At 38.7% G+C, this 283,667-nt stretch overlaps 23 protein-coding genes, 3 long non-coding RNA genes and 4 pseudogenes across 36 annotated transcripts in view; 17 read left to right on the forward strand and 13 right to left on the reverse strand.

Annotated features, from left to right (window-relative positions):
• Positions 1-936: 936 nt before the first annotated feature.
• On the reverse strand, positions 937-8,945 carry LOC113670789 (uncharacterized). Its single transcript, XM_027186985.2, has 6 exons — positions 8,088-8,945; positions 5,287-5,380; positions 4,351-4,402; positions 3,716-3,845; positions 2,396-2,680; positions 937-1,959 (listed from the first exon to the last, which is right to left on the reverse strand). Exons 1-6 carry the CDS (start codon positions 8,391-8,393, stop codon positions 1,723-1,725), a joined length of 1,104 nt encoding a protein of 367 aa, XP_027042786.2. The 5' UTR covers positions 8,394-8,945; the 3' UTR covers positions 937-1,722.
• Positions 8,946-10,642: 1,697 nt separating this feature from the next.
• On the forward strand, positions 10,643-24,199 carry LOC113670787 (lysosomal alpha-glucosidase). The gene is made up of 17 exons (XM_027186984.2): positions 10,643-11,042; positions 12,750-12,895; positions 13,344-13,512; positions 13,763-13,862; positions 14,798-14,910; positions 15,706-15,966; positions 16,472-16,582; positions 17,447-17,763; positions 18,289-18,422; positions 19,266-19,417; positions 20,397-20,545; positions 21,012-21,096; positions 21,260-21,444; positions 21,761-21,849; positions 22,215-22,264; positions 22,813-22,965; positions 23,645-24,199. Exons 1-17 carry the CDS (start codon positions 10,659-10,661, stop codon positions 23,705-23,707), a joined length of 2,661 nt encoding a protein of 886 aa, XP_027042785.2. The 5' UTR covers positions 10,643-10,658; the 3' UTR covers positions 23,708-24,199.
• Positions 24,200-25,146: 947 nt separating this feature from the next.
• Positions 25,147-38,804, forward strand: LOC113670791 (disintegrin and metalloproteinase domain-containing protein 10). Its single transcript, XM_027186986.2, has 14 exons — positions 25,147-25,406; positions 25,507-25,648; positions 26,832-26,935; positions 27,665-27,899; positions 28,452-28,578; positions 29,935-30,067; positions 30,656-30,865; positions 31,475-31,641; positions 32,375-32,552; positions 33,211-33,373; positions 34,201-34,299; positions 35,239-35,323; positions 36,050-36,410; positions 36,900-38,804. Exons 1-14 carry the CDS (start codon positions 25,343-25,345, stop codon positions 37,115-37,117), a joined length of 2,286 nt encoding a protein of 761 aa, XP_027042787.2. The 5' UTR covers positions 25,147-25,342; the 3' UTR covers positions 37,118-38,804.
• Positions 38,805-41,819: 3,015 nt separating this feature from the next.
• Positions 41,820-46,180, reverse strand: LOC113670792 (uncharacterized). The gene is made up of 2 exons (XM_027186988.2): positions 45,160-46,180; positions 41,820-43,096 (listed from the first exon to the last, which is right to left on the reverse strand). The coding sequence occupies exons 1-2, from the start codon at positions 45,331-45,333 to the stop codon at positions 42,725-42,727; spliced, it is 546 nt and encodes a 181-aa protein (XP_027042789.2). The 5' UTR covers positions 45,334-46,180; the 3' UTR covers positions 41,820-42,724.
• A 4,960-nt stretch (positions 46,181-51,140) lies between these two features.
• On the forward strand, positions 51,141-59,731 carry LOC113670793 (contactin-associated protein-like 2). Of its 2 annotated transcripts, none has more exons than XM_089195480.1 (4): positions 51,141-52,971; positions 54,870-56,380; positions 56,931-57,888; positions 59,383-59,731. In XM_089195480.1, exons 1-3 carry the CDS (start codon positions 52,703-52,705, stop codon positions 57,854-57,856), a joined length of 2,706 nt encoding a protein of 901 aa, XP_089051606.1. In that variant the 5' UTR covers positions 51,141-52,702; the 3' UTR covers positions 57,857-57,888; positions 59,383-59,731. The 2 variants fall into 2 exon arrangements, with proteins under 2 accessions (XP_089051606.1, XP_027042790.2); XM_027186989.2 differs by having other exon boundaries at positions 51,142-52,971; positions 59,042-59,731.
• Positions 59,732-60,356: 625 nt separating this feature from the next.
• On the forward strand, positions 60,357-62,780 carry LOC113670829 (uncharacterized). Its single transcript, XM_089195481.1, has 2 exons — positions 60,357-61,112; positions 61,822-62,780. Exons 1-2 carry the CDS (start codon positions 60,833-60,835, stop codon positions 62,445-62,447), a joined length of 906 nt encoding a protein of 301 aa, XP_089051607.1. The 5' UTR covers positions 60,357-60,832; the 3' UTR covers positions 62,448-62,780.
• A 137-nt stretch (positions 62,781-62,917) lies between these two features.
• LOC113670918 (coagulation factor XIII A chain) lies at positions 62,918-66,810 on the reverse strand. The gene is made up of 6 exons (XM_027187132.2): positions 66,436-66,810; positions 66,180-66,264; positions 65,561-65,605; positions 64,831-64,928; positions 64,039-64,224; positions 62,918-63,391 (listed from the first exon to the last, which is right to left on the reverse strand). Exons 2-6 carry the CDS (start codon positions 66,212-66,214, stop codon positions 63,147-63,149), a joined length of 609 nt encoding a protein of 202 aa, XP_027042933.2. The 5' UTR covers positions 66,215-66,264; positions 66,436-66,810; the 3' UTR covers positions 62,918-63,146.
• Positions 66,811-68,649: 1,839 nt separating this feature from the next.
• Positions 68,650-83,183, forward strand: LOC113670879 (kinesin-like protein KIF23). 3 transcript variants are annotated; one of them, XM_089195482.1, is made up of 35 exons: positions 68,650-68,785; positions 68,858-68,939; positions 69,387-69,479; positions 69,949-69,984; positions 70,184-70,289; positions 70,998-71,134; positions 71,638-71,756; positions 72,296-72,356; positions 72,891-72,997; positions 73,251-73,363; positions 73,548-73,669; positions 73,791-73,893; positions 74,624-74,715; positions 74,836-74,901; positions 75,369-75,422; positions 75,542-75,603; positions 75,985-76,019; positions 76,172-76,219; positions 76,396-76,463; positions 76,611-76,713; positions 77,046-77,104; positions 77,216-77,256; positions 77,510-77,555; positions 77,732-77,794; positions 78,563-78,622; positions 79,024-79,074; positions 79,284-79,373; positions 79,583-79,678; positions 79,766-79,847; positions 80,063-80,139; positions 80,435-80,503; positions 81,192-81,292; positions 81,704-81,770; positions 81,863-81,924; positions 82,595-83,183. In XM_089195482.1, the coding sequence occupies exons 1-35, from the start codon at positions 68,775-68,777 to the stop codon at positions 82,608-82,610; spliced, it is 2,598 nt and encodes an 865-aa protein (XP_089051608.1). In that variant the 5' UTR covers positions 68,650-68,774; the 3' UTR covers positions 82,611-83,183. The 3 variants fall into 3 exon arrangements, with proteins under 3 accessions (XP_089051608.1, XP_027042888.2, XP_089051609.1); XM_027187087.2 differs by having other exon boundaries at positions 81,195-81,292; XM_089195483.1 differs by lacking the exon at positions 80,435-80,503 and having other exon boundaries at positions 81,195-81,292.
• A 977-nt stretch (positions 83,184-84,160) lies between these two features.
• LOC113670797 (interleukin enhancer-binding factor 2 homolog) lies at positions 84,161-92,650 on the forward strand. Its single transcript, XM_027186993.2, has 18 exons — positions 84,161-84,296; positions 84,485-84,614; positions 85,607-85,663; positions 85,939-85,986; positions 86,422-86,499; positions 86,784-86,886; positions 87,344-87,409; positions 87,775-87,801; positions 88,234-88,326; positions 88,582-88,660; positions 89,300-89,387; positions 89,545-89,606; positions 89,860-89,929; positions 90,290-90,334; positions 90,459-90,533; positions 91,413-91,437; positions 91,973-92,166; positions 92,516-92,650. The coding sequence occupies exons 2-17, from the start codon at positions 84,498-84,500 to the stop codon at positions 92,158-92,160; spliced, it is 1,221 nt and encodes a 406-aa protein (XP_027042794.2). The 5' UTR covers positions 84,161-84,296; positions 84,485-84,497; the 3' UTR covers positions 92,161-92,166; positions 92,516-92,650.
• Positions 92,571-107,947, reverse strand: LOC113670796 (eEF1A lysine and N-terminal methyltransferase). 2 transcript variants are annotated; one of them, XR_016183425.1, is made up of 11 exons: positions 107,563-107,947; positions 106,772-107,081; positions 106,086-106,223; positions 105,039-105,194; positions 104,310-104,500; positions 103,718-103,898; positions 102,416-102,565; positions 101,805-101,881; positions 94,547-95,140; positions 94,267-94,401; positions 92,571-93,154 (listed from the first exon to the last, which is right to left on the reverse strand). XR_016183425.1 is itself a non-coding variant. In XM_027186992.2 (11 exons), the coding sequence occupies exons 1-11, from the start codon at positions 107,893-107,895 to the stop codon at positions 92,850-92,852; spliced, it is 2,103 nt and encodes a 700-aa protein (XP_027042793.2). In that variant the 5' UTR covers positions 107,896-107,947; the 3' UTR covers positions 92,571-92,849. The 2 variants fall into 2 exon arrangements, 1 of the variants encoding a protein (XP_027042793.2); XM_027186992.2 differs by having other exon boundaries at positions 95,014-95,140.
• LOC149049871 (uncharacterized) lies at positions 95,413-97,207 on the reverse strand. The gene has a single exon (XM_089195486.1). It carries the CDS (start codon positions 97,205-97,207, stop codon positions 95,855-95,857), a length of 1,353 nt encoding a protein of 450 aa, XP_089051612.1. The 3' UTR covers positions 95,413-95,854.
• A 181-nt stretch (positions 107,948-108,128) lies between the features above and the next one.
• LOC113670798 (migration and invasion enhancer 1-like) lies at positions 108,129-111,401 on the forward strand. Its single transcript, XM_027186994.2, has 4 exons — positions 108,129-108,163; positions 109,461-109,528; positions 109,675-109,751; positions 110,597-111,401. Exons 1-4 carry the CDS (start codon positions 108,129-108,131, stop codon positions 110,681-110,683), a joined length of 267 nt encoding a protein of 88 aa, XP_027042795.2. The 3' UTR covers positions 110,684-111,401.
• An 864-nt stretch (positions 111,402-112,265) lies between these two features.
• Positions 112,266-116,847, reverse strand: LOC113670830 (ornithine decarboxylase antizyme 1; the record flags this gene model as incomplete). Its single annotated transcript, XM_027187018.2, has 5 exons — positions 112,266-113,260; positions 113,779-113,864; positions 114,380-114,552; positions 115,250-115,398; positions 116,727-116,847. Coding segments are annotated over 5 exons (639 nt in total), but the record flags the coding sequence as incomplete, so codon positions are not given.
• Positions 116,848-119,424: 2,577 nt separating this feature from the next.
• Positions 119,425-122,089, forward strand: LOC113670904 (trypsin). The gene is made up of 4 exons (XM_027187117.2): positions 119,425-119,656; positions 120,115-120,171; positions 120,606-120,885; positions 121,431-122,089. Exons 1-4 carry the CDS (start codon positions 119,605-119,607, stop codon positions 121,972-121,974), a joined length of 933 nt encoding a protein of 310 aa, XP_027042918.2. The 5' UTR covers positions 119,425-119,604; the 3' UTR covers positions 121,975-122,089.
• A 711-nt stretch (positions 122,090-122,800) lies between these two features.
• LOC113670865 (pro-neuregulin-4, membrane-bound isoform-like) lies at positions 122,801-124,761 on the reverse strand. Of its 2 annotated transcripts, none has more exons than XM_027187061.2 (3): positions 123,976-124,761; positions 123,664-123,708; positions 122,801-123,044 (listed from the first exon to the last, which is right to left on the reverse strand). In XM_027187061.2, exons 1-3 carry the CDS (start codon positions 124,049-124,051, stop codon positions 122,881-122,883), a joined length of 285 nt encoding a protein of 94 aa, XP_027042862.2. In that variant the 5' UTR covers positions 124,052-124,761; the 3' UTR covers positions 122,801-122,880. The 2 variants fall into 2 exon arrangements, with proteins under 2 accessions (XP_027042862.2, XP_027042863.2); XM_027187062.2 differs by having other exon boundaries at positions 123,664-123,705; positions 123,976-124,435.
• A 5,987-nt stretch (positions 124,762-130,748) lies between these two features.
• On the forward strand, positions 130,749-133,227 carry LOC113670864 (uncharacterized). 2 transcript variants are annotated; one of them, XM_089195484.1, is made up of 2 exons: positions 130,750-131,064; positions 131,154-133,227. In XM_089195484.1, exons 1-2 carry the CDS (start codon positions 131,054-131,056, stop codon positions 132,481-132,483), a joined length of 1,341 nt encoding a protein of 446 aa, XP_089051610.1. In that variant the 5' UTR covers positions 130,750-131,053; the 3' UTR covers positions 132,484-133,227. The 2 variants fall into 2 exon arrangements, with proteins under 2 accessions (XP_027042861.2, XP_089051610.1); XM_027187060.2 differs by having other exon boundaries at positions 130,749-133,227.
• A 5,667-nt stretch (positions 133,228-138,894) lies between these two features.
• Positions 138,895-141,590, forward strand: LOC113670920 (kynurenine formamidase). The gene has a single exon (XM_089195487.1). The coding sequence runs from the start codon at positions 138,996-138,998 to the stop codon at positions 139,869-139,871; it is 876 nt and encodes a 291-aa protein (XP_089051613.1). The 5' UTR covers positions 138,895-138,995; the 3' UTR covers positions 139,872-141,590.
• A 9,450-nt stretch (positions 141,591-151,040) lies between these two features.
• Positions 151,041-159,863, reverse strand: LOC113670831 (ATP-binding cassette sub-family C member 4). The gene is made up of 6 exons (XM_027187019.2): positions 159,324-159,863; positions 158,196-158,578; positions 156,528-157,852; positions 153,687-154,257; positions 153,182-153,318; positions 151,041-152,700 (listed from the first exon to the last, which is right to left on the reverse strand). The coding sequence occupies exons 1-6, from the start codon at positions 159,861-159,863 to the stop codon at positions 151,784-151,786; spliced, it is 3,873 nt and encodes a 1,290-aa protein (XP_027042820.2). The 3' UTR covers positions 151,041-151,783.
• Positions 159,864-163,252: 3,389 nt separating this feature from the next.
• LOC149049872 (uncharacterized) lies at positions 163,253-164,396 on the forward strand (annotated as a pseudogene).
• Positions 164,397-172,438: 8,042 nt separating this feature from the next.
• LOC149049873 (uncharacterized) lies at positions 172,439-173,856 on the forward strand (annotated as a pseudogene).
• Positions 173,857-177,117: 3,261 nt separating this feature from the next.
• Positions 177,118-236,640, forward strand: LOC149049874 (uncharacterized; annotated as a pseudogene).
• On the reverse strand, positions 182,233-188,781 carry LOC113667886 (ATP-binding cassette sub-family C member 4). The gene is made up of 6 exons (XM_089194038.1): positions 188,213-188,781; positions 187,214-187,596; positions 185,516-186,852; positions 184,561-185,131; positions 184,067-184,203; positions 182,233-183,548 (listed from the first exon to the last, which is right to left on the reverse strand). The coding sequence occupies exons 1-6, from the start codon at positions 188,750-188,752 to the stop codon at positions 182,632-182,634; spliced, it is 3,885 nt and encodes a 1,294-aa protein (XP_089050164.1). The 5' UTR covers positions 188,753-188,781; the 3' UTR covers positions 182,233-182,631.
• LOC113670836 (ATP-binding cassette sub-family C member 4) lies at positions 216,325-222,965 on the reverse strand. The gene is given in 7 exon segments (XM_089194032.1): positions 216,325-217,641; positions 218,161-218,297; positions 218,662-219,232; positions 219,596-220,932; positions 221,295-221,677; positions 222,292-222,573; positions 222,576-222,965. Coding segments are annotated over 7 exon segments (3,894 nt in total). The 5' UTR covers positions 222,843-222,965; the 3' UTR covers positions 216,325-216,724.
• Positions 231,218-233,122, forward strand: LOC149049875 (uncharacterized). The gene is made up of 2 exons (XR_016182971.1): positions 231,218-231,359; positions 231,765-233,122. It is a non-coding gene; the product is annotated as an uncharacterized LOC149049875 (long non-coding RNA).
• Positions 236,641-237,844: 1,204 nt separating the features above from the next.
• LOC113670833 (ATP-binding cassette sub-family C member 4-like) lies at positions 237,845-268,046 on the reverse strand. 2 transcript variants are annotated; one of them, XM_089195492.1, is made up of 7 exons: positions 267,907-268,046; positions 244,721-245,283; positions 243,712-244,094; positions 242,015-243,351; positions 241,052-241,622; positions 240,551-240,687; positions 237,845-240,032 (listed from the first exon to the last, which is right to left on the reverse strand). In XM_089195492.1, the coding sequence occupies exons 2-7, from the start codon at positions 245,258-245,260 to the stop codon at positions 239,116-239,118; spliced, it is 3,885 nt and encodes a 1,294-aa protein (XP_089051618.1). In that variant the 5' UTR covers positions 245,261-245,283; positions 267,907-268,046; the 3' UTR covers positions 237,845-239,115. The 2 variants fall into 2 exon arrangements, with proteins under 2 accessions (XP_089051618.1, XP_089051617.1); XM_089195491.1 differs by lacking the exon at positions 267,907-268,046 and adding an exon at positions 256,616-256,713.
• On the forward strand, positions 249,796-251,081 carry LOC149049876 (uncharacterized). Its single transcript, XR_016183426.1, has 2 exons — positions 249,796-250,568; positions 250,737-251,081. It is a non-coding gene; the product is annotated as an uncharacterized LOC149049876 (long non-coding RNA).
• Positions 258,207-259,752, reverse strand: LOC149049877 (uncharacterized). The gene has a single exon (XM_089195494.1). The coding sequence runs from the start codon at positions 259,138-259,140 to the stop codon at positions 258,385-258,387; it is 756 nt and encodes a 251-aa protein (XP_089051620.1). The 5' UTR covers positions 259,141-259,752; the 3' UTR covers positions 258,207-258,384.
• Positions 264,200-281,339, forward strand: LOC113670834 (ATP-binding cassette sub-family C member 4-like). 3 transcript variants are annotated; one of them, XM_089195489.1, is made up of 8 exons: positions 270,293-270,838; positions 271,829-271,895; positions 274,218-274,780; positions 275,644-276,026; positions 276,319-277,655; positions 278,349-278,919; positions 279,299-279,435; positions 279,840-281,339. In XM_089195489.1, exons 1-8 carry the CDS (start codon positions 270,830-270,832, stop codon positions 280,730-280,732), a joined length of 3,960 nt encoding a protein of 1,319 aa, XP_089051615.1. In that variant the 5' UTR covers positions 270,293-270,829; the 3' UTR covers positions 280,733-281,339. The 3 variants fall into 3 exon arrangements, with proteins under 3 accessions (XP_089051614.1, XP_089051615.1, XP_089051616.1); XM_089195490.1 differs by lacking the exon at positions 270,293-270,838 and adding an exon at positions 270,946-271,135; XM_089195488.1 differs by lacking the exons at positions 270,293-270,838; positions 271,829-271,895 and adding an exon at positions 264,200-264,739.
• Positions 266,238-267,575, forward strand: LOC149049878 (uncharacterized). The gene is made up of 2 exons (XR_016183427.1): positions 266,238-266,430; positions 267,307-267,575. It is a non-coding gene; the product is annotated as an uncharacterized LOC149049878 (long non-coding RNA).
• A 1,938-nt stretch (positions 281,340-283,277) lies between the features above and the next one.
• LOC149049879 (uncharacterized) overlaps positions 283,278-283,667 on the reverse strand; it is a 2,362-nt pseudogene continuing 1,972 nt past the window's right edge. The window contains exon 1 of the transcript XR_016183428.1: positions 283,278-283,667. This exon is cut by the window's right edge and continues 1,972 nt beyond it. The product of XR_016183428.1 is annotated as an uncharacterized LOC149049879 (transcript).

Here is a 283,667-nt window from a genome sequence, read left to right on the forward strand (position 1 = left end):
GCATCAAAAACCAAAGAACAATTTTTAAACTAAGTAATTAACCAATGCACACTCTGAAGGTTATCAGATGGCGATGCTCCCTAAACGCAACGTAACCTTCTCGGTTCATAGTCAGTATTAATAGGAAGTTTATATCTGTTATTAAGGATGAGAGTTATTATTTAATTATTATTAATTATTATTATTTAATTTAAGAATTGAAGGGAAAAAATGATGAGAAGCTTTCTCATTTCTGTATCAAGAGGGTACTGACGGAGTAGGTGATACATTCCTGCATTTTCCAGCCCAAATTTTTCCCCAGATCTCATTTTCCAGTTCGAATTTATTTTTATGTTTGATATCCTCAGCTTCGATAAATTCGTTTTACCATTAGCACAATCCTGGGCTGGGTTGTTCAAAGTTGGTTTGATATAACCCAAGGTTAGTGTGAAATTTTATTTCTGATCTGAAAGCTTTAAAAAATTCAGTTAAATTATTTTTGTCTGCAGTGTTATTACCGGATGCTGTAAAAAGGAAAGAAAAAAAATCAGTGTTTGAAAAGGGCTTCCTGAATAAAGAAAAAAAGGAACCTGGATGAAAATTTCACCATGGGTTAGCGCTAATCGGCCTTCGAACAACTAGGTCCCTGGTTTTTATGATATTCCTTTCAAGGCCTTTGACCTTCGAACGTACAAGCAAAATCATTGTCAGACAGTAGCATCAAAGATCGGATGTAAGCGTCCGGATGGGGTTGATATGGTCTTAAATCAGACGGAGGTGTTTATAATCGAACAAAAGCGTCCGAAATCGGGCGGAAGCTTCTGAAATCAGCTGATTACGTCTAAACTAGGACAATGGCGTCCAAAGTCAGACGGAAACGTACAATTGAAATTCAACCATCTGACAACTAATGATGCCCGGAAGAACAGCTCAAAATAAGAAGAGTGCACGATCAAATAAATTGTCTAAAATTGGACGGATTTGTCCTTATATTAATCAGTTATAAACTCGACGGATATGTAAAGCTACTTTGAAATGAAAATTTCTTTGATATTTAGCTGAAAAGATCCGTAGACTGAAAAAAATAGCTCACTGCACAAGCGTGTTTTTTGCTTTATATGCATAACTGTTAATGTAATTAAAGAATCTAAATACAATGCTCGCGTTCAAATAACTCAGCGAACAAACTAATGACATTCACTTCAACATATCACGTAGAAGTTTTTTTTTTTTAAAAAGAGAGAGAGCATTTTTCGATTGAGTGTCGTAAAACAGTGTAAAACCAAAGCAAGCACAACAGCCATGCCCTCAGAAAAGGGAAGAATACCTTTAAAAGCCGATGGGAACTCAAAGTAGAACTGATCAAACTGCGAACGTGCACGTCGAGAATGATTTTGATTTGCATTTGATTGGTTGAGTGGCGCGAGTTTTCCTAACCTTAACCAATCACAGAGCAAAGTAATTAAAAGTAAAACAAAGCAATTCAGGTTACTTGCGACACAACTAAAAATTGCTCGATCAGCGTTATGTAATTACTGTTGTTAACTTACTCGGAAGAACTAATTTAAGCGGTATAGAAGCGTCAATATTTTTCGAACATCCCATTTCTTTCTCGTCCTTCGTTCTCTTTTGTCTTTTGTTGTTGACTGTTACCTTGTCTATATCATTAATGACTTGATGATATAGACAATACCTTGCATGTCTAAACTACCATATGATATTTACAGTATTGACATTTTTAAATTATTTAACAAAAATGTAGCCAAATGCCTTCATCGACGTTAAATTTCTTAGCTGGTTTCCACAAGAATTGGAATTGTCCATTTGAAAGAAACTTCCCTCGGTACCAAACCCAATTCTGGACTGCGCAGTTTGGTCGCAACGGTCTGGAAAACCAATGATTCCAATGCGAGCCTTCGCACCGGTGTCATAATCATGAGCTTTGTTAATGCTGTTAAAACCTTGCATTTGGCATCCGTTCTGACAAGGGAAACAGCTCAAAGTCACTTATGTATCGTTAATGACAGAATTACACTCCCTAGTAATAACTTATCCTTCCCCTAGAAAGAAAAAATAATTATTCTCGCAAGATGGACGACGCATAAAACGGAAAAAGCAAGTATTTTGAAAATTCATACTTCTTCCTGATTTCTCAGTTTTAGTTTTTTTTTGTGTGTGCGCGTGTGTTTGTCTTTTCTTGCTACTGTTGCTGTTGTTGTTGTTGTTGTTTCTAATACATATGTTAAAAGTTCAACTGAAATCAATTTTGAGTGACTCGGCACAACATGTACAGGAAAATCGAGACACCATGATATGCAGATCAATACGAAAATTTCCCTTCTTCCTATCGGGGTTTTCAAACAACTCAGGGAATTAATGCATAATCATGACAATTGTTGGACCGTTTACTCTTTACCTGGATTTCTGAGTTTTTCAGCAGACTTTTCCACTCCGTTACGTTCACGTTTGTCTTCTGGAAAATTCCGTTTCCGATAACATCTCTCAAAGAAGAGCCATTATAGTTTAGTGCAATCCAGTTTGTCTCCCCGTTTATAGGATATTTCATGCCCAAACAGAGTCGATTGAATGGTGTAGACCAGAAGCTGCTCAGCTTTGTTTCTGCATCATTGAGGGTTGTTCCAGCGGCTTCGTTGTAAGCAATAGTGTTACTCCAGTATTCAGAAAAGTAATTGAATGTTGGCTACAGCGAATTGAAAGACAAGAACAGAGTGACAGATGTTGCCTGATTCTCATTCAGGGGAGGACATAGGGGAGGAGTGTTGTGGGTACTCACCGCCCCCGCCCCCTATCCCTGAGTTGACCAGCAGCATTCCAATATAACTTCACGGTTATACAAAATCTACTGTGTCATGTGCTTTGGTACCATCCACAGTTCAGATTATCTTATTGCCCAGTCATAAGACTTTTTCTTCGTTGTTCACTTCCAAACTTTGCTTTAATTCACCCGTCGGTTACATTATTCCCTAGAGGTGCATTCACATAGGTTTACACGAGTATTTCCCAATTAAGGTTTACACTTACGAACCAGGTTTACCTAATGTGTCTGAGCGCGTGTAACTCTTATAAACAGGGATGATCAGGCTGGACCATATTGTCATATTTTGGGCCTGAACAAGAATGGATGAGGTGAGAGAACATATTCCTCACGCCCGCCTTTCTCCTGATGATGATAATTTAAAATCTATAAATTCATTTAAAGCACATGGTCCTTAAGCACGGCTATACCAAAGACGAAAGCTATTCGGTTAGCATTGACGAGAAAAAAAAATTTCATGTGCGCAGTTCAGTAGCTTGCAACTCGAGGATATCTTTAATGCAAACAGCAAAAGAGCCTCTAGCGTGGTACAAGTAAAAAATTTGCGGACGAAAAATTTTCTTATGCTATTTCGCCGTGGAATATGGTATGGCTGAAAATGCAGTAGAAAGGAAATTTTTACGGTTGAAAATTATTTTCAGAGTGACCTATAATATGGTGGTGCAGCATCCAAAACCTTAAGTGGAAACTCAAGCATTGGTTCGACCACTGTAGCACTCTGATTTTCCGTGTGATAACATTATCTTGGTCAAAGGACTCGTTGTGAAATGTTAAGTACCGCTAGTTACATTTCATGGCTAAATAAACCAACTAGCAATCTCACAATAAGTATTCATCTGGTGGTTGATGAGTTATGAGTTATTCATTTATCAGAACCGCACGCCCAGGGACCCAGAATACCTTGTGTCCATCGATTTTCATGACAAGCGTCCATCCGCCATCCCCACATCCGTGAATAGGAGTCATGTGACAGAATACATTTGCATACTTAGCAGATGAGTTAACCCGGATGTTATAGGACCCATCCACTCTGAAGGACAACGAAGAAAATAATGACTTTTAATACCAAATGTAAAGTTATAATAGAAAGATTTAAGTCTTCAGCACCATAATATAACCAATTACTATTACTTTGTTGGTATCAGTTGAATGTCATTACCATTATAATTTGAGCGCGTGTAATTAGCTAAAAACGAGTAAATGAATTAGAAAATAAAGCCAGAAATCTGTTTCACGCCCGTAGAATGAGATCTGCTGCAGTGCCGAATGCATTCAGTCTACGTGTACTGAAGGTTGTGTAATCTCAAGTTCTGATTTCAAAACAATAAGGATAATTCAGTTGGTTCAGCCAGCGCTCTCTTTACATTTTTCAACTATTTTGAGATTTCCCATGCAGTATTAAATTAATATACAAGAACAAAACCTTGAGTTAACTTTGATTCAGGTTTTGGATTTATTTTTACATTTCGAGGATCAATGGTAATGTCCTAACTACGAATTGGGGAGATTTTCGATAACAGCTCTTGCATGCCTACCTAGAATTCTCCCAGATCTCTTTGCAAGATTCGGGAAGTCTGTGGTAGGAACCTGAAATAAAAAGATAATGAGTCATATGCAGTCCAATGAAATTTTTACTCTATACTCAAATACTCATAGGGACAGGGGTGTAGGGGAACCGGGATTTAGGGGGATAGGGTTGTAGGGGTCAGAGGATTCTGGTTTTGTCACAAGAAAATTCACAGGATCCCCTCCCTGAGGCTCTGTAGTATTCTAATGATTCCCCCCTCATTGGCAGTTATGCTTTCATACTCCCTTTTGTACTCAAGGAGGTTCACACGGGCCAATGAACGTTCAATGGGTCTGACACATTTCTTATACGCATCTACTTCATTGTGATCGTTAGTGATGCTGAGCATGCTCTGTCTGGCGCATTATAACCCCTCCAATAATTTTTTCGCGATTCTATTGGCTACTCTACGTAACGTAGTGCACACGCACCCCGAAATAATCTCCGTCTACGTCGATATTTGTTCCCGATTATTTCCGTTGAAAAGAAACAAAGCCAGAGGAAAAAACCAGGTGAGTTGGTGAGTTATATAAATTCACCCCTTTCTGGCTTACTGGTATGTCGGTTGGTAATGATGTGTAAAAGATTGTCCACAAATTTCACGTTTGCCTCCGTAGCTTCGTTCTCGGCGACATATTAATTTTTTGGACAAATGATCTCTTTGTCGCGGACATTAACCCTTTAACTCTTAAGATCTGATTGTTAATTCTCCCCTTTAGCTGCTACACATTTCCTTGTAAATTAGTTATGAAAACTTGGTGCTAGATCAAGATAGTAGGTTCTACCTTATGAGTTTTAATATTCACATTACCTGTTTGCTGAATAATGTATGGATGTTGTAGGGAGACGTTTTTATGTTATTCACTTCTGGGAGTTAAAGGGTTTATTTACTAAATGATTTTACCTTCGCCAGGCCTACAAGCACTCTCTGAGGTACAACTGCAGTCGCACTGACTCGAAGGCTGAACTTCTCGCGGAGGAAGAGGTTTTTTTGCTTCCTGAAAATGAATAACACAACGGTGGCATTGAGATTATTCAGGAAAAAACAGAAAAGGGATCGATTCCAGTAACGAGTATTGCAACCCATCGACTGATTACCTCACGAAGAAAATGACCAAATTTAGTAAACAGTAAATATCTACCTCCGTAGTGTAGAGTACAGGAGTACAGTTCTGGTCAGACCTCTTAATTTCGACGTAATTATCAAGAAATGGTGTAATTTAACTTCAAATTCGCCCACGCACAGCTTATTACGTAGTTTTTTCAAGATAATTCTTAAGATACCAATTTTATTTCAATCTTGACGCTAGAGTTGTCAACCTATTGTCACGTATTTTTTCGTAAAGTTACACAACCCTAACAAAAAGAGTTTCTCCATTGTATAGCTTTCGTTTTCTTCGGTTTCATAGGTAAAGAACAGTATCAGGTTTTGGGTTGCTATGCAACTTGAGTTTCTTACCAAACAAGTCTTGTGTTGCCTTATGTTTGGGCCGACTAGCGGCCGAGCACGAATTGCGGACTTATATTAGGTCACATGATCAGTAGCACATGTTTTAGTGCGAGAGTAGTTTCGTGCCAGGACCTTGGGTGCTGTGTTCATTTTAATTGTTGAAGTTTTGTGCTTTTCCTACCCGTTTATCGCATAGAATTATGTAAGTACATGTGCCTCGTTTTGCAGTTTCGCTTTCGCCCAGTGAGTTGTTAATTTAGGTTCTCGTTTTCAGTTTTTACCGTAGGTGTACGAAGATCAAGTCAAAACAACACGCAATGTCAAATGGTGAAAATGTTTAAATTTAAAAGAAGGTTTACTCAATCATGGAATGACTTGTATTGGTGCGGCTACGCGTAAAAGAGTTCTCTGCATATCGTCCCCAACACCTTAGAGCCGTTGTTTTGTAACAGGAGAATACGTTCTCTTGAATCACAAGCCATTGAGAACTGTAGCAGTATAAGCGTAACCAGAGAGATTTTTTTTTTACCGCTCCTGAGTTAGGATCTTCTAAAATCAAATCATGGAAAAGTAGGGAACGACACTAAATAAATGGTTAATTCTTAATTTACTCTATAACTTTGGCTATGATTGCGCTGTTTTTGCTAGTTACAATTTTCAGCATCGAAGTTTTACTCCTTACTGAGATACACTGAAAGATTGCAACGCACTGGCATTTCAAAATGCTCAGACGAATCGAAATGCTGCATGGAACAAAAAACATCTTAAATTTTCAACGCCAAAAACACAGGATTTGTATTCTATTCGACGAGAGAACCAATGTTTGAGTTGAGCAGCTCAAGCTTAAGGAACTGCTCTTTATTTATTGTCTGGTTGGAGGGGGAGAGGGGAGGGGAGGGGAATTCGGAGGATTTTGGTTCTGTCATGATAAAATTTAACTAATCCTCCCATAAGGCTTTGTTATATCTTATGATCTCCCCTTCGGTCCTCCCTGAAAACTATGTTATCCATTCAAAAGTCCTCCGCAGCTCCCTCCCCTAAGCCGAAAGATAATTACCGGTCCCTTCGATCAACTCACGCGGGTGTAAATGCAAAGATGTGATGTGCTACTGTTATGCTGCTTCTAGATACTGCTACTCGTTGTTGGTTTTCAGGTGCTATGGATCAAAGAGTGTGAATATAGCCTTCCCTTTGAGAGTCTCTCCTTAGAAAGTAAGCAATAGTTGTAATAAGTTATCATTCATACAAACCCCCTCCGTTTGGTTCGTTAGCAAAGAGGAACGAATATTCCAAGCATCTCTTTTTTACGAACCATTAAAGATCAATTCTCTAACCAAAGGAAAATCGCGTGAAGGAGAAGATTTTCGAAACTCTTTTTCGTTCGTCAGCGCGTCAATAATTTTAACTTGAAGGCGGAATGATATTAAATTGTCAACGTTTAATGCTTGATAAAACATAGAACTTAACAGCAATCTATCATAAGTAAAGTTGAAACCACACTGAACAAAATTGTTTTCTCACCCTTCTTTATTATCAGGCAATGTGCGTCCATTTTGATTGTGATTCTCAGACGAGAAACAGTGGTAAACCAACGGACATTATTACAGCGGTTTGACAGTTCAGCAACTACTTGCAAGTTGCTCTAACTGCTCTGAATGCACATACAAGGAGGGAAATTCACAAAATCCTTTCGTCAAAACTCGACACTAAAAACTGCGTCTACGTTGCAGTTTTAATGATGAAGACCCCCGATTAGCGGTTAAATTTCTCAAACTTCGAACTGAAATCACTCGTATTCCGCTGAAGTGATCTGCCATTTATCACAGCTCCAAACTAATAACAGGCGCTGAAAAACCGTCTTTTGTTAACTGTGATCAATTCAACGTACCGACATATTCATCTAAGCAATTAAAATTGGAAAAGAATTGATGCACACAAAGGCGCTCTTATCAGTTTGGTTTTCTGCGCTCGGCTGTAAAAGATCATGAAAACCATAATGAAATCTTGTGTCAATGGTGTAAATTACCTCGTATCGTGATCATAGCTGATGAAAGGAAAGAGATAATTAACACGAAAATTATAAAACGTCAGAAATGTGTTTTCTGCCCACAAGGAAATATTCAGTGAGGTGTTGATACATTGCCAATGTTTATATTTCTGTGTAAAAAAAAAAAATTCAGCCCAGAAAAAAAATATCATATCAACTTTGTGATCGAAGCAGAACACTCGTGAAATTATTTTTTCGTGTGACTTACCCTTATTTGATGAAAGATCATTCCTTGCATTTTCAACAGTTCGTCAGACCCGGTATATGGAGGTTGTATTCCGTGTTCGTTCAAATCACAAGACTTGAAGGACGTGTCGTAGTTGTACGAGATGCACATGGCGTCATCCTGGCAAGCTAGTGTACAACCCAGCCAGTCCTCGACTAAAAGTGTCTTCAACACAGGTGTAGCTAGATAACTATCCCGTGCAGTAAAAGTAAACGCTTCTGCGCGGGTTTTTCCGATATGAAATATCACAAAATGAAGTAAAGTAAACCAAAAAAAACCTTCAAACATACTGATTCATTTGGTTTCGTGGATGCGTACGCTCTTGCAGTTGAGTGCGTGCCTAAATGGTTTGGATATTTCGTTGCGTCCTGGTTTCACTTATAACTGATTTAAGTCCTTTTACTTTCAGTCTTTAACTGAAGCTTTGTCAAAGAAGAGTAAAGTTTTAAAGCTAACAGGAACAGGTCAGAAATTTACATTGTGTCAAGTTCGCAGGGATAACTGACAAGCCTTCCTGGCACAACTCAACGATTTCAATGAATCTATCATCACGAACGAACACTTATGAATAATTACTGACAAAATCGTTCAAACAATCCTATCAATTTCTGCCTCAAGCCTGCGACAATACGTTTTATTGCGATCATTCTGACTTAGTTTGCTTGAAATAGAACTCAGTAATTACGAACTCACGTTATTGCTGCGATTCTAACAGATTTGAAGAAATGTCAATTTTTCATTGGGAGCAAGAGTTTCAATACTCTTTACATAATATCTTAGGGCATATTGGAGACTTATTGGGTTCCTGTGCTGTTTGATCAGGTGGCCTTCTTGCGTATTCTGAAATGACATGCAGAGGAAAAGTTAATGTCAATTCAGCTAATTTCTTTGCTGTGCCAACCCACCAAAGTTTTTCCTTTACAATTACGACAAACTAGATAGAGCAGAATTCGGCACCCACAGCCGGCCAATTAAGGGCACAGCTTTGCACTGACTTAGTGGAACAGTATTTTTTAATGATTTTTCAAGTAAAAAGTTCAAATGATTAGAAAAAAAAATTCCGCGATTAGACTCTGAGCGAAAATGTATATTTTTAATTACGTTTACAACCGAGCATCAGTTCAAATTTATTTTATCAGTCTCCATGAGAGATATAGCTGAGAAAATTTTTAGCTCTCCAGATGACCTGATACGAACAAGAATTAAGTGTGAGTCGCGTTTATTCAGTGAAGTTGTCATAGCAGTCATAACAAATTTTGCTGTTTTTTTTTCCAACTCTCTCCCTTAGTCAACATATATTCTCGGGTAAGAGTGTTAAGTTCCATGGAATAATCTTAACCTGCTGTTTTTGGTTTAAGACAGTATCTGCATTAACTTTGATGACTTTGAAAAGTGACAAGCTGGTGACGAAAATCAATTCATAATGTTTGCACTAGGGAGCCAAAACTATAAACACAATTTCGAGAACAAATTAAAAGAAAGTGTGATTGAAAACTGTCTTCAAGATGATTTGCATAGAGTTAGTGAAGAAGTTTAATTTTGCAAGCGAGAGCACTTCACATAAAGACGTTTTTCCTGTGTGATATTTGGAGTTGAATACAACACCATAAAATGTTTACTGCGAAGGGAAAACTCCGAGAGTGACTTACATTTTAACTTGACGAAATATATTTGTTATCGCAATTGTTCATGACAGAAAAAAAAACAGGTGAATGGTCTGTAGGACGTGTGGGAAATATTCCCTGTTTTTTTTTTTTTTTTCTCAATTTTATTTCAGCTGATTTCAAACTTGTAAAGATCACTGCTACGGTGAGGAGAGGCCAGGAGAGGTTTTTTTCACCCCTCAAAACACCGGCCACCTGACAAGTCCTGAGCTTACGTTCTATTGTAGTCCCAGACCCCATGAGGTTTTGCTGAGCTAGCAGATGCCCACGGTATGGCTCACATCAGTTCGGTGGTTACGTTCTAACACAATTCGGATAAATCTGAATCTTTCCGTTTTAAAACCGATATTAACCTTCATTGACTAAAAAGAAGCAATAGCTATGAGTTTATGTTTACGGGCTTAAATATATTTTACATTAATTCAATTATTACATAACCCACTCGTATGAGCTCTGATCATGCATTTTTTTTTCTATATCTAAAAAAACTGATAGATTACCCATTCCTTTAAATAGTTCCCTCAATCATCTCCCTACCGAGATATGACCCGGGCGTGACTGCGGATACTTATAATAAGTAACATTATTAATTCATTATTATTTCCTTTTTCACTTTTTATCAATAATTGAGCTTGCATGTTGCTTTTTTATCAAATTTCCAGTCATATAGGGATGGACGAAGAAGCAGGGGAAAAATTAGAGAAAATTGCGCAATGATGAAAAAATAGAAATAGAAACTATGGTGAGCCATGAGCATGCATTGCTCACGCTGGCAAAATACCACGTGACATCTTTCCGCTCACTGCTCGTTGCCAAGGCACCTTAAAAAGGTGTATTCTTTTAAAATCTTTCATTGTTAGTCGCACCGCCGTACCTGTACGGGTGAGCCATGTATTGGAAGTTGACTTTGCTAATTTTGGTCTCGGTATTCCAGCTTGATCATGGACGAGCTCAGCAAGGATGCTCCAACATTCCTAACAGTCTTCGCTTCGACTGTTACCCGGAAGGCGACGCAAACGAACAATCTTGTGTGAACCGTGGATGTTGCTGGGCCAAACCAACCATTAAGGAGGAGAACGTACACGTACCCCTCGATATACCATATTGTTTTTATCCAAACGACTATGGTTATCAAGTTGTGAACAAGGAGAAGACTCAAACTGGATATCTGCTGAGTCTCACAAAGAAAGGTCATCCGGGACCGTATGGAAATGAAATCGAAAATTTGGCGGTGGATGTTCGCTTCGAGACCAAAGATCGACTACATTTCAAGGTTTGAAAATTCAATTTTCCAACTCACTGAGCTCACGTTGTTGCCTCGATTTTGTTGTACATGTGGTTTAATTTCGTTCCTGTAATTAATATGTCGCGTGACCTGAGCTCGAACGTTTAATCACAGATGTTTGTCATAAACTTGTCTCGTTGTCCAAGTGTACGTGTAAGCTTGAGTTTGCGTTATTGGTTACGTACAAAGTTAAATGAAAAACAAAATTGAACTAAACGGTAAACCAAACAAATTGAACAAGCTCTACTGCATTTGCTTTCAAAGAACCTTCCCATAAGAGTTAACATCTCATGATCGTCTTGTGATCACCAAGGGGTCAAACCTCATGTTTACTTTTAGATGTTGCTTCCTGTAAAGTTTTTTTTTATCAGTCTCACTCTAATGAAAAAACGAATTCCTCCACGTTACATGTAACTGTTAGACTAAAGCTAGCCCAGACTGTCAGAATCATGAAATTATATTTCAAACTGTTTTTTTTTTTTTTCAATTTTTAAGCAGTAAGGCCTCTGTTCTTTGCAAATCTCATGAAGACATGGATTTTCATTTTGTATTACTTCACCCAGAACTCACCATGTTGAATTTTGCCTCTAATAGCTACTTCAATGTTTGTGCTTGTTAACTGCATTGTGTAGTTTTGGGCCTTTTAGAACAAAAGGAAAGCTTGAGACAACTTGCCTTGTTTTTTTTTTTTACATTAACGATGGTCCTTTAATGTTGTTAATATAAACTAAGAAGCCAAATTCAGTTGCATGTTATCAGGAAAAGCCCAATTTAATATTTCCAATCATCTGCTACCACCCATGAAGCATTATGAATTCAGAGTAAAGATCCCTTTTTAACCCTTTAACTCCCAAGATCTGATTGTATATTCTACTCTCTAGTTGTTATACATTTCCTTGTAAATAGGTTGCAAGAATTTGGTGTTAGATCAAGATAAAAACTTCTTCCTGATAAGTTTGAGTATTCTCATTACCTTTTTGTCAGATGATGAATGAATATTATAGGGGAAGAAGATACATGATAATCACTTCTCTGAGTTAAAGGGTTAAACCAGGAAGGTTTGTCAGTTTAGTTTCTCATTTAACCAATGAACAGTCAATATTAGATTTTTCTAACATTTTTGGTGTTGATTAAAAATATTTTTTCCTGTGCACTGTATGTACATTCATGGGTCATAAGCAATATATATCGAAGAAAATCTCCAGCATTTGAAATGTAAAACAATATTCTAAATTCCCCAAGCTAAAAAAGTGGGAAAGCCTGACCTCTATGTTTCAGGTGTTAATAGCAGTCTTTAAGATTTGATTATTAAGTCTCCCCTCCAGCGACTAGACATTTCCTTGTAATTTAATTGTAAGAATTTGGTGTTTGATCAAGATAACAACTACCTGATAAATTTGAGAATTTTCATTGCCCTTTTGCTGGATAATGTATGGATATTATAGAGAGAAATTACATGTTGATCACTGCTGGGATTAAAGGGATAAATTCTTACAGCTCCTCTCAATTTTAAAGAAGGATCTTTAAATACAGAAGAAGTCTTTTCTAACTATACCTCCTCCTTTCTACTGAAACAATGCAAGTAACCTTTTTATGGCAATAATAGAATGTGTTTGCTATGTAATGTGCAATGTACATGATGGACATACATAAAATGTAATTTTCATTTTTATTTCTTCTGGTATATTTTTCCAGGTGTATGATCCAAATAACAATAGATATGAGGTTCCTATTGTGACACCAAAAGTTGAAACAGAAGCAACCTCACTGGACTATTCTGTTACTGTCACTAACTTTCCATTTGGGATTGCTGTTACAAGAAAATCTTCAGGAACTGTTGTGTAAGTTTCCTCAAAGTGAATTGTTTGTGCTCTTTGGTTACACAGTCTGTACTGCTTCGATAATGAAATGAAGAATTGAAGACAGCTGACATGTTCATTAACCTTTTCACCTCCAAGATCTTATTAGTAATGTAATTCTCCTACTGTCCTACAAATCTTAAGATGTTATTTGGAAATATTTGATATTTACTGGATCAACTAACAATCCCTTAATTGATTTCTTTTTTAATTCTCATCATTCTTCTGCTTAATATTGTAATGATATTGTAACAAGAAATTCTGTCTTGGTCACACACAGGAATTAAAAGGATAATATCTGTAAAGTGTTAGCAAATACGTGAGCAACTATGCACAAAATTGCATGCTATGAATAAATTTCTGACAGCCCTGGGGTGTTTTTTCATTCAGAGGAGTACACTTCTAAAAGCCCTCTATCTATGCTTTTAAGTTTTAACAGCTCAGTTGGAGGAATGACATTTGAGAATCAGTTCCTTCAGATGTCTTCTCTGTTGCCCTCTGATGTTTTATATGGTTTGGGTGAACATTCAGCTCCATTGTTACTTGATGTCAAGTGGCAAAGAGCATCACTGTTTGCAAGGGATGTGGCAACTCCTGAGGTACGTAGAGAAACAGAATTTTTGTTAACTACTTTTGCCTCTTTTATATAAAGATAATGATAGCTAGTACAAAACAGTATATGAGATGCTTTAAATTGCATTCCCCTACCCAAAATGTGAAATTAAATGGCATGGTGGCAGCTGATTATGTCAAGTGCAGTTGTTTGAGCAGGGAAAAGTGTAAAAAAAGGGTTGTTTTACCTGGATTCAATTAGAACACTATTTTTTCTGAACACTGATTTTTTGTTAGGGATTCAACTACAATTTGTATGGTGTTCATCCATTTTACGTTTCATTGGAAAGAGATGGAAATGCTAATGGAGTCTTTCTTTTGAACAGTAATGCTATGGGTATGTATTGTAACTGAGCTAGGCTTGAATTAAGTTGTTTAATATTTAAACTAATTGGTAGTTAATCAGTTGTATTGGAAACTTTTATCAGTGACATGGTTAACTCACAAACTCAAAATTCACAATGAGACATGTGACATTTGAATCTTCATTCATTAAGTTAAATGCTGAATAAAAGCATCAAAGTTCTACTCCAAAAAGGATCTCAGGGCTTCTTGTTCAAGAAACTGAGGTGCTAAGCTTTTATAAATTCATTAGGGCAGCACTGTAATGATTCAATTTATTGTAGCTCCCTGGGTACTTATTTATTTTTGGTACTTAAGAGAGAACTTATTTGGAACAGGGTGCTTATTGGGGACAGGGTTCTTATTTCTTTTTTGAGAAACAGCAGAATGTGAAATAGTTAATCTCAGGGTCCTTACTCAATAGGGGCACTTACTCAATAGGGGCACTTATTCGAATTACCAAAAAAAAATTTGAGGGGGGTGCTTAATTATTAGAAAGGGATCTCTTATTGGAAGGTCAGGTGCTAAATTAAATTATTATCATAATGTTATATGCAGAAGCAGACATATAAATTAAAGGCTCTGTGTGATGTTTCTATAAGTATCATGATAACTTATCCTATTACATCCTAAAACATTAGTATGCATAAATTCTCCTCACTGTTCTGACAAAGAGAACTTGTTTGACAATCAAGAGGTTCTTTTGCTGGTGATCATTTCCTTCATTCTCATGACTTTAATGTGTGATTCATGGTTGATGTTAATTTTAAGGATTAATTAGATGCTAGTCACTCATAGGGGTCATCAAAGGGATAAGGTTCTTGTCTAGTATGGGCCTCACAATTCATGAAAATCATGAATCAAATCATGAAAGCACATGCTTTCATCATGTGTTGTGAACTAAACTGTTTAAATTATTCTGCTCTATAGACATTGTTCTGCAGCCTACACCTGCCATAACATTCAGGACAATTGGAGGAGTACTGGACTTTTATGTTTTCCTTGGACCTACCCCAGATCTAGTTGTCCAGCATTACACAGAGGTGTATTATATTTCATTGAAATTTGATAACTAGATATAAAAAGATAATTTATGAATAGTTGAAGGACTAAATAAGAGCGTAAAATATGGGAATTAACTATAAACTCTGGATTGCACAGACACAATTACTTTTTAGGCAGAGGGTTTAATTGTGGCTCAAAGAGAACACTCAGGGCTAGTTATTTAAAGAAAGTTTAGTCGTTGTTCAACAAAACTTGTTTTAAACTATCTTGAATTAAGATGAATCTTTTCTCTGAACAGTTTTTTTTGCGAACAGTGTCAAGAGGGCTGAAAATTGGAAGGACATTTACTTAATGAAAAAAGGACCCTCTTTCAGAGAATACCTAAGGCCCCCTGCTTGGGTAAAAATGCTGTTTGGGTTTAACCTTGTGAAAATAACGGGCCCTTAATGTTGACATAAATTTAAAGTGGTTAAAAATCCATCTGATAAGAGACCAACAAGTAAGCTATGGAAAAGAAACATCCAGAGAAAGTCAAATATATATATATATATATATATATATATATATATATATATATATATATATATATATTTCACATGCCACATACAGGTGAAAGGTATGATTCAGTATATATGTATATTTTTTTTGAGAAATTGGCCCCTGTGAACTTTTATCTGGGAGGTGCACTAGTTTAAGGCCTGAATTATTTTTCAGACTTAAAATTCCTGCAAGTTATTTGCTTTACTTCTTTCTGGCTGCAAGAATCAACTTCTATTACCCATACCACCTATAGCTAACCACTAAGATCAGTACTTCTTTTTATAAAATATTAGGTTGTAGGGAGACCAACCATGCCACCATATTGGGGTCTTGGATTTCACCTGTGTCGCTGGGGATATGGGAGTTTAAATGGAACAGAAACGGTAAATGCAAACATGAGGAGGTATGGGATTCCACAGGATGTCCAATGGAATGATATCGAATATATGGACAGACACTTGGATTTCACTGTGGATCAAAGCAAATGGAGTGGGTTGGGTGATTTTGTGAAGAAATTACATAACAACTTTCATCAACACTACATACCTATTGTGGTAAGTTGCTTTTTTGTACATTTTACGAATGAGGAAAGCATAGAGAAAGGTGTTTTTTCGTCTTGTCACAAGGACATATATAGGCATCTTCAAGGGTTCTCAAGCAATCAAGTCCAATCAAGTTTACCGTAACAATCTCGTTTTCAGGTACTCATCCCAAGGAAGACGGGAAAAGGAGAGACCCTGAAATCACGTTCGTCTCGTTTTTGATATGATTACAACTATTGTTGAAATCGTCTTCTAGAGAAAGTTTTTATAATGCCAAAGGTACGATTCTGAGAAGCTCTTTATACCTCCCTCCTCGCTCCAGTTTCCCCTGAATCTCAGCCCATGAGCTCAATCGAGGAAATTTGAAACCCACCGCCTTGAAGCTGCGCGTAAGGCTCGCCCCTCCCCCTGAAGCATCCTTGTCGATTTCGTGAGGGAAACTCCAAAGCAGTTTTCTCAAACCGTTTGGAAGTTCATGCGGTATGTCATTAATTTTTTTCAAATTTATTTTTTTCAGGATCCAGGTATAAGTTCCGAACAACCCGCAGGCCAGTATCGACCATATGACATTGGCCGTAGCATGGGCGTGTTTGTCAGTTCATCCAGTGGTGAACCTATTATTGGCAAGGTTTGAAAACGAAGGCTTTTGTTAGTATGCCGATTTGAAAGTGGTTTTTGCGGAGGTCGAGGAGGAGCGACTTTTGATTGAGTGTCGATTAAGTAATCCAGGATTTCTTTGGTGTTGCTTCATTTCGCTCCGTGATTAGAAAACTCGTTGCCACTTTCTTAGCCAATCAGATTTGTTCTTTTAATCGCTTTCACCGTGAAGGTGCGGGACACACAACAGAGCGAGGCTCCAAATTATGTGTGCCCTTAAGAGAGGCTCTGTGAAAGTGTCTTGCCCAAGTACACAACGCATTGACCCGGCCAGGTCTCAAACCCGGGCCTCTCGACGCGGAGTCCAGTGCACTGACCATTAGGCTACTGCGCCTCCGAGATTCAGATTAAAACCAGTCGCTTCTTGGTCACTCAAGTTTTCCCGCGCTTGAGGGAGTTTGTTTTTCTTTTACTTTGTGGCCCCATCGGCTCCTTGTGTTTGTTTGTATTTCTATTTTCATCGGTCAGATTGGCTGCTGTGATCACTATGGTTTTTCTTTTTCGACACTCGACCAAAATAAGCTCCATAACAACTGACAAACTTATCCTCAGGGGAAGACTGGAATTAAAGCCATTGTAGAAAAGAAGTCTACTTTGTGAGACGAACGATGGTACTTCGTCGCCATTATCGACAATTTAACAATTACTTTGAGAGTTTGGGATTTCAATCGCTTGATGGTCGATGATGATGAACCCCACACCAACTATCATGCATAGAAATAGAGAGAAAGTAATGAGTATCACGGAATAGATAGCGAGTGGCAAAGCCAGTCGGATTGCAGTATTTGTGATAGAACGGTTGTAGATTTTCACATTGCACTCATATTCCACACAGGTATGGCCAGGAGAGACTGTCTTTCCAGACTTCACTTACCCAGTGACGCAGTCGTACTGGGATCAGATGCTGACCGAGTTCAGGGAACTCGTCGAATTTGACGGACTTTGGATCGACATGAATGAACCATCAAACTTTGTTGATGGCTCAACTAAGGGATGTCCAGAAACTTCCCTGGATAATCCACCTTATGCGCCTCACGTGTTAGGAGGCACTCTCAAAGGCAAGACCTTATGCATGTCAGCCAGACATCACAACTACTCTCATTATGATGTCCACAGTTTGTATGGACTCACAGAAGCGAAAAACACAATGAGGTGATCAGAGTTTTAATAAAACCCTTCCCCACCCCCCCCCCCGAAAAAACAAAAACAAGAACAAAAACAAACCAAAAAACACACCAAAAAAACCCAGAAAAAAGTGATAGATTACACCTTGCCATGTGTTTGTTCAGGAGTAGGTCACACTAAAATAGTCTCCTTCGCATGTCACGCAACGTGGGTGGGGAGGGGGGCACATCCTAAAGAACGGCCGCGAAGGAAGTTTAGGTCAAATTTGAAGTCCAAAATCCTGTGAGAACCCAAAACTGAAAGGGGAACAAAAAGCTTTCGTTTTAACTACATTTTCTGTTCTTTGCTTTATGACCGAAGAAGGTACAGGAAATGGAGCATATTTTCTTCATGCATGGTCAAGTTCCTAATTATTTCAAGCTTTTCTCATAGCCACTTCTCACACTAAACTGAATTAGCTTACCCCCTGTCCCAGAAACTGGCCTTACTTCAGCGGAACCATGATCTTCTTTGCGCTTTAACGTTCATTTTCTTGTTGTATTTATCAAATAGTGCGCTGGAGAAAATCCGTGGGAAGCGGAGTGTTGTGATTTCACGCTCAACATTTCCCAGCGCTGGTCTTCATGGAGGTCACTGGTTAGGCGACAACACTGCTTCGTTCAATGATTTATATCTCTCCATACCAGGTAAATGCGTGTGATTTAAATATACTGAAAGGTTAAAACAAAATTAATTCAGAACAGCGACAATCTACGCCAGCCAAATTTGAATAATGCGACTTTGTTTTTGCTGCTAAGCCTGGTGCCTGCGCTAATCCTGAACACAAATGAAGTTTTTGGAAAGCGTTAATTTCACTGCCCCTTGTATTTTTTAACGGGTGGCATGCTGATGTTTGGGCCGGAAAGTCGCTAAACTTTTTGCACGCCCCAAAAGACGGTTGAGCATTTCTAGTGCCGGTATTGTTGGGTTTTTTTAATTTTCCGACCGCGAACGGAAGACATTTAAAGTCTTTCTTTCATTTCCGGCGCTTTTGAATTAATCCAGCCGAACGACGACAGGCCAAAAGACACGTACAATTTATTTTCTGTTGTGGTGTTTTTCATTAAGTTCTCTTCGGAAAATCTACAGGTAAACTTGCCATACGATATGTCGTGCGTCATAGTTAAAACCCTTTTTTAAGTACTAAGTTTAGGATTGCGTTTAATTCTCTTATACTTACGTTAGCCATTATTGCCTCTTTCAAAGCGATGTTGAAATCAGCCACAGATCAGAAAAGAGGATCAGTTAAGATAAATGTCTTGTACATCGGATATTCCGAACTTGTAAACTTTGAAAACTATCTTGGAAGCAACTTCCAAATAATAACTTGTCTCCGGAGAACACTCACAATGTACTGGGCAGCCTGTGGAAACTCTATTTTAGGTGACATCATCCCATAGGGAAGGGGACATTTTCAGAATTAATTTTACAACAACTGTATGCTTCTTCATTCCCAACCACTATCGAGTTTTTATTGATTTCTTCCACAGGAATATTAAACTTTAATTTGTTCGGCGTTCCCCTGGTCGGAGCAGATATTTGCGGGTTTAACGGAAACACCAACAAAGAACTGTGTGGAAGATGGATGCAACTTGGAGCTTTCTATCCATTCTCGAGAAACCACAACACCATTAAGGCCAATGTCAGTAAATTTAGAGAGAATATATTAATAGTTCAGATGCCTGTTTGTGGGTTTTATATGTATGATGCTTTTCAAAGATTTTAATCGGCGTGGCTGGCACAGGTCAGAAAAAATTTTTCAAGATCAGGGAAAAGTCAGAGAATTTCACTTTGAGTCGGGGAAAGTTTACATCTTTGTAAAAGTCGGAGAAAAATGAAATATGAAGTAAATAAGAAGTTGTTTATCTGTCGATCTTGGCCCCCTTTATAAGGAAAGACGGTTAACACTTTCCTTTTGTGATGTCGATGTTACCAATGTATATTGCACCACTGTTTAGAACAGTTGACTCAGATTCTTTATCTGCATATCCTTCCCTTTGTCATGCAAGCTCGAGGTGGGTTATGAATATGAACATGAATGAATGAATGAATTTTTTTTCTTCCATTTCATTGTTCTATAACATTTCGCAACAGACAAGAAAGGTGTTGGATTGATATGATTTAGTTTAATGAAATATAACGACCATCTGATTTGGATTTCCAAGAAAATCAGTCCTTTTTCCATGTTACCGAAAGGAACTATGAATTCGTGTATACTGGAAGTGCCTCACTGAAAGCATGACTGAGGAGGATGGCTGTGGGTGGGGGACTGAGGAGGATGGGTGGGGGTGGGGGTGGGTGGCCATCATCAGGAATCGTTTGTGAAATTGTTAATTGGAAATTAATTGGGGGAGAGGGAAGGGAGCTGGAGGAGTTTGGTTTTTGGATCGGTCACGATAATATTTACCTACTCCCCCCATAGGATCATAAGAATATTACAGAGCCCTATAGGGGTTCATAAGGAAAAGAGGGATAATGAGAAAATCCTCCACCGCTCCCACCGCTCCCACCGCTCCCACCGCTCCCCTCCCCCCGCTCCCCCTGCGCTAAATTATGACTGGTCCCTAACTACACAACAATCCTTTTCTCAATCGAAACACATTTTCTTTTTCTGTTCTTAGCCTCAGGACCCTGCTGCCTTTGGAGACGACTTTGCGCATATGGCACGTGACGTGTTACTAACCCGTTATGCATTGTTGCCGTATTTGTATACGTTGTTTGCGCATTCGCACATGCGAGGAAGTGCCGTGGCTAGGCCTCTTTTTTACGAGTAAGTAAACACTAAATACCAAAATTGCTCTCACGACAGGTTTGCTTGCAGTATCAGTGTCACTTACGATTGTGTGAAAATTGAGGAATGAGGCTTATGTTTCGATCCAAAACATTCGACTCATATTTCACAATTACTGTTAATTCATTCACTTTTTTTTTAACGCCAGTCAGATGTGAATACCCCCGCCACTTCTCTCTTTTGTGTCTCATCTTAAATTTAGCCGAACCTTTAATCTGAACATTTATTTCTGTGAACAGTGTCACGAGGGCCGGAAGCTAAGGACATTTATTTGATGAAATTAACCCTCTTATGGAGAATCCCTGAAGCCTACTGCGTGCGTAAAACCGCGGTCTGAGTCAGACCTCGTGTAAATAATCGGCCCTCAAAGTTTCCCCGAACTTCATTCCTTAAATTGTTATCAAATGGAAATCTGACCTTCTTTCCATTTTCCCGATATGTCTAGATTTCCAAGTGACAGTCAGACATATGCTATTGACAAGCAGTTCCTCCTTGGTCCAGCCTTGCTGATAACACCCGTTTTAACACAGGTATGTGCACGTGATCAACTTTAGTGTTCATGATTCTCTTCCAGTTTCTTTTGAATCGGTCAGATTCATCCACATTTAAAACGACTTATAATGTATTTAGAAGGGAAACACCCACACAATTCAATAATTAAGCACGTGATATGATTTATTTATTTATTTCAAGGGATCTACATCCGTCACTGGCTATTTTCCAGATGCCACCTGGTATGATGGAACAGATGGTTCTATTCTACAGACACAAGGGGGTAAGACTCACACGTTATCCGCCCCCTGGGATAAAATCAATTTTCACTTCAGAGGAGGATACGTGATACCAACGCAAATGCCAAACATCACCACATATTACAGGTAACGCAGCGCAATATGCGTGACAATAGATTACGAACACCTCCTTCTCGCGAAGTCATCGAAAAAAGTTAGCGCGCCGCGCGGAACTCTGGCATTTTCACTGACATTGTTTTATTTCTGGACTCGCGCGATGGACCTCGCCCAAAAGCGGGACTGCTCGGCGTCAGCGCGACAACTTCATGCCAATTTTTTGGAATTAATGCCAATTTTTTAGAATTAATTCCTCGTAATCCTCAACAACTGTTGGTTCAAGGCTTTTTCTGTTTATTGCTGTGTTTGTCTGTGTATTTATTCGATTCTTTTATTTGTATCGCAGCCGTCAGAATCCATTCCAATTGACCGTCTGTTTGTCGTCGTCCGGGGAGGCCATGGGAGACCTGTTTTATGATGATGGAGAGTCTCTGGGTAAGGTTTGAACAAAAGGAAGTTCGTCCTACCAATAAGAAAGCAAAGTAGTCCCTAGTTCAGCGCAGGTAGTACACATCATGTGCTTGTTGTATGCTTTTGAGTGCTATGAATATCATTTTTATTGGTAAGTCACCTCAGGCTTGGTCTTGGTGCTAATCATGCTAACCGGAGCAGCTGAGGGTCGGCCTGACTAAACAGCAAACCTGGCGTTCAAGTCTTCTCGGTTGAGCCTCTTGTTAAACTTCATATGAAATAGTTTTTTTTCTGCTGAGCTGTTTGATCTCACCAGCCACCATGTCATTCTTAGGTGATTCGTGTTCTCCTCTAGTGCAAGATTATTTTAATTGTTTCTTTCGTTCCAGATCCTATTGTCAGTGCTCCATATTTATACGTGATATATGCAGTTTCCGAGGTCAGTGCGTAGAGAGTAATTCATTTAAATGAGGCGAAATATAATGAAGGCAAGGTTAAATGAAGCGAACGCAGCAGTTTCACTAGCGGGATGTTTGGGGGAGGGTGTCATTGCTCTTTGTTTTTGCTCCCTTTGTCCCTCCCTTTCTTCCCTCCTTTAAAAGCTTTTGGTAAGTAATCATTTTTAACACCCCCCGTTCGGTTAAAATTTATATATCTTCCGATACCATTGCTCGACTCGAATAATATGCGCCGTTAATGCGAGTTGAAGGCTCTATTTTGTGGATTCTGCTAATTTTTGACTATAGAAGAGTTTGTTTATTTTCCTGCCGAGTACACCTCCGCTGCCTTACAATTTGTTCAGTGAAACAGGAGAAGACATCGAAACAGTGTTATGGTATCAATATTCAAGACTCAACACTTTTCTTTGATTTTGTATTTTATGATTCATGAATATTCTTCTTCTCTTTGGAAATGATACTCGGCTTTGGCGCAAAGTTTGTTTCAATCTTTCCTCAATGCAATTCCTCAATTGAATATTTCCTGCAGGGAACGCTTAAGGCAACAGTGGACCCCAAGAGTTCGTTCCATCCCGAACCACTACTGATGAATTTGGGAGTGTTTGGTGTCTCATCAGCTCCCAAGTCCGTTACTGTGAATGATCATCCGATAGAGAGCTTCTCCTACAGCGCCTCAACTAAGGTTATTTATTAACCCCTAGAGATTAAGATCCAATTTCTCCATACAGTGTCATTGCTGAATGATTAAAGAGAACAGTATGGAGAATACAAAAACTGATGTTAGAGACTAAAAAGTTAAGAAGTACTTGTAGCTAACAGTTTTGTGCGCACTGGGTCTCTTTGCTTGTTAAATTCTGTTCATATAATTCACTATGCACCGTACGTTTTCCTTGAGTAAGTTCTCAAAAAAAAGTCAACAGAAGGTAAAGATTTGACGAGTAATGGTTGACGTGTTTGACTCGAGATTAAACGGTCAAAGTTTACTGCATTATGCTCTTGGCTTGGTACTGTGAGTAACTTTAAGTAAAAAAATTTCGGACATCTTATCATGGGATGTAGTGGTAACCAATTATAATGAAGAAATAATTCTTGTAACTGAGTCCATCAGTGCCAGGAAAAATAGAGTTATTGGGCTGGTGTTGTTGGCCAGTAAAAAGCATTTTTCTAAAGTTATGAAAAGTTTTCAGCCTCACACATATTTCGAGAAGTGAAGAAATGTGCATGTGGTTTAACAGATTGGCTTACATTTTTAGTAACTCGCTGAGCAATAGGATGATTGAACGACCAACGGATTGACAGACGGAAGAGCAGGAGGATTGAGTGTCTAACTGCTTTACTATTGTTGTGTTCTTTCTGGTTAGGTGGTTAGAGTAACCGATCTCAAGCTACCCATGGACAAAGGCTTCACTATCCAATGGTCATGAACAAATGACGCGATCCGGCAAGGCAGCTTCAAGAAGGTCGAAGAGTTAGAATCCATTTGCGAAATAACGAATTGTATTTTTCTACAATTGAAGGAAATGATCCTGTTTTCTTGTCATGGCAGTTTTCCTGAGTCGTTCTTATTTTGGGAGAGATTTTAATCTAGCGGTCGTTCAGCAAAGGATAACTTTTCAAGTTGAAGCCCAAATCCCGAAGTTATCCAGTTTAAATGATATTATAAAACTAAAAGTTTATTAGTTGAATTCACAATTTTGGAATTTCGTTAATGAGGCATTAGATGCCATTCTTAGGGATGAGATCTTGATTCATTTTTTATCGATATGAATTAATATTAAAACCATTTTTTTAACAAAAAAGGGTTTTTTAAGAATTGTGACTGAAATTTAGTTTTCGATAAGGCAATTATGGCGTAGAGTTTAAAAGAATGTTCAGTTACAATGATCAAATAAAAAATTGTTTTAGTGCTTTTAGAAGATGATTGTCCCAGTTTTGTTGTAATTGGTTTAGGTGTCAGTGCACTAGAGATCGCTTATTGCAACAGCTTAAAGTTTCGTGGAGTGTATAGGAGCGTATGAATGAGTTCTCTTGTTTCTGGTGGCAGTACCTTTCACCAATACGAAAAACAGGGAAATAATAGACATCTTTGGTTTGACAGTGTTCTTGTAAGTGGGAATTTCTAATTTAGACCGCACAGTACTTTTAATCGATCTGTTGACTCGAATGCGAAAACTTCTCTTGAGTCGTGTAAACCACGCATATGTAAAAAAGAAAGTATGAATTTGGCATTTAGGGTAGATCAGGGTAAACAACATGGTAACTTAGCCAATCGTATTGTCCTGTTCTGTCAGATCCTTGAATATTTCATATCTCAGATGGGCTAAAATGGTGGACAGGGATCAACCATTGATCAGAGACATAATCCAAGGGTATTGGAGCAGCTTAAAGGTGAACTATTCAGGGATTAAAGATCTGTCGACATTTTATTACAGCTTGAAAAAAATGTCAGGACATAGAGGAGAGAAGTTATTGTTACAATAGACTCAGTCAGACCAGTGTGACAGAACTCCTTTTTTTCGTTAAAGTGTGATTATTGCCTTTTACGCGCTGATTTTAGACCGTCATAATGCTTAACCCACGACGTAACGGTTTGAAATCGAGACACTCGAACGGCTTTCAAATCAATGACCATTACGGAATTTATAGGAACATTTTGATCTAAAAGAAAACTTTTAGGAATCATAATATGCCTGTTGTAGTTCAGAACGTATTTTCTCACGGTGCACAATTGAAGAAACAGTCCAATATATGTTTCATTAGTTGATATATTGTGGAGGGGCCCGCATCACGGAAGTTCTTTTTGTTTTCTACGAAGTAACTATGGAGAATAACACTGTCGAAGTATGACGTCATAGCTGCTTACGATCGTGATCATGCGCATTATTCCCAAGGGAGTGAGAATGAGTTGAGATTTCGAATTTTGAAAAATTATATATCTTTCACCGCCATTCCTTCAGACTTAGAAACTGCAGTCTTCTTAAGATCAACATAGAACCTTATATATTGACAGGACCTTTGATATTGCGCCTTCTCGTGCGGGAACCTCGCGGTTACGAACCATGGCAGCTTCACAAGTTTGTTTAGCTTCTCTCATACTCCTCACAAGTTATGTTGTGGCATATCGTAAGTTGAAATTTGTTTGTGGTTTTGTTATCCCTTCGTATTAAACTGCATTACCTTTGAATATGAATTCCCACATAATGTCGGTGTTTTGGTTTAATAGGACGGCCGCTGGGAGATTTTATAAACCACTACGAGACTTTAAATTATGACACGGCTCCAGTTGTCCAGCAACACGGTCGAGTGAGGCGTTCAAGTCCAAACAGCGATCATGTAGTTGAATTACACTTAAAAACTAAACAGAGGTAAGAACCAACGTCTAAGTCGTATTCCAGGGAATTTTGATCTAGAAGAAACACTTCAAAGACGCAAATAACTTTAAAGTCGTTTCCAAGTTACATGCTGAAAGAAGGGCTGCGATTACATCTCCCGTCTTGCTTGTCTCCTAACTAAAGCTTCGATTGTATATAAACAATGTGAGGAATTAAATTCTTTATGTTATTAGAACCAAAGTCATACTTTCTTTTATTCAAAACTGACTTAACACAAAAGCTAAAGCATAATACAAGGGAGGTCCCTTGAGCGTAGGAGCACAGCAATCCGTGTTACAATTTGAGGTGTGTTGTGTCTTTCTTCTTAGTAAACCTTGAGTAGTTCCCCATACGGAGTGCTATTATGCTTTTTTAGACTTTTTTAGCTCTGGTAGTTAAGAACACTCGGACTTGATTTTTCACGGACATAGGCCAAGGGTGACCTCTTTTCTTCTTGCAGACCCCATTTAAGTCATGTCTCTCACATAAGGCTTTCACTATATGAAGTAATTTTGGATTAACAAAGAGCATGCATCTTTAAACATTCCTCAGGGTATTGTACATTGTTAATTTGGAAACATACAAGTACCTTCAGATAAAATCATTTGGGTAGTAATATCTGTCTACTTCCCCATACAGAAGTCATCTTATAATTTAGCTTAGGAATATATTATTTTGCTGGTCTTGAAGGGTCATGTAAAATTACAACTCTGCCCTTCAGATGACTTAATGAAATGAAGCATGCACAATAGAAAGCATGTTTCTCAAGTTTTAATGCCCACAATTATTTTGTTGTTAATGCGAACTGAATGATATTGAGGTTGACTTGGCCACAACCAAGTGTGAAAAGGGCTTTAGGTATGGGCATGTGTTAGAGAATATGTCCTTGCAAATAACCAAAGTGACAGCTCACCTGACAGCTAAGCAATACACTACCATTTGGGACCCTCTTTAGATAACCCTTGGTTGCATATTTAATGGAGATGAATTGCTGAAAAAGGTCACTCATTACAATCAAATTTGTAAGTTTAAAGTTATTTTATGAAAAAGGTAATCATGTGGGATCAGCCATCCTTTTTGTAAAGCAATCCTTGTTAAGACCCAAGTTGATTGGTCTGCAGGGTTGATATTTTACAGTTGTTTTATATAAACACTGAATATGGTTTTCTTGTCACAGAGATTTTAAGCTTCGTCTCAGAAGGGATACAGAACTTTTTACAGATGACTTTAGTGCAGATGCTTACTTTGATCCTGCTAAAGTGGTTGCAGGGGATGTAGAAGGTACTTGAAAGTTGTGTGTTATCAGTGTCTGAAGAACCTCATTGCATTTGCTGTAAAACGCTGCGTTACTTATAATCAACAACAGTATTTAGAGGAAAGAAGGCAACAGTCTCCTTAGCTAGAAGTTAGTCTTTATGGCAACTAAGCAGGATCACTTCTTCAGACACTTGTCAAATCAGTCAACAAACACCCAAAGAGTTGGTTGGGGAATGGTCAAATTGAGCATAAGTACCTATCAATTCCCTTCCAAATTCCATGGGGCACACCAAATCCCATCCATAAAAATGGCCATATAGCATTAGTTTTAACCTTGCCTAAACTTCAATCAATTTAAAATTTTGTAGCACTCTTGTACCAGTACAATTTGTGTAAATCAACTTGTATGGACTCTTTGTGCTTTAATTTTCCTGCATTTTGAAGCATGTGTTAAAAATTGACAACTCTATGCAAGTTCATCACAGACAAACTGCAATGTGAATAATTTTAGGAGAGAAGTTAGCTTCAAAGGGAATTTAGTGGTCATTCAGGTTGGAAAATAGAGACTGCACCTCTCCACTTTCACCTCTACAATCTACATTTGTATTTTAGTGGCTCACTTGCATGATTTTTTTATTGTGTGTGTATTTGAGTGTGTGAAATCACATAATTTCAGTTACATGGGCAAATGCCTTTATGGATTTTGTTTGATATGCACTGACAACATAATTTTTTTTCTTGTTTTACAATCAGGACACAAGAAATCTCTTGTTCATGGTTTTATTTCTGATGATGGCGTCTTCGAGGGTAAAATTCATGTAGGAGATGACGAGTATTTTGTGGAGTCTGCCAAGGAATATTTCAAGGATGAGCCCAATGACTTCCACTCAGTTATTTATGAAAGCAGAGATGTGAATTATCCTCATGCCTATGGTCCAGGTTGTGGAGTATCAGAGAAAACCAAGAAGTGGATGGATAAAGTTAAAAGGTACATATACATTGTACACTTAAATAGAGACATCTTTATAACACTGGAAGTGTGGGATATGATTCATACTCACTTGACTCACTAGCTGTTACTTATCACTTTTGTATATCAATGTCAGTGCCAATACATTAAGCTATATGTGATAGACTTTGCTAATTTCTCAGCATTTTTCACTTGTGGGCTGCCTTTCTTTATTTGGAGTTTTAGACTGAGATGAGTGATGAATAATACATGTAGACTGATTGAGAGACTTGATACCAGGGACCTTTAACATTTTGGCATTATTTATTTCAAAACAAATCAAAGAAATTTCTGAATTATTTTGGAAACTGTTCATATACATATACATGTATCAGTAATACATGTATTTGAACCTGCTCCCAGCATCTTTATCATGCAAGGGAAACCAATTTTAGATAAACAATATAAAAATACGATATTGTATATTTGACAATTCAACACAAAGAAGTGTTAATTTGAAGAAACCAAGAGCAAACTGACAGTCAGAACCTCTTTGATTCTCAATTTTTGCTTTTTGATTGACTCAACCAGGTCAGCAGTGACAGGGAAGGTGGAAGTCAAGGAGGATCACACCCAATATGAACCAGTCCTATACAGATATCGCAGGGCAGCAGGAGACATTGATCCCAAAAAGTTGTCTTGTACTTTGAAGATGCAAGTGAGTAAATTGTTCAATTGATGTCACACAAATGGGCATCTAGGTCCACTGATTGTGTTATTTTAATGTTGAAGTACTACAAAGTAGTTACAAAGGTCAGTTACACAGCCCTGACCTATCCAATTACAGGAAGTGAGCCATGAATTCCATTATGGTTTTAAAGCCTTTTTTCATCTTTGCTTGCTTTATTCCAAAGAACTAATTACTGTAATTGAATTAAATTAATTGAAATCGTGGTTTCCTGAAATGTGATTAGTTATTTTGTCAAACAGTGATTGAAGTAGTGAGTCTGTTAGTATTATTTTAAATAGCATTGTTCTTTACAATAAAGGAAGCTAATCACATAATGGTTCAAGTGTACTTTGTCTTTTAATTAAGGAACCGATTCATGAGGTGTTTGTTTCTTGATCAAAACACCTTTGGTATTTTTCCTTGCGTTCAGTTGTTGCATCAGTTGTCACAAGTCTTGAAATCTAAATCTCCTTTTAAAAGTATTGGCAACTGCTCATGTACTTTTCTGAGTAACTAACCTTTTACTTGTTAGAGGAGAATAGCTGGTTGTAACATTGCCAATTAATTGTCTCATGTAATACAATTTTGTATCCTAAGCTAATTATACTTTTTCCAAAATATAGTATTGCAACAAAAAACTTACCAAAACACAATCACTTTATAGTGATTGACATTGATAGTGTTTTTTTATTAATTTCATGTACATGTGCTTTATGATTGATGCACTACCTGTGCATGTTGATGTTGCAGTTCAAGATCATTTTGGAATTCTGACAAATTCAAAGGAAAATGCAAATTTCCAGTAATCAAGAGGTTACCCTTACATGTAATCCTTACAGTGCCTCTCTGCAAGAGGGAGTTGAAAATTTTTTGATACCTATATATTGTTGGAGAATTGTAGCCATGAAATGGACAGAAATCCTGTTCAAGGAGTTATAGCACACTTATTTTAGTGTTGGGTTGAAAACGAAAATTAGCCACCGTAAATTAGATTAGAATCGCTCTGACGAAGGGCTAACGCTCGAAACATCAGCTTTTTTAGCCTTTACGGTGGCTAATTTTCGTTTTCAACCCAGTTGTTAACACTAAATTACCTGCTATACTCTCCCACCGATGCAGCACCACAGTTTCTTTAGAAACTTACCCCTTTATTTATTTTAGTGTTGTTGAGCTTCTAAAACTGGGATGAGGTGAGACATAATGAATCTTTGAGCTTCTAAGCTTATTTTGCCTAAACCTATCAAAACTTTCAAGAATAAAAATCAGCTTCCTTTCATATTTAAACAAAAAGGAAAAATGTCTCTTTTTGCAGCTTTCATTAAAAATGATTGCCTTGCTTTGCAGGCTGATCATTTGTTCACAGAAAACATGGCTGGTGGAAATAAGGAGAGAGCAATGTTACTGATGGCAGAACATGTCAAGGCTGCAAATTCTATTTTCAAAAACACAGACTTCAGTGATGATAATAAAGCTGACGGTAAAGTAATCACTTAATATATACCCTACTACACCACTTACTTGTTCATTCTGAAGTTAGATGATGCTAATAAGACCACTGACATATATCATCCTGAGTGTAGGCTACAAGCTCAATGTTGTTCAAATTCACTATTTGGTGACCTGGAATCATAAGGAGGTGAAAAGAAACAACATTTTGTTCACCTGGAAATAAAACAAACACAAAAAGAAAAGACTAAACATAGACAAGATTGAAACAATATTGAGTTGCTGGTGATGGTTATTGGAGTTGTAAGGGACCTCTCAAGACATAACATACATTCAGACAATTGAGGGGAAAGTGACAATGTGATATTAAAGAAAAATAAACACAAAAGCATGAAAGACTGCTAATAAGCAACTCCTTCAAAGCTGCTTACATCTTAGAACTCAAAGATCTAGCTGTTAGATAGTTAATGACAATGTTCTACAAGGGCATGCACTGACGAAAATGACCACCGACCAAATGAGGCTGATGATCTTCTTGTGTTGCCAGTAAGAAGTATTTAGAAATTTTGTTCTCTTATTGGGCTTGGTATAAAATGCAATGCAAATTTTTTCCTATCAGGCATTGAATTTCAAATCCAGAGAATGTTTGCCAATGGGACTGCTGAAGCAAATGATGGAAGGAACCCTTACAGAGATAGCAACATTGGAGTGGAAAAGCTCCTTGAGCTGAACTCTGAGGAGAACCATGATGATGTATGCCTGTCATACATTTTTACCTACAGAGATTTTGCAGATGGTGTGTTAGGACTTGCATGGGTTGGTGAAGCAGGTAATAAGAACTTTTATATTAAGGGTTGGTTATGTAACTCTATTCCTATGCCAGTTGCAACAGTGCCTTGGTAAGATACATGTTGTACATGAATGTGACCCTCTAATTCCACTAACAGTACCTGTTAAGGGCATTGTTGAGTACTACATGACATTACATTTGTTGTCACTAAAAATCTTTGATATTTGGAACCAACAGTACCACTTACTACTTTACAATACATTTCAGAGCACGTAAATTTTGACATAACATTGAGGGGCTCATGGTTATAGTAATACCAAACCATCAATATGGCTGATCACTTTGATAAATCCAAAGACTCTTTCACATCAGCATCCGTTTATTGGATTTCTTACAAAATCGATGTACCACAACATGTTTATAATACTGTTACAGTAGCTTCTTTTGCTTGAAATTTAAACATGTAGAGGAATCCTGAAATAAAAGCTGCTATTCTGTTCACTCTTGTTGTCTAAATGTTTCAAATGACCACAGCTAGGTCAGTGCTGTACATACTTCATTGCTTTTTTACCTTCTCAGGTATAAGTGTTATCATTGCCTTTTTACCTTCTCAGGTATAAGTGTTATTTATTTTTCATTTATCATAAGGTGGAGCTGCAGGGGGGATTTGTGAAAAGGCTACTTCATTTAGAGATGGCAAAACAAAAAGTTTGAACACTGGAGTTGTCACATTTGTCAATTATAACAAGAAAGTGTTACGAAAAGTCTCTGAGATCACCTTTGCACATGAAGCTGGCCATAACTTTGGCTCACCAGTAAGTTTTAATGATGTCTGTTTGTATTAATTGGCATACATGGTCACTGTAATGATCATTCTTACTTATACATGTACTTGTGAAGAGCTTCTGGTAAACTTAGGACATTAGTTTGGGCATTTTTAATCAAATAATATAGCTGTGGGTAAAAAGGGATGATAAACCTTTTAAAATGAAAAAAGGAAAGGAGAAAAAAAGTTGTTCATAATACTAACAAGCACCAGTCAAGAAATGTCATAATTCCACAAAGCATACAAGAACTCTTGAACTCTTCAATACTATGTACTCATGAAAATGTAATGCCTAGTGGTTTTATAGGGTGAAAATCAGGTAGTTTTAACTTTTAGCCTGCAAATTCAAGGGTCTGGCAAGGATCTTCAAGAGGTGTTGTGCTGCTTCACACCAGGGTGCTTGCCAGATTGTCATGGTGATACCCAAACTTTTTATTTACTGTAGGGGGTGAGGGAGGGGAAGTGGTTAACCAAAACAATAGCTTGGTGAAGTTCCAGATAACTGACAGTAAATTACTCTCTGGATGTTTTAGTCCTACTGTTCATCAGTCAGAATGAATGAGAAAGCATGGATGTTAAGTAGTTAAAGTGTTGATGTTGTAAGCTGGGCAACCTGAGCCAGGATTCCCCCACCCCTTCCGCATGGAATGTACTTTTAAAACTACTTGACTGTGTGGAGTTTTTGTCCAGTTGTCTGACAACATTTCTTTTTAAACTCTCAGCACGACAGTACTCCTGAATGCGCCCCAGGAGGATCTGATGGGAATTACATCATGTTTGCAAGAGCTACAAGTGGAGACCAAAAGAACAACAGACTTTTTTCACCATGTAGCAGGACAAAAATGAACGAGGTGATGAATGTCAAAGGGCGATGTACTGAAAATTCTTGTTGCTTTGGAGGTAAATAGTGCGGCATTTTCTTCTTGTTTAGTGTGTTATGTTTGGGGCTTTCACATGTGGCATGCTATAAAAGATAAATTCAAGGCCAGTCAAAGGGTACAGTCAACAACCTGGAACATGGTAGAGTTTGATACATGTACAGCTACATGTATAAGCAACTGTGCTAAGATTTAGACCTGTATATTCGGGCATACAACTGTACATGTAGGTTGTAGCAGCAGGGATATAAGAGCTGGAATTTGGCAGAAGCAGCTATAGAGTTTTTCTATTAAATTGACAAGCTTTCTCTCTCCTGGATTACTGATAGTGATGAATACCAGTACTTCATCTCAAAAGCTAAAGCTTCAAAGAATAGCATCTCATCTACAAAACATCTTTTTCTGTAACTTGTGAAATGCAAAATACTTGGAATTTCAGTGTACTCTACCAAGAAAATAAGAAAATGTTGAACGAAAAAAGTTGTGTAATGATAAGAGCTGAGCAGCTTTATATCCTATAAAGTGTAGAACTTGAAAGAATGAGTTATTATATTATTCAACATGTAAAGTACAACAATAGCCTGTTGTGAATCAAATTATCTTGACCAAGGACAGCAGCTATTCTTTAATGAGTGGTTTTTGCACTTTGGTGTTGAATTTTTTTCCTTTGTCCATTTCAGAGGCTCAGGGAGCCATCTGTGGCAACAAGGTTACAGAAGATGGGGAGGAGTGTGATTGTGGTTATAAAACTGATGATTCATGTAGGAAGGACACATGTTGTGTGGGTCGTGACACTCAAAGCAAAGGAAGTGGCTGTAAGCGAAGTAGAAATGCAACATGCAGGTCAGTTAATCATTTTATTGTTTAACATGCATCTCATTACTAAAATGTTACCCACAAATTTGAATCATGGTTGTGTAGTTGCTTGATGGTCATGGATCATTCTCTAAAAAACTAGCTGAAAATTTCATTTTGTACTACACACCTGGAAATATAATTAAATTGAAACTGTCATTTCTCTGATCATTTGAATTGTGTCAGCTTAACATTTTCCTAATACCTTACTTATTTCATTGCAAAGACACACAGTGACTAAATGGGTAGCTTACTGTACTTTAAAAGTACAGGTTCAGTTCCTGTCTGCACTGTAGATTATTCTGGAAGGTAAATGTTGATGGGCTCCACTAAACTGTCAAGTGACCCTGAGGGAATTCAGGGGTTTAACCTGGAATTCATACGTTAACATCCCTGGGCCTCTAGTCCCTCTGTACAACTGAAACTAGGAGAAGCCCTGGCAGTAAGCTCAAGAACAGTTGTGATGATGTTTTCTGCTAATCCAGTTATGACTTAAGTGTGCTGTGTCTTTTTGTGGGAATTAGTGTTACTAATGAGGAATTTTAAATTAGGGCCCACAAGTTTTTGAGTTGGGTGTATTAGATGAGGTTGTATTTCCCTGCAAAACTCTACACATTAATTTATTCATTGTGGTACATTGTAGATAGTTCACAGGAGCTTTTTAATAAAAGGTTACGAATTGACTTTCATTTGTTTAGGCTGCCATATTCTAGTTTCTCTTGCAGAATCAACCTCTTTGATCAAGAGATAATTACTGTAACAGTCACCCTTAAGGAGAAAGAGAATGTTAAATACATATTTGTGTTCTTTTCCAGCCCAAGTGAAGGTCTTTGCTGCAGTTACAATTGCACTCCACACAAACAAACTGTGTTGTGTCTTAATGAGACAGAGTGTGCCAACCGTTCCTATTGCAAGTATCCTTTTGTACATGTGTGCATTCAACGTTGTACTTTATTTCCATAACCATTCCATTTCTCACGGCATGTTGTCCTGGTTCGTCAAAAGGAGGGTTTTGGATGAGCAGCAATTGACCTCTGACCATCAAAGAACCAGGTTCATTCAAATGCATCATTGACTAATCTTAAGTTCCAAATGGGTGGATAGTGTTTTCTTTTCTTTTTATTCTTTCCTTTTTTTGTTTTATCTTGCTTTTTCATGGATGTAAACAAAGTTGAGAAACTATAGAAAGCCAAAGAAGCGAGGGAGAACAACATTGGGCCAACACTAGGCCAACATTAGGTCATTTTGACTGGACAAGCTTACATGTATATATTTAACCCTTTGCACCTTCCACATTCCATACATTTCCTTATAAGGAGAAGTTAAGTGTCAATCAAGAGCTTCTGTAATAGGTGCTCGTTTCCTTTACTCTCATGATTATAATCTTGGTTCAAGAGAAATTTGATGGTAGTCACCCCACCCACCCTCGGGGGCCAAAGGGTGAAGTGTTGCCGAAAGCTGGCTTAAAGCAACTTATTTCATAGGAAAAAAGAAAGCAGTCATTGGTGGAGGGAAAATGCTCATGAATGAAAAATTGAATTAAAAAAAAAAGCAATTTATTTCACATGAATAAGAAAGGCTGTCCCCGTGGTTAGCCAATCAGGACATAGAACACCTTCGTCTTACTCATCCCCATTTCACTCGTCCATGGATTTCCCTCAGCTGTACCTTCATGCCAGGAATTTTTAGTTTTATGACACTATTGACAAGGGAGGCAAACGAGGTTACGCTGTAGTCTTGTAAGTTTTGTTTACTCCAGATTATATAGAACTCCGAGCAACGCTGCAGCAACACGTTGCATTTGTTGTTTATGTTTGTTGTTGGTATTTTCCTTAATGTTTTTTTTTTCAAAGTGGAATTAATGCTACCTGTCCTGCTCCGGACCCTAAAGCCAATCTCACCTTGTGTAACAACGGAAGACAAGTTTGCCTTCTGGGAGTAAGTTTTAGAGTTCTCGTTTGTGCTACTGAGTAGGAGTTTCGAGGTAGGGTGGTTACCTTTATCAGAACTTTAGTCTGGTCTTTTAACTGGTCTTTTCGTGAAGAAAGTCCATGATTAGACTGCATTGTCCTGCCCTATCTTCCAATTCAGTAATTGCATCCTTTATTTGGTGATGAAATGTTCATAAAAGTTATAAAAAATATTAAACTGGTTAACTGATGTTGTCAGTCAGTGCTAAACAAAGATGTGTTCCCTTCTAATTTTAGTGGCCTCGGTCCTAGTCCTGGTCTCGGCTGCACCGACAGAAAATCAGGAAATTATAAAAAAAAAAAAAAAAAACAATCAAACTTAGGTACTTTTCAGATAGTTCTTCTCAGACAGAATTGTCGAAATTCCTTCGAAACAAATTTTCTCCGCATTGATCGAAGATATATCATGGGCTGTTCAGACTAAAACTACCGTACTTGAGTTTTTCGTCTGAGTACAATGTTCCTTCTGTAATTGTTATCCTTATTCCGCTGTTAGATTATACAACTCCCTTACAGTTTTTTGACACGTTTCTACAGCTGCAACGCTCGGAGTTCTGCATGCTCGAATTCCGCAAACAGTAGTAGAGTGCAGTAAAACGCTCGGTTGAGAAGTTCTGTCTACATGGTAAACTAACTTGTTAACCTGTGTGATTATTATTGTGTTTTGTTTTTTTTTTTTACTGTTTCTGTATAGGAATGCAGCGGTTCAATTTGCTTAAAGTTCAACAAGTTGGAGTGCCAGTGTACACAAGAAGATCATCTCTGTGATTTGTGCTGCAAAGACGGTGAAAAAGGCACATGCTTGCCGGCCAGTGAGATTGAAGAAATGAAGAAGGGAAAAAATCTGAAACAATTTCCCGGCGCGCCGTGCAATGACTTCAATGGTTACTGTGATGTTTTCCTTAAGTGCCGCGCGGTGGACGCAGACGGGCCTTTGTCACGTCTAAAGAACAAGTTCTTCAGCAAGGAGGCCATCAAGGGATACTTAGATTGGATCAAAGAGTATTGGTGGGCGGTGGTGCTTATGGGTGTAGGTCTCATTCTTCTCATGGCAGGTACAGTGAACGAGTTAAATCTCTGCCTCTCCAAATATGTTTTAGAGAATTCAGTGCTGCTGAGAAGTATGCTTCAAAATAATGAAAGGGATGTCTCCGCAATTCAAAAGTTTGTAAGAAATTAGAACTCTGACCGGTTTTAAGATCCTAGAGAGGAACTCAAACTTTCGAAATTGTCTTCAAATGTTGCTAAGATATCGACAAAGGACACTGCTATTTTTAATCCTGCTATGCAAAATGATCACTTACCTGGCGAAACAAAGTCACGCCTCACCTTGTCTACATGTTTGAAAAGTTGGGAATTAGAAGCATTCTAGCCTCAAATAATTATTTTTAACGATAATTAGGGTGCTAGCTGTCGGTAAAACGCGCGTTGTGGTTTGACGTATGCGGCCAGATTACTAACACGTTTACAATAAAGCGGCGTCTTAAGTGAATCACTCCTCTTTCTGACAACTTACACGTTATATCGTCCTTCCTTACCGCTAGGCTTCATCAAGGTTTGCAGCGTTCACACGCCGAGCAGTAACCCGAACCGAAAGCCACATCGTCAGCTCACACTCCGCCGTCAACAACAACGTAACCGACCTAACCAGAGAGGTCGACAGATGGAGCCAGGCAACCGAGGAAACCCCCGGCATGGATACAACGGATACGAGGATCCGCCACCGTACCCCGGGGCCCCCATCCAAATGCATGGTCGTTGACGCGATTTTTCAGGTGGCTGGTTTAGTATTAGCTAATTTGATAACTATTTGTACACTTTAAAAATGGGCCTTTGTATTTTTGTTGTTCAGTTGAAGTTCAATGTTTGCTGGAGCTTAACCCTTTAACCCTCAAGATCTGCTTGTCAATTCTCCCCTCTAGCTTCCATACATTTCTTTGTAAATTAGTTATGAGAACTTGGTGCTAGATCAAGATGGCAGCTTCTACCTGATAAGTTTGAATATTCTCATAAACTGTTTGCCGAAGAATGTAGGGATATTTTAGTAAAAAGTTTCATGCTAATCACTTGTGGGAGTTAAAGGGTTAAGTAAAGGTTAGGCCTGTTCACCCCTTTTGAAATGTCACGCAATCCCAATTCGTCACGTTGCTGCATGATTGCTCAAGTCACACACTGAGAAGGATTCACCTAAATTTTTTTTTTGTTTTTTCTTTTGTGAGCTTGAATAATAATGACAACAATCGCTACAACGTTCATGTTCACCGGCATCGATATCGAATATTCGTGAAGAGACATATTTGCATGTCTTTGCATCTTGAAGGTTTTGGTGTATTTTCCTTGATTATTATTAAATATGTCTTTTTCATTTCATAGAAAGTCTGCAAAAAAAATTGTCTTTCCTGAGACGTAGAGAAAGTTATCTATATCAAAGAATTGGAAAGTAGAGAAAAATTAGTCTTAAAAGAATTTCGGAAAAAACAGAAGATTATATGACCGTTTTAGCTTGAGGTCGAAAAATATACTAGGCATGTGCGATGCGAGCTCCATCGCAGTCAGGTGAGCTTTGAGGTGTGTGGTGTACTTGTTCACTTGTAGCTTTTCTTAGTTAACCCTTTCACTCCCATGAGTGATCAAGACAGAATTTCTCCTTACGGTATCAACACAATGTCAAGCAGACTAGTGAGGAGAATAAGAAAAACATCAGTTAGGGGATTATTGGTTGATCTAAGACTAAATTCCCTGAACTAACATTATGAGAAGGGTATGGCCGACAGTGAGGAGAATTACTCATGAGATCTTGGGAGTGAAAGGGTTAATGTACTGTAGGTGTGAATCCCTTAGCCATTGTTGTATTGTTAATTGTGGGATGGGAGGGTGATCACTTCCATAACATAGGAATTTATTTTGATGTACAGGTCGGGATATCGCTTTTTTTACGCGTGCATATTTTGTAGTTAGGGGCATTTCAGAGATTTGTTTAATTTAATTGTTGTTCATTGTATCAAAAAAAAAAATACATGCTACCCTGTTAGTTGACAGAATGCAAGGCCAACAGCATTTTTTACAAGATAGTTTTCAATGTTTAAAAAAAGTAAGCTCACGGATATTTGTGAACTATCGCCACTTTAGTAGCCGTCATTTAATATTGATGAGAAGTTTGATTTAGGCAGTATCAGATATTTCTATATGAATTTACTATTTTGACCGGGTTTTTTTGACTTACGAATGTTGGAAATGTCTGAGATCCGATCTTGGTTTAGTTAAACAACATTCCTGAGCGAAATTGTGGCAATCTCAACTCTTTTAGGGACATTTACAAGTCGTTCAGCACGGTTAGAATTATTTAATCCATTCAAATACTGCCCCTAAAAGAAGTTAAGCGCTGACTAGTCTCAATCGCATCTCTCCTAGATATTATTCACAAATATAAAATGTTTCTTCGAATTTTATATCTCTGGCTATTCGTAAAGAGAACGTTTTGACTCTTATTGATACTTATCTAAAAGCTTGTCCGATTGGTTCGTCTAAAAGCTTCCCCTATTGGCTCGTCTATAGCAAGATCTGCTCTCTTTGCGTTTGGAGGCAAGACTCTTGCTCAAGGTGAATGTAAGGGAAGGGAAAGCGTGAGATCCCTATTGCGCACAGCAATCGGCGAGAATCGAACTTATACTCTCTTCCTTTCAGCCGTGTGCGCAAGATTATGATCATTTCTGTACGTGTTTGTGGTGAAGAGGAGAAATTTTTCCAATTTCTTTTGAGTAGGAGATGCCTATGCAAGATCATTGGCAAATTTCGTGGTTGGTGTTTTTTTTTTTTCTGTTATCGTATTTCAGAATCATTTACTATAAAGTTTTTAAGTTCAGACGAAGTTATAGATATTTTCATGTATCGTGTGATAAGTTTCGAGTATCTGGTTCAAAGCAGGTCCTTTGAACTTTGTTTTTGTGTAAGGTACGGTATGCTAAGACTGTACGACCAAGGCTATGTCCGCACCTGTTTCCCCAGCCTTTTTTAACTGGCACAGAACTCTAAATATTGATCTGTTCATACGTTGATCTTAGATTTATTAAGCAACAGGATGCGCGTGCTTAGGACGCAATGTCGGGACCGTGATTGAAGACGCGAGTACTAAGGCTGACTACGCCTAACGCGAATATTGGCAGGTTTATGTTCTTTATGTGAATTAACTTTTTACTCGTTCAACCAAGATTAATTGCAGAACCAAATCAAAGTTCTCCCTTTTTTTGACCTGTTTTTGACCTTTTTTTGTCCTGCGTCTTCGGAAGGGTTGGAAAATTGAAAATATTTTATTTTCAACGTAGCTTCAGCTTGAAGAGATGCTGCTAGTGTCCAGTCTTTTTCTCAAATGAGTGCAACGTCCCAACTTGCAGTCGCATCCTGTTGCTAAAACAGCGTGATATTAAAATATTGATAAGATCCCGGGTTTATATTGTGCTCATGAACAGTGCCGAATTTTGGGGGGGAAGTTGGAATGAAGTTGGTGCGGCCATCGTGCTTGGCCACTACATAGTTAAACTGGTCGTTCTTTTGACGTTTTTTACGAGCGATCATTGCTGTCAGACGATTCATTGTTAAGTCTTGACCAAAAACTCTCTGTGTTGCTAGTACCTGATCATTAGGCTTTGCGTTACAAACACGGCTGAATTATCAGACTGACGGTTTTGATTGGGCTGACCATTGGGCTGACCATTGGGCTGACCATTGGGCTGACCATTGGGCTGACCATTGGGCTGGCCATTGGGCTGACCATTGGGCTGACCATTGGGCTGACCATTTACGCGACTCCATCGCCTTTATTTTCATCAAACACTCAAAGAAATAAAAACCGCCACATACGTAGGCTACTAACTTATTGTAGAACAGGTTTTGGAGCTCGAAAAGGCAGAATTTCTACGCCAAGAAAAGCGGTCAAACAAATATTTTCTTCATTCAGCTGCCTTTTTAAATACAATATTTAACAATATACTATGTGCTTGTCATTATTCAAGAGGAAAAATACTTAGCTTTTGTCAATCAGTTCTATAAGAAGTGCTGGCAACATCCGTTTCCGTCAACCGGACGAAGTGGATCGTTGCTCCACCGGCGTGGGGAAAAACACTCTAGTGCAAGGGTGGATCCAAGGAGAGGACGGGGGGTCCCGAACTCTATATCCCTCTTTGTGCGGGTATTATAACTACTTGTGTGAACATAAAATTCCCCCAAACGACAAGATTGTTTATCGCTACTCAACTTGAAGTGTTTTAAATTTACTAATGAATTTCTGAGCTTGTTTAGCCTCTAGTTTTGAAAAAGAGATTTTCGTGTTGTTTGAATAAGTGTGAGCCCTCTCCAATCCAATATCCCTGGATCCGTCCCTGCCACAGTATTGAATTTTCCCAATTCAAATTGTTTATCTTATCTGAATCATTCTGCATGCGAGGGGAAAGCAGAGGAAGAATTTCCCCGGAGCCTTTTTTACTCTAATTATTGCTTGTCTTCATATGTGAATAAAGTTTTGTACAGCAACTCTTCTTCGTTGATTGTTTGGGTCGATTTTAGTGTCCCTCAGATTATTGATGGGCACGATATCTTACTGCGGTCCGGGAAATGAGCCCACGCTCGTGAAAATGGTGGAGGAAATCGAACCCAAGTCAATTTATCATCACTAATTTCTTCTACTCTAAGGGGGCCCCATAGTGATTTTGCTCAATATTTGCGCGCGTGCCAGCGTACTGTTTTTCCAGAACATTTTTATATTTTCGCTTTCCATGGTCACTAAAAGCCATCAAAGGTTCGGACTATCGTTTTCTGCAATAACTATTATCAAAATAATTTTTGTTATTAAGCAAAGGCTCCACGAAGGGAGGCGCTCGTCAGCAACAATTTGGCTTTGCCTTTGATTTTCTTCAATTTGCTTCGGTGAAATCTCTCAAAATTTGGGAAGTTTGTCCTCCCGATCATTTACAAGCCGAAAAAAATAGGAGTTACAAAGGCAGCTTCCTCGCTATTTTCAATTTCCTGTTTTCGTTCTCTATCTCAAATCTTTTTTCTATCAACAGAGACTAGGAAGGGCATAAGTATAGTTAATGGTTCAGCAAATCTTAGGAAATTCCACCAAAGGAAACGTGATAAATCTTACTTTTAAGATCTCTGTTTTCTTTTTCGCAAAACATTGCGTAATGGAATGGAACGTTGCCAAGATCTATATCTGAGCATTCGTAAACTTTCGAATCTGTCGTCGTTTGGCAATCTTTCCCACAGTGTTTTCTTTTCGGTTGACCTCATATTCAGGCGTAAAAGGCTCACTAATATTACGCGTGCAGTTGCTGGAAACCCTAGATTCCATCTCGTAAAAACTGTATTTTGTTGAACTGTTTTTGACACACCTTTTCAGATAACAATCATGCGATCGTATAGAACTGTCATGTTTGTTTTGCATGCCTCCTGAAACCTCAAATTTCCAGTGCAGCAGTTTTTTCTTTTTATTTTATTTCCTAAAACGACAACCACACGAACATGGATATTTTCGGGCAATACAAATGACGTCTCCATACAGTTATACAGTATGGCCAGCACTCTGAAAATTTAGCTCAATTGCGACGGTTCTACTTTCTGTACCCTTTTCGCCTGTTTGTGTTTTTATACATCTGTAGTAGTATGAAAACATTCACTGCGGTGTTAAAGTTTGTCCAGTGGCAAGTTAGACTGGGTAAAACGGCCTAAACTTGCACGACCATTGAGTTCAGACCTCTAATTCACTGTCTGGTGATTATTGGACGGTTGACCTTGTGTTTTACACATTTAGGGGAGGGTAATTAGATCTCTGCTTTCACGAAGGTTCCTTTCTTTTATGAAAAGGAGGGCCAAATCGTGGGTTATCCATACGAGCCCCTTTCAGCCTCTTTGAGGAAAGACTGCGAGCGACGTGAAACGAGGGTAAAAGTTAAGTTGAGCGCCCGTAAACAAGGGTTCGAATCACTTGCTCTGACGTGCGCAACATAACTTTCCTAATGGTTTCTTTCAGGCCAACTTAATCTTACTTTGCTAATAAATCCTAACAATGAACTTTTGTTTCAAATAACCGTAGGCTAATATAAGATATCAGTAGATATGTCTGGCTTAAAAGGGAGTGTCAAACTCAGACAAACTGGTGCACTAAAATTAGTTGCGACGAAATCAACGAAAGGCTTTATAAGAAGAAATGAGACGATCCTTGACTAATCTTTCGCTGACAGTAACAGTTTTGTCAACGAAAGATTCGCGAGTTTAAATGCATCACCAAAGACGAATCTATATGAATTTCTGATCGCTACACAATACTGCATCTGAATCCAACTTCCTCATTTTCAAAGACATCATTTCTGAAATTTCAAAAACGCTTCATGTAGACGCGCATTTTTGTCCTCTGGCCCAAAGCACCGTCTGTCTCTTGGCAAACAGCCATACGGCGATAGTTCGGTGAGTTGTCTGCATCGTCTTCCCCTGGTCTCATATTTAGCTCCCTGGGAGGTATAACGCCGATAAGACCACGCGGTGCTGGCCAGGAGGGGTAATTCTGATTTTGGTCCCCTCTCCCTAGCCCCTGAGTCGGAGGTGCGTGGGCAATTTGCCCGTGGTTACCCTGGTTTGCGGAGGATTGGAAAGCTTGTTGGTGGTTTTCGACCCCAGTCCTACCTGTGTTGTAATACGTTCTAGTGGCAGAGAATTGTGTCTCAAAATCCGAGTTATTAACCTCTTCAGCCTGAAAGAATGAATTAGTAAAATGAACCGCATTTTGATAATAAACTTGTGCCGTATTTACTCCGCCCGGTTTATCAAACTTTGCACGATAACGAGAAAATGTCAACAGGAAAAGAAAAACATGCGTGTTCAAAATATCACCCACGGTCTCGTTTTGTTGGGACTATTATGAAGCTTACTTTGTTTTCATTGTGCGTGGCAACAAAAGCGACAAAAATTTTGCCAATATTTTCTCATAAGAAATACAAAATACAAAAACTACGAGATTTTAGTGTTTGAGAGTGCATCGTTAAATAAAGTAAAAAAATATACAATTTAGCACTCATATCTCTATTCAGCACGGAAACGATCGTCTGCCCCGGGTTGAGGAGGGCTTTTGTAAAAAGAACTCTAAAATCATGCTAAAACATTTTTCGTTTTTAAATGGAGGAAATGATTCAACAATTAATTAAAATGTAGCTGTCATCCCTTCAACATAGAGTGTAAACAATCAGAGTTGTAGCCTCCTAAATTTGTTTACCTGCTTTGAAACATTTATCTTGGCTTAAAAACCCCAAAAGATAGTAGTCATTTCAAGGAAAAATAAATTATTTCGTTAAGAAAACGGCATCATAATGAAACATACTTGTGATAACTACGTGTCTCGTAACAATTACGGGTAAACCCTTTCCAGTGATAAGTTCTTCTACATTTACAATAAACTGTGTATTGCATTAATTTTAGTCACATTAATTCTGGTACGGAGCCAAACCCTAAATTCAACATTGCTAAAAGATTGAACACTTTCCAGATTTCATTTTTGACCTCTAAGAAGCTTTAGCAATTAACTATTTTTTTAAATTCTCAATCATTATTCAACTGTCTGTTCCTAATAGCACTCTTTGCAAGAAGGAAATTTGCATTTTGGATCAATTATTTGAAGAGAGAACAACTTGGCACTACAGCTGGAGAAAAAATAAACAGCCTGCAGCATGGAAGAAAGAGAAATTTGGGGATTTAAAATGTATTTCAATAAATGATTTATTTTTCCAAAGTTTTACTTCATAAAACTCTATATTCATATGATAAGTTTGAGATTATCCTTCTGCGTGACGAGCGAAATGTATTTTGACTGAAAATGCTCTCTGAATTTCCATTTTTACCTTTCAATTACAGTTGAAAGAATTCAAAAAAACGAAGTTTAAATATTTATTTGATGATTTTCCGCTGCCAGAACAGGTTTCTATTACAATCTTTCCCCGAGGTTACAAACAACCCACGTTGAAGAATTATTTATCACGGTTCGTTAAAAATCTCTTTTCTGCAAATTCGCAAGATAATATTTAGATTTCTAGCTACCCAATTTTGTAAGGTGCAATTTTATTTGAATAAATCTTTTGGTCCGATTGTTTGGTTGCTGGTTGGAAAAATATCCTACTTCGTAAAAAAAGAAAACAGCAGTTGTACCTGAACAACCCTAACGTTTAACTTTTCGGCTTTGAGATAATAAGCAAACCTTCGAGAAAAAAAAAAAAAAAAGAAAAAAAGAACTAAGACTGTTTGAATCCAAGAGATTTGAACTCAAAAGGTGGAAACAGCTGTAGCGGGTTTGATATCGATTACCAAACAAAAAGTTACGTACAAGAAAGTTTTTATCATGTTTCTACGCCGGTATTGGGTTTTTACTTCACTGGAAAAAGAGTTCCAGCCCTTCATCTTGGATTGCACTTCACATACGCGCTATTTCTTAAAACACCATGTGGGTAAACGAAAACGAAGCGAAAACATCTCTCATAGTGAGAATAACTATAAAAATCCGCTTTAAAGGGTCCATAATAGAGAAAGTGTCGGCTTAGAAAAATATTCAGAGCTGAAAACATGGAAGGTCTTCATTTGTTTCTTTAGAGTGACTCTGTCAAGGACAATGTGGTCAAGAATTGACATATTTTAGTTTGATTTACCCAAAGTTATTAGAGCTGCAACTGTTGTGTTTACATGGCCATTTAAAGTACTCATAGCATGTTCGTATAAATAAATGTCTCTCCAACAACGGCCAAAATTAATGGCGACAACTGAATTTCATACCTTTATTTTGTCGGACTCCACAATGTAGCGTGGCTCGTTTTTGTTCGGCGAGTGAAGATTTTCTCCAAGGAGCAGAACTGTTTGCCTCGATTCATCATGATTTTGCTGTGCAGGTGCTGCCCAGTTTTCGTCTCGATTCGCTTTTCGCTCCAAGCTTTCTCTTTTTCCTGCCATATATGATTCCTTTGTGGAACAGATCAACAATGTATAAAGAACAATATTTTATCTCTGAGGTAGTTTTTTTCGCAGTCAAAATACCAGCAATTAAGCGGAGTTATGCGAGAGTCTGTACTGGTACTCGTCGTTCTCAAATGGTGGAAACGATTTTAAGCGCATTCTGTGACGTACACTTAAAGTCCAGCTGCGCTTTTTCAGGAAGATAATTCATGCGAAAGCGCCCCCTTAAATGTAAACAATGCTTTGTGTTGCAACTGAAAATTCGTTAGAGACAAAAGCCGGCCACTTAGTTTCGTGGACGCAAGACAAACTGGGACATATCGCAGCAACATCTTGAACGATTTGCCTTTTATGAAAAGAACTTCTGTAAGCAGGCATGTTATCTAATGTGGTGTTGAAAATAGAAAACACGATCTAGATAAAATTTCCGCAATCAGTATTATACTCATCAGCAAGACAGAGAGTCCATAATTTTCTGTCATTTGCAGAGAAGCTGTATAAAAGCTCGTTAGCGAATCGAAATCTGACGCTTTTCGTTGCTGTGTTGTGAGGAACAAAGACACAGCAAGATGTGCACAAACCTCCCACGGCCTTAGCACATAAAACTGGCGGTAGAGGTTTACCAACGGGAAAATTTTCCTCCAAGTCGGAACCAGTTCGAAATGTATATAATTCAAGAATATGTGAAGCTATGTGAAAGAGTGCATGATGAAAACGTTTTGTTGAGCAACATTAACAAAAACGAAATTCTATCGATAACAAAAAGTTCTTGTAAACAGCTAAGAAAATTTTTGGGCCATGCCAATACAACTCTCGTCACGGCAAGGAGGAAAAAGCAGAATGTAACTTGTCTACTTAACGAAGATAATTAAAGTTTTCCAAGGTAAATAAAGATTTTTTCATTTGCATGGCACATAAATATTTCAATAAACCAAACAGGTGCGAAATACATGGTAGAATACAATCAAGATACCCCCTGCCCTAACCCAACCATTAAATAAAATTATTTAAGGAGTGAAAAAGAGACGGATTGGATAAACGTGACCTAACATGTCTTTCACTAATTCTTGCAAATTTCCATTGATCTAACTGCCATACACAGAAAAAATGCATTTATCTCACAGCATTCAACCTTTAGAACGTCCCCGCTGGTAGGAAAATTGCTGGATATATGACTAGGCGAGAACAAAGTCATTGGGTACAAAAAGGTTTTTTTTTTAATTTTTTTTTTTTACGTTATCAGCGATTCAACTAGACTTCTAGTGGTGAGCTTTAAATTTCTTGTTTCGCTTCGGTAGTTTACCAACACAATACGAACACTTCCCACACCTTAAAGTACCCTGAGACAATTATTACCTTGGATAAGTATTATGCATCTTACTTGAGTGGATGGCTTAAATCGTATTTGACACAAACATAAATTCGCCCACTGACAAGCCCGTCGTGATTGCAGCCAAATGGCGCTCTTTTTGATGGCTGTGTTGAGGACAAAAGTCCATTTAAATTCTGCTGCTAATGTGTTTGGAATTGCACTTAGCTTTAAGTAAATACCGCAGTTGTCTTGAGAAGAATCGAAAAGTCTCCGCAGTTTCGTTTAAGTTACTTTTCCAAATCATGTTCTACCATATTTATTTGACAAGTTGATACAACTTCTTTAATTGATTGTTTGAAATGGTGGGCTTAGGGAAAAAGTGATAAAATTGAAAAATAAGTTCTGTCTGAGCGACTTATGGAAAATTTCTGGAAAGGCACATTTAGCCAGATAGCGGGTACATATTCGATCAGTGTATATCAAAAATTAAACAATGAATTTTATACACGATAAATTAATTAAAATACACGTTCTCAGGCTACTGGCGTCACTGAAGTGGCTAAGATATCATCTAAGACCCAAATGTGGAAAGGAAAATAAAAAAAAACTTCATAAAAACATGAGCGCATATATTTTACAGGGAGTGAAACAAGAAATTTTGGCAACAGCTTTGTGCTATGATTGCCAAACTTTTGCACTGAGTGAAAGACCCGAAAGACTTACTTGGACTAGGCTCGAAACAGCAAGGTGAACGATCAGTTCATATCATGTCGAAATAAAATACTTTGAATGTTTAATAAATATGTCGCTGAAATCAGGGATTTCGGTCAAAGCTGATTACCAGCAGTCTACTGCCGCCCGCTAGACCCGTTACCACCTTCTGTTTAGCCAGTGGGCACGCTCTCGTGTTTGGCTTTCGCTTTACGGCGCCTTTTCGGGGCACAACTGCCTGCTACACCATAAGCAGGCAGTCGCTTATGGAAAAAGTTAATTATTGGAACCCCTGCAAAGATCAGCAAGTGCCTGGGGATCAAATTCTCGGCGACAGCAATCGGTTACGAAATTAATTAAACTAAATGCTAATCTCTCTTAAAAGGTTTTTGAAATTTATTCCTTTTTTCGCCTTTTTGAACATTAACAGGGAAATTGTAAAGCTGCGTGTATGAAACAAGTGTCACTTTTTTTGTTGAAGAAAAAAATCAATTTTTTAAACTTTGAACGAAACAGATAGTGTAGCCTTCTGTACGTATTGTTCTTTCGACAAACATCTTACTATATTTTCTCTTCCATCAGAAGCAAATCATTTATACTTTTTGCAGAAAAGTGAAATCGCAGGAAAATTAATGCAGATATCACAGGGTGATATTATCAATAAAGTTCTTTGAATATAATAGCTCGTTTACTTTTGGCTGATCACGGTAAAATCTCCTTCTAGTCAATAGAAAACCGACATCATATTCTTCTTTCCAATTTTGCAACACATAAATGCTACATCATATTACAGTTAACCGTATCTTGCTTAAAAAAATAACTCAAAGTTGATTATCATACAATGCAAAATAGATTATTTAGGTCGTATTTTCCTTTGAAAGACCGATTGCCTATGAGAAAAACATTTATCGCATTGGATGATCAGTTCCTCTTTCAGCTGTATCTCTTTAAAATAGGAAGCCAGGGCGTGGCTGAGTAAATAAAAGAGAGGCTCTCGCCGGCAGTAACACTTTGGATCTTGAAAAAAATAAAGATTTAACATTATCAGTATTTGCCAAGGATCTCTTGTATTTGCCTAATGCAGGGACAAACCGTATTTATAAATCTACCGTATTCCGAGGAAATTTAGCGTAGATATGCATTTTTCATCAGCGTTGTGTCATGGTAATTCTATTTGCTTGAGTGTTATATTCCTTAAGTAGTTGAGGAGATTAAGTTGATGTTATCTCGGCGCAGTATACCTACTAAGAGCTAATCTCTTAATATGCAGACCCATCACTTGCATGAGACGGCACTTTTACCTCACAGTCCTGCGGCAAAAAAAAAAAAAACCAATCAACCAAAAAAAAAGTAATTTCGCCATGTCGATCTCAAAGATTTTTCACTATAGAGCCGACTCAGAGATAAATATCTTATAATATTTGGTCTCAATCCGCGGAAGCCTAGTTTATTGACTGCGGATGTTTCATTGATCTTCATCCGTTCTACTTGTCTGCAATATTTAAAAACAGGATGGCCCAGTTCATTTTAAAGCTGTGTAAATCAGAGAAAAGCATTTTTCAAACATTAATTCAAATTTTTTACCATTTCACTTCAGATAAAAAAGTGCGGTTTCAGTTACATAATATATAAAATATTAAACTCTCTGAAAAGGGAAAGATTTTCTTATCTTGGCGAGAGTGGGATAAAGAAATACTCGATTAAGTGTTCTTTCACAAAGTCATTTATTTTAAACCGCAGGAATAAGACACCGTTCATTATTTATCACCTGGTTGAAGGTGGGGAGGGAAAGAGGAAAGGGAGTTAAAGGGGGGAGGAAAAGGGGAAAGGGAGTTAAAAGGGGGAGGGAAAGGGGAAGGGAGTTAAAAGGGGGAGGGAAAGGGGAAGGGAGTTAAAAGGGGGGAGGGAAAGGGGAAAGGGAGTTAAAGGGGGGAGGGAAAGGGGAAGGGAGTTAAAAGGGGGAGGGAAAGGGGAAGGGAGTTAAAAGGGGGGAGGGAAAGGGGAAAGGGAGTTAAAGGGGGGAGGGAAAGGGGAAGGGAGTTAAAAGGGGGAGGAGAAGGGGAAGGGAGTTAAAAGGGGGAGGGAAAGGGGAAAGGGAGTTAAAAGGGGGAGGGAAAGGGGAAGGGAGTTAAAAGGGGGAGGAAAAGGGGAAGGGAGTTAAAAGGGGGAGGGAAAGGGGAAAGGGAGTTAAAAGGGGGAGGGAAAGGGGAAGGGAGTTAAAGGGGGGAGGGAAAGGGGAAAGGGAGTTAAAAGGGGGAGGGAAAGGGGAAAGGGAGTTAAAAGGGGGAGGGAAAGGGGAAAGGGAGTTAAAAGGGGGAGGGAAAGGGGAAGGGAGTTAAAAGGGGGAGGGAAAGGGGAAAGGGAGTTAAAAGGGGGAGGGAAAGGGGAAAGGGAGTTAAAGGGGGGAGGGAAAGGGGAAAGGGAGTTAAAAGGGGGAGGGAAAGGGGAAGGGAGTTAAAGGGGGGAGGAGAAGGGGAAGGGAGTTAAAAGGGGGAGGGAAAGGGGAAAGGGAGTTAAAAGGGGGAGGGAAAGGGGAAGGGAGTTAAAAGGGGGAGGGAAAGGGGAAGGGAGTTAAAAGGGGGAGGGAAAGGGGAAAGGGAGTTAAAAGGGGGAGGGAAAGGGGAAGGGAGTTAAAGGGGGGAGGGAAAGGGGAAAGGGAGTTAAAAGGGGGAGGGAAAGGGGAAAGGGAGTTAAAGGGGGGAGGGAAAGGGGAAAGGGAGTTAAAAGGGGGAGGGAAAGGGGAAAGGGAGTTAAAAGGGGGAGGGAAAGGGGAAGGGAGTTAAAAGGGGGAGGGAAAGGGGAAAGGGAGTTAAAAGGGGGAGGGAAAGGGGAAAGGGAGTTAAAGGGGGGAGGGAAAGGGGAAAGGGAGTTAAAAGGGGGAGGGAAAGGGGAAGGGAGTTAAAGGGGGGAGGAGAAGGGGAAGGGAGTTAAAAGGGGGAGGGAAAGGGGAAGGGAGTTAAAAGGGGGGAGGAGAAGGGGAAAGGGAGTTAAAAGGGGGAGGAGAAGGGGAAGGGAGTTAAAGGGGGGAGGAGAAGGGGAAGGGAGTTAAAAGGGGGAGGGAAAGGGGAAGGGAGTTAAAATGGGGAGGGAAAGGGGAAAGGGAGTTAAAGGGGGAGGGGAAGGGGAAGGGAGTTAAAAGGGGGAGGGAAAGGGGAAAGGGAGTTAAAGGGGGGAGGAGAAGGGGAAAGGGAATTAAAGGAGGGAGGAGAAGGGGAAAGGGAGTTAAAGGAGGGAGGAGAAGGGGAAAGGGAATTAAAGGGGGGAGGGAAAGGGGAAAGGGAGTTAAAGGGGGGAGAAGGACTGGAAAGGGAATTAAAGGGGGGAGGAGAAGGGGAAGGGAGTTAAAAGGGGGAGGGAAAGGGGAAAGGGAGTTGGAGGAATTGAGGATCACATGAATTTCAGGGGAAACGAAGGGTGCGTCAGTCGTCGCCAACAGATTGTAAAGCAGAACTATAGAAAATTGACTGCCAGTTACCAGTAACTGCCAGTGAGGGGGGGGGGGGGGGGAATCATAAGAATATTACAGAGTCACATGGGGGAATCAAGTGAATTTTATCGCGACACAACCAATATCCACCAACCTCACCCTCCAGGGATTAACAATGGCCGGTTTCCATTGAGAATCACGAAAAATGCCCCCACCCCCCCCCCCCCCCCACACACACACACTTCAGAATTTATTCAAATTTCATAATTTAATTGTGGTCTATCAAATTGACGTTGTCGAGGAGCAAAACACTTATCACGATGGCTGACTCAATGGCTGGGCTGTTTTCAACAATACACCTCTTTTCTGATGTCTTTCGTGCCTAATGTCCGCGTCAAGACGCCCGAATAAAGCTGATGGAAGCGATGGTGTGACACTGTTTACGTCACTGTTATATAACGCCTCCGTTTCATTTGTATACGCGAGAAATCCGAAAAGCATTTGCGAAACGATGCTCTTTCAAAGTCCTCTGCTTTTTTAGATGACGATTTTTAGCGTGTACAGTGGACAAAAAGCGAACATACAAAACTAAGAATGCGAAACACTAAGATTATTGACAGGACGTCGTGGTCCGGTTAATGTAACAACATGAAAATTTCCAGCTCAAGGTGAATGATTCACAAACTTCTCTCTCATGTTATAACCCGCGTGGGTTCTTACGCCAGTAAACCGACGGTTTATTGCTTCAATAGACAATGGAAAAAGTTGTGGTCGATTTGTTAAATCGCCCCACAGATGGCTTCATTAAGGATAGTGGAGAAATGGATTTCCACGATTACAAAACGCAGGAACAAAGAAGTTGACAACAGCTCCCCGAGGAACCAACTCGCCGAAAGCAACAATGATAAAACTTGAGAATAAAAGCTGTTTAAAGGAAACCAATCACAGCTGTTAAAAAACAACCAATCACACCTTTTGAAAGTCAACCAATCACAGCGGAGCCCCGTGCTTCATCAGGTTATTGTGTAATAAGTGGAATATATCGCCTGGAGACCATTTCATCATCGTGCAAGTCTCACGCGTAAGATAACTGCCGATGCTCAAAACCGGGCATCTCTTAAATAACAATGACTGTAGCCGAAACGTGAGAGAACAAGACTTCATACAATTTAAGCTGAATATTTAATAAAAAAAAAAAATTCTTCCCGCCAACTTATTGAAAGGTTCTTCAGAACATTTCCGAGAAGAATTACAGCAATCTTTGTGGATTAGAACAAATCGAAGCGCGCAACAAAACCGCCATTTCGATGTGCCTTAGGGGCGTTTTCTAGGAAATACCGCAAGACACTGCAAGAACTGCGGGCTCAACCTAATTCAGGTTATTGTTGTGCAAGGTCTTCCTGCTCAAACCGAGTAACATCCTTAAAAAAAAAAAAAAAAAAAAAAACTAATGGCCATGAGTTATGTTTGGGAAATTTTTATCTGTTTTAGATTTGTTTTGTTATGTTTTTGTTTTTGTTTTTTTTTTTTTTTGCTGTTTTAGATGACCTTTGCGATAATGATGACGGAAGCTTAACAACAATATGCGAGTTTCGCTCGGGACTTCCGAGTTCGAATCCAGTTCATTTAACACTCCCTGGTGGAACTGCTCGTTTGTGTCGTCAAGCATACTCATTTTCTTCTTGCATCTCATTAATATTTTTCTACGCTTTTTGTTCATTGTTTCTATTGACTTTTTGTTTATCCATTTTTTTTCCAACGAAAATCTTATCAACGAGAAGGGGAGGAGAAACCATCCGTCCATCAAACGCAGAACCGCCTTATCTTGCCATGGTCTTTGGTTACACATGAAACGCGCGTAGTTGACCATTCAGTTTGTTAGTGATAACCTGGGTGGTTTTGTTCTCATCGCAGAGATGGCCAGTTTACGGGCCGCTATCGTTGCTCTTAGCATAGTGCAATGTTTGTGTTTAAAAACACGCCCAAGTAGCGACGAAATACGTTTTGATGGTGACGATTTTGTCTCGTTTAACTTGACGCAGAGGCGTCGATTACATGCTCTGGGGGAACACAAACTCAGCTTTGAATTCAAAACCATCCATCCAAGTGGTATGTTGGTTTACATTGGTAGTGAATTCGAAAAAGGAGACTTCCTGATGGTTGATTTGGTCCGTGGAAAGCTGAGGTAAGAAGCGAGCGTTTAAGATTTGACGCAAGTATAAGTGAACACCCTTCAAATTGTCACGCGCCTAAAATTTCCTTTAATTCGGCATAAGAATTTACTGTGTTGTACGAACCTGTCTGTTTCTACCATCCATTCTTGGGAGAACAAACACAAAAATTGCTCTGACAAGATTATTCAAACCATTGAGCATTCTTGCGACTATTCTTTCAAGTTAAAAAGCATAAAATTTTCAACCTGCAACATTAAATTTCGCGTCGAAAATATTACTCCCACATTATCTGTTGTAGGCAGACAGCTGTCACTTTGGCGAGAAGTTACTAGTAATACGACACAGAACTTTTCCCTCTCATTATTTTTTAGTGGTCGGACAAGCAATCTAGGCTGCATTTAGATGGGCATAATCTACCACATATTAATATTGCAGAATACACTAAAAAGCCTTTTTGGCGACCGAATGACTCTAGGTAAACTTACTAATTTGCTTTTAATTTCTGTAGATTTGTATTTGCAAAACATAGTCAGCTTTTCTTCTTTGTTATTATTCTGTAACGAGATATAAATCGATACCTGATATGTATTTGAAAACATTTGTTTAAAGTTTTAATTAGTGATAACATATCTCCTAAAAGTGGTGAACAGTGTTTAAATTGGAATGCATGTGAGAACTCACCATTAAAAAGAAGCGATTCTCGCTCGGATGAAATCAAAATAGCTGTAATTTGAATCAACATTTGTGGCTCACCAGACCTTTTAGTTATTCTAAGCTTTCATTGTACAACACGACTCTCCCGACACAGCTGTACTGCGTTCAAATATTTCAGCCGTGTTCAGTGTATCGATTCGCGTTTGTCGAGTGTAATCTGCAAACTTGATTTTATACGTAGTTGTAAAAGGCGATAGATCGATACTAATTTCCAATTAAGGAATGTGGTACAAACGTAAGAACGCTTAAGAATTTGGATGTCACTTGTAACAAAGTTAAGTAAAGTCAAGGTCGACCTGATTCATGAGATAGATGTAACAACAATCTGTTGGAAAGATTCGAAGGTTACCTTTCAATCAATTATGCCTTTGTTTTGCTGACCTTAAAAGTTCTATCATAGCATTGAGAAGTAAAATTAAATGGATTATGACCCTTGGTTGGGGTTCTTTTTATGCGTGTATGGGTCACCTAAGTTCATAGAACGATTGAGTGCAAATTTGAGACTACTGAGAACAGAGGATGATCATGAGTTAATGGGCTGCAAATGGTCATCACACGAATTTGTCGGGAGCTATGATAGTTAGTTAAAAAATATCATTGATTTATGACCTCCCTCCAGTTCAAATTCATTCTTCATCATTCAATGTTTATAGAAAAGAGATGATTGCTATAGACATAAACTGACTTTGAGTGTGATGGAATGGAATATGATAGAATAATAAAATTTTTAATCTATAGAAATAAATACAATTTATGATAGGTAATAAGAGGTTGAAAAATAGGTTCTTGTGCCATATGTTACATCCCACCTTCAACCTGGAGCCTCATATCTCATGTCACAAAGCAGTTCAAATAAGAAAGTAACAGTGCGTGAAAGACTGCCTTACTTATTTACCTCACCTACTTAAACCTCAGGCTTTGTGTGTCTATTTGACATTGAAGGAAAGGGGAGTGTGGGGACTGTAGATAGAATATTTTTTTGGTCAGACTCTATGAAGCATTACCAAAAATAGTCATAAGCTATTATAATAACATCACAACTGGTTAACTTGTCAGAAGTAACCTTTCAACCTATTTTCACAGTAGTTTTCATGGAGTATGTGATTTTGATGGAGATGCAAAAGATGTGTCCTTTTAGCAAAATTAAAACTTATCAAGAAATTTTGGTTGTCATGTTTTCTCTTTTTCTCCACAGAATCACTGTCAATCTGGGTGATGGCATCCCCACTCAAAATGGGCACATGGTGCTTGAAGAAACTTTAGCAGATGACCGCTGGCACATCATTCAACTGCGCTTGTTGGGCAAGGAGTTAAAAGTTAAGCACGAGGAGGAAACGCGCCTTATCGTATTGCAGAGTGAACACACTACTTTTGATGTTGAAGGTTTTGTTTGCGTGGGTGGTATACCTCAACACACATTGAATGTCTTGACAGATTACAGACCATCACCAAATTTAAGAGGGTGTCTTCGAAACGTGGTTTTTGACAGATGGCATGTTTTGTTAAGCCCCACGCCAGCGCGCAAAAACTACCGAGTTTACGGCTCACCTCAAAATAATTGCCAGCGTGAGCCATTTGAAACTGTGAGCTTTCAGTCTCCAGATTCTTTTCTATACATGCCTTCGCAGGGCGAGAACATCTTCAATGTCCAAATGCAGTTTCGCACTTATATCGCCAACGGCGTGTTAGCGTACAAATTCGAATCAGCAGTAAAAGTTAATGTGTTCTTGCGTGACGGGAAAGTAGTTTTGGATGTTTTGGTGGTTGGAGTGAGCCAACTGCCGCTGCTAATCCAGGGAGAGAGTTTAGACGATGGAGAGTGGCATTATCTTTTTGTGATTGTCACCAACACAGAGGTGAAGATGAAACTGGATCAAATGGCAGAATTGAGGCACGAAAATCCAGCGTTGAGGAAAGTCTCAAAGTTTGAAAATAAAGTCTTCATAGGGCATGGCTATTTTAAGGATAAGCCAAATTTTGTCGGCTGCATCCACGATTTACATGTGGATAACAAGAAAATCGAGCTATGGGCAATACCTTGGAGCCGTTACGCTTTCGGAAAGGTGTACAATCGTTGCAACATCTCAAGCCGTTGTTTCCCGAACCCGTGCGGACACGGTGGAAAGTGTAACGATTTGCCGAATGGTGATTTCTCTTGCGATTGCCTAAAGACATTTCACCGTGGTCGACTCTGCGAAACGCCGATATACTTAAGGACCTGTCAGGAGTATAAAGATCTGGGCCTGGCCGATGATGCTTACTGTAAAGTGGATCCTGACGGTAGGGGACCGATTAAACCCCTGGAGGTCCTTTGCAATATGACCGATCAAGAAGAAGCGGTAATGCTCGTCTATCATAGCAAAGTGGGACCTCAACCTGTTTTTATGTCCAGGGTTGATGACTATCCAGTTTACTTTCACACTTTGGAATATTCAGATCTTAATGGAATTAAAGCTTTGATAGCTCAAAGCGAGAGATGTCGTCAATTGGTTAGTTTCAACTGTTTCGGTTCTAAACTTCTGCAATCGCCAGTGGGTCCGGCTGTGGTGAGTTGGGCAGGAGGAGACTTAAGAGATGTGTCCGACTACTGGCCAGGTGCGCCTGCCGGGAGCATGAAGTGTGCATGCGGTGTAAACAGAACGTGCGCGAATCCAGGACTTGCTTGCAACTGTGACATTGGAGACGAGAAATGGAGAGAAGACGAAGGTAGGCCTCAGTATGCAAGTTCTCCATACCGTACTCTATTTATTTCCTATGGCACTAGCATGGAGAATTTATCCAACAATCAAGAGGTTATTGAGGTCATCATCATTTCCTTTATTCTCAAGACTTAAATTTGTGACTCAGCGGTGATACTGTTTCCAGAAATTGGATGCAGTTCGGTGTTAAGGGTTAAGCCGATATCTCTCTTGTTCCCCTGAAGGTCACCGGACAAAAACTAGATAGCTAAATTGAACGACTCGCTCAAACTTATTAGAACTAAGAAAATTTTTTTTAATGCATGTAAGCATGAGCTACGGACCGATTTCCTTAAACCACTTCCTAATATCGATCAATCTTGCCTCTTTTGAGGGTGATAACCTCTGGCAGTAACGGGCCTGCTCGAGTGCGTTCGTAAAACTTTAGCTCAATGAAGCCTAGATTTAGATAAGAAAGAGTTTGCAGCGTGTCTGTAAGAGAGGCCACTTTTTTATTTTTTATTTTTTAAGAAAATACCCACGAAGTATTGAAATTCTTCCTTTTTTCTCCGCTTAAGGCTACGTTACAAACCGCGCCAAGCTACCCGTAATTTTTCTCACATTTTCTAAGACTGCTGCACGATCGTATTTTATGGTGGGGCCGCTGGAATGCTCTGGAACACTGAAGAACGGTAGAAAATTGTCCCGGCAGGCACAACACGATGCCTCACGCTTCCTGTATTCTATATGTCGCCCTGTGAATCCCACTTCTCCGGAACCTCGCCTTAGTTCATCTACTTCAACGTACATTGAGCACAAGAGTTGGAGTTGGCAAGTTCAAGAGGAGCCTTCTTTGCATCCACCCACGGAATTGTCCACAACGAGAAAACTAAGAAACAAAGTCATCACCTCAAAACCAACCATAGCACATGAAGTAACTACCACTGTCTACCGTGTCTCTTCACCATTCACTTTTGATGAAAAGACGCAAACTACCCCAGATGTAATACTTAAGAAGGACAGGAAGAGTGAAACAACCGCCGGTGCTGCCATGTCTCCTACAATAGCTCGCCCTGTCTCGGTGTCTTCTGAAGTGTTCGGCTCTGCACTGCCGCCATCAAACGTATCCCAATGTTGCAGTGATTCCGAGGACGTTACAGTTCCCTTTGATCAAGATGCGTCCACTGGAGAGCGAGCCGCTGGTAGAATATCTTGGCAAGTAATGGTGGCCTGGGTGCTTATGATTGTTGTATTTGTCATGTTTGTTCTTGGTATTTTTATTTTCATGAAACGCTCCAATCGAAGAATGGTGCCCAGCTGTGGGTTTTGGGGAGTCTGTAAACAGAAGAAGCTGCAATCGTTTGCAGAAGAAGAGCACGGTTTTCCCGAGGTAAGACTGAGGTCGCGCTCTGGCGAGCTGAATTTGCCTGAAGTTCGTCGCTCGATCGATGCCGGTAGTTATAACGTGAGAACCGGCATAATTGCATACGGGGAACCCTTCTAGTCGTAGAGGAGTACACCTTACAACACAAACAGGTAAGTAATTTTCGTTATGTTACTCCTTATCAATCTGTCAAAGGCATCGAGGCAATGGTAATTAACTGGAATTCGTAGTCCGAATCTCCAGGGTGTGACCAGTCACAGTGGCTTGTTAAGCTAGACTGGTCCCATAATCACTTACATTCGTTTCTTTCGACGACGGAGCTCAGAATTCACCATATCTCTATTGACTCACACATCGCTTATCGTGCCTCAGCAGGTAGGGTAACCTTGCCTGTTTCCAGAGCCTCCGTGTACTAGGCCAGCGGAAACTATTTAGTCCAATGTGTTATTGTGTAGCTGTCACGAAAGACACCGGTGACGGGACAGCTGTTGCTACTCACAACTCGATAAGAACGCCCCGTAAAATTGTCTCGATGTGGACTGTTCACCCGAAATTATATAAATCATCGGTCTTAATTTATATCGATTGGAAGGTGAAAACGAGACAAAAATTTTAATAAATAGTACTCATGATCTGTCGTTTTCCTCCGTAGCAATTTCTCCCCGGGCTTGGTTACCCGAGTATTAACCCTACAAGACGTCGTGTTAATTTCCAATAACGAATGCTGGTCAAACCGCTCATGCGAATGACACATGCGGGTTTTAATTTTTATGGTAACCAGGATTTATTTTAGAACGCAACTTTGTGGTAATTCCGCAAATTGGAAAGATATGCCGCATAAAATTTACATTGCCGCGTCAAATGGGGCGCAAAAGTATTATTATTATTTTTTGGAAATAAAATATTCGAAAACATCACTGACAACAAAAATGATTTGACGGCCGTTCTATAACCTCACTTTAACTTTTATAGCCTCTTACTGCCTCAATTGCCTTTCTCTTCCTGGTTTGAGTCATTATTTCACCACTCAAACATCCGGAATTCTGCAGTAATCCGAGCACACGCTTTTTTCAGTTGCCCGGAAAGCCCCCTTAGAATTACTGATAGGGGCCCATTTGCTCCTCATTGGCCAATTTCTAGAATAGACCTCGAGTAACCATGTTTGAAAGGTTTTACTCGAAATATTACTGTGATCGAAATATTAGTTTGTGTAGGTTGAACTATTGTACTTCGTACAGTTTCGGAAGTGAAATTTCCCCCCCCCCCCCCCCACTAATTCTTTAATTTTTTTTTTTGTCGTTACAGTTGATTGATGTTGGGTTCACCTGATCTTTGGGCCAGTTGGCGTTGTGTTCAGCTTTTTCTTTATATTTATATAAGGAGTTTGCCATTGCCTTTGGGCAAATTTATTGCACAGCCTGTAACAATTTTACCATCAGTTTTAGTTTTGGTTAGAACCAGGCTTTGACATAAACTGGTTCGATAGGCTCTGAGCAGCCCCTCCTTTTCGGCAAAGTCCATCGGCTTGAGGCGCTCGAAAAGTACTTTTTGAGCCCCACACTCAAGGAGAGTTTTTTACTTTTTCTCCTTATTTTTTGTTTTTTGTTTTTTTTTTCTTTCTTTCTTTCTTTTTTTTTTTTAACTAGTGCGACGTACTTCGGCGAAAAGGAGGTACTTCTCGTAGTCCACTGACTTGGTGGATATACGAATTGGCCGTGATACAACAGAATGCTCTGCTAAGAAAACAAGACAACAGTGTTTCTGTGTTAAAATGTTTATTGTTGTTTGTTCATCTAGAAATTAAAGTTTTTGACGTTTTAAGTGTAGGTAATTGTCAATTGTAAGAGGCACATACAACTGAGATATGTGAAGAGAAAACTGAGGATTTAGAACGATACTCCGCTAAACAGTAATTCCTGATTATCCCTGACTTTTCTTCATGGCGAGGTGGCGCGTCATTTTGTAAAGGAAAATAAAGTAAGAAGAGATACCGTTTTCCAGAGGATCTTTACTTAATAAACCAATCGAAAACTGTAACTCAAAAACTTAACAAAGTTAAACGTAAAGTGCCATGAGATGAATTCATGCAAACTAGAAAACGAATAAGAGCGGAATTTTCTACCAAGAAGGGAACCTCTCAGCATCATAGATTCTAACAGTAACGAAGAGTTAATATTAGGAATATACCCGAGAGGCGTCAAAAATCACCCTCAAGCTCTTAGGTGTGAAATTAGATATTTGTACTTCCTTTCTGTTTTCACGATGTTGTGCATTAGTCGCGCGGGAAAACCAACCGTATGAGAAAATATGTTGGTTAGGTCATAAGGTGATGTAAAGATGGAGAAAAACACAGCTACAATGGAGGTTTGTCTATCTTTATCATTAGCCTAGTCGAATCATCAGTTTACTTATCGATCCCTCATTGAAGATGAAGGGTTGATTTAGAAAGTACGATTGGTTTTTTTTTTTTTTTTTTTTTTGGGGGGGGGGGGGCAGGAACAAGGTAGCTGTTAGGTATTTTTATTCTTCATACGTTTGCATATTTTCCCCCAAGAGGGTTACTTTGATCATCTTTGGGAAGGGATCTATTTAAGTTGAAGCATTCCAGTTGAAGTTGAATCAACTTCCTCCCAACTTTTATCTCTTTAGCTCAGGTTTATTTTCTGCAATTTATTTTTTCAGCAATGGAGACCGAAACCTTTTCGCTAGCTAGGATTTTCCGGAACGCAAAAATTTAATTCGGCCCGGGTATTCAAAATTCTAAGTGTCACTAGCACAATGGCTGCATTTTCACGAAAACTTTTTTTCAAAGGCGCTTTCCGCTATTTAATGATTCCACGCAGTTTTAACGGCCTTGTTTGATTTTTTCACCCATTGCCCGAAGACTGCGAACTGATGCTCTCTCCCGCGCAAATTTCCCACGAGAAGGTTTAGTAAAATCCAATCAATTCACGGACCTCGACATGCTCTGTCACTGAGGGTGCGAATGAGGTACAGATCGCCATCTTAGCAGCGCCTTTTGCGAGCAGTCTCTGTGGGAATCTCTTAAAAATGTCTGTATTCAGTTGAAATCGTGTTTAACATTCATGCACAAAAATGCAACATAGCGAGTCAGAAAATGTCCGCGATAAAAATTTCACGGAATCTTCAGCAAACCTCGCGGCAGCTGTCGACGATGGATTTACAAAGGACAAGCAAACAGTAGAAATGGAATTTGCACAAACGCAATATAGTCCAAGAGGTGTTGTACTACTATATTTTAGAGGCGAACCTGCCGCAGAAGTGGACAGGCATTTTTCCAGGACCTTTGCGGAGTTGTGCTGTCTTCCTGGTTCAAGTTCCCCGGAGAACAGTTTGGAAGACTCCCATTTCCAAGGTAACATAAAAGCTTTAGCGAAGGCTTAAATTTATTCTTAGAGTTGTTTTCTCTAAAAGAATTTCTTCATTAAGGGACCAAGCATGACATGGTTTGTTTATACTACGGCATAACTTGAGGCGCCACAATGCTCATAGTACACATATAGTGCACCATAGCGCCATCGTGCTCATGTCACGGCGAATCAGCAGAATTTGTTGCCAGATGATGCTAAAATCCTTAATTGTTAGAAAATTGCCCAAATTTCTAATGCGTGATCATCATTATAACTTCCCACAGGTCAGGTTCCACGTAATTTCTCGCTCGTAAGGGAAATATTGAAGGTTATTTCAGGTATTTATTAGAATTAGAATAACGTGACATTTGGGACTTGGAGTGCGTTACAATCCACGTGATAAAGATTGTTTTGGCGTCGTCAGGAGGAATTATTTTCATCCCCAGGCCCGTTCTTTTTACTCGTCAGTCATTTGGTTAAACAAAGAAATAACACGCGAGAAAACCAGAAAAAAAGAACGAAGACGCTTGAAGCCACTTAAAACTCACCTAGCTTTTCCTGATCAAGCCAATAAACTTTCTTTTTTTTCCGATACTGGCCTGATCAATTTCAAAATAAGCATTTTGTATCATTCAGATGCGTTCATCTGTGACTAAGTTTGTCATCTTGTTGTCGCCAGATCTCAATGACTGAGTTTTCAATTTCTTCCTTCAGGAAGAACATGTGTTCCAATCCCCATGTCTCAGAGGAATCTGCCGCCCTCGTTTTGGAATCCGTCTCACAAGAACAAATCCCAACACCCAGCTCCTACAGGCTCAAGTCACCATGGCAACTCAGTAAACATAATTGAGCAAAAGCACAATATGATGACTCATTATAACAACAACTACCAACCAACTGTGCGCTATGATAACTTCAATCGTCATACTGAGTCAAATTTTGTTCACACGCGAACAATCCCAGTGTCCTATGCACAACTGCCAACAGGGACTATAAAAAGCGACTCCTCAGGGCCACAAATACGTGTTCAACCTTTCCATGCATTCCTGCATTCATTACCGCACGAGTCTGCCTCGCAGAATAGCGATCTGGAGCCGAATTCATTACGGTTTGATCCCAGCTATAATTCACTTCTTGTTCAGCCAGATGTGAAGCCTCATTTGCCGCAAATCCCTGGAGAACCATCCCGCGCAAGAACTGACGCCAGAAATAAAAATCCGGTAGGATTTCCGGCAGAATCACCCATGAGAAAAGAAGAAAAACTAAGAAGTACCTCAACTAAAATTTATGCATTTGAGTTATCAGCCCAAGATGAATTTAAAAATGATCTGGAGTACTAGTAATTAGTTAAGATTAAATAGAGTGTATGAGGCCGCAACATTTGCGGTAACTGTTACGAACTTGAATGTTAAAAAACAATTATGTGTTGCTATTTCTAAAGAATTTGTGTTGACAAAATTTGAGGGTTCCCAAGCTAAAATTATAGAAGTACTTCAAATTATTCAAATTAGAGGAATGCAAGAATAAGTATCGGTAGTTACCTCTTAAAAAGTAGCGAAATCGACTAAAGCTCGTCTAAAACTACCACGTATTTGTCGGTGCGTGGAGGGAGGCGAAAACAAGAGAAACTAAAACATTTCAAAAGTTGCCATAATGTAAAAAAAGTCTGCTTCAAAACTGGGAAACGCGGTAGTCTTGATGAGGACGGAAACTCATTTTCTTCACAAAACTTTAAATTTTTCAGTGTTTATCAAGTTCTGCAATCATGGAAAGAATCCTGGTTTTCTAAATTGTAGATAAATTTCTAAAGTAAAGGGGAAAATAAAACTGTTTATTGTCCGTTGTACGTAGTATATTTAAAAACGTCGGAATCGATATCGAAATATCTACAACGTACGTGTGAAACATACAGCAACGCCTAATTATTATAACCTGCACGATCTTTTCTTTTTTAATTAGCTCAGATGGAGTTGGTGAAGTTTTACTGTTTTAACTAGACGTCTTCCATCAAACGGTTACGTCCCTTAAGGGTCAAAGGGTTAGATTAAACAAATCCGTTCTCTGTTTTTACATCGATACAAAGCTGTTTCTCCTGAAGATTCCCTGGACTTTGTTTCTACCATGACGCCATAATGACTGGGCACTGCCTGCGCTGACGTCATGACTGACAAGTGAATTGATTTTTTGTTGGCTTCTTTGAGTTGCATTCCCCACTGCGAGAGCTGAAGGATATCTTGAATCTTGATGCGCACACTGTTTTCTCTGCTTTTGGGATTATCTTCGTTTGCAAAAATCAAGTTGGTTATGCGTCAACCTGAAGGAAAGTTCTTCGAAAGGATGTGACAGTTACAACTAGAAATTAGAAATCATCCTTGGTTTGGATCTCTCTGGTATAAAAGCGCATTCCATGGCAAAAGCTGAAAAGGGTGTAAGCTCCTTGTAAAGCAAAACTAAAGGGAAACAAATAACATGAACAGTAAAACTTTCCGCAAATCGATGTGGCCACCTTGGTCGCACTTTAGAGCCAGTTTAGGGTCTAGATGAAATGTTTACAGCATAATTATCAACTTATTCAGATTTTTGTTCTTGTCTCCCATAGGAAGAAAGCGGGCAGAAACGTGTAACCTATTCTAGGTTATATCCTTCTGATGAGAATTGTTTCAACGCTCTAATCCTAACTCTTTGATAGCCAGAAAATATGGCCAAACAGCACAGCTTCGTAAGCTGGACGTAAAAAACAAAATGGGATCCGCAACGAAATAGAGAATTTTGTTCTGTTTCAATTCTTGCCTCACAATCCATTTCGGAAAAAGTGCTTGAGGAGAGGCATTGATGAGAATATCGTCAGTGTTTTCTTGTGCTTATACTAGCTTGTAGTGTGTATCAAACACAGAATCGACGTAATAAATCATTGCATTGTTGCCCATTTACCAGAGACAAAGAGGAGCGTGATAACGTCAGAGTCCGGATTGTAGTCTCTGTTAAACTTGACTGTTACATCAAACAACTCCCCTCTCCTTAGTACTAACTCCTCAATCTCCGGGTAATTTTCTGTTTTGTGAGCTGCTTGGTTTTCTGTTATGTGAAAGTTAATCATCTCGGCTTGCAACTCGTTTTCTGGAAGAAGAAAAAAGGTAAAGATTCAGTTCTACATTTACTTCAGTTTCAGCTAAGTCCTGAGTCCGGTTTACTCTGTCGGAGTTATCGATTGGTCTTTACTGTTATACTTTTTTGTTGCTAATATTTTTTAAGGGCATCGCATAGCTTCGGCGAAAAGTTATTCTCAACGCATTCAGCGTTACAGAATGAAAAGTAGAATAGGCGAGATGGTAAGTTTTGAGCTCGGTAAAGAAATGGAGAAAGATATTTTTCGTCTTCTCACAAGCGTGGGTTAAAGAATTAAAAAAATTCTGCGTTTTTCAGTAGAACGCGACAAGACGAAAAACTTCTATCTTTAGAATAAAATTGTTTCAAACATTTCGATGTTGGATCGAGAGGGTTGCAATTACTGAGACTGAAGTAGACAATACTGTTTGTAAAAAGTGTTTTAGTCCGCCGATGTACTTTAATCGAACCTAGCTCATCTTAAAAAACATCATGTACCAGGCGTATATAACATCAAAATATAATCTCAGCCGTATTAACCATGTTAGCTGGATAAGGAAAAGCTAAATGCACGCACATTTACGCACAATTACGTATAAAGTGTAAGAATTTTAAAACCTTTTTCTGTCAGATTTCTGTTCCTCGAATCGACTTGTTTTGCACTGGTGACAAAAGAACTTTCCTCGTCTTTTAGCCTTTCACAAGAACCAGTAGGTCTAAATGAAAAGTACAACAAGGTCGTAAGATCTCGTAAGGGTATTTCAACTTGACCGAATTGGCAATCGGCATCAATCTTTTTTGGTCGATCGAATTTTTTCCTTGCATGCGTAGAAGCAGAAAAATTATCAGCCACAGGTCGACCATAACTCGATCCGGCAATTAAACTTGTTTCCAGGGTCTTTCCTCCTCTTCGCTCGAGAACGTTGGGACCTTGCATTGAGAAGAAGGCTTTTTATCTGAATGAGGGTAGCCTTAAGAACAGTTGTACTCTGTTTCGTTTTTCAGTCGAACGGAGACAAGCGTGAGGCGAGCGCAAAAAAAAAGAAAGAAAAATAATGCCTGTACTCACGCTATTGTTATTAGTCGCGCTCTTTCCCTCGCGCGTAATTAGCGCTTGCCACACTCCGTTCGCCTGTGAAACGCAAAAAATTAGCCGGATCTGCGGGCTAAGATGAATGAGCTGCTGTTCTATGATGCATCCTAACTCCTAAAAGTCACAATTATTTGTTTGGTGATCCCAGACTCGGGAAGTATCAGTAAACTTAAAAAGAACAAGGGCTCTTTTCCAGACGAAAGATTGCTGAATGATATACAATGTTTCGTGTTGAGCTTTAAAAGTGACACTTACTGTCTCTGTTGAAAAGCGTCACCGGGTTCTACTGAATTCTTCCGCCTGAAGGAAAAGCAAACGTTTAATATTTTGTAACCATTAGGGCGTCGGCTGTACTAATGTTATTTCAGTTGCACAAGGTACTGGAATTCTGTCTCCAAAGTCGAGGTCGAAGTCGTTTTTATCGACTAACTCCACTTCTAGCAATATGCAGACATCTTGCTTTCACTCAGGACATCAGATCGATGCCGGTAGATATTGCCATTACTGTAATCATCGTTCGTGAGAGATACTACGAGTAATTAAGATAATTCGCAAAATCGTGGTCTCATGTTTACATAAGCACCGATCGACACGCAAACTAACTTAAGGGCGCTTAAGAAGGACATAAATGAAGGCAGACTAATCGAGAGAGATCCACCCGAACGACGTGGTTTGCGTTGCTAGGCTCAGACCCGAAGGATCTTTTGTTACCCAAACAAGGGAGACGTGAGAGCTCGTACTACTCTATATATCTATTTAATACTGATTTAATAAAATGTAAAATCGATCTCCGTGGAAAAAAACACTTTTATTCCACCTTTAGGTGAACTATTACCGGACGGTTCTTTAAAATCAATAAATCCTAACAGCTTACCACCAACGCGTGAGGAAGGTCCCTTTGTGCCTCATGGATGGATATTTCCGCTGAAAAGAAAGGAACTTCAGGTTCTGCTAGATTCCTGTGTCAAAAAAGGAACCAACGAAACAGCTTTGTTTGCAACTTCTCAAAAGACGACCGTGTTTACAACTCAGGCTCGAGTGTACGGTACTCTTATTGTTCTTTGTCAACCCTTGCAATGTCTACATGATATCTATATCATATTGTCTAAATGATGAAAAAAAAACCAAACCTGACCACTCAGCTTGAAACTCCCTGCTACAATTCTTTCTTTACCTTTGATCCGGCTGATGTAGCGATCTTATTCGGCTTCGAGTGGCGATTTTACACCTCAGTTTAAAATTAAATTAAGTTCTAAGCTATGGTTCGTGTAAGAAGCCTAAAAGGAGCACAGTCTAATCCTTTCTGAAACGAGAATAGATGGCGGTCTTTGTTCAAGGAGATTAGTGTGTCTACAAACGAAATTATATTTTCAATTTAGTTTTTGAAGCAACCGCACGATTCTTCACTTGACAGCAGCTAATTAAAATTTTGATTCAGTCTACAGGGCATCGTGCTAGGATCCTCAATGAATAGTTTTAGTAAAGGTCCTAATTTTCATTTAGTAGTGCGAATACAAGTTGATGTCGGTTGGAAGCTAGCATACTATTCAATTAATTCAATCAGTTTCGAGTTCGTGATTATAATGAAACGATCAACTTCTCTCACACTTGCTTTGTTTTGTTTTATTGGTATGGCCAGTCATGGTTTGGTTTGGAAAAAATATCAGGCCACGGCAAAAATCGATTTTTGCCTAAGACAACAGTCATTTACTAAATCTGGTGAAAGTGGCTGCAGTTTTTTGTTGTTGATATGTTTTTCGGTTAGTCGTTTGTGCGTACCAGAGCACCACGCGGAAAAAATACAAACAAGACAAATAAAACAAAAATAGTAAAACAAAGCAAAAACGTGACGGCGAGGTCACGTGTCAAAGTACCAGATGATACCTTACTGAAACCGTCTTCCGGTGTGTCCCCTGAAATCAAGAGTTCTGGCCACTTTTCTGAAAGCTTAGCCACGTTGTATCTTACTCCGACAGTTATATCTATCAATGAATGTTACTGTTAACAAGCTTAGAGTGGGCTGGTCAAGGAGCTAATAAAGTAATCTCCGGTCCTTGATATTTACTATACTTCAGCAAGTCAAAATCAACGATCTGAGGTCATTCCCAAATTGGAACTTTTTTAAATTAAGAATTAACCTTTTCGTCCATAGCTCTCGTTGTATTCCTCAACTAAAAGCGATAGGATAGTTCTTGCGTTTGCACAGATCAGAGGTTTGAAAATGAGAAGTGGTGGCCGGTGATGGGATGTTCAGTGCATCTGAGTTATTACATAAAAAGCTTTGATAAAGGCAAATTGCTTTGGTAGTTTTTCACGACCACGTTACCCTGGCTAAAATGATGGCGCTCTCGATGTCCGTAGGCGTCATTGGGTAAGGGTGCACACTTTTTCCGGAATGTGTATGTCCTGCTAACCAGCCAATGGTATCCAGGCTTCTGAATCCCTGGTAGGCAGTTTCAACTTTTCAAATGTACAAGGCGTCAACCAGAAGCCTTGGAAAAGCTGCAGACAATGGCAGTGCGTAGTCCAAGAGCGTCGACACAGTTTAGTTAAATCTCATTCTGTGTACCTTTTCTGCAGAGCAAACTACTTGTATACGAGAGGATATATTCCCATATACCTGTGCCAATCTGATTTGGTGCTAGGAGTGGCTCCACGAGATCGATTTAACAAACTCCATATTTGTGTGCTTTTGTCCAAAACAAATTAATGTCGAGGTTAGAGGTCTAAACATCACAACTCTTGACATCAGCTAAATCCGAAACACCGAACATGCTGGTACTCCGGAACATGTTCGGTGTTCCAGCATGTTTAGGGATGTTCCAGCATGTTCCAGCATCTTCTGGTGTTCCAGCTTTTAGCACGTGTCACAAATCTACTCAGCCCCCCCCCCACCCCACCCCCCTACAACTCCGACGAGGTCTTGAACCTTGCAATGACCTATCTCACCAGTGAGTCCTCATTTCATGGCGCGGCCGGAGGTCTCTGGTTCGATTTCTTCGAGGGGGAAGAAAGATCTTTTCAATGTCTAGCGCTAGTGATAGTATTGATACAGAACAAATAACGTTTCTCCATTACCTTCTTACAGGTGCCAGTTGAACACACCGTGACCATCTGAATCTTGCTTTTGATATGAAGATCATTCTATCTTAAAAGGGCACCAAAGATCTAATGCAAGCAATTGGAATAAATCAAAATGATTCAAAAAAAGCTAAGTATGGACCGCAAAGCAGTCCCCAAGAAATCATAGCTGAGCCTGCAAAACATGAAATCTTGACAGCGGTCGTTACATGGAGTATGCGCTCCTCAAGAAATATAATTTCATACACGTCTCTGATTGGTCGGTTTAAACCAACACCGCCAGGGCGGTTTGATTCAAGAATTATTGGACCGACATTTTGATTTTCGACTTGTTATTTGGAAACTCTGTGCCAATTTCTATGGTGGAAATCATCTGTTTTAGATAATAATGCGACCAATGTAAGTATAAAACATATTTAAAGTAATTTGATTTGTTGTTTTGATGTTAAACTGCCTCGTGTGTCTGTTTAGCCCGAAAACTCCTTCTTCGACGAAGACCCCGCGCAGTGCGAAGACACCAAGACGACCTACAGGTAACAAGGATCCTGTCGAGGTAAGGAAAGGAGACTTTTCATCTAAAGGTCGTATAAGTTCCGGTAATTTGTTCGTTTAAGCGACAGCATGAAGGATCTTTGTGAATCTACTGAAGGTATAGCATGTCTGACGCACGATGCGCCGGCAAAATAGTTGTTGGGTTTACATGTATCCCTTGTTCAAATTGCCAGTGCGGCACTGAAAACGAGAAGTGTGGCGTAAATTGTGATCCGTTTAAGATATTCACGTAACAAAACAGGGTACATGTTCCAGAATTGTGTCAAAGAAACACAATCGGAAGTAAGTGTGATAGCTAGCTAAAGCAACAATGCCTCCATGACCTGCTGAATTCGAAAAGTAAATATGTAAGTCCGCAAGCCTCTTCTGCGATGGTACTACAATCTTGCAGGGTAATATAAGACGCAGATGCAAGATGAATGTTATCCAAATCCTTCGTTATTTCTAGGTGTATTGCCGAATCAGACCTCTCGGCAATAATGAAGAAGAATCTTGCGTTCACATTATCAGCGATACTGTGTTACAGCTAACAGCGCCAAAGGTAAGCACAATGACGTGTGTACCATGAACAGCTTGTATGAATAGAGCATCTTGATCCAAAGCCTGAAGTTTTTACAGCATTAGACATGTAGACTAGCTATGCGAGACGGTTTAAAAAATAAGAAAAGGGGAAAAAACGGTATTTTGTGCATCTGTGCTTTTTAGAAGGTTTGGTATTCTGCTTTTACTCAGCAATTTTCCTGTTTTGGTATGAAGTTGGGGTAAACATTTCAACGGAGTGATTGAAACATACGTGAATTTTAAAATGCTTTAAATCTTAGAATAAGTGTCTCTCCTCACTAAAGGTCCCCTTTCGAGTACTGATGTGCACAGATTTTCCTGTTTCTTTGTGAAGCTCATATGGGAAAAAATAACTGATTGGTTGCACAGCTTCCTTTCAGATGTTGGATTGACCATATTGTTACCACTGGGTTACATCTAGATAATATTCTGATGAAATTCTCTTCCAGAATTCTGCAGGATACAAGTCTGGCCACCGAATAGAGGTAAGTAGGAAAATCTCAATTTAATAGCATTATGTGTGAAAAATGCATGTAGATATTAAAAGTGGAAATGCAATGGGTCAGAACCACTTTGTCACACCTGAACAGTTCAACCGATCAATACACTGTATAAGTAACTTAGCTGTCTCACAATCTCTTAACAGAGTTCATATGAAAGTGTTTATTATCATTCTAAACCCAGACACAACATACATTCAAAAAGATTTATGATGAGAAGACATCCCAGAAGGTGCTTTATGATAATGTGGCCATGCCCTTGGTTGATGATTTGATTCATGGTAAAAATGGTAAGTATTAGATTTACACTTTGTGTGCATTCAAAGGCAAACAAGTTGACTTTTACTGCTACTAATTTTCTTAGATTGAGAAACCTCTGTATATTCTGGATAACAAAATCAACCAGCTAGAGTTTTATTTAGCATTTTTAAAAACTCTGAAATACATGAATGGGAATCATAGATTTAGCTGGTGGGAAAATTCAGAACAATGTTTCATCATCCAAGTTGAGGCTGTATGCCAAAATTGAGTCAGTCTTAAGTGATTGCAGAAAATGGCCAAAATTGAGTCAGTCTTAAGTGATTGCAGGAAATGACCAAAATCTTAAAGGAAATGTGTAATATGTTATACCCCTCAGTTCGAGTTGTTGCATGTTTCTCTGTGTCCAAATAGAGACATGTTTATATACCTCACTGTGAGTGATTATGGTGATATTAAAACACCTTTTGGAAGCTTAACACATGGCTTACAGTACCCCTCAAAAGTAAGTCCCTCAAGACCTGATCCTCACTTTTTTCGATCCTCAGTTTTTCAAAAACTTTGAGGATTGAATCACGTTTTGAGATGTTTAAGTCAAGTTTCAAGAGGCTTGAAACAAAGGAAGAGAGGAAGTTTGAATAATTTTTAATTACTCAGTTGACTTGGTTAAGAGACTTGTTGAAACTCTTGGGGTTACCAGTTCCTGATGGCACTGTCTTTGTGCTTCCTTCTAATCACAGGTTTGATATTTGCTTATGGTATCACTGGGTCTGGTAAGACACACACCATGACAGGAATGCCCAGTGACAGTGGCTTGCTTCCAAGGTGTTTAGATGTCATCTTTAACTCTATTGGAGAATTGCAGGCTCCTAAATATGTAAGTTATAAATGGTTTTCCATGGCAAGATAGGATATATTTATTGTAAGTTGCCTAATTGATGAAGAAATGGTATTCTTGTTTACATGTACTTGTTTTATTGTCTAAAATAACACTGTAATTTAGCGTGTTTCATTTCCATTTGCTGTAAGTTTACCAGTAGAGCAGTATATCCTTTTGCTTTAATTGTGTACAATTTAAAATCAATCAGAAGATGTTACTGCATTTATATGATTGTATGATTTAAAAATATTTTAGCTGATTTTTTTAACTGTGAATAGTATGGTCTATGACCATGTTAAAAATATAATCATGTAACCAAGAACTCTTTTGCTTTTTATCTACTACATGTATATTTGGCTATAATTATGATGATAGCGGCTAAATTATTTTTCAAGTGACACTGGATATTTACTCTTCTACTGCATTTTCATCAGGTAGAGATAACTTTTCAATAACAGTCACCAAAATATAACTTTCTCTGGGTATTCTTCTCCTTTTAGGTCTTTAAACCAGACAAATCCAATGGCATTGAAATACAAACAGAACTTGAAGCAAAACTTGAGAAAGAAAAACGTGTAAAAGAAGCTGCTCTCCAGGCAGCTCAAGGAGGTAGAAACAGGTAAAGGGAACAGCATTCTTTTGGAATAATTGATATATTAAGTACATATCAGTTTGGTCTGATACTGATAACTTCTCAATTGCATGCACAAACCTTATGATGAGAGCCCAGTTTGGATTAAACTTTGACTATTTTAACCAGAGTGACTGAGTCTGGTATAGTACAGTGGTGGGGTAAAAAAAGTAGGCAGTCATCAGAAGGTAAAGGGTTCAACCCTTGTTGGGAATAGGGCCACAATGATCTGATTGTTTAAGCCACACAGACTCTTTTTGTTTCTATCTAGTTCAGTTTATATACAACTTATTCTAAAACTGGAAGGAAGACCTAAAAATCTACCCATGGAATAGCAAACCTTTGATAAATTTCTTTCTTAGTAGAAAGCAGTATCAATCAGAACTCCTGATATTAAAAAGATACAGCAGCTTTAAGATAATACAAGTCAGCAGCTGACATAATTTTACTTTACTTGTTGGTACTCCCTTCTTGTACATGTACATTAATTTTCTTTTTTTCTGTGATTTTTAATGATGTTTATCCAGGAATGCTGATAATGACTTTGCTGATCTCATAAGAGTAGCTGAGACAGGAGTTATTTCTGGAGTGAGTGAGATTTATTTATTTCTGTTTTAACAGAGCACAATGATGACAATTATTTTTTGTCTTACTTTCCTCTGAAAGTGCATGTGAACAAGGATTGCAATAAGTGCAATAGTGCCAGTTACTATTATGGTTGATACTTATCTCTTGTCGTGGAATTTTACTCATGGGTCAATTTGCTGATAGCACCAGTTGAGCTAATTCAGGTTTAAAGTAGCAGTTATAGTAACATTCAGTTTATATACATGTATAGTTCTTGTAAGCAAGCAACCTGGTCCATGAATAAAGGGGGCAAGTTTCTAAATAAACTGTGGCACTGCATCAATAAGAGAGTATAATAGGGTAATTAAATATAATCAACTGAGTTGATAACATAAATTGGCCACCAAAAGGAATTTTATAGCTGATGTTTCGGGGGTTAGCACTATGTCAGTCAATGTTACATCTTAAGTTTAAAGAAGTGCAATCCAAGTGGTATAGACTATACAGACATTTACAACCTGCTTCAAAGATTATATATCACAACTTTATTTGCAGGTGGATGAGGATAACAGCTATGCAGTGTTTGTGTCATACTTTGAAATATACAACAACTACATTTATGATCTGCTTGATGAGACTCCTGTGGATCCCATTTGTCCAAAGTAAGTTGACCTCACACACTGGTATTGAAACAACTAGGATTTATGCATTGTCATCTTGTGCATATACAACCTTTGTTTTGTTGTGGTTGCCTTTCATTTCTAGTGTCTGAAAGATTTGTTATCCTGCTTGCACAAACAATTTACACACAGTATTACTGTGTTAGGTAGTAACCTATATATCATAACTAAGTTCAAGACGGTACTTCTCCAAGTGCATTTAAGTATTGATTAATTGTGCCCTTTGATTTTACAGACCACCAGTTTCAAAAAATCTTAGAGAAGACATGAATCGTAACATGTATGTCAGTGGTGTCACAGAAATTGAAGTCAAAAGCACAGAAGAGGCTTACAGCATATTCTGGAAAGGTGAGTAACCAGTACTTTTAGAGACATCTCAGGGAAAGATTTTCTATTAATTTCAATTAAAACAATTCTGTATTTCAGAGGTAGTAAGCTTCCCATTTTGACTGTAAACTTGTATACAAGTGCATATCTACATCTGTCTTGCATTTAAAATTATTAAAAATTTACTTTCTATGGAACCTCCTAGGCCAAAAGAAAAGGCGTGTCGCCAACACAGTACTGAATCGTGAGTCCAGTAGGAGCCACAGTGTGTTTGCCATCAAACTTGTACAAGCACCATTAGATCCTGACGGTGAAGAGGTCTTGCAGGTGAAATATTGGTTTAGTTGATTTTTAAATTCACTTCACCTAGATTCCTACAGAAAAACAGTGAAGAACATTCTTAAGCATTTAAATGGTTGACCATGTTTTAAACATATCTCCTGAGCAGGACAAAAATCAGATTGCTGTAGCCACATTATCACTGTGTGATCTAGCAGGGTCTGAGAGGACAAATAGGACCAGAGCTGGTGGAGACAGACTGCGAGAAGCAGGTAAATTCCACTTTGATACAGGGTTGTAAACTTTTTCACAGCTGGCTCAAGATATGGGATACATTGTGAGGATCAAGTATTGTCAAAATAAGTAGGCAACTGGCAAATTTCACCATCTACTTTGAAAAACATGCTGGCTATTCCAAATGCTTGTGGTTCAATTTTTAACATGGAAGCATGACATTGTGCTGCCTTCATGTACTTTTTATTGCAGTCCATTAACCCAAATCTTTATGACAACCCTGAGTATTTCATCAACTTGAGCCAAATATTTTCCTGTTTGCCACAACCTCTCAGTTTGAGTTTTTATAGAGTTTTTCAGGGAATTCTCAGGAATGCTTTAGTTTTTTTTTATGTATGTACCAGGGTTGCTAGCTCATAATGTTAAAATCTGGTCAAGGTACTGGCAAAGTCCCTAGAGTTGCCACACTTAAAGTCTATGTGAAATAACTAACACATTTTTGTATATTATATTGTCTCCTACTTGATTTCACTTTTTCATATATAATGAATCAGTTCTTTGTTAAGTATGTCAAAAGGGTAAAGAACTTTCCACAAATCACATTTGTTACCCCAGCAAAAGGTAACAGCAGGGCAAAAGGAAACATAAAAACCTCTCTTAATCTTGTCATGTTGCTACCATACCATTCCTTTTTAAGTTTTGCAAGATGAAGGTGAAAAATCATAATCGTGTGAATTTATCTAAGGATGAATCTCTCGCTCTCATTAGGTAACATCAATGCATCCTTGATGACATTGAGAACTTGTATGGAGGTTCTAAGAGAGAACCAAGCAAATGCTGAGAATGGTGTTTCTCCAAAGGTAGTTTGTTTTCATAATATTTACAATACTGGTAAATGAGTTATATGTGCACTTTAGAGGGTACACACTCCTTGGTGCTGTGTGCACTGATTATTTGTTAAAATTTTTTGATTTCTTCAGATTGTCCCCTATAGAGACACAAAGTTGACTCATCTGTTTAAGAATTTCTTTGACGGAGAAGGAAAGGTAAGAAAAAAGCCATACCTATTGCTTCTCAAGGGAAAGTTTGTCATAAGGAGAAACCAACATTCCTTTAATAATTTAATACTTATTTAGTGCAATATACATATGGATATAATCTAATGGGCTTTAAAACAACTGAAATAAAATAGGTAAATCTAACAATTAAAAACTAAACAAATTGGTATCTGCAGATCTCACCATCATGGAAATTACTATGTCAAGATTCCTTTGCTATTCAGCAGTTTCCACCTTAATTTTTCTGGCAGTAAATGTGATGTGATCTGCTGCCAGAAATAACCATTCTAGAAGCACACAATTTGTTAATGGAGGAGTTTGACAAAAACAAAATATCCTTCACATATTTATCCTGTTAAACCAATCTTGAAGACCTTGTTTTATAATTATATCTTTGTGAATATTGATCTCCAATTTACTATCTTTTTGCATTGATGATGTTTGCTTCTCTCCAGGTGCGCATGGTGGTCTGTTTAAACCCCAATGCTGATGATTATGATGAGAGTGTGGTAAGAGGCCCAAAAACAATTTTTGTACAGCTTGTACAGTCACAGTTTTATGTTTTGGACTTCGGAACAGATTAAATTTACTTATCTCTTTTAATGGAGTGTCTTTTGTATCACTTCAGCATGTCATGAAATTTGCAGAAGTTACACAAGATGTTGTTATAGCCAGACCAGAGTCAGTCAGGTAAAATTGCTGTAGTTCAAATACTGTGCTTCTCAAATGACGAACCTGTTTTAAATTAAAATTTGTCTATTGAAGCAAGAAATGTCTCAAATAGCAAGTGTACCTATAGATTAAAACTAAAACAATTAGAGTGATTGCTCAAAGATCTCATTTTGAACTTTCACTTTGACTTGCAAAAGGTATCGAGTAGGCCAAACCAATTCAAACTCCACTCTTTTTTAATCTTTACCTTATTCTTTAGTTTGGTTTAGCAAGAGACAGAGTGGCTCAGCATTCAACTGAACCTTGAATGTTATATCCACAGGCTAAATTATTTGTTTATCTGTGTTCACAACAATTACAAGAACTTCCATTGTACTGTTCTATTTCTTGCTTGTTTAGATTTGACACTGGACTAACTCCAGGAAGAAGAAGAGGTATGTTTCAGTTGACAATTTTACACAATCTATGTACATGTATCACTGATCCTTCCTTGCTTCTCATTTGCCTTTCAATACTTTTTAAAAAATATTTATTGATTTGTATCAGGGGTTTTTCCCTGCTGATTTTTCCTCTTCTAATCTTTTAGCAAATCAAATGTACAAGGAAGTTCTAGCAAAGGTTGAAGAAAGTAATGGTATGTACACCTAAATACTTTGTCTAATTTTAAAACATTTTTTCTATTGAAGCAGAAATAAAGGAAGTAATTCTTGATAGGAGACAAAGCTGACTTCAACTTATCCGTATATTTATCCACCTTTTCATCGAAGAATCATGCAAAGTCATCTGTGGACTGGTATATTAAATTTACAGGTGACGGCGAAACTGTGATTGTAGCCAAGCCAGTTCTTACCATGGGACCGCCTTTCCCTCTATTTGAGGTAAGTTGTACTGTTTTGGACTGTTTTCAAATGCAGGTATTGTAAGTAGTGAAGTGAATTTATGATGAGGCTCCATGTACAATGATGAAGATGTGATTTTCCATTTGATTTCTTTAGTTGTTCTTGTTGTTGTGTTTTTTTTATCAGTTGAATTCTCCAGAAGATAGCACAACACTGGTAAATTTGATGCACTACCTTCAAGATAGACAAAGACGGCGACAAACCCTTATTGATGATTTGTCAAGAAAAGGTATTGTCTATAGAATTTGTTGCATGTGATGCAAATGTTGACTCAAACACTGGAAATTGAGATACTAGTATTTCTATTTAAATTAACAATCTACCAGTTTTGGCTTTTGAGTCTTTTCATACCTCTTGAGCCTGTGTTTCAATTTTAGTGAACAATTTCCGAGTTTGTTCTCCAAGTTAAGTCAGGTATGGCTAGATTTTTTTTTTCGGTATTTCCCACGTAAATCCGTGAGGAAAACATCACCATAAATTAAAAAGAAAATTCAAGATATAAGGAATTTATTGTACAATAATGTTCTAGGACCTTACTGTTACCTTAATTTTATGTCACAGAGGGAGTTTTCAGGGCTCATCTATTGGCATTGGAAAAAGAAAACAGTCAAGCAAATGGAGTAAGTTAGAACAGCCAGGTGCTGTCAGAGTCATTTTCATTGTTTCAAATGTCTTGTTTTGTCTTGAGTATCAAATATCGTTAATTGCAATATTTTTCTGGTATTTGTTAGATTGTAGCAAGCCTTAAAGCAACAATTGAGGAGAAAGACAGGTATGATTTGCTAATCTTCATTTCAAACTATATCATTTCCTTTATAGAAGTATTTTCCATGTCCTTCACCTGTAAAGTGAACAATAATTAGCATAAATAAGACAGGGAAAACTACGGCAAGGGACTGTGCATACCGGAGACGTAGACATAAGTTCGTCAGTGAACATCTAACGACAGTTTTGTTGGTGTGTATTGACGATAACGTGAATATAAATAAAATGTTGAGAAAATAACGCGGTGACCCTCTTTCCAGAGATATTCAGAAACTTGAAAGAAGGCTGAAGGCGCTAACACAAAAGGTACAATAGCTTTTGTTGTTGTTGTTGTTGTTCTTTTTCTTCTTCTATTATTATTATTATTATTATTATTATTGTTATTTTATTATTGGTGTTTTGATCATGTGACCGGTAACGATCGGTGTGTCATTAGAGGAAGCAAGGAAATGATGATCTTTCTGAATAATTCTCTCTTTAAGAACGAGATGCTTCAGAAGACGGCAGAGATGTACGAACAAGACAAGAAAGAACTACGATATGAGGTACGTAATTTTATATTTTATTGCGAGAACCACATGACGAACGTCAAAACTGGCCCTTTCCATTTTCCTATCAGTCAGTGGGAAAGAAGTAAACACTGAGGACTGACGGAGCTGGTTCTGGTCTTTTTTCTGTCTTTTGAGCCAATCAGTTTTAAGACTTCTCGGTACCGGAATTATCCGCATAATATGAGAGAATTTTAGTGCCAATTCAGAGGTTTCCAGAAAAGCTGTTTACCGGTGGTCCACAATCGCCGTCTGTTAAGCCTTCGATCAGGCTTCCGTGTTTGTGTTTCGCCTGACTGAAACCCTCGCTCATCATTGGAAACATAAGTGCAAAGTATTTCCCAATACTTTTTGAGGAAGCGCAACTCGAACCCGCTTGGCTGCGTAGGGTGGAGTTTTTGTGCTCCATTTGCACCGGCCAGTATCAGTTCTTCCGGTTGAGTCAAACCTGGAAAAACGGAAGGTACTCCATAATATCTATATCAGATCCTGAATCCTCTTTGGAAGCCACACTTTCTTGAAGTTGAGGTTTAAGAAATCCTTAGAGGAAATCTGTCGCAGTAGTTTTGTTCATCTTAAACAGATGAAAGTATAGAAAACATTTTTCAGCTTTGCGAGATTTGCTTCGGTAATTAGCATAAATAAGACAAGGAAAACTACGGCAAGGGACTGCGCATACCGGAGACGTAGACATAAGTTCGTCAGTGAACATCTAACGACAGTTTTGTTGGTGTGTATTGACGATAACGTGAACATCTTTCTTAGCTGGATGATCAGAAGAAAAGAGCAGACAAAGAGAAGACCGACAAACTTAAAATGCGCCAGGTAAGAATTGTCAGTTGACAAGTTACATCTGATGCTTTCAACTTGAAAGATTGGAATAATAAAATTGAACTTTGAGTTGTTCGTTTGCAAGACTCACCGATTGATGGATGGGACATACTATGCAAGAGTTACTTTTGGCCAGTGATCGGTTGTATCGGTAGGTCAGCGCACAGGGTGGCCCATTCAGACAGTAATTGCAGTTTCTCAACATGCTGAGGAGACAGGCAACATAATTGCTTCCTATCAGCCATGCACTTTGCTCTACTTTGTTGTAAACCTTATGAAAGAGTTATTGAATTTTGGCGATAAAAATGCAATCGTTATATACGTTTATGAATAACATATAGCGATAAATATGTATATATATTTTTTTGTCTTTTTTTTCCTTTGGTTTTGCTTAGGCCTTGAAAGGAGTTGTGTCACAAGAAAAGGGAAAATGGGAACGGGAGTGTGTAAGTCAAATTTCTTGGTGCTTTTAAATACTATTCAATTCATGTTTATTTTTGTTAGTTTTAGAATTATGGGATAAAGGGAAAGTGATAGTCGATCGAACTTCACTTGTGCCTTAAGAAAAGAAATAAATTTTCGTTCTCGTTTGAGTGATTTTAAGGAAATTTTTCAGTCGTTCCTACGTTTGTGTGATTTCTGGCTCTTTTTTTAGTCGAAACGCGTCAAGGACAAGGAAATGGAGATGCAGGCCAAAATGTGGCAGAAAGAGGAAAAACTGAGACAACTCAAGGAAATTGTGCAGGTACGTTGCTTTGTACAACCTGTCTGTGCTTCACCGTGTTCTTTATCTCGTCACTATCAGCTATATCGGTCCTTGGCAATTATTATTATTATTATTATTATTATTATTATTTCATCTGTTACTTTGTTGTTTGAAAAAAGAGAAATTCACGTAGGATTAAAATTTACATGGAGAGGATTAAGTATAAATCTCATTTTTTTCCTCTTCAGAATATGAAGACGAATGACTCGGGTCCTGTTACTCGTGCTCAACTTAAAGCCGCCTCCATGCCTAGATCGAAGTCTCCACCGCCTGTTTCCAGAAAGGTAACTCGATATTAGTTACGAAAAATACATCCAGATTTGCGCGGTTTGTGTCATCGTTGATAAAAATTTCTCTTCTTCGTGTTTCAGCCTCCGATCAAATCTCGTCACAGACGATCCAAGTCTTCGGATTGTTGGATAGAGCACAAACCCTTGACTCACCTAGAAACAGGTACTAGTAGTATGCGTGAATGCGAAAATGTATAGTTATGGTATGGAACACCAGGATGTGCAATACTAAACGGGTAACATAATACAACATCCTGGTTCTCTGTTTGGTCTCACCAAAAATATATTCAATGTCGCCAGTTACGATGTTAACGAACAGCACGTCTCTGTTTTAGACTACAACCCTTGTCTGTTAACAAAATTTCTTTCACGTGGCAGGCACAGTAATGAAACCGTCGATAAAGAACAAGAAAACCGTTGCCAGGCCTGGTGAGAAGGACTTCAAAGAAACTAATGTAAGTACGGTATCCTTAGTGTCTCTTCATTCACAAGGCATACAACCGCCTCTTTAGAAAGTTTTCAGTTCATGTACACCAAGCAATTTGTCTTTTTTGTCTCAATTTCCTCTGGAAAGCCTTTTCTAATTAGTTTTCTGGATGCCTTTTTTCCGAAATTTAAGTATGACGTGATTATCTCCGATAAGAGCTTTTCCATCCAATGTTAAATTGCTATGTACCCTGAAATCTTCTTGCACCTCTAGTTTTTATTGTTACATGATAAGGTATTTGGATGTGTTCCTTATTTGTGTAGGCCACAAACTATGTTTTAGCCCACCAAGAGGAAGATTCTGCAGGTGAAATTGAGACTAAGTTGATCAAAGTGAGTTAAAACTTTCCTATGGAAGACTTCATTTGAACCACTTGCTTAATTTTTCGAATATTTTCATGTGTTACCGTTTTCATTCCTTAGAATAGATCAAGTACCCTTTTTTGATTGAAACAAAGGAAGGGGTCACTTCACTTACATGTACAGTAATCGTAAATCCTTGTTGCCATATGTTCGTCTGGATCGCCCCGGTTATTCCAAGTTATGCTCAGGAAATCAGAAAGTTTGCGTGTCGAAATCAGGCCAATGACCACTAACGATACGGAGGATTGGTGCAGCCACCATTCCCTGGAAAGACCTTATTTTTTGCTCATGCTGGTTTCATACATTTTCCGTGGTCTTCCGAGTCATATAGGAAACCAGGGCGATCGGTAGGATGCGAGCGATCATATGGAAAGCAGACGTGAATGCTGGGTAGAACGCCTATCAATTGAAATTCGTAACATCAGACTAAACTAATCACAACTGCGGTCAGAACAAAAGTATATGTCACAAGAAGCCAATTAGAACTAAAACAAAACCAGTGTTATCGCCCTAAGTGCGGGAAAATACGAGTACAAGTCTATTAGTTTATTAAGGTTTGCATATTATAAATTGAGTTTATAGCAATGTTGATATTTATCTCCTTCAATAAATTGCTTGTCAAGTACGACGAGCTCCTTACGCGAGTGTAACTAAACTGCAGGGAGACGTGTACAAGACTGTGGGAGGAGGTCACTGCATCCAGTTTACAGAGGTGGAAACTTTGAAAACAAGATCTGACGAGCTAACTAGTCCGGGACGGTAAGTGCAACAAGCTGTGTTTTGTTGATAAAGACGAGGACTCTGCCGAAACTTTTTTAAATCAAGGGACCCTTTATACAAATAAATGAGATGGATGTAGAATTGGCAGGGTGGAACTGCAATGGATTACTTTGTCGCTTGATATTATTTCTGACTCTCACATTGACTAATGTGAAAGATCATGGACGCGGAATCTTGAAGACGAAATTCGTGAGGGTAACTTACGATGGATTAGTGTCACAACCAGAGGAGTAGTTACAGCCTTTCTACAGAAAGGATGTGAATACTTCTCTCAATATCCTACCTGAGTCCGGAATACTTTGACCCAAGGCTTGGCAGTGGAGTGATACATGATTCTGTCTTCTACTTCTTGGATAATTTACCTTAATTTACATATTTTTTTGTGAACAGAAAACGACACGCGTCTGACTCGATCGATGATGAGAGCCATTCCAGCTGGACTGATGTGGAAACAAGGGTAGGAGACCAATTGATGGGTCTTCATTTCTCCCTCGTTTAAAGTCATTCTAAACGCAGGGATACTCAACAAACTTTGCTTTTTTATTTCAGTGTTCAACGGCAATCGAAGGCAGACCTGGGACTGGACCCAGTTATTGTCACACTGCAGCTAAGTAAGTCCAAAAATAAAGCGAGTCGTTTGTCACATGAATAGACAAGTAACGTCTCCCTCTCTTTAGCCGTTGTTGTATAATACTCCAAACAGCCCTGTCTTTAAATGTATGTTGATAATACCGAACAGCTGTGGCCTTTATTGAGAGTTTCGTGCATTCCTTTTACGTGAATCTGTGCTTTTAGCACCTCGCGCCTTGATCGCATTAAGAAAATAAATAAAATAACCAAAATTTTTTACCCTCGAGAAATATGACATCCTCAGGTTGACATTTCCTTGGTCGACACTGGTTAGAAAAGGAAGGAAACCTATTTTAAGTTAGGAAAAGAATGTTTTGAGTCGGATTAAATTAAAATGATCTTCACTCATTTGCTGTGATCGTTCAGTTTTGTATTGTAATATGTGGTACAATGTTAGCGAGTAGGAAACACGTCTGTAAGAGTCAGGGAATGTTGATAATTATTGCCTATGACAAGCCTGGTAAAATTTGTTTAACATACTTCCCACGTTATGACCAGTAAGCTCTTTCTATTAAATGCATGCCTGTTTTATGGAAAGGGAAACATAAGAAATCACGCCAGTAGAGTTCATCTAGTGAAACTGCTAACCCGATACAGTAATACGCGGTTCCTGGTTCCGAGAACTTACCTGTTCTCTCTTTGATTCCACAGGAAAAAGAAGCCCTAGAGATGTCACTTCTGCAATGTGTCGGGTGGTTTCTTGTACAAATATCGTGCGTCCTCTGCTGTGGCGGGATCTAGACTCGAGACTGACGAGAAACATAAATTACCTTGCTAATTGATTTCGATCGTCAAACTATGATGTGGGCATTTATTTGCCCATAGCTTAAAGAAATAGTTTTAACAAATGAAATCCCTTGTAAATGAACCCCTCCTTCGGAGCGAAAGTTAAGGATATCAAATAAAGCTTCTTTCCAACGGTCATGATAGTTGGTAATAGTTTCAACTTTCATTCGCTATCATTAACTATCATGTTTGCTTTCAAACGGCTCATGACAGTAGATGGTAGTGGTAGTTGAAACTATCGTCAACTATCATGACCGTTTAAAGAGGCAAGTTGAGTTATACCAACGGCGCTATCATTCTGTTTCTTTGAATACATAGCTGACTCTTATCGATTACTGATGTTCCATTTTTTAATCTTTTGTTTCCATTTTAGTATTTTTTTTTTCACTTAATCCACCGATAAGTGGTCAATGTAAAAAGCCCTAGGTAATAACTAATAAATATTAGTACTGAAGTTTGTGTGTTTTTGTTGTCGCTTCCTCTTCGATGATCAGTTCCGTGCATCACTACAAGTACTGAAAACTCGCTCTAAATAATACCTAGTACTTAACTCACGACGGTCATTAGCCTCCTGCATCGATGTGTCAAAGTTTGCCACGGCCTCATTAAGATCGTTTCACCTTTCCAGCTCCCTTCAGTTTTTAGTTGGGCATTCTTTTCATCTCTGCTGTTCTTGAAATTCTTTATCATAAAATTTATAACGTGCTTCAAAAGCGAGGCTTGGTGGCGAAAGTAGCTAGTCTTGCGTAAACGTGCAAAAGCGCTATTAGATCAAAGTCAATGTTCCTGTGGCTTGCAGTGCTTAAGAAATGACGTCTCAATGGAAATTGATGTTTGGTTGCTACTTAAAATAACGGTCTTGACCAAAATCATGGAAACATTTGGTGCCATCCAGGACAGATGCACTTTAGATTGAATATACCGCGTTCAATGACCAAAACAGAATAAACGGTAAGATTTTATTGACGGATTCAACCATTAGTGTTTGATTTTAAATTCTAGGGTCGGATTTTAGACTCAAGTGTCTGTTTGGAGACCTTAGTGTCCGATTTTAGGAGCTGGTGTCCGATTTAGAATTTTAGTGTCCGTTTTAGACACTCGTGTCCAATTTTGGGCATCGCGTTCGATTTTAGAAATTAGTGTCTGATTTTATACACAAGTGTCCCAGTTTAGACACTAGAGTCTTCTTTGGTACACTGAGTGTCCGATTTTAACGGGGTGAGAAAGACTGAGTTTCTTCTAATTTTTCTTTAATTCGTTCGGGCTCCTGTTTAGTCTATACCATAAAAACTATTTGCGATGGATAATTTAAAGAGATTCTCAGACCTCATAGTTGAATATTTGGCCATATTTGGTAGAAGTAAGAGGTAGATTGCTTTTGGTAAGCGACGACATGCGAGATTTCACTCCGCCATTCTGCCTAGCCATGAACGCTTGAGGGTGTCATTTCCTCGGTCAGCGGAAACAAAGAAAGTACCCGGATGATCTACCATGTGATTCAAAACAGCCGGGAAGTACTCTGTTGTTGTGGATGTCGATGAAAGACACTCTATTTAGTGTTTTTAGGGTATGTAGATTTTGATTTCCTAAAACTTACGTTATTCTTGAAATTATGTGATTGCTTGGATCACATCGATCTCGAAAGAGACGTCGTAAATCGTTAATTTCCGCCGTGTCGTTGTCGGAGTTATAGCACTACAAACTTGCAAAGAATTTCTAGTATACATGTAATTTGTCGGTTGTTGTCCTTTGTAGACGTAGAGGAAAAATGAGGCGTGCTCGATCTAGGGGAATGCGTGGAGGCCCTGGTCGAATGCCACCCTTCATGCGTGGTCCTCCGGGACAAAAATTTGTTGTCAGCCATTCGACTTTTGATCCTGTTACGGTAAGTAAGTTTAAATGAAAGTAAAGTACTCCACGTGTCATCAAGTTAATACTTGATCAGGATTAGATAAATCACTGCATGAGTTTGAAAACTAACAGTCAGTGTTTATTTAGTCGAACGAGTGGTATGCAGTACGTAGATAGTGCTTTTATACCGTAGTCTATGTTGAGATTGTCGTAGATCGACTGTTCCAGGCGTTCTTTAAGTGTAAAAGAGGAAAAAAGTGGGTGAGTTAAGACAACGGCTCTCGGGGAAACAGCTTGAAAGGTCTCAGTTTAGCCCTATACTATTCCTAAACAAGACCTTAGTCCCCAAGGTAATTTGCTGTTTTCGTTATTGTCTGCCTTCATTTAAGTAGTGTCTGCATAATTAAATAGCAGTATGAGGAGAGACTATGGAAATTGTTTTAAATACTTTATAGTTTTATGAAAACTTGTGGTTCACCCCATGATTGGGTAGTTGTGAGAGTGTATGAAAAAGCCTCTTATTTTAAGGCAATCACATGTCTTCATGCAGTCTAGTCCAAAGATGGTACAAGTGCTTTTTTTCTAGGCTTGATTGTTGCCGCTCTTTAACTCTTTACATCCTAACATCAGTATGCATCTTCTCTATACTTTTCTGTTTACATTTCCTAAGATGTTGACCAGGAGAATTTGTTTAACAATCAAAAGCTTCTCTAGTTGGTGATCATTTCCTTTACTCTGGTGACCTTAGTAAATGAGTTAGGTGTGATATTCATAGGTGGAACTAGATGCCCTTTGGGGTCTAATAGTTAAAGAGAATATGTGTGCAGATCGCATGTAGCCCCCTCTTTCTTGGTGTAGTCCATTATAGGAGTTTGTGTGGTGACTTAACTATTGTACTGATCTCTGTTAACATTGACGAAAGACTTAAAGCTGGAATAGAATACTCCCTAATAATAAGTATCTGATTAATGCTGAAGTTATGTCTACTGTGTGTGTTCATTTGTTCTTCTCTATTGGGATGTTTAGGCTGAGACCTTTTTCCCAAGAGCTTCTCCAGCACCAGAGGAAACAGCCTTTACACAGGTGAGAGCTTCTTAACTGATACTTTTGTAGATGAGGCCCTTTTGTTTTCAATTTCATCACATCCCAAAGCACTGAAACGATAGTAAGAACAGTCAGAGGTAATATGATACAAGCAAAGACATTTGAGCTTCAGATATTGCCCTTTTAGGCCTTTTTTGTTATTTTATGAGACTGATGAAAGTAAAGGAAAATATATGCAACAGTATGTTTTTTAATTCCCTGAGTATTTTTGGTAATGGATGAGCTTGTTGATTAATGTTTGTCTTTTCCAACAGGCCCTTTTAAAAAGAAATCAAGAGTTAACTCCTAGTGGACAAGAACAAGTAATTAGGTTTTATTTTATTATAATTGTTATTGCCCAACCTGTTGTCAGCACTGAATAGCATCAGCTGTGTTTTATATCCTCCTGCGAGTTAATGTGACTGTGACTCTGCAATCAGCTTGTGTCATACAGGATGATTTAATTTTCAGTTATGGGTCAGTGGGTTAGTGTAATGTTGATCCCTAGCAGCTTTGTAACTTGAGTTGTCAGAGAGCAATTTGGCACTTATTAGCAAATTTTTTTTACTTTTAGGATTAATAGCTATGCTGGAAATTAAGCTTTACAATAAAAGGCTTAAGTTGAACTCTAAACATTCACATACACCTTAATATATGGAAAGTAAATATTGCAGATCTTTCTGTCATGTGTGATATCAGCCATGCAGTATCTGGGAAAATATGAGTTTCATCAGTTGGTTACCATTCTTGTTATCCAGGCTTCTGTTCAAAATCTTGTGACAAGGATCACAACAGTGTTGGATAATTTAATTGTTGCACCTGATGCAGCTGAGCTGGTGAGTACGGTTAATGTAAAGTGGCTATAGCTTTACTTACTGATAACTAAAAGTTTAAAAAGTTGATAAGTAAAGTAAAGAAGAATAGAGATACTGTTGATGATTTCTTGAAAGACAGGAAAAGTTAACATTTTTATATTTGTTATTATGATCCACCATTCCTCCTAAATGTTTCATCAATAATTTTTCAATTATCCATGGATAAACAAAGATATTCAATTTCCACAATATTATTACAATGGAACTCCTCTTTACAGTACTCTGTGGTTTATGTTGTTTTATAGGGTTTAGAGGAGGTGCGTGCAGTTGGTTCACACAAGAAGGGAACAATGTTACTTGGTCATCCTGTGGCTGACTTAGCTGTGATTCTCAAAAAGTTGCCAACAGGTATATGAACCAGTCTGCTGTGTTTTAACCTTAAACTCTCATTAGCTGATGATTAATTTTTCTGCCTGGCTATAGCCATTTCTTTTAAGAAGTTGATGTTTTATCAAGTAAGCTTCAGCAATTTTCAGTTGAATTTGAAAAGGAATACAAGATTTCTTTGCTTTTACTTAAATTTACTTTGGGATCAATCTTGAAAAAAATCACTCCATCCTGTCAAGCAATCAGATGCAAAGCCAAAACCTATATTGTCTTGGTTACTCTTGTTTTCCCATACTTTAGGCTTTTTTTTCATCTTGATATCTCATTAATCATTGATGCTGGAATCCTTTGTCTGATTAGTAACTGATTTCTTTGGTTTTTGTTTTGCAGTAGTCCGCAAAAAACCACTCTAATGTGCCCTGTAAAACCTATTTATTTTGATCTATTCACCTATTTGTTGATTCATTTTTTTCCACAGAAACTGATATTCTTGCTTTAGCAACAAGAGTACAAAAATCCTTGAAAGAGGATGGTTCATCAGCAGGTATTATTGCAAAATTAGTAGCCATTAGTCTTGTCTTACCCCTGGCTATATAAGGCTGTGGCTAGGGAAACCCTGTGCTGTTTATCCTCGGCCTTCTTCCTCAACTCTCTTAACAGACGCTGTTTTCTCATATCTCTTTTTCAACCACCTGTTGCCATGTGTATGGAAAATTAGTGGGGAAAGATTAAAAGGAAAAAAGATTGGCTCCCTTTATTTTTTTGTTGTAGAACAATGTTTACTATTCAATGTCTTCAGCTGCCATACACTGTAATTTCAATGTACATTGAACTTTGTCCAGGTTGCGATATGGTCTTTATTTAATGGTTTTTATTGGTATTTATCATCTTCTATTTTATCTTATCCAGAGTATCCAATTCAGTCAAATGAAGGAGGTAAGGGTTTGTCTTTTGAACTACATTATGCATGGTGTTACAATGATGTGCAGTGCCCATTGCAATAGGTACTTGTTGAATGGTGAACATTTATTTAAAGGTCTTGATCCTGTCAATCAGCTGCTCTTAAGCAAAACTATACTTTTCACTCACAGTCCTGCAGACTTAAATTACTCACCAGAGACTTGTATGATCCATGTCAGGGCTCCTTAACCCTTTAACTCCCAGATCAAATTTGTAATTCGTCTGACTGTTAACCATACAATTATAATGTTAGTTCAGAGAATTCAGTATTGGATCAACTAATTATCCCCAAATTGACATTTTTCTTTATTCTCATCACTTATGTGGTTGATATTGTATTGATATTGTATTGGTCTTGGTCACTCATGGGAGTTCGAGGGTTAAGTAGATTTTTCTCTCAACATTTAGGATTTAACATCAGTAGTCCAGAAGGGGCTCTTGTCCGTGTGTTGATAACAACTCTTCCTAAGAATCTGCAGGATGCTGACCCAACAAAGCATGGTAAGTGAACAGTGTTGAACTTCTTTATATTATACACTCTTTATATTTATGCCATTAGTCCTGGACTTCATATGTAACCTTAACGCAAAGAATATAAAATTGCTCCATGGTTCAATAATTCCTGCTGATGCAAACTATCCAGGCATACAATTTCAAGTGGGAAAACTTTCATCCAAGAATGGGTGTGCAGGCATTACAGTCAGTTAAGATGCGTTATATGTACATACATTCACTAGATGAGTTTTATTTTGGCAGTGGATGTAAAACTTCTAGAGGGTGCATTAGCAACAATAAGACATGCTCGCTGGTTTGAAGAAAATGCTTTCCACACGAGGTAAGAGAACAAGTTGACTTAAAACAAGTTTTTAACAATCTTCATGCAGCATTACCCTTTAACTCCCCAAAGAGATCAACTTGAAACTTCTCCCTATAATATCTTTACATTATCCAGCAAACAGGTATTGAGAATATTTAAACTTATCGGGTAGGAGTTGATATCTTGATCTAACACCAAATTCTTCTAACTAATTCACAAGTAAATGTGTAGCAGCTAGAGGGGAGAATTAGCAATCAGATCTTGGGAGTTAAAGGGTCAATCGTCATTTGTTACTGATTGGAATGCCCTCACTGGTCCTTTGTAATTCACCATACACGAGTGGAGAAGGTGTATGTATACAGATCAATGGAATAAGAAAGATAGTAAATTTTCTTTTGTGAGCTTGTTAAAGAGATAGAGAAAGATGTTTTTCCTCTTGTCACGAGTGTGGTCCCTATGCTCATGACCTGACAAAAAACATCTCTTTCTAGGCAGATAAATATTATTGCAATGTACAAATTTCCAGATGTGAAAAGCTACTTGTACAAGCATGTAGCATAGTGCAAGGATCAGCCGTATTGATAGCATTGTGTGTGTTAATAAATATGGGAAACATGACAAATTTTGAAATGATAACATTATGTTGGTTTCTTTCAGTACACGTCTCTTGGTGAGACTTTTTAAGGATCTTAGAAAACGATTCACTGGATTGCAAGGTCTCACACCGTGGCTTATAGACTTGCTTGTAAGTGCTATTCTAATAGTGTAGTTGTAAACTAGTGATGTACAGTGTTATTTCTTAAAAATAGTGGATTTTCATCTCAAGAGAGAGCAAGGATGTGACAAGTTTACATCACTTTACCAACAGGAAATATTTTTAACAGTGTCTTTTTTCTTTTTAGGCCCATCGTGCAGCTATGATGAATTCATCACGGCAACCTCTTCCAGTCAACGTTGCTTTCAGGTGAGACATGGAATTCTCACAAATCCTGCTTTTCTCAAGGACAAATAAATTTCAATTCACAAGCTATCCATATTAACTGGGAAGTTGTGTAAATATCAAGAAGATTAAAATTGTGTGGTGGCTTGTTCAGTGTTCTAAAAACTTTGGGATTTGGGTCGTTTTATTATCACGTCCGAATGATATATATGTAGGGAATGGGCTTTCATGCAGTACAAATGAACTTAAAACTTAGAAGGAATTCTTTTCATTTCAGGCGTGCTTTCCAGCTCCTCTCAGCAGGATTGTTTTTGCCTGGTTCATTAGGAATAATTGATCCTTGTGAGGTGACGGTGATATTTAATGTTTCAATTTGAATTGACGTATTTACTTATTTATTTAGTCAGTTAGTTAGTTAGTGAGTTAGTTATATACCAGTAACTTACAAGTATTTGTTTGTTCTGCAGTCATTGTTGATTCTCAATGTGAGCTTACAAAATCAGATCATAATTAAAATACTTATATATCCAGAGAAATTCATGTACAAGTGTCATAAGCCTCAGGATCGGGAGATTGGACAACAAATCTTAAAAAGTGGAAATAAATTGCTTTTACCTTCACTTAACTTTTTTCTGGGTGTTTTTCGTGATTGTTCAAGTGCGGTTGTTTGTATTGTACCTTGACATTGCTGTATTTTCTTCATTTAGTCGGGAAATGTACGCGCTCACAGTGTCCTTAGCCTCGAGGAACAGGTATGAGCGATGTTCCTTATCTTTTCTTCATACTGTTTACTAAAGTGGCTAACGTTATATTTTGTACGAAACGACATCCAGTGGCAGTTAACTGTTTTTTTTTCTTCATCAATTGTTTGTACAGGACGCTATCACAACTTGTGCTCAAACCCTTCTGCGATGCTTAAACCATGGGGCTTACCACGAAATATTAGGATTGGTAAGACAACACGATTGTAGTAGAGTTGTGCTTCTATATTTACCAATGTTTCATGCACTAGTGGTAAAGTAGATTGTAACAGTTGTAATAACTGATTGCGGGGTAATAGAAGTAGTTGGACGAACATGTGAACCCTTTTCTCGGCGGCCTCCTTTGGAAGAGAGGAAAGTGGCCGTTGTAGAGAGGTGGCCGTTCCAGATATGTAGCGGTAAAGTACTTATTTGAGCACAGATTCTCAGTGCAGCATATAATGTATTTATTGACCCAATGGAAAAGCTGTACGGGAAACAGTCTGGCTTAAGGTCTTAATCGAGGTCTGTACGTCATGAACGAGAGCCAAACATTTTCCCCTCGGGCTCGATCGCCGCTTTTCTTCTTTCTCTCTTTCTCTTTACAGCCCACGTATCGAAGGGCTGCGCGGGCTTACTCTTTCCTGCACGGGTTTATCCTTTCCTGCACGGGTTTATCCTTCCCTGCACGAGTCTATCCTTCCCTGCACGGGTTTATCCTTGCCTGCACATGTTTATCCTTCCCTGCACACACCATCCGGGATTATTCAGATGTGTTTCAGTAGCAGCGTGCGCTGGGGGCGTACGGGTCACATGATAAAGCCAGGTGACAATCAAAAAGCAGACATTGATGAAAAGAAACCTTAAATTGATGGCCATAGAAAGAGACGGCAAAACGAACAGTGTAGAAAGGTGAAAATAAAAGTGGATTTTTGAACCGTCTACCGGGACGAAAAAAGGGCTTTTTGTAGAGAGAGAGCCTTTAGTGAAGGTTCCACATAACCTACACGTTTGTCTCTTTTCTTCAGCTGTTGGTCAACGTATGATATGATTCAACAGTTGATTTCTGTTTCTCTTTTTTTTTTCTTAGAGTCAAGAAGGAATTCCTCAAGTTGGTTAGTATTTGATCTTAGCCAAGAAATTATCAAGAAAAACTTTTACCAAGAAGACTTTTGAATGAAGAAATCCGAGAACATTGATGCAGAATATAGAGAAGTCGAGCTTGCTGTATTTTGTGCCGTTCCTCTGGCATTCGGGAATGAAACACGAAAAAACAAGTCCTTATCGAAGTACTAGAATTAAATCGCGGACAGACACTTTGGAGGGCGTGGCTGTGTGTGTGTGTGTGTGTGTGGGGGGGGGGGGGGTGGAAGGTGTACAGAACCTGATTCGATTGTAACACCTTCTCTCTGAAAGGCATTTGCTGGGAAACTTGCTGCCTTCCCAGTCCCTCTTACCATTGTTTTTCTGAAATACCGTGTGCAAACTGGAAAACGAAAACATTGGAAGGGGGGGGGGGGGGGGGTGGCAAGGAAAAAGTGCAAGTGGTATCTTAACTAACGATGTCCGAGAACCTATTTACCTTTAGAACTGTTCTCCAAAGGACAATTTGATTCTTGGTTCTCATTCTCGTCCTTTGTCTGTACCCAGCTCTGGAGACTGAGGTGTCCAGTTGGGGAGGAGTGATCGTCACACCGGGACCGAAGGCGTACGAAAAACAACAAGACCAAGAAGACGAAGAAGGGGAGAACGAGGGAGAAGAGGACGACGATGATTCATCCGAGTTATCAGGTCAGGAACAGGCCGAGGAAAAGATGGAAACAAACCAAGAGAGCTGAATTGTGGTTAGTAGTTAGTGGTTAGTAAGATTGGTTCTATCTGCAGTAGAGCTTTGCCTGTAACACATTAAAAGAAGGGCATACGTTCACTAGGTATCGATGCCTGTGATAGACTACTACTCAAAGTGTTCGTCGGTTGTAAAGCCAGCTATATACAAACATTTTAACCAACAGCTGGAAGAAAGAGGAAACGAAATTTTAATTAGCTTTCCAGAAGATTTTCCGTTCTTCATGTCTTTCAGTATTTAACGCAGTTCAAAGCATAATCCTATCATTGTTATTGTCTTGCTTTCGAAGAGACTTCAAACATTGAAACGCCTCACACCAAACTGCTCCTTATCTTTTCTATTTTCAGACTTTCCTTTTCTTGGACCTATCGGACCACTCGGTGTAATGCAGATTTAGAGTTCTTTTGTAAATTATTGTGTTTATTTCGCGATGTATAACAACAACGGATGTTTACCATTAAAATTGTAGACTTTGTTCTTTACATGCCTGTGTTCCCTCTATAGTTCATTTATTTTCTGTGTCAGGTAACAACTCGGGGGCTTTGGGACTTGACTTAACACTTTCCATGGCAATTCTCTCTACTTGAGAGAAATCCTATGAATATCTAAAGTAGAGTTTCATGTCGCAATGAAGCAACACCTGCAACAACCCAATTGCTCGTTAAATTTTTTTTTTCTGCTCTATAAAATTTGAACTTCTTTTACAAGTTGACACAAATCAAGGGTTGAATCCCAAGAATGACTTTGACTCTTGGCAAATTTCTGTAATTTCATGACTGAGTTGTGAAAAATATTTTTAAGAGCGTCAAGGGATTTCTTCTCTTCACAGTCCGTTTGGTATCTAAGCTGTGGAAGGGCGATCACGATCTCGTTTACTTCCCCCTCAATTCCGATGGTGTAAAGCTCAGGAAAAACAGCCCGAAGATCGCTGACAACTTGCTCTCTCAGGGAGGTATTGCGGCAAACCAAGTTCAAAACGAACACTCCTGAAAAGAGAAGAAAACCTTAGGAGGAAGGTTAACCCTTACAATTCGACCACATATGGGCCAGAGATAGAGAAAATGAATATAAACCTCGTTAAGATAAACCTGTGGTTCTCTTTAAACTATGTGAAAGTGTAGTCTGATCGTGTGGGTGAGTGCAGTCCTGAGAAGGACTGTTGTCTGTTGTAGTGATTGATGTTTCGACAACCTGAGCGGAAGTCATCTTCACCACAAGCGAGCGACAAGAAAATGTGATGTCAAGAATCACATTGTTGAATATCATCACCTTACAAACCACACTATCGACTGCCCAATGCATCATCGGCCTACAGCACTAATTATTTTCAACGACTGACTCTAGAAAGCTGGCTCACTAACTTACAACGGACTTCCCTGAAAAGGTGTCAGCTACTACCGGATCCACACGAACGACTTACTCACGAAATCAACATCACAAACGAACCGAACACGATGACCTAACTTTACCGACGACACTTTCACATAGTTTGCGCCACTTGAGTCCTCACGGCTAAACTTAACTATCAGTTCACACGAACCGGACTTTACATTCGACTGAAAACAACTACTAACTTGACTCTGACGATGACTTCCGCTTAGCTCGTCGAAACGTCAGGCAGTCACTACTACAGACAACAGTCCTCAGGGCTACACTCACCCGGACGATCAGACTTAACTGTCACATGTTACCCCCGGGTTCAAGCCATTTAATGTCTTTAAACTGTCATAAGCACTTAAACTTAAGCATGAAATCTGGGGCAGTCGAAAAATAAATTGAAAAAAGAAATGTGCACAAGTTAAAATATGGTTGGAATGGCAAAGAAGTTGACTTCACACTAAAAGGAGATCAATTTAAATCCACCGCCGCAGTGTGTTGAAAGCGATGTGCAGGCTGGTGCTTTGGATTGTCTGGCACCCAGTTGCACGAAAACCTTACCTATTTAAGTCAAGTAAAATCAGGAGCACATAACCTACGTTATATGCATTTGTTGAAATCACTTGCTTGTAATTTAAGATGCAGTCGTTCCCCGTGAAAAGCTCTCTAAAAATGCCCATTCTTCCTTAGTCAACTCTCTCTCCAAACACCAGCAACTGACCTGAAGGAGATAGCAGGGAGTGAACCTGTTTGAGAAACGCTCTATCCACGAAGGCCTGTGGCGGACAACTCATTCCTACGCTCGTGTCTTTAGAATCCACGTCAAAGATAATCACATCATAGCTTGGAGTGCTCTCTGACAAATAGTAAAATATGAAACAATAATGAAAAACAGAGAGACACTTCACGGTTTCTTATGGGCACCAGGAGAGGGTGGGTAATAGACGTAAGTAATCATCGCGAAAAATTCAACGGTAAGAAAGTAATTTCGTTCGTCTTACGATGGAGCTACTTGCGGTGTGGATCGCGATGTGTCAAGTGCTTTCCGCTTGTCTTCTCCAGGCTAAGCCTTGTTGGTTCATGACTTTTTGTGTAACTGGTCGACTCCATCACCTAGAGATTAGCAGTTGGCAACCGAAATGCCATTCGTATCGTTGGTAGCTTGTTCCAGGCCTTCAGTTGACGAAACGGAACGCAACTCATAGTAAACAGCGCGATGGCAGCGGACGAATGAAATAACGGGGTAGATTTGGGTCGGGTAGCGCCACGACCCGAACAAAACTGCAGCCCTTTTTCCGCAGCGCCTCTCAGTTTATCGCGCCTGGAAGAGGCTACATCCAAGGGCACTATATCGTGAGACAAACATCAATACTCTAATTTCATTATATCCTCATCGATGGCATAAACATCCTGTGGTCCTCTTTTGGGTAAGGAAGTGTTCTAAAAAGTTTAAGATCAGAAAACAAACCTTTGGATCGAATATATTTCAATCCGTCTTCAATGATGACTTGCATTCTATCATCTTCTTTGAACTCAAACCAACTATTGGCAATTTCGGAAATGGATGGATCTAGTTCTACGACCTCTACAGAAAGCTGTGAATCAAAGAACAAATATCAATCAAGGGCGATATAAATAAAACAAGATTTCAGCAATATATTGAAAATTGTAGTAAACATGGTATGGGGTGCACGTCATTAAGCTAAATTCAAAGAGTAAACACAGTGATCAGGAGATAAGCAATTATTAGTAGAAGTCATGGGGCATAAATTCTACTTGTTGAAAGAAGAAAGAGTACAGGCCACTTTCTACCGCTAGGAAGCACAAACTGTGGGGAATTAGTAAGGATAGCCCACACTGTCTCGTCTTCACTAGATTTTTATTCTTCTCCTCTTCTATTCTCGCTAGGTTTTCACAACTGTCACAACTCCTCGACTCGACTGATATAAAAGATTACTTCGACTGAAAGCTAAATAAATCACAGGCAATTGTTCCTTATCTTTGCGGGACACCTTAGTTAAAGAGAACGCTGATTGGCTAGATACGAATCTTCCAGACATAAGAATAACAAAATTTCCAGACAAACATTTCACAATCGCTATTTGGTATCTATGCTATTATTCTGTTTCCGACACACTCCCCCCATGTGCCTTCCAAACGGAAGCACATGTAAACAGAGGAAACGGCTAGCTTAATTAATAATTAAATTGAAATCAGAAACAAAACAAAACAAAGTAATGAATGTCAAAGTTCGCTGAAATCACTTTATATTCTCCGTCCATCCGCACAGTTCTGTCCTGCGTTTAGTTTTAAAGTTCTTCACTCTCTATAGCGTCACGAATACGCAAGTTTGCGGCAACCGCAGCATCTCTCCGTGGACGAAAGACTGGCGCTTTAGCATTCAGGGGGGTAAGGACTTCAGCTCTCTCTAGCGCTCTATCGCATGCTAGTTCCATGGGATAAAGGTGTTGAATCGGCCTCTCCAGAAACGTTTTCCCTGCGCGCAGCTTCACTCCACGTACAATTCCATCACGGCCGTTGAATAGTTTAACGACCACTCCTAATGGCCACTTTCCTCGGTTCTTTTCTTCTGAACGAATGAGAACGACGTCACCAGGCTTTAAGGGCCTCGCCTTGCCTTTTCCATTGCAGTTGTGACGCTCTCTGAGCGCCGCCAAGTACTCTCGAGACCAGCGTCTCCACACAGCATCCTTACAAGACCTCAAATACTTGGCACGCTTTCGTAGGTCAGTTGTCTCCTCTCGCCATGGTTCTTGTTCAGGGAGGCGAATACATCTTTGGAATAGGAAAGAAGATGGGGTGAGTAGAGGGAGCTGGACGTCATCTTCTACATAGGACAGGGGGCGGCGATTTAGTTGAGTTTCAACATCCAGCACGACTTCGCACAGCTCTGACCAGGATAGCATTCCTCCACCAATTACTTTATAGAATGCACGTTTGAAGAGGCCCACTAGTCGCTCAAACTGGCCACCCCACCAGGGTGCTCGACTTAGGTTAAACCTCCAGATAATCTTCTCCGATGCAAGGTAGCCGTGAACTTGCTCATCTTTCTGGATTCCTTTCAGTAGGTTTGCCGCTCCTACGAACGTTTTTCCATTGTCTGAAAAGATCTTTAAAGGTCGTCCACGTCTAGCGATGAAACGCTTCAAGCTTGAAAGAAAGGTAGTAGTTTCCAGATTAGGCAGGACCTCCAAGTACAAGGCTCTCGTTAAACTGCACGTGTAGAGCACCAGATAGCCTTTTCCTTCTACACGAGAGGACTTGCGGTACTTAATCGGCCCAGCAAAATCTACGCCAACAATTTCAAAGGGAGTTGAGCCCTCAGTTCTCTCCAGAGGCAATAAACCGGGGGGTGGAGCTGCGAGAGCAACAGCCTGGAAGCGTTTGCACCCATAACACTCCCTGATGACTTTCTTCGCGAGGCGCCTCAGGCGGGGAATCCAGAACTCTTCTCTCACTTTAGCCATAGTAAGCCCCACTCCCCCGTGAAGAGTGGCTTTGTGGACGTGTTCGACATATTTGTTTGCGAACGTTGTGGCGTCTGGGATGTATATCGGATAGACCCCTTGCAGTCTCCCACGGCACTCAAGCAATCCATCTTTGTTCTTCTGTAAGTTTAGGCACAGGCGATCTTCCTCCATGCTTTCACTTCCCCGGCTCTGTACGCGTAGCAACCAAAAGTGTTTCTGCTTCTCAATTTCGTCTGTTGTCAGGGTCCCTTTGTTCTTGTCGCTCTTTTCGCTCTAGCGTTGTTTGCGAACCGCATAATCCAAGCGCACACTCGCAAAGTCTTCCAGTAGTTGTGCTTGGCCAGAAGATGGTCTAGATCGTCATCAGCTTTAACGGCCATGGCAAAGAGCTCCTTTGTAGCTTTCATTTCTGCGTTAGATTCAGCGGTGGGCGCGGTCACAAGGTCGGCTGGCCATTTCGCAGGATCACTTAGCCACTCTGGTCCCTTCCACCACAGTTGGTTCTCCTCAGTTACCAGTCCACCTCGGCTAGCAAGATCTGCAGGATTATCCTGAGTAGGTACGTGCCTCCAGACAACATCAGGGTGTTCTCTAATTTTTCGTACCCGGTTGGCCACAAACTGCTTATAGTCTCCTCCTCCTAGTATCCAATGTAAGGCAACGCTGCTGTCAAGCCAACAATGCAGCGAAGTCACAGGGAATCCTTGAAGTGCATCTTGTACGTTGGTCAGAAGATTTACAGCCATGTGACCGGAGACCAGTTCGCGGCGAGGTATTGTCAGCCCTTGTTTGGCCAGTCTTGCCTTTGCTGTAACCAGGGCTTGGTTGATTGCGCTTGACTGTTTGACCACAGCGTACACAGAAGCGGCCACGCCCTTTCCGCTCGCGTCTCCAAAAGCATGAAGTTTAATGTCCTCGATAGGTTCTCGGACGCTGGTAAGTGCTCGTGGACAAGTTACGTGTTGCGGCAAGGAACGTTCCCACTTCTGCCACTGCTGTTCTAGGGGGGTGGATAACGGAGCGTCCCATGCACGTTTCTCTTCACAGGCATCGCGGTACAGAAGCTTTCCTTGCAGGGTGATTGGAGCGATAAGACCAAGGGGGTCATAGATCCTCGCCACTTTTCCCAGAATCCCTCTCTTTGTCGGTTGGGCAACTTCCTCTGGAATTGTAACTCCAACTTCGTCCGTCAGTTTGTTCCACTTTAAACCAAGCAGCCCACATTCTCTCGGCTTGATTCCGAGTTGTTGCTTGGCGTAGCTTAAGTCATCCCCAGTTTCAGTTTCTTCAGTGAGCTCTAGTTCAGTCACGTTTGAATGCCACTTGTGTAAGTGAAAGGTGGCCTGGTGGAACATCTCAGTTGCTGTAGCTTTCTTTTGTTTCGCTTCTTGGATAGTACCTCCACCAGAAATGAGATCGTCAACGTACAGTTCTCGCTCGATTTCTGCTACGCGATCAGGGTGTGTAGGTCTGCAAGTGTTCAGATGGTGCTGAATTACGCCGCCAAGCAGAAACGGCGAGGGTCCCAAACCAAACAAAGCTCTGGTGAATCGGTACGTGCGAACACGAAAAGGATGCTTGCTTTCCAACCAATGAAACCGCAGTGCATCTCGGTCCTGCTCTCGGATACGCACTTGAAGAAATGCTTTGCGAATATCACCAGCGATAGCCACTGAATGAAACCGTCCCCTTAGGAGTACCTTCCATAGTTGATTCTGCAGGGGTGGTCCAACTTCCAGACAGTCGTTTAGGGAAGGGGCTGAGTCGTACGCTCTTGCTGAGGCATCGTAGACAATACGCATCTTGGTAGTTTCTGCACTCTCTCTCACTACTGCTTTGTGCGGGATGTAGAATTCTCTTTGAGTTGCTGGCATCTCTGCTTCTTCAATAATTCCTTCATTAAGCTGTTCTTGTATGATAGCGTCATAGTCGTCTAGCCTTCCTGTCTTCTTAAGTCGTTGGACTAGGCTCCCCAGTCGCTTTAAGCTTCCAGACTTGTTAGAGGGCAACGGAGGATGGTCCCCTTTCCAGGGAAGGCCAGTTTCATACCAACCCTCAGGGCTGCGGCTGAGTTGTTCAAGGAATTCTTCATAAACAACGCTCTGATCGCCATTAGGTTTGTCTTCGAGTCCTAGGACGTCCATCCGGTAAAGCTCTTCATAGTCATTCGAGGCCGTCTGCGCTAGAAACATCTTGTCCAGGTCTGTCTCCGTTCCTGGTGACATGATGGTCCATCCAAAAAGAGTGTACTCAGCCACAGGCTCGCCGATAGCTCCGGTGCGTTGGGATTCTCGAGTTTTTATCTTTGCGTAGTCACTCGCGCCCAGAATAACATGGACCGGAAGTAAGCTCTTAGTGTCGGTGTCTTCCATTCAAACGCCTTCCAGATGGCGGTATTTGCTGATCATTTCCTTATAGTTAGGATTTTCCACGGACAAAAGTTCAGCGCGGTCTACTCTAGTTACTCGTAATGAAATTGCATTGTTTCCTTTAGTGTCACTCACTTGCGTATTGTAAGTTTCTGTCCGCTTAGTCACTATGCCCACGATAGTTTGTATACGGCGTGTTAGAGTGCGAGCTGGTACGAGGTTTAGACGATCCAAGATGTATCCTGAAGCATAAGACGCAGTCGCACCGGTGTCCAGTAGGGCTCTACAGGTCACGCCATTCAACTTGACAAGTACGATTGGATGGCAGACTTTCTCTCCTTCTTGAGTTGCAGTTAGAGCCACTCCGCCGTTGTTCGCTCTTTGGCGTCCAGTTGCCGACGGTCGGTCGCAAATAGATGAGTGGTGCCTTTGTTTGCAGTGTACGCAAGATGCGCGGCTTCGGCATTGTGAAACGCTGTGTTGAGGCCAAGTGCAGTTGAAGCACAAGCGTTTGTTTTGTAGAATGCGACGGCGCTCCGCTGGAGATGTCACGTTCTCACACTCCCAAGATCTGTGTCACGCGATCGCAGTAGACACACGCGTGTCGTGGGTTGGGTTCGCCCTGTCGCGCGTAGAAACTTCTGTCACGAGGCAAACGTGGGGGACGCGGCGGACGCGGCGGGTGATAAATCGGCGGAGTCGGAGACGTTTCGTTTGCCTTTTCTACCCCCAGAGTTTCCATCGGATGAATGGCTTTCCATTCTTCTAAAGCCTGCATAAGGTCCCCGAAACCCCAATCTTGCCATCCCGGTTTTCCGCTCACGAGGTCTGCCTTTATGTCTGGCAATTTGTCTAGGACGCCACGCACCATAAATAAACACCCAGAAAGTTTACCTAGAGTCTCTAATGATTGAACATTGTAGTTCAAAGTCTGACAAAATTTATGAATTTCATTAGGGATGCATCCAGTTACCACAGGTAAACCATTGATGTTATCAATATACGCTCTCACAATCTCGCTTGTCTTGCCATAATTGGACTTCAAGATATTTTTAGCACGTTCATAACCTTCAGGACTAAATGGGAGGCCATCGATTGATTCACAAACATCACTTTCCAGTAATTCTTTGAGATGAGCAAATTTAGTAACCGGGGGAATATCGGCTGCATCGATTTCCGCTTTGAACTTGTTCCAAAAGGAAAGCCACTTTTCGTAGGTGCCGTCATATTTCGTAATTACCAGCTTTGGCATTCTGACATTTCCCTTACTTAGGGGTTTTTCGGCGGGCTGATCGGGCGACTGCATTTTTGATTTTTGCTCAAGTTTAAGTTTTTCAAAGTTCAGTTCATCCTCCCTCCTTTTGGCTAGAAGAGCCTCTTCCTCTTCCCGTTTTTTGTTTATTGCTTTTGCCCCAGCTTCTTCGAGATGACGATTTAAATCTTCTACTTCTTTATCTACATCATCAATCGTTTGCTCGATAATTTTTCCCCATTCATCAACTTCGTCAATGCTTTTCCCCGCTTCAAGCTTACCTTTCTCGATGTCTAGCTTCAAGTCTTCTATAGATGCCACAATCTTTCCCAGAGTTTCTTTATGTCGAGTGATCTTCTCGATATTTCCCTTCTCCACGACAGATTTCGTCCTTCCTCGTGTCAGCTTTAGAAGCTGAAGTTCTGCCTCCAGTTTAGCTTCCATTGACTAACAGGTTGTCCAAATCACTGCAGGTCCCGTCGGAGGTGCCACTAATGTGGGGAATTAGTAAGGATAGCCCACACTGTCTCGTCTTCACTAGATTTTTATTCTTCTCCTCTTCTATTCTCGCTAGGTTTTCACAACTGTCACAACTCCTCGACTCGACTGATATAAAAGATTACTTCGACTGAAAGCTAAATAAATCACAGGCAATTGTTCCTTATCTTTGCGGGACACCTTAGTTAAAAAGAACGCTGATTGGCTAGATACGAATCTTCCAGACATAAGAATAACAAAATTTCCAGACAAACATTTCACAATCGCTATTTGGTATCTATGCTATTATTCTGTTTCCGACACAAACTACTGCAAGTCAGTTTTCGACGAAAGTAGAACAAGCTGTTATCAGAGGAGCGGACGCAAAGTATGAGAAAAGTGTGAACAAGGGCGAGGGACAGCATACGAAAAAGGCCACACGGAGTGAATGCGGGATGTCCATCGTGTTTTGAGCTTCTTTGTAAATTTGTTTGCCTTGCTTTGCTTTCCTCTTCCGCACGTAATTCACCATTCGCGCTTAGCTCCAATCCAATGAAAAAAAGTAGAAATTAACGAACAATTACAACATAACGGCTAAAAGTTAGTAATATCCTAAATGTCAGGGTTTATTTTCAATTTTTTTAATTTTCATATTATATCTTAAAATCACCTTCTTGAAGTATTGATGCAGAAACATTGCCAGTCCTCCACCACCGAGGCCAACTATCAAGCCTTTCCTCTTTTCGTCTAAGATTGTACATAATCAGAGACATATTATACAGACAACGATACTTAACATTATTACTCAAAGAAAGTAAATTATGAAAAATGTTTGGATGCAGAGGACCACACGGCGAAGAACTGAAATTGCTTGGCTTCTCTGTTGCCAAATCTCTGGTTCAAGAGATACATGAACTTGAAGTCACTGCTGCTGTTCATAAAACCATATCCATTAAAGGCCAACATAACGCTGAATGTGCAAACTTGATTGGCCCAACATCGTTCCCAGGGTCTTTTCTCCTCCTCCCAGGTGAAAGAAGGGAGTCAGAGAGAGAACCCTGGAACGAGGTTGTGATTGCTCAAACTTCGAATTCAGAAATTTTCTTTCCTCGTTTTTTGTTTCACAGTTTTTTTCTCTATTTAAAACAAAATCTGAAACGTGATTTGCTAAAGCATTTCAGAGCCGGTCGCAAAATAGTTTACCGTTCGCGGGAATACTATTTCGTGGTTGATGGAACCCGTAAAGATTGCCATGCTACACGCTGGACCACGATGGCTTACCTGTGGTACAAAATCCCTCGATCCAGGCCAGGCCGGTGACAATCACTCTGTGATGCTGACAAGCTAAATACCCATGATCCACTCGGGGACTGCTGTTGTTATGAACCTTTGCCTTCTGTTTTCCTTTACCCTTTTTAACATTTGTTCTGTCTGTATAAACGGTGCAATTATCATTATTACAATATTAGTGAGTTATAAATAACAACAGCATATGATAAAGCAATTTTCAAACGAGTGTTGAAAGGAACTCGGGATTATATCAGTTTTGCTTTACTTTGCTCTGTGATTGGTACAGAAAACTCGTGCCACTCTCCAATCAGGTGCGAAACAAAAACCAACCACGACTTGGTCGCTTTTGGTATAACTGAAGCACCATACATGATTTCATTGGTTGAAAACCGAACATTTATTTTAAAGATAAACACCAGAGAACTTAAATATATCAAAGTTAAGTTGCAAGTTACAGAAATACACCACAACATTTAATAGTTATAAAAAAAACAACAACGACAACAAAAAACAACTCGGTATCTTAGAAAAACCATCAGAGACTTTGTAAATTCTTAAACCCACGCAGCCCAGTCAATTGGAAGGTAATTTAGTGTTAACACCTGAGTTGAAAACGTAAATTGGCCACCATAAAGAGTAAAAAAGCTGACGTTTCGAGCGTTAGCCCTTCGTCAGAACGATTGATGAAGGGCTAACGCTCGAAACGTCAGTTTTTTTACTCTTTACGGTGGCCAATTTACGTTTTCAACTCAGTTGTAAACACTAAATTACCTGCTATACTCTCCCACCGACGCAGCACCACAGTTTCTTTAAAAACTTATCCCCTTTATCCATCAGTCAACTGACAAGCAATTGCTTCCTATTGCTTAAACGAAAAAGAACCAAATAAGAGACGTGCCGTTATTTTTAAGACAAAAGCATACCATGCTTTTACTTCAACGGGCTTTCAACGTTATGGATTCCATCAATTTCATCAATCCCAATAATTTTGCAAAAATGGGACATTTTCAGTTTCGCGAAATTTATTAATCGAAATTCAAAATTAATCCGGAATTACTTTGGTTTTTCTTGACTTTAATTCGCTTCGCACCAGCCTCTAAACTGATCAGATACAAAATTAAAAGCAATCGCGACTTAGTCACACGTGTTTCACGCACTTCAAGCAGTTTGCCTGTCACAGGCAAGTTCTAATTAGCCAATGATGGTTTAAACCTTTATTCTCATTGGCTGTCGTGATTACTTCGGTTTAAGTGTTTCGCCACTTAGTTAAAACCTGCTTAAAGAAAAGTTCACCTGTTATTAGTCGGGCCTCTGATTGCACTACGTTCTTGTTGCTAGGAAAAATGAGTCGTCGAAATTTCTGTCCTCCATCCCCGTCGACATCTTCCACAACATAGTCTCCACTCGACTGTGAATTTCCTTCATACAAAACTACACGGTTTCCAAGATCTTCGCCGACAGAAAGGAAGGGTACCTTAAAGATGAAAAGAGAAAAACTAATTTTAAAACTCAACTCAAACATTACAAATGCCTCCTTTTAGATCTTCTGGAGTCTGCTCGTTAGCTTGTATTAAAAGAAGCAAAATGCAGAATTTCTACTTTTTAGGGACAGCATTAGAGAGGGAAAGAAAGATATTCTCTCCTTCTTAAATTGCAAATCCCTATAACAAAAATTGATGGTACTGCTGTTACCCATCGAGCTGACGTGCCAGTCTATTAAAAGTTTACCCTTCCCCCTCCCCCCCCCCCCCGCCTTCCCTTGCATCTCGCCACGTATGAAAATTGGGACACTTCTCAAGCAGCTATTAGATGTCTGGTTTGAGAGAGACACTGCAAAGTAAATTGTCTCACCCTAGAAAATAAATTAATATTAAATTCGATTTACCTGTGCATTACGGCTAAGTTTTCGAGGAGCAAGTTCCATGACTTTGGTTGACAATTCACCCTTAATAGCATCCATGTCAGTAAAGGTGTGTCCTCTCCCAAGAGTCACAATCACAACACGCTCAAAACCTGCATTTGTGCTAAGTTCTGTTTGTCCTTCTTTCGACGAAAATAACCATTCTGTTTCCCTTCCTGTGAAAAAAAAACTTAACTTGAACTCTCAATTATAACGAAACAAACTGATCTAAATAAACATTTAAAAAAACAACGTGCAGTGTACACTGATAATGATAATGATCACAATTACAACATTATGACAATGATGATTGTAACAGTAACGATGACGGTAACGACGACGGTAACAATGACGATAACGATAACAATAGTGCTAGTGTTAATGATAATGATGAAGATAATGCTAATGCTAATGCTAGTGACAAAAATAATGTTTAAAATAATAATAATAATAATAATAAAAATTAGAGATTTAACAATATTACTGTTCATAGGCAGAATTGGAATTTAGAGATGTTTCAGTTTGTTTGCTATCTAATATTGACCAGAGAGCAAATCACCTTCTAATTACATTATCCAGTCTTTAACAACCAGGGCCTGAATTTTACACACAAATAGATTAATAGCATCAACTACTGCATTTTGAATCTTACTTTGTTGACAGAAGTCTTCAGTTTTTCTACTTTTCTACCATAAAACTTGTCCAATATATTACCTTGTGGTACAATAAATATGGCAAACTTTCCATTCTTTGCCAATGAAGGTTGAATGTCTACAATTGCCAATGAATAACGAGGTTCACTTCTTTGTTTTTGACCTCCAGATGATAAATACAAGTCTACATTGAGGTGCTGCTTGGGTCTCAACTTTTCTGCAGGGAAACAAAGTAAAGCAGTAAAGGAATAAAATTGAGTAAAACAGAAGTGAGAGCATGGAGAGATGATTGAAATGCTGGTGGGGCAGAGAGTTGCATTCTTGAGGTAGTGTCTACCCCAAGGCATGGGAACCCTCCTGGTGAGTGGAACATTACACACACTAAGCCAATATTTACCAACGAGTAGACAGGGTAGAGGAGCAGTGCAGGAGTTGGTGCAATATAAAACAACATAAGTAAATAACACAACTTTAAACAGGTGGAGGATAGGATGTTATAATCATAATGGGAACACCTTGCCAAACATAAAAAAATTAACTTCCATTTCTCCTAAATATTGTGTAAGAAGTTCAAGGTGTTCACTGTCTATTGTGGTGCAAGACCTCTCTTATGGTATAACATTTTAACAAAGGGTTGATTTCCAAATAGAAACAGAAAATGTATTTGCTGTTAGGGTTACCATTCTAAGATGGATAAGGTGATTTAATGTTGTTGTTTTGTAAGGGACAGCTGGGAAATGTACACAGTTTTAAAATGTATGCACAGGGCTGTTTCTCTGCTCATTTAAACTTTCTATTACTTCATTGCATTCTTGTTTCCAGTCACTACCAAGGGCTTCTTTAAGATCATATCTAAAAACAGCACTATTGACCAGCATTGTCTCTAGCTGTACTTGGCCTAAACTGCATTTTTAAATTTCTTGGAACTGTTGCACCATTCACAATGAATCAAAATTTAAATTTTACGATCTTCATAAATCTTGCATTTGATAACAAGCCTTTGTTTGAGAAAAGAGTCTTCACTCTGGATTAAAGATTGCACTGGAGAAAAACCACAGCAATTAAGCTTAGAGAAATAGTTCAACAAAGCACTGTCTTACAATCATACCAAGAGATTTCCTTGTGATGAAATATTGCTGGATTTCTTGAAGATTAGTCTTGACTTCCGAAAAACAATTCAATCTCTGGATGCTTTCTGTTCCCTCAAGGCATACTTCAATGATTTTTAATGGCTGACTTGATAAACCTAGATGTATATAAATCATGTATAGATTTAAAAAAAAAGCAGCAAATAAAAGCAAACCTATAGATTGCATAAGACAATCTGTGTCTAACATTTGCACCAATTGGCACAGTCATTCTGAAAACTATTCCATTAACTAGCATTCTTCCAGCCGAAGTACATGACCAATGCCAGAGGTTCCTTGTTATTTTATGATTAAGTATTCCATAGGCATGTCAAATTTGCAATGTGTTAATAAGCTGACTAAAGTTATCATTCTAGACGAGTCCACTTAAGTTTTATTCAAAAAATGAGAACAAAAATTCATAACACAGTTATCCTACTGAAATGCAGGACAAATAAAAACAGTCTTCAAACATATACTCTCAATTTCTGTGTGACAGTTTATTTGAATGGGCTTTGTCCTCATTAAATATCACACAGTAGAAATCTCAAGCTCATATCCTTGTAGCTAATGTGTCACTACCCAAAGAATATTACACCCACTTTATCTTCCTTGGAATAGATTGTCTCAGCCTGCACACCACACAAGTATGGTTTATAATAATCACCTGCAGATTTTGTCTTTGTCAAGATAAAACAAAACAAGGGAAATGAAACCAATTTTCCATCTAATAATTCTGTGTTCAGCATGTGCACCCTAAAGAACCATCCAGATGAAAAATAGACCAGAAGTTTATCCAAAACATCTGTTGTTGCCAATGAAAAACAAATATATCGGCCACCAACTTTCAAAAGGCGTTGTACTGCTTCAAAATGTTGTGCAAAATCATATAACTCAAAAGAAGATTGTTCTTTGCGTATCATGTCCAGTTCTCCCTTGTCTATTAGTACATTGAAACTATCAGCTTCATCATCAATCTGAAAAAAGCAAAAACATATAAGCTCTAATAGATACTTTCCAGTGGCATTACAGGCAAAGTTACAGAAAAAAAACTTTAATTAAAACTTTTAAAGAAAATTGGTCAGTGAAAATTTGAGTCATTAGCTCCAACAAAATAGAATCTAGAGGCACTTTTAAAATGATTTTCCTTAGAAATTCAATGTTTGTGATTTCAAAAATTACATATGTAAAATAATTTTATTATTTTACCTCTAACCTGACCTATGCTTTACCCAAGGATAATGGACGCTGACTGGGGATGTGAGTTATATGTCTATGGATAAATTTCACAAGTACTTATTCTCTCTTCTGTTTGCTGCACATAACTTGTGAGGTCACATCTATTTGCTTTCAAAGCGGATAGATTTGTATATTTTCATAGCTTGGTTTCTGAATAATGTATCGAAGTAGTATGGAGAAGTTACGTGTGGATCGTGTATAAATAGACAGCTCTTTTACTTTAAAGCCTTTCGCCACAACGAATTGAATTTCAGGTCTGTTCTCTTTGTTCCTTTCTTTTGCAGTAGAAATGTTCTTTTCAGAGTTGTCCACCCCAACGACAGCATGGAAGCCTGCATCGTACAAATCTTCGATAAAGAGAGTTTCTCCATCACTTGTCGATTTGCAGCCAGTTGCTAAAATTCGATCGCTCGCTTTGCAATACTTATGTAGATAAAATTTCAGTTCTCTATAGTTCCCATAGCAAAAGTCAGATTCAACTTGCTCGCAAAACAGCTGACTTTGCCGTTGCTTGAATTCAGCATTGATGGGACTGCGAAATATGAACGACATCCCGTCCACGCTTTGCCTGAATGATACTTCCGTTCACTAAGCATGAACTACTACATTAACCGCTGGTCCTCTCATTAACCGCTCGCGGCTATTGTGTACTTCGCAGGGATCCGCAGGGGTTGGGACGAGGAGGGAGCGAGTTGGGTCACGATTAATAAAAAGTCAGATTTGGAGGAGGCACATCAAGGGGGCAGATATCTTTCGCTTTGGTCTCAGGAAGAAATCTCGTCAGAATGGCCTCGAAAGTCGAAGTTTCCGTAGAATATTGGTAAGTTTACGTGAATTTATTGTCGTTTAAGCCCTCCTCCATCTCATTTTTTCTACTAAGAAGTTAAAAGATAAGTTAGAGTAATTGGAAAATTGCTAGCCAAGCTTTTGTACTCCATTGGCCAGCATTGGTTCAATGGCAAACTTAAACTAGCATTTCAAATATCAGCTTAATTTTTTTGAGCTTTTAACTTTTGTGTAGAAGCTGGAAAGTTCTTGCTTAATTCAACCAAATAAACTCAGCATCCACCCCCGCTCTGGAATGGTTATGGCCAAGAGATGATTTGCTTGCTTTCATGGCAGTGCCGCAGTGGACGTCAGGAAACCCAAATTGTTGACGAGGCAACGAATTGAAATTGCTTGAATGCGTTTCCTTGTTGTTTCAAACGAAACGTTGTAGAAATCTATAATTTCTGGTGGGGGTAGATTTGTAAAACCAGTCGTTTGCAACGGCTTGCACCGAAACGAGCATTCATCGAACCCAAATCTTCACGAGTTCATTACTCTTCATTTTTAACTCTTATCTACACAAAGCATATATTAACTTTAATATAGAGTCATAAAATTTTTTATTGGCCTGAAGTTCAATTTAGTAGTTCAGAGCTTAATTCGTTCTCTCATTACCCAAAAATAGCAGGCCAAATTTTGAATATTCTGGCTCGATACATTGGAAACAGATATGAACCACCCCGAAAGTGCAATATCATTTAATCTGCAATTCAATCAGTTTAAATGCTACGGGCATTTAGGAATAAAGTGACAAACATACGAAGAAATAGAGGACTATATATTGTATCTCTGGCGTAGGAAATTGTATGTCTTGGTGATGATTATTGTAAGTGATGGCAAAACAAGTCGTCACTTGTTTTTCTGTGTCCTGACACGATCTGTTTTTTACATTTTAATTTTATTCTACACTCCCCATCCCTTTTAAGGACGGAGGGTTTTTGTAAAGGGGTCAAGATTTTCCTTTAAAAGAGACAAAAGCTGCTCTAAAGTATTATTGTTTGATTAGAATCCATTTTTTTATTTTGATAAATTTTGCAACATGCTATGGGATTATATGATAGTGACTGTGTCCGTGAAAAACAACAGCAATGCATTTAGTTAGGTAGATATTCTAGTCTTGATAAATACTACATGGCTTTGAAATAATTAGAAAAGTTTGTTAGGATTTAAAGATGTCGATGAGTAGTCAACACACCCTTAATTTCACTCATTCTGCATCATATGAACAAATTGTTTATTTTGTTTTCCTTATCATTCAGCGGTGCCTGAGGGTACGCCCCACGCTACAGGGAACTGGCTGATGAGATCAAGGCCGATGTCCCTGAAGCAAATGTTGTCGGCCAAGTTGGTCGCACGTGTAAGTTTATATAGTATGAAAATGTATAGTGAACAAGATCTTCGGTTGTCTGTTCCTTCTTTTTAGATAAGGGACAATTTTTAAACTTTCAACAATGTGCAAGTTGTTTACTAATGGTTCCTTTGTTGTGAATGTGTTTTTTGCAGCTTCATTTGAAGTAATGGTGAATGGAAAACTGATTTTTTCCAAACTTGAACAAGGAAGTTTTCCCTCTTTCAAAGAGGTTAGTTGAAATTGAATAAATCAAACTCAGTAAGAGTTTTGAGACTAACTCTCCTAGAAGGTGCATGTTATCAGAGAGGCACATTTGTACCTGCATAGGTTACATAAATTTCATCAACACCCATAGATGCTCATAGCCACCAAAGTTAAGACTTCTACCCCAGTTGTTCAAAGCGTGGACAATGCTATCCACTTGATAAATCTCTACTGGTTGGATAGCTCAGTATGTTTTGTTAACTTTTACTTACTGGATAGCATTATCTGGACTTAAAAAAACCGGGCCCTGTTCCTATGTAAATAGTCCATTTTACAGTTGTGTGCTTGGTTGCCAAGCCTTTGAACAGGAGTGAGGCTGAGGGTGACCTTGTTATGATACAAACCTTGCTGCTTTTGAAATGCAAATTAATTTGTTATCATGCTAACTAGATTCTGGTCTCTAACACAACAAGGTCACCTTCAGCCTCACTCCAAATCAAAGGCTTGGCAACTAAGTACACAACTGTAAAATGGCCTATTGTTGTGAAGGCAGTTATTACTATCTGTTCAACATAAATTCTTTCAGTGCGTAACAAAAATGATCATTAGTCTTACCTTAGCACACCTAACTATTAATGCATTGTGCTAGAATAAAGTGCTCTGTGTACCAGTGTGTTGTATTGTGTTTTCAAGTAAGTTTTGCAACTAATTGTGTTGTGATATCAGTTTTGAGCTCATAATTCTGTAGAGTAATATCAACAAAATTGTAACCACCAAAGTTTGGTGTGGAGTGGTGTATTAAAATAGAATCAGACTTTGCATATTTGTTTTGAATATAAAGTTAAAATTGGAGTGTCTCTTTTTGTATAGATTGTTGTTGTGGTACGTGACTGCAGCCAAGGCAAAGAACCCTGTGAAGTGACAGAGAAAGAGGAATCGTCATGCATCCTGCTGTAGTCCAGCCACATGTTAACAATCCTATTAAATCAAATCACTTTAATCCAGTTGACAATTATGTGCACTTGCACACAAACTCGATAAAAAATTGAATCATTTTATTTATTAAAGTAGCATTTTGTTTTTTCTAGGCACCTAAAAGCCATCACCAAAGTTTCTTTTTTATGATTGATGTCCTCTTAAAAACTAATAGTTGTTACTTCACATGTAGTAAAGTTAAACCTAGTAGATCTTCTTCCGTTGTCTCAACGGTAGTTGATGTGCGTAAAATATTTGGGCATGAGACACCTTAGACCCAAAATTTGTAAACTTCAGCCAATCCTTCCCTGATGAAAATTTTAGTAATGGTGGATTAGTTGCCTGTAAAAAGAAACTACAACACATTTTCAGCTATTGTATGTATTCATTTTTGCGTAATTGACTTAAATTTTAATGCAAATATGGTGCTTATTTTTGGCCCTGATGCCTCATTTGGCAACACAATTGTTCACATGCTATGTGGCATACAGTTTAACTTTAAAACAAGTGGATGGAGCAGTGTGTGTCTGTTGTTGATGCAAGGTAACACTGTTAATGTTATTGTATGATGGTCACATCAAAAACACTCAGTAATGATGTTGACTTGATGGTTGGAACATTGCAGTGGAACAGCAGAAACTTGATAGGTAGACATGCCCTGAGTGCTTGTTGAAAATATCAATAAAATATGGAAAAGTTAGAAGTCATACTCTGTTTGCATTTCTCTGCAAAGTAAGGTTAAGTTTGTTGCTTCTCAAGTGGTTCTAGATTGTCACCTAGAAGTGAGACTTACAGGTAAAGATTTCTCATAAATTTCCAAAGTGATTCAGGTATTCCTTCTTGAGTACACCTCATTTAGGCAACAATCTCCTAAATCTTTTTCACTAAATACTAAAATTTTGCCCATGGAAGGAGTAATCCAAACCCTCTTGAAGGTAACCAGGACTACTTCCATTATTCTTTGTTGGTTCAGAGTCTCTATTGCTGAGTATTGATAAACCTAAGTCATCACAAAGGCCAATCAGAGCACAGAGAAAATGCACCAGACACAAGCTTAAATGAGAACTCAAAGTAAAGGCAAAAAATAAAATGACCTGCGAAACATGAAAATGTAGTAACTGCCTTCACACCATTACTTTTTTTGCTGAGAAACCCCAAGTTTCACCTAAAAAATGTCTAAGGGCACATTTTTTTAGCACATTCTTTGAGAAGTGCTCTTACAAAGATTCTCATCCACCAGTTTGTTTGCTGCTGTTATCAAGCCATTGGAAACTAAGGCTCCTTGCAGTGCTATTACAATGTTTCTTCTAAGAAAATGCCTCCTAATTCATTGGCTATGACTCATCAACACAATAAGTTGAATTTTCCAAGGCTTGAACCATCTCCAATAATTATTGTATGAGATTTTCTTAAATATGGTGTTACAGATCAAATAATTGCTTGGATGCAGAGGGGTGCTCTAATGATTGTAAGCTATAAGAAGACCACTACAAGTTAAGTTTTTACCTCTTGTAAGCAAGCAGCCTCTGTCATTCTATAGGCTTGAAATGCAAAGGTAACAAAATCCAATTCACATGACTTTATTGTTGAATTCATAATCAACATGACATTATCTCACCATGAATGCACCCCAACCTATCAATACTGAGCAAGCCTACATCAAAACAACACTTAGCCGCACCTAATGAGAGCATCCACCACACATCAAACTTAACAACAATATTTATCAAACTGTCTTTTCAAAGACTTCTGTATGTATAAGACAAAATGTTTTCCCTCATAATCCTTGCAAAAAGAAAGACACAACTAATGGTAGCTAGGTGGAGAAAGGGGGACTGTCTGAGTAAAGCTGTCATTTGAATCTACCATACAGTTACAGCAAGAAAAATCTCTAGAAACTGTTCAATAGTTGAATTATCATACATAATAACTAATAATCATTCACACTGTAAAATACTAAACTGTTACCAGATTAATGGACAAATAAGCCCCATAGTTTCTTAACATATTTTACCAAGAGAGGATTACTAAGCACAATAATTATCACTTTCCTACAATGGACTACTGAAAAAAATTCCATTTGATGGTCTGTAATGAGAAATGGAAAAAGTTAAAAGTGTTACATTTATGAGCACCTTACACTCATTTTTGAGGCAACTACAAGCTTCCAAAACCAGTTTACACCAAGCCAAATAATTGGCAGGACTCAAGTAGAAATTAATGGCTAAATAACTCTTTCCATCTTTTCTCAATCCATACAATGTCTATGTGGTTTGAGTACTGTCCCAAACAGACACAGATTTCCCCTTTCATATCTCTAAACTATGAAATTTGGGGAGCCCACATCAAATCTTGACATTTTAATTTTTAAATCAATTTAGTGTTAACTAAGTACAATGTAAAAGTATTGCATGCAAACAGTAGCTTGTGGAAGGCCTGGGCACAACTGCTATTCAATAGTGTAAGCCATGAAGATGAAGTGTGGACTATCTGGACACAATTCGTGACCTGGCTTCACTGTCTCAAAACCCATGAACATGAAAGTGCGCATCAGACTCACTGCAAAAAGACCAACCAAAAGAAAAAATTATTTATTTACATTTACATACAGTACCCTGCTTGAGAAAGACTTTGAAAAACAACTTGAGGATGCCCAAATAGTTAGTTGCAAGCAAGAACTGAGTTGAATAAACATTTATATGCTGTACAACTGAGCTGAACCCTTTCACTCTCAAGATCTCATCAGTGATTCTCCTTTCTATCTGCCACCCAATTCTTATGATGTTAGTTTGGATAATTAATTATTGGATCAACTTAAGATATTCTACTTGATATTTTTCTTTATTCTTATCACTTGTCTGCTTGATATTGTATTGATATTGTAAGGAGAAATTTTGTCTTGGTCACTCATAGAAGTTCAAGGGCTAAAAGAAAGCACAGGCAAATTAGGCCATAACAGTAACATCAACTCTTAGTACAGACAAACAAATAATAATTTTGCATTTCTTTTATTATAATTAGAAAATGAGGGAATTTCAGGGTACAGTACGTTCTTTGTGCCCAAGAATTCAAATTACCTCTGTCTTCTCTTTCCTTGAGTAGACCAACAAATATGTGAGTGCAGTCAAGATGTTCCTCTGCATACTCCAGCAGTGACACAAAACTAACCAAAACAAAGATTTCTAATAAGTGCCATGAGGTAATGCTATCTCAGTGCTAGTTTACAATAGGCTAGGCAATAGGCTTGGCAGATCCACCAACAAGTTGTAGTGGTATAGGCTAAGTTGCTGCGCATAAAAAGATTTTTAGGAGTGTCTTGAAGACCGATGGTTTTTTGACAGCTTAACAACCCTCACAAAAGCATCTTAAACTCAATTTAGATTGCTTGAATACCTGTAGAGAGGTTTACAATAATGTTTTTATGATGTGACCAAATAAAGAAAATTTCCCTCAGGCTAATAACTTTAGTTCTTGTACTGACAAGTTCAAAATTTGGCTCTTCCAATGCAGATTTAAGAACCTTTTATTAACCATAACAGACAGAATTAGCCACAATAATGTGAGATTGTACCTTACAACTAAAGAGGAGAGACCTACCACAACTTATCTAATTATCAGAGCAAATTCAAACCGCCACAGAAACAAGAAGTAATACATACAGCAGTCAGTATTACATACCACTCTTTGCCTCCAGGAGCAATCTCTCCATGTGGAACCTCTACATAAAGAAAGCTATTTTGCAACACAGCTCTCCACTTGACCACATCGTGTTCACCACTTTTAAGGCAAAAGCTATAGAGCAGGGACTTTGATAGTTGGTCATTGTCACTCTCATTAGCTATTTTGGAATCCTGGTCAAAAACAAAAACATAATACAGTTGAACCTGTATTAAGTGGGACTGTACTAAGCGGTCACCCACTATTAAGGGTCACTTGTCAAAGTCCCAGATTTTTTTCTCCTTAATCACTGTACTTTTCACCTCTATGAAGCAGTCACCCCTATCAAACAGTCATGGTCACTTGCCAGAGAGTCAGGAGATGACTGCAAGTCACTGGAGTTTCAAGAAATCCCAGCCATAATATGAACCTATACATACATGGACAAAACTAATTAACTCCTTATCTACACAGGCCCAAAACAAGAAACAATCTCTTCACCTTTCCAAAGCATTTTACTTGTTCACTGATAGAAAACTTGAGCTCAAATTCTTGTCATAATACAACTATTGGAGTTTTTCAGTTCCACACATTGTAGTTTAAAATGAATTCCAGGGCAAAATGATTTTAACAAACTAAGTTGAATTTGTAGCTTCCTTTGTTTCAAGTATATTTCCATAGTCTTTACAAAGAGGACAATACAAATCAAACTAATCTTAAGCCATTTATAATGAAAATAGGACTGAGTGGAGTCCAATTCCATCTGTAGTACTGTTATACAGTCAAGTGATTAACAAAATCAGACAACTGCCACTGAGTAGGGTCCAATTTGATCTGTAGTCATATGAATGATTTAAGAAATTGAACCATGCTGGGACAAATATCACTTACATTAAAAAGTTTGAGGAAGGATATACCGTCCTCATCATCATCTCCTCCTCCACCACCATCTCCTGAACTTCCTGCCTCGTCATAGCGGACATCAGGTATACCAGTCCATCCACTGTCGCAGCTTATAGTTACAATACACTGCTGACTCCCTGGTCAAATTAATCAAGCAATAGTATTCAGGGCATGAAATTAACCTTTTCTTCTGATAGCCACTTGGCTCCTAAATTCTTCAAAGTGGTAGCCAATTCAAAAAAAGTTGGTCGCCATTTTCAAAGACAAACAAAATCTTTCTTTACGCTGTCAGCATTCTAGATAGACCCTCCAAAATTAAGTTAAGGAAAAGATCTTTAACGTGCTACAAAGTGGACACTAGGATGGATGATAAACAACGTTCAGGCTCATCTAAATCCAAGATGGCGTCTAGTTATTGATCGAGATGCATGTGCTACGTTTTGGAAACAAACTTAATGAGGAAGTTTGCCACGGATTTATCTCTGCAAATCTTTTTAATTCACTATATCTCTTGGTAAGGTTATGATGAAATGTCTAGTCGCCAATTTGGCGACTAACTTTCAGGATTTGGTCGCCAAAGTGAAAAATTTAGTTGCATTGGTGCCTGTATTAGGTGCAATTTCACGCCCTGGTATTACAAACAAGCAAATTTTGGTGAACAAGATTCAACACTATTATTTTTGAATTCCAGACTTAAGTTAAGGAGTCAAATCTGATGACTAACACCTAAAGGTAGTTTTCAGGGGTTCACCCTCAAGGTGAATATTCTTCAAATAAGTTAATACAAGAAAATTTGAACTTGCACATAAAAATTCTGAACGGTAATTTATGTATTTAATAATGCAATGACAAAAAATGACACAGGCTTCTTCCAATGTTTGATTTGAGACTTGATAACACTTAATAAAGGTCTTGAATATGTTTTCTTTTGATTTAGGATTCCACGCAAACCCTGAATAAAACAAAGGCTGGCTGAAAACAAAGGGCTGTCTGAAAAATATAATATTCAACACTGATGATTTAATCTTGTGAAACAAAGGTTCCCGTCTAGTCAAAGGTGCGATGGTATTCATCGTAATGTTTCCAACACAATTTTCGTGTTTGCAGAGCGAGAATGTCTATGATTCCTCCCTTTACACGACAAAGATCTCAAAAATCACACACCAACTGGTTTGAAAATAAAGGCAATTTGCTAGCGGCACCAACAAATTCGCTTACATCAAATGCAGCTGCAATGAATACAAATTATTAGCGACAAAATTTTATTATGTAATGAGCTTTGATCACTTGTTATCACTGCAGCTACGATAAACACACGCATTCGAATACTGAAGTCACTTGACATTAAAATACTTTAAACATTCCTGGAAAAAAAATCGAGCACAAGTGGGCAAGTATCAGTTTTATCATAACAAAGTGAATATATGGCTGAGACATACGTAACAACAAAATCTTCCCCACTTACAGGGCTGTTTGGCGAATTTCCCCGGATGCTTTTGGTTAGGATGTTGGTTTTCTTTCTTCTTGTGCGGCGAAATTGTTGACAAGTCGCTGCCGAAGCAGACTACTGACGACAACAGCAATAATTAAACGTTTGAAGGAGAAACTGAATAGGCGATTGCTCCACTAAAGACTCCTGAGCCCCAACAGATCATGGAAGTCGAAAATATAGACCAGAATGCTTTTGGACATTTGTCAGCCTTGTTCCCAGGCTTTTTCTGGTGCATTTAAGAGAGGGTTTTGAGTGTCCTCTCATACATTACAGAAAAGTTATTGCAAAATTAAATTTTTCAAGCCCATTGTTATGTAGGATTTCAAGCAGTGCAACATCTCACAGAACCAAAAAGGCATTAAGTTTAAAGTGGCTTGAGAGGTTTATACATATCTTCGCTGATCGTCGCTGTAAATTCAGCCTTCGGAGAAGCATAATAGCATTAGTAATTAGGCTAATAATAGAACTATTAACAATGGTAATAGTACTAGTCTTCTTCTGATTAATTAACGAGGAGGAACAATGGCCTACGATCAAAACGTAGTTGTAAGCTAATTTTCTCGCAAGACTGAAATCCACGATTGGAAAGGTATAATTACTCAGAGGATCGTCATTGTCAACATCATCATCATCTCAATCAATTCGGTAAAAGCCGGTTAGGCAACATACCAACCACGTACAAAATGCAAAAGTAAAAGTTATACACTACAATAAGTACAATGCAGAATAAAAAATGAACTATACAAATTGAAACGCTCCTATTAGCCTAATGAACTAAAGTAATTATTGAATTCGACAAGAGATGTAATATCAGGTATATCAAGGAGAAGCTGATTCCAGTCTCGGGCAGTTTTTGGGAAAAACGAAAATTTGAACACGTTTTTCTAACAAAAAAATTATTATTATTATTGATTATTATTCAACAATACTCAGATTAACAGCTTTCAGACTAACCTTTTTAGCTGTGCTGGGTCGTCACGCCTTAAGCTGAATTTTTCTTATGTCGGCTACAGTGAACAGGCTGCTTTAAATTGGGTCCGAAAAAAACTTAATTAAAGGTGCTAAGTCAGTTACTCGACTGATTATGAATGTTTAATTTCAGAGTGTTCTAAATAACTCAAAGAATTTGAACAAAAACTGATTCCTAAAAACATTCGTTAGGTAAGTCAAAGGTTAACTTTTGGCTGTTGGTTTAAAATAATAAAGAGTTTCTGATTTGCTTATGTTCTTGCCAGCAACGTTTTACTTAGCCATATTCAGCGATATGCCGCTCTTCCTGGTCTGGATTGGAAATACGAGGAAATTTAATACACCCTATACACAAATGACCTCATTTATAATCTTTTTATGTTATTTTTCCAAAGATTTATATAAACTTAGGACCTGTCAATGATTAGAAAGAGAAAAGCTGGGAATTTATCGCATAGTACACGCACACACATCTAAGGAGTCCATTAATATAAAATGAACCTTTACTCGTTCAGTAAAAATGTTACAGAAAAGACAACAACACATTTTTATCGTTTATGCATTTAATGATAACAACTAAATGCAGTCAATATTTTTTTTGGCTTTCTCCCATTTTTTCCTTTTTCTATGTCATTATTATTGCAGTTAGACGTTTGTTGTACAAGCTCGTTATTTTGAAGGAGCAGCCACTCAGAAAGATACACACAGCTTTATGGACTCGAATAAACAGTAATTACTTTGAAATTATGATAATATCGCCGATCTACAAAAGTCAACTATTAAAAAAGAATGTCTAATCACCTTAAAATTATGGGCCTACTTATTGATTAAACCCCCGTAAATACACGTAAGCAGTGCTCGGAGAGGAATCACTCAGTTGTTTAGCTCAATTACCCACATGTTCATTGTTAAAGGTCCGGCTTTTGTTGTGCGAAGAAGTGCGGTGTATAAAAAAGGTTTTCCTTTGCCTCTGGAATCAATCATATTAGAAAGTACAACGTAAAGTCGCCGACGACTCTAAAAAAAGGGAAAATCAGGGGCGTAGCGACCATATGTGTACAAGCGTAAATTTGGATCCCTGCAGAATTGCTTTTATCTATGAAATCATGCTCATTTGCATGAATTCCTCTCAGTTTGATGCTACGACTTGGAAGGGTAGAATGAACTGTTTGTCCAACCTAAAAGCTCTGTCGTTATGGTAAACAAAATGGGTCTCTAGAACAACATTCCTGATTTAAAAAGGGTTCAAAGTTAAATGATTCCAAACGATGTGTTTAAACTTCATTTAAAATTAAAGAAATGCTTGATCTTCTGGCCCTCTACATGATTGCGTGAGCCTTTCAAATGATCACCATTACCTCGTCATAGATTCTCTAAAGTAAAAGACAGACAAGAACATCGAGTTCTTGATTAAACAAATATTATCGCAGTATATAATGTTCAGGTTGCCATTTATTTTTTGATCTGAGGCGTCACAAGTGAGAACTGTGTTGACCCTTCAATGAGTTGTTTGCTGGGCTTCCGCCGGGCTTTTAGGATCTTGCATTCATATACCGAGCTAAAATTGGCCTTTCCTCAAACACAGAGAGGTAAATGCAAACAGCTGTGCGCTTATTGCGACAAGCCGCTGACAGAAAAAACCCACAAGGAACTTTTAAAACGTTTATACGTCAAAGTAATATGTAACAAAGTGTTCATTGATAAAACACTTCAAGAAATTGTTCACTTAAACCCGCATAGGAAAATGGAACATCTGTAAAAACAAGGAAGAGCGCTAAGAGCAATGTGTGATCTACTCTTACTATAAAAGTAGGCAGATGAAGAAGGACTTTTTACATGTAGACCTTCAGACAACAAAGAACTCCCGAGGTTTTTGTTCAAAATGACGAGGTTTGCGCTTTTCACCTTGTTGGCATTCTTTGTTGGAATTTACGGTTAGTTACATTGCAGCTATTCCATTTGTCTCTCACGTCTTCTTCTTTTGATGAGTAATTAAGATTCTTACAAATTAGTCGAAGCAATGGGTAAAGGATGATTCAATTTTTCTGTTTTTGCTACTATGCGGATTGATCCTGTTGCCCTTTTAAAAGTCTACCAACTCGCGAATCTCACAATCACGGTTGTCCTATTTATATTTCCCATGAAGGACTGGTTAGCACTTTCAACTTGGTTTGTGAGGGCACTTGAATGAAGATGAAGTGTAAAGGATGCCTATATCTATTCATTCTGTTTCTTAAGGGGAATAGGTTAAGTTTGGCTGAAGTTTTGAGTAGGACTGATTAGTGCTACGGACATTATTTTAAGGTAGTGTTGATTTTAAGGTAAGTGTTGCATAAGGTAAGTGTTGCATAATATGGACGAATACTTATAGTACTTGTGTTTTCTCTTAAAGGTAACCCTGTTCCTGACTTTGATGCGGACTGTTCCGAAGGATCTGGAGACTGTACCCGTAAGTTGTGCCATGAAGAGTGTAAAATCGTACATCATTCGTGGTTTATGTCAAGAAGCCCAGAAATTTTTTTTAATGGAGCTCTGAAATAGCTCACCAAATTTTCCCACACATTTCTAGTTGTACCATATATAATTTTTCGAAAGAGTTGTTTTTGCCACTGAATATTCTAAGATGCCGAGATGCGCTAAAAAAAGACTAGCCCATTTCAAATAGTGTTGTAAGATAACACCTTTATTTTCTGAGGAGCCTTAAGACTGTCTACAGATAATTTTCAGTTGATTTCACCTTGAACAGACTAAAAAAATAGCGACAACAACAACAAAAACCTGGGAGTGAACGGCTTCAGAGTAGTTTGACATCATTATGATCCAGTCAAACTCGCAACACATACTGATCGATTAATCTTGTCACTAACTTAATCTTGTTTTAAGCCGCACCCCCACCAGGAACTTCCGCACCAAGCCCTCCGCCGCCCACTGGAACATCCGGTCCTCAACCTCCACCTTCACCGTCCTCCTGTGGCGATCGTCCTATTTCAAATGCACGAATTGTTGGTGGGCAAGAGACAATTAAGAACAGCATTCCGTGGCAGGCAATGTTACGCGGAAACAACGGAGGGCAGTTCTGTGGTGGTTCTCTGATCCATAAGCAGTGGGTTCTGACCGCAGCTCACTGTGTCACTGGATCGCAGCCCGGGCAATTTAAAATTTGGTAAAGGTCATGTCTTTGACTTTTGCAAGGGCACTTCAACACCGGCTTGTTTTAGATGAGGCCGTAAATGCATATGCAGTCAATGTAGAATATTTCAAAATAATAATTATCATCCTTGTAACAATCTGATTTCGTCTAAGCCTAAGTGACAGAAAATATAGTCGCAGAATCTGAATTGACCAAGGCTCGAGTTCTCAAATGATCGCAATTTTATTTCATTTTTTCCTACGTTTGTGACAAATGCATAACATATTAAGATCAGAACTAGTTGTTGGTTAAAATTTGCATTTCATATGACGAAAGTGAAGTATGACATTAAATCAATTGAAAGGGAATATTTCTAGTTGCTACAAAGGCATTTTTTTTTCGATCACTTTTTCTTTAAGAAGAGTAATTTTGAAGTTTAAAAGCATCGAAAATTTCGCCAACTGCTTCTACATCGACTGGCCACTTCCAAGCATTCTGCAATGCTATTTTTGGAACAATAAGGTATGAGCTTTGATCTCATACCTTATCAGACTTATCTCCCTTTTTCTTTTTGTAAGGTTGGGTGCACATCGTAAGGAAGTTAGAGAGGACACCACTCAAGAATTTAATGTTGTTGACATTGTACGACATCCACAGTACAATGCGAACACTAACGAAAACGACGCTGCTCTCATCAAACTCAACAGATTAGCAGTTCTCGGACGTGGTGTGGGGCTCGTCTGTCTAGGAGATGATATTCATCATCTCCCCCTGGATGACCTCACTAACCAGTGTCTGATAAGCGGATGGGGAACTCTTAGGAGCGGAGGTCAGCAACCAGATAAATTACAAGAAGTGACCGTTCCCTTAGTGTCTCCAAAAGTGTGTCAAAGCGCCTATGGCAACCTTCACGCCTCCATGCTTTGTGCCGGTTTTCGCGAAGGTGGTAAAGACAGCTGCCAAGGTGACAGCGGCGGACCATTGGTGTGCAACTATAATGGGAAGCACTACCTCGAGGGGGCTACCAGCTGGGGAGAGGGTTGCGCCCATGCTGGAAAGTATGGCGTGTACGCTAAAGTACGTTTTCTGAGGAAATGGATCGACAACATTATCCGTCAGTAATGGAGCAATATCGACACTGAACAGTGTAGATTATTGGAAAAGCGGGAAATTGTAGTGCACAGTATGTAGGGGGTAACAAGGGTAAACATGAATAAAAAGAGCAATGTGCTAAAAATTCTTATCAACTTCTCTGACGAAAACTTTACATACAGTAAATCAAACTTTATGGCAACCTGAGAATGCAGTATGATGTTGTGTTTAAGATTTTCCTAATAAGCAACACCCGATCAAACATATGAGCAGAGGGTCGGGGATCACCTTACGGAAATGGGAAATCATGCAGTGACTCAGTGAACATTCTAAAAAGTTCGATAAGCACTTTTCAGCGTCTTTTAGGTTCCCAAAGAGTGGCGCAAATAGTTCACTCGTGATACGTGATTTTGGGTAACAATATCAAGGCACGTGCGAAATTAGCTGTAGGGATTATCGCGATTTTTTTTTCTTTTTAGTATTACCTTGCAACAAAAACAATAATGATAACCATCTAGAGCAGCTGGTTAGCCATCATCAGTGTCTATTTTGGGAAAACCGAAAAAGTTGGCCTCCCCCAGATTTTTAACAGCTCCCTTTTTCTTGCTATCGTTTCATGTTAGGTTTCCTTAAAAAATTCCCCGGTGTCCATTTCTTCACTATTCAGGGTTGTATAGAGGGGTCTTCAGTGGACAACATAACACAATATCCCTAGACAGGTGTCGAAGTCTGATTTCTGGATCTGAAATAATGCGCGCCAACCAAAGCTTTTTCACATATATGGAAGTGTGGAGAAGCAGCAAATGGGAAAGTATCCCTCGTGTTGTCACATAAAGTAAAGATGAAACAAGAAAACTCAGGATAAAATACGATGTAATCTGATTTGACACAGAAAAGTTCTGTTCTATAATCGAGCAAATTAACTCAATTTCACAATTAGTTAGAATTTTCACCAGACTTCTCGAGGTCAATCGTTACATCCTGACACCTTGCCCCTTCAAAACCCTTCGGGCAAACGCAATGGGAACCTGCGGCGCCTGGAATCTTAAAACATGTCCCACCATTGAGGCAATAATTGTCCCTGAGTGGCGGGTCACATTCTGTGAAAAAAAAAAAAAAAAAAAAAAAGAGGATAGAGACATGGAACCTTATTTATAGAATTAATGTAAAAAGGGAGGAGATTTATTAACCCTGGATGCGCGAATGAGAACGATTCTTTTTAATTTCGAATCACTTTCTTGTGGTGTGTGCCTTCTTCTTCTGTCGATTTAATCGTTTGGTTCATTGAGATAATGGTAAAAATGTTAAGAAAAAAAAAACAGAGAAAGGAAAATAGTGAAACTATCATTTTAACAAAAGAGGTCACACGGAAAGAGTAGTTTTGAAATCTCAGTTTTTAAAGGATCGATCAACAGGCTGCGAACTAGGAAGTACAATTGTGTACAAAAGTACAAAAAATTATCTCTCTCGATAACTTCGCGAATTTAGAGGTTCCTTTGAAAAGGCATATCGAAAACGCGTCGGCTACAGCTCGAAGGTTGCTAAAAGCGAAGTAATAGGTTTCCACAAGTAAGAGACTTGAACTTAATGAGACAAATAATACCTGAGTGTCTAATATGAAGCCCACGTAAAAAAAAAAAAGAAAAAAAAAAGAATTAAGTTAGAAAATAAAATGAAATGAAATGAAAAGAAATGTTTGCGTTTTTTCTTCCAACATACCACTGCTTCCACTCGGCACACCATCTTCTTTAGGGGGAGCAGCTGCTGTTGTGAAAGTAAGAGTCAATTAATGAAGGAAGGAAGGAAGGAAGGAAGTGAAAAATCAGTAAGAGTGTTTTTCATAATGTTTAAAGTGATTTCCAATAACGTAACATATTATTCATTTAGATTTCCTTTAGTGTTAAAAAGGTGAGACATATTAAATACTTCGGTGTTAGGCTACAGCAAACATTAAGATCAAAGCTATACACAAATTCACAAATAGCCTTTCGTAATTATCATGAATTGTGGCTTAGGTATCCTTACTAGTACCTTTGTGTTTCGTAGCGGCTGTATAGTCAATCCCAGCAAGAAGGAAAATAATCGCCAGTGTTGTCCTCATATGCATGTTGATTCCTTAACTTTCTGCTCTAATCGGCTTGTAAATCTCAGGAGTCTTGCTTTCCTTCGCATTTGGGTCCCTTTTAAGCTAAAGTTATCTGAATAAGACTGGTACTTCATTATCTGTTACTGATGAAGCGTCCACCGGTACGTTGGCGGATGTGGTAAAGCGTGGTTAAAACTGTTTGTATCACCGGTTAAAAATTTTCCATGGCGCCGCGCTCTTCAATTTTTAATATAAAAGCCACCTTGTTAATATAGCCACAATATCTGGACTAAAATTTCTATAACTTCTGGAAATGACTAGACTTTAAACTCGTTTGGCACAAAGAAACGTGATAACGAGATAGTTGTGTTGACTGGTAAGTCCCACAGAGAGGTTCAACCTTTTGACTTGTTATGATTGCGTGCGTCTAGAGTATGGATATGGTTAACATAACAATACTATACCCTGCTGCGCTCGTTTCTGCTGGTACAAGAGTAGAAATAAGGGCTACATTCCAACGTATGACTAATGTTATTGAAATTTTCCATGTTGTTAGATTATTCCTGCCCAATTAAGCGTTCACCACCTTATACAAAAAACATCTACAGCATTGCTTGCTGCCTTCGCTCTTCTACTTGAAGCTTTTTTCCAGTTGCATTTGAAATGTAGGCCTTTTTTATTGTCATTCCCTCATTACGATCAAGTGACTCCATTAGAAAGAGAAAAGTGAACGAAGTGGTGGTCGTGTTGAGTTCAAAAAAATTTCCAAGGTATTATGCCCTCCTACGCCTACTTTGGCCAACGAGGAATAATAAAGGAAATTTGCGTGGTAGGAATTCATTTTTCGCATTTTTGCACTCCTACACATAACATGGTCCACTAACAGGTCGAACGAACATTATCTTTGCCACGTCGTGCTTAGATTACAGTTATATGATTCTCTATTCTCCTGGCATGTCGTCTCTGGAGATCATGAATAGCAGCGAATCCTGTGGACCTGCGCAACAAGCTCCAGTACTTACTTTTCGGCTTTAATCTGCTTTCAAAATTGATATTCAGTTACACCACAACTGTACTTGATTCAAAAATTAGTTTATTCTGACGAAATTCGAAGGTTTATTCTGACGAAGGTCGAGGTCGTTATCGTAAACTACAGAAAGCCCTATATTTTTAATGCCCATAAAATTCAAAAATAAAATAAAAATACGCCAATGAGGACAAGAAAATTTCTAAAGGAATATTCAAGCTGTTACCACAGCTCCTTTAATACTCGTCGACAAGTATACTTAAACAGTGAGGAGGACTTCCTCATGATGAAGTAGCACGAGCCACAAATAATTAAAATATAAAAACCAGCTGAAGGCCGTAACAAGTAAATTTCGGTACATAGTGAACAAAGTGTGCTTACCAAAGATAGCTAACAAAGGAATTACAGAAAACGCCTGAGAAAAAGTTAACAGGCTATTTGAAGTTACTTTGTTTTGGAACTTGCAATTCGCGCCATTTCACGCAACTTACCTTCTTCTGTGTTCACCAAAGTGTCAAATTTGTCGAACTCTACTACCGTTCCACGTTTCAAAAGTAAAATTTTATCACAGTCTTTGATAGTGTTCAATCGATGAGCTATAGTGATGACCGTAGAATCTCAGTTTTTCACGCACAACGCCCAAGTCTGTTGACAACGTAAGCCAAGGCAAGTCCAGCAAAAGCTAATTAGACGAAAAATTGAAACAATGAATTAAACAGATACGATTTTAATTGATTTTCCACACTGAACAGTCAAAAAAGTAATCCTGTCACGCCCTTGCCGTGGAAAGTAAAATAAGGCAATACAAGGGGTTTTCCTGAGAAGATGCGATGTAGAGCAAAAAATGGGAGATTGCACGGGTCACCAGTGATTTCAAAAATGGATGTAATAAAGTATTTATTCCACTTTGCGACTCGATTGACCACTAGTACTTTGAATTATGCACAATATTAATCCCTGATTTCCCTCAGTTCTACGCAAATGTAATATACTATACCCTTTACTGATCACCTAATTCTAATGAACCCGTGTAAATATTTGGGTTTTCTTGCGCTTTCGGTTACTCAATCGAATGAGGGTATGTTTTTTAGATACATACTCACCGCCATCTTGAGACATAATAATAGCTGAAAAAGCCACTGCACCAACAAATAGTGATGCAAGAATTTCAAATTTCACACTGATCCATTTCCCACCGGCCATTACCAAGATGTTTGCTTGATTCAGATTTAGAGGTAAAACAAAACAGGCATGTTCAAATAATATTGCAGCTTCAAAATGATGGCCACAGTGTATGGATTACACCATCTGTAACACTAGGTCATTTCAGAGATCTTAATTTCATGGTCAGTGCATATCGGCTCTGAGAGAAATTTGAAGGGAGCCCAGTGCCGTGAACCCGTGATATACAGGATACCCAGCATGTGCTGTATATGAAAAAAAAACAGATTTTCAAGCTGCCCAGGAAGTAAGGTTAGCACGCAAAAGACCACCGGGGACTTCTAGAGCACAGTTTTGAGCTAGAGAATGCGTATGCCAAGAGCAAGTCCAAAGGCTCATAGGAAAGGTTACCACAAAACAAGACTTAACAAGAACAGCTGTATTCAACTGGTCAAACTACAGAAAAATTCACGTTTGGTCTCAAGTCCTGGTACATTCTACATCAATGGATGGATTGAAACAAATGCAAATAAATAACAACACAAAATATATTGAGCCATGAAACTTCTGAAATGTTATATGACTAGTATGACTATAATTATTGAAGCATAGTTAAACAGCTAACCCACTGGGCTTTTTCTGCTACTTTTGCATCAGCATTTCTTGATTTTTCTTCCAAATTATTTAACTAATACAACAAAATAGAAAATAGTGAATAAGATATATCACATGTACAAACCACAATGAATCTTAAGAATGACTCAGCCCCAAATATCCCACCTGATATTATATTTTTGGCAATATAAAAAAGGTTTCAAGCCCAAAAAAGGTCAAACTTTATTTAAACTTGCAATAATAATTTTCCTGTACTTGAAAATTTTTATTGCTGTAATTGATTTTTTTTCTGCAAAAGTACGTTAGGAAATGAATGAGTGAATGAATGACACTTTATTTCAATAAAGTGCATAATAATATGACAGTTCTACTGTATTCTCCCCCTATGAAACTACTAAAATACTAAAATCCTTACTAAAATTAAGGTAATAAATGATTTAAATATCAAGTTTAAGAAAGCTAAAAACATTACGTCAATTCGAAAGTTTTCATTTGAGAATTTACTCAAATTTAAACGATTTAAAACTAAAGTACTTTAAGAAAAATTATTAAAATGTAAGTCATTTAAAAAGCTAAAAAATTCTGTGAATTTTCACATAACTGAATCAAAATACTTTTTTTCAACTTCTTTACATCAGAAGAGCAGACTAAATCATTGTCACTGACATTATTCCACAGTTTAACTGAATTATAAAAGGACATTATTCTGCTTCATGCTATTGGTACATGGAATGGGAAGGTGATAAGGCAACCGAGACCTTGTATCATATGACCTGTGATATTTCAAAGATAACATTTTCTCAGAGAGGTAACACAATGCATTTCCATTCAGAATTTTTTTAACAGAAGGAGTCTTGTTTCAATACAGATTTGAGTGATGGGTAGCAACTGAGTGCCAGAAATAGTGGCAGGGTTCTAGCCTGAAAAGGAGCAACTAGTATAATATGCACACATCTTTTTTTAACTTAAAAAACCTCATCCAATAATCTTGCATTACAACTTCCCCAAATGGATACAAAGTACTCAAGAATGGGTTTGATACTAGCATTAATTAAACTGATGTGATATTTAACTGGTAGGAATTCTTTTATGCAAGCCATAACAGCAACATGCTTTAAAGAGTTTTTCCTGAGATTAGCTAAATGGGATGACCAAGATAGGGAGGGATCAATATCCAGTCCCAATAAACTGCTTGTAAGGGAATGTTAATAGAATAAACTGCACATGTAGACTACCAAGAAAGACAAAAATGGTCAAAGGTTGAACAAAGACAAAAAAGATAATGGCCACAAAAATTCAGCCTGTGATGAGTGAAAAGAAGAGTTTATATTTAATAAAAAATTATAGAAGCATAACAGTCAGTGCAAGAGAACATCATAACTTGATATGAATCAACAACATTGTTTTCCAGCAGCATCCATGTTCCTCATGTATGCCTATTAGTCTCCATGCAGACATCTCCTAATTCCTTTGTTGCACACACAAAAGGGAAATTAGTATAACAGAGTCACTTATAACATTGTTTCAGAGTATATCCTGTTGTTCAGGTTTCAGTTTTGAACATTGAACATCCTTTAAGTGACCACCCAAATGCAAAGTGCTTGCTAATTGGACTTGGTCATCTAGAAGAGAATCTAACCACAGGAGATCTATCCCGAGAAGAGGACTGGGTATAACTACTTTTTAAAAGATTTCCACTCAGAAAAAAAAAAAATTATATCTTTTTCATGTACTTTGCACACCTTTTTTAGTATCCATTTGAAAGGTTTCATAATTTCTACTCTAAGATTACAACACTATGCCCCCACAACATCTTGGACAGTGAATGATTCTGTATCATAATTATTTTGAAAACTTTGAGATTCTCAATATTTCAAAAAATGTAAAACAGAAGTGCAGTCTTAACTGTAACAGGACTTGAAAAAACCTTAAATTCTAGTTTGACCTTTGGACTAGCAGCTCTCACATTTTACTTTTCCAGGGCCATTGCTTGCTAGCTTTAGCTAATTGTTCAGTTACCAGATGTCTTGCATGGTCCCTTGCCTACTGGACCACAGGCAAACCACCCCGTTCATGGGGCCATTGGTATTACTGAAACCTGAGCATCGGTTTTTTTGTACTCAATAAAATAAATTAAGATGAACATTACAGCCACTAAAGTTCACTCCAAAATACAGATTTGAACCAAAATGTTCAAACAAATTTCTAGCAAAATGTTAATTTAGTCACACGTCATGTTTTTTCATCATCCCGAGCTGTTAAAAGCATTTTTTTGTGAGATGATTGTTTGACCAGACATTTAGAGCTAGAGAATATTGATCTGTTTTTCTTCTATTGAGTACAAAAGACCAATGCCCAGATTCAATAACAACAATGGCCACATGAACAGAGGGTGGTCTGCCTGTAATTAGCCAAGTGAGGTTAAAAAGTTACTTGCACAAAAAGAAAATCTACATCTCCTGGATGACCAGTTATGACTTTCTCCAACCTCTGTCTAACAGGCCAATTTTTTACAGATAAATAATGATATCATAAATTCCCACTTAAACAGGGGAATATCCCTAAGTGTGTGATGAGGGAAAGAAAAGTCTCCATGAGCCACATAAAAAATCATTAATTTAAACTGGCTTTATAAAATATTCAACTTATTGATACACAATGCCTACAACAGGAGTCTAGCAAGACAGTTATTTCACTTGGCTATGCCATTAAGGAAAACACCGTATACTACAAAATACAAAGCCAATTTTGGCAACATAGCAAGGGAATATTCACAAACTGGAAAAAATTGCACAGTTTTGTGTCCAACAAACTTGGTGTTTGTTTCACTTTCCCTTCTGAAAAGTAAAGGTTAGAAGTGTACCTAAACCATTTATTTTACAGTAGTGTTTACCTTAGCTGTAATCAGAATATGTCATGGCTATACCATAGTTAGTCTCCTCTACTAACTATGGCTATACTTAATAACACCACAGAAATGTCTGCCTGGAAGAGTCTGTCTCTTGCATTCAAAATGTTCAGATTTCTTATTCAACATTTATCCATACTAGTAATAATTGCAAATTAGGGGAGTGCGTTCGATTGGGGAGGGGGGTGGTGGGTAGTGAGTGGTAGTGGGGAGGGGGTGCAAAACCTGATGGCCTTGTAATATTGAGAAATCAAAATCACACTCTTTTAATTATCCATATGAATATCAGCAGCTTTCTTTATCAGTGTTGCTGTTTATCCTCCCACTTAACAATTCGTTGCTATTTCATTTTTCCTCAAAAATGCAAGAGCGTACTGTACTTTTTACATTTACTTGGCTAAACCTCTTAGTAAAGTACATGTAAGTAACAACAGGTCAAACACTGACTATGATCCTCAGGATACTCTTTTGCATTGTAGGATGGTCAACAAAATTGGCTAAAAATTGGGATACAGAAAATTAAAGTTACCTGAAAAGTTTGAGCGTCGCGTATTACTTTAAACCATTGATGCGTGACAGTAGGCTAACACGACACACCTACTTAGCACTGTTTTCAAGTTACAACGCACCCGGAATTAGAGAGACAAAAAGGTCACTGTTCAACTTCTTGTATATTTTCCAAAAATGGTGACAAACAAAAGAAAATACAACACTGTAAATAGCTTTTAAAAGCGAAAAGATGTAATTTGTAATAGAATTAAATCCGGTCGATCTTAGCTGATCTTGCTTGAATTAAACCAAATACAGTGTGCACATAGTTAACATAATATCTACATGTCCGATTATCTTCTAATGGAAATTTTCCTATATAATTAAAATCTTAATCGAAAACTGCGCGAAAAACTATAAACAAACCTGTAGTAAACAGAAAATCACCAAACGTCTCATCTGCGAACGAATGTCAAAAAATACATACAGCTCCCGGGCGAGAAAAACTAAACACACGAGATCGAGGCAAAATGTGCTGGGCCGGCCCAAGATGGCGTCCAAATCGTTGCATAGCATACGGAACGGTAACTAGTACATGTACGGTACACGAATAGTAAGCGTTCTCCTTCGTCGAACACAACAATTCTTGAACAGTGACGGATATAAGAAATGGCACTCAGTATGTTCCTGGAACATGTTGAACGCAATTTGTGTGACCTTTCCTATCAATTTAGCGCTGAAACCATAGATCACATGTACAGAGCAACACAGCAGATTGTTGAACTGGTCGTGGATGACATAGGGAGAATAAAACCTCACCTGGATGTTAAGGAAGTAATACGCATTGGGAGTTTTGCAGAGGGAACTAAGATTTGTTCTCCTAATGAGTTCGACTTCCTGGCGTGTTTTGATTTCCTCTCTAGGAGTGAAAATGTGCGAATTGAGGGCACTGAAGGTTGCCAACCAGGTTACATGGTGGCTTTTCTCAACTCTGGCTTTGATGAGGCCATGGCGAACATAACTAGGCGACTCTACAAGGATATTTGCTGCATACACCAAGAAGGATTGCGTGTAGAGTTTGTGGATACTCTGAAAGAGGTTGTTAAAGTCATGTCAAAAAAGAAGATTGTGACTCCACATGGTGTCATGGTCATTAAAGGTTCAGACTATTTAGCTTTGAAATTAGAGTGGCACAAGTTTAAGGAGAACTATGAAGGTCCTGAAATATATAGTGGACTTTGTGAAAGAGACTTGACATTAACAACTTCCTACTCACTAGATATTAGTGTTGATATTATGCCAGCAGTGTCTGTTGAAGACTTTTCTCCTCTAAGTGATATCCATGGTTTTCCTAGGTATGTATTTGGAATGACAGGAAACCTAAAGTTTCATCTTGTGTGCAAAGTGTCAGGGCAGTCCCCCAATGCACCTTATCTCCACATTTCCCACGCTACCACTGAGGTTTTTCTGGTGCGCCATCTACATCCAATCCATAAAAAATGCTACAGGGTACTGAAGTATCTTCTAACTCACAACACATATTTTAACAGGCCAATAAAAGACATTAGCCTGTCTTCTTATGTGTTTAAAACTGCTGTCCTTTTCCATGAACATGAGAAGCTGTGCTCAGGTACTCCAGATACTGTAACCTGCTGCATTGAAATTATACAGTATGTCAGAGTCAAATTAAGGCAGGGTGTGTTTCCACCATTCCTCATGAGGACAACAAATATTTGGGGGCAGTGTTATAAAATTCCTGTATCACATGCGTGGAGGCCATCAGGTCTAAACAGAGAAATCTGCTCATTTGACTGGTGTTTTGTTTTGTGGTTTCAGCTTTGGAGGCAATTTCTTGGCAAGGCACTGACAATATTTCGAAAAATAAAACTAAAATTGCAAACAGAAGAACCAGAAACCAGTGATAGCAGCACTTTATTGAATGATGCTTCACTGACTTCACTAAACAACATGTCTCAGACACGTAATTTAGTGGATTATATTCCAAATAAGTATGATTCATTTCTTGATGAGTTTGCAGTTTTAAGAGAGGATGCATTTGTCATTACAAGTAAGTACTCTGGAGATGCAAAAGATACACAGACAATTAGTTTGGTTAGCAGATGTCCGTCAGAAAAAGTCTGGGAATTAGTTCTACCTAAATTTCCAGAATATCTCAGTCGAATTGAAAGTGTGTGCAGCAGGGAAATAAGTATCCCGAAGGAAGAGTTTGAGGAAGTGGTAGAAGTGGGCTGATATTTTCTTGAAAATCTACCCTGCCTTTTCTCATCAATCAATGGCAAGGGAATATTACCATGATTAATGTCACAGCTCCTGTGTTAATGTAAATTTATTATGCAATTCCTTCCTTAGAATTACCAACATCAGTTGATTTTACAGCAATGGCATAAAAAGGTAGCTAATCATTGCTCAACAAGTTTAACTCATTTTCTCTTTGTAAAGGTCACTACAGTGACATTTTACCCATTCAAGAGCACCCTTGATTCTAGCTTTTAGCACTCCCACCTCTTCAAAAATTGATTCATGGGATAAAATGCAACTTTTTGCCAAGTGTAAACATAACCTCGTACCTGGTTTAGAGATAACTTAGTATTGGCTTTGAACCCTCTCCTGCAGGGCATTTTTAACTTTGTTGATTACAATGATATGCTAAATAAAAGAGGCCATCAAACTAGTTTTTAAGAGTAAACTTCCAGAGGATGTCAAGCTGGTCAATGATGTTAATGTTTTTTAAGTCTAAGCTAAGATCAATTCAGCTATAATTTTTATATTTTTTTAAGTTTTTTTTTCTGGTGTGTAATTTTTTTAACATTTTATATTCATGTGTACATAGATTATAGATTATGTATTTAAATTTCTTTTTTTCTTTTAATACTGGATTTAACTGTAATTGTAGATTTAATGCATGTTTATATTTTGAATAAGCACTTGTGCTCTTGGACAATAACGTGGATAAATAAATTATTGTATTGTATAGAATTTTAACAGTTGGATTGCAAAATTAGGATACATGAACTATATTGTTGCTGTGGTAACCTTTGGGTTTTCACATGATGCTGTAGGTCATTTACCAACAATTGGGCATTTATGTCATTATCATAGCACCAGCTGAGAGAGAGTGGTATTATTGATTCACCAAAGCAGAGGTACTGAAAAATGGGAAAAATTATATCTTTTCAAATTCCCTATGATACACTTCTTTGCACCCAAATTTTGCATAAACTTTTGTTCTCAAATTATTCAGGGAGGCCTGCATATTCCAAGAGCATTTGAAAACTATAACTTATGCAAAATTTGGGAAGAGGGGAGGGCAAATAGACTGTATTATGGGGAATTAGAAAAAAGCCAATTAAATATATGGGGTCGAGTGGCAGTTACAGTTGTTGTGTGACTTCTTATGACTCTGCTCATGACTAATGGTTTTCTTTCCGTTGCGGTTAACACCGGTTAATGGACACCTTTGAAAAAGACGTTTGACTTTCAAAAGTTTAAAATTGATTTCCATTTTTGCAAAACACATCTTTAATGGTTCGTAGATCTCTTAGGATCTTTCCGGATGAGAAGACTAGGTTGACATCAGCTCCATCAGCCATTAGAGTCAGACAAAATGAATACCTTCCAAAAAAGCGTTCTCGACAGTTTATTGCAAAAATAGAATAAACTTTGGCTGGGATAGTTTTAAGGTTATTTTCTTTTTGAGTAATGGTTAAAATGTTCCCTTGTTTGCACCTATCGACCTAACTTTTTGGCCGTTAGTCCTGGAGGGGTACTCCAACATATAAGCCATACAGGTATGTGCCGTTGTGCCATTTTGGTCTAAAAACGGGTTTAGACTTTGCCCATGTTGGTCTGAAATCGGGTATGGTTTTCGAGAGAGCTTCAGGGAGTGTATGAATATATTTACCATTTCAATTTGAATCAGGAGGAAAGAGAAATATACAAATTCAAAATGGATTTTAAGAAACCCTTTTTGTTTCTAATGTAATAAATAATGATGACAAAATTTCTAAGAGGCCAGGCTGACTGAATTTGCATATTTTTGTATTTGAAAAGATAGGAAGCAGTTTTCTGACTTGCCTCAGCTGTTGCTTGCGTACGGCAACCCCCTCCCCTCCCCTCCCCTGAAAAAATCGGGGAGGCTAGGGTCGGCTGTACACAGGTTATTTTATTTATTTATTTATTTATTTATTTGCACAAGATCATCATTATAACAACACTACATACTGCAACGCAATTAATATAATCCTGAGCGGGAAGTCTCGGAAGCCTTTTTAGGCTTATCTAGGAGACCCCCTTTACTACCTGATAAGACAAGTCTGGCGGTCAATGATTACAGATCTTATACATTGATTTACAGATTCGTGAGTAAGTTACATTGGTATTGAATATATTACTATAAACTATTCGTTAGAATATAATTTTTTAATTTTCGCTTAAAAGTCGATTTATACTGGATATTTTTTAGATCACTTGGTAAGCTGTTGTATACATCAACTCCTTTAAAACTAATGCTTAATTTCCTGAGGTTTGTTTTAACATAAGGCTTGTGTAATTTTTTGTTTGAACGAGTGTTGTGGTTGTGAACTTCTTCATTAGTCCTAAAAATATTTTTCGATGAGATAGGTAATTGATTATTTGAAAATTTTTTCATTAAGATAGCAATAGTGTAATAATTAACTTGATAAACATTCAGTATCTTCAGATTATCAAATAATGGTTTTGAGCTGTGATTGTATTCTTTGAAGGTTATTATTCGTACAAGTTTCTTTTGCAGTTTGAATATTTTCTCGAGATGAGTCTGATATGTTAGTTACAAAATGCCGCGCTTCACATAATATACCTGTTAGCCTTGATATTTTGTTTGCAATGAAATTAATGTGTTCTTTCCACTTCAGTTGGTCGTCATGACGAGACATCAGACGTAACGTAACAAAAATCCCAGATATATCTCAAGGTTCAAAATGTTACCTCTCCCTTCTTTAAAACTGTCTCGTTCGAGGTTTACTTCAAAGTTCATCCTTTCGCTTGGCCTCACCGAAGAAATGCTGGCCACATTTTCTGCAGTATCTGTCTTGTATAATTTTCACGCCGTCTTCAAAGTAAATCTCAACGGGCTGTTCTGCATCCATTATATCATGCTGTCCATCAGGGCAGGGAACAATCTTTTCCACTCGGTACGAATCAGCAGTGAAGGTAACTTTAGAATGAACAACTTCTTGCTTAAATTCTTGGTAAGTTTTGCGAATTCTTCTGAGCTCTAGGGCCGTCACTACCTTTCTAAGCACATTTTTTTATCGAACTCGTGCAAGTTCTCCTTCACAGGCTTTGCTGCTTCTCGGAGAACATTTTTATCGAGCTCGTGGAGCATTTTTTTCACAGGCTCCGCTGCAGGTCGGAGCACATTTTTATCAAACTTGTGGAGGACGTCATTCACCGGCTCTGATACCTTTCTAAGCACATTTTTATCGAATCGATTCAGTTCATCAAGGATTTTGCCAATGAATCCAGAACTCCTCTCTAGCGAGGACACTAGAACTAGGACGAAAACCAGAGCATGAACGGCACACAGCAGACCCCTCATCCTGACTGATGATGTATGCAACAATGTGCTTAGCTCTTAAGGCTTTTCAGTGCGAAACCTTTTTATAGTCTCAGCTATTGTGGGACTCACTTTCAAGGGAAAATTCCCGTTTGGCGCCATTCAGTCTCAGCGACGCGTACTTTCAGTTTCACCGACTACGTCCTGTTTTTGTGAGAAAACCATTGATACAGCTGAAACATCTATGTTTATTATAATTGCAGTATTCTTCTTAGTATAATTTACAAAGGGGAAGAATAAACTGATCTAGCAAAACGCCTAAAAGGTTTGTTTTGCGCTACCCTGTCTCATCAGACCCAGTTAGGATACCTTCCAGCCAGTTCCTCACCTGCGAATTTTAGTGATCACTTAAACAATTTTTGTAAGAGATAAATCATCCCTTATCCTATCAATCATTTTGCACGTCGCCCCTTATCCCTTAAATATTTTGGCTATAGTTTTAACCCTGAACAGGACAACGCCTCTAAGCTTGATCTGGGAGCCGGAAGCCGACTCATTCATTCGAATGAAGGGAAAAACCCCTGATTGAGTAGGATAATATGTAAGCTAGACACCAGATATTGCTAAATTTCTAAGAACAGCTCATGCCGTATGAAAAGCAAGCATCTTGATGGGGCGCCAGCATAGTCACGCGATCATTGAATCTCTTTGTCTTAATTTTCTAAGAAAACGATTCCCTGCATTTCGATCCCTCGCTTCGGCAGCCAAGACAGCCGAAAGTCCCTGACAAGTTCTGGGTCGTCTTTCAGTAAACAAAGCAGCTCACAGAAGTTGAGAAAGCCATTATGTTATTATGATCGATCATTTCTTGTCCGTCTTACTTACAATAAACAGCGTTTTAAAAAGGAAAAGTGAATTAAATTTAAAATATTTATTAGAGTTCAACCGGAAGCCATAACAGTAACGGGAAAACTCCCTATGTATGACGTAGTTTGCATCTATTCTAAGAAATCAGTAGTTTGGCTCAGTAGAATGGCAGCTATTAATTTGTCTGCTGAGCTCAAGTACTGGATATTTAACATGCTTTTCATTCTGTATGTGCTTCAAGTCATGGTCCCTCTGGCGTCTTGTGAACTTGTACAAGCGTTGTTCGATCCCGAAACAAAGCAAGTGTACTACAATCCTCAAGCACAGTCACAAGTGAGCGGCAGTACTAACCAAGGCTTAGTAATAACTGTGGCGCAAGACGTCAAGGTGGAGTCTACAATCCGAGAGAGTAAATCGGAGAACTTTGGAGTTAACTTGGGATTAAGAGACGCCCCTTTGATAGGACTGAATTATCAAAAGGCTAAAATCAGGGAAACCAGGGAGGAAAGCCATCATCAAGTGAAAATAGCAATTAAAATCCCAGGAGAATGTGGCGAGGGCTGCAGGGAACAGGCAAACAAAGCTTTCGATATCGGAAACAATGCGCTTTATGGTGGATCAAAACAGAAGCAAGTCAACTGACCACAGCCAGAGGCATGTATCTGAGATCCAGGGACCATGTTTAATAATAAAGACTAAGAAAAGAAAGTAGTTTTTGCATTAGACTAAGCATTAGACGGTGAGCAAACACTGGGCATGCACACGCGCAAGAAACTCACAGAACATTTGCGCCTCGGGTTTGAATCTACTTTGCTTGCGATTCTCGGAGAACTTGCCCACAGGGAAATAGTTTGCATAATTTAGCAGTGTATTTGCTTCTACTGAGTAATGTTTCTACTCGATTTTAAACTACTGGACAATTATATATTATATAATTATGATAAACTGATTTAACTTGCATAACAAAGTCAACGTGGCGAGTGTTCTCGAGTAGCCTAGGCGGTAGGAGAGAGATCGAGCACGCAAGAACGCGTTAGGCACATGAGAGACACCCTTTCTCCTTCCTCTCTCGGGTGCCCAATTTCTTCCTTTCCCTTCAAACGCCTGCTAGCAGCCATCCAGGCTATTTTTTACAGTGGCAAAGATGTATTAAATGTGAACATCTAGAAAGATTTCTTGCGTTGCATAATTCTTTCTTTTCTGTTTGTCAACAAATAAACAGTCAGTAAGTATAGTCGATGAAGGCAGTTCCTTAGCTTATTTTAGAGGTCCAGTTTCAGTCAGTATACTGACCCTCGTACTTAAAAAGACTTATTAAGTTTTTCCTTCCCGCTGGCTTCCAAGACCGTGACAAGGTCTATTAATATTTTGAATATGGCAAATTGAATATTCAGTCGAACCGGGGTTCCAGTTTTTATATATCTATTTGTCTTACTTTTTACGTATGTAATCTTGCTTTTAAGTCCGGGCTGAGAAACCGAGGATAAATAAAGTTATTGGGCTGTTAATATTGATGTAATTATTTATTGTTGTTGTTGTTGTTGTTCAGTCCTCCCGTTTTATCCGCGGGGAGAAACGGCCTGGGTAACACTGCTTGGTAACCGCTTGTTCAGCCCCTTGGTACTTTTACTGCTTTCTTCTTCACTCCTCTTCTAAAGTGGAAATATCTTTGATAAACAAAACAGAGAAAAACAGGTTAGTTCGTCGCAGGATTATAATATTCTTAAGTTGATCATTCAGGGTAGGTGAGCACTCGAAATTTGACACGCCAAATTCGGAACCTGCGGATCATTTGTGCTGTAATGTGATCTTTTGTGCGTGTGTGGTTTCAAGAAACATCGATTGTGTGACTTCTTTCTGCGTCTTTGTTTCTAGGTCATCACCCTTAGAGTGAAATCGACGTTCTAGAATCCTTTTTCAGGCTAATAATATCGCTGGTTTTTTCCAAGTTTTCCAAGTCACGCAGTTAAGGGTAACTTCCCACTTGCTGTAATAATTGCTGGTTATAAAAGCCAAACAGTTTGTAGTGATTTGAAGCAGGGATTTGGTCAATAAGTAAAAAGTTGATATAGTTTGGAATATATTTAATAGCAAAAGTAAAAATTAATTAATAAATAGATAAAACCACTTTAAATGCAACCAGATCCTTCAAGTCAAGTAGGTCTGTATACTTTGCAATAATTAAATTTTCCTAACCTAGTGCTGTATGTGAGTATTGATGGGTTAGTGGAGTTCTATTGTTTATTTCTTGTTCTTTCATATAGATTACATAAAGGGGAAGCTTTGAGGAGAGCTGCTAGGTAAGAGGACACTTAAGTGTGAAGAACAGTTAACAAAAGAAATGGAGGGTAATAAGTCGAGGGAGTGGTTTGAGAAGTATTACTCACCTAGCCGGTGGAATAAGCGCATGGGAGCAGACAAAGTAGTTCAGCATTATTTGAAAGTTTGCGGTGAATGCAGTGAAGAAACAAAACAAAGTTTGAATGTTGAACTGAATGTGCCTTATGGGGAAGGTAAAGCCAAGATGGATCTATTTTATCCCCCACTGAATGACCATGATAGTGCTCCAGTCATTGTGTTTATTCATGGTGGTTACTGGCAGCAAGGCAGTAAAGATTTGTACAGTTTTGTCAGTAATTCATGGACAAAAGCTGGATGTATTGCAGTAGTTTTGGGTTATAATCTTGCACCAGAGGCCAGTGTGGAACAGATCATCACTGAAATCCAAGCTGCACTAGAGCACATTGTTGTTAAGTTTCCTAAATCAAAACTGTTTTTATGTGGACATTCTGCTGGTGCACACTTATCTGCCATGATGGCACTTGCAAATTGGAACAAGGGTGGGTTAGTTTCACAAGCTGTTCATGGCATGTTTTTACTCTCTGGGATTTTTGACTTGGTTCCCTTGGTTAACACTAGCAATAATGATGCATTAAAATTGGATGCAGATTCCGCTGCAAAAATTAGCCCCCTGACAATTCTTAAGGAAGTATCTCCCACAATCTGCTGTCCTACACTGGTTGTAGTTGAAGAGCATGGATCTCCAGAGTTCATTCGGCAGTCAAAAGAATTTGATGAGATCTTGAAGTCACATGGTGTACAAAGTTCCTTTTTATGGCTCTCTGGAGTAGATCATTTTAATTTAATTGAAAACATGGCTGATCCTGAAGATCAACTTTGTAAAGAAATTTTAAAAGTTGTCCTTAAACAATCTTAATATCTTTTAACAATGTTATTTCCAAGTTTTATTTTAAAATGCTCTTCCACTAGGCAGTGGGCTGTTTAAATAACAATTTTTTTTCAGAGAAAACTGCACTAAGGCTGAAAATTTATTTATACACTGAAAGAAACTAGTCAGAGTGATTTTACTTAACCCTTGAAATAGGTAGTAGAATACTAGGTGCACTATTATGCACTAATTACTTTGTCTTCCTTTGTTTGGAAGTGGCTGTTTTTCAGTAGATATTAGTATCTGTTTCACAGGTTAAGTAAAATCACTCTATGCTGTAATCAATTATGCACAAAAATTAACCTACAATATAAGTAATATCTCAACTCCCTTTAGTTAGTCCCCACAAATTTAGAGCAGACTTGAAAGAGTTGTGATGAAATGGTAAATGTTTTTTATAGATGTCAAGTAAAGAGACAATAGTAAGAATACTAAAAGATTGTTAGGCAGTAGTGAAAATTTGAAACACGAGAAAAAGAGTTTCTGACTTTTTCCACTAAATTTGATGTGTTTGAATTACAGATGAAGGACTTCTAACCTTTCTCTTATTAATTGACCTACCCTACGAGGCAGGTATTTGAGAGGAATGGAGTGGGAAAGATAGGGCAAGAATGTGATGGGCATGCATGTGCCAGTACTCATGTTCCTTGCTTAACCCCATCCCTTTCCTTCCTCGTTAAACTCCTGTCTTGCAGTTTATCATCAGTGACCCACATATTATTTCTCCTTATTAAATCAGTGCTCAAGTTCATGAAATAAAACAAGCTAAAAGGGTGTCATTAAAAGAATCTGCTACCTCACCTCCCCAAAGCAGGCACCCTCATTACAAGGCATGGTCATTAAACTGTGCGATTTACTAATTATAATTATTACAATAGAGAGGAGAAGTCATTACGTCACTTTTCCATGGTAGCAAAATTTCTGGATGACAACATACCGAAAATTCACTCAAAAAGAGAATTTGCAAATGAAATAATCATGTTGCATTCCTGCAACAACAGCTAAGGGGTGATGCATATGCAAAGTTGTTGTTTTTCTAATATAAACTTATTGCTTTTAAACTGTTCTCGTTGCCGTCGCCATCGTCGTTGCTTAAAATCGCTATTGTTGTGATTCAGAAATTTTTTTACCATGGTAATATGATGTCACACTTCTCCTCTCTAGTCATTTTTGTGCAAATTTAAAGACATTTTCGGAATGGATTTTAGTACTGATTTATTTCAATATCCACTTAAGGGAGGTTATTTTAGCTTCTGTAGACCCTGTCCCGAGAAGGGTGTCTACATTGGGTTACACGTTCAATTGGTCTAAAATTAACTTTGGTGAAATTCACATATACCAAGGACTAGACTGGGCATTTCCCTCTCTCTCTCCCATCATTTTCTCTTGCTGAAAATCATAATAGCAAAGGAAAAAAAATAGGGAGAATAGTGTGAGGAATGTGCGTGTTCTTGATATTTTGGTTTTCATTATGATCAAGCTCATGGAGTGGAGTAACTCCATATTTGTTTGCCTCTCTATGGTTAAGCTCCGTCCCAAGGTCCAATACCATATATGTATGCCATTTTTGAGAGAAAAGGTGCCCCTTTTGTATACCTTGTACTGACAAATGGTACCCCTTTTACATAGCAAGTTGTGAACTTTCCATCTATTTTAGCTGCTGTAAATGAACCGTTTGTAAAACATGAATAAACTACAAAGCCAAAATGTTTTCTCGACTTTCTCACAGCCATAAAATGCATCTTTAGCCTTTTGGGCGTAAACGCTAAGAAAGTAAAGAAAAAGTAGTAATAAGAACTGGAGCATATTCAACTTTTCCCCCTATATTTTGGTTTGAAAGACATACCTTCTTTCAGTATTTAGTTTTTGTTCCATTTTTATATTCCCATTTTCCTCTTTTCTGACTTTTTTTGATCGCATTCCCTTGGGCTCGTGTACCATCATCATATCTTTTATGGAGATACTCCTCTCAAAAGAGTTCCATTTTTCAGGCAAGAGGTATATAACAGAGATTTCACCATTTATGTAAAGGGGGCCTATGGCGATTTTTTGGAGTGGGGGCATGAGTTTGTCCGGTCAGTTTTAAGGGGGGCTATCAAAAATATTTATTTCTGTCAATGTGACTGTAGGTTTAAGGGGAGCCATCACAAAAGTTTCAATAAAAACCGTCACTGTGTTTTACACCTTTTGCTGTTCAATACCACCAAATAGAATTTAATTTCAACTAAAAGTTGGTTGAATAGTTGTTTTTCTAGTTGAAGCAGAAAGGTCTAGAAAATCTTTGGATCAATATATTCGTATTCCCCGACGATCCTGGAATGAGTAGTCCTTGAGCGTCAAAGTTGTTAAGTTCCTGAGGGCTTGCACCCTTAAGAGATCATTATTTCAAATCACAAAAGGAAGAACTCCTCGTTATTACTGAGAAAAAAGCGAGCCTAACCAGATATTGAAGGAAAGAGTTTATAATTTGATAAAAATCACTGCGAAATGGTCTCAAAATCCCCGAAGCCATTTTAATATCATTAATTTTCAATGTCCTTAAAACTTGTTGAAGGATACCTAATTGACGTACTTATCTAAAGCCTGTGATCTAAGTTAACACATATCCTTTGCAGTTGACGTTTTCTAACGGAGTGGATACAAAATCTTGTGTACCTTACTTGTACTAAAAATTCGCGTCGTGCTCATTTTCGCTCAGCTTTAAATTCGCGCGATTTAATTTTGCGCATCTTGTTAAGACTTATTCGCGCTAGTAATTTTCGTGTTCGTTCTTTTTGGTTTGTTTAGGAGCTACTAACGATTAACGCATTTATAATGAATATTTTTTATCAGCGATTACTACAATATTTGTCGAAACCTAATAAAAAAGCGATTAGGTGGCCCTCAAAAAGTGCCTTCAAAATTATGAAATTTATGCAAAATTCAGGATAACAGTAAGCGTGAGTTCAAAATACCAACAAGAACTAAAAAATTTACGTATGTATATGTATATGCATTTATAATATTACACCACAAAGTTTTTCGCGCAGATTATAATTCGCGCAATACCAAAATTGGCGCACCCAGCGCTACGCGAATTCTAGTACTGCGCGAATTTTAATACTTTTTTTAAGTAAGGTATTTGAAATATTAACCCGAACAAGTACATTCGGTGGATAATTATCTATCAGGCCGCGGCTTGGCGTTCTGCACACAGTCAATGCTTTTTAAGGAATGTATATCGGTTTAAACAGAGATGACTTCAAAAGAGAATAATTAGTGATCATTTATTGATCATTTTACAATGTTTCAGCCAAAATTTTAGTAATAAATCATGCCTAGCCAAGGGATACAAATGTAATCTTCTATTAAGGCAAAATACGTCGTTTCATGGTCACGACGAAAATTTAACATGAGGTAAATATATGAAAGCAATAACCAACAAACTAAATTTCGCCTTCCATTAGATCAATGAAACGCACTAGCCGCATCATCCTCGCTTCTTGTCTACATCGTAGTTGAAAGTAGACCCATACCAATCTCTGCCAGTGGAGTTTTTAACTGATGGTGACATTCTAATTCTTAACGATTCATCAACGTTGAAATCTGCGATAAACGAAATGCCAGTGTCAATCCATTTGTTTTCGGTATTTTCGAATCTTTTCAAAATTCGATCTGACTTAACAGATCCATCAAGTAAAGTTGAAGCGCTTGATTTATCTGTTTTCAGACCGTCATTATAGGGGATTATATAAGTTCCATCATGCTATGTTTAACGGTTTAAACTTCATGAAATGAATCCCATCCAAAATCGCCATCATTAGACATAATAACATGATCTGTATAATTCTGTGTTCCAACGTTAAAAAGCTTCATAGCAAACTTGTTAGGTTTCATTTTATTAATCGAATAATATAAGCTTATCGGAATTAATTCATCATTCAGATAAATAGTGAAATCAGGTTCTTGGCGTTTTTTTGTAACCGTCGGGTATTATCATTTACAGCGTCTTGTATGATTAATTCTCTGCTCCATCGACCTTTTCCTGAAACTTGATAGTTCCAGTATCAACTGTTGCAAAACCAGGAAGAACTCTTGTGCCGACATTGGACGATAATCTTGGAGCTAGATAAGACTTCTAAACAGTGGGCCACGTCTTACACAACATGACGTAAATACTCTGTGCGACTTGCTTATCTTGATATCCACACCAACACCAGTTGACACTGCTCTCTGTATCTTTTTGGTCTGCGTTTCCGTGCGCATTAATTCATCGTTGCTACGTATCTCGTTGTTTGATAGGCGTAGAGTAATAGGATATCTCTGTTGAAGCGTCTTGATAATTTCTCTTTTGACTGTCACTCAAGTGACCCCATACAAATGATACGTATATAAATATATAAATATATATATAAATAGCGAATAATAGCGGAGCTCGCAGCGCGCGCAGCGTAGCTGCATTTTTATACGAATAGTAGTAACCTATCAAGCCGAGAAAATTTGGACTTGCTACCGTATAGGCGTCCGTACGAGGTGCTACTTTTAGTACGCATGTTATAATTCAAGTTCGTGGAGAGAGGGTTTTGTGTGAAAATAGGCTGAATGGAAAGAGACAGCGACCAAAGAAAGCAACAATTAAACGGCGTAAGGCGAGGCGAGAAAATCGAACAAGAAAGTTAGAAAGGACGCCAAAATAGGCAGAATACAGCGAGAGGAACGCGAAAGAGAACAAGGAAAGGCATAAGTAGAAAGGCGAATATTTAGCGAAGAGCAAAGCGAGAAGGAAATACAAAGTCTCTCCTGAAAACAGACTGAAAAGAGAAGCGAACTACAGAGGATCCGAGAAAGAAGAGGAGGTAAGTCGTGTCTTATCTGGGTTTTCTCGTACGCTAAGGCCCAGAAAAATTAATACCTTTTTCTTAACAATCGTCGTTTGATACTAGCTTCCGTTTTTAATTCAAATGATCACGCTTCGGTTGAACATTGACTTTGACAATTAAAAACCCTCGGGCCGGTTCATCGCTCGAATAACATTTTATAGTGTTCGTATTCTTCAAGTTCTTTCTTGTCCTATCGTTTGAAATGATTAATACAGTCGTGGTGTTGAGAGAGAAAGTTATGTTACGGATTTTGTTTGCTTAGAAAGTTTTCAAATGATAGCGAACGGCGAGCGCAAGTTTCAACTTTTTTCTCTCTTCAGTTAACTACCGCAGGATTTACTCTTTTCATTTGAAAAAGATCGCGCTTTGTTGAAGATGTGTTGTTTTACCCTAAGAACGAACAAATAGCCTTTCCCAAAACTGAAATAAAATGAGATTGAGTCAGCGATGTTCATGTTTACATTGTCTGCCGTTGGTAATTTGATTTTGACGATATTGTCATGTGAGAACACGTCAAACATCAGAGAATCAAATTATGGACCGCGAATGTGTAGTGCAAACAAATTAAACTTACGGGTTAAATAAAGGTAGTGTTACAGCGGTATGAAAGAATTTCATTGTTTGGTTGTCTTACTTTTCAGCGCTATGTTTTCATGCTTTCTACTCGATTCGTTGGAACTTCAGGAAATGGTATGTCTCACAAAACAAGGAGCCACTTCCTCTCCGCTCAGCATCTCGAGGAGTACTTACTGCAAGGGTTATGATGAACATGCTTGCGATACGCTAGTTTTTTCTTAATGCTGAAAACTAAAGAATCAATTTCTGAAATTGATAGTCATCACATTTTGCAAGAAGCGTCCGAGCTGTGATCGTGTAATTATACGGGGCATAGCAATTTGACCTCACAAGCACGCTGGTAAGTACCTGGTTAGCGTAAATAATTGTTGTTTACAGTTTTCGAATTCAAGAGCAGTTTTTGAGAGCCGTTTCTGTAACCTTCGAGGATATTTTCTGTTAAATTCATTGAGGTTCAGTCTCGGAATTTCATAAGCGATTATGAATGATAGATTCGTAACGGCATCATAATTAGGGAAATTTTGTCAACACATAAACAATTTACAATTCGCGAACCATTTATGTAACCTGTTTGGATATTCTCTACTGAACTTGATATATTTATTGCACAAGGCACCCCTCAAGGAGGAAGGTTAGAATAAAATTGCTTTTACGACCGTATATTACACGCAGTTTAAATATGTAGATAATTACTTTAAAAAAAACCTATTATAGCTGCAGAAGTATAGACATGTAAGTAATATGCTTCTGCTTTATTTTATTGTAAGGGGTTTCTTTTATGTAACATGTATCCATTCCTTTAATTTCCTCCTTAATCTGCCTGCAAATGATTAAATTTATGTTTTAATTCAAGATAAAACAGAGGTGTTGCAGAGTTCTCTTTCCAGATTGAATTCAGATGAGAACATCAGTGAACTAGTTAAAATAACGTGCTTCTCCTGAATCTTTAATTTTTATTCCCCTGTTTTGTTTTTTCTTCATCTACAATATCTACACTATGAACCAACTCTAAAAAAAGAATATACAGATAAATTGAAATAAACAAATGTAAAACATTTACAATTGTGTTTGTTACTTAAAGTTCCTTGCATAAAAGCTGTCTTTTCACACTACAACAGAAGAAATTGTACTCAGCTATGTTTCTACTAGCTACAGGGAGCTTACTAAAAGTAGTTGCTGCCGAGTACTGAAATGTTCCTGATTCTCCCGGAATAGAAAGGACAGGCGCAATTAATGCTTGACATGCGTCACTCATACATGTCAGTTGTGTGTACCTACCATTGTAGAGGTTTTTTAAAAAAGATTTTTTTTTTACAAGGCAACCTCAAGGGTGGAAGAATAGAAGACCATAAAATGATGTTTACAGGGCACTTGCACTTACCGCAATCAAGTAATTCTCCTGTCAACCACTGATACAATTCTTATAATGCTAGTTCTGAGAACTTAGTATTGGATCAACTATCCCCAAATTGACATTTTTCTTTATTCTCATTATTTATCTGGTTGAAATTGTATTCATATTGTAGGGAGAAATTCTGTCTTGGTCACTCATGGCCGGGAGTTAAAGGGTTTATCACTCGTAAGGTTTGCCTGCAGTGTGTCAAATTGCCAGTGTGGACTTGATTCTTATAAGATGTCAGCTGGTTAAAGATAGACACTAAAAATAGCTGTCCATAAGAACAAGTACACATCATAAAAAATCAACTGAAATGGTGGCATGATTGGGATATTTAGAATGACAGAAACAGGAAAAACACATCGAGCTTTTTTCTATTCATCAGACCCCGGTTGTTCGAAGATCGGATATCGCTATCCACTGGATAAATCTCTATCTGATGAATAACGTTCTGCGTTTTGCCATTACTTATCCGATAGATAGCCATTTATCCGTTAGATAGTGTTATCCGCCCTTTGTGCAACTGGGCCCAGTAAGTTAATTAGATCTTGGATTCTACATTCAAACTGGGTGAGAATAAATTTATTTGAATGAAAGTGATCCTCGCAGTGATGTGCACTACTTAGGCAGTAGTGAAAATAAGGCCTGAAAAAAATTCAGGCCTGTACGGGATTTGAACCCATGACCTCTGCGATACCGGTGCAGCGCTCTACCAACTGAGCTAACAAGCCAACTGGGAGCTAGTCATGATGGTGGTTCTAAAATAAACCCGTGAAGTGATGAATATACGGTTAAGAATATATGAAAGTCATATATTTGATATATATAGTCATATATTTCAGGCCTTATTTTCACTACTGCCTAAGTAGTGCACATCACTGCGAGGATCACTTTCATTCATGTCTTTATCCGCAGTTCAAATATATGACTTTCATATATTCTTAACCGTATATTCATCACTTCACGGGTTTATTTTAGAACCACCATCATGACTAGCTCCCAGTTGGCTTGTTAGCTCAGTTGGTAGAGCGCTGCACCGGTATCGCAGAGGTCATGGGTTCAAATCCCGTACAGGCCTGAATTTTTTTCAGGCCTTATTTTCACTACTGCCTAAGTAGTGCACATCACTGCGAGGATCACTTTCATTCATGTCTTTATCCGCAGTTCAAATATATGACTTTCATATATTCTTAACCGAATAAATTTATTCATATCATGCTTTATTATGATTTGCTTACCTGGAAAGGTAATTGTTATTATAACAATCCCAACAACATCAATAGGGAGAGTAGAATCGAAATTCCCGACGCTTGGATACCCACGATCAAACAACACAACAGCCGGTCAATGGGGACCTATGAGGGAACACTATCCAACCACCGTAATGATAATGCGGATCGAAATGCACCAATAGCAACGAACCATCGTGCTACAAATAGTCGTAAACAATCGAGCTCATCGTCTGATGAAGACTAGCCAACCTTATCGCTACAATTAAAATTGTCATTTAAGCCATTACCGTGGACTGTGTTTGATCTTGGGTATCCAAGCTTCGGGAAGTTCACACAACATAACAGCCGACCAATGAGGACCTAAGAGGGAACATCATCCAACAACAGGAATAATAATGCAGATCGAAATGCACCAATAGCAGCGAACCACCGTGCTACAAAGAGCGACACGTAAACAATCGACCCCATTGCCTGATGAAGACAAGCAATATTGCAGTCAAAACGTCGTGATCAACATCCAAAGTGACTTCATCGTGAGACGAACGAATAAAGTTCATCTCCTGACAGTTTGGATCATTATGAAATCTATTCAATTTACAAAAGCATTGACAATATTTCAATCATTATTTGTTAAAGCTTTCAGAACAAACTTTCCTGGCATTACAGCTACACTGATTTCTTCCTCATGTAGGATCACGGCAAACATATTGTACTCTATAATTTGTATTTCAATTCAAGTTTCGTAGAGTCTGACTTCAATTCTTCTTCTTGGTTTTATAACTCAAAATAATGGACACAATATGGATTCTGAAACAAATCAATATCGATTGTCGGGTGTGTCAGATTGATCATTGAAAGCACGGGAAAATTGCATAAGAGTTCTATAAGTCTTAGCTAAATCTCTCTTGCGGATAATAAATGCCATCGATCAGCTGAAGTTGAGCCATCGAGATTGTTCTAAAACGTGTCTTGATGTTCATAACGCTAGAAGTTATTTTGAATGTTAAGTTTTGTTGTCATGTTACTGCGATCTCTATTCTCTCTTTCAGACAGGGCCATGTGTGTGTTTTCAAATACTTTTCAAGGAATAAGTTCTCACCTTTATAATTGAATATCATCCTTGGTACCCACAAAACAAACCTTGAAATAACATATCGTCCTTCTGCAGCGCCGGCTGGTCTGAAAATACTATGGTAATCACTTTCTAGGTCTATATCTATAGATACATTACCGTTTGAAGCTATCTCTGATTGAAACGATTCGAAGAAACTATAGTTGTTCAATGGTGTTATAAGGTTATTTGTAGCATTGGCACTAAGAAGCATTTTCCTTTTAGCAAATCCATTATTGTAATTTTCAGTGGTATGTTGGAAGAAAAAACGCGCAAACGTTTCATTCTATTTGATTTAATTAATTCTTTCTTTTTTGTTTTTGTTTTTACATGGACTTCCTATAAGATTCACAGATATTATCTATCTCACAGCGTTCAACTCTCTTTCTTGCGGGCACCTCAATGACCAACGGTAATTTGGCCCCTTAAAGAAAAAAATGGTTTTTGTTGTAAAATGTGCTGTAGATCGTACACTGCTACAATAAATGTTTCTATATTTTTGTTATTGAGACTTTTCACTGCTATCCTAATTAGCTGAACGATGATATCGAGAGAAGAAGAAGACGCACACTATAAAGAAAGTGATTCGAAATCAAAAAGAGTTGTTCAAGCTAAGCTTCATCTCTTCCACATTAATTTAATTCGGAAAGGTCCCTTGTCTTTATCATTTTTTTTAAATTGCTGAATGTGACCCGCCACTCAGGGACACTTATTGCCTCAGTGGTGGGACACGTTTCAAGGCCCGGAGAAAGACCCACACGCAGGTCCCCATTGCGCTTGCCCGATGGGTTTTAAAGGGAAAAGATGTCAGGATATGTGGCGATTGACTTCTAGAAGTTTCTTGAAAATTTTAACCAATTGTGGCTGAATTTAATTAATTTGCTCGATTGTAGAACAGAAGGCATACTCTTTCTTCTCGTAGTGTCTTTTCCTGCGTTTTTGAAACATTTTGAAGTATATTAATTTTTTTTCGTTTTCAGGCCCCCCTGTAGAGGAAGTAGGTTCATGCGAAAATTAAAGCCGCCGGTTGTTCAGAGCCGTTTTCCTCTAGATTACATTTATGTTTTCTGCACGGTAGAATAGACGTGAACGCGCATGTCCAATTGTGCAATTCAAGTTCATGACGATTATATAAAAAAGATAAAGGAAAAGCGACTTAAGTTTGTGCCTTAAGCCGTAAATGGAGGCAGTCTGGATTACAAGGTCTATAACGGGTGGAAATGACTAGACCATAAACTATTTTGGCACAAAAAACGTGATAGCGAGATTGTGGTGTCGAGGAGTTCACCTTTTGACTTGTGAAAGATTTCGTGCGTTTGGAATATGGATTTGATTAACATCACAATACTATGCTCTCCTACGCTCGCTTCAGCCGGTGCAAGAGTTGAAATGGGGGCTACATTCCAATGTTTAACTTATGGTCGTGAAATTTTCCATGTTGTTAGATTATTCTTACCCAATTGAGCGTTCACCACCTTATGAAAAAAAAATATAGCGTTGCTTGCTGCCTTCGCTCTTCCACTTGAAGCTTTCTTCGCGTTTTTCCAACTTCATTTAAAGTGTAGACCTTTTTATTTTCATTGCCTTATTACGATCAAGTGATTCCATGAGAACGAGACAAAATGAATGAAGTGTTGGTCATGTTGATTTCAAAAACAATTTCCAAGTTATTAGGACCTATGCCTTCTCTGGCCGACGAGGGAAGGTTAAGTAAATTTGCCTCCTAAGGATTAATTCTTCGCACTTTTTGCACTCCTACACATGACATGATCCATTAGCAGGTAGAACGAACATTATCTTTGCCATGTCGTGCCAAGATTACAGTTATATAATTCTCTATCCTCTTGGCATGTCGTCTCTGGAGATAAATAGCAGGGAATCCTGTGGACCTGTGTAACACAAGCTCCAATATTCCCAAGAACTTACTTTTCGGCCGTAATCTACTTTCAAAAATGATTGTCAGTCACACCAAAACTGTACTTGATTCTCCAAGTGGTTTATTCTGACGAAATTCTAGGTCGAGACAGTTATCGTAAACTATAGAAAGCCCTATATTTTTAATGCCCATAAAACACGATAGGGAAAATAATTCAATGAGGACAAGAAAATTTCTAAAGGAATATTTCAGCTGCTACTACACAGCTGCTTGATACTAGTCGACAAGTGGAGAAATATGTTTTTCGACTTGTCACGAGCGTGGGACAAAGAAAAAATTCTGAGTCCCAATTAGGAATCGAACTACAGACCTTCGTATTCCGCACTCCGATGCTGTAATACTGAGTCGCATAGACTCTATGGTGAGCGAGGCCCATTACGAAGTTCATAAATGACACGCTTCCTGCATACTGCTAAGATCAGCGATGTCGTGAGCGTTATGTTTGTATATAGAATAAGAGAGATGGTAAGTTTTAAGCTCGGTAAGGAAATAGAGAAAGATGTGTTTCGACTTGTCACGAGCGTGGAACAAAGAAAAAATTATGAGTCCCCATGAGGATACTAGTCGACAAGTATACTTAAACAGCGATCCTCTTGATACAAATGTAAATAACAGTTAGGAGAACTTATGATAAAGTAGCATGAGCCACAAGTAATTAAAATATAAAAACCAGCCAAAGGTCTTCCCCGTAATAAATAAAGTTTGGTGTATAGTGAACAAAGTGTGCTTACAAAACTAACAATAGGAATTACAGAATGCGGCTGAGAAAAAGTTCATAGGCGATCTGAAGTTACGTTGTTTTGGAACCTGCAATTCGCGCCATTTCATCCAACTCGTATTCCTCTGTGTTCACCATTGTGTCAAATTTGTCGAACTCTGCTACCGTTCCATGTTTCAAAAGTAAAATTTTATCACAGTCTTTGATGGTGTTAAATCGATGAGCTATAGTGATGACCGTAGAGTCTCTCAGTTTTTCACGCACTACGCCCAAGATTGTTTTCTCTCTTTCTGGATCTACGTTTGCAGTGGGCTCATCCAAGAAGATGATCTTGTTTCGCTGCAACAGCACACGAGCCAAACAGATCAGCTGTCGTTCTCCAACACTGATATTTGCACCATTTTCCAACAGTTCATGATCAAGTTGCCCGTGAAGACTTTTCACTGATTCTTTAAGTTGCACATCTTGTAGAACTTGCCATAAATCTGCATCGGTAAACTGCTCAGTAAGATCGAGATTTTTCCTCAGTGATCCACTGAACAGTACTGGACTTTGGCCAAGAACAAATATACATCGTCGAGTTTCCTGGAGGTTGATTGCCTTTATTGGAATACCATCAATGATTACTTCACCACACGACTCAGGCATGCGCATTAGAGCTGCCACAAAAGATGACTTTCCAGCACCCGTCCGGCCAGCAACACCGATCTTTGCTCCTCCTTTGATATTGAGTTTGATATTCTTCAACACTTGCGGTCCTCCCGGATAGTATCTCAGCGATACTTCTTTGAATGTGATATTTCCTTTATTTGGCCAGTTTTCCGGAGGTCGTCGTTCTATCATATATCCAGGCTCACACTCAAGCTTGGTATAAGCAAAAACTCGTTCAACTGACGTCATTAGATTCTCAACCTCTGAGGTTGTTCGGATGGCGTGATGACACCGCCCAAGTCTTTTGACAACGTAAGCCAAGGCAAGTCCAGCAAAAGCTAATTAGACGAAAAATTGAAACAATGAATTAAGCAAATAAGATTTTAACTGATTTTTCACACTGAACAGTCAAGAAAGTAATCCTGTCACGCGTGGAAAGTAAAACAAGGCAATACAGGGGGTTTACCTGAGAAGATTCATTTGTGCGGACAATTGCAATTGCATGCAACTGGCATCATGAAGACCTGTTTGTTGGGGAAAAGATGCGATGTAGAGCAAAAAATGGGTGCGATAAAATCGCACCGATGAGAGCCAAGCAGACTGTAAGGATCAACAGTAATTTCAAAAATGGATGTAATAAAGTACTTAATCCACTTTGAAAATCGATTGACCACTACTAGTTAGGATTATGCACAATATTAATCCCTGATTTTCCTCAGTTCTAAGAGAGTGCATTATACCATACCTTTAACTGATCACCTTAATTCTGATGATCACTCAATCGAATTAGGGATTGGTTTTTTTTTAATACATACTCACCGGCTTCTTGAGACATAATAACAGCTGAAAAAGCCACTGCACTAACAAATAGTGATGCAAGAATTTCAAATCGCACACTGATCCATTTCCCACCGGCCATTACCAAGATGTTTGCTTGATTCAGAACATCATGATGTCTTTAAGAAAGCAAGTGAATAGGTCAAAATTAGTGGGTTATTCACTGCTTTTTGATAATTTGAACTTACAGGGCATTTGGAAAAAACTTCTATTTGAGTTGACGGTAGGCTCTTTACCAGCTTCTCGTCTCTTTTTGGGAAGGAGCGAGGATCAGACACTAGAGATCGGCGGAAATCGAGCCTAAGATGTCGGGTGCCCGTTTTGTTCAGAGGGAAATACATTACTTTGCAGTAACTATTTATGGAAATGACGATATGACGTCTTTCTTTTATTTCTACAAATTAAGTAGTTCATTTCTGAAAATCCATTGTACTAAGCCAAAATGCAAGTTGGATAAATTTTTAAAATTAAGACGAGGCAAACCCACCTGTAAAACTGATCCACAAAATCACTTTGTCGCCCTCTGGTTCGAATCGTCTCCAGTCCATCAAGGGTCTCCGAAATGTGAGAGAACACTGGACTACGACTTATAGACGCTAACCTCTTAATTTCCCGGGATGTCTTCAAATAATACGTGGACAGGTGTAGAGCAACCACAATCAATGGCATAAGTATGAAAATAAGCCAAGGATTCGTAACAGTCGGGACAATTAGTGATGCAAGCACATTTAAGGTTGAGTCGATCGCTAATTGAAATGTCCTTGGTAACTGCTCGTCCAACCAACCGATATCTTTCGAAAATCGATTAAGGATTCTTCCCACGGAATTTGAATCGAAGAATAAAACAGGAGCTTGTAAAGTGGCAACGACCATCTTGTCATGAAGACGCTCAGAGCATCGCAAAAAGCAGGAGAGTAACACATATGTTCTTGTCAATATAAACATGAGGGATACAACAGCAAGACATCCATAGATAACTAAGTTTGATTGATCTTTCTGATCTTGAGGGAGTTGCTTTATCATGAACGAGAGCCACACGTCGGGAGCAACCAACATCCCTGGGTGGAAAGGGAAAGCAAAGTAAGTAAAGGCAAAAAGTTTCCATGTGCTGATTCTCTTTCGTATCAAAAGGATTGAAGGTTTTGATTGCTGACTTGATGTACCTCCGAGACATGCGCACACTGACACTCGATAGGAAAGATGAAGAAACAATCAGACATAGTTTGATGCTACTCTGGTTTGCAGATTTAATGAATGTAACCGAAGAAGTTACGATTCATAGACCCAACGTTTCGACACTCCTGTCTAGTGCCTTCATCAGGAGTGATCTAAACACTGCAACAAGAGGTCCTTTTATATGATCACTAATCAGCGGCCTTTTTTTCTGACGATGTGTAAATAGGCGTCAGGAAGCAAACCACCACCGTCACGATTTAAAGTAGCGTGGGCGGAGTTAATATGCCAAGCCTCCAAACAGAGGCGCTGGTGGTAACGCCGATTAGTGGTGATAACTTTAGAATTATCCCACCCAATTGTATGGTTGGTTAGGCATGTATGCTCCGATAAAGCTGAATTTTCCTTTTTGCAAAGAAAAACCGCTTTTTGGTGCTCTTTTAACAAAGTTTTTGATACAGCGATGGGTTCGCCCGTCTCTGCTGTCATTGCTAACATGGTAATGGAAGACGTAGAACAAAGGGCCTTAGCCACTTCACCGGTTAAACCCTTTTTCTGGAAACGATATGTCGATGATGTTATTTCTGCGGTATCCGGAAATGAAGCGGAGCGCCTCTTGTCGCATTTGAATTCAGTAGAGCCGTCGATCCAATTCACCCTTGAGCGTGAAAAGGATAGACATTTGCCTTTTCTTGATTTGAATGTGTCCAGAGTGGTTCAGGGTAATTTAGAGACAAGTGTCTACCGTAAACCTACCCACACCGACAAATACCTCGCTTTCGATTCTCACCACCCTATTTGCCATAAAAAGTCTGTAGCCAAAACTTTACTTAGGAGGGCTGACTGTCTACCATCTTCACTCCATTCGAAGGCTGAGGAGAGGAAACATGTTTCCAATGTCCTAAAGGAAATGGCTATACAAAAACTTTTCTCCGTAACTGCCAAAAACCAGTTACAAATGGTAACGCTCTTGATGAAAGGGAACCAGCGACTGGTTTTGCTGTTATTCCTCACATACAGGGTGTTACGGAACACATCAAGAGAATTTTGAATAGCCACAACGGTAAAGTTGCTCAAAAACCTTTTCAGACTTTGGGGAATATTTTCACCAAACCTAAGGATCCTGTCAAGAAAGAACAACGAACCGACGCCATTTATTCTATTCCTTGCAATGACTGTGACAACGAATACATCGGACAGATCAAACGTCAGTTTGGTACACGGTTAAAAGAGCACCAAAAAGCGGTTTTTCTTTGCAAAAAGGAAAATTCAGCTTTATCGGAGCATACATGCCTAACCAACCATACTATTGGGTGGGATAATTCTAAAATTATCACCACTAATCGGCGTTACCACCAGCGCCTTTGTTAGGAGGCTTAGCATATTAACTCCGCCCACGCTACTTTAAATCGTGACGATGGCGGTTTGCTTCCTGACGCCTATTTACACCTCGTCAGAAAAAAGGCCGCTAATTAGTGATCATATAAAAGGACCTCTTGTTGCAGCGTTTAGATCACTCCTGATGAAGGCACTAGACAGGAGTGTCGAAACGTTGGGTCTATGAATCGTAACTTCTTCGGTTACATTCATTAAATCTGCAAACCAGAGTAGCATCAAACTATGTCTGATAGTCCACCTGGTTGCCGTGTTAACTTTAATATATGACGAAACAATTTTTGGATTCAATTTATTTCAAATCGGAACAAATACAATTTTTTTTTATCCTTGTTGGTAGGTCAATATCAGATGGGAATGTTAAAATTTTCACGATGGGATAAATAGAAAAGACCTCCGCCCACTTGCACAGCTTTTTCATTAAGAGACCAGAAATATTTTTCTCTAATAATTAGAGGGTCTCCATGGGATAGGGGCCTCTACGGCCAATAGTTAGAATTTTACGGCAACATGACACAAGATGACACATTGAAAAAAGGAAAGATTTTTACCTCTAAAAGCTTAAATTTGTCAAGTATTTCGCCCAACAGCCTTTTTTGGCCGTTTTACGGCTAACAGTTAACCCCATTTACACCCTCTAATTACAGAGAGAAGTAAAGCATGCTGTAAATGCAATGTAGTCTTGGATTACTTTGGACTCTAAAATGAAATTTGGGCAATCATGGCAAGCTCTTTCTGAGAGGCTGTTTTTAAGTCTTACCCTGGGCTGTTACGGAGAAAAGGATTATTGCCAAAATCGTCCAATAAGACATTCCGCTTCTTAAATAGCTCCAGTAAAGCTTGGAAGAAACTACTCCGATTTCCCGATCTTCTTTTGGCATCAGAAGACTCCTGGTTTCTTTCGACGGAGATTCCATCCCAGCGAAGCAGACAGCAGCCCCAACACTTTCATTTTCTTCCTCTCTTACAAACTTCTCATCTGTATTGTGTTTTGAAATCTTCTTGTAGAGCGGGTCAATAGTGTTACTAAGGATTCCTTTGTCTTGCAACTCAAGAAAACTTCCTTTTTCCAGCACACGCCCCTTACACAACACAATCACTTCATCGGCGTCTTTCATGTGGTCTTCGTGATGAGAGGTCATCATCCGAGTTTTATTGCGTAATAGTTCTTTGATGCACTTTTCAAATATATGTTGTCCAACTCTGAAGTCCACGGCGCTTAGAGGATCGTCCAAAAGATACACATCTGCATTAGCATACACTGCGCGTGCTAGACTAAGCCTTGCCCGCTGGCCTCCACTTAAAACGACACCGCGTTGTCCGACAAGTGTTTGATCAGTATTAGGAAACTGCTGGATGTCATCAGTCAGAGCGCAGGCCTCAATTACTCTAGTGTATTTTGAATCATCGTATGACAAACCAAACAAAATGTTGTCTCGTATGGTTCCAGAGAATACCCAAGCCGTCTGCGGAACATACGCTAAAGTTCCTCGGCACGATACTTCTCCGTGTGTGCATAGAACTTCACCAGCGATCACAGAAAGAATAGTGGATTTCCCACTACCAACTGGCCCGGTAATGACTGTTAAACTACTTGCAGGTGTGCAAAACTCGATATCTTGAAGAGTGTAGGAGTCTTCTCGATCCATTTGCTTGTGCACCAAATTTCTTACTCGTAATGTTTTTTGATCTTGTAATTCATCAGCAGTGGAAGCACCTCCCACTGTTTTCCGGGAATCTTCTGAACTCCTCTTCATCTCAGATGGGTTTTCATCTTCAATTTCTGTTTCTTTTTGGCTTGAACGATCGCTTGAAGTGACTCGCAAATTCTTCAAAAGGAGAAATTCTTGAAGTCTAGCAAGCGAGGCATAAGCTTCGTATCCCTCTAACAAGGCAAACCCAAGGTAAGTGCCGAGCATGTTGTTGAATGAAATCAACACAAAAACGTTGAATGGTGTCAGAGTCTCTTCGGTCAGCACAAGGGTAATGACTGAGAACAGTGTTGCAATGGTGATTGAAGTGAATCTTAGGGCCAAAACACCCGCGCGAAGTGCGCACATCTTTCGAATAATGGTAATTTCATCTCTGGAAAAAAAGAGAAGTAAAAATGGGATATTTTGACAACGGTTTGGTCTACGACATACATACCTAATGGTCTTAGTGTTCTTGGCGATCTTATTGGTTCAATATATATATGGAATGTGTGTCATCTAAAATAACTAAGATCATGCATAATAACTCATTTCGCACGAAATATGGAAATGATGGGCTGTTAAATAAGAAATAGGCTTGGTTGCATTCGGCCAAAAGTAAAATTGGAATCGAGTAAGAACAAGAATAACATTACTTCATTTAAGAGCGCATTAAACAGCCTGTATGAAACTTGGGTTTAACACACAACTATCAGTTTCATAATATCTTTAAATACCTTCGTGATTTCTTGATTTGTTGCCGGTATTCATCTTCCCACGCATGCATTTTGATAGCGCGTATCCCTAAAACAACCTGATTCATTAGAGAGATGCGTTGGTCAGAGACCGCTGCTGTACGCAAGCGCAGAACAGCACCCCCTTTGGATAGTAAGACGAAATACGGAAGGAGAAGATACAAAAAAAGTACTCCCATGAGAGACTGCCAGCCAATGAAATACACCATTAAAAACGGGATAAAGAGGAGCTCAATTAATGTAAAGAAACCAAAAAAGATCCACTTAATAGTCTCTCCTTCCAATCGCTGAACATCGTTTGAAACCAGGTCAACCACTTTACCTGTTGTGTACTGGAACAATCCGTCTTTGCTGAGTAAAAGTGTCTGGAAAAGAGGAACGATTTCTTTCTAGTAAAAACTGGAGCACGGTTATTGAATTTCAAGCCTTCCGATTGGCAAAACCCATTCATGTTATGAGCTTATATAGTAGCTCCGAGTTTACAGCTTCATTCCGACACATATGGTCAATTATGCGAGCGAGCCGTGAAACAATGGCGTAAAAATCATCATTGTTAATAGAAATAGATTATCACCATTGTTAATGGAAAGTGCGAATCACATATACCCCCGAAAACCCACTTGATTCGGGACACTGACCTTTCTGAGTAGCTCTGAAAAACGTCTCTGTAGGGACAAATTCAAAACACCCATTGAAGATATCTAATTACCCTAAATCTTTTTACACGTCCGCGAGAAAACAAGACGGCACATTTTACAAAACAGCCTCGCTCAAGTCGATCTTAGCAGCTACTGATCTCTTTCTTCGTTCGCCTCTTTTATGTAAACATTTTGATATATACGTGGAAACGTTTCAGTTTTGGCTACTTCAGACTGAATGTCGACTTTCACTCACCAGCATGAAGTTGTTCATCGTGTTATGTTTATTTTTGGAATGGAATTTGCCTTTTTCTTTTGGTCGTTATCAAACCAAACAAAAACTGGCTCGTAGTAAGGGCTAATCCTCAGTTGTGTTGTGTGCGTTTTTACGAAAACAATGATTCTATTCAGACCTTCGCTTCTCGACTGAATTATCATGTCCTCTACAATTCACAGAAGCAAATGTACCTACCTTATGATATACAAGACCATTCAAAGCACTACTCAGGGTTATTCCCAATAATTCACATCTGTACATAAGCGTTTGAGATGACAGTTTCTCTATCAAAGCGCTGAAACCAAGAGCCAGCGCACAGCCATAGAGGAAAATTTTCTGCTGTGGCTCAGTAGACATCAGCGATGAAATTAGATATCCAAGGAGCAGAGGTTGAGGAATACGGAGGAATGAGCGAAAAATACCCATGCAAATAAGGATCATTACTTCCTTAAAAGAGATTGTTCTTATGACGCTTTTCCAAAGCTTTGGTCGTTCTCGCGCAGTTTCATGGCATTTTCTCCTTTCCTTCCTCCAGTTCTCTTGAAGATTTTCGGTTACGAATGAAGTACGATTTTCTTTTGAAAGAGGTAAAAAATCACTTTGCTCCAACGCTCGATGTTTGCCTGTCTTGAAGACACTGCTCATCCATTGGAAGAGAACATAAGAAGCAAAGCCAACTTTTTGCGGAGCCTTTTCGTCGTCTTGTGAGATCTTGTCATAGCCGTGCCTTGTCATCTCCTGTTAAAAAAAGCTAACACTGCACTCCAACATAGGAAGGACAACATGAATTAAGCCAGAACACAGACCGTCAACTGTAAGCTCCTCGCATCACAAATACATAGGTGAAAAAGCGTTTTGTGAAAGTTACCACGAGATGATTATACTTACAGTTAAAGTGCATAATTTTTTTTAAGCTAGTGCAGATTTTCTGAAGTAAAGAAAATTTTGTTACAAAAAACCACAATCAGAGAGAAGCTTCTTTGCCACTTCATTGTATGTTGGGTAACATGTACTCTACACTATATATTCTTGACCAGGACATTTAACAATATGGAAGAAAAGAAAGTTTAATAGTAAATAAAAACCACTCCACAGTTGAATTGATTCAAACAACTTTTTCAATATAGATAGGAATTCATTTTTAAGGAATATGTAGAGAAATATATATAGAGAAACATATACATGCTTTAGATATGCTAAAGAAAATATAAACATTTGACAACGATTTTGCAGAGAATTTTACAAATGTATTTGCAGAATTTCCATAAAGATATCTAAACCAAAAGCGGTAAATTATCATGTCACATTTTACCAAGTTACTAGCAGATCTATGGAAAATTCCATGCTCATGTCTGGATCGATTATAACTGAACATATCATATTTTGCCATGTTAATAGAAGATCTATGGAAATTTCAATACACATGTCCGGATCGGTTATAACTGAACATCTTAAATTTTACCATGTTAATAGAAGATCTATGGAAATTTCAATACACATGTTTGGATCGATTATAACTGAACATCTTATATTTTACCTTGTTAATAGAAGATCTATGGAAATTTCAAAACACATGTTTGGATCGATTATAACTGAAAATCTCACATTTTGCCATGTTACTGGAATCTATGGAAATTTCTATGCACATGTCTGATTAACTATAGCTGAACATCTTACATTTTACCATGATAATAGAAGATCTCTGGAAATTTCCATGCACACGTCTGGATCAATTATAACTGAACATCTTACATTTTGCCATGTTACTGGAAGATCTACGCAAATTTCCATGTACTTGTCTTGATCAAACATGACCAAGCATCTTACATCAAACCATGCACATTACTAGACATTTGTGGATCTATGGAAATTTCTTGATACGTCTAGATTCATCTTGACTTAATGAACATGTCACTAGAAATTAAACATTGGTATCTACAGAAGTGTTCAGAGTCCATTTTAAGTATGTTTGGACCAAAACAATTGAATACAGGTATGTTACATTTTGTTATCTCAGTAGTTATAAACATGTCCAAAAATTAAAGAAAGATGTCTTTCTTCAGACATTCGGATTCCGCGCTCCGATACTTTACCACTAGGCCACAGAGACTCCACGGAGCGTGGTCTATTACGAAGTTCATATGACACGCGTCCTGCATACTGCTAGGATCAGCAATGTCTATAGCGTAATGTTTGTAGATATAAATTAGAGAGATGGTAAGTTTTGAGCTTGATAAAGAAATAAAGAGAGATTTTTTCGTCTTGTCACGAGCGTGGGACATATTTCCATGTACCCGTTTTGATTAGGAATGTACTGTTAGGAATGATACTGTTTTGTCTACGCGAATGGGCAGTAGATGTACATGGAAAATTCCATGGACCTGTTTTGGCCAAGAGTGTTTTAAAATTTTTTTACGCGTGAATGGGTTTTATACATGGAAATTTCTATGTACCCGTTTAATTTGTTCAATAATGATTGATATTGTTTCGTGTGCGCGAGAGCGGTGAGTATTACATGGAAATTTCCATGGATCTTTCTGGTGTGGCACTATCATATTGAGATCGTAAATACTGCTGACAAGTTTTCTTCTCTAAAAAAAATTCATCGACTTTTCAATGGCTTAGTTGATCATTTTAGAGATATGTGTTGCTGTTTGTACAAGTTATCGTAATATTAGAGTGTTGTTCACCACCGAGAACCAGAAAAGTAGACGCTACCATGCTCATTTTTTAAATGTTAAGAAGCAGGTTGACAGAAAGCGATAAAAATGTTTTGAAGTAAACTGAGATAAACATAATACGTAATGGTCGGTTGAATCATCGAAATAGTTAATTGAGCCTTAAGTCTTAGTTTATGGTCTGCTGATCGGTGACTTTTACGGTTTTTCGCTTTTACTTTATCAATTATACCACGGCAAAGTTTGACTTTTCCAGATTTCTTAATTTAGAAAATCTGTACTTAAAAATTTACTAGTTGCAAACTTATTGTCATACTCTTAAATAGAAAACTATTCCATGTAATCGTAGCCGTAATCTCAACTGATCAGTGGGAAATGTAATTTTGAAAAAGCACTTTGAGATTAACCCTCTTTTATTTTGACATAGAAGTTTTGAGAATCGCGATAAAGATGATTTTTTAACACGCTCTGTAAACTCAAATTGAATAAAATAGTGATGTCTTAGGCTAAAATCACTTCAACCTTTTTTCAAAAAGAATATCAAATCCTTAAAGGATGAAAACCTTTTGTGCTTTTGTCAAATGTCCCTATTTTTCTGGGGATATTGATTTTCTTCCGTTTCTCAGCCAAAGGAGCCCAGTTAATTTTTCTATCTTAATTGCAGCCAAACAGTAACAAAGAAAGGACGCCAAGTCCATTTCTGTAAACTTCGCTATATTCCTTCCGCTTTAAATGTCGTAATATACTACTGCATCTTATACAATATACTACTTTTATTTGATGTAAATTTCATGCAGTTAGTTTGCTGTGGTGACAGATTGACCGTAAACCTTTCATTTTACCGAGAAAGGAACAAAGAACTGGAGAGGAAGCCTAGAGAACGGATAGGACTGACTAGGGCCGAACCCAGAGGGAACTTATGCCAGCTCGTATGATAGTAGCGCGAGGGTGTTTAAAATCTTAATTGTTAATTAAGTTACAGTGGGAGCGTTATTTTGGTTCGAGCGACAAAAGCACGAAATATCTAGCTTTTCATAAAGACTAGATTGAAAATATACAGACGAGTAATTATATTTTTATAATCGAGCGATAAGTGTGAAAGTGCGTGAAGTTTTGAATTGTGAATTAGGCCTAGTTTATACGTCGCGCTACAGTCGAATTTAATTCAGACGAATTTAAATCAAGGTCCCACAAGCAATTAAATTCGACGATAGCGCGACGTCTAAAACGAATTAAATTCGTCTGGTCAATTAAATTCGTCCTAGACGTTTTATCCGTCTTGGTAAGACGGATAAAATATCGATAAAGCGTCTTCGGTTTTAACGTCGCGCTAACTTCGCGTCGAATGAAATGCATACATTTTCTTAATGTATTTCAATTTATTTTGGCGAGCCCGCAGCGACCCGTGGCGACCTTTTCAAGTATTCCGCATGCTCAGAAATTCCTCTTGGGTATTAAGGCGCGAGTTTACGTTGTAGTTCATAGCCATGACGCTTTGGAGGAAAAGTTTGTCATTTTCTTGCAGTAATTGTGAGAGACAAACGAAGTATTCTTGTATAACGTGTGGTAAAAGTGTATGTGTTCGATCGGAATGTTCGATTCCTGAAGTTAATGAAGAAGCTATCGGCTGGCAACCAAATAAACGTGTTGGGTATTGTCTCAAGTGTGCTCTTTGTACAGAAAAGCTTGTCAAAGATTGTCAGAGCGAAGTAGATGACAAAGTCCATGGTCAGAGGGATCTTACAACATGTATTCGCGAAGAAGAAGAAGAAGAAGAAGAGTCAGATTTCATCGAGGAAGGTGATGGTGAGTTCTGAATGTAGGAAAAGGAAGAAAAGAATTGGGCGGAGAGCGACTTGGAAAGAAGATCACATCACTGATATGGTAAATATCATTGTTAATGATGACCAGCTGGTCAAGAAACTGATATTTTGCAATACTAAGAAAGCAAGCAATACTGAAGCTTATGAGATGTGCGGAAACGGCTGAACGTCGAATACAATAAGACCACCGGGAGTGATTTTCCTTTCCAAGTGCAACAAATGAGAAATAAATTTAAGTCATGCATTACTACGTGTAAGCAGATCTGCATGACAATGAAAACTGCTTCAGGTATTGAAAGGTTTGTTGAAGAACGGGGATATGGTAAATGGTTTGACCTTCTTTATGTACTTGTTAAAACTGGAGATTCATGTCAACGAGAAATGCATGTGAACCCTCTGTACATATTGGAAATGTAGACAAGCAAGATACCAGCAAGAATGATCAAGAAGTTGATGGTGATGATGATGACTGTGCAAGCACTTCATCCAGCCTTATGGATAGCAGTGGAGAAGTCCCATCCAAGGGTAAACGTTTCTTGGCAAAGAAACCTGCCTCTAAAAGAGTTAAAACTGAGCAGATGGCAAAAGCTGTTGAACTTCTTCAAAGTACTATTGAGAATGATCCCACCAAAGAACTTTTGCAAATTTTAAGGGAAGATATGAAGCAGTCTAGAGAACAGGAAATGAGGTACTTCCAGTTGATGTGTGGCCTACTAACACCCAACAGCAATCCAAACATGCAACCCCATGGTAGTTTCCATCCTTAGCAGTTCTTATTCTGATGATTTTCATCATCAAAGCCATAATTTTGCACAACAATCTGTGTCCAATCCCAGAGCTAGCAGCAGTCACCCAAGTACCCCATCCTTTGGGTACACACCATTGATGTCATCTGCTCCAAAAAATGATGAGCAGTCTCTCCTACATCACGTTCAGTCAACTATGACTTGACAAGGACAATCTGGTGTTTCACAGTTGTACCAATTTTGAAAGGGTCTTGGCATGAACTCTAACATTTTAAAGTTATTTTGGAACTGCTTTGAAAAGAGCCTTCTACACCATGGTCTTGAAGTGCGTATAACTCAAATAATCTTTTTCCACTAGCAGAAATCTCAATATTGCACTGATATGATGGTTCAAGAAGTGTAGCATTTTGTTTAAATATTGGTTTTTTAAAAGAATTTGCAAATTAAGTCTGTTTTTATCTCAAACTTTAATTTTTGGCAGCAGAGGTATTAATAATATTACCTGAGTTCCCATGTAGTTTCTTTGCACTGAGATACCACCATAGTTAGTTTGGTATGTTTTGGTTGTCAAGATATGATCCTCAATAATTCTCTGTTTAATGTTTACTTTGTGGTTATGAGTAGTCAAAACAAAAACTTGTGCAATGGAAAACAAGTACTGCTGTCTCCTCAAGTCTACCCTTCAGATAAATGAGCCTAAATACATCTCATCTGGTGACAGTGTAGATACCCTTTCAAAGTTGTTCCCTCAAAAACATGAAAGGAACAGGATATCATAATGTGTATTACTGAAATGTACATTATGGTTTACAAATCATTCAAATGTTGTGTTTTACTTTGAATCTTTTTGTTCATTTTTTATATCCCTTTGTTAATTTGTTTGAGATTATATTACAAAAGTTGGAAAACAAAGGAAAATAATATGGTGAAAGAATCAATACATTTCTTTAACAAAGGAAATAACAACTGAATTACAGTATTGCAATTCTCATCATAACAGTGTTTATCTCATGGTACTGTATGTAATGTCTGAAAAATATACAGTGATGCAACGTAATGTCATATATTAATAGTATTCCTTGATCCAATGACAACCACACTCTGAATGGGAAAGCAGAATCTCCCAAAATCATCGGGTAAACCTCGGTACCTTCAATGACTTGAGAAATTGATGGTATGATGTTCTTTTCAGTAATGTTTTGCCACTAATCAGTGGACTGGAAAATGATGGAATCATGTGAATTTCCTGGAAAACCAACACTTGCCCAGATGAAACGATCCTGTGCATCTACAATGGCCATTAATACTATTGAATAAAAGTTCTTAAAGTTATGATACTCTTTACAGGCTTTCAGACCGCCAGGAGGGCACTGAATGGAAATGTGGCACCCATCTACAGCACTCCAGCAGCGGGGGAATTGCCAAAACGCTGTCATATCCACCATTTTCTCCATAATATTCGGTTTGGTGATTGGAAAATGCGCTTGCACCGAAGGTTTCCACAGGTTTCTTGTGATCGCTTCACATACTTCCTCTATGATTTTGTGAACGGTCGTCACACCAAGGCTAAACAGTTCCGCAGTGGTGTATAGGTAATCACCTCTACCTAATCTGTAAAGACATATAGCCAGCCTACATTCGGCGGAAACGGGCTGCTCTGTGACAAAATCTTTCTCAATATCAGGTCGAAGACTCTTCAAAATTAAGTTAAACGTATTCCTTGATAAACGAAAGGTTTTCTTAAATCTTCCTTCATTATAGGACGCCCAGACCAATTCCCACCAACCTGTGTTTTTATGACTGCGACGACAACTGCTAGGTCTTCGAGCGCTAATTTCATCTTCACTTGACTGTAACAGGAGACACGTCAGCAAACAAAGTCGTACGATAAACCTTTTCCTCATTAACACCAATGTAACCATATTACGCCGTAGCTGACGTCGCCGTTGTCTTTCCCTGGAAATTTTCTCGAGCAAACTTGTTTTCAGAGCTTTGGCCCGCGCCATGTTTGTTTCAAAATGACACCTCTGACCAGAGACACTGCATTTGGGAGGAGAATTAAATTCGACCGTTTTGATTTCGACGCATAAAACCACGCCACGATTTATGTCGACGGAACGACGAATTTAATGGAATTAAATTCGTCTGAATTAAATTCGACTGTAGCGCGACGTATAAACTAGGCCTTAGTTATTGAAGTTTTACTTCAGCTTTTATCTTGGACTGATGTAGCGCGAATGTGCTTGAGTATGTCAGAGAGTTTAACCCCCTCCCTCCCCTCTTCTGTGCCTACACAAATTTGCCCTCCGTCGCCTGGTAAGTAGGTAAGTGGTTGCCCCTTTACCATGGCAGATCATTGTGACGAAATACTGTTAAAAGTAAGCCGACATAAATTACCTGGCTATCTAGAAGCGGCGGACATAGGCACTTGCAATTGAACTCATCACAATGAGCGCGCCACTAATGATTATATAACGGTATGCGCATTCGGGATGTAGTCAGTTATTTCTTCGATCTTTTGAACATGTAACTGCTCGGTTTATGTTAAAGTAATAAATCGGCTTATCGTTACAATTGAAATTGTCTTTTAAGCCATTACCGATGATTGTGTTTGATCTTGGGTACCCAAGCTTCGGGAAGTTCACACAACATAACAGCCGACCAATGAGGACCCAAGAGGAAACACCATCCAACAACCGGAATAATAATGCAGATCGAAATGCACCAATAGCAACGAACCATCGTGCTGCATATAGCGACACGTAAACAATCGACCTCATTGCCTGATGAAGACTAGTATTATTGCAGTCGAAACGTCGCGATCAACATCCAAAGTGACTCTATCGTGAGACAAACTAATAAAGTTCGTCTCCTAAGAAAAATAAAACTTTAAATTAACGTTTATAAGGAAATATCAAGCAAATTTTTGGCTTTTGGCAGTTTTTTTAACCACTTTATCGCTTTCCAGTGAGCAACTTTCCCGCAATTTCTTGACGAGCGCTATGTGGACAGGCCTAATACAACGTTCCCGGAAGAAGTTCACTATTCGATCTTATATCTTTCAGGAAATGGGAGCCATAGATTTTCAAGCTTGATAAATATTGAACAAGGCGTACGATAAGGGAAAATGGTCTTGTTTCAAGGAAGCTCCAAATTACCTCCCACATCCCGTTATCCGTTCACAAAACCTTTTTTAACCAAAGAGATATTAAAAGCGGTTTGCAAACGTACTTAACAACCCCATCCGTGGTGTGAATTTTATAGCATTCGATTTCTACTAATCTTGCCCAAATTCCAGTGAAGTCTGTCGTTAATAGGCGAATAACCACTGCTTATTGTTTTTTGGCTGTTTGTGGGAGCTTTCACGGACAATTGGTGTACGTTACTTCTCGCGAGATATCCTAGTATTAGATAGAACTTGCCTTTCATACCTTTAAGCCTATCTTAGTCAGACCATTACCACGAAAAGAGTCTTCTCTCTACTGAACTAGACCTACAGGCGAAAATCGAGCGCATTTACGGGCAAATGCTGAAAATGATCTATACCCGAGGTTTGATATTTAATTGCCTGTCTGCGTGTTCATATCATGGCGCCATTACATAACTGAATAAGGCCACTAAATAACAAAATGAACGCGATATCCTCTCGTTTCTACCCACGTTTAGAACTTTTTGAAATGTTTTGAACACATTCTCGTGGTCATATGTCAAACGGTGTTATGTTGCAAGAAGCATCTTAGAGTAGCTAGTTAGTCAAGTTCACATGTTCAAGTTTCTGGATTCACCTCATGACGGTGAATGATGTGGCAGAAGTTCCACAAAGCTCTATTAATTTGAAAAACGTTGCCATTCACATCAATACCTTGATTTTGAACAATTTCGTACGTTTGCCTAAGCTTTACTTACATTGATTGGAGTCAAGTATCGAGGCCAACCTCTGAGAAGTTTCTATGGTAAGCTGATGAGGAAGAATGCGTTCGTGAAAGTCACCACCTCTTTGAATTCCCGAATGTTTCGATTTTGATCTCCTACTGTATTTATATCTTCCATTACAGGCGAGTACATGGCAAGTTCTGCTTGGAGCAAAGACATGTCAAGACCCCCCATTTGGAAAGATAAGCTTTTAGTCCACTAAGTAGAAATATAGATATTTCCAGCCGAACAACTAAAAACATATATTTTAAGATTTTCTCCGTCATGTTCGTTCGCAATACCTAAAGACCTAATTGTCGAGCAAAGAAATGTGATTTGTGTTGCGTTAATCGCCATCACGTACGTGCACTTTATCCGAGCGGTACATCAACCCCGGAAGAAGTTATATCAGTTGAATAATGATTTTCAATATGAACAGACTTCTAAGCTTGGAAAATATTCAATTAATTGGGAGTTTTACAGAGCGTGTTCAATAATCCCCTTTAAAAATATCTCAATGTTAAAAATAAATGTGTCAATTTCAAGGAATATTCCGTTTTCGTCGTAATAAGTTAAGATTAGTCAACGGGGAAATGGTCTTCTTTTAAGGAAGCTCCAAATAACAACCCACATCCCATAATGTTCACAAAACAGCTTTTAACAAAGTAAAAGTTAAACAGCGGTTTACAAACTTCTTTGAAAACGCAAACATACTTAAAACTTCCTTGTGATCTGAATTTTGTAAAATTCGATTTCCATAAATCCTGCCTAAATTCCAGTGAAGTCTGTCTCTCTTTGATGGGTGAGTAACTACTAATAATTGTTATTTCGAAAGTTTCGGAAGCTTTTACTGATAGACAATTGATGTATGTTACTTCTCACGAGATATCTTAGTATCAGATAAAACTAGCTTTCTCTACCTTCCAGCGCATATTCCAGTAACTAAAGCAACACCAATCAGCTTCCTTTACATGAATGTCAGTTTACGTTCAGCTATCAGAATACCTTATTTTATTATCCAACTACTCAAAGAAGAGTACAAACGCGCGAATAGAGTGCAAGTATCCTCCGATATTGTAAGTTTAGTTATTTTGCAATGTAAAAAAGACCTCTTAAACAGGTCGGCTGCGCGCGCTACGCTTCCCTATCTGCTTTGCTTTTCCCACCTTATAAGAAATGAGCAGAAAGACTCAGTGGAAAAAAAGCAGTTGGATAATAAATAAATCTTTGTTTGCATTTTGACTCGCCCCATGGGCTCGTCAAAATTCTGCACAACTCGTTAAAATACTCAGCGATACTGCACACCAAAACGTCTAATAAGATATATATTTAACAGATAGAGAAGCCTTGACTGTGCTCTGTTCTGTTGTAAAGCACGCAGGAAGCGGCTGGAGCACGAAATAAGTGTAGGGGGAAACACGAGACGTAGTCTTGAGTGCTCTAGCCGCTTCCTAAGTGCTTTACAACAGAACAAAGTACAGTCAAGGCTTCTCTATTTGTTTTATAATAAAGAATCCGTTAAATTCCCCAAGAATTACTTTCAATTTTCAAAACAAACTTTATTTCCAAAGCAAACAACAGTGTCGTCAGCATGCTCTATGCTCTCATAAAGCACGCTGCAATAAGCCAATCAGAATCCCCCTTAGAATGGTTCAAATAACCTGATTGGCTGTACAAGACTAAAGCTGTCAAAAATGTCAAACCATCAAAGTTCAAAAACCATCAAAGTTCATATTCTGCAATAGTTTACAAATTATAATAGTTTGGCAAGTCGAATTTAACAGTTTTTCCTGAAGTTTTTTAGTTTCTAATACAGAATCTGAAAGTGAAATGTTCAGTGAAATTCTGCCCAATCGTGGCTCACAAAAATACGCAAGTTATGTCACATGACAAGTAAAAAACAAATTATTCAAGGCGAGTGTTTTATGAATGAACGACAGCCGAATTCACCAAGACATGAAGATCGCTCGCAATGACAGCGCCGTAAAACTCGGCTACAGTGACTGATGTTGCCTTCCACTCAACGCATCGGAAAGGTTATCAGAGCAAGCTCTTATTTTTCCACTCGAAGGGTAGTCGATTTGGTTCCTGAGGCTTGCTCCACTGCGATGACCGAAGATCGCCATCATGAGCTAGCCGCGATAGACCTCGATAGTTCCTAGCTATCTTTAGTAAGCTATCTTTAATAAGCACTCTTTGTTCACTATTTACCAAGCTTTACTTCTTACGGGGAATACCCTTTAACTGGTTTTTATATTTCAATTATCTGTGGCTCGTACCGGGTATTCTATCTTGAGGAAGTTCTTCTTGACTGTTAGTTAAATTTGCATCAAATGGATCGCTGATTAAGTATCAGTATCAATGTCGATCAGTATAAAAGCAGCTGTTGTCGCAGATAGAGTTTCCCATAGTAATTTTCTCGTGCTTAATGAAATATTTTCCTCATCGTAGTTAATGGAAAAGAATGATATAGATCTTTCTGTAGTTTACGATTACGATCTCGACCTTTGAATAAGCTATAGTTGTGGTGTGTCTGAATATCGTTTTTGAAAGCAGATTACAGCCGAAAAGTAAGTTCTTGGGAATACCGGAGCATGTGTTGCACAGGTCCACAGGATTCGCTGCTATTTATCTCCAGAGATGACATGCCAGGAGGATAGAGAATTATATAACTGTAATTCTAATCTCGACATGACAGAGATAAAGTTCGTTCTACCTGTTAGTAGATCATGTCATGCGTAGAAGTATAAAAATGCGAAAACTCCTTCCAACGCAAATTTCCCCAAATATTCCTCGTCGTCGGTCAAGGTAGGCGTAGGAGGGCATAATAACTTTGAAATTTCTTTTGAAATCAAAGTGACTAACTCTTCCTTTTTCTCGTTCTTATGGTGTCCCTTGATCGTAGTCATAAAAAGGCCTATATTGTAAATGCAATTGGTAAACGGTTTATTTATATTCAGTTGTATTGCGAGTTTTGAGTCGACTTGCATTCATCGAAAATTGTCATCGTATACAAACCAGTGTTGATTATTTTGAGTTTGTTTCTATTGTTTGAGTCACAAACGAAATGAACGTCATTAGACTGTTTCACATTGATGCTGTGATTTACTGATGTATTATAATAAGATTCCATCTTTTGTGTATTATTATGAGCCATTTTCCTTTATGATAATTATAGTTTTGTCTGTGAAAATATGAAAATCGTGTATGTGAACTGCAGATAAAGAAGTGAATACGAAAGCGATCTTCGCAGTAATGACCCCTGCTTAAGGATTGGCGGTACTGAAAATAAGCCTGAAAAAAAGATACGATTTTCATATATTTACAGTCATTTATTCATCACTTCACAGGTTCATTTGGATCCAACATAATGACCAGCTCTCGGTTGGTATTGCAGAGGTCATGGGTGCAAATCCCGTACAGGCCTGAATTTTTTCAGGCCTCATTTTCACTTCTGTGTTTGTTTTGTCACATTTGTCATCTAAGAGTACTACCATTTGATTTCATATATACGTCTGTTTTATGAGGTTTCTTATCGAAAAGAGTGTCAAGGTCTGATTTCGTATGCACATCTGATTTATAATCCTTGTTATCGTGAAGAGCGTCAACGTCAGATTGGAGTTTATATGTTTGTCTTTGTCTGAATTTCGATTAAATATTCCCATATATAATGACGTTACATTAATCAAATTTTCAATATTGTTATAGTCGAATAATCAAGATCATGCAATAAAATTGTATTAACTGATGGTGACGTTCTGATTCTAACCGATTCATCAACGTTGAAATCTGCGATAAACGAAATGCCAGTGTCGATCCATTTGTTTCCAGTACTTTCGAACCTTCTCAATAATCGATCTGACTTAACAGACCCACCAAGTAAGGTTAAAGCGCTTCATTTATCTGTTTTCAGACCGTCATTATAGGTGATCATATAAGTTCCAGCATGCATATGTTTAATGGTCAAAACTTCATGAAATAAATCCCATCCAAAATCGCTATCATTAGACACAATAACATGATCTGTATAATCTTGTGTTCCAATATTAAACTGTTGCCAAACCAGGAAGAACTGTAGCGCCGACATTAGACAATAATCTTTGAGCTGGAGTCATAAGACTGCTAAACAGAGAGCTACCTCTAGTCACAACATGACGTAAATGCTATGTGCGATTTGCTTATTTTGATATCCACACCAACACCAGTTGACATTGCTCTCTGTATCTTTTTGATGTGCGTTTTCGTGAGCATGAATTCATCGTTACAGTGTAACTCGTTATTTGATGGGCGTAGAGTAATAGGATATCTCTGTTGAAGCGCTCTTGATAATTTCTCTTTTTGACTATCACTAAAGGTGACCCCGTACGAATGATACGTAGTCATATATAAATAGAGAATATAAAATGGAGCGCGTAGATATGGACTTTCTCTTCGAGTGATCAGCTCGATAGCTCACGAGTGAGCGCAGCGAACGAGTAAGAAGTCGAGTTGAACACAAGAGAAATTTCGTATCCACGAGCAAGCATGTATTATTTTGTTTATCATATAAACACAATAGCCCCTTGCTGGAAAGAAAAGTCAACTTTATTAATGAATGAAAATAAAAAGATCGACAATCCTTGAATAAAAATCGTGGAGTGCGTTGGTGCGCTCAAGATGAAAACATGCGTTGAATCACTACAAAAACAAACGATGGGTCTAATTTTCAATAAACGAATTTCTTAGTTTTTGAATTGGTCCTTGCCGACAGAAGAAATTTTTTAGGTACACGGCCAAAATCGACTTGCAGCAAATCGTCCAATTGTCGATTTTCGTTCCTGGCCACGAGAAATGTCATAAGAATACCAAAGCCTCTTCAAACGTAACTTTCGGTTTTTCTTTTCGTATTTTAGTTTTCCTCCTCTTCTAGGAAAGTTTAAACGTCACCGTGCGTTCTTTGTTGGCTGTTACCATTGTTCTCTTTGCGAGTTTTCGTAAATTATGAAGAAGGATAACCATTAGAACAAGGGCAACAGCCAACAAAGAACCCGCGCAGGAATCTAAATCCACTGCCTTTCTCCCTTACATAAAGGGTGTATCAGAGGTTCTTCGCCGCTGCCTACAGCATCAAGGGAAAAACAAACCGTTTTCAAGCCTAACATGATACTTAGGTCTCACTTAGCGCGACCTTAAGACGCCCTAGAACCAACAAAACAAAACGGTGTCGTTTACGAGATCCCATGCGGATGCAGCAAAGTGTATATCAGTGAAACAGGGAGATCAGTGCGAGAAAGGATAAAAGAACATGACAGAGACATACGGTTTGCTCGTACTCAGACCTCTTGGGTTTCGGAGCACGCCAACGGAACGGGGCATATTCCTATTTAAGGTTAAGTTTATTGATCGTGACCCCCACTGGTACACACGTAAGGTCAAAGAGGCTATCCATGTAAGACTTCATCCTAACAACATCAATAGAGATAGTGGAGTCGAAATTCCCGAAGCTTGGATACCCACGATCAAACAACACAACAGCCGATCAATGAGGACCTATGAGGGAACACCATCTGACAACCGGAATAATAATTAGGATCGAAATGCACCAGTAGCAACGAACCATCGTGCTACAAATAACGACACGGAAACAATCGACCTCATCGCCTGATAGAGACTAGTAATATTGCAGTCTAAACGTCGCGATCAACATCCAAAGTGACTCCATCGTGAGACAAACGAATAAAGTTCTTCTCCTAATAGTTTGAATTATCATGAAACCTATTCAATTTACAAAAGCATTGATAATATTTCAGTCATCATTTGTTTAAGCTCTCAGAACAAACTTTCCTGACATCACATCTACACTGATTTCTTCCTCATGCAGGATCAAGGCAAACATATTGTACTCTGCATTAGGTGTACCAGATAATGTGTATTTCAATTCAAGTTTCGTAGAGCCCGACTTCAATCCTTCTTCTTGGTTATATAAATCAGAATAGAGGACAACGTATGGATTCTGAAACAAATCAATATCGATCGTCGGACGTGTCAGATAGGTACTTGAAAGCACGGGAAAATTGCATAAGAGTTCTATAAGTCTTAGCTATTTCATGATTCACTCTCTCTTGCGGATAATAAATGCCATCGATCAGCTGAAGTTGAGCCATCGAGATTGTTCTATTATTTGCGATATTATATGTGTTGAACAGGAAGAAATTCTCTTCTTTTGATGATTGTTTTTCAAGGTTCAAACACTAGACAAAAACGTGTCTTGGCTTTCTTAACGCTAGAAGTTATTTTGAATGTTGCGTTTTGTTGTCGTGTTGTTACCCCGATCTCTATTCTCTCTTTCAAACAGGGTCATGAGTGTGTTTTCAAATACTTTTCAAGGAATAAGTTCTCACCTTTATAATTGAATATCATCTTTGGTACCCACAAAACAAATCTTGAAATAACATATCGATCTTCTGCCGCGCCGGCTGGTCTGAAAATAACATGGTCATCACTTTCTAGGTTTATATTTATAGATACCTTACCACATGAAGCTATCTCTGATTGAAACGATTCGAAGAAACTATAGTTGTTCAATGGAATTAAGAGGTTTTTTGTAGCATTAGTACTAAGAAGTATTTTCCTTTTGGCAAACCCATCATTGTAATTTGCCCTAACTGAAGGTGCGATATTCTGCACTTGGCCATCAAACTGTGGCGTAGTGTTTTGGCGTTTTGAATTACAGAACCGGTAGCTGTATCAGGATAATGGAACATAGAGCCACCTACCTCCTCTCTGTAAACGTTGCTAAACTCAACTAAATTTAATTTCTGACATTGATTGCGTGGTTGACATTTGGAGTATCGAACACGTTCAGTCGAAGTCGATCGTCTTTAAGCTGGTTTATCAAAGAGTGAAAAGTATTTACGGTTGCTGCACGGTGAACATGCTATTGGAACTGATTTCATTGAATAATGCTCTTCTGGGCTCAATGTGAAAGTAAGATAGCGGGAGATTATCAGCGCTAAAGCGATATAGAACATCAGAAAAGGCGCCAGAAACAATGCCATTATTGATTATATTTGTATGGATGAATATTTTGTCGATAGATCGTGTGATATCTGGAAGATTTTTCTCAATCTTCTGACTGAGATTGACTATACAGCCGCTAAGAAACGCAAAGGTACTAAAAGAGATACTTAAGCCACAAATCAGGACAATTACGAAAGGCTATTTGTGAATTTGTGTATAGCTTTGACATTAATGTTTGCTGTAGCCTATCACTGAAGTATGCAATATGTCTCACCCTATAACGCTACTGGAAATCTAAATGAATAACGTGTTACGGTTTTAGAAATGACTTAAAACATTATGAAAAAGACTACTAATGATTTGTAGTTTCTTTCTTTCTTTCTTTCCTCCTTCCTTCTTTCCTTGTCCGTTATTATTTTTTGCAACAGAAGCTGCTCCCCTTAAAGAGGATTCAGATGAAATTATGAAGAGTCGAGTGGTTTGCCAAGTGGTATGCCAGCGGTATGTTGGATGAAAAAAGGCGCAAACGTTTCTTTTTATTTAATTTAATTTAATTCTTTCTTTCATTTTTTTTTCTAAATGTGCTTCCTATTAGATTCTCAGGTATTATCTATCGCACAGCGTTCAACTCTCTTTCTTGCGGGCACCTCAATGACCGACGGTAATTTGGCCCCTCAAAGAAAAAATGGTTATCGTTTTAAAATGTGCTACAGATCGTACACTGCTATAACAAATGTTTATATATTTTTGTTATTTAGACTTTTTACTGCTATCCTAATTGGGTAAACTATTATATCGAGAGAAGAAGAAGGTGCACACTACAAAGAAAGTGATTCGAATTTAAAAAGAGCTGTTCAAGCTTCTTCCCTTCCAAATTAATTTCATTGTTAAGGTTCCATGTCTTTACCATTTTTTTTATTGCAGAATGTGACCCACAACTCAAGGACACTTATTGCCTCAATGGTGGGAAATGTTTCAGGTTTCCAGGCCCGGAGAAGACCCCGTACACAGGTCCCCATTGCGTTTGCCCGATGGGTTTTGAAGGGAAAAATTTTTAACCAATTGTAACTGAATTTAGGTAATTTGCTCGATTGCAGAACAGTACGCGAAAATTAAAGCCGCTGGTTGTTCAGAGCTGTTTTCCTCTAAATTGCATTTATATTTCCGTGGGGTAGAATAGACGTTGAATGCGCACGTCTAATTTAATTGTGCAACTCAAGTTGGTGACGATTACAGAAAAAGATAGAGGAAAAGCGACTTAAGTTTGTGCCTGGTTTCATCTTTACTTTATATGACAAGATGAGGGATAGTTTCCCATTTGCTGATTCTCAACACTTCCATATATGTGAAAAAGCTTTGGTTGACGCGCATGATTTTAGACTCAGAGAACAGACTTCGACTAAGAGAATTTTTCAAGGAAACCTAACAGAAAACAATGGCCAGAAAAAGGGAGCTGTTAAAAATCCGAGGGAGGCCAATTTTTTCGGTTTCCCCAAAATAGACACTGATAATGGCTTGCCAGCCGCTCTAAATGGTTGTTGTTGTTGTTACTGTTTTTTTTAAGGTAGTGATAAAAAAGTCGCGATAATCCCTACCGCTTATTTCGCGCGTGCCTAAATGAATTGTATCAAAATCACGTGTCGTAAGTGAACCTAAAAGCGCAGAAAAGTGCTTATTTTGAGAGTTCGTTTCGAGGAGTTCACTCACACTCTCTAAACTTCCCACGTGCATCCATTACTCGATACACGCACGCTAATCACGGACCAATTCTTTTATGTAACAGTCACCTTGTTAATATAACCACCTTCAGGCCGAGAAAATGAAGTTGTAAATGGAGGCAATCCCGTTCGAAGACTTCGACGAAATAAACGAAATCTCTGTTAGAAATATCAAGAAAGCATGCATGAAGCACTACGGTATGTTGGAAACGATGTCCTGCGATGCACTTGCAGGGGAACAGAGACTCTCTTGTTCCTCTGTAAAACAGTTGCCAACGTTAAAAAGGATCCATGGGCGATTCATAGAAGGCAAAGTCAAGGACGCTCCGATTGAAGTTTCAGCGGGGGTCGGTGGGCGGCGGAAGCGATAGATCAGCGACATTTCCCATGGTGAGAATGCCGGGCATGGAAAGACTGAGGCTGCTGTCACATCAGTACCTCAAAGAGCGTCATTTCAAATTCCATGCAAGTTTGCCCCGCAAAGCCTGTCGGTTGTTGACATGCTAAAATTGGGAAAGCTTATTACCGATACCACAACCTCCGCTGAGATCTTTAATTTTGACATGTCGGTAATGGCGCGCACCGGAAGACCAACAACCGTGGATTTTTCTATTGAACCTGAGCCATTTGGAACTGGTGGATTTCGTAAGGCGTTCAAAGCGACTTCCAATGACAGAGGATTCAATGGCTCAACATGGGTGGTGAAGAGGTATCTAGAAAAGGCTGCGGTCGACATCATTGCTTCACATCGGAGGGGACATTCCGCCAATATATCAACAACAATGGGAGCATATGTGAGAGCGTAAATGCTGATTCTTTGATCAAGAAGGCAGTGTCTGGCAAACGTCTCATATAAACGGTCAGAGAGAGAGGTGATGTTGCTGGATATTCAAGTCTGTGAAAGTTGCCTTTTTGACCTGGGGAGCCCTTTCGGCGAGAGCATCTGGATCTACATTGTACATTACGACATATACAAGATCCCGCGGGACGTTAAGCTCGTGGACCTGTCTAAGTTTTTTGTGCAACGCTCGGTAGCCGAGAAGTTTTCCCGGCCCTTCCAATTCTTGCTTTAATGCCTCTTAAATGAGATAAATGAATGAGATAATGTGCTGTCCGTCAATGCCGTGCGAAATCGATCAAGCAGCCAAAGGGGCGTAAAATCTGCCTCAATATTGCCACCTTTGCGTGGCTTTAGAATGGTCTCACTCAATATAAATCAATTAACTACACATATAGACGAACTAAGAATCCCATAAGCAAACAACGATATCGATATTATTTCTATAAACGAAACAAAACTGAACGAGAGCATTCAAGATCACGAAGTTCATATTCCGGGATACGAAATAATTCGCCGAGATAGACTTACGAAAGGCGGCGGGGGGGTATGCTTCTACGTTAAAAATTCAATCAACTTTACAGTACGATCTGATCTACATATGGATGCATTAGAGAATCTTTGCTTGGAAATCCATAAGCCAAAAACAAGACCTTTTGTGATTGTTACGTGGTATAGACCACCTGACTCTCCTATTGGCATTTTTTCACCTTTTGAATCCCTAATTGGGAAATTGGATAGTGAAAATGTAGAATTTTTTGTACTGGGAGACATGAACTGTGACATGGTCACTGCACGATATGACAATGATACATCCAAATTAAAGAATATTGCTGATGTCTACGGACTCGAGCAACTCATCGCTGAACCGACGAGGATAACACCCACCTCGTCAACTTTAATTGATTTAATTTACACCAACTGCTCGGATAAGATCGCCTGTTCGGGAGTTTGTCATGTTGGGATAAGTGATCATAGCATGGTGTATGTTTATAGAAAACTTGCTCTGAACGGGATGTCGAATGGACATAATTCAATAACATACAGAAATTTCCGAAAATTCGATTGCCAAAATTTTCGAGATGATATTCAGTCTCAATGTTGGAATAATGTATATGAGTCTTCCGACCCAAACGAGATGTGGCAGCAATGGAAATGTACATTTCTAGCTATCGCTGACAAACATGCTCCACTGAAAACGATGCGCGTTCGTTCACGAAGTTCTCCGTGGATTACCGCTGAGTTGAAAGACTTGATGCATAATAGAGATATATTAAAAATCAAAGCAATCAAAACAAATGATCCCAACGATTGGGCAGTGTTTAAGAAACAAAGAAATTTAGTCAATAAGCAAGTACGCTTAGCAAAGCAAGTTTATTACCAAAATATTTTTAACAAGCACACTAGCGACTCCCGAAAGACCTGGCAGACTATAAACGAGCTAACTTCACGTAAATCTGGGAAAATGTCAGTGACATCACTAAAAGTGAATGGATTAACGATAACTAATCCACTGGAGCTATCAAACGAATTCAACAACCATTTTGCTAATATTGGTCCAAAACTTGCCAGTGAGATAGATTGTGATAGTAGTAGCTATCAACGATATCTTGCCGGTACAGATAAACGGTTTGAGCTCCAACCTACTAATCCAAATAAAGTATTTTCACTTTTAAATAAACTAGACAAGTCAAAAGCAACGGGCCTTGACACAATATCTGCTAGGTTTGTCAGGGAATGCGCTGACCTTATTTGTGTGCCGATATGTGATATTTTCAATCAATCTATTAGCCAAGGGAGGTTCCCCAGATGATTGGAAATATGCAAGGGTTACACCTCTCTTTAAACAGGGTAACCGCGATGATGTCAACAATTACCGCCCAATATCGGTGATTCCAATAGTGGCGAAAGTGTTTGAAAGGATAGTTTACGATCAATTGTATGCCTATCTGGAAGAACATGATATTCTATATCAAAATCAATCAGGGTTTCGTGCTACTCATTCAACTGTAACAGCATTGTTGGAAGCGACAGATTCTTGGGCATATAATATTGACAACGGGAAAATCAATGGAGTCATTTTTCTAGATTTGAAAAAAGCTTTTGACACTGTTGATCATCAGATCCTCCTATCGAAATTAAACTATTATGGTATACATGGCAAATCTTTCAAATGGTTTCAGTCATACTTGGAAAACCGCACACAGAAATGTTCTGTGAACGGGTCGCTGTCCAGCAGCTGCTCATTAACTTGCGGCGTCCCCCAGGGGACCATCCTCGGTCCACTATTGTTTTTATTATCTATCAACGATCTTCCAAATTGTTTATCAAATTGTGAGCCGAGGATGTATGCTGACGACACACACCTTACATATGCGGGCGGTGATCTTACAGCTTTGTCTGAATGAGGACTTAACAAACGTTTTCAACTGGCTACAAGCGAATAAACTCACACTGAATATGACAAAAACCGAATTCATGCTAATAGGGTCAAGGCAGAGACTGGGTACTCTCACAGCTTCACCAACAATTAGAATGAACAGCACTCAGGTGAGCCAGGTTACTTCTACAAAATCGCTTGGTGTGATTATAGACGAAAAATTAACAAAAAAGATTGCCTCTGGTATCGGGTGCCTAAAGCGAGTCAGGCATCTGATCCCAGCATCGACCTTACATCTGCTTTACCAAGCTTTAGTAAAACCTCACTTTGATTACTGTGACATTGTCTGGGGTAGCTGTGGGATAACGCTACGAGATAAGCTGCAGAAATTACAGATTAGAGCAGCCCGTGTTTTGACATTTTCCAGCTATGATGCCGATGCAACTAAGCTACTTGAATTTTTGAGTTGGAAAAATCTGACAAGCCAGCAGGAAATTCATAGAGTTACCATGGTTTTCAAATGTCTGCACGGGCTAGCTCCTGAATATCTTAATTCTAAGTTTAGATGGCGTAACTCTGCTTATGACCTCAGGGACTCTGAAAATAAACTCAATGTTCCTCTACCTCGCACTAACTATTATCGAAAAAGCTTTAGCTATAGTGGAGCCACATTATGGAATAGTCTTCCATGTGATATAAGGAACACAGAGTCTCTGGGGTTATTTAAACGCAAGATCAATGCCACTCTATAACGCACGGCATTCACGGAAAACAGCTTTTAGTTATTAGTTAGTGTTTTAATTTTTAAATAGTTTTAGTTAATGTAATTGCTGATGAATTGTTTCGTGCTTAAATAAAGATTATTATTATTATTATTATTATTATTATTATTATTCAACCTCGTCGACCTGAACGGATTGGTCTGTGTATTTGATGCCAGAGTAGTCCAGTCTTCTGTCTGGCGTCCTTAAACTCCACGCATACTCACTAAAATCCCTTGAAACAAAGTCTTAAAGTTCAATTCGACGAAGATTTTGCTTCACATAACCACCTAACGCGTTTTTTAACTCCTTCTCTTCTCCTCGTCTGCTAATCGTTGATTCTAATACGAGCAGTCGCCATTTTAAATAGGAGCACGATTTTACCCGAAAGGCTCTCTGGTCTCTGGCAAAGCTAGGCCAAGAAGATTATTTTTTTCGCTATGGCAATGTTAGGCCATGACCAATTTTTTTCCGTTTTAGCTATTTTTTCCCCTATGGCAACGATAGGACATGAAAAAGTTTGCTCTGACCTTTTTTAATTCCATTTTAAATTGTTTTTAACAACTTTTCACAGCAAATTAATTATAATTTCGCTCCAATTTTTTTTAGTTCCCGAAATAATTTACTTCGGATTTAAAATTACTTTCATAAAATATTATTTTCAGTAAAAAACAAAAAGGCATAAAACAAAAAAAGAAAACAAAAAAATAAAATAAAAATAAAATATGGATATACAAGAAAATTGTTGAGACATTGGGTTTTTTGTTATGGCAGTCTTACGACACCATGGTTCACCTTTTGACTTGTTAAAGATTTCGTGCGTTTAGAGTATGGATTTGGTTAACATCACAGTACTATGCCTTCTTACGCTCGCTTCAGCCGGTAGAAGAGTAGAAATAAGGGCTGGATTCTAATGTTCAACTTATGCCTATGAAATTTCCGTGTTCTTGGATTATTCCTACTCAATGAAGCGTTCACTAACTTATATAAAAAACATCTATAAAATTGCTTGCTGAATTTTTTTGCACTCCTACACATGGCTCACTAACAAGTACAAAGAACATCATTTTTGCCATTTCGTGATTGTATTATAGTTATATCATTTCTCTTTCCCTAGCATGTCGTCCCTGGAGATAAGTAGCAGCGAATCCTGTGGACCTGTGCAACACAGGCTCCCATATTCCCAAGAACTTACTTTTTGGCCGTAATCTGCTTTCAAAAATGAGATTCAGTCACACCACAACTGTGCTTGATCCTCAAAGTAGTTTATTCTGACGAAATTCGAGGTCGAGATCGTTATCGTAAACTACAGAAAGCCCTACATTATTGTTATGCCCCTAAATTACGATACAGAAAATACTTCAATGAGGATAAAAAAAAAGTTCTAAAGGAATATTCTAGCTGCTACTACAGCTCTCTTGATACTGGTTGACGAGTATACTTAAACAGCGATCTTTCTGATACGAATCAATGTGACAAACAGTGAGGAACACTTCTTTACGGTAAAGTAGCACCAGCCACAAATAATTAAAATACAAAAAACCAGCTGGTAAAGTTCAGTATATTGCGAACAAAACGTGCTTACATAAGATAGCTAATAAAAGAATTACAGAAAGTGGCTGAGAAATAGTTAACAGGCTATTTGAAGTTACGTTGTTCTGGAACCTGCAATTCGCGCCATTTCACGCAACTCACTTTCTTCTGTGTTCACCAAAGTGTCAAATTTGTCGAACTCTGCTACCGTTCCACGTTTCAAAAGTAAAATTTTATCACAATCTTTGATGGTGTTCAATCGATGAGCTATAGTGATGACCGTAGAGTCTCTCAGTTTTTCACGCACTACGCCCAAGATTGTTTTTTCTGTTTCTGGATCTACATTTGCAGTGGGCTCATCCAAGACGATGATCTTGTTTCGTTGCAACAGCACACGGGCCAAACAAATCAACTGTCGTTCTCCAACACTGATATTTGCACCATTTTCCAACAGTTCGTGATCAAGTTGCCCGTGAAGACTTTTCACTGATTCTTTCAGTTGCACATCTTGTAGAACTTGCCATAAATCTGCATCTGTAAACTGCTCAACAAGATCCAGATTTTTCCTCAGTGATCCATTAAACAGTACTGGACTTTGCCCAAGGACGGATATACATCGTCGAGTTTCCTGAAGGTTGATTTCCTTCACCGGAATCCCATCAATGACTATTTCATCACACGATTCAGGCATGCGCATTAGAGCTGCCACAAAAGATGACTTTCCAGCACCAGTACGGCCAGCGACACCGATCTTTGTTCCTCCTTTGATATTGAGTTTGATATTCTTCAACACTTGTGGTCCTCCCGGATAATATCTCAAGGATACTTCTTTGAATATGATATTTCCTACATTTGGCCAGTTTTCCGGGGGCCGTCGTTCTATCATATATCCAGGCTCACATTCAAGCTTGGTATATGTAATAACTCGTTCAACTGACGTCATTAGATTCTCGACCTCTGAGGTTGTTCGGATGGCGTAATGAGACCGCGCAAGTCTTTGAACAACGTAAGCCAAGGCAAGTCCAGCAAAAGCTAATTAGACGAAAAATTGAAACTAAAAATTAACCAAAGAAGATTTTAACTGATTTTCCACACTAAATAGTCAAAAAATAGCCTTGCCACGCCCTTGTCATGGAAAGTTAAACAAGGCAATACAGGGGGTTTTCCTGAGAAGATTCATTTATGTGGACTACTGCATAAAGTTGGCATGAGGGAGGCCTGTTTGTTGGGAAAAAGATGCGATTAGAGCAAAAAATGGGTGCGAGGAAATTGCACCGATAAGAGTCAATCAGATTGCAAGGATCACCAGTGATTTCAAAAATGGTTGTAACAAAGTATTTACTCCACTTAACGACTCGATTGACCACTAGTACTTAAAATTACGCACAATATTAATCCTTGTTTTCCCTCAGTTCTGAGCGAATGTAATGTACTACACCTTCCACTGATCACCTGAAATCTGATGACACTCTGTAAGTATTTGGGTTTTCTTGCGCCTTCGGTCACTCAATCGAATTAGGGACTGGCTTCTTTTTGTAATACAAACTCACCGGCATCTTGAGACATAATAACAGCTGAAAAAGCCACTGCACCAACAAATAAGGATGTAAGAATTTCAAATCGCACACTGATCCATTTCCCACCGGCCATTACCAAGATGTTTGCTTGATTCAGAACATCATGATGTCTTTAAGAAAGCAAGTGAACAGGACAAAATTAGTGGGTTATTCATTGCTTTCTGATCATTTGAACATATAGGGGATCAGAAACAACGTCTATCTGAGATGACGGAAGGCTCTTTACCAGCTTCTCGTCTCTTCTCGGGGAGGAGCGAAGACCGGACACGAGAGATCGGCGGAAATCGAGCCGAGGATGTCGGGTGCCCGTTTTTTTCTGAGGGAAATACTATTACCTTGCAGTAACTATTTATGGAAATGACGATATGGCGTCTTTCTTTTATCTCTATAAATCAAGTAGTTAATGTCTGAGAATCCATTGCCAAGATGCAAGTTGTATAAAATTAATTAAGACGAGGCAGACCCACCTGTAAAACTGATCCACAAAATCACTTTGTCGCTCTCTGGTCCGAATCGTCTCCAGTCCATCAAGGGTCTCCGAAATGTGAGAGAATACTGGACTACGACTTATGGACGCTAACCTCTTAAGTTCCCTGGATGTCTTCAAATAATACGTGGACAGGTATATAGCAACCACAATCAATGGCATAAGTATGAAAATAAGCCAAGGATTCATAACAGTCGGGACAATTAGTGATGCAAGCATATTTAAGGTTGAGTCGATCGCTAGTTGAAATGTCCTTGGTAACTGCTCGTCCAACCAACCGATATCTTTCGAAAATCGATTAAGGATTCTTCCCGCGGAATTTGAATCAAAGAATAAAACAGGAGCTTGTAAAGTGGCAACGACCATCTTGTCATGAAGACGCTCAGAGCATCGCAAAAAGCAGGAGAGTAATACATATGTTCTTGTCAATATAAACATGAGGGATACAACAGCAAGACATCCATAGATAACTAAGTTTGATTGATCTTTCTGATCTTGAGGGAGTTTCTTTGTCAAGAACGAGAGCCACACGTCGGGAACAACCAACATCCCTGGGTGGAAAGAGAAAGAAAAGTTAAGTAAGACTCAGGCAAAAACTTTTTATGTGTTGATTGTCTTTCGTATAAAACGGAACTAATATTTTAATTGCTGACTTGATGTATCTTAGATACACACACACACTGATACTCGTTAGGAAACTATTTTTGCATCCAATGTATTTCAAATCGGAACAAACTCAACATTTTTTATCCTTGCCGGTAGGTCAATATTAGATAGGAATGTTGAGATTTTCGAGGGATAATTTACACCCTCTAATTACAGAGATAAGTAAAGCATGCTGCAAATGCAATCCAGTCTTGGATTACTTTGGACTCTAAAATTAAATTTAGGCAATCATGGCAAGCTCTTTCTGAGAGGCTGTTTTAAAGTCGTACCTTGAGCTACTAAAGAGAAAAGGATTATCGTCAAAATCATCCAAGTTGACATTCCGCTTCTGAAATAGTCCCAGTAAAGCTTGGAAGAGATTGCACCGATTTCCCGATCTTCTTGTGGCATCATAAGACTCCTGGTTTCTTTCGACGGAGATTCCATCTCAGCCAAGCAGGCAGCAGCTCCAACACTTTCATTTTCGTTCTCTCTGACAAACTTCTCACCTGTATTGTCTTTTGAAATCTTCATATAGAGCGGGTCAATAGTTTTATTAAGGATTCCTTTGTCTTGCAGCTCCAGGAAACTCCCTCTTTCCAGCACACGCCCCTTACACAACATAATCACTTCATCAGCGTCTTTCATGTGGTCTTCTTGATGAGAGGTCATCATCCGAGTTTTATCGCTTAATAGTTCTTTGATACACTTTTCAAATATGTGTCGTCCAACTTTGAAGTCCACGGCGCTCAGAGGGTCGTCCAAAAGATACACATCTGCATTAGCGTACACTGCGCGTGCTAAACTAACCCTAGCCCGCTGACCTCCGCTCAAAACAACACCTCGTTGGCCGACAAGCGTTTGATCAGTATCAGGAAACTGCTGGAAGTCGTCAGTCAGAGCGCAGGCCTCAATTACTCTGGTGTATTTTGAATCATCGTATGACAAACCAAACAAAATGTTGGCTCGTATGGTTCCAGAGAATACCCAAGCTGTCTGCGGAACATACGCTAAAGATCCTCGGCAGGATAATTCTTCGTGTGTGCATGGAACTTCACCAGCGATCACAGAAAGAAGAGTAGATTTCCCACTACCAACTGGCCCGGTAATGACTGTTAAACTACTTGCAGGTGTGCAAAACTCGATATCTTGAAGAATGTAGGAGTCTTGTCGCTCCATTTGCTTGTACGCCAAACTTCTCACACGCAATACCGTTTGATCTTGTGATTCATTCAAAGTGGAAGAGCCTCCCATATTTTCTTGGCAATCTACTGAACTCCTCTTTATCTCAGATGAGTTCCTCGCTTCAATCTCTGTTTCTTTTCGGCTTGAACGATCACTTGAACTGATTTGCAAATTTTTCAAAAGGAGAAATTCCTCAATTCTGCCAAGCGAGGCGTAAGCTTCGTATCCCTCTAACAAGGCAAACCCGAGGAAAGTGCCGATACATTTCGCGAGCATGTTGTTAAATGAAATCAACACAAAAACGTTGAATGGTGTCAGAGTTTCTTCAGTCAGCACAAGGGTAATGACTGACAACAGTGTTGCAATGATGACAGAAGTGAATCTTAGAGCCAAAACACCTGCGCGTAGAACACACATCTTTTGAATAATGGCAATTTCATCTCTGGAAAAAAAGACAAATAAAATTGGGATATTTTGACAACGATTTAGTCGATGACATACATACTTAGTGGTCTTGGTGTTCTAGGCGATCTTATTGGTTCAATATATGAAGTTTGTACCATTCAGAAAAAACTACTATCATGCACAATAACTCATTTCGCACGAAATATGGAAGTAGTGGCACAAAATATGGAAATGGTGGGCTGTTAAATAAGAAACAGGCTTGCTTTCATTTGGCCAGAAGTACAATTGGAATCGAGTAAGAACAAAAACAACATTATTTCATCAATGGGCGTCTTAAACAGCCTGCATGAAACTTGAGTTCTGTATCGAGCAATTAGTTTCATAATATCTTTACATACCTTCGTGGTTTCTTGATTTGTTGGCGGTATTCATCTTCCCACGCATGCATTTTGATAGCACGTATCCCTGAGACAACCTGATTCATCAGAGAGATGCGTTGGTCAGAGACCGCTGCTGTTTGCAATCGCAGAACCGCGCCCCCTTTGGACAGTAAGACGAAATATGGAAGGAGAAGATACAAAAAGAGTACTCCCATGAGAGACTGCCAGCCAATGTAGTACACCATCAAAAACGGAACAATGAGGAGCTCAATTAATGTAAGGAAACCAAAAAAGATCCACCTGATTGTCTCTCCTTCCAAACGCTGAACATCGTTTGAAACCAGGTCAATCACTTTACCTGTTGTGTACTGTAATAATGCGTCTTTGCTGAGTAAAAGTGTCTGGAAAAGGGGAATAATTTTTTTTTAAATAAAACGTGAGCACGGTTATTGAATTTTTTACCTTCTGATTTGCAAAACGCAGTCATGTTGTGAGCTTACACAGTAGCTCCGAGTTCACAGCTTAATTCCGACAAATATGGTCAGTTGTGTGAGCAAGCCGTGAAGCAGGGCGTAAAAATTTAAAACACGCATTGAAGGTATTCCATTGTCCTAAATCTTTTTACGCGTCCGCGAGAAAACAAGAAGGCACATTTTACGTAACAGCCTAACTCAAGTCGATCTGAGCAGTCTCTTTGCTCGCCTCCCCTATGTAAACAGATTAATTTCCACGTGAAAACGTCTCAGTTTTAGCTACTTCAGACTGCGCAAAGCTTTGTGAACTTTAAGAAGGTCGACTTTCTTTCACAAGTACGAAGTTATCCGTCGTGTTATATTTATTTTTGGAATGGAATTTGCTTTTTTCTTTCGGTCGTTGTCAAACCAAAGAAAAGCTTGTTAGTAGTAAGGGCTAATAATCAGTTGTGTGCGTTTTTACGAAAACAATTATCCTATTCAGACCCTCCCCTGACGACTGAATTATTACATCCTCTACATTTTATAGAAGTAAGGTACCTACCTTATGATAAACAAGACCATTCAGAGCACTACTCAGGGTTATTCCCATTAATTCACATCTGTACATAAGCGTTTGAGATGAAACTTTCTGCATCAAAGAGCTGATACTCAGAGCCAGCGCACAACCATAGAGAAACATTTTCTGCTGTGGCTCCGTAGACATCAGCGATGAAATTAGATATCCAAGGAGCAAAGGAGAGGGAATACGGAAGAATGAGCGAAAAACACCCATGCAAATGAGGATCATAACTTCCCTAAAGGAGATTGTTCGTGTGACGCTTTTCCAAAGCTTTGGTCGTCCTCGCGGAGTTTCATGGCATTTTCTCTCTTCCTCCCTCCAGTTCTCCTGAAGATTTTCGGTTACGAATGACGTACGATTTTCTTTTGAAAGAGGTAAAAAATCACTTTGCTCCAACGCTCGTTGTTTGCCTGTTTTGAAGACACTGCTCATCCACTGGTAGAGAACATAAGAAACAAAGCCAACCTTCTGCGGAGCCTTTTCGTCGTCTTGCGAGATCTTGTTATACCCGTGCCTTGTCATCTCCAGTTAAGTAAAGCTAACAATGCACTCTAAGATAAGAAGGAGAACATGAATTAAGTCAAAACACAGACCATCAACTGTAAGTTCAAATCACAAATATATAGACAACTATTATAGCATAGACATGCAGGAATTGTCTTTTGAGAAATGCATAGAGAAAATAAAATATCAACAGCGATTTTGCTGATAATTTTACAAATATAGAGAGATGTCTAAACTAAAAGCAGTAAACAATCATGTTACATGTTACCAAGTTATTAGCAGATCTATGGAAAGTTCTATGCACTTCTATTTTAACTGAACATCTTACATTTTACCATGTTAATAGAAGATCTTTGGAAATTTCCATGCACATGTCTGGATCAATTTAAAATTGATCATCTTTCATTTCGCCGTATTAATAGAAGATCTATGTAAATTTCTATACACATTTCTGCATCAATTATAACATGACGTCTTACATTTTGCCACGTTACTGAAAGACCTATAAAAAATTTGCATGCACATGTCAATTATAACTGGGCATTTTACATTTTACACAAGCAGAAAAAAGGTTTTTTTTTCTTCGTAATATTTCTTATATTGCTTAAAATCGTTGTCCCATTTTAATAGGATACATATGTTTTCTTAGGCTTTCTCGCTAAGAAAACTTTAGTTTAATACATGTGTAATACATGTGTAATACAACCAGCATTTAGTGTTATATACATAGCCGGGAAAGTGTAATTCATCATTGCTGATATATTTTGTAAGGTTAAGCTGTGCCATTCATTAAAAATCCATTATCATAATTATCATAATTATTACCACTTTTAATTACACGTCTACTAAATCATGAAGTTGCGTTAATATATGTCCGTGGCCATTGTGGTAATTAATTCTTAACGGCTACTCATAATGGCCTTGTTTAAGAATTGTGAGATTGTTCAAACACACTGTGTCAAAGCTCAATGGATACTAATAGTGGCCTTGTTCAAGAATTGTGAAATTATGGCCTTGTTTAAGAATTATGAAATTATTCAAACACACTGAGTTAAAGCCACATCGTAAATTGCCGACGTACACCAGTTTTTTTTTTTTTATTTTTTTATTTTGAATATAAAGGGGAGTAAATATGCTCATCTGCCTTTTGTTTGCTACAATATCTTATACTTCTGTTGATGTAAATCTCATGCAGTGAGTTTGTTGTGGTGGCAGATTGACCGTAAACCTTTCATCTTACCAAGAAAGGAACAAAGCACTGTAGAGGAAGCCTAGAGAGCAGACAAGCGCGTGGGTTTTTTTCAAATTTGAATGTTAAGTGAGTCGCCGTAGGAGTGTTATTTTGGTCAGAGAAACAAAAGCACGAAATACTTAGCTTTTCATAAAGACGCGAACTAGATTGAAAATATACAGACGTGTAATTACGCTTTGTTAATTGAGTGATTAGTAGGAAAGTGTGTGAAGTTTCGAATTGTGAATTAGTCGTTGATTTTTTACTTCAGCTTTTGTCATGGACTGATATAGCGCGAAAGTGTCAGGGTATGTCGAAGAGTTTAACCCCTTTCCTTCTTGCCCACACAAATTTGCTCTACGTCACCGGGTAAGTAAGTATTGTTAGGAAAAACTTCCTGTATTGCATCTACTCAGTCCACAAAAAACTAGAACATTTAGAGTTATGTTAGTTGTTGATTTTAGCCTGAAACAGGACCCTTGAATCAATTTTGAGTTTTAATCAATTATTCAGAAAGTTGAATTATATAATAACAAGCCTGAGGAAGCAAAGTCCAGCCAAAAAATCTCCTCCTTACAAAGTATTTTCTTTGCACTTCCCATAAAGGAAAAGAAGATATTCTCCGTGGGATGCGATTATTCTAGTTGAGGTCACCTGCGTTCCTTCATGTGATAGTAATCACTATATTTGAACGATATAGCGAAGCCCTATCCCGACTGTGTTCGGCAACTTATGAGCAACGTTTGGTGTTTGGAACAACTCTTTGCGGTCCTAGCAACCTTGTGCATTTTTTGCCTTTCTGAACAATTTCTTAGCAACTGTCTCCGTTAAATTACTTACCATGAACGGAAATAGATGGATAGAAGCCGCCTTTATTTACAAACAACTCTTTACAGCTAAATTTATTATTGCGAATAACGAAAAATAAAGAGCACATTCGGGACAGGCCTAGTACAGTGTCCTCGGAGGAAGTCCACTATTCTTATTTCTTTTTGGGAGCCACAGAATTTCAAGCTTGACAAATATCAAGAACAAGGCAAACGAGCTGTCATTCAATTGGAACTATTGGGCTAGTGTTCTTTCGTAATGCATGTGAAAAAACAACTCGGTCCACCAAAACTCGAACATGTACACTTTAATACTGGTTGTTGATTTTAATTTAATTAATTTTGAGTTTTACAGAACGTGTTCTGAAATGGTTTTTAAAAAAATCTCGATGTTCAAAACTAATATGTCATTGTTTTCTTCAAACTACCTCCCACATCCTCTTATAACGCTTAAAACCCTTTTTTATCAAAAGACATATTAAATAGCGCTTTGCAAACATACGTAAGAACCCCATCCATAGTGTGAATTTTATAAAATTCGATTGCCATTAATCCTGCCTCAAATCCAAGGAAGTCTGTTGTTAATGGTGAACAACTATCGCTTATTATTTTTTCGGCTGTTTGTGGAAGCTTTCACGGACAATTGATAGATATCCTAGTATTAGATAGAACTTGCCTTTTATGCCTTTAAGCCTATCTTAGTGAGACCATTCCCCCGAAAAGTCTCCTCTCTACTGAACTAGACCAAATTCGAGCGCATTTACGGGAAAATGCTGAAAATGATCTATACCCGAGGTTTGAAATTTATTTTCCCGTCTGCGCGTTCATATCATGACACCTTTGTTGAAGTCCTGAATGTAATAACTGTCCTAAATGTAATAAAGTCCTAAATGTAATAACATTTGGTCCTAAATGTAATAAAGCCCTAAATGTAATAACGTTCGGTCCTAAATGTAATAAGCCTCCTATGCAATCGTTTAACTGCGCTAACATTGAGATGTTAAAGTGACGGCTGTTGCACCAAAGAATCCTCTGACCAATATTTATGGGATATTGCGGGCTCACTGATATTAATCAGCGGCTTTTTATTTGTTAAAGACGTAGGTTGAGAAGCATTGGCTACAAAACCTTATTCTAATACTGATGTGCTTTTGGCATCAAATTGACGGACGCAGAAGCAACGAGAACGTTGACTAATAGCTCTCTCTATATCATTGGCTCAGACTCTTAAGTGTAACAGATTTTGACGAAATACTTCTGTCCTCAGTGCTGAAGTTAACACTTGATGAACCAAATTACAAGGAAAAAGAAGTCCACCGACTTATACGTTAGACAAATTTTGGGCTCAGAAGGGCATTTTTTGTACTGTCTTCCCTTGCCAGATTTGTACGGGTTTGCATAAAATATATTCATATGCGTTATTGACCGAACGTGAGGTCAAAATGGCTATATATTGGCCGAGTTCTTTTTTTTTTTTTTGCGTTTTTATGGACTGAGACGAAGTCACGGTCCATAAAAAAGTAGAAAAAGAACGAGGCTAATATCCAGTAATCTTGACCATACAAGAGAGTTTATATTCTCTTGGCTTAATCATTAAAGGATTCATTGTATAGCAAAAGATTTCGCTTTGATAAGAATCAAGAATGGCCTGTTTATTTCGAGAGCCGATAGTGAAAGCCAACTGTGTTTGCAGCACAATAAACCCGAGAGGGTCGTTTATTTTTTCTATGTATATATGAAAACATTGTCCAAAAGTTACGAACTTTGTAAGTTTTCTTGCGTGGGATCAATACGGGGGATCCCGAACGGGCGAGGGTGGGCCCAACATGCCCGCTCAGGTAGCCAATCAGAACACAGGATTCACTTCATCTTGCCCGCATGCGCTGCTAGCTATATGATAATGTGACTTGCAGAGCAAGATATCGACTGACCAATGATATGTTATCCCATCTCACGATCACAGGTCTCGACATGTTGCCTTTTTTCCACGCAAGAGTGAAATTGAACCTTTAGCCCCTTATGACGGGTTCATCAGTTCCCGAACCGAAATATTAGGAAAACATACATTTTAAAGTTGATCTCAAGTTTATATTTCATTTTTTGTCTTCACCTCTTCTCCCCGCCGTGAGGGGAGAAAATGAATAGATAAATAGATGAATGAAAAAAGAAAGCTCAACAGTTTCCACTTATAGTCATATGGTACATGAACTGATTACTGAGGTGGAGTAAAGCCATAGAGGGCTGGAAATGCAACACCCCAGGTTCAAAATTGAATAAATCTGGACAGTCATTCTTAAAAATGAACTCAAATGCTTCATTAGAATCAATTGACACCGAATAACATTGATGTGCAAAATTTCGATAACGCTACTGATAATAATAATTTTCTTTTGGATTAACATGTGACACAGCGAAATCATTCAAACTGCTCTAAAATGGTACATCACTTCTAAAGACTTTAACACGAACGATAACATCAACAATAGCATGCTAGTTCATCATCAATTGTAGTAAATTTCTTTTCCAAAAAGTCTTAATGGTTACGTACCAATCGATTCCATCCTATTGAGCTTCCAGCCAAGCACTAGCCCACTTTGGGCTGGAAATGATTTTCTTCAACTCGATCAATAAACCTCTATAAGGACCATACTTCGACTGCTGATATTTCTTATGTCTAGCAAGTAAAAAGACGCTGATTGACATCAGCGGGCCCATAATGTGACATGTATACTGGTCAGCGGTTTTTTTTTAACAACAGCTGTCACTAACATATCAATGTGGATGTCCGCCATAACAACAATGCACTGCAGGAGTTAAACGATTGCATAAGAGGCTTATTACATTTAGGACTACATGTTATTACATTTAGGACTTTATTACATTTAGGACCAAATGTTATTACATTTAGGACTTTATTACATTTAGGACAGTTATTACATTTAGGACTTCAACAACCTTCACATAACCAAACAAGGCCAATAAAATGTCAAAGTGAATGCGATATCCTCTCGTTTCTCGCCATTTTGAGAACTTTTTGAAATGTTTTGAACACATTCTCGTGGCCATATGTCAAACCGTGTTGTTATATTGCAAGAAGCATCTTAGAGTAGCTGGTCAGTCAAGTTCACATGTTCGAGTTTTCCGGATTCACCTCATGACGGTGAATGTTGTGGCAGAAGTTGCACAAGACATACAGGGTGACAATCATCACGCAAAATCTCTATTCACTTGAAAAACGTTGCCATTCACGTCAATACCTTGATTTTGAACAATTGCGTGCATTTACCTAAGCTTCACTTACATTGATTGACATCAATCTCCGGCGAGTTTCTGTGGTAAGCTGATGGGGAAGAATGCCTTTGTGAAATTCACCACCTCTTCAAATTCCTGAATGTTCCAATTTTGATGTCCTATTATATATATCTTCCATTACAGGCGAGTAAATGGCAAGTTTTGCTTGGAGCAAAAACATGTTAAGACCCTCCATTTGGAAAGATTAGTCTCCATGGGATACGATTACTCTATAGTTGAGGTCACCTGCATTCGCTCGCGTGAGAGCCATCACGTAAGTACACTTTATCCGAGCAGTTAATCAAACCCGGAGAAAGTTTGCGCGTTATTTGTACTCTTTTTCGAGCAGCTGGATGATAAAATGAGGTACTCTAATAGTCGTAAAACTGATAGTCATGTAAAGAAAGCTAATCGGTGTTGCTTTAGTTACTAAGATATGCTGGAAGGTAGAGAAAGCTAGTTTTATCTGATACTAAGATATCTCGTGAGAAGTAATATACATCAATTGTCTATCCGTAAAAGTTTCCGAAACTTCCGAAATAACAATTATTAGTAGTTACTCACCCATCAATGACAGACAGACTTCACTGGAATTTAGGCAGGATTTATGGAAATCAAATTCTACAAAATTCAGATCACAAATGAGGTTTTAAGTATATTTGCGTTTTCAAAGAAGTTTGCAAACCGCTGTTTAACTTGTACTTAGCTAAAAACTGTTTTTTGAACGTTATTACAGGATGTGGGTTGTTATTTGGAGCTTCCTTAGGGAAGACCATTTCCCCGTTGACTTAACCATAACTGATAACGAGGAAAACGGAATATTTCTTATGATTAAGTATCAGTATCAATGTTGATCAGCACGGAAAGCGGCTGTTGTAGCAGATGGAGTTTCCCTTAATACTTTTCTTGCGCTTAATGAGATATTTACCTCATCGTAGTTAATGGGAAAAAAATATAGATCTTTCTGTCGTTTATGATTACGATCTCGACTTCGACCTTTGAATCAACTATAGTTGTGATGAGTGAATATCGCTTTTGAAAGCAGATCACAGCCGAAAAGTAAGTTCTCGGAAATAGTGGAGCTTGTGTTGCACAAGTCCACAGGATTCGCTGCTATTTATTTCCAGGGAGGACGTGCCAGGAGGATAGAGAATTCTATAATTGTAATCTAATCACCACATGACAAAGTTAATGTTCGTTCTAACTGTAAGTGGACCATGTTATGTGTAGAAGTATAAAAAAGCGAAAACTCCTTCCAATGCAAATTTCCCCAAATATTCCTCGTCGTTGGCCAAAGCAGGCGTAGGAAGGCATAGTAACTTGAAAATTTCTTTTGAAATCAAAGTGAGCAACTCTTCTTTTTTCTCGTTCTTATGGTGTCACTTGATCGTAGTCAGAGTGTGACGATAAAAAGGCCTGTTATAAATGCAATTGGTGAAACGGCTTATCAATATTCAATTGTATATGTGAGTTTTGAGTCGATTTGTATCCATCGAAAATTGTCAACATATACAAACCAGAGATGATTATTTTGAGTTTCCTTCTATCGTTTGAGTCACAAATAAAATGAACGTCATTAGACTGTTTCACATTGATGCTGTGATTTAGTGATGTATTATCATAAAATTCCATCTGTTGTGTATTACTATGAGCCATTTTTCCTTTATAGTAAAGTCTTGTCTGTGAACATATGAAAATCTTATATGTGAACTGCGGATAAAGAATTCAATATAAAACCGATTTGCGCGGTAAGCAGAGAGTAGGGAAAATAAGGCCTGAAAAAAAGATACGATTTTAATATATTCACAGTCATCTATTCATCACTTCACGGGTTTCTTTGGAACCAACGTAATCTCGTACGGCCTGACTTTTTTTCAGGGCTTATTTTCACGTCTCAGTTTGTTTTGTCAGATTTGTCATCTAAGAGTATCAACATTTGATTTCATGTATAAGTCTGTTTTATGAGGTTTCTCAACGAAGAGAGTGTGAATGTCTGATTTCGTATACACATCTGTATTATAAACTTTTTTATCGATCGGGAAGAGTGTCCACGTCAGATTTTGAGTATATGTATTTGTCTCAATTTTCATTAAATATTCCCATCTACAATGACGTTACATTAAACAAATTTCAATATTGTTATGGTCGAATAATCAAGACCATCCAATAGAATTATGTTAACTGTTGGCGAAATTCCAATTCTTACCGATTCATCAACGTTGAAATATACTATAAACGAAATGCCAATGTCAATCCATTTATTTTTCAATATTCAATCTGACTTAACAGACCCATAAAGTAAGGTTTAACGGTCAAAACTTCATGAAATGAATCCCATCCAAAATCGCCATCATTAGACACCATAACACGATCTGTACAATCCTGTGTTCCAATGTTGAAAAGCTTCACAGCAAACTGGTTAGGTTTTATTGTATTGATTGAATAATATATACTCATCGGAGTTAATTTATTATTAAGATAAATAGCGAAATCAGTTTCTTGGTGTTTTTTTGTAACCGTGGGTATTATCATTTAAAGCGTCTTGTATAATTAATTCTCTGCTCATATCGACCTCTTCCTTGATAGTTCCAGTATCAACTGTTGCAAAACCAGGAAGAACTCTAGCGCCGACATTGGAAAATAATCTTGGAGCTAGAGTCATAAGACTGCTAAACAGAGAGCTACCTCTTTCACAACATGACGTAAATACTGTGTGCGACTTGCTTATCTTGATATCCACACCAACACCAGTTGACACTGCTCTCTGTATCTTTTTGGTCTGCGTTCCTATTAATTCATCGTTGCCGTGTATCTCGTTGTTTGGTAGGCGTAGAGTAATAAGATATCTCTGTTGAAGCGCTCTTGATAATTTCTCTTTTGACTGTCACTCAAGGTGACCCCATACAAATGATACGTCGTGCACCTCAAGCACGGGAAAACTGCATAAGAGTTCTATAAGTCTTAGCTAATTCATATGTACGATTCACTCTCTCTTGCAGATAATAAATGCCATCGATCAGCTGAAGTCGAGCCATCGAGATTGTACTATTGTTTGCGATATTATATGTGTTGAACAAGAAGAAATTCTTGTCTTTTGATGATTGTTTTTCAAGGTTCAAACACCAGACTAAAACGTGTCTTGGCTTTCTTAACGCTAGAAGTTATTTTGAATGTTACGTTTTTTTGTCGTGTTGTTACTCCGATCTCTATTCTCTCTTTCAGACAGGGCCATGTGTGTGTTTTCAAATACTTTTCAAGGAATAAGTTCTCACCTTTATAATTGAATGTCATCTTAGGTACCCACAAAACAAACCTTGAATTAAAATATCGTCCATCTGCAGCGCCGGCTGGTCTGAAAATAACATGGTCATCACTTTCACAAAAGCGACTTAAGTTTGTGCCTTAAGCCGTAAATGGAGGCAGTCTGGATTACAAGGTCTATAACGGGTGGAAATGACTAGACTTTAAACTATATTGGCACAAAAAAACGTGATAGCGAGATCAGTTATATGATTCTTTATTCTCCTGGCATGTCGTATTTGGAGATAAATAGCAGCGAATCCTGTGGACCTGTGCAAAACAAGCTCCCATATTCCCAAGAACTTACTTTTCGGCCGTAATCTGATTTCAAAAATGATTTTCAGTCACACCAGAACTGTACTTGATTCAAAAAGTAGTTTATTCTGACGAAATTCGAGGTCGAGATCGTTATCGTAAACTACAGAAAGCCCTTTATTTTCAATGCCCATAAAATACGATAAGGAAAATAATTCGATGAGGACAAGAAAATTTCTGATGGAATTTTTCAGCTGCTACTACAGCTGCTTTGATACTAGTCGACAAGTGGGGAAAGATGTTTTTCGACTTGTCACGAGCATGGGACAAAGAAAAAATTCTGAGTCCCGATTAGGAATCGAACCACAGACCTTCGGATTCCACACTCCGATGCTGTAACACTGAGTCGCATAGACTCTATGGTGAGCGAGGCCCATTACGAAGTTCATAAATGACACGCTTCCTGCATACTGCTAGGATCAGCGATGTCGTGAGCGTTATGTTTGTATATAGAATAAGAAACATGGTAAGTTTTAAGCTCGGTAAAGAAATAGAGAAAGATGTGTTTCGACTTGTCACGAGCGTGGAACAAAGAAAAAATTATGAGTCCCCATGAGGATACTAGTCGACAAGTATACTTAAACAGCGATCCTCTTGATACAAATGAAATAAATTTCTCGAACTCTGCTACCGTTCCATGTTTCAAAAGTAAAATTTTATCACAGTCTTTGATGGTGTTCAATCGATGAGCTGCAGTGATGACCGTAGAGTCTCTCAGTTTTTCACGCACTACGCCCAAGATTGTTTTCTCTCTTTCTGGATCTACATTTGCAGTGGGCTCATCCAAGGCGATGATCTTGTTTCGTTGGAACAGCACACGAGCCAAACAAATCAACTGTCGTTCTCCAACACTGATATTTGCACCATTTTCCAACAGTTCATGATCAAGTTGCCCGTGAAGACTTTTCACTGATTCTTTAAGTTGCACATCTTGTAGAACTTGCCATAAATTTGCATCGGTAAACTGCTCAGTAAGATCGAGATTTTTCCTCAGTGATCCACTGTACAGTATTGGACTTTGGCCAAGAACAAATATACATCGTCGAATTTCCTGGAGGTTGATTGCCTTTATTGGAATACCATCAATGATTACTTCACCACACGATTCAGGCATGGGCATTAGAGCTGCCACAAAAGATGACTTTCGCACCGATGAGAGCCAATCAAATTGCAAGGATCACCAATGATTTCAAAAATGGATGTAACAAGTACTTAATCCACTTTGCGACTCGATTGACCACTAGTACTTAGGATTATGCACAATATTAATCCCTGATTTTCCTCAGTTCTAAAGAGTGCATTATACTATACCTTTAACTGATCACCTTAATTCTGATGATCACTCAATCGAATTAGGGATTGGTTTTTTTTTAATACATACTCACCGGCTTCTTGAGACATAATAACAGCTGAAAAAGCCACTTCACTAACAAATAGTGATGCAAGAATTTCAAATCGCACACTGAGCCATTTCCCACCGGCCATTACCAAGATGTTTGCTTGATTCAGAACATCATGATGTCTTCAAGAAAGCAAGAGAATAGGACAAAATTAGTGGGTTATTCACTGCTTTTTGATAATTTGAACTTACAGGGCATTTGGAAAAAACTTCTGTTTGAGTTGACGGTAGGCTCTTTACCAGCTTCTGGTCTCTTTTTGGGAAGGAGCGAGAATCAGACATTAGAGATCGGCGGAAATCGAGCCTAAGATGTCGGGTACCCGTTTTGTTCTGAGGGAAATACATTACTTTGCAGTAACTATTTATGGAAATGACGATATGACGTCTTTCTTTTATTTCTACAAATTAAGTAGTTCATTTCTGAAAATCCACTGTACTAAGTCAAGATGCAAGTCGGATAAAATTAAGACAAGGCGAACCCACCTGTAAAACTGATCCACAAAATCACTTTGTCACCCTCTGGTTCGAATCGTTTCCAGTCCATCAAGGGTCTCCGAAATGTGAGAGAACACTGGACTACGACTTATGCTACGCTAACCTCTTAAGTTCCTGGGATGTCTTAAAATAATACGTGGACAGGTGTATAGCAACCTCAGTCAATGGCATAAGTATGAAAATAAGCCAAGGATTAATAACAGTCGTGACAATTAGTGGTGCAAGCACATTTAAGGTTGAGTCGATCGCTAGTTGAAATGTCCTTGGTAACTGCTCGTCCAACCAACCGATATCTTTGGAAAATTTATTTCAAATCGGAACAAATTCAATATTTTTTATCCTCGTTGGTAGGTCAATTTAGATGGGAATGTTGAAATTTTCACGATGTGATAAATAGAAAAGACCTCTGCCCGCTTGTACAGCTGTTTCATTTAGAGATCAGAAATATTTTTCTCTAATAATCAGAGGGTCTCCATGGGATAGGGACCTCTACGGCCAATAGTTAGAATATTACGGCAACATGACACAAAATGACACATTGGAAAAAGGAAAGATTTTTACCTCTAGAGGCTCAAATTTGTCAAGTTTTTCGCCTAACAGCTTTTTTTGGCCGTTTTACGGCTAACAGTTAACCCCATTTAAGCCCTCTAATTACAGAGAGAAGTAAAGCAGGCTGCAAATGCAATGTAGTCTTGGATTACTTTTGACTCTAAAATGATATTTGTGCTATCATAGCAAACTCTTTCTGAGAGGCCGTTTTTAAGTCTTATCTTGGGCTGTTACGGAGAAAAGGATTATTGCCAAAATCATTCAAGAAGACATTCCGCTTCTTAAATAACTCCAGTAAAGCTTGGAAGAAATTACTCCGATTTCCCAATCTTCTTTTGGCATCAGAAGACTCCTGGTTTCTTTCGACGGAGATTCCATCCCAGCGAAGCAGGGAGCAGCTCCAACACTTCCATTTTCTTCCTCTCTTACAAACTTCTCATCTGTATCGTGTTTTGAAATCTTCTTGTAGAGCGGGTCAATAGTGTTACTAAGGATTCCTTTGTCTTGCAACTCAAGAAAACTTCCTCCTTCCAGCACACGCCCCTTACACAACACAATCACTTCATCAGCGTCTTTCATGTGGTCTTCTTGATGAGAGGTCATCATCCGAGTTTTATTGCGTAATAGTTGTTTGATACACTTTTCAAATATATGTTGTCCAACTCTGAAGTCCACGGCGCTCAGAGTATCATCCAAAAGATACACATCTGCATAACCGTACACTGCGCGTGCTAGGCTAATCCTTGTCCGCTGGCCTCCACTTAAAACAACACCGCGTTGGCCGACAAGTGTTTGATCAGTATTAGGAAACTTCTGGATGTCGTCAGTCAGAGCGCAGGCCTCAATTACTCTGGTGTATTTTGAATCATCATATGATAAACCAAACAAAATGTTGGCTCGTATGGTTCCAGAGAATACCCAAGCCGTCTGCGGAACATACGTTTAAGTTCCTCGGCAGGATACTTCTCCGTGTGTGCATAGAATTTCACCAGCGATCACAAAAAGAAGAGTGGATTTCCCACTACCAACTGGCCCGGTAATGACTGTTAAACTACTTGTAGGTGTGCAAAACTCGATATCTTGAAGAATGTAGGAGTCTTGTTGATCCATTTACTTGTGCGCCACTGGGAATCTTCTGAACTCCCCTTCATCACAAATGGGTTTTGATCAAACAAAGTTTCTTTTTGGCTTGAACGATCGCTTGAAGTGACTCGCAAATTCTTCAAAAGGAGAAATTCTTGAATTCTAGCAAGCGAGGCATAAGCTTCGTATCCCTCTAACAAGGCAAACCCAAGGTAAGTGCAGAGCATGTTGTTGAATGAAATCAACACAAAAACGTTGAATGGTGTCAGAGTCTCTTCAGTCAGCAAAAGGGTTATGACTGAGAACAGTGTTGCAATGGTGATTGAAGTGAATCTTAGGGCCAAAACACCCGCGCGAAGTGCGCACATCTTTCGAATGATGGTAATTTTATCTCTAGAAAAAAAGGGAAGTAAAAATGGGATATTTCGACAACGGTTTGGTCTATGACATATGTACTTAATGGTCCTGGTTTTCTAGGCGATCTTATTGGTTCAATATATATATGGAATGTTAGTCATCCAAAGTAATTAAGATCATGCATAATAACTCATTTCGCACGAAATATGGAAACAGTGGGCTGTTAAATAAGAAATAGGCTTGATTGCATTTGGCCAAAAGTAAAATTGGAATCGAGTAAGTACAAGAGTAATATTACTTCATTTAAGGGCGCAATAAACAGCCTGCATGAAACTTGGGTTTAACACAGAACTATCAGTTTCATAATATCTTTACATACCTTCGTGGTTTCTTGATTTGTTGCTGGTATTCATCTTCCCACGCATGCATTTTGATGGTGCGTATCCCTAAAACAACCCGATTCATTAGAGGGAGCGTTGGTCAGAGACCGCTGCCATACGCAAGTGCAGAATAGTACCCCCTTTGGATAATAAGACGAAATACGGAAGGAGAAGATACAAAAAAGTACTCCCATGAGAGACTGCCAGCCAATGAAATACACCATTAAAAACGAGATAAAGAGGAGCTCAGTTAATGTAAAGAAACCAAAAAAGATCCACTTAATAGTCTCTCCTTCCAATCGCTGAACATCGTTTGAAACCAGGTCAACCACTTTACCTGTCGTGTACTGGAACAATCCGTCTTTGCTGAGTAAAAGTGTCTGGAAAAGAGGAACAATTTCTTTTTAGTAAAAACTGGAGCACGATTATTGAATTTCTAGCCTTCTGATTGGCAAAACGCAGTCATGTTGTGAGCTTATATAGTAGCTCCGAGTTTACAGCTTCATTCCGACACATACGGTCAATTATGCGAGCGAGACGTGCAACAATGGCGTAAAAAGGTCGATTCGCCTCAGAGCTTACAACTGAAGAAATATTAGAACTAATTAAAACTATAACAAAATTGTCCAACGTAATTGGTTATCACCAGCCCGATTTGAGCACTAATAGGACAGTGTACGCGTCATGCTTGTAATTGGACAGCGTAATAGGACAGTTAAAGGGACATGCAACACGTGATGCCTGTGTAAGTGGACAAAACGCGTTGCGTGCACGCGTTGTTGTCTTGCATTTCGCCGAGTTAACTGTTGTTAACGTATAACCGATATGTAGTTTCTTTCTCAAACTTTGTCATAGTTTTGATTGATTGGTGACAGGACTTCGTGTCGTCTAATTCCGTTTGAAATCATACTCGTGATTAACAAATCGGATTCCCGCCTCGCGGTCTTACGATTTTGTTAATCACTCGATTATAGACCGATCGGCCTCTACTCTTTCCTGTCACCATTGTTAATAGAAAATGCGACTCCCATATCCCCCCGAAAACCCACCTGATTCGGGACACTGACCTTTCTGAGTAGCTCTGAGAAAAGTCTCTGTGGGGACAAATTCAAAACACCCGCTGAAGATATCTAATTGCCCTAAATCTTTTTACACGTCCGTGAGAGAACAAGACGGCACATTTTACAAAACAGCCTCGCTCAAATCGATCTTAGCAGCCACTGATCTCTTTCTTCGCTCGCCTCCTTTATGTAAAAAGTTTAATATATACGTGGAAACGTTTCAGTTTTGGCTACTTCAGACTGAATGTCGACTTCTACTCACCAGCATGAAGTTGTTCATCGTGTTATGTTTATTTTTGGAATGGAATTTGCCTTTTTCTTTCGGTCGTTGTCAAACCAAACAAAAGCTGGCTCGTAGTAAGGGCTAATCCTCAGTTGTGTGTGCGTTTTTACGTAAACAATGATTCTATTTAGACCTTGGCTTCTCGACTGAATTATCACGTCCTCTATAATTCACAGAAGCAAATGTATCTACCTTATAAACTAGACCATTCAAAGCACTACTCAGGGTTATTCCCAATAATTCACATCTGTACATAAGCGTTTGAGATGACAGTTTCTCCATCAAAGCGCTGAAACCAAGAACCAGCGTACAGCCATAGAGAAACATTTTCTGCCGTGACTCAGTAGACATCAGCGATGAAATTAGATATCCAAGGAGCAGAGGTTGAGGAATACGGAGGAATGAGCGAAAAATACCCATTCAAATAAGGATCATTACTTCCCCAAAAGAGATTGTTCTTATGACGCTTTTCCAAAGCTTTGGTTGTTCTCGCGGAGTTTCATGGCATTTTCTCTCTTCCTTCCTCCGGTTCTCCTGAAGATTTTCGGTTACGAATGAAGAACGGTAAAAAACCACTTTGCTCCAACGCTCGATGTTTGCCTGTCTTGAAGACACTGCTCATCCATTGGAAGAGAACATAAGAAAGAAGGCCAAATTTTTGCAGAGCCTTTTCGTCCTCTTTTGGGATCTTGTCATACCCGTGCCTTGTCATCTCCTGTTAAAAAAAGCTAACACTGCACTCCAACTAGGAAGGACAACATGAATTAAGCCAGAACACAGACCGTCAACTGTAAGTTCCTTGAATCACAAATACAAAGGTGAAAAAGGGATTTGTGAAAGTTACCACGAGATGATTATACTTGCAGTTAAAGTGCATAATTTTTTTAAGCTAGTGCAGATTTTCTGAAGTAAAGAAAATTTGGTTAAAAACCACAATCTGAGAGATGCTTCTTTGCCACTTCATTGTATGTTGGGTAACATGTACTCTACACTATATATTCTTGACCAGAACACTTAACATTATGGAAGAAAAGAAAGTTTAATAGTCAATAAAAACCGCTCCACAGTTGAACTGATTCCAGCAACTTTTTCAATATAGGTAGGAATTCATTTTTAAGAAATATATAGAGAAATATATACATGCTTTAGATGTGCTAAACAAAATATAAACATTTGACAACGATTTTGCAGAGAATTTTACAAATATGTCTGCAGAATTTCCATAAAGATATCTAAACCAAAAGCGGTAAATTATCATGTCACATTTTACCAAGTTACTAGCAGATCTATGGAAAATTCCATGCACATGTCTGGATCGATTATAACTGAACGTCTCATATTTTGCCATGTTAATAGAAGATCTATGGAAATTTCAATACACATGTCTGGATCGATTATAACTGAACATCTTACATTTTACCATGTTAATTGTTAATAGAAGATCTATGGAAATTTCAATACACGTCTGGATCGATTATAACTGAAAATCTCACATGTTGCCAAGTTACTGGAACCTACGGGAATTTATTTGCATATGTCTGACTAACTGTAGCTGAACATCTTATATTTTACCATGTTAATAGAAGATCTCTGGAAATTTCCATGCACACGTCTGGATTAATTATAACCGAACATCTTACATTTTGCCATGTTACTGGAAGATCTACGCAAATTTCCACGCCCTTGTCTGGATCAAACATGATCAAGCATCTTACATCAAACCATGCACATTACTAGACATTTGTGGATCTATGGAAATTTCTTGATACGTCTGGAGTAATCTTGACTTAATGAACATTTTGAGTCCATTTTAAGTATGTTTAGACCAAAACGATTGAATACAGGTATGTTAAATTTTGTTATCTCAGTAGTTATAAACATGTCCAAAAATTAAAGATGTCTTTCTTAAGACCTTCGGATTCCGCGCTCCGATGCTCTACCACTGGGTCACAGAGACTCCACGGTGAGCGAGTTCTATTACGAAGTTCATATGACAAGCGTCCTGCATACTGCTAGGATCAGCAACGTCTATAGCGTAATGTTTGTAGATATAAATTAGAGAGATGGTAAGTTTTGAGTTTGGTAAAGAAATAAAGAGAGATTTTTTTCGTCTTGTCACGACCGTGGGACATATTTCCAGGTAACCGTTTTGATTAGGAATGTTTGATACTGTTTTGTTTACGTGAATGGGCATTAGATGTACATGGAAAATTCCATGGAACTGTTTCGGCCAAGAGCGTTTTAAAAGATTTTTTACCCGTGAATGGGTATTATGCATGGAAATTTCTATGTACCCGTTTAATTTGTTCAATAATGATTGATATTGTTTCGTGTGCGCGAGAGCGGTGAGTATTACATGGAAATTTCCATGGATCTTTCTGGTGTGGCACTATCATATTGAGATCGTAAATACTGCTGACAAGTTTTCTTCTCTAAAAAAATCCATCGACTTTTCCATGGCTTAGTTGATCATTTGAGAGATATGTGCTGCTGTTTGTACAAGTTATCGTAACATTAGACTGAGTGTCGTTCACCACCGAGAACCAGAAAAGTAGACGCTACCATGCTGGTTTTTTTAATGTTAAGCAGCAGGTTGACAGAAAGCGATAAAAATGTTTTGAAGTAAGCTGAGATAAACATTTTTCGCTTTTACCTTATCAATTATACCACGGCAAAGTTTGACTTTTCCAGATTTCTTAATTTAGAAAATCTGTACTTAAAAATTTACTAGTGGCAAACTTTTTGTCATACTCTTAAATAGAAAACTATTCCATGTAATCGTTGCCTTAATCTCAACTGATCAGTGGGAAATATAATTTGAAAAAGCACTTTAAGATTTACCCTCTTTTATTATGACATAGAAGTTTTGAGAATCGCGATAAAGATGATTTTTTAACACGCTCTGTAAACTCAAACTGAATAAAATAGTGATATCTTAGGCTAAAATCACTTTAACCTTTTACAAAAAAAATATCAAATCCTTAAAGGATGAAAACCTTTTGTGCTTTTGTCAAATGTCCCTATTTTTCTGGGGATATTGATTTTCTTCCGTTTCTCAGCCAAAGGAAACCAGTTAATTTTTCTATCTTAATTGCAGCCAAACAGTAACAAAGAAAGGACGCCAAGTCCATTTCTGTAAACTTCGCTGTATTCCTTCCGCTTTAAATGTCGCAATATACTACTACATCTTATACAATATACTACTTTTATTTGATGTAAATTTCATGCAGTTAGTTTGCCGTGGTGGCGGATTGACCGTAAGCCTTTCATTTTACCCAGAAAGGAACAAAGCACTGCAAAGGAAGCCTAGAAACGGATAAGACTGACTAGGGCCGAATCCAGAGGGAACTTATGCCAGCTCGTATGACAGTAGCGCGAGGGTGTTTAAAATCTTGCTTGTTAATTAAGTTACTGTGGGAGCGTTATTTTGGTTCGAGCGACAAAAGCACGAAAAATCTAGTTTTTATAAAGACTAGATTGAAAATATACAGACGAGTAATTATATTTTTATAATCGAGCGTTAAGTGTGAAAGTGTGTGAAGTTTTGAATTGTGAATTAGTTATTGAAGTTCTACTTCAGCTTTTATCTTGGACTGATGTAGCGCGAATGTGCCTGAGTATATCAGAGTTTAACCCCCTCCCCCCTCTTCTGTGCCTATACAAATTTGCCCTCCGTCACCTGGTAAGTAAGTAAGTGGTTACCCCTTTACCGAAGCAGATTATTGTGACGAAATACTGTTAAAAGTAAGCCGGCATAAATCACCTGGCTCTTTAGAAGCGGCGAACATAGGCACGTCCAATTTATCACAATGAGCTCGCCACTAATGATTATATAACGATATGCGCATTCGGGATGTAGTCAGTTATTTCTTCGGTCTTTTGAACATGTAACTGCTCGGTTTCTTTTGAAGTAATAAATAGGCTTTTTAACCCAAACTTATCGTTACAATTAAAATTGTCATTTAAGCCATTACCGATGACTGTGTTTGATCTTGGGTATCCAAGCTTCGGGAAGTTCACACAACATAACAGCCGACCAACGAGGACCTAAGAGGGAAACCCATCCAACAACAGGAATAATAATAAGGATCGAAATGCACCAATAGCAGCGAACCAACGTGCTACTAATAGCGACTCGTAAACAATCGATATCATCGCCTGATGAAGACTAGCAGTATTGCAGTTGAAACGTCGCGATCAACATCCAAAGTGACTCTATCGTGAGACAAACTGATAAAGTTTGTCTCCTAAGAAAAATAAAGCTTCGAATTAACGTTTATAAGGAAATATCGAGCAAATGTTTGAATTTTTTTAACCACTTTTTTGCTTTCAAGTGAGCAACTTTCCAGCATTTTCTTGACGAGCGCTATCGGGACAGGCCTAATACAACGTCCCCAGAGGAAGTTCACTATTCGATCTTATATCTTTCAGGAAATGGGAGCCACAGATTTTCAAGCTTAATAAATATTGAACAAGGCGTACGAGCTGACGTTTTCCTGAAACTATTGAGGAGGCGGTCTTTTTTGAGAGTGTCGTAATGCATATGAAAAAAAGAACTCGGTCCACGAAAACTAGCACATTTAAGCTAGCATTGGTTGTCAATTTTTAGCCTGAAACAGGACTATTTAATTAAATCTGAGTTTTACAGAACGAGTTCAAAACTGATATATCATTTTCCATGTATTTAGCTTTCTCCTAATCAGCTAAAATTACGCCAACGATAGGGGAAAATGGTCTTGTTTCAAGGAAGCTCCAAATTACCTCCCACATCCTGTTATCCGTTCACAAAACCTTTTTTAACCAAAGAGATATTAAAAGCGGTTTGCAAACATACTTAACAACCCCATCCGTGGTGTGAATTTTATAGCATTCGATTTCTACTAATCTTGCCCAAATTCCAGAGAAGTCTGTCGTTAATAGGTGAATAACCACTGCTTATTGTTTTTTTGGCTGTTTGTGGGAGCTTTCACAGACAATTGGTGTACTTTACTTCTCACAAGATATCCTAGTATTAGATAGAACTTGCCTTTCATACCTTTAAGCCTATCTTAGTGAGACCATTACCACGAAAAGAGTCTCCTCTCTACTGAACTAGACCTACCGGCGAAAATCGAGCGCATTTACGGGTAAATGCTGAAAATGATCTATACCCAAGGTTTGATATTTAATTGCCTTTCTGCGTGTTCATATCATGGCACCATTACATAACTGAATAAGGCCAATAAATAACAAAATGAACGCGATATCTTCTCGTTTCTACCCATGTTGAGAACTTTTTGAAATGTTTTGAACACATTCTCGTCGTCATATGTCAAACGGTGTTATGTTGCAAGAAGCAACTTAGATTAGCTAGTTAGTCAAGTTCACATGTTCAAGTTTTCTGGATTCACCTCATGACGGTGAATGATGAGGCAGAAGTTCCACAAATCTCTATTCACTTGAAAAGCGTTGCCATTCACATCAATACCTTGATTTTGAACAATTTCGTACGTTTGCCTAAGTTTTACTTACATTGATTGGAGTCAAGTATCGAGGCCAACCTCTGAGAAATTTCTATGGTAAGTTGATGAGGAAGAATGATCTCCTATTGTATTTATATCTTCCATTACATGCGAGTACATGGTAAATTTTGCTTGGAGCAAAAACATGTTAAGACCCTCCATTTGGAAAGATAAGCCTTTAGTCCACTAAGAAGCAAAAGTATAGATATTTCCAGCCGAACAACTAAAAAACATACATTTTAAGATTTTCTCCGTCATGTTTGTTCGCAATACTTAGAGACCTAATTATCGAGCAAAGAAATGTGATTGGTGTTCCGTTAATCGCCGTCACGTACGTGCACTTTATCCGAGCGGTACATCAACCCCGGAAGAAGTTACATCAATTGAATAATGACTTTCAATATGAACAGATTTCCAAGCTTGAAAAATATACAATTAATTTGGAGTTTTACAGAACGTGTTCAATAATCTCCTTTAAAAATGTCTCGATGTTAAAAATGAATATGTCAATTTCAAGGAATATTCCGTTTTCGTCGTAATGAGTTACGATTATAACATAGCTAGTAAATTTGTCTAATCAAATTCAATAGCGCGAGCGTGCTTCATATTCCTATTGTGCACGCTCATCGCAAATCCCTTGAGAAAAAAAATTTCCATCGGGTTGAAAATGTTATAAAACAATTGGTTCATACGTCAGCTGTGCGTTCATCGAGATATGAAGCACGCAGGAAGTTTGGAGGGCACGAAAGATGCGTAAGAGTTGCTCGAGGTGTAGCCGAAAGCAACTCTAGCTTCTTGAGAAATGGAGAAATGGTCTTCTTTTAAGGAAGCTCTAGATAACAACCCACATCCCGTAATAATGTTCACAAAACAGGTTTTAGCAAAGTAAAAGTGAAACAGAGGTTTGCAAACTTCTTTGAAAACGCAAACATACCTAAAACTTATTTGTGATCTGAATTCTATAAAATTAGATTTCCATAAATCCTGACTAAATTCCAGTGAAGTCTGTCTCTTGTTGATGGGTGAGTAACTACTAATAATTGTTATTTCGGAAGTTTCGGAAGTTTTCACTGATAGACAATTGATGTATGTTACTTCTCACGAGATATCTTAGTATCATGTAAAACTAGCTTTCTCTACATCCCAGCATATCTTAGTAACTAAAGCAACACCAATCAGCTTCCTTTACATGAATATCAGTTTTTTAACTATTAGAAAACCTTTTTTATTAGCCGAATGCTCAAAGAAGAGTAAAAACGCGCGAATAGAGTACAAATATCCTCCGATATTGTAAATTTAGTTTTTTTACAATGTAAAAAAGACCTCTTAAACAGGTCGGCTGCGCGCGCTACGCTTCCCTATCTGCTTTGCTTTTCCCACCTTATAAGAAATGAGCAGAAAGACTCAGAAGAAAAAAAGCAGTTTGATAATAAATAAATCTTTGTTTGCATTTTGACTCGCCCTACGGGCTCATCAAAAAACTGCACTACGCGTTAAAATACTTAGTGATACTACACACCAAAACGTCTAATAAGATATATATTTAACAAATAGAGAAGCCTTGATTGTGCTCTGTTCTATTGTAAAACACGCAGGTAGCGGCTAGAGCACGAAAGAAGTGTAGGGGGAAACACGAGACGTAGTGGAGTGTTTCTCCCTACTTCTTGAGTGCTCTAGCCGCTTCCTAAGTGCTTTACAACAGAACAGAGCACAGTCAAGGCTTCTCTATTTGTTTTATAATAAAGAATCCGTTAAATTCCCTAAGAATTACTTTCAATTTTCAAAACAAACTTTATTTCCAAAGCGAACAACAGTGTCGTCAGCATGCTCTATACTCTCAGAATCCAATCAGAATCCCTGTTAGAATGGTTCAAATAGTCTGATTGGCTGTACAAGACTAAAGCTGTCAAAAATGTCAAACCATCAAAGTTCAAAAACCATCAAAGTTCATATTCCGCAATAGTTTGCAAATTAAAATAGTTCGGCATGTCGAATTTAACACTTGTTCCTGAAGTTTTTTTAGTTTCTAATACAGAATCTGAAAGTGAAATGTTCAGTGAAACTCGGCCCAATCGTGGCTCACAAAAATACGCAAGTTATTTCACCTGACAAGTAAAAAACAAACTGTTCAAGGCGAGTTTTTTATGAATGAACGACAGTCGAATTCACTAGGACATGAAAATCGCTCGGAATGACAGCGCCGTAAAACTCGGCTGCAGTGACTGATGTGGCCTTCCACTCAACGCATCGGAAAGGTTATCAGAGCAAGCTCTTATTTTTCCACTCGAAGGGTTGTCGATTCAGTTCCTGAGGCTTGCTCCACTGCGATGACCGAAGATCGCCATCATAAGCTAGCCGCGATAGACCTCAGCATGATCGCAGTCTCTCTGATACCGTCATGATTAGAATGAATTTTAACAGTTATGCCAGGTTATATTTTTCATCAGTCCTGTTTTTTTTCTATTTTGTTTTTGAACTCGAAACTTTATATACTATACAAGTGTTAGCTGTATTTGATTTTTATCACCGTACGTAAACTTGCAATCTAACTGAGCGTCAAAACCTTTAAAACTCGGACTGTCCATTTTGTTTTATCTTTGAGGATTTTTGTCTTAGCTCACGTTACAGTAACATAAATTACTGAGCCTGGCATTTTTGCAAACCTTCTCTCGCTTGTTCCGAAATTTCACTTTCAATTGACGAAAGAAAAGCTAAAAAGAAGTCCCGGAAAAGGTCGGACATAGTCCATTTTGTCAGATGGCGTGACAGCTTTAGCTCAGTTCTATGTTCCATACTCTCATAGAGCACGCTCTTTTAACCAATGACAGCACGCGTTATATCCGAACTTTAATATAGATATATAGATATATATATCCGACAGCGTCCGTCGGCATATTGAAATGAATCCTGTGTACTAAATGGTCAATTGAGTGCCGCTCGTGTTTGCCCGTTTTTTGACCCGCGTAAGAAAAAAAAGTTGCGTGGAGCAGACTAATAGAGTTCGTCATTTAAAGACAATGTCAACAATAAATGCGCAAAAAGCGGCTGAAGACGGTCAAATAAAAAGTTAACAAGGGATTCTAGAATCTTTATCTTATGCAAGTTCCAAAACAACGTAACCTCAAATTGCCGGTCAACTATTTTTCAGTTTTTATCTGTTATTCCTTTCCTAGCTTTCTTTAGTAAGCACACTTTTACTTCTTACGGGGAATACCCTTTAGCTGGTTTTTATATTTCAATTATTTGTGGCTCGTATCGGGTATTCTATCTTAAGAACTTCTTCTTGACTGTTAAATTTGCATCAAATGGATCGCTGATTAAGTATCAGTATCAATGTCGATCAGTATGAAGGCAGCTGTTGTCGCAGATAGAGTTTCCCTTGGTAATTTTCTCGTGCTTAATGAAATATTTTCCTCATCGTAGTTTCGTAGTTAATGGAAAAGAGTGATATAGATCTTTCTGTAGTTTACGATTACGATCTCGACCTTTTAATCAACTGTAGTTGTGGTATTACTGAATATCGTTTTTGAAAGCAGATTGTGGCCGAAAAGTAAGTTCCAATAGTTGTGGTATTTCTGAATATCGTTTTTGAAAGCAGATTGTGGCCGAAAAGTAAGTTCTTGGGAATACATGGTGCATGTGTTGCATAGGTCCACAGGATTCGCTGCTATTTATCTCCAGAGGCGACATGCCAGGAGGATAGAGAATTATATAACTGTAATTGTAATCTCTACATGACAAAGATAAAGTTCGTTCTACCTGATGGTGGACCATGTCATGCGTAGAAGTATAAAAATGCGAAAACTCCTTCCAACGCAAATTTCCCCAAATATTCCTCGTCTTCGGCCAAGGCAGGCGTAGAAGGGCATAATAACTTTGAAATTTCTTTTAAATCAAAGTGACCAACTCTTCATTTTTCTCTTTCTTATGGTGTCATTTGATTGTAGTCAGAGTGTGACGATAAAAAGGCCTATATTGTAAATGCAATTGGTTAAACGGTTTATTTATATTCTGTTGTATATGCGAGTTTTGAGTCGATTTGTATTCATTGAAAATTGTCATCATATACAAACCAGTGTTGATTATTTTGAGTTTGTTTCTATTGTTTGAGCCACAAACGAAATGAACGTCATGAGACTGTTTCACATTGATGCTGTGATTTATTGATGTATTGTAATAAGATTCCATCTGTTGTGTATTATTATGAGCCATTTTTCCTTTATAATAATTATAGTCTTGTCTGTGAAAATATGAAAATCGTATATGTGAAATGCGGATAAAGAAGTGAATATGAGAGCGATCTTCGCAGTAATGAACGCTGCTTAAGCAGTAGTGAAAATAAAGCCTGAAAAAAAGATACGATTTTCATATTCACAGTCATCTATTCATCACTTCACGGGTTTCTTTGGAACCAACGTAATGACCAGCTCCCGGTTGGTATCGCAGAGGTCATGGGTTCAAATCCCGTACAGGCCTGAATTTTTTTCAGGCCTTATTTTCACTTCTGTGTTTGTTTTGTCAAATTTGTCATCTAAGAGTACTAACATTTGATTTCATGTAGACGTCTGTTTTATGAGGTTTCTTTATCGAAAAGAGTGTCAATGTCTAATTTCGTATACACATCTGATTTATAATCCTTGTTATCGAGAAGAGTGTCAACGTCAGATTCTGAGTTTATGTGTTTGTCTTTGTCTGAATTTCGATTAAATATTCCCATATATAATGATCTGACCTAACAGACTCATCAAGTAAGTTTAAGGCGCTTGATTTATCTGTTTTCAGAGCGTCATTACAAGTGATCATGTAACGTCCATCATGCAAACGTTTAATGGTAATGGTCAAAACTTCATGAAATGAATCTCATCCAAAATCGCCATCATTAGACACAATAACATGATCTGTATAATCCTGTGTTCTAATGTCAAAAAACTTCACAGCAAACTTGTTATTATATTTAATTTTGTTAACTGAGTGATATATACTTTTCGGAGTTAACTTATTATTCAGATAATCGGTGAAATCAGTTTCTTGGGGGTTTTTTGTAACTGGGTTAATAGCATCGTCAGCGTCTTGTATAATTAATTCTCTGCTCATCTAGACCTTTTCCTGAAACTTGATAGTTCCATTATCAACTGTTGCCAAACCAGAAAGAACTTTAGCGCCAACGCTAGACGATAATCTGGAGCCAGAGTCATAAGACGGCCAAACAGAGTGCCACATATTTTCACAAAATGACGTGAATACTATCTGCGATTTGCTTATCTTGATATCCACACCAACACCAGTTGACATTGCTTTCTGTATCTTTTTGATCTCCGTAGTTAATATGATAATATATGTTACATCATTTCAAAACAATCAGGAATCAAGCATATTCAATTTAAAAAAACAACAGTCCTCAGAACAAACTTTCCTGACATCACATCTACACTGATTTCTTCCTCATGCAGGATCAAGGCAAACATGTTGTACTCTGCATTAGGTGTAGTAGATAAAATGTATTTCAATTCAAGTTTCGTAGAGCCAGACTTCAATTCTTCTTTCTAGTTTCGTAAATCAAAATAGAGGACACCGAATGGATTCTGAAACAAATCAATATCAATCGTCAGGCGTGTGAGGTCATTGAAAGCACGGGAATTTGTTGTCATGTTGTTACCCCGATCTCTATTCTCTCTTTCAGACAGGGCCACATGTGTTTTTTCAAATACCTTTTAAGGAATAAGTTCTCACCTTTATAATCGAACGTCATCTTTGGCTACTACAAAACAAATCTCGGAATAACATATCTACCTTCTGCAGCGCTGGCTGCTCTGAAAATAACATGGTCATCACTTTCTAAGTTTATATTTATAGATACCTTATCATTTGAAGCCATCTCTGATTGAAACGATTCGAAGGGGAGGGGAGGAAATTTCAGTTAAGCATGATTATTGGCTTTTTTTTTTGCATGCTTCCTTCTGCAAGTTATAATTTTAATTCTTTTTTTGGCGGGTGGAGAAATTTTTTTCTTGTTATGTTGTTGTTGTTTTTGGCACCAAAACAGCTTGCAGCTTACGCCCCCACTTAAATATAAAATGGTTGACTCATTTATTTGGTCATTTATGGTATGAAGTAATCTACCTTTCAGTAACCATGGCAAAAGAAGTCCCCCAAAAAAGACAGTGGGTTTACCCAAACATGGCAACAAGATGGCCGACTTACACAAATCACACTGCATGAAAACATGCGCCTGCATATATCTGCAACAATACTGCAGGCATTGCATGCTGGTGATGATATAAACAGTGAAACTCACCCATGTTACCTTGGCTTGACCGCGTGATGTGAAATTGTCTTTGGACTTCTTCTTAAATTGGGGAGCCCTTTCGGCGAGAGCATCTGGATCTACATTGTAGATTACGGCATATACAAGATCCCGCGGAACGTTAAGCTCGTGGACCTGTCTAAGTTTTTTGTGCAACGCTCGGTGGTCAAGAAATTTTCCCGGCCCTTCCAATTCTTTCTTTAATGCCTCTTCAACCTCGTCCACCTGAACGGTTTGGTCTGTGTATTTGATTCCAGAGTACTCCAGCCTTCTGTCTGGCGTCCTTAAACTCCACGCATATTCACTCAAATCCCTTGAAACAAAGTCTAAAAGTTCAATTCGACGAAGGTTTTGCTTCACATAACGACCTAACGCGTCATTTAACTCCTTGTCTTCTCCTCGTCTGCTAATCGTTGTTTCTAATACGAGCAGTCGCCATTTTAAATAGGAGCACGATTTTACCCGAAAGGCTCTCTGGCCTGTGGCAAAGCTAGGCCAAGAAGATTATTTTTTTCGCTATGGCAATGTTAGGCCATAACCAATTTTTTTTCGTTTTAGCTATTTTTTCCCCTATGGCAACGATAGGACATGAACAATTTTGCTTTGACCTTTTTTAATTCCATTTTAAATTGTTTTTAACAAAAACCAAAGGCATAAAAACATAAAAAAGAAAACAAAAAAAATAAAATAAAAATAAAATACGGATATACAAGAAAATTGTTGTGACATTGGGTTTTTTGTTATGGTGGTCTTACGACACCATAGTTCACCTCTTGACTTGTTAAAGATTTCGTGCGTTTAGAATATGGATTTGGTTAACATCACAGTACTATGCCCTCTTACACTCGCTTCAGCCGGTAGAAGAATAGAAATAAGGGCTGGATTCTAACGTTTAACTTATGCTTGTGAAATTTTCCTTGTTCTTGGATTATTCCTACCCAGTGAAGCGTTCACCACCTTATACGAAAAACATCTATAAAATTGCTTGCTGTATTTTTTGCATTCCTACACATGGCTCACTAACAAGTACAACGAACATCATCTTTGCCATTTCGTGATTGTATTATATTTATATCATTTCTCTATCCCTAGCATGTCGTCCCTGGAGATAAGTAGCAGCGAATCCTGTAAACCTGTGCAACACAGGCTCCAATATTCCCAAGAACTTACTTTTTGGCCGTAATCTGCTTTCAAAAATGAGATTCAGTCAACTGTGCTTGATCCTCAAAGTAGTTTATTCTGAGGAAATTCGAGGTCGAGATCGTTATAGTAAACTACAGAAAGCCCTACATTATTATTATGCCCTTAAATTACGATACAGAAAATACTTCAATGAGGATAAAAAAAAGTTCTAAAGGAATATTCCAGCTGCTACTATAGCTCTCTTGATACTGGTCGACAAGTATACTGAAACAGCGATCTTTCTGATACGAATCAACGTGACAAACAGTGAGGAACACTTCTTTATGGTAAAGTAGCACGAGCCACAAATAATTAAAATATAAAAACCAGCTGGTAAAGTTCAGTATATTGTGAACAAAACGTGCTTACATAAGATAGCTAATAAAGGAATTACAGAAAGTGGCTGAGAAATAGTTAACAGGCTATTTGAAGTTACGTTGTTTTGGAACTTGCAATTCGCGCCATTTCACGCAACTCACTTTCTTCTGTGTTCACCAAAGTGTCAAATTTGTCGAACTCTGCTACCGTTCCACGTTTGAAAAGTAAAATTTTATCACAGTCTTTGATGGTGTTCAATCGATGAGCTATAGTGATGACCGTAGAGTCTCTCAGTTTTTCACGCACTACGCCCAAGATTGTTTTTTCTGTTTCTGGATCTACATTTGCAGTAGGCTCATCCAAGACGATGATCTTGTTTCGTTGCAACAGCACACGAGCCAAACAAATCAACTGTCGTTCTCCAACACTGATATTTGCACCATTTTCCAACAGTTCGTGATCAAGTTGCCCGTGAAGACTTTTCATTGATTCTTTCAGTTGCACATCTTGTAGAACTTGCCATAAATCTGCATCTGTAAACTGCTCAACAAGATCCAGATTTTTCCTCAGTGATCCATTAAACAGTACTGGACTTTGACCAAGGACGGATATACATCGTCGAGTTTCCTGGAGGTTGATTTCCTTCACTGGAATTCCATCAATGACTATTTCATCACACGATTCAGGCATGCGCATTAGAGCTGCCACAAAAGATGACTTTCCAGCACCAGTACGGCCAGCGACACCGATCTTTGTTCCTCCTTTGATATTGAGTTTGATATTCTTCAACACTTGTGGTCCTCCCGGATAATATCTCAAGGATACTTCTTTGAATATGATATTTCCTTCATTTGGCCAGTTTTCCAGGGGTCGTCGTTCGATCATGTATCCTGGCTCACATTCAAGCTTGGTATATGTAATAACTCGTTCAACTGACGTCATTAGATTCTCGACCTCTGAGGTTGTTCGGATGGCGTAATGAGACCGCGCAAGTCTTTGAACAACGTAAGCCAAGGCAAGTCCAGCAAAAGCTAATTAGACGAAAAATTGAAACTAAAAATTAACCAAAGAAGATTTTAACTGATTTTCCACACTAAACAGTCAAAAAATAGCCTTGTCACGCCCTTGCCATGGAAAGTTAAAACAAGGCAATACAGGGGGTTTTCCTAAGAAGATTCATTTATGCGGACTACTGCATAAAGTTGGCATGAGGGAGGCCTGTTTGTTAGGAAAAAGATGCGATTAGAGCAAAAAATGGGAGCGAGGAAATTGCACCGATAAGAGTCAATCAGATTGCAAGGATCACCAGTGATTTCAAAAATGGATGTAACAAAGTATTTACTCCACTTAACGACTCGATTGACCACTAGTACTTAAAATTACGCACAATATTAATCCTTGATTTCCCTCATTTCTGAGCGAATGTAATATACTACACCTTCCACTGATCACCTTCAATCTGATAAGACTCTGTAAGTATTTGGGTTTTCTTGCGCCTTCGGTCACTCAATCGAATTAGGGACTGGCTTCTTTTTGTAATACAAACTCACCGGCATCTTGAGACATAATAACAGCTGAGAAAGCCACTGCACCAACAAATAAGGATGCAAGAATTTCAAATCGCACACTGATCCATTTCCCACCGGCCATTACCAAGATGTTTGCTTGATTCAGAACATCATGATGTCTTTAAGAAAGCAAGTGAACAGGACAAAATTAGTGGGTTATTCATTGCTTTCTGATCATTTGAACATATAGGGGATCAGAAACAACGTCTATCTGAGATGACGGTAGGCTCTTTATCAGCTTCTCGTCTCTTCTCGGGGAGGAGCGAAGACCGGACACGAGAGATCGGCGGAAATCGAGCCGAGGATGTCAGGTGCCCGTTTTGTTCTGAGGGAAATACTATTACCTTGCAGTAACTATTTATGGAAATGACGATATGACGTCTTTCTTTTATCTCTATAAATCAAGTAGTTCATGTCTGAGAATCCATTGTGCTAAGCCAAGATGCAAGTTGTCTAAAATTAATTAAGACGAGGCAAACCCACCTGTAAAACTGATCCACAAAATCACTTTGTCGCTCTCTGGTCCGAATCGTCTCCAGTCCATCAAGGGTCTCCGAAATGTGAGAGAATACTGGACTACGACTTATGGACGCTAACCTCTTAAGTTCCCTGGATGTCTTCAAATAATACGTGGACAGGTATATTGCAACCGAAATCAACGGTATAAGTATGAAAATAAGCCAAGGATTCATAACAGCTGGGACAATTAGTGATGCAAGCACATTTAAGGTTGAGTCGATCGCTATTTGAAATTTCCTTGGTAACTGCTCGTCCAACCAGCCGATATCTTTCGAAAATCGATTAAGGATTCTTCCCACGGAATTCGAATCAAAGAATAAAACAGGAGCTTGTAAAGTGCCAACGACCATCTTGTCATGAAGACGCTCAGAGCATCGCAAGAAGCAGGAGAGTAATACATATGTTCTCGTCAATATAAACATGAGGGATACAACAGCAAGACATCCATAGATAACTAAGTTTGATTGATCTTTCTGATCTTGAGGGAGTTGCTTTGTCAAGAACGAGAGCCACACATCGGGAGCAACCAACATCCCTGGGTGGAAAGAGAAAGCAGGGAAAAACTTTTTATGTGTTGATTGTCTTTCGTATAAAACGGAACGAAGATTTTAATTGCTGACTTGATGTACTTTAGATACACACACACTGATACTCGTTAGGAAAGACGAAGAAACTATTTTTGCATCCAATGTATTTCAAATCGGAACAAATTCAACATTTTTTATCCTTGCCGGTAGGTCAATACTAGATGGGAATGTTAAGATTTTCGAGGGATAATTTACGCCCTCTAAGTAAAGCATGCTGCAAATGCAATCCAGTCTTGGATTACTTTGGACTCTAAAATGAAATTTACGTAATCATGGCAAGCTCCTTTTGAGAGGCTGTTTTTAAGTCTTACCTTGGGCTATTAAAGAGAAAAGGATTATCGCCAAAATCATCCAAGTTGACATTCCGCTTCTGAAATAGTCCCAGTAAAGCTTGGAAGAGATTACACCGATTTCCCGATCTTCTTGTGGCATCAGAAGACTCCTGGTTTCCTTCGACGGAGATTCCATCCCAGCCAAGCAGGCAGCAGCTCCAACACTTTCATTTTCGTTCTCTCTGACAAACGTCTCACCTGCATTGTCTTTTGAAATCTTCATATAGAGCGGGTCAATAGTTTTATTAAGGATTCCTTTGTCTTGCAGCTCCAGGAAACTCCCTCTTTCCAGCACACGCCCCTTACACAACACGATCACTTCATCAGCGTCTTTCATGTGGTCTTCTTGATGAGAGGTCATCATCCGAGTTTTATCGCTTAATAGTTCTTTGATACACTTTTCAAATATGTGTCGTCCAACTTTGAAGTCCACGGCGCTAAGAGGGTCATCCAAAAGATACACATCTGCATTAGCGTACACTGCGCGTGCTAAACTAACCCTAGCCCGCTGACCTCCGCTCAAAACAACACCCCGTTGGCCGACAAGCGTGTGATCAGTATCAGGAAACTGCTGGAAGTCGTCAGTCAGAGCGCAGGCCTCAATTACTCTGGTGTATTTTGAATCATCGTATGACAAACCAAACAAAATGTTGGCTCGTATGGTTCCAGAGAATACCCAAGCTGTCTGCGGAACATACGCTAAAGATCCTCGGCAGGATACTTCTCCGTGTGTGCATGGAACTTCACTAGCGATCACAGATAGAAGAGTAGATTTCCCACTACCAACTGGCCCGGTAATGACTGTTAAACTACTTGCAGGTGTGCAAAACTCGATATCTTGAAGAATGTAGGAGTCTTGTCGCTCCATTTGCTTGTACGCCAAACTTCTTACACGCAATATCGTTTGATCTTGTGATTCATTCAAGGTGGAAGAACCTCCAATATTTTCCTGGCAATTTACTGAACTCCTCTTTATCTCAGATGAGTTCCTCGCTTCATTATCTGTTTCTTTTCGGCTTGAACGATCACTTGAACTGATTTGCAAATTTTTCAAAAGGAGAAATTCCTCAATTCTGCCAAGCGAGGCGTAAGCTTCGTATCCCTCTAACAAGGCAAACCCGAGGAAAGTGCCGATACCTATCGCGAGCATGTTGTTAAATGAAACCAACACAAAAACGTTGAATGGTGTCAGAGTTTCTTCAGTCAGCACAAGGGTAATGACTGACAACAGTGTTGCAATGATAACAGAAGTGAATCTTAGGGCCAAAACACCTGCGCGTAGAACACACATCTTTCGAATAATGGCAATTTCATCTCTGGAAAAAAGGACAAGTAAAATTGGGATATTTTGACAACGATTTAGTCGATGACATACATACTTAGTGGTCTTGGTGTTCTAGGCGATCTTATTGGTTCAATATATGAAGTTTGTACCATTCAGAAAAAACTACTATCATGCATGATAACTCATTTCGCACGAAATATGGAAATAGTGGGCACAAAATATGGAAATGGTGGGCTGTTAAATAAGAAATAGGCTTGCTTTTATTTGGCCAGAAGTACAATTGGAATCGAGTAAGAACGAAAACAACATTATTTCATCAATGGGCGTCTTAAACAGCCTGCATGAAACTTGAGTTCTGTATCGAGCAATTAGTTTCATAATATCTTTACATACCTTCGTGGTTTCTTGATTTGTTGGCGGTATTCATCTTCCCACGCATACATTTTGATAGCACGTATCCCTGAGACAACCTGATTCATCAGAGAGATGCGTTGGTCAGAGACCGCTGCTGTTTGCAATCGCAGAACTGCGCCCCCTTTGGACAGTAAGACGAAATATGGAAGGAGAAGATACAAAAAGAGTACTCCCATAAGAGACTGCCAGCCAATGTAATACACCATCAAAAACGGAAGAATGAGGAGCTCAATTAATGTAAAGAAACCAAAAAAGATCCACTTGATTGTCTCTCCTTCCAAACGCTGAACATCGTTTGAAACCAGGTCAATCACTTTACCTGTTGTGTACTGTAATAATGTGTCTTTGCTGAGTAAAAGTGTCTGGAAAAGAGGAATAATTTCTTTTTAATAAAACGTGAGCACGGTTATTGAATTTTTAGCCTTCTGATCGGCAAACGCAGTCATGATGTGAGCTTACACAGTAGCTCCGAGTTCACAGCTTAATTCCGACAAATATGGTCAATTATGTGAAGCAGGGCGTAAAAATTTAAAACACGCATTGAAGGTATTCCATTGTCCTAAATCTTTTTACACGTCCGCGAGAAAACAAGAAGGCACATTTTACATAACAGCCTAACTCAAGTCGATCTGAGTAGCCACTGATCTCTTTCTTTGCTCGCCTCCCCTATGTAAACAGATTAATTTCCACGTGATAACGTCTCAGTTTTGGCTACTTCAGACTGCGCAAAGCTTTGTGAACTTTAAGAACGTCGACTTTCTTTCACAAGTACGAAGTTGTCCATCGTGTTATATTTATTTTTGGAATGGAATTTGCTTTTTTCTATCGGTCGTTGTCAAACCAAAGAAAAGCTTGTTAGTAGTAAGGGCTAATGATCAGTTGTGTGCGTTTTTACGAAAACAATTATCCTATTCAGACCCTCCCCTGACGACTGAATTATTACATCCTCTACATTTTATAGAAGTAAGGTACCTACCTTATGATAAACAAGACCATTCAGAGCACTACTCAGGGTTATTCCCATTAATTCACATCTGTACATAAGCGTTTGATATGAAACTTTCTGCATCAAAGAGCTGATACTCATAGCCAGCGCACAACCATAGAGAAACATTTTCTGCTGTGGCTCCGTAGACATCAGCGATGAAATTAGATATCCAAGGAGCAAAGGAGAGGGAATACGGAAGAATGAGCGAAAAATACCCATGCAAATGAGGATCATAACTTCCCTAAAGGAGATTGTTCGTGTGACGCTTTTCCGACGCTTTTCCAAAGCTTTGGTCGTCCTCGCGGAGTTTCATGGCATTTTCTCTCTTCCTTGCTCCAGTTCTCCTGAAGATTTTCGGTTACGAATGACGTACGATTTTCTTTTGAAAGAGGTAAAAAATCGCTTTGCTCCAACGCTCGTTGTTTGCCTGTTTTGAAGACACTGCTCATCCACTGGTAGAGAACATAAGAAACAAAGCCAACCTTCTGCGGAGCTTTTTCGTCGTCTTGCGAGATCTTGTTATACCCGTGCCTTGTCATCTCCAGTTAAGTAAAGCTGCACTCTAAGATAAGAAGGAGAACATGAATTAAGTCAAAACACAGACCATCAACTGTAAGTTCCTCAAATCACAAATATATAGATAACTATTATAGCATAGACATGCAGGAATTGTCTTTTGAGAAATGCATAGAGAAAATAAAATATCAACAGCGATTTTGCTGATAATTTTGCAAATATAGAGAGATGTCTGAACTAAAAGCAGTAAATAATCATGTTACATGTTACCAAGTTATTAGCAGATCTATGGAAAGTTCTATGCACTTATCTTATCTTACATGCACTTATCTTATCTTACATTTTACCATGTTAATAGAAGATCTTTGGAAATTTCCATGCACATGTCTAGATCAATTTAAAATTGATCACCTTTCATTTTGCCGTATTGATAGAAGATCTATGTAAATTTCTATACACATGTCTGCATCAATTATTACATGACATCTTACATTTTGCCACGTTACTGAAAGACCTATGAAAAATTTGCATGCACATGTCTGGATCAATTACAACTGAGCATTTTACATTTTACACAAGCAGAAAAATAGGTTTTTTTTTTCTTCGTAATGTTTCTTATATTGCTTAAAATCGTTGTCCCATTTTAATAGGATACATATGTTTTCTTAGGCTTTCTCGCTAAGAAAACTTTAGTTTAATACATGTGTAATACATGTGTAATACAACCAGCATTTAGTGTTTTATACATAGCCGGGAAAGTGTAATTCATCATTCCTGATATAATTTGTAAGGTTAAGCTGTGCCATTCATTAAAAATTCATTATCATAATTATCATAATTATTACCACTTTATTAAATTCCCCGTCTACTAAATCATGAAGTTGCGTTAATATATGTCCGTGGCCATTGTGGTAATTAATTCTTAACGGCTACTTATAATGGCCTTGTTTAAAAATTGTGAGATTGTTCAAACACACTGAGTCAAGGCTCAGTGGATACTAATAGTGGCCTTGTTCAAGAATTGTGAAATTATGGCCTTGTTTAAGAATTATGAAATTATTCAAACACACTGAGTCAAAGCCACAAGGTAAATTGCCGACGTACACCAGTTTTTTTTTATTATTTTGAATATAAAGAGGAGTAAATATGCTCATCTGCCTTTAATTTGCTACAATATCTTATACTTCGTTTGATGTAAATTTGATGCAGTGAGTTTGTTGTGGTAGCAGATTGACCGTAAACCTTTCATCTTACCGAGAAAGGAACAAAGCACTGTAGAGGAAGCCTAGAGAGCAGACAAGACTGACTTGGATCAAACCTAGCGGGAAATTATGCAAGCTCGTATGACAGTAGCACGTGGGTTTTTTTCAAATTTGAATGTTAAGTGAGTCGCAGTAAGAGCGTTATTTTGGTCAGAGAAACAAAAGCACGAAATAATTAGCTTTTCATAAAGACGCGAACTAGATTGAAAATATACAGACGTGTAATTACGCTTTGTTAATTGAGTGATTAGTGGGAAAGTGTGTGAAGTTTTGAATTGTAAATTAGTCATTGATTTTTTACGTCAGCTTTTGTCATGGACTGATATAGCGCGAAAGTGTCAGGGTATGTCGAAGAGTTTAACCCCTTTCCTTCTTGCCTACACAAATTTGCTCTACGTCACCGGGTAAGTAAGTATTGTTAGGAAAAACTTCATGTATTGCATCTGAAAAACTACTCAGTCCACAAAAAACTAGAACATTTAGAGTTATGTTAGTTGTTGATTTTAGCCTGAAACAGGACCCTTGAATCAATTTTGAGTTTTAATCAATTATTCAGAAAGTTGGATTATGTAATAACAAGCCCGAGGAAGCAAAGTCCAACCAAAAGAACTCCTCCTTACAAAGTATTTTCTTTGCACCTCCCATAAAGGAAAAGAAGATATTCTCCGTGGGATGCGATTATTCTAGTTGAGGTCACCTGCGTTCCTTCATGTGATAGCAATCACTATATTCGAACGATGTAGCGAAGCCCTATCCCGACTGTGTTCGGCAACTTATGAGCAGCGTTTGGTGTTTGGAACAACTCTTTGCGGTCCTAGCAACCTTGTGCATTTTTTGCCTCTCTGAACAATTTCTAAGCAACTGTCTCCGTTAAATTACTTTCCATGAACGGAAATAGATGGATAGAAACCGCCTTTATTTACAAACAAAAAACTTCAGCTTTTGTCATGGACTAATATAGCGCGAAAGTTCCAGAGTATGTCAAAGAGTTTAACCCCTCCCCTCCGTGCCTACACAAATTTGCCCTCCATCACCAGTTAAGTAAGTAACAAAAAACTTCCTGTATTGCATTTGAAAAACTACTCGGTCCACAAAAAACTTGAATATTTATAATTGTTGATTTTAGCCTGAATCAGGACCCTTGAATCAATTTTGAGTTTTAATCAATTATTCAGGAAGTTGAATGATATAATAACAAGCCTGAGGAAACAAAGTCCAACCAAAAGAACTCCTCCTTACAAAGTATTTCCTTTGCACCTCCCATAAAGGCAAAGAAGATATTCTCCGTGGGATGCGATTATTTTAGTTAAGGTTACCTGCGTTCCTTCATGTAAGAGCAATCACTATATTCGAACGATACAGCGAAGCCTGGTCCCGATTGTGCTTGGCAACTTATGAGCAACGTTTGGTGTTTGGAGCAACTCTTTGCGTTCCTGGCAACCTCGTTCAATTTTTGCCTTTCTGAGCAATTTCTTAGCATGCAAATCTCTTGAAAGTCTCGCAGGCATATTGTCTAATATTAGAACGGATAATCGACGCACAAAAATGGCTGTCTCTGTGAAATTACTGTCCATGAACGGAAATAGATGGCTTATTTTATAAGGAAATATCGAGTAACTTTTTTAATTTTTGGCAATTTTTAAACAACTTTTTGGCATTCAAGTGAGCAACTTTCTAGCATTTTTACGAGCACATTCGGAACAGGCCTAATACAGTGTCCCCGTAGGAAGTCCACCATTCTTATTTCTTTTAGGAAATGAGAGCCACAGAGTTTAAAGATCGATAAACATTGAACAAGGCAGACGAGCTGTTGTTTAATTGGAAGTATTGAACTAGTGGTCTTTCGTAATGCATGTGAAAAAACAAATGTCATTTTCTTCTCCAAACTACCTCTTATATCCCGTTCTAACACTTTAAAACCCTTTTTTATCAAAAGACGCATTAAATAGCGGTTTGCAAACATACTTGTAAGAACCCCATCCTTGGTTTGAATTTTATAAAATTCGATTTCCATTAATCCTGCCTAAATTCCAGGGAAGTCTGTCGTTTATGGGTAAATAACCACTGCTTATTGTTTTTTCGGCTGTTTGTGGAAGCTTTCACGGACAATTGGTGTACGTTACTCCTCACATGATATCCTAGTATTAGATATAACTTGCCTTTTATACCTTTAAGCCTATCTTAGTGAGGCCATTCCACCGAAAAGAGTCTCCTCTCTACTGAACTAGACCGACCGGCCAAAATCAAGCGCATCTACGGGTAAATGCTGAAAATGCTGAAAATGATCTATACCCGAGGTTTGAAATATATTTGCCTGTCTGCGTGTTCATATCATAGCACCTTCACATAACTAAACAAGGCCAATAAATGACAAAATGAACGCGATATCCTCTCGTTTCTCCCCATGTTGATAACTTTTTGAAATGTTTTGAATACATTCTCGTCGTCATGTGTCAAACGGTGTTATGTTGCAAGAAGCATCTTAGAATTGCTAGTTAGTCAAGTTCACATGTTCAAGTTTTCCGGATTCACCTCATGACGATGAATGATGTAGCAGAAGTTCCACAAGACATACAGGGTGACAATCATCACGCAAAATCTCTATTCACTTGAAAAACGTTACCTTAATTTTTAACAATTTCGTACACTACTTAAGCTTTACTTACATTGATTGAAGTGAAATACTGATGACAACCTCTGACAGGTTTCTGTGGTAGGCCGATGAAGAAGAATGCCTTTTTGAAATTTACCACCACTTCGAATTCCCGAATGTTTCGATTTTGATCACCTATTATACTTATTTTTTTTTTTTTTTAGAGGACACGGTAACGAATCCTGTAATCTGATTGGTTCTATACGCGGTCCGTATTTGTGGAAAAAAATTATCTTCTCGGTCCACGAAAAGCACCAGGCGAACAGGCTATCTAGCATTCAGCAGGTGGTCGGGCTGTTCAGCGACACTCTTGAGTTATTGCGCGGCAATGAAAAGTATATCAGAAGCGAAGTTGCCAATTTGCCAAAAATCCTTAGTGGCCGGAAGGGTAACAAGGCATCTGAGACTGCTACGTCAGTTGAAATGCTTAACGGTATCGAAACCCCCACGGTGTTAGATTACCCAAGAAACTTTGTAAATGCAGGAAAGACAGCTTAAAGAGGACAACCCCTCGGGCGGTGTACTATTTTACAAATCCAAATTCTTGGTATCCTGTACTTGAACAGGTGACCGTACAGAGCATACAGAAGATGAGGGACTGGGTGAGTGTATTCAGGCTTGAAGTGCTAGGCCGCGCATAAACGGTAACCAAACTTGTTACAGTTTACACTTATCTTTGGAGTAAACTTTAAAATACTTATTTCAAGCACAAACCTAATACTGCGAATTGTTTCAGTTGTTAACGTATTGATGAAAAACGACAATCGTGTGAACAGTTAAAGTTAATGGCTGAATGAGTTAATTCCATTAATTTATTCAACTATCTTATGTAAACATTGGCGATGGAATCGATCAGTAGATTACTTCAGCGGACGAAAAACTACACTTATCTGACAAAAAAAAACTTGTGAAAGTCACCGCTACATATCTTTAATTGTAATCAGTCGAAAAACTTGCGGTCCATGCAATGCCTTCTGTGGTATATCGTTCCGTGACAGAGAACTTCGGAGATTTGTTATCAGATGCAAGCGGGAGAAAAGCCGGTAAACAAAGATCATCGCGTTTTAATACAAATATATATTGAGCGGCTGTGAAGCGAAACTTGACTCAGGAAATTTGGCTCGTGCAGGTAGAGAAACCAGGAGTCTTCTGACGCCACAAGAACATCAGGAAATCGAAGTAATTTCTTCCAAGCTTTACTGGAACTATTTTAGAAGCGGACTGTCTACTTGGATGATTTTGGCGATAACCCTTTTCACTATAGTTGTCCAAGGTAAGACTTAGAGAGGCTTTTCCAAATACCTCACTGTGGATCCCTCTACTGCACAAGATTAGCCATAGTTGTTCACATAAAATTTCGATATGGTCACTCGTAAAAGTTTCCGCACCTCGGGCGGTTAATTTGCCTTCAATTTGAGTTCTCATTTGCGATGTGTTGCTTTCTTCTGCTTGGCTATAACCTAATTGCTTGAAGTTAACAACAGTAAATCAAAATGCGCCCGATATAATTACCTTAACATGTACAATGTATTAAAGTATGGGCTAAAAACTTAAAATATTCACCTTGCAAAGAATTTTGGCAAATATTCCGTCATACACTGGAGCCTTTTACGTAGTATTCCAAGTGAGGTTGTTTGCCGTTTTGAAACTTCTTGATGTGCCATGCGGTAGCTTTTTGTTTAAGACTGAACTGAGGGAGAACCGTAGGTGCTTCACTTCATAGCTTATGAAATATCAGTGATAAGAAATAGGGTTTGACATAAATTACGGAAACATACGGAGCACGCATTTGACACTGATACTGCACCAGCCAAAAAAATTGGAAAACCTTATCCTTCTCACTTTCATGCATCTTGTACCTAGAAGATCTCAACATTCATATGCAATATGACCATTAAGAAAGGCGCAAAATTCTAAAGTGTATCAGATTTCAGATGAAACGACGGCTATGTCATTTTCTTTCCAGGACTATTGGCTGCTCCTGACGTGCGGCTTTCGTTTTTGACAAAGCAACTTCCTCAAGATCAAAAAGATCGATCGAGCTTAGAAGTCTACGGATGTCTTACTAGAGTAGCACTTATATTTGTCTTAGCACGAACATTTATATTACTCTCCTGTTTTTTGCGATGCTCTGAGCGTCTTCATGACAAGATGGTCGTTGCCATTTTGAAAGCTCCTGTTATGTTCTTTGATTCGAAGTGACGGCCTTCCCCCCGAGATTGCCAAGCTAGCAAGCGAGAGTTATCTTCTCGGCCACCTGCACGATCTCCTGCTCCAATGCTGGGAGGAGGGCACGATACCCCAGGACAAGCGGGACGCTAAGATTGTCACGCTCTACAAGAACAAGGGCGAGCGCAGCGATTGCAACAATTATCGTGGGATATCCCTTCTCAGCATCGTAGGAAAGGCCTTTGCTCGCGTCGTGCTTAGCAAACTGCAGTTGTTGGCTGACCGCGTTTACCCAGAGTCGCAATGCGGGTTCCGTGCAGAGAGATCGACAATCGACATGGTATTATCCCTCAGACAGCTTCAAGAGAAGTGCCGCGAACAGAAACGCCCACTTTACCTTGCCTTCATCGACCTGACCAAGGCCTTCGACCTGGTGAGCAGAAACGGTCTCTTTGCCCTTTTGGAAAGAATTGGGTGTCCGCCAAAGCTCCTGAAGATGATCACATCCTTCCACGACGACATGAATGGTACAGTCCAGTTTGACGGATCATCCTCAGACCCCTCTCCAATCAAGAACGGCATGAAGCAAGGGTGTGTCGTGGCCCCGACACTTTTCGGTGTGTTCTTCTCCCTTCTCTTGTGCTATGCCTTTCGCGAGTCTGAAGATGGCATCTTCCTCCACACCAGGAGCGACGGGAACCTCTTCAACTTAGCCCGCCTCAGTGCTAAGACCAAGGTGCGCAGAGTTCTCATCAGGGAGATGTTGTTTGCGGATGATGATGCCCTCACCGCCCACACCGAGGAGGCACTGCAGCGGCTCATCACACGCTTTGCGGAAGCCTGCAATGACTTTGGCCTAACCATCAGCCTGAAAAAGACTAACATCATGGGCCAGGATGTCAGCTTCACCCCACACATCACCATTGGCGAGCACGCCCTAGAGGTAGTCGACAACTTCACCTACCTTGGCTCCTGTATCTCCAGCAACCTATCCCTGGACTCTGAGCTCAATGTTCGGATAGGAAAAGCAGCAACGGCAATGGCTCGCCTCGCAAAGAGAGTTTGGGACAATTCCCTGTTGACCATCAACACAAAGATGAAGGTGTACCAAGCCTGCGTACTGAGCACCCTTCTCTACGGTAGTGAGACATGGACCCTCTACTCCCGCCAGGAACGCAGGTTGAATGCCTTTCACATGCGCTGCCTTAGACGACTCCTTGGCATCACCTGGCAAGACCGCATCACAAATGCAGAGGTCCTATCACGGGCAGGTCTACCCAGCATGTATGCCATGCTGACCCAGAGGTGACTGCGCTGGCTCGGCCATGTTTGTAGAATAGATGATGGACGCATCCCAAAGGACATCATGTACGGTGAGCTCGCCACAGGGACGCGGCCAACAGGAAGACCAACTCTGCGCTACAAGGATGTCTACGAGCGTGACTTGAAGACCTGCAGCATCAGCCCTGGAAACCTTGATTCAGCAACAGCCGACCGTACACTCTGGCGATCGACTGTCAAGGCCGGCGTCAAACAAGCCGAGTTGAAGAGGGAGAGCCAGTGGGAGGAGAAGAGGACTCGCAGGCTCCAGTCTGCCCCCATTCCACCAACCCCCACAAATGACTTTACCTGCGCAAAATGCCAGCGGGTCTGCGGCTCCCGCATTGGGCTTCACAGCCACAGCCGGCGGTGCAGCTTGACGTGATTTTACTTCTTAGGGGCAGATTTCCATTGTCTTCCGAGACAGACGGTTACCAACAACAACAACCGTTGATTGTGTCTGTTATATACTTCTCCACGTATTATTTGAAGACATCCCGGGAGCTTATGAGGTTAGCGTCCATATGTCGTAGTCCAGTATTCTCTAAAATTTCGGAGACCCTTGATGGACTGGACACGATTCGAACCAGAGGGCGACAAAGTGATTTTGTGGAGGAGTTTTACAGGTGGGTGTATTATAATTACCTTAATAAGGAAGATACAGTCCTCAGGGTGTGTCAACCAGTGTCAAACAGAGGGTACTCAAAAGTTTTTGCCACCTGAATATTGTTGGTTGTTTGCTTAAAAAAAGGCTTACAAGCAAGAGTACCCAGGTCTCTCCCCCTTATTACGCCCTTAGTCCCCACTTATGAAAAAGGGTAGGAATAAAGCCCACTAAAAGCTCTGACATTTTTTCCCTCTGCTTATTTTGGGAGAAATAAGCGCGATGTCTCAGTGATTAATGGATGTTTTTTTCGGTCCCTTAGAAGTTAAATGGACCAAACAACAATACAACCTCCTCTAATTTTTCTTTTATATGTGGGTTTTCCTAAAGACATCATGATGTTCTTAATCAAGCAACCATCTTGGTATTGGCCAGTGGGAAATGGATCAGTGTGCGCTTTGAGATTCTTGCATCACTATTTATATTATTGATGCAGTGGCTTTAGCAGCTGTTTTGGTATCTCAAGATGCCGGTCAGTATATAGTCAATAAACAAAACAAAGTCTAAATCATAAATATATCTTTAAATTAGTGAACGAAACCTCAATAAAAAGCAAAGCAGTCACATCAGCTTCTCAGAAATATGGTGATCAGTAAAAAGGCATATACGTAGTACAAGGCATTCGAATAGACCCGTGAGAGGTTTTAGAGCCACTTTAAACAGCACGTGTCCGCATGCGATCAAAACAGGCCTCCATCAAAGCAACTGCAGCGATCCTCATAAAGGAATTTGCCCTTGATGATTAACCCCTACACTGCCTTATATCACCTCCTACGACAAGGTCCAGTGATTAGAAACTTCTTTGACTGTTTGATGTAGAAAACCAATTAGTAACTTGTTTGGTAAGATCTAAGTGTCCAATTTTTCGTTCAATCAGCTTTTGCTGGACTTGCCTTGGCCTACGTCGTCGAAAGATTTGGGCCGGCTCAAAACGCCGTAAGAAAAACCGCGGAAGGAAGAATGATAGCATTCCAGTAAAGGAAATCAACCTCCAGGAAACTCGACGATGTATATCCGTTCTTGGCCAAAGTCCAGTGCTGTTCAGTGGTTCATTGAGGAAAAATCTCGATCTCACTGAGCAGTTTACTGATGCGGATTTATGGCAAGTTCTACAAGATGTGCAAATGAAAGAGTCAGTAGAAAGTCTTTACGGTCAACTTGATCACGAACTGTTAGAATATGGTGCAAATATCAGTGTAGGAGAACGACAGTTGATTTGTTTGGCTCGTGTGCTGTTGCAACGAAACACGATCATCGTTTTGGATGAACCCACTGCAAATGTAGATCCAGAAACAGAAAAAACAATCTGGGGCGTAGTGCGTGAAAAACTGAGAGACTCTACGGTCATCACTATAGCTCATCGATTGAACACCATTCTGGACTGTGACAAAGTTCTATTTTTGAAACATTGAGAGGTAGCAGAGTTCGACAAGTTGGACACATCAATGAACATAGAAGGAAGCGAGTTGGGTGAAATGGCGTGAATTTCAAATAGCAATAGAACGTAAATATACGTAGCTAATTTACTGAGTGGACAGCTTTTAGTAAATGTTCTTTAACGTTACGGAAATGGTGGGTGTTTTATGTAAAACTAATGATGAGTTATCTCTATATTCATAAATTGAGGGAGTATGCATTTAGTCTTGTTCAGTTGTTGGACGTTAACGTCATTAAGACAGTATTGCCTTGATTTTCTAATATTTAATGATAGACAGTAAATTTCACTTTTCACCCACATTTACTTCCAACCTTTTCTTTTGAACCAGAAACAAAAATGATAGACGTTTAAAACACATGACATCATCCACCGTTGTCAAATGTAATAGCATGATCATTTCAATTGTAATGCCTTCTTATCCCAACGTTACTTTGTTTCTTTGCTACATTAGCGAACACCGAACTACTGCTCGTACTCTAGATATGACAATCAACCACAAAATTCCCTAAACCAGATAACATTAAACATAATCTAAAAAATTATGTGTCAATTCACGAGTTTGCTCACAGAGCACTTTGATTCTCTTTCTTATGGTGTCACTTGATTGTAGTCAGAGTGTGACGATAAAAAGGCCTATATTGTAAATGCAATTGGTAAAACGGTTTATTTATATTCTGTTGTATATGCGAGTTTTGAGTCGATTTGTATTCATCGAAAATTGTCATCATATACATCATCATTTGAGTTTGTCTCTATTGTTTGAGTCACAAACAAAATGAACGTCATTAGACTGTTTCACATTGATGCAGTGATTTATTGATGTATTATAATAAGATTCCATCTGTTGTGTATTATTATGAGCCATTTGAAAATATGAAAATCGTATGTGTGAACTGTGGATAAAGAAGTGAATATGAAAGCCATGCATCTCGGCATTAATGACCCCTGCTTAAGGTTTGGTAGTAGTGAAAATAAGCCTGGAAAAAAGATACGATTTTCATATGTTCACAGTCATTTATTCATCACTTCACAGGTTCATTTGGAACCAACGTAATGACCAGCTCCCGGTTGGTATCGCAGAGGTCATGGGTTCAAATCCCGTACAGGCCTGAATTTTTTCAGGCCTTATTTTCACTTCTGTGTTTGTTTTGTCACATTTGTCATCTAGGAGATTTCATGTAGACGTCTGTTTTATGAGGTTTCTTTATCGAAAAGAGTGTCAATGTCTAATTTCGTATACACATCTGATTTATAATCCTTGCTATCGAGAAGAGTGTCAACGTCAGATTCTGAGTTTATGTGTTTATCTTTGTCTGAATTTCGATTAAATATTCCCATATATAATGATCTGACTTAACAGACTCACCAAGTAAGGTTAAGGCGCTTGATTTATCTGTTTTCAGATCGTCATTATAAGTGATCATGTAACGTCCAGCATACATACGTTTAATGGTAATGGTCAAAACTTCATGAAATGAATCTCATCCAAAATCGCCATCATTAGACACAATAACATGATCTGTATAATCCTGTGTTCTAATGTCAAAAAACTCCACAGCAAACTTGTTATTATGTTTCATTTTGTTAACCGAGTGATATATACTTTTCGGAGTTAATTTATTATTCAGATAATCAGTGAAATCAGTTTCTTGGGGGTTTTTTGTAACTGGGTTATTAGCATCGTCAGCGTCTCGTATAATTAATTCTCTGCTCATCTCGACCTTTTCCTGAAACTTGATAGTTCCATTATCAACTGTTGCCAAACCAGAAAGAACTTTAGCGCCAACGTTAGACGATAATCTGGAGCCAGATTCATAAGACTGCTAAACAGAGAGCCACCTATTTTCACAACATGACGTAAAGACTATCTGCGATTTGCTTATCTTGATATCCACACCAACACCAGTTGACATTGCTTTCTGTATCTTTTTTATCTCCGTAGTTAATACGATAATATATGTTACATCATTTCAAAACAATCAGGAATCAAGCATATTCAATTTAAAAAAACAACAGTCCTCAGAACAAACTATCCTGACATCACATCTACACTGATTTCTTCCTCATGTAGGATCAAGGCAAACATATTGTATTCTGCATTAGGTGTAGATAATGTGTATTTCAATTCAAGTTTCGTAGAGCCTGACTTCAATTCTTCTTTCTGGTTTCGTAAATCAAAATAGAGGACACCGAATGGATTCTGAAACAAATCAATATCAATCGTCAGGCGTGTAAGATAGGTCATTGAAAGCACGGGAATTTGTTGTCGTATTGTTACACCGATCTCTATTCTCTCTTTCAGACAGGGCCATATGTGTTTTTTCAAATACCTTTTAAGAAATAAGTTCTCACATTTATAATTGAATGTCATCTTTGGTTCCCACAAAACAAATCACGAAATAACATATCAACCTTCTGCAGTGCTGGCTGCTCTGAAAATAACATGGTCATCACTTTCTAAGTTTATATTTATGGATACCTTACCATTTGAAGCTATCTCTGATTGAAACGATTCGAAGAACCCATATTTGTTCAATGGAATTATGAGGTTATTTGTAGCATTAGCACTAAGAGATGTTTTCCTTTATGTACACAGGTCCCCATTGCGTTTGCCCGATGGGTTTTGAAGGGAAAAGATGTCAGGATGTAGCGACTCTCTTGAAGTCTCTTGAAAATTTTAACCAATTGTAACTGAATTTAGTTAATTTACTCGATTACAGAACAGAACGCGAAAATTAAACCCGCCGGTTGTTCAGAGCTGTTTTCCTCTAAATTGCATTTATATTTTCCGTGTGGTATAATAGACGTTGAATGCGCATGTCTAATTTAATTGTGCAACTCAAGTTGGTGACGATTACAGAAAAAGATAGAGGAAAAGCGACTTAAGTTTGTGCCTGATTTCATCTTTACTTTATGTGAAAAGATGAGGGATAGTTTCCCATTTGCTAATTCTCCACACTTCCATATATGTGATAAAGCTTTGGTTAACGCGCATGATTTTAGATCCAGAGAACAGACTTCGACTAGGAGAATTTTTTAAAGAAACCTAACAGAAAACAAAGGCTAGAAAAAGGGAGCTGTTAAAAATCCGAGGGAGGCCAATTTTTTCGGTTTCCCCAAAATAGACACTGATAATGGCTTGCCAGCCGCTCTAAATGGGCGTTGTTGTTGTTATTGTTTTTTTAAGGTAGTGATAAAAAAGTCGCGATAATCCCTACCGCTTATTTTGCGCGTGCCTTAATGAATTGTATCAAAATCACGTGTCGTGAGTGAACCTAAAAAGCACAGAAAAGTACTTATTTTGAGAGTTCGTTTCGAGATGTTCTCTCGTGCTCTCTAAACTTCCCACGTGCATCCATAACTCGATACACGCACGCTAATCATGGACCAATTCTTTTATGTAAAAGTCACCTTGTTAATATAGCCACCTTCAGGCCGAGAAAATGAAGTTGTAAATGGAGGCAGTCTCGTTCGAAGACTTCGACGAAATCAACGAAATCTCTGTTAGAAACATCAAGAAAGCATGCATGAAGCACTACGGTATGTCGGAAACGATGTCCTGCGATGCACTTGAACAGGGAATCTCTTGTTCCTCTGTAAAACAGTTGCCAATGTTAAAAAGGATCCATAGGCGATTCATAGAGGGCAAAGTCAAGGACGCTCCGATTGAAGTTTCAGCGGGGGTCGGTGGGCGGCGGAAGCGATAGATCAGCGACATTTCCCAGGGTGAGAATGCCGGGCATGGAAAGACATCAGTTCCTCAAAGAGCGTCATTTCAAATTCCATCCAAGTTTGTCCCACAAAGACTTTCGGTTGTTGACATGCTAAAATTGGGAAAGCTCATTACCGATACCACAACCTCCTTTGAGATCTTTAATTTTGACATGTCGGTAATTTGGAACTGGTGGATTTCGTAAGGCGTTCAAAGCGACTTCCAATGACAGAGGATTCAATGGCTCAACATGGGTGGTGAAGAGGTATCTAGAAAAGGCTGCGGTCGACATCATTGCTATTGGACAGACACTAGAAGAACATACAAAGAAGGTAGTGCAAATGCACTGCCTTGCAGAAAATTTCGCAGCTAAGCTTAAAGAGGAGCTTCTTGTAAGCGATAATGAAATCCTTTTTGGGGAAACCATGAATTACAAGAAGATATGCATGATTGATTGGAATGATTGGCAAAGAGTATGTAACAGCAGAAGATTTTATAGAGGGGACATTCCGCAAATACATCAACAACAATGGGAGCATATGTGAGAGCGTAAATGCTGATTCCTTGATCAAGAAGGCAGTGTCTGGCAAACTTCTCATATAAACAGTCAGAGAGAGAGGTGATGTCGCTGGATATTCAAGTCGGTAAAAGTTGCCTTTTTGCCTTGAAAATTGCTAGCAAGGAGCTACGGCTCAGCAACATGCTGTTTTGTACATGTAATCTGTTCTAGAATGCCATACAGAACTTCACTGCCAGCCACAAGTGCAATGATTACTGCACTGTATTGCAATTAATTGCATTTGAATGATTAAACCCGGTATGGTCTTTCCGTCTGCAACGCTTCAGGAGGCTCATGTATATGGTAATCGGTAGTCAAGTGGGCTTCAGAGGCTGATCATTCCACTTTTGAGTGGGGGGGAGGGAGAAAATTTGAGTTAAGCATGACTTTCTTTTCCAGACCCGTAACGCTCAAGATTATTGGCTTTTTTTTTTTTTTTTTTACATGTTCCTTCTGCAAGTTATAATTTTAATTTTTTTTTTGGCGGGTGGAGAAATTTTTTTCTTGTTATGTTGTTGTTTGTTTTTGGCACCAAACAGCTTGCAGCTTACATCCCCACTTAAATATTAAATGGTTGACTCATTTATTTGGTCATTTATGGTATTAAGTAATCTACCTTTCAGTAACCATGGCAAAGGAGGTCCCCCAAAAAAGACAGTGGGTTTACCCCAACACTGCAACAAGGTGGCCGACTTACACAAATCACACGGCATGAAAACATGCCTTGCATATATCTGCAACAATACTGCAGGCACTGCATGCTGGTAATGATGTAAACAGTGAAACTCACCTATGTTACCTTGGCTTGACCGCGTGATGTGAAATTGTCTTTGGCCTTCTTCTTCTTAAATTGGGGAGCCCTTTCGGCGAGAGCATCTGGATCTACATTGTACATTACGACATACACAAGATCGCGCGGAACGTTAAGCTCGTGGACCTGTCTAAGTTTTTTTGTGCAACACTCGGTAGCCAAGAAGTTTTCCCGGCCCTTCGAATTCTTTCTTTAATGCCTCTTCAACCTCGTCGACCTGAACGGTTTGGTCTGTGTATTTGATGCCAGAGTACTCCAGTCTTCTGTCTGGCGTCCTTAAACTCCACGCATATTCACTAAAATCCCTTGAAACAAAGTCTAAAAGTTCAATTCGACGAAGATTTTGCTTCACATAACCACCTAACGCGTTTTTTAACTCCTTGTCTTCTCTTCGTCTGCTAATCGTTGATTCTAAGACGAGCAGTCGCCATTTTAAATAGGAGCACGATTTTACCCGTAAGGCTCTCTGGTCTGTGGCAAAGCTAGGCCAAGAAGATTATTTTTTTTCGCTATGGCAATGTTAGGCCATGACCAATTTTTTTTCGTTTTAGCTATTTTCCCCCCTATGACAACAATAGGACATGAACAATTTTGCTTTGACTTTTTTAAATTCCATTTTAAATTGTTTTTAACAACTTTTCACAGCAAATTAGTTACAATTTCGCTCCAATTTTTTTTAGTTCCCAAATAATTCACTTCGGTTTTAAAATTACTTTCATAAAATATTATTTTGATTAAAAAACAAAAAGGCATAAAAACATATAAAAGAAAACAAAAAAATAAAAAAAAATAAAATATGGATATACAAGAAAATTGTGGAGACAATGGGTTTTTTGTTATGGCAGTCTTACGACACCATGGTTCACCTTTTCACTTGTTAAAGATTTCGTGCGTTTAGAATATGGATTTGGTTAACATCACAGTACTATGCCTTCTTAGCTCGCTTCAGCCGGTAGAAGAGTAGAAATAAGGGCTGGATTCTAATGTTTGACTAATGCTTATGATTGTTTTGGATTATTCCTACACAATGAAGCGTTCACCAACTTACATAAAAAACATCTATAAAATTGCTTGCTGAATTTTTTGCACTCCTACACATGGCTCACTAACAAGTACAAAGAACATCATCTTTGCCATTTTGTGATTGTATTATAGTTATATCATTTCTCTATCCATAGCATGTCGTCCCTGGAGATAAATAGCAGTGAATCCTGTGGACCTGTGCAACACAGGCTCCAATATTCCCAAGAACTTATTTTTTGGCCGTAATCTGCTTTCAAAAATGAGATTCAGTCACAACACAACTGTGCTTGATCCTCAAAGTAGTTTATTCTGACGAAATTCGAGGTCGAGATCGTTATCGTAAACTACAGAAAGCCCTACATTATTGTTATGCCCCTAAATTACGATACAGAAAATACTTCAATGAGGATAAAAAAAATGTTATAAAGGAATATTCCAGCTGCTACTACAGCTCTCTTGATACTGGTCGACGAGTATACTTAAACAGCGATCTTTCTGATACGAATCAATGTGACAAACAGTGAGGAACACTTCTTTACGGTAAAGTAGCACGAGCCACAAATAATTAAAATATAAAAACCAGCTGGTGAAGTTCAGTATATTGTGAACAAAACGTGCTTACATAAGATAGCTAATAAAGGAATTACAGAAAGTGGCTGACAAATAGTTAACAGGCTATTTGAAGTTACGTTGTTTTGGAACTTGCAACTCGCGTCATTTCACGCAACTCACTTTCTTCTGTGTTCACCAAAGTGTCAAATTTGTCGAACTCTGCTACCGTTCCACGTTTCAAAAGTAAAATTTTATCACAGTCTTTGATGGTGTTCAATCGATGAGCTATAGTGATGACCGTAGAGTCTCTCAGTTTTGCACGCACTACGCCCAAGATTGTTTTTTCTGTTTCTGGATCTACATTTGCAGTGGGCTCATCCAAGACGATGATCTTGTTTCTTTGCAACAACACACGAGCCAAACAAATCAACTGTCGTTCTCCAACACTGATATTTGCACCATTTTCCAACAGTTCATGATCAAGTTGCCCGTGAAGACTTTTCACTGATTCTTTCAGTTGCACATCTTGTAGAACTTGCCATAAATCTGCATCTGCAAACTGCTCAACAAGATCGAGATTTTTCCTCAGTGATCCATTAAACAATACTGGACTTTGGCCAAGGACGGATATACATCGTCGAGTTTCCTGGAGGTTGATTTCCTTCACTGGAATTCCATCAATGACTATTTCATCACACGATTCAGGCATGCGCATTAGAGCTGCCACAAAAGATGACTTTCCAGCACCTGTCCGGCCAGCAACACCGATCTTTGTTCCTCCTTTGATATTGAGTTTGATATTCTTCAACACTTGTGGTCCTCCCGGATAATATCTCAAGGATACTTCTTTGAATATGATATTTCCTTCATTTGGCCAGTTTTCCGGGGGTCGTCGTTCGATCATGTATCCTGGCTCACATTCAAGCTTGGTATATGTAATAACTCGTTCAACTGATGTCATTAGATTCTCGACCTCTGAGGTTGTTCGAATGGCGTAATGAGACCGCCCAAGTCTTTGAACAACGTAAGCCAAGGCAAGTCCAGCAAAGGCTAATTAGACGAAAAATTGAAACTAAAAATTAACCAAAGAAGATTTTAACTGATTTTCGACACTAAACAGTCAAAAAATAGTCTTGTCACGCCCTTGCCATGGAAAGTTAAACAAGGCAATACAGGGGGTTTTCCTGAGAAGATTCATTTATGCGGACTACTGCATAAAGTTGGCATGAGGGAGGCCTGTTTATTGGGAAAAAGATGCGATTAGAGCAAAAAATGGGTGCGAGGAAATTGCACCGATAAGAGTCAATCAGATTGCAAGGATCACCAGTGATTTCAAAAATGGATGTAACAAAGTATTTACTCCACTTTACGACTCAATTGACCACTAGTACTTAAAATTACGCACAATATTAATCCTTGATTTCCGTCAGTTCTGAGCGAATGCAATATACTACACATTCCACTGATCACCTCAAATCTGATGAGACTCTGTAAGTATTTGGGTTTTCTTGCGCCTTCGGTCACTCAATCGAATTAGGGATTGGCTTCTTTTTGTAATACGAACTCACCGGCATCTTGAGACATAATAACAGCTGAAAAAGCCACTGCACCAACAAATAAGGATGCAAGAATTTCAAATCGCACACTGATCCATTTCCCACCGGCCATTACCAAGATGTTTGCTTGATTCAGAACATCATGATGTCTTTAAGAAAGCAAGTGAACAGGACAGAATTAGTGGGTTATTCATTGCTTTCTGATCATTTGAACATATAGGGGATCAGAGACAACGTCTATCTGAGATGACGGTAGGCTCTTTACCAGCTTATCGTCTCTTCTCGGGGAGGAGCGAAGACCGGACACGAGAGATCGGCGGAAATCGAGCCGAGGATGTCGGGTGCCCGTTTTGTTCTAAGGGAAATACTATTACCTTGCAGTAACTATTTATGGAAATGACAAAATGAAGTTTTTCTTTTATCTCTATAAATCAAGTAGTTCATGTCTGAGAATCCATTGTACTAAGCCAAGATGCAAGTTGTATAAAATTAATTAAGACGAGGCAAACCCACCTGTAAAACTGATCCACAAAATCACTTTGTCGCTCTCTGGTCCGAATCGTCTCCAGTCCATCAAGGGTCTCCGAAATGTGAGAGAATACTGGACTACGACTTATGGACGCTAACCTCTTAAGTTCCCTGGATGTCTTCAAATAATACGTGGACAGGTATAGAGCAACCGAAATCAACGGTATAAGTATCAAAATAAGCCAAGGATTCATAACAGCTGGGACAATTAGTGATGCAAGTACATTTAAGGTTGAGTCGATCGCTAGTTGAGATTTCCTTGGTAACTGCTCGTCCAACCAGCCGATATCTTTCGAAAATCGATTAAGGATTCTTCCCACGGAATTCGAATCAAAGAATAAAACAGGAGCTTGTAAAGTAGCAACGACCATCTTGTCATGAAGACGCTCAGAGCATCGCAAGAAGCAGGAGAGTAATACATATGTTCTTGTCAATATAAACATGAGGGATACAACAGCAAGACATCCATAGATAACTAAGTTTGATTGATCTTTCTGATCTTGAGGGAGTTGCTTTGTCATGAACGAGAGCCACACGTCGGGAGCAACCAATATCCCTGGGCGGAAAGAGAAAGAAAAGTTAAGTAAGACTCAGGCAAAAACTTTCTATGTGTTGATTGTCTTTCGTATAAAACGGAACTAAGATTTTAATTCCTGACTTGATGTATCTTAGATACACACACACTGATACTCGTTAGGAAAGACGAAGAAACTATTTTGGCATCCAATTGATTTCAAATCGGAACAAATTCAACATTTTTTATCTTTGTCGGTAGGTCAATATTAGATGGGAATGTTGAGATTTTCGAGGGATAATTTACGCCCTCTAATTGCAGAGAGAAGTAAACCATGCTGCAAATGCAATCCAGTCTTGGATTACTTCGGACTCTAAAATGAAATTTGCGCAATCAAGGCAAGCTCTTTCTGAGAGGCTGTTTTTAAGTCTTACCTTGGGCTATTAAAGAGAAAAGGATTATCGCCAAAATCATCCAAGTTGACATTCCGCTTCTCAAATAGTCCCAGTAAAGCTTGGAAGAGATTGCACCGATTTCCCGATCTTCTTGTGGCATCAGAAGACTCCTGGTTTCCTTCGACGGAGATTCCATCCCAGCCAAGCAGGCAGCAGCTCCAATACTTTCATTTCCGTTCTCTCTGACAAATTTCTCACTTGTATTGTCTTTTGAAATCTCCATATAGAGCGGGTCAATAGTTTTATTAAGGATTCCTTTGTCTTGCAGCTCCAGGAAACTCCCTCTTTCCAGCACACGCCCCTTACACAACACAATCACTTCATCAGCGTCTTTCATGTGGTCTTCTTGATGAGAGGTCATCATCCGAGTTTTATCGCTTAATAGTTCTTTGATACACTTTTCAAATATGTGTCGTCCAACTTTGAAGTCCACGGCGCTCAGAGGGTCGTCCAAAAGATACACATCTGCATTAGCGTACACTGCGCGTGCTAAACTAACCCTAGCCCGCTGACCTCCGCTCAAAACAACACCCCGTTGGCCGACAAGCGTTTGATCAGTATCAGGAAACTGCTGGAAGTCGTCAGTCAGAGCGCAGGCCTCAATTACTCTGGTGTATTTTGAATCATCGTATGACAAACCAAACAAAATGTTGGCTCGTATGGTTCCAGAGAATACCCAAGCTGTCTGCGGAACATACGCTAAAGATCCTCGGCAGGATACTTCTCCGTGTGTGCATGGAACTTCACTAGCGATCACAGAAAGAAGAGTAGATTTCCCACTACCAACTGGCCCGGTAATGACTGTTAAACTACTTGCAGGTGTGTAAAACTCGATATCTTGAAGAATGTAGGAGTCTTGTCGCTCCATTTGCTTGTACGCCAAACTTCTCACACGCAATACCGTTTGATCTTGTGATTCATTCAAAGTGGAAGAACCTCCCATATTTTCCTGGCAATCTACTGAACTCCTCTTTATCTCAGATGAGTTCCTGGCTTCAATCTCTGTTTCTTTTCGGCTTGAACGATCACTTGAACTGATTCGCAAATTTTTCAAAAGGAGAAATTCCTCAATTCTGCCAAGCGAGGCGTAAGCTTCGTATCCCTCTAACAAGGCAAACCCGAGGAAAGTGCCGATACATATCGCGAGCATGTTGTTAAATGAAATCAACACAAAAACGTTGAATGGTGTCAGAGTTTCTTCAGTCAGCACAAGGGTAATGACTGACAACAGTGTTGCAATGATAACAGAAGTGAATCTTAGGGCCAAAACACCTGCGCGTAGAACACACATCTTTCGAATAATGGCAATTTCATCTCTGGAAAAAAAACAATTAAAATTGGGATATTTTGACAACGATTAAGTCGATGACATACATACTTAGTGGTCTTGGTGTTCTAGGCGATCTTATTGGGTTAATATATGAAGTTTGTACCATTCAGAAGAAACTACTATCACGCATGATAACTCATTTAGCACGAAATATGGAAATAGTGGCACAAAATATAGAAATGGTGGGCTGTTAAATAAGAAATAGGCTTGGATTCATTTGGCCAGAAGTAAAATTAGAATCGAGTAAGAACAAAAACAACGTTATTTCATCAATGGGCGTCTTAAACAGCCTGCATGAAACTTGAGTTCTGTATCGAGCAATTAGTTTCATAATATCTTTACATACCTTCGTGGTTTCTTGATTTGTTGGCGGTATTCATCTTCCCACGCATGCATTTTGATAGCACGTATCCCTGAGACAACCTGATTCATCAGAGAGATGCGTTGGTCTGAGACTGCTGCTGTTTGCAAGCGCAGAACAGCGCCCCCTTTGGACAGTAAGACGAAATATGGAAGGAGAAGATACAAAAAGAGTACTCCCATAAGAGACTGCCAGCCAATGTAATACACCATCAAAAACGGAAGAATGAGGAGCTCAATTAATGTAAAGAAACCAAAAAAGATCCACTTGATTGTCTCTCCTTCCAAACGCTGAACATCGTTTGAAACCAGGTCAATCACTTTACCTGTTGTGTACTGTAATAATGTGTCTTTGCTGAGTAAAAGTGTCTGGAAAAGAGGAATAATTTCTTTTTAATAAAACGTGAGCACGGTTATTGAATTTTTAGCCTTCTGATTGGCAAACGCAGTCAAGTTGTGAGCTTACACAGTAGCTCCGAGTTCACAGCTTAATTCCGACAAATATGGTCAATTATGTGAGCAAGCCGTGAAGCAGGGCGTAAAAATTTAAAACACGCATTGAAGGTATTCCATTGTCCTAAATCTTTTTACACGTCCGCGAGAAAACAAGAAGGCACATTTTACATAACAGCCTAACTCAAGTCGATCTGATCTAGCCACTGATCTCTTTCTTTGCTCGCCTCCCCTATGGAAACAGATTAATTTCCACGCGACAACGTCTCAGTTTTTGCTACTTCAGACTGCGCAAAGCTTTGTGAACTTTAAGAACGTCGACTTTCTTTCACAAGTACGAAGTTGTCCATCGTGTTATATTTATTTTTGGAATGGAATTTGCTTTTTTCTATCGGTCGTTGTCAAACCAAAGAAAAGCTTGTTAGTAGTAAGGGCTAATGATCAGTTGTGTGCGTTTTTACGAAAACAATTATCCTATTCAGACCCTCCCCTGACGACTGAATTATTACATCCTCTACATTTTATAGAAGTAAGGTACCTACCTTATGATAAACAAGACCATTCAGAGCACTACTCAGGGTTATTCCCATTAATTCACATCTGTACATAAGCGTTTGATATGAAACTTTCTGCATCAAAGAGCTGATACTCAGAGCCAGCGCACAACCATAGAGAAACATTTTCTGCTGTGGCTCCGTAGACATCAGTGATGAAATTAGATATCCAAGGAGCAAAGGGGAGGGAATACGGACTAATGAGCGAAAAATACCCATGCAAATGAGGATCATAACTTCCCTAAAGGAGATTATTCGTGTGACGCTTTTCCAAAGCTTTGGTCGTCCTCGTGGAGTTTCATGGCATTTTCTCTCTTCCTCCCTCCAGTTCTCCTGAAGATTTTCGGTTACGAATGACGTACGATTTTCTTTTGAAAGAGGTAAAAAATCACTTTGCTCCAACGCTCGTTGTTTGCCTGTTTTGAAGACACTGCTCATCCACTGGTAGAGAACATAAGAAACAAAGCCAACCCTCTGCGGAGCCTTTTCGTCGTCTTGCGAGATCTTGTTATACCCGTGCCTTGTCATCTCTAGTTAAGTAAAGCTGCACTCTAAGATAAGAAGGAGAACATGAATTAAGTCAAAACACAGACCATCAACTGTAAGTTCCTCAAATCACAAATATATAGACAACTATTATAGCATAGACATGCAGGAATTGTCTTTTGAGAAATGCATAGAGAAAATAAAATACCAACAGCGATTTTGCTGATAATTTTACAAATATAGAGAGATGTCTGAACTAAAAGCAGTAAATAATCATGTTACATGTTACCAAGTTATTAGCAGATCTATGCAAAGTTCTATGCACTTCTCTTATAACTGAACATTTTACATTTTACCATGTTAATAGAAAATCTTTGGAAATTTCCATGCACATGTCTAGATCAATTTAAAATTGATCATCTTTCATTTCGCTGTATCAATAGAAGATCTATGTAAATTTCTATACACATGTCTGCAGCAATTATTACATGACATCTTACATTTTGCCACGTTACTGAAAGACCTATGAAAAATTTGCATGCATATGTCTGGATCAATTATAACTGAGCATTTTACATTTTACACAAGCAGAAAAATAGGTTTTTTTTTCTTCGTAATATTTCTTATATTGCTTAAAATCGTTGTCCCATTTTAATAGGATACATATGTTTTCTTAGGCTTTCTCGCTAAGAAAACTTTAGTTTAATACATGTGTAATACAACCAGCATTTAGTGTTTTATACATAGCCGGGAAAGTGTAATTCATCATTCCTGATATATTTTGTAAAGTTAAGCTGTGCCATTCGTTAAAAATTCATTATCATAATTATTATAATTATTACCACTTTTTTAATTACACGTCTACTAAATCATGAAGTTGCGTTAATATATGTCCGTGGCCGTTGTGGTAGTTAATTCTTAACGGCTACTTATAATGGCCTTGTTTAAAAATTGTGAGATTGTTCAAACACACTGAGTCAAGGCTCAGTGGATACTAATAGTGGCCTTGTTCAAGAATTGTGAAATTATGGCCTTGTTTAAGAATTATGAAATTATTCAAACACACTGAGTCAAATCCACAAGGTAAATTGCCAACGTACACCAGTTTTTTTTTATTATTTTGAATATAAAGAGGAGTAAATATGCTCATCTGCTTTTTGTTTGCTACAATATCTTATACTTCTTTTGATGTAAATTTGATGCAGTGAGTTTGTTGTGGTGGCGGATTGACCGTAAACCTTTCATCTTACCGAGAAAGGAACAAAGCACTGTAGAGGAAGCCTAGAGAGCAGACAAGACTGACTTGGGTCAAACCTAGCGGGAAATTATGCAAGCTCGTATGACAGTAGCGCGTGGGTTTTTTTCAAATTTGAATGTTAAGTGAGTCGCAGTAAGAGCGTTATTTTGGTCAGAGAAACAAAAGCACGAAATAATTAGCTTTTCATAAAGACGCGAACTAGATTGAAAATATACAGACGTGTAATTACGCTTTGTTAATTGAGTGATTAGTGGGAAAGTGCGTTAAGTTTTGAATTGTAAATTAGTCATTGATTTTTTACTTCAGCTTTTGTCATGGACTGATATAGCGCGAAAGTGTCAGGGTATGTCGAAGAGTTTAACCCCTTTCCTTCTTGCCTACACAAATTTGCTCTACGTCACCGGGTAAGTAATTAGCTATTGTTAGGAAAAACTTCCTGTATTGCATCTGAAAAACTACTCAGTCCACAAAAAACTAAAACATTTAGAGTTATGTTAGTTGTTGATTTTAGCCTGAAACAGGACCCTTGAATCAATTTTGAGTTTTAATCAATTATTCAGAAAGTTGGATTATGTAATAACAAGCCCGAGGAAGCAAAGTCCAACCAAAAGAACTCCTCCTTACAAAGTATTTTCTTTGCACCTCCCATAAAGGAAAAGAAGATATTCTCCGTGGGATGCGATTATTCTAGTTGAGGTCACCTGCATGTGATAGCAATCACTATATTCGAACGATATAGAGAAGCCCTATCCCGACTGTGTTCGGCAACTTATGAGCAGCGTTTGGTGTTTGGAACCAACTAGCAACCTTGTGCATTTTTTGCCTTTCTGAACAATTTCTTAGCAACTGTCTCCGTTAAATTACTTTCCATGAACGGAAATAGATGGATAGAAACCGCCTTTATTTACAAACAACAACTTCAGCTTTTGTCATGGACTAATATAGCGCGAAAGTTCCAGAGTACGTCAAAGAGTTTAACCCCTCCTCTCCGTGCCTACACAAATTTGCCCTCCATTACCAGTTAAGTAAGTAACAAAAAACTTCCTGTATTGCATTTGAAAAACTACTCGGTCCACAAAAAACTTGAATATTTATAATTGTTGATTTTAGCCTGAATCAGGACCCTTGAATCAATTTTGAGTTTTAATCAATTATTCAGGAAGTTGAATGATACAATAACAAGCCTGAGGAAACAAAGTCCAATCAAAAGAACTCCTCCTTAAAAAGTATTTCCTTTGCACCTCCCATAAAGGCAAAGAAGATATTCTCCGTGGGATGCGATTATTTTAGTTGAGGTTACCTACGTTCCTTCATGTAAGAGCAATCACTATATTCGAACGATACAGCGAAGCCTTGTCCCGATTGTGCTTGGCAACTTATGAGCAACGTTTGGTGTTTGGAGCAACTCTTTGCGTTCCTGGCCACCTCGTTCAATTTTTGCCTTTCTGAGCAATTTCTTAGCATGCAAATTTCTTGAAAAACTCGCAGGCATATTGTCTAATATTAGAACAGATAATCGACGCACAAAAATGGCTGTCTCTGTTAAATTACTGTCCATGAACGGAAATAGATGGCTTATTTTATAAGGAAATATCGAGTAACTTTTTTAATTTTTGGCAATTTTTAAACAACTTTTTGGCATTCAAGTGAGCAACTTTCTAGCATTTTTACGAGCACATTCGGAACGGGCCTAATACAGTGTCCCCGTAGGAAGTCCACTATTTTTATTTCTTTTAGGAAATGGGAGCCACAGAGTTTAAAGATTGATAAACATTGAACAAGGCAGACGAGCTGTTGTTTAATTGGAACTATTGGACTAGTGGTCTTTCGTAATGCATGTGAAAAAACAACTCGGTCCACCAAAACTAGAACATTTACACACTAATACTGGTTGTTAATTTTAGCCTGAAACAGGACTATTTAATTAATTTTGAGTTTTACAGAACGTGTTCTGAAATGGTTTTAAAAAATATCTCGACGTTCAAAACTGATGTAATTTTCTTCTCCAAACTACCTCTTACATCCCGTTCTAACACTTTAAAACCCTTTTTTATGAAAAGACGCATTAAATAGCGGTTTGCAAACATACTTGTAAGAACCCCATCCTTGGTTTGAATTTTATAAAATTCGATTTCCATTAATCCTGCCTAAATTCCAGTGAAGTCTGTCGTTAATGGGTAAATAACCACTGCTTATTGTTTTTTCGGCTGTTTGTGGAAGCTTTCACGGACAATTGGTATACGTTACTCCTCACAAGATATCCTAGTATTAGATATAACTTGCCTTTTATACCTTTAAGCCTATCTTAGTGAGGCCATTCCCCCGAAAAGAGTCTCCTCTCTTCTGAACTAGACCGACCGGCCAAAATCGAGCGCATCTACGGGTAAATGCTGAAAATGCTGAAAATGATCTATACCCGAGGTTTGAAATATATTTGCCTGTCTGCGTGTTCATATCATAGCACCTTCACATAACTAAACAAGGCCAATAAATGACAAAGTGAACGCGATATCCTCTCGTTTCTCCCCATGTTGATAACTTTTTGAAATGTTTTGAATACATTCTCGTCGTCATATGTCAAACGTTATTGTTATGTTGCAAGAAGCATCTTAGAATTTCTAGTTAGTAAAGTTCACATATTCAAGTTTTCTGGATTCACCTCATGACGAGGAATGATGTGGCAGAAGTTGCACAAGACATACAGGGTGACAATCATCACGCAAAATCTCTATTCACTTGAAAAACGTTGCCATTCACATCAATACCTTAATTTTTAACAATTTCGTACACTACTTAAGCTTTACTTACATTGATTGAAGTGAAATACTGATGACAACCTATTACAAGTTTCTGTGGTAGGCCGATGAAGAAGAATGCCTTTTTGAAATTCACCACCACTTCGAATTCCCGAATGTTTCGATTTTGATCACCTATTAAACTTTTTTTTTTTTCAGAGGACACGGTAACGAATCCTGCAATCTGATTGGTTCTATACGCGATCCGTATTTGTGGAGAAATTGATCTTCTCGGTCCACGAAAAGCACCAGGCGAACAGGCTATCTAGCATTCAGCAGGTGGTTGGGCTGTTCAGCGACACTCTTGAGTTATTGCGCGGCAATGAAAAGTATATCAGAGGCGAAGTTGCCAATTTACCAAAAATCCTTAGTGGCCGGAAGGGTAACAAGGCATCTGAGACTGCTACGTCAGTTGAAATGCTTAACGGTATCAAAACCCCCACGGTGTTAGACTACTCAAGAAACTTTGGAAATGCAGGAAAGATAGCTTAAAGAGGACAACCCCTCTGGCGGTGTACTATTTTACAAATCCAAATTCTTGGTATCCTGTACTTGAACAGGTGACCGTACAGAGCATACAGAAGATGAGGGACTGGGTGAGTGTGAACAGTTAAAGTTAATGGCTGAATGATTTAATTCCATTAATTAATTTAACTATCTTATGTAAACATTGGCGATGGAATCGATCAGTAGATTACTTCAGCGGACGAAAAACTACACTTATCTGACAAAAAAAAAAACTTGTGAAAGTCACCGCTACATATCTTTAATTGTAATCAGTCGAAAAACTTGCGGTCCATGAAATGCCTTCTGTGGTATATCGTTCCGTGACAGAGAACTTCGGAGATTTGTTACCAGATGCAAGCGGGAGAAAAGCCGGTAAACAAAGATCATCGCGTTTTAATACAAATATATATTGAGCGGCTGTGAAGCGAAACTTGACTCAGGAAATTTGGCTCGTGCAGGTAGAAAAAGATTTGAATCGCAGCGTCAAAATTTGATGAATTATGCAACCGGAGATTTGGTAGACGGAGGATTCTATTTCTATTTGTTTTTTGTGTGGGATTTCCCACACTTTGTCAACGCCCGCGAAATTTATTTCTTTATTTATTTGTCCACGAGAGAGAAGTGCTTGTCACGTGGTTTCTATTTGCGTTCAGTGAGCCGTGAAGACTGGATTCCAGTCGGCGTTTTTTCATAGTGTATTGTACGGCGGCCATTTCTCTTCTCAGTCGTTGGGTTTTGGAGAACTTATTCGGAATTTCATGTTTGTTTCTTGGGGATTTTTGTTTCCAAGGTAAGGATAAGTCATTTCATATTTTCACGGGTTCTTTGCGTGCTTTAACTTTTCAATTTTGTTGTTGGAGCTTCACGATTAAGCTCTCACGAAAGGCGATTACGTTTGTACACCTGGTTTGTGTTCTTTCTTTCATAATCTGAGGCGTTTGTTTCGTTATTTCTTCAGGTGTCTATAACAAAAGATCTTTTCACGTAAGTCAACACGCTGAAACGCGGCTTGTGTTCAGTGCAGGTTGCACAGGAGCTTTTACGCTTTCACAAGCCAACATTTATCGGCTTGGACCTTCGGTGCGGGTTGTGTCAGATTGAAAGGAGTCATTGTACTCTCGCAAGCCCACATTTGTTGGCTTGAATGTATTTGTGCGGGTTGCGCTTCAAAGAGTCTCAGGGTGTCTCAAAGTGTCTCAAAATGTCTCACGAGTGTCTCAAAGTGTCACAAACTGAAAGAAACTATTGTTTGCCTTGAACTGTCAAGAGTGTTATCTATTTTAATAAACTGAGTTTCTAGTTAGTTGGATTGTTGTTGTTGCTCGCTCAAGCACACAAGTAAATATGGGGATCTCCATTGACCAATTCCGTTCAAGGATTGGATCTCATGAAGATTTACATCCTGATTTTAGTGAAAACTATGACCTCTTTGATGATCTCAACATTTCATCAACATCGCTGAATAATGAACCACTGATATTGAATGAATTACCTGATTTTGATTTTCGTCAAATGGTCCAGACACCCGATAAAGAGCAAAAAGAATTTTTTAAACACATTTTACATCAGATTAAAACCTCAGAAACCCCTTTCTACTGCTTCCTCAGTGGAGGGGCTGGTGTTGGCAAATCGCATTTAACAAAAGCTTTGTATCAGGCAGTGCTTAAGTATTATAACACTAGAGCTGGTGATGATTTTCATCAGATCATAGTTGTACTATTAGCTCCAAGTGGTAAAGCTTAAGGGTGACTCTCTTCATAGCACTCTGGCCATTCCTGCCAATCAATCACTGAGAAATTACAAACAGCTTGATTCAAGTAGACTAAACACTTTGAGAAGTCAATTGATTTTTGTTGATGAAATCTCAATAGAAGGAAATGGTATGTTTGCAATACAGCTAAACAATAGGCTTAAAGATATAAAAGGCTGTAGAGAGGATTTTGGAGGTGTGAGCATAATTGCTATTGGTGACTTATTCCAATTAGAATCTGTTATGGATGCTTATATTTTCAAAGACCTCAAAAATGTAGATTTATGCTGTTCTTTCTCCCAGTTTATGGCATAAACACTTTAAAATGTTTGAACTTAATGAAATCATGGGTCAAAGAGACAGCAAATTGTTTGTAGAATTACTTAATTGGTTGCGTAAAGGTAAACACACAGTAGCTGACATTGCAAAACTTAAAGAGAGCTATACAAGAAGACATCAACAACCCAATAGATGCAGCTCACCTATTTATACAGAATGCTAAAGTAGATGAATTTAAACAAAGGGCCCATAATGCAGCCACAGGAAACAAATTCACAATAACTGCTCAAGGTAGTGTTATTGGAGCTATCTCTCCAGAGCTAAGAAACAAAATACTAAGACAAATACCCAATGATCCAAGAAAAACAAAACAGTTAGCCTCAACCCTTTGTCTTGCTGAGGGTGAAAGAACACACCTTGTCATGAATGTACGAACCGAAGATGGCATGACAAATGGTGCTGGAAATGTTGTTAAACTAGTTCAGTTACATCAACAAACCAAACCATCTGGTATTGTATGGGTACAATTTGACCACTCAGATGTGGGTCAGAAAACAAGGAATGAAAAAAGACATTTGTATGTACAATGAATTGAACACACATGGACCCCAGTAAACCCTGTGACTACACAGTTTGCGGTAGGTAGAAACAGAACAGCACAAGTTGTTAGAAAACAATTTCCACTGCGTCCCGCAGCAGCAAAAACAATTCACAGGTCACAAGGTGATACTGACAGTAGAATTGTTGTGGATTTTAGTACCAGAAATACTATTCCACACATACATTATATGGGACTCAGTAGAGTGACTGCTATAGAAGGCCTATATATTTCTGATTTGTGTGAAAGCAAGATTGCTGTTAATCCAGATGGAGAGATTAAGAACAACTGCAAAACTTAAGCTTTGCATCTCCCTCTCCATGACATAACATTTTCCCTTCTTAAACTGTATTATCTTAATGTAAGGTCTCTTCACAAACACATAGAAGATATACGTAAAGACTTAATTTAACTAAGTGCTGATATCAATATTTTCACAGAAACAAGATTTAATTCTCAAGATAATAATGACATGTATGACATTGCTGGTTATGTTCTCTTCCGTAATGATAAACTTAATTCCAGCAATGGATCAAGGTCTTATGGTGGTACAGCTGTGTACAGTAAAATCCCATACTTACCTGGATACCCCTATTGTCACAATATACATGGTGTTGAAATAACAGTAATTAAGTTAGCAAGGTTTGAGGATTGGACAATCATAGGGATATATCACTCCCCAAACGTGCCTGTAAGACAACTTTATGAAGCAATAACTGAGGTATTAAATAACATTTCACCAGACAACAATATCATTACTAGAGACTTTGAAATAAATTGGCTTGTTGAAACAGACAGAAGACCTTTGTATAATTTACTAGTGAGGGATAACCACTACAAACAGTTCATATCAACTTATACAACTGACAACAACACAGTAATTGATCATATATATACAAATATATCTAACATTGATATACAAGCAGATGTTTTAGAAACACATTTCACAGATCATAAAGCTGTTTGGGCCTCATTTCACGGTGTCCAATAACAAATTACTTTATCATGATGTACATGTTTTTAAGTTAAGAGAGCAACAAAAGAAAGCAGTAAATAGTTATGAAAAGAGTTGTTTCTCTTTTTTCAGAGGAATTTGTAATGAGAAACTTGCAAAACTATTAATAAGGAAATGCTGCTTATTCATTTGGTACCAGAACAGGCCTTTTAAAATTAAGTTTGAAGTCATCCTTCTAAGAGTTGTCCAGTTTGACAACCATTTACAAAAGACAAAAATAAACTACATAACACACAGTCCTGAAATTTCAAGGCAGCTCCTTTAGCATCTTGGCTAATTTCTAACTGCAACCTTTATTGACAACCCTGCATTAAACAATTATTCCACAGTTAAGTCTGCAACCCCTCCTGAAATACTCCAGGATACCAAAAAAAACAACAACAAGCAAACAAACATATTAGTGAAGTGAGCAAACAACCACATGCGTGACTTTCACGTAATATAAAATTCGTGATTGCAGCATTCCCACGTGCGTAAAGTGCTTGTAACATACGGGAAACACACGCATGTTACACCAAAAAAACCCGCGTGTAGTACAAGAGGCCGATTACTCGCAATTTCTCGTAGTTTTGAATTTCCCTTTTGTTTTTCAGAACACCCATATACCTGTACTTTTTTACACCGATGCGATAGAAATTAATTGGAAAAACATTCCTTGAAATAGGAAGTCGTCCTGTATTTTCAGCGAAAAAGATTGTCAAGTGATCAAAACAACACCGGCCAGATTATAGTCACGTGCTCGGCAACGACTTGTGGAAAGCGATCATCTTTCATTCTTACCATCAAAACAGTCACGCTTGCATAGAAGAATAACAAAACGAAACAATTACAACGGAAAGACCCAAATTGGCGTAGAAAGAAATAATGCTGCAAATTACCATTTTTTTTATGTCATGTGTACATGTTTCCATGAGAATTTCTGTGTCAACAGCTTGCTGTCACTCACAAACTCTTCATGATTCTCGCTGGTCCTCGTTATGTTCAGCGCATGGACGATTCGAAGACGCTTCAAATTTGGTTTTTAAGTTGATCATAGCACTAATCTGAAACATTTGAAGTCCATTTCAATATAGTAAATGTCGAAACAGGCGTGTAAAGACAATAAATATCGCAACGATCAGTGCAATCATAATAGCGCCACGACTTTGGACTTACTTCTTCGGAAGGATAGATCTCGAGTTCGAAGCCGACTAATTACGAAGAGTCCACGCTAATTTGCATATCGCAGAGCGCCCACTAGAACTCGTTTCTACGCTATCGTGTATCCACGAGTTAAAAAGTAGTAGCAAAAATTTTTTCAATTTTTTTCAATGACTGTTACGAAAATATTTACTGCTCCAAGTATTTCCAGTATTGCCGTATGAACAAATAAATAGCCTAAGCCACCAAGAGGTAATTTATTTGTTGAAGACGATTACCAAACGTTCAAAAACACGCCAAAAAGCTTCCAGGGAGGGAAGGAAAGGCATATTGCTTGATAAAAGGAAAAGTTAATACCCCAGATCCCTCCTGTGAATCTGTATTTGTTCAAATAATTCCCACACAAAAATTACTATTCAGACTGTTGATTCCAGGCCTAATATCACCCCTGTAGTACAGTTGACTCACAGTGAGCGACAGGTTTGCTTTCGCTCAAAAACCCCTTCCAAACACTTTGTCAATAAAATCCCACACAAGTACGCATTGCGGACCTATTTTTTTTAACGCCCGAGGTACGCCGTCATTATTCTTCGGAGTTGAATGGTTACCATCATTCTAGATTTCTCCGTGACTCAAGCTAATTGACGAAGTGACTTATTCCTTTTCTGTTGACTTTGCTGTGGTACTTACGTTAGTCCCCGCATATCATGTAGCGATTTTAGTATTTCCAATTTGTCATGCTATCAACTTGTTCCAAAGTCTTAATCTCCAAACCTCTTCATGTCAAGTGAACAATGACAAGCACTTAACAGCGATTTTGCTAAAATCCGCAAGACCTTCAATTCGTTCCCTCTGAACCGCAAATCCGGCCAGAACATAGGCTCTATGTAGGTATCCTCTATTCTTTAGCGTATTTGAAACTGAGCGTTTTTTATTAAACGTGGAGCGTGACGAATTCGTTACTAGGAGGCATAAGGCTTCTCATTTAATAAACCACTTATTTACGCCTTTAAGTGGATAGTACGAAAAAGAGTTCATGTATCAGAAGGACTCTGTCTTTTTGAAATGTGTTTTCATTTCGAGGGTTAACTCTCCTTAAATATTTATATTCACACAGCCATCGGCTGAGAGTGTAATTGCTGCCAATTGTGTAGATTTTGGACAAGAATGCACTTTCGATTCTCTTTGAATCTCGCCAGTGGCTTTCTTAGAGGAATTTGTCACTGAGGAATAGCAGGAGTCGTGCAGGCCCGTGAAAAGTTTTTAACCTTCAAAGCAACAGCAACAGACAGTAAATACCGATTACATTCCACGCATATTCACGCTCTCTCGCTGCCACTCGACCGCGACAGGTGCAAACGACTCCCTTTTTGTTTAATTTATCTAGGAGGTTAATAATTAAATGACTTAAAGTTCGTGATATCTAATTGTTCTTCCACGTGTTGAGAAAGGTTTTGAAAACACACTTGCTGACCTTGCATTTCAAGGGTTAACTCTCCTTAAATATTTATAGTCACACAGCCATCGGCTGAGAGTGTAATTGCTGTCATTGTGTAGATTTTGGACAAGAATGCACTTTCGATTCTCTTTGAATCTCGCCAGTGGCTTTCTTAGAGGAATTTGTCACTGAGGAATAGCAGGAGTCGTGCAGGTCCGTGAAAAGTTTTAACCTTCAAAGCAACAGCAACAGACAGTGAATACCGATTACATTCCACGCATATTCACGCTCTCTCGCTGCCACTCGACCGCGACAGGTGCAAACGACTCCCTTTTTGTTTAATTTATCTAGGAGGTTAATAATTAAATGACTTAAAGTTCGTGATATCTAATCGTTCTTCCACGTATTGGGAAAGGTTTTGAAAACACACTTGCTGACCTTCTCATAAGATATTGTTATGTTCCAAGAAGCACCATAACTTTAAGTTCAGCAAGCAATTAAGTACTTGCAACTGAGTTACGCTTTGCACGGTGAAAGTAATTCACAGAAAAACAGCTGCTATTTTCAGCAATATCGTAATTTTGAACAACTGCGTGCATTTTCTTAAGTTTACTTACATTGCTTGGAAGTCAAATATGACCACCACTTCCGAAGTGCTTCGGTTCTGTTCTCAAAATCAAGTGTATCCCGTTGAATAAACCATTTTAACTCTATACGTCATAGTTTGGCCAGTTTCTCCGAAATGTATAAACAAAAGTTGCTGCCATATAAAGAAACTACGAAGCGTGAAGATTGGTCCAATACGGATTTGTCTGCATGCAAATTCGCCGATGATCGGCTAAGCTTCAGGAGTTAAGTATCCATTATATATTTCTTCAACTACTTATCGCACGAATTTGTATGAGTTAATGGTCAGAAAAAATGATTTCATCTCGCCCCGGTCTATAAATGTAATGTGGTTGTTGTTGCAGAATTCTCCACTGCGCCAAGGACAATCTCTTGGTTCGACAATCAATACGACTGTATCTTTCCGATTTCTTGCGTTAATTTATAATGTATACAATATACGAACTTTCTGCATTCAATCGTTCCCAATAACTTCTGTTCCAAGATAGTGATTCTATTTATCTGCTATTACAAAGGAAATACACGCCTGAACTACATAAAACCAAGATTGACATTACTTACGCGTGATTTACTAAAATTCCAAGCTGTTTCCTATCAATTTGATTTTAAAAGCTGTTTCCTAATTTACGCCGATCAATACTTCTGTGATTTACACCCGCACGCACGCACACCTGGCGAGCACGAATGACGCATCTTTCAACGTCACAAGGTGTTCCAACCAAACGCGCACGCACAATTTCCCTGGAAAATTCCTTATCTAATCATTTCAGAACATTATTGATTTTCAATATCACGAACATTCTTGCTACAAGTCTGCCATTACCGTGCTACGTTCAATTATACACCTAAATGTTACGTAACCCAAATGTCATCAAACCCCTGACTTAATTACTAAATTAGAAATTAAAGTGTGACGCGATACGCTTACAAGATTATCACGACAGTTGTTTTTCAATTTTTTTCTAAATAGGTATGGACTTTCAGAACAATAGGATCCAAATAAAGATCCTACATTTACATCCAGTATCAAAAGAGCTCTGCACATTTTGAAGCCGATGCAGATGAAAATATACTATCGTTACAATGACCAAATGATTGTATTTAGTTACGAACCACCACAGGCTGCCTAAGCTCCAGCTGTGAGATGATCATCTTGCACAATAACAGCTTGTATGAGAATATTTACGACCGCTCTAAGTAATAAAACAATACGTCAAATTCTCAATAAAAACTACCTCACCTTACTTTCACAGTGTATTACTTGTTATCTGACCGCTTTCTTTGATGAAAAGAACCCATTTTAGCGAGTTGTCCACGTTAAAAACCTCGAAATGGATGTGGTTGAATCTTTATGTGGTTGCTGTTGTTGTTGCGAAATCTTAATCTTACATCAAATTCTCATAACTTATTTACAAGTAAATGTGTAGCAACTAGAAGGGAGAATTAGCAATCAGATCTTGGGTATTTAAGGGTTAAAGGAAGAGAACAGAAATGCTTCCTCTCAGCCACTGATCTCAACAATGCTAGTTCTTTACACACATTTAAGTTTCTGTCAGAGATAGATAGATAGATAGATAGATGGATAGATAGATAGATAGTTTATTATCAAATAAAATACATTGCAGCCATAGGCTGAATTGCGTGCTTTTCACAATCATTGATTATATAAGACTATATAAGACTACCTACTACAAAAATGCTAAGACCTAAATAAAATTACTAACATAACTAATATAGCGAATATACAGCAGTGGAATAGCTAAAAATCTAGGTTAGCACACGCGCACATAGCCGGGATAAATGAAAATTGGAAACGGTCAGTGCGAAAGCGCGGCATAGTATTGTAAGCTGAAAAAAGCCTATCTGGCAGCAAATTATATAATTTGTGAGATGGATTTGAGACAGACAAAAACAGATCCGTACATAATTTCATGCGTCTGTTATAGAGCGAAGCTAAACCGTGCCTGTCTGAAGAGTCATGGTATGACAGTTCTGGTGAAATGATGGATAATGCGCGTCTTTGGACCCTTTCAATGTCATCACTAAGATACGCAGGTAACGCATGATGGAATATTTGTGCGCAGTATTCCAGAACAGGACGTATAGTTGTAAAATAAAAATTAATTATGTCATCCGCTGGAACGCGGGCTCTCTTCAGGAGGACTAAAAAGTATAATCGTTTGTTTGCTCTTTTTATAACATCATTGACGTGGTTATTCCACTTAAGGTTACACGAAGTAGTCACGCCTAGGATCCTAACCGACTCTACCGTCTCTAATTCTTTGCCATCGACTAAGAGGGGAGTGAAATGGTGTTTCTGCCTTTTGTAGTCGATGACCAAAACTTTGCATTTGTCAGCGTTAAGCTGCATCTTCTGTGCTTTGGACCAATCCTCCACCACTTTGACAGCGGTTTGGGCGTCACCTAATGCGTTACGCGGGACGATCTCTGCCACCGTCGTGTCATCAACGTACTTCCAAGTTTGGACATGGGTAATTCTTAGATCGTTTATCATTAGCAAGAAGAGCCATGGCCCCAATTTTGTCCCCTGAGGTACACCAGCTGGTACAGGGCCCACTCAGAGAAACAATCAGCAGATAATTTTACGCGTTGGTAGCGATGCACTAAGAAGTCGACTACCCAACGTGCTACTCCCCGAGGGATATCAAGACTGTAAATTTTGTGTGTGAGCAGTTGATGGTCAATGTAGTCAAAAGCTTTGCGGTAGTCAAACAGGACCACCCTGACAGCAGATCCCGTGCCATCAGTTGCGCGCGCCCAGTGATGGAGCATGGACGTCAGAGCTAGGGCCGTGGAGGATTTCGGTAAGGCTCCAAACTGGTCTGGATCGATAATTTTCGACACAGCCGGACCGATGAACGCAGATACCACGAAATCTTCGGCTAATTTGGAAATTATTGGTGTGAGGGAAATGGGTCGTAAGTGCTTGTTGATGACTTCGACAGATTTCTGTTTAGGAATGGGTACCACATCCGCCAGCTTCCAAGATGGGGGAAGTTGTTGCTCAGCAAAGCTAAAATTAAGGATGGAAGTCACTGGCTGAGCTATAAAGTCAGCATATTCCCTAAACACCCAACTAGGTATCCCATCGGGACCCGCAGCCTTGCGGGGGTTCAACTTTCTGATTGCGGTCAAAACATCGACCTTAGAAATGGTTACCACCGCCGAGTTCGCTTCGAAGGGTGGAATAGCATCGAGTGGCGAGAAAGACTTCATTTGGTCCAGAAAGGCAGAATTAATGGCATTTGCGACAACACGGTCTGGAAGATGGTGATCCAGTTCCTCAACGTGGAGTGGCGAACGCAGATTGTCAGAACCTGATGCAGGAGTCATCCCAGCAATACGCTTGACCTCGCCCCACCATTGGGAGGGCTTGGTGTTCTTTAGATGTTTAACTTTAGAAGCAAAAACCTCTCACGAAGAGCTTTCCGCTCCCGGTTAACAGTATTTCGAAGGTGACGGAAGCTGGCTAAATCCCCTGACATAAAAGCTTGCAGACGCTTGGCGATTAGAGTCTTAAATTCAGGAGTAATCCACGCAGGGTCATTAAGATGAACCTTAGATTTCACTGCGGGCATGATAGCATCCAGACCTGCGGTGATGATGTCACACAGTTGTCTAGAGCGATCATCAATATTAGGGGCAGAATCCAAAATGGACCAATCAACGGCTGAAAAGAACCGTCCTAGTTCGGCTTTCCTACTAGCACGTGTGTCACACCTCGAAATTAACTTTCTGTTAGGCCCAGCGCGGGATGGCCTCTTTTTAGTGCGGACGATGACCACGTTATGATCTGAAAGACCAAACGGTGGCAGGGTGTAAACAGCGTTCTCGTCATACGTATGTGACAAGTTGGTCAACACGAGGTCCAGTATCTTATCGCCTCTCGTTGGCTTATCGATAATTTGCTTCAACTTGAACTGCGGTGTGAGGCGGCTAAGGCTCAACCGATTAAAATCGCCGCACACGAATATACCACAACCGGGATACTGGCCCACAATGTCAGTCAGTGTAGTAGTAAGGTGGTTAAGCATACCACTAGTGTTAACGCCTAACTGTGGGTGGTAGACAGTACCAGCAACCAGGCAGGGGAATCCTCTAGGCAGCCTCCTTGGCCTAAGCCACACCCAAAGTGACTCAAAATCAGGGTCCGAAAATTCATCGAGCGGTTTAAATTTGATGGAATCATGGATGTAAAGTCCTACACCACCATGGATATCCACACAACAATTTCTTGCGATAAACGAGTAACCAGGAATATTAACTTGGCTGTCACTGATGGTCTCACGTAACCTAGTTTCTGTGAAGAAACCTAAATCAGGCTTTACGTTCAACATCACAGATCGCACTTCGTCGATTTTAGGCGCTAACTACTGTGTGTTTGCTAGTAAGATGTTCATGCCAAACTCGTGTTCCTCTCGTCGCGGTCGACAGTTTATCACGGAGATATTGGACGGATTACGGCCTCGGGGTGCCGTACTTAAGGTGCGATGGCGATTTTGCGATCCGATTACCGTGACAGGTTGATTGTTTATCGAACCGATGGGAAACGTGTCAAGTTGAATATTTAATTGAGACGGAGGGGGAATATGCAAAACACGTCTTTCCGGTAAATTTCCAACCGTTGGTGAACAAAATGTTGATTCCAGAGAAGGAGTGGCGCAGAAATTATTAGTACGATGCAGAAAAGTGGTAGAGGTGGTAGTGCATGATCTCCTTCGACCACCACGAGTTCCGCGCCGAGTAGGTTTCACCCTCGAGATGCCAAAATGAATTAATCGCCGCCATACACCGGGGTCCAGTCTTGAGATAGCGATGGACAACGAAATAGACTGTAAAATTTGTCTAGAATAGTAAAAAGCCATAGCAGGACGTAAATAGGGCTGTGGCTTGAAGATAAACATTCAGTGAATTGATATTCCCATTCTTAGCACTCAGAGGCCTTCTGACACAATACTGTTATATACTGATACTGTTTCAGTTACCATAAGATTTGTTTGGAAGAGAATCTTTCAGACCATCGAATTGTAAGAGAAATTATTTTTTGCAAGACCTCCATCAAACGTTTTTTTATGAGGACAATTTTGTGAATGATAAAATTTAGTGTTATAGTTCATCTTTGTGTCGAGAACTCTTTTAGTTGGCGAAACTCACTTTTTCTTTTTTTTCAATTTGAAGCATCAAATTGATTGATACATAAAGCACACAAAATCTATTTTTTGAGAGTTCCATGTGGCATCCATGGTGGATTACTATGCTATCCTAAAAACAAAAACAACAACCACTGAAAACTGCTGTTGTCACAATTTGTGTCAGTTATCTGGGTCTGCAATAATAAGTGAAAACTCTGAAGATACAGTGTCTTGGTTATTTCATTAAAAGCAATTACTTTCCAAGAGTTTCTCTGCTAGGAGTGTTTTAGGCAAGCCATGTAGTAAACAGGTGAGCAGTACTGAACTTATTGACTTACTGCCGGAATAAAAAAAACTCTATTGAACTTAAAACAATTCAGGTACTTAATAGAAAATTTGTACTAATTTTACAACAATAGTTACCCTCATCTATAATTCACAGAGAATAAGATGAGTATAGAACGATAAATACTTAGCAAAAATACATGCCTCCGTACATAAACTTGGAGTCGTGAAAGTTCGTAGGCAAACTATTGGGGCCATAAAATGTATTTGAACAACCAAAAGTGGCACACTGCTTTCCTTTCTTTTTGGAGAAAAATCAGCTTTATCGAGATTTCGGCTAGGACCATCCATTTTCCTTAAAAATCGAACAATTTTACTGTCCACGTACGAATTTCACCAAAGGCGCTCACGGGGATTTAACACGAGTCAGCCCCAGCCTCGCTCTCACGTGTGTGCGGTTGCATGTCCAATATTGGGCTGGGAATTGTAAAAAGGTCCATTCCGTCATGACTGTTATTGTGCAAGATGATCATCTCACAGCTGGAGCTTGGGCCGCCTGTGGACCCACTGAATTTCGCAAGAATTCGCTAAAATGGACTCGTTACAACAAAGTAAGCGGTCAGACAACAAGCGAGGCACTGTAGAAGTAAGGTGAGCTATTGACTTATTATTCTGGCCGTAAATGGGCCAGAATCAGAAATTCGGTTTGATATTTCCTCTGCAGGAAAACACACAATAGGCATTATATGGTAGTTTGTAATTGTCGTAAAGCAATGTGGTGGACATGGCCTAGGAACGAGGTTGAGTTTTAGTATCGAGTGTATTCAGGCTTGAAGTGCTAGGCCGCGCATAAACGATAACCAAGCTTGTTACAGTTTACACTTATCTTTGGAGTAAAGTTTAAAATATTCATTTAAAGCACAAACCCAATACTGTGAATTGCTTCAGTTGTTAACGTATTGATAAAAAAAAACAACCGTGTGAACATTTCAAGTTTGATGGCTGAATGATTTAATTCCATTAATTTATTCAACTATCTTATGTAAACATTGGCGATGGAATCGATCAGTAGATTACTTCAGCGGACGAAAAACTACACTTTTCTGACAAAAAAAACTTGTGAAAGTCACCGCCACATATCTTTGATTTCAATCAGTCGAAAAACTTGCGGTCCATAAAATGCCTTCTGTTGTATATCGTTCCGAGACAGAGAACTTCAGAGATTTGTTATCAGATGCAAGCGGGAGAAAACCTGGAAAACAAAGATCATCACGTTCTAATGAAAATAAATATTGAGCGGCTGTGAGGCGAAACTTGACTTAGGAGATTTGGCTCGTGCAGGCAGAGAAAGATTTGAATCGCAGCGTTAAAATTTGATGACTTTTGCAACCGGAAATTTGATAGACGCAGAATTCTATTTAGTATTGATTTTATGCAACGCTCGAGCTATGCGGTTATCATTCTTCGGGGTTGAATGGTTACCAAAATTCTAGATTCCTCCGTGACTAAAGCTAAGTCACGATGTGACTTATTCCTTTTCTGATGACTTTGCCGCGGTACTTACGTTAGCCCCCGCATTCCATCTAGCGATTTTAGTATTTCCAATTTGTCGTGCCATCAACTTGTTTCAAAGTCTTAATCTTCATAACTCTTCATGTTAAGTGAACAATGACAAGCACTCAACGGCGATTTTGCTGGAATCCGGCACTCTTAAATTTTTGTTCTAGAGTTTTATTGCGGCTTTCCGAACTGCCTAGATGTAGGGGAAAGGCCGCAAACTGCCATATGCTGTTTATAATGACTAGGGAGATTAAAGTGTCTAGTGACTGGTTTGGATGTGTCCTTGCCGTTTTCTTTCTACGTCGGGAAGGTGTTCTGTCTGAAATAATTAGATAAGGAACTGTCAAGGGAAATCGTGCGTGGGCGTTTGGTTGGAACATCCTGTGACGTTGCGTGATGTTTCATTCATGCTCGCAATATGTGCGTGCGTGCGGGTGTAAATCACAGAAGTATTGATCGGCGTACAATAGGAAACAGCTATTAAAATCAAATTGACAGGAAATAGTTAATCACGAATAAGTAATGTCAATCTTGGTTTTACGTAGTTCAGGCGTGTATTTCCATCGTAGTAGCAGATAAATAACATCTTGGAACAGAAGTTAATGGGAACGATTGAATGTAGAAAGCTCAGATATTGTATGGATCGTAAATTAACGCAAAAAATCAGAAGATACACTGAGTCGTATTGATTGTCGAACCAGCGCTCCGCAGAGATTTTCCTTGGCGCAGTGGAGAATTCTGAAACAACAACCACATTACATTTATAGACCGGAGCGAGATGAAATAATTTTTTCTGACTATTAACTTATACAAATTCGTGCGATAAGTAGTTGAAGAAATTTATAATGGATACTTAACTCCTGAAGCTTAGCCGATCCTCAGCGAATTTACGTGCAGACAAATCCGTATTGGACCAATCTTCACGCTCGGTAGTTTCTTTGTATGGCTACAACTTTTGTTTATACATTTCGGAGAAACTGGCCAATCTATGACGTATGAAGTTAAGAAGGTTTATTGAACGGGATACGCTTGATTTCAGTAAGCTAGATTTGAGAACAGAACCAAAGCAGTTGGGAAGTGGTGGCCATTGTCATCGATATTTGACTTCCAAGCAATGTAAGTAAATCTTAGGCAAATGCACGCAGTTGTTCAAAATTACGATATTTATGAAAATAGCAGCTGTTTTTCAGTGAAGTGCTTTCACCGTGCAAAGCGTAACTCAGTTGCAAGTAATTAATTGCTTGCTGAACTTAACACTATAATGTTTCTTGGAACATAACGATATCTTATGAGATAGGTCGACAAGTGTGTGTTCAAAACCTTTTCATAAACGTGGAGGAACGATTAGATATCGCGAACTCTAAGTCATTTAATTAGTAACTTCTTCGATAAATTAAACAAATCAAAGTGCTCTGTGAGCAAACTCGTGAATTGACACATGATTTTTTAGACTATGTTTAATGTTATCTGGTTTAGGGAATTGATTGTCATATCTAGAGTACGAGCAGTAGTTCAGTGTTCGCTAATGTAGCAAAGAAACAAAGTAACGTTGGGATAAGAAGGCATTACAATTGAAATGATCATGCTATTACATTTGACAAGGTGGATGATGTCATGTGTTTTAAACGTCTATCATTTTTGTTTCTGGTTCAAAAGAAAAGGTTGGAAGTAAATGTGGGTGAAAAGTGAAATTTACTTTCTTTCGTTGTAAATATTAGAAAATCAAGGCAATACTGTCTTAATGAAAACATTAACGATTCCCTCTTTATCAAATGAGACAAACGGGAACGAGTTTTGAGTGATATAACTAAGCCAAGCCTGCCACCGTCATTTTGGATCTCCGCCTGGGTAGATTTAAGTCACGTGCTAGGCAACGTATAATCAATAACAAGATAGAATTTCATTTCAGGCCTATTTATCAATTTTGTGGTGTGTAACTTTCGCATTTTAGTACGTTGTATGTATGTTGAATCTTCAAATTGTCTTGAAACTTAAAAGAAAATTGTTCTTTAAAAATTCACCGAAAATCGGTAGCTAAAATTGTTTGTTTAGGTGTTATTTGATTTTCGTGTTAACTTGTTATTTCGTCAGTCGCCGGCATCTTTTGTTGCTTCACACAGGAAAAACACACGCGACGAAACGTAATGATCAATTTTGTCCTCAATCTCACGCTATAACACAAAAAGCTTTTGAACATCTGTAAACTCCGAGCGCTTCGCAGTAAGTGATATTTTCAATGAATCTTCGGATTTTTTTCAAGTTCAAGGATTGTAAATTACAATTTTATGAAAAACGAAGGTTGTTCTGTTATTTCAGTGTGAATCCTTGCATGCCTGTCAGTCGCTGGCGCCGCTTGTTGAAACTAAAACGAAAAAAAAAACTCTTTTAAGATTATCATTGGCTTCTTTTTCACCCCACCACTATTCTTTGCAACAAAGGTCGCCATTTCGTCTGTTTATTGCTCGCCAAAAACTATCAAATGCACTCAAAAGCCTAAAATCTAAAAAAAGTTTACAGGAATCGACCAATCGAGCGAGCGAGCGAGCGAATGCCATTCCCCACATCGTATCTATAACTCGCTCTTGCGCATGCGCGCAATTCACGAGTTAAAAATGAGTCGTTTGCATCCTGTCGCGGTCGAATGGCAGCGAAAAAGCGTGAATATGCTTGGAAGTTTATTGGGATTCACTGTCTATTGCCGTTCCTTTGAAAGTTAAAAACTGTTTATGGGCCTACACGACTCCTGCTATTCCTCAGTGACAAGTTCCTCTCAGAAAGCCACAGGCGAGATTCAAAGAGAATGGAAGGTGCGTTCTTGTCCAAAATCTACACAATTGGCAGCAATTACACTTACGGCCGATGGCTGTGTGAATAATAATATTTAAGGGGAATCGACCCTTGAAATGCAAACACATTTCAAAAAGACAGAGTCCTTCTAATACACGAACCTTTTTTCGTGTTATCCACTTAAAGGCGTAAATACGTGATTCATTAAATGAGAAGCCTTATGCCTCCTAGTAACGATTTAGTCCTGCTCCACGTTTAATGAAGACGCTTAGTTTCAAATACGCTTAAAGAATAGAGGATACCTAGAATAAGGTTTTCAGAAACATATCTTTGGAGTTATTTTCTGCGGGTGAGAAAGTATACTTATAAGCAAGCTCCAGAGGCTACACAGAGCCTATATTCTGGCCGGATTTGGGGTTCAGAGGGAACGAATTGAAGGCCTTGCGGATTCCAGCAAAATCGCCGTTGAGTGCTTGTCATTGTTCACTTAACATGAAGAGTTATGAAGATTAAGACTTTGAAACAAGTTGATGGCACGACAAATTGGAAATACTAAAATGGCTAGATGGAATGTGGGGGCTAACGTAAGTACCGCGGCAAAGTCAACAGAAAAGGAATAAGTCACATCGTGACTTAGCTTTAGTCACGGAGGAATCTAGAATTTTGGTAACCATTCAACCCCGAAGAATGATAACCGCATAGCTCGAGCGTTGCATAAAATCAATACTAAATAGAATTCTGCGTCTATCAAATTTCCGGTTGCAAAAGTCATCAAATTTTAACGCTGCGATTCAAATCTTTCTCTGCCTGCACGAGCCAAATCTCCTAAGTCAAGTTTCGCCTCACAGCCGCTCAATATTTATTTTCATTAGAACGTGATGATCTTTGTTTTCCAGGTTTTCTCCCGCTTGCATCTGATAACAAATCTCTGAAGTTCTCTGTCTCGGAACGATATACAACAGAAGGCATTTTATGGACCGCAAGTTTTTCGACTGATTGAAATCAAAGATATGTGGCGGTGACTTTCACAAGTTTTTTTGTCAGAAAAGTGTAGTTTTTCGTCCGCTGAAGTAATCTACTGATCGATTCCATCGCCAATGTTTACATAAGATAGTTGAATAAATTAATGGAATTAAATCATTCAGCCATCAAACTTGAAATGTTCACACGGTTGTTTTTTTTTATCAATACGTTAACAACTGAAGCAATTCACAGTATTGGGTTTGTGCTTTAAATGAATATTTTAAACTTTACTCCAAAGATAAGTGTAAACTGTAACAAGCTTGGTTATCGTTTATGCGCGGCCTAGCACTTCAAGCCTGAATACACTCGATACTAAAACTCAACCTCGTTCCTAGGCCATGTCCACCACATTGCTTTACGACAATTACAAACTACCATATAATGCCTATTGTGTGTTTTCCTGCAGAGGAAATATCAAACCGAATTTCTGATTCTGGCCCATTTACGGCCAGAATAATAAGTCAATAGCTCACCTTACTTCTACAGTGCCTCGCTTGTTGTCTGACCGCTTACTTTGTTGTAACGAGTCCATTTTAGCGAATTCTTGCGAAATTCAGTGGGTCCACAGGCGGCCCAAGCTCCAGCTGTGAGATGATCATCTTGCACAATAACAGTCATGACGGAATGGACCTTTTTACAATTCCCAGCCCAATATTGGACATGCAACCGCACACACGTGAGAGCGAGGCTGGGGCTGACTCGTGTTAAATCCCCGTGAGCGCCTTTGGTGAAATTCGTACGTGGACAGTAAAATTGTTCGATTTTTAAGGAAAATGGATGGTCCTAGCCGAAATCTCGATAAAGCTGATTTTTCTCCAAAAAGAAAGGAAAGCAGTGTGCCACTTTTGGTTGTTCAAATACATTTTATGGCCCCAATAGTTTGCCTACGAACTTTCACGACTCCAAGTTTATGTACGGAGGCATGTATTTTTGCTAAGTATTTATCGTTCTATACTCATCTTATTCTCTGTGAATTATAGATGAGGGTAACTATTGTTGTAAAATTAGTACAAATTTTCTATTAAGTACCTGAATTGTTTTAAGTTCAATAGAGTTTTTTTTATTCCGGCAGTAAGTCAATAAGTTCAGTACTGCTCACCTGTTTACTACATGGCTTGCCTAAAACACTCCTAGCAGAGAAACTCTTGGAAAGTAATTGCTTTTAATGAAATAACCAAGACACTGTATCTTCAGAGTTTTCACTTATTATTGCAGACCCAGATAACTGACACAAATTGTGACAACAGCAGTTTTCAGTAGTTGCTGTTTTTGTTTTTAGGATAGCATAGTAATCCACCATGGATGCCACATGGAACTCTCAAAAAATAGATTTTGTGTGCTTTATGTATCAATCAATTTGATGCTTCAAATTGAAAAAAAAGAAAAAGTGAGTTTCGCCAACTAAAAGAGTTCTCGACACAAAGATGAACTATAACACTAAATTTTATCATTCACAAAATTGTCCTCATAAAAAAACGTTTGATAGAAGTCTTGCAAAAAATAATTTCTCTTACAATTCGATGGTCTGAAAGATTCTCTTCCAAACAAATCTTATGGTAACTGAAACAGTATAAAGTAAAAATCTTGATTTGGATATATTTCTCAATCTTTTAAGTGTCTTCTTTACATCTCAAAATTATATTATCATAACATTGATTAACACAATGCAATAGGAACTAGCATAGCAAACCTTTGTGTCAGAAGGCCTCTGAGTGCTAAGAATGGGAATATCAATTCACTGAATGTTTATCTTCAAGCCACAGCCCTATTTACGTCCTGCTATGGCTTTTTACTATTCTAGACAAATTTTACAGTCTATTTCGTTGTCCATCGCTATCTCAAGACTGGACCCCGGTGTATGGCGGCGATTAATTCATTTTGGCATCTCGAGGGTGAAACCTGCTCGGCGCGGAACTCGTGGTGGTCGAAGGAGATCATGCACTACCACCTCTACCACTTTTCTGCATCGTACTAATAATTTCTGCGCCACTCCTTCTCTGGAATCAACATTTTAATCTCCACGGTATCAACGAACGCTTTTCATTCAACTTATTTATAATTTTTATGTATCTCCAATCACCATATTTCCACAAATAGCGTAGCTCCATTTTCTGCATGTAAAACCCACACAAGACCCACAATTCCTCCAATTGCTCTGGCGAAGGGCTGACACTCGAAAGGTCAGCCTTTAACGGCTACGAAACTCGTTTTTGTTTTTCTTTGTTTTTGCTGCCCTCTGCCGCTTTTTGCAAATTCATTACCGACATCGTATTAAAATTACTAGCTTAATAAGTCTGCTCCACGTAACTTATCCCTTTTTTCGCGGATCAAAGCGGGCAAACTCGAGCGGCACTCAGGAAGCCAATTAGAGTACAGAATTCGTTTCCTTATGCCCACGGGCGCTGTCATCCATGTAATAAGGTATTCTATTACTTAAAAAATTGATAGCCATGTAAAGAGAGCTGATTGGTGTTGTTTTAATTACTAAGATATGCTGGAAGATATGAAAGCAAGTTTTATCTTAGTCTAAGATATCTCGTGAGAAGTAACATACATCAATTGTCTATCAGTAAAAGCTCTTAGTTATTCACACATTTACCAAAGACTTCCCTAGAATTTAGGAAAGGTTAACAGAAATCTAATTTTATAGAATTCACATCACGAATGGGGCCTTAAAGTATGTTTGCTAAAAATGGTTTGGTGAACGGGATATGGGCGGGTTGTTATTTGGAGCTTCATTAAAAGAAGATCATTTCCCCGTTGACGTAATTTTAGCTGATTACGAGGTTTATATGATTACGAGGGAAACCGAATATTTCTTGAAAATAACATATCCATTTTTAACATCGAGATATTTTTTAAAAGATTACTGACCACGCTCTGTAAAACTCAAAATTTCTTGAATAGTACTGTTTCAGGCTAAATTCAACAACCAACTTAACTCTAAATGTTCTAAATTTTTTGAGGAGCGAGTTGTTTCTTTCAAATGACATATGACGCTCAAAAAAGACCACAAGCTTAACAGTTGCAGCGAAAAGACTCGTTTGACACGGCTTAATATCTATCAAGCTTTGAAATCTGTGGCGTCATTACCTGAAAGGAAAAAGAAGAGTCAGTTGATATAACTACCTCGGGGCTGATGTATCGCTCGGATAAAGTTCACGTGATGGCTCTCACGCGACTGAATGCGTGTGACCCTAATTAGAATAATCGTATCCCAAGGACACTTTATTCTTTGCTTTTGATAAAATAAAGAAGAAAAAAACTTTGTAAGAAGAACATCTTTTGGTTGAACTTCCCTATCTCAGGCTTGTTATTATATCATTTAATCAACTTTTGACTCACCGTGAAGTGAAAGTGCCTGAGCATTGTGGTATTCGTTCAGCCAAGCCATGGATGGATATGGTGAGCTGAAAGCTTATCTTTCCATACGTAGGATCCTGGCACCAAGCTTAACTTGTAATGACGCTTGGAATGTAACATATGAATGAAATTTGAGATCAAAATCAACGCATTCGGGTATTCGTTTTCCATTTCCACTGACGATACAAGGTTTAAATGTTTTGACTCCTCTTCCTTCTGTTCACAAGGCGATATAGTACTGTTGATCCAGTAGTATCCAAGAAAATTACTATTTCACTGCTCGCGGATAGATGTCTAAGAGTAATTTGCCTTGAAACAGACTAGTGTTCAATTACAAAGGTTTGTAAAGCTTCTTCCTGTATGTACGGCCTGCAAAATCAAATCAAAGTGTAGCTAAATCACATTTCTATTTTAAGAATAGGACGTATGAATTTATCAACGCTCTCTTGACTATGATTTAAGCAGGTCCCGGTATAACTAAGCTATCTGGGCTTTTGATAAGTTCAAGTTTTACTGAAGCTTAGCTTTACTGAACCTTTTGAGGAACCGTGGGTTTACTAAAGCAAATTGGAACGCACCCCTTGAAATCGTTGGAACTAAGTTAAGCTGAAAGAGGACCGGTAAGATATTGCAGACTTACGACGAATTTTCGAAATATTGGCTCACGCGTCATGGATATAAAAGGGAAATTTTCAAATGTCTCTTCTTGTGTGCAAGGTTTCAAGGAAATCTTCAGGTGTTCACAAAATGGAAAAAAAAATTCAGGGATCAAGTATATATCAGGGTATCCAATGTCGCCTGACATGTTTCATAAATTCACGAATTACGTTCACCTTTCAGTAAAATTCACGCGTTACAAGTTAGTTTTTGCCTTCATCACGCGTCACGTATAATAAACCCTTGTAGATGCATATGTTTATTCATACCTTAAGTTTCATCTCGGGAGGTGATTCTCCAGAGGGTCCAGCAAAGGAATACTGTAAAAAGTACGCAGCTCCTGATTGTATTTTGATGCACCACACTTTCTTTCAGTACTTCTATTCCTATTGTCTTCCGGTGGCCTCTTACGCAGGAAGTTTAAAACGGACGCAGATCAGATGTGAGTTAAACTAAAGGTTAACTTTTTTTTTAAAGCCAACAGACCTGAGAGTCACAAGCTCTTCTCTTCTCCTATGATATAATTAAGGGAATCATGAGAGCGACGAAGAAAAAGTCACGAGCGACTGCTTTTCCGTCTGAGGTTTTAACACTCCTTCAAATCAACTTAAAGCAATTGACATTTTCCCGTGATTAGAAGTTGAAGCAACTTAAAAGCTTCCTTGACACTCTCTCTTTGTCGTGCCCTGTTCGAAATTGTAACTGTACCTTTTCAATTTGAAATTGGCTTTGTTTTACTATTGTGGGGAAACGTATGTTTCTAAAATCTGGAATAGGGAATGGAGAATGGGGAAAGGGAAAATAAAATGAAATGGAGAATTGAAAATAGGAAAAGTTTTTTTTCGTTGTTTTGTATTTGTTTGAGATTTACTTTTTATGAAGAGGAACAGATATTTTTCATCGATACCCACGTTCTCTTTCAAAGTCGTTGAGGGGCAAAATTTAAGGAACGAAAACATTTGATGTCAAGGAAAGAAGTGAGTTTTGAGGAACAGATAATGTCCAAGGACAAATATACGAGCATATTTTCGCGCAAAATAGAAGCTATTGTGTTTATTTTCCATCAAATATTTTGCAACGCACGTGAAAGAATGTTTACGAACAGCTAATTGTTTTCTGCGTGGGATATTTTTTGTTGAGTGTTCTCTGGTAAGACTTTATGAATAAACAAATATTTCCCTTCTTCTCGTGGTAACAACCATAAAACGCTCTCCCATCTTGAATTGATTTTAAACGAAGACTTTCCTCAGTGGACGTAAGGTTTGAAAATTGGCGAGTATCACTTGGTAATACCCACGGATATCCCCCAGTTTTAGTTGGGGAATATTTGTTAACTTGATGCGTTTAGACCAGCAAGAATATTTGATGGATCATAATCTAGGACATATTTCGAGCTTAACGTCCACAACGGTAAGTCTTCGTTTAAGATCAATTTAAGGAAGGAGAGCGATTTGTGGTTGTTAAAAAAGAGGAGACATGTTTTCATATTCATAAAATCGTACCAGAGAACACTGAAAAGACAACATCCCACGCAGCGAACAGTTAACTGTTCGTACACTTTTTTTCCCGTGATTAGCAAAAATATTTGAAGGATAATAAACAAAATAGCCTCCATTTAGCGCGAAAATATGCTCGTTCGTTCACACTTCAAGGACGAGATTACTCGTGTTTACAGAAAAACTTTGGAAGTACACTTGCCACCGATAATCATGCAAATTCCCCCCTTGGAAGCCTTATAGATTCATTACCTGCTTGGCGCGTCCCATGGTCGTACAAATAAAATCATTCTTTGATAAAATTTTTCAATTTCGCTGCAGTCGTTAGCTTGAAAAGGCAAGTGCTGAGGTCTCTGACTAAAGAGCAAAATTTCCCACACGACTCACACGCACGTATGTAAACAAGTCAGACAGTTATGATTATTCACAGACGCAGAGCTAATCAAAAAAGTACAAGCTTCGGTCATTTTCTAAAACACGGAATCCCAACAAGAGAAAATATCCTCCTTCCATGTATGTCTCAAATCGATCGGCTGCACTGTTTACATGTGAAGTAACCCACATGAAACTGATAACTGATCGCTCTTTCCAAGAAGCTTCACAACAGTCGACACTTATCTTCACCAACCACAATCTCAACTGCGAGAAATTTCTTTGGATGACAATTTTCTGACGTCTGCATGCCATGTTACTTGCCCCATGCAGACTCTTGTTTAATTCGCTCTTAGTGTTCTGGGTATCCCCAGAGGTAATACGGGGATACCCAAAACTCGGGGTTACCCAAAACACTGTGACACCACTTTTAGTAACATCCCTGGGGAGAGGGATTTATTTTCATTTTTTTTCGTCCACGCACCCAGTATTAAGGTTAATCATTCAAATAAAGGGTTTCGAAAAACTACTGTTACGCTTTATCGATCGATACTGGCTTTCTTAGGCTTAGAGCGCGCGATAGGCCTAGTCAAAGAAATGAAGTTTCACTTCTGTGTACTTAATGGCTTATAACTGCTCTAAACAGAGTCTTATAAAACATATGACAACACGTGATGTCTCTGTTGATCTCACACTCGTTTAATAATTTGTTTGATCGCTTTTCCAAATTCCATCCAGCAAAAGTAAGAGAACGTACATTGAGGTTGCCAGGCACTTTATGACTTAACGGCTACCTTTGCGTCGGTATATAGAAAAATTATTGAATTTTAATTTTAATTTAAAAATTTTAAATATTATTTTTTTTAAACATTATTCCTTCCTTTGTTATAATGCAGTGTTAACTGTTTTCTATCCGGAGATGACAAGGCATGGGTATAGGAAGATCTCACAAGACGACGAAAAAACTCCGCAAAAAGTTGGCTTTGTTTCTTATGTTCTCTTCCTATGGATGAACAGTGTCTTCAGGACAGGTAAAAATCGAGCGTTGGAGCAAAGTGATTTCTTACCTCTTTCAAAAGAAAATAGTACTTCATTCCTAACCCAAAATCTTCAGGAGAACTGGAGGAAGGAAGAGAGAAAATGCCATGAAACTCCGCGAGGACGACCAAAGCTTTGGAAAAGCGTCATAACAACAATCTCTTCTAGGGAACTAATGATCCTCATTTGCATGGGTATTTTTCGCTCATTCTTCCGTATTCCCCTTCCTCTGCTCCTTGGATATCTAATTGCATCGCTGATGTCTTCTGAGCCACAGCAGGAAATGTTCCTCTATGGTTATGCGCTGGCTCTTTTTTTCAGCGCCTTGATGGAAAGAGTGACAGCTCAAATGATTATGTACAGATGTGAATTACTGGGAATAACAATGAGTAGTGCACTTAAAGGTCTTGTTTATCATAAGGTAGGTATCTCACTTATAGAAAATGTAGAGCATGTAATAGTTTAGTCGAAAAGCAAAGGTCTCAACCGAATAACTGTTTTAATAAAAACGCACGCAACTGCTGATGTATACCTCTGTACCTGATGTATAACTCTATACCAACCAGCTTTCATTTGCATTGGTTTAACAACGACCGGAAAACAAAAGTCACTTTCGCTCCAAACAATAACATGATTTACAACTTCATGCCAGTGGATGAATATAAAATAATGAGCGCTGTGTAATTTTCAATGTCCTTCAATAGAAAAGTGGACATTCTGAAAGTTCACAAAGCTTTGCACAGTCTGAAGTAGTCCAAACTGAAACGTTTTCATGTGGAAATTAATCTGTCCGCATTGAGAATGCAAGCGAAAAAAGCATCCATAGCCACTCAGGTCGACTTTTTTTTTTTTTTTTGTAAAATGTGCCATCTTGTTTGATCGCGGACGCGTAAAAGGATTTAAGACAAGATTTCAGCGCTTCAGTTTGGGACCGTGAAGCTAATATGAAAAGTCAGTGACACAAAGACCGCTTAAATTTCCGTACGTACCTTGATGTATATATATCGACCGAATTAAAATAGCTTTTTCGACGGGATATTGGAGTCGCTAGTCGTAGGCTCTTGGACAAACCAATCTTTTTCCGCCATCTCTTCACGGCTCACTCACAGAAAATTTCTTTTCACTTCGCTGACAAATTCATTGACCATATTTGTCGGTTTTGGGTTATGAGCTCGGAACTTCGTCATAAGGTCATAACATGACTCCATACAGCCAATAAGAAGGCTATAAACTCAATATCCGTGCTCAATTTTTACCGAAAAAAAAATTACTCCTCTTTTTTAGACACTTCTACTCAGCAAAGACGCATTGTTCCAGTACACAACAGGAAAAGTGATTGACCTGGTTTCCAACGATGTTCAGCGATTGGAAGGGGAGACTATCAAGTGGATCTTTTTGGGTTCCATTTCATTTATTGAGCTCCTGACTGTACCGTTTTTAATGGTGTATTTCATTGGCTGGCAGTCTCTCATGGGAGTATTCTTTTTGTACCTCCTCCTTCCATATTTCGTCTTACTGTCCCAAGGAGGTGCTGTTCTGCGCTTGCGTACAGCGGCGGTCTCTGACCAACGCATCTCTCTAATGAATCAGATTGTTTCAGGGATACGCACTATCAAAATGCATGCGTGGGAAGATGAATACCGGCAACAAATCAAGAAACCACGAAGGTGTGTAAAGATGTTATGAAACTGATAGTTGTATACTGAACCCAAGTTTTATGCAGGCTGTTTAATGCGCTCTTAGATGAAGTAATGTTGTTCTTGTTCCTACTCGATTCTAATTTTACTTTACTTTACCGCCGTTTCCATATTTCGTGCGAAATGAGTTATCTGGCAGTAATTGGCATAATCTTTTGGTAGCGAATCAAAGAGATCACCAAGAACACCAAGACCACTTAGTATGTATGTCAGTCTCAATTTTTATCAAAACATCCCAATTTTGCTCTTCCTTTTTTTTCAGAGATGAAATTTCCATTATTCGAAAGAAATGTGTTCTACGCGCAGGTGTTTTGGCCCTCAGATTCACTTCGGTTATCATTGCAACACTGCTGTCAGTCATTACCCTTGTGCTGACTGAGGAAACTCTTACGCCAGTCAATGTCTTTGTGTTGGTTTCATTTAACAACATGCTCACATTATGTATCGGCACTTACCTTGGGCTTGCCTTGTTAGAGGGATACGAAGCTTATGCCTCGCTTGGTAGAATAGAAGAATTTCTCCTTTTGAAAAATTTGCGAGTCATTTCAAGCGATCGCTCAAGCCAAAAAGAAACAGAAATTGAAGCTGAAAACCCATCTGAGATGAAGAGAAATTCATTAGATTGCCAGAAAAAACGGAGAGGTCTTTCCACAGCTGATGAATTACAAGATCAAACGTCATTACGTGTGAGAAGATTGGCGTACAAGCAAGCGGAGCGACAAGACTCCTACATTCTTCAAGATATCGAGTTTTGCACTCCTGTTAGTAGTTTAACAGTCATCACCGGGCCAGTTGGTAGTGGGAAATCTACTCTTCTATCAGTGATCGCTGGTGAAGTTCCATGCACACACGGAGAAGTGTCATGCCGAGGAACTTTAGCGTATGTTCCGCAGACGGCTTGGGTATTCTCTGGAACCATACGAGACAACATTTTGTTTGGTCTGTCATACGAGGAGCAAAAGTACACCAGAGTTATTGAAGCTTGCGCTCTAGCTGACGACATCCAGCAGTTTCCTAGCACCGATCAAACAGGCGTCGGCGAGCGCGGTGTTGTTCTGAGCGGAGGCCAGCGGGCTAGGGTAAGTTTAGCACGCGCTGTGTACGCTGATGCAGATCTGTACGTTTTGGATGATCCTCTGAGTGCCGTAGACTTCAAAGTTGGACAACACATATTTGAAAAATGTGTCAAAGAACTACTAGGAAATAAAACTCGGGTGATGGCCTCTCATCACAAGGACCACATAAAAGATGCCGATGAAGTGATCGTGTTATATAAGGGCCGTGTGCTGGAAAGGGGAGGTTTCCTTGAGTTACAAGACAAAGGAATCCTTAATAACACTATTGACCCGCCCCATAAGAAAATTTCAAAAGGAAGTTTAGAAGAGGAATTTGCGAGAGAGGAAGAAGAGAAGGGTGTTGAAGCTGCTGGCAACTTGATTGGAATTGAAAATCCATCGAAAGAAACCAGGAGTCTTCTGACGCCACAAGAAGATCGGGAAATCGGAGTAATTTCTTCCAAGCTTTACTGGAACTATTTTAGAAGCGGACTGTCTACTTGGATGATTTTGGCGATAACCCTTTTCACTATAATTGTCCAAGGTAAGACTTAGAGAGGCTTTTCCAAAGACCTCACTGTGGATCCCTCTACTGCACAAGATTAGCCATAGTTGTTCACATAAAATTTCGACATGGTCACTCGTAAAAGTTTCCGCACCTCGGGCGGTTAATTTGCCTTCAATTTGAGTTCTCATTTGCGATGTGTTGCTTTCTTCTGCTTGGCTATAACCTAATTGCTTGAAGTTAACAACAGTTAATCGAAATGCGCCCGATATAATTACCTTAACATGTACAATGTATTAAAGTATGAGCTAAAAACTTTAAATACTCACCTTGCAAAGAATTTTGGCAAATATTCCGTCATACACTGGAGCCTTTTACGTAGTATTCCAAGTGAGGCTGTTTGCCGTTTTGAAACGTCTTGATGTGCCATGCGGTAGCTTTATGTTTAAGACTGAACTGAGGGAGAACCACAGTTGCTTCACTTCATAGCTTATGAAATATCGATGATAAGAAATAGGGTTTGACATAAATTACGGAAACATGCGGAGCACGCATCTGACACTGGTACTGCACTAGCCAAAAAAATTTGAAAACCTTATCCTTCTCACTTTCATGCATCTTGTACCTAGAAGATCTCAACATTCACATGCAATATGACCATTAAGAAAGGCGCAAAATTCTAAAGTGTATCAGATTTCAGATGAAACGACGGCCATGCCATTTTCTTTTCAGGATTATTGGCTGCTCCTGACGTGTGGCTCTCGTTTTTGACAAAGCAACTTCCTCAAGATCAAAAAGATCGATCGAGCTTAGAAGTCTACGGATGTCTTACTGGAGTAGCACTTATATTTGTCTTAGCACGAACATTTATATTACTCTCCTGCTTTTTGCGATGCTCTGAGCGTCTTCATGACAAGATGGTCGTTGCCATTTTGAAAGCTCCTGTTATGTTCTTTGATTCGAATCCCGTGGGAAGAATCCTTAATCGATTTTCTAAAGATGTTGGTTGGTTGGACGAGCAGTTACCCAAAACGTTTCAGTCAGCGATCGATACAGTTTTACTTGTGTCTGCGTCAATAATCATCCCGACTGTTATGAATCCTTGGCTATTTTTCGTGCTTGTACCGTTGATTGTGGCCGTTATATACTTCTCCACGTATTATTTGAAGACATCCCGGGAGCTTATGAGGTTAGCGTCCATATGTCGTAGTCCAGTATTCTCTAAAATTTCGGAGACCCTTGATGGACTAGACACGATTCGAACCAGAGGGAGACAAAGTGATTTTGTGGAGGAGTTTTACAGGTGGGTTTATTATACTATTTATTATAATTACCTCAATAAGGAGGATACAGTCCCCAGGGTGTGTCACACAGTGCCAAACAGAGGGTACTCAAAAGTTTTCGCCAGCTGGATATTGTTGGTTGTTTGCTTAAAAAAACGTTTACAAGCAAGAGCACCCAGGTCTCTCCCCCTTGCTACGCCCTTGGTCCCCACTTACGAAAAAGGGTAGGAATAAAGTCTACTAAAAGCTCTGACATTTTTTCCCTCTGCTTATTTTGGGAGAAATAAGTGCGATGTCCCAGTGATTAATGGACTTTTTTTCGGTCCCTTAGAAGTTTAATGGACCAAATAACAATACAGCCTCCTCTAATTTTTCTTTTGTATGTGTGTTTTCCTAAAGACATCATGATGTTCTTAATCAAGCAAACATCTTGGTATTGGCCAGTGGGAAATGGATCAGTGTGCGCTTTGAGATTCTTGCATCACTATTTGTTGGTGCAGTGGCTTTAGCAGCTGTTTTGGTATCTCAAGATGCCGGTGTGTATATAATCAATAAACAAAACAAAGCCTAAATCATAAATTTATCTTTAAATTAGTGAACGAAACCTCAATAAAACCAAAGCAGTCACATCAGCTTCTCAGAAATATGGTGATCAGTAAAAAGGCGTATACTTAGTACAAGGCATTCGAATAGACCCGAGAGAATTTTTAGAGCCACTTTAAACAGCACGTTTCCGCATGCGATCCAAACAGGCCTCCATCAAAGCAACTGAAGCGATCCTCATAAAAGAATTTGCCCTTGATGATTAACCCCTACACTGCCTTATATCACCTCCTATGACAAGGTCCAGTGATTAGAAACTTCTTTGACTATTTGATGTGGAAAACCAATTAGTAACTTGTTTGGTAAGATCTAAGTGTCCAATTTTTCGTTCAATCAGCTTTTGCTGGACTTGCCTTGGCCTACGTCGTCGAAAGATTTGGGCCGGCTCAAAACGCCGTAAGAAAAACCGCGGAAGTCGAGAATCTAATGACGTCAGTTGAACGAGTTATTACGTATACCAAGCTTGAGTGTGAGTCTGGATACATAATAGAACGACGACCCCCGGAAAAATGGCCAAGTGAAGGAAATATCATACTTAAAGACGTTTCACTAGCATATTATCCGGGAGGACCGCAGGTGTTGAACAACATCAAACTCAATATCGAAGGAGGAGCAAAGGTCGGTGTTACTGGCCGGACGGGGTCTGGAAAGTCATCTTTTGTGGCAGCTCTAATGCGCATGCCTGAATCGTGTGGTGAAATAATCATTGATGGCATTCCAATAAAGGCAATCAACCTCCAGGAAACTCGACGATGCATATCCGTTCTTGGCCAAAGTCCAGTGCTGTTCAGTGGTTCATTGAGGAAAAATCTCGATCTCACTGAGCAGTTTACCGATGCGGATTTATGGCAAGTTCTACAAGATGTGCAAATGAAAGAGTCAGTAGAAAGTCTTTACGGTCAGCTTGATCACGAACTGTTAGAAAATGGTGCAAATATCAGTGTAGGAGAACGACAGTTGATTTGTTTGGCTCGTGTGCTGTTGCAACGAAACACGATCATCGTTTTGGATGAACCCACTGCAAATGTAGATCCAGAAACAGAAAAAACAATCTGGGGCGTAGTGCGTGAAAAACTGAGAGATTCTACGGTCATTACTATAGCTCATCGATTGAACACCATTCTGGACTGTGACAAAGTTCTATTTTTGAAACATGGAGAGGTAGCAGAGTTCGACAAGTTGGACACATCAATGAACATAGAAGGAAGTGAGTTGGGTGAAATGGCGTGAATTGCAAATAGCAATAGAATGTAAATATACGTAGCTAATTTACTGACTGGACAGTTTTTAGTAAATGTTCTTTATCGTTACGGAAATGGTGGGTGTTTTATGCAAAGCTAATGATGAGTTATCTCTATATTCATAAATTAAGGGAGTATGCATTTAGTCTTGTTCAGTTGTTGGACGAGACTGAGCTGCTGGAGGTTTAAATTCTATTTCATTCTGAGTTGTTATTACCAACAGAGGTATGGTCTTCGATTAATTCGTCCGCTGAACAGATGAGTGTTAAGGTCATTCTTTAGTATTACATTATGTTTCCTCACTGCGCATGATCTGACTCATGCTCGAAGGGCGTCAATTTTGAAAAATTAGGCTTTTTGTTTATGGCTAGACGCCGCTAGAGAGAAATCGTCATTTTCACGAAAACGAAAAACAATGAACTATCGTTTGATTTGTTTTGTTTGATTTTCTGGTGGGTTGATATTGATAAGTGTAAGAGTAAATAAGTCAGCTGATAATGGAAGAAATCAACGTATAAATAGAAGTTAGCGCTTCTCCTTGGGGAGTGTGCGACGTCCTTTTCATTCTTCGAAATTTAAGTTCCCAAAAATAAAAACCACAAAGTAAAGTCTGTTAAGCATTTCAGGGCAGGTTCTATTTCAGTGGAATGACGTTTCTGGCATGTTTAGCAAACGCAAGTAGTATAGTTCTTGGGGCTTTTCACGCATTTTCGCAGCAGTACGATTCTAACACATATTTATCATCTGTCAAGTCTCAGCAAGGATATATTTCCGCTTCTACAACCATTTTGTAAAATCACTGCTCAGCTACTTGAAAAATGGTTTTTATGATAAACATGTTTTGCGCTGGCTTTTTTGCATTATAATCCATAATATATTAATTATATTATAGATCCGTAGAGATGAAAGATTATAAAGTATTAAAATCAAAGAATTTCTATAGTATAAACGCAGAGATATAGATATTAAAATGTTAAAATCAAAGAATTTCTATAGTATAAATGCAAAGAGATAAAGATATTAAAATGTGATAAATTAAAGAAATAATATTGACATACAGCCCACATGATGACGTCATTGAAACATGTTGTCGATTAGGGGCTTTCCTAAAGAAAAAACGCTAAACTTTTTGTGTAAAATTTGCAAAAATATTTGCCTTTGTATTCTGTTGTCTCTGTATTATACATATGATGTCACGCCATCTTGGTGAATGTAACGCTAATCATCAAAACAAGACACTTTAGTAAGCTTGTAGCAGCCTAATTCGTGATTCATGCTTCTGATTATATTCATTTTATGGTACATTTGTTCGTTGTTAAATAATATGATCTTATAATTGACGTGTGCGATGTTTTTGCTGATTACATTCTTTTTGATACCTTTAGCAGTTTTACTGCCTTTGTCATTGTCTTTCATGTAACTGTACATTTTTGATCGTAGTAAGATGAATTTGGCCTCGTATTTAAATTTTCCATGACTTTCTTATGTTTGGAATCCTCTGAATATTCATTATTATCAAATCTGTGTGCTATTGCGGAAGTCTTTGTAAACATCCTTCTTTTCGATTTCATAAGTCAAACTGTCAGTGTTTGAGAATGATAATTTCCTTTTATCATTGTACTTGTCTTTGATATAATAGTTGTGAAATCATACATTAATGTCTTGCTAAGATCCAGAATACACATCCCAATATATGCCGGCCTGTTGAGAGTTTCTTTGATCTTACGCACAGCAACTAAATTTTCATAAAAAGATTTACTGCTGAAAAATGTTGGTTTTGAACTATATTTGACCAAAGTTTTGTTATCAGTGATCAGTTTCAATATAATAAGTCAATATAATGCTTCAACCATAGGGATTGATTAAATTGCAAAACTCTATGTAACTCTCACACTTTCAAACCCAAATCCATGTACAAATGAAGGCTTCTGTAATGAAGGACATACTTTTCTTTGTTAGGTAATGTTGGGATCAACTTTTTAACCTGCCCGATGCTCATACCAGATTTGTCTTTAATTTTTTGACAATATTTTGATAGTATCATCAGACACACTCAGTTTTTCTGCAGCAAGGGGATAATCATTGAGACTATCATGCAATTCTTTTGGATATTCAAGATCAGTTTCAAGTACCAATCCTTTTTTACTGTCGTCAGGATATTTTGCCAGATTTAGTTTGTCAATATTCTTTTCACTCATCCATTTGAATCCTTCCGTTGGTAGGTATTGGCTCATTGTCCAAACACATTGATGTCATTTTGTTTCTCAATTTTTCTGTAATGTTTTATAGAGACCGGAAATCGGACCAGACCAGAATAATCTAAACAATTAATATAATTCTTATCAGTTTTTTAATTCTCTGTGGAGCTTTGTCTTGTGGGTTGAGGTGTGTGATGTGACACCATCGATAACACTCATTGTCTTTATTTTTAAGGTTAATGACACGTTTCATTTCTTTTGTTCTCCAGCTGAGGTGTTGTGTGGAATGTGATGTTTTAACAAGAACAATTGGAAGCAAAACATCTAAGCCCTTAACACGCTTGCAGTGCTTTATTTCTACATATCAGAAATCAAATAAATAGTAATGTGCACATTAAGGATTAAGTTTTCTACTATCGCACTTTCTGTAAACTTTCACTCCAAATGTGAGTTAAGAAACATTTGGTTAGTAACTATCAATAAAAATCCCATCGCAAATGCTAGAATAATTGACTAAATACTTCGGTTTGAAAATACACTATCAATTATTAGACATGCTCGAGGCATAAAAAAGATCTGCCGGAAAAAACTTCCTAACTTCGATAGCCAAAAAACCTTGAACAAAATTTCCCGCTGAGGACTCTAAGCAAGGACAAGCTCAAACACGGCTAGCGATGACAATTATCGTAAAACAGGCCTATTACAACTGTCGAGAACCAACTACTC

Source organism: Pocillopora damicornis, chromosome 2 (assembly GCF_964200805.1).
Source record: "Pocillopora damicornis chromosome 2, jaPocDami1.2, whole genome shotgun sequence".
Classification (NCBI taxonomy): Eukaryota; Metazoa; Cnidaria; class Anthozoa; order Scleractinia; family Pocilloporidae; genus Pocillopora; species Pocillopora damicornis.

What these genes read in the sequence shown, in the direction of transcription:
- LOC113670798 (XM_027186994.2), top strand. Translation starts at nt 108,129, where the DNA reads ATGGCCTCGAAAGTCGAAGTTTCCGTAGAATATTG. An exon ending in CGGCCAAGTTGGTCGCACGT is followed by an intron (nt 109,529 to 109,674) that starts GTAAGTTTATAT and finishes TGTTTTTTGCAG; the next exon opens with CTTCATTTGAAGTAATGGTG. An exon ending in GTTTTCCCTCTTTCAAAGAG is followed by an intron (nt 109,752 to 110,596) that starts GTTAGTTGAAAT and finishes CTTTTTGTATAG; the next exon opens with ATTGTTGTTGTGGTACGTGA.
- LOC113670833 (XM_089195492.1), bottom strand. Translation starts at nt 245,260, where the DNA reads ATGACAAGGCACGGGTATAACAAGATCTCGCAAGACGACGAAAAGGCT. An exon ending in TTTCTCTTTAATAGCCCAAG is followed by an intron (nt 241,623 to 242,014) that starts GTAAGACTTAAA and finishes CTTTCCGCCCAG; the next exon opens with GGATATTGGTTGCTCCCGAC. An exon ending in TTTGTGGATCAGTTTTACAG is followed by an intron (nt 240,688 to 241,051) that starts GTGGGTTTGCCT and finishes GCTTTCTTAAAG; the next exon opens with ACATCATGATGTTCTGAATC.
- LOC113670829 (XM_089195481.1), top strand. Translation starts at nt 60,833, where the DNA reads ATGCAACATAGCGAGTCAGAAAATGTCCGCGATAAAAATTTCACGGAA. An exon ending in GGAAGACTCCCATTTCCAAG is followed by an intron (nt 61,113 to 61,821) that starts GTAACATAAAAG and finishes TTCTTCCTTCAG; the next exon opens with GAAGAACATGTGTTCCAATC.
- LOC113670792 (XM_027186988.2), bottom strand. Translation starts at nt 45,333, where the DNA reads ATGGCAGGAAAAAGAGAAAGCTTGGAGCGAAAAGCGAATCGAGACGAA. An exon ending in TGGAGTCCGACAAAATAAAG is followed by an intron (nt 43,097 to 45,159) that starts GTATGAAATTCA and finishes TCATTCTTTCAG; the next exon opens with GCTGAAGAGGTTAATAACTC.
- LOC113670789 (XM_027186985.2), bottom strand. Translation starts at nt 8,393, where the DNA reads ATGTTTGAAGGTTTTTTTTGGTTTACTTTACTTCATTTTGTGATATTT. An exon ending in GAGATCTGGGAGAATTCTAG is followed by an intron (nt 3,846 to 4,350) that starts GTAGGCATGCAA and finishes GTTGTCCTTCAG; the next exon opens with AGTGGATGGGTCCTATAACA. An exon ending in TGAAAAACTCAGAAATCCAG is followed by an intron (nt 1,960 to 2,395) that starts GTAAAGAGTAAA and finishes TTCCCTTGTCAG; the next exon opens with AACGGATGCCAAATGCAAGG.
- LOC113670787 (XM_027186984.2), top strand. Translation starts at nt 10,659, where the DNA reads ATGTATTGGAAGTTGACTTTGCTAATTTTGGTCTCGGTATTCCAGCTT. An exon ending in AAGATCGACTACATTTCAAG is followed by an intron (nt 11,043 to 12,749) that starts GTTTGAAAATTC and finishes ATATTTTTCCAG; the next exon opens with GTGTATGATCCAAATAACAA. An exon ending in TTTGAACAGTAATGCTATGG is followed by an intron (nt 13,863 to 14,797) that starts GTATGTATTGTA and finishes TCTGCTCTATAG; the next exon opens with ACATTGTTCTGCAGCCTACA.
- LOC113670879 (XM_089195482.1), top strand. An exon ending in ACAAACTTAAAATGCGCCAG is followed by an intron (nt 78,623 to 79,023) that starts GTAAGAATTGTC and finishes GGTTTTGCTTAG; the next exon opens with GCCTTGAAAGGAGTTGTGTC. An exon ending in CTTGACTCACCTAGAAACAG is followed by an intron (nt 79,848 to 80,062) that starts GTACTAGTAGTA and finishes TTCACGTGGCAG; the next exon opens with GCACAGTAATGAAACCGTCG.
- LOC113670793 (XM_089195480.1), top strand. Translation starts at nt 52,703, where the DNA reads ATGGCCAGTTTACGGGCCGCTATCGTTGCTCTTAGCATAGTGCAATGT. An exon ending in TTGGTCCGTGGAAAGCTGAG is followed by an intron (nt 52,972 to 54,869) that starts GTAAGAAGCGAG and finishes TTTTCTCCACAG; the next exon opens with AATCACTGTCAATCTGGGTG. An exon ending in GAAATGGAGAGAAGACGAAG is followed by an intron (nt 56,381 to 56,930) that starts GTAGGCCTCAGT and finishes TCTCCGCTTAAG; the next exon opens with GCTACGTTACAAACCGCGCC.
- LOC149049877 (XM_089195494.1), bottom strand. Translation starts at nt 259,140, where the DNA reads ATGATAAACGATCTAAGAATTACCCATGTCCAAACTTGGAAGTACGTT.
- LOC149049871 (XM_089195486.1), bottom strand. Translation starts at nt 97,207, where the DNA reads ATGGAGGAAGATCGCCTGTGCCTAAACTTACAGAAGAACAAAGATGGA.
- LOC113670797 (XM_027186993.2), top strand. Translation starts at nt 84,498, where the DNA reads ATGAGGCGTGCTCGATCTAGGGGAATGCGTGGAGGCCCTGGTCGAATG. An exon ending in TCTCAAAAAGTTGCCAACAG is followed by an intron (nt 86,887 to 87,343) that starts GTATATGAACCA and finishes TTTTTTCCACAG; the next exon opens with AAACTGATATTCTTGCTTTA. An exon ending in GAATAATTGATCCTTGTGAG is followed by an intron (nt 89,930 to 90,289) that starts GTGACGGTGATA and finishes TTCTTCATTTAG; the next exon opens with TCGGGAAATGTACGCGCTCA.
- LOC113670904 (XM_027187117.2), top strand. Translation starts at nt 119,605, where the DNA reads ATGACGAGGTTTGCGCTTTTCACCTTGTTGGCATTCTTTGTTGGAATT. An exon ending in ATTCTTTGTTGGAATTTACG is followed by an intron (nt 119,657 to 120,114) that starts GTTAGTTACATT and finishes TTTCTCTTAAAG; the next exon opens with GTAACCCTGTTCCTGACTTT. An exon ending in AGGATCTGGAGACTGTACCC is followed by an intron (nt 120,172 to 120,605) that starts GTAAGTTGTGCC and finishes TCTTGTTTTAAG; the next exon opens with CCGCACCCCCACCAGGAACT.
- LOC113670864 (XM_027187060.2), top strand. Translation starts at nt 130,900, where the DNA reads ATGGCACTCAGTATGTTCCTGGAACATGTTGAACGCAATTTGTGTGAC.
- LOC113670791 (XM_027186986.2), top strand. Translation starts at nt 25,343, where the DNA reads ATGGCAGCTTCACAAGTTTGTTTAGCTTCTCTCATACTCCTCACAAGT. An exon ending in AAGTTATGTTGTGGCATATC is followed by an intron (nt 25,407 to 25,506) that starts GTAAGTTGAAAT and finishes TTGGTTTAATAG; the next exon opens with GACGGCCGCTGGGAGATTTT. An exon ending in GCCAACCGTTCCTATTGCAA is followed by an intron (nt 34,300 to 35,238) that starts GTATCCTTTTGT and finishes TTTTTTTCAAAG; the next exon opens with TGGAATTAATGCTACCTGTC.
- LOC113670920 (XM_089195487.1), top strand. Translation starts at nt 138,996, where the DNA reads ATGGAGGGTAATAAGTCGAGGGAGTGGTTTGAGAAGTATTACTCACCT.
- LOC113670831 (XM_027187019.2), bottom strand. Translation starts at nt 159,863, where the DNA reads ATGACAAGGCACGGCTATGACAAGATCTCACAAGACGACGAAAAGGCT. An exon ending in CAAATCAAGAAATCACGAAG is followed by an intron (nt 157,853 to 158,195) that starts GTATTTAAAGAT and finishes CTTTTTTTCCAG; the next exon opens with AGATGAAATTACCATTATTC. An exon ending in TTTCTCCGTAACAGCCCAGG is followed by an intron (nt 154,258 to 156,527) that starts GTAAGACTTAAA and finishes CTTTCCACCCAG; the next exon opens with GGATGTTGGTTGCTCCCGAC.
- LOC113670796 (XM_027186992.2), bottom strand. Translation starts at nt 107,895, where the DNA reads ATGTCGTTCATATTTCGCAGTCCCATCAATGCTGAATTCAAGCAACGG. An exon ending in TTGTGGCGAAAGGCTTTAAA is followed by an intron (nt 107,082 to 107,562) that starts GTAAAAGAGCTG and finishes TGCTTTTTTCAG; the next exon opens with ATTGATGATGAAGCTGATAG. An exon ending in AACTTAGCCGTAATGCACAG is followed by an intron (nt 103,899 to 104,309) that starts GTAAATCGAATT and finishes TTCATCTTTAAG; the next exon opens with GTACCCTTCCTTTCTGTCGG.
- LOC113667886 (XM_089194038.1), bottom strand. Translation starts at nt 188,752, where the DNA reads ATGACAAGGCACGGGTATAACAAGATCTCGCAAGACGACGAAAAGGCT. An exon ending in ATGGTCTTGTTTATCATAAG is followed by an intron (nt 187,597 to 188,212) that starts GTAGGTACCTTA and finishes CCCCTTTTCCAG; the next exon opens with ACACTTTTACTCAGCAAAGA. An exon ending in TTTGTGGATCAGTTTTACAG is followed by an intron (nt 184,204 to 184,560) that starts GTGGGTCTGCCT and finishes GCTTTCTTAAAG; the next exon opens with ACATCATGATGTTCTGAATC.
- LOC113670834 (XM_089195488.1), top strand. Translation starts at nt 264,619, where the DNA reads ATGAAGTTAAGAAGGTTTATTGAACGGGATACGCTTGATTTCAGTAAG. An exon ending in AAGGTCTTGTTTATCATAAG is followed by an intron (nt 274,781 to 275,643) that starts GTAGGTATCTCA and finishes CCTCTTTTTTAG; the next exon opens with ACACTTCTACTCAGCAAAGA. An exon ending in TTTGGTATCTCAAGATGCCG is followed by an intron (nt 279,436 to 279,839) that starts GTGTGTATATAA and finishes TCGTTCAATCAG; the next exon opens with CTTTTGCTGGACTTGCCTTG.
- LOC113670865 (XM_027187061.2), bottom strand. Translation starts at nt 124,051, where the DNA reads ATGCATATGAGGACAACACTGGCGATTATTTTCCTTCTTGCTGGGATT. An exon ending in AGCCGCTACGAAACACAAAG is followed by an intron (nt 123,709 to 123,975) that starts GTACTAGTAAGG and finishes CTTTCACAACAG; the next exon opens with CAGCTGCTCCCCCTAAAGAA. An exon ending in TGTGCCGAGTGGAAGCAGTG is followed by an intron (nt 123,045 to 123,663) that starts GTATGTTGGAAG and finishes TTTTTTTCACAG; the next exon opens with AATGTGACCCGCCACTCAGG.
- LOC113670918 (XM_027187132.2), bottom strand. Translation starts at nt 66,214, where the DNA reads ATGAGGCACAAAGGGACCTTCCTCACGCGTTGGTG. An exon ending in ACCTTCCTCACGCGTTGGTG is followed by an intron (nt 65,606 to 66,179) that starts GTAAGCTGTTAG and finishes CTTTTCCTTCAG; the next exon opens with GCGGAAGAATTCAGTAGAAC. An exon ending in CACGCTCCTCTTTGTCTCTG is followed by an intron (nt 63,392 to 64,038) that starts GTAAATGGGCAA and finishes TGATTTTTGCAA; the next exon opens with ACGAAGATAATCCCAAAAGC.